Source organism: Triturus cristatus, chromosome 6, assembly GCF_964204655.1.
Source record: "Triturus cristatus chromosome 6, aTriCri1.1, whole genome shotgun sequence".
Taxonomy (NCBI): Eukaryota; Metazoa; Chordata; class Amphibia; order Caudata; family Salamandridae; genus Triturus; species Triturus cristatus.
In genome coordinates this window covers 675,687,772-675,976,129 of record NC_140589.1, presented here as the reverse complement: position 1 = coordinate 675,976,129, position 288,358 = coordinate 675,687,772, and positions in this window count along the sequence as shown.

Genomic DNA, 288,358 nt, shown 5'->3' with positions numbered 1-288,358 from the left:
CCCCACACAGTGGGATTGCTGAGAGGTGGACAGAGGCCACACCTCCTTTCTCCACCACTCTGCAAATGTGCCTCCTTGCACACTCTTGGTTGGGGATGAAGTCCTCCTGCCTCCTGAGGGTCTCTGGGGGCCTACTAGCCCTCCTGTTATCTCTAGCAAAGCTTTTTAACCAAAGAGGGACACGGAGCCAAGTTTATAAGGTCCTGCTCGTAGGCACCAAGGAAGTACTGTATAAGGAATGAGCAGTTCCTAGGGGTTACTGACTAGGACGGGGGGTGAAAGGGAAAGAACAGGTCTTTCTTCGAAATGCCCTCACACACCCCAAGGGATGTCATGCTTCATCATTTGGGCATTTGCCCCTAGTCAGGCTGGCGCTGCAATGCCTGACGGGCTCCCGAAACCGGGGCTCTTTTTCGGGGATCTTTTGAAGAAGCCGTATGGGTGCGTGTGGGTGTGAGGGCTGGGTAGTGCACAAGGAGTGAGGTAAGTAAAAAAGGTTTTGAGCCGTCCTACTTAATTCAAGTTTTAATTATTGAGGTAGCTCCACCCTTATTAAAATTATGTAGAAGCCCTGTGTAGGAGTGATGTTCCTTAAGGGCTTACCAAGCGTGGATGTGGTCAACATGTTTCGTGCCCCAGCTGCCCCAGAAGGGGTCAATGGCACTTCATCAGGACCAAATTGAAAGTGTGAGGTGAGTGCACTACCGTTTAGCACTAGTTGCTAGAAACGGTAGGGGGTAATTAATTAGGAACTGGTACTGGGATGTAGAGAGACCTGTGGGAGAAGGGTGATAAAGGGGAATAAAAACCAGAAGTGGAGAAAGAGAAACATGACCAGCGGTTAGACCAGCCTAGAGGCATACAATACATGTACTGGAGGGTGATACAGTGAAAAGCACACAAGTGATGTTTGAAAGTGAATTCACTGTATAAGCTCGAAGTCCGGCCAGTGGGTGAAGGTGGACAAGGTCGATGCGGCATGACTATATCAATGACCGGGTGCCAGGAGTGGTTGCTTGGCAAATGACCCAGTGCAACGTGAACGGAAAATAGGCGATCTCATGTGACTAAGTTGAGGAACCAATTATATTCATCTGATCAGTCGTAATTGTTGGTGAGATTCTCTATAAAAGTTCGTCACAATGCAAATGTGTGTTGACAAAAAATATTAAATAATTGACATAATGAAAAAAGGGGGGCGAAATACAGCCAGCCTTGAGGAGAAGGACGAGGAGACTAAAAGTGAATTGTTTGTAACTGACATTAAAGCATGCAACTAGACGCGCTGGTGTCAGAGGTATAACGCGCCGGGCACACGGTGAAGACTCACCCCTCGTGACCTAGTTCCGGCTGACGGGGAAAGAACAGAGCACTTTAGTTGCTCCGGTGTCTATGAAAACAAATAAGGAAAAGGAACAAGGCGGTCAGATTACACCAAAACGGTCGCAAAACCTGAACAGCGAATAAGCTTACCGTCTAGATCCAGGCAACCGATAGAATACTCACGGAGGTAGACGAGCAACTTGCCGGTGTCCTACCCTCGCTCTGGGCCCCGTAGGGAAAACTTCCGGGGGATATCCTTAAGTAGCGCTGTAGAAAAATGTCCCTGAACGTGGCGGCCATTTTGGAAAGGGCTATCTTGGCGCTTCTATCAGATAACATCCGGGAAGAGGTTGTGACCAGGGTTGTTGATAGTGTCAGCCATATTATAATGGGGAGAAGGATTAGATTGGATATGAGCAGTATAGATGTTAATCAAATTGGAAAGGGAGAAGTGTAATCTTTATTACGTGTAGGGTAAACAGCTTGCCTGTGATGATGTTATTGTGATTCGGTGGAATTTTTTAAAAAAATATATATATATATTGCAACTCGTGATATTTCCAAGGTGGATGGTGGAATCACAAGGGGGCACAACCGGATGTGCTCATTAAAACTGGCAGACTATATCAGCTGTAAAGTGAAATGTCAGAAGGAGACTCTAAGGAGTTAAAGTTGACATCGTACCGAATTGGCATAGATGGGCTGGATTTTTTGATTCAGTTCAGCCCAAGGTATGTCATTATTCACACCCCTTGAGTGTGACCCCAACTTGAACACCCAGCATTGTTCTTTCCTAAACAGGGCTTCTTTTGTGATGGTAGGGAAGGCCTCTAGAATAGTCCAGTTTAGGTCATTTGGCGTGTGATTATGTTCCGCATAGTGTGAACACATTTTGGTATTAGTTTTTTTACAACGTACATTACTTCTGTGTTCAGTTAATCTTGTTTTTACTGGGCGTGTGGTCATCCCAATGTATTGTAAGGAACAGGGACACGTGATGAGGTAAATACAGTTACGTATGTTACAGTTCGTGTGTTTTTTCTGGGTCCAGATCCAGTTGGTAGTGAGTTGAACTGTTTTTGTAGCTCGGGTTAGTGGGCAAACCATGCATTGACCACAGGGGTAATGTTCGCTAACCGGAGGTAAGTTCCATAGGGTGGTGGGAACTACAGGGGCTGATTTTTTAGGTCTGGTGTTAATGAGGAGATCCTTGAGGTTGGCTGTGAGTTTGAAAGCAAATCTCGGTTTTTGCAGGGACAATTCAGCCGAGTCTAGTATTCGCCAGTGTTTGTTGATGACCCTTTTTAACATATTCGACTCTGAGGTGAAAGTGGTCACACATGTGATAAGGTCTGATTCAGGTTTAGTCTGTGATTCAAGAAGAGTCGATCTGTTAGTGTTGCGTGCTCGTTTTTGTGCGTTGCTAATGATGCGAGCAGGATATTGTCTCTGAGCTAGATTGATACTGAGTTCAGATGCTTGTTTTTTGTAGTTTTCTATCTGGCTACAGTTCCTACGGATACGTAAGAACTGCCCATAAGGAAGATTGTCCTTGAGTGCCTTGGGATGAAAACTATTGTATAGTAAGGGACAATGGCTGTCAGTAGGTTTTTTATAGGTGATAGTCTCCAAGATGCCCGTGTTGTTAATAATAGTCAGGTCAAGAAATGGTAGTTCCTGTTCGGAACAGTTTGCAGTGAATTTTAAGAAAGGGTTGAGATCATTGATCCATGACAGGAAGTTTGGAATACTATCCATACTGCCCTTCCAAAAGATTAAAATGTCATTGATGTAACGTCTCCAAAGGAGAACGTTACTCGAGAAGGGATTGGTATCCGTGAGCACATGCATTGCCTCAAAGTCTGACATATAGAGACATGCCAGGCTCGGGGCAAAGGTACTGCCCATCGAAGTACCTTGGGTCTGGTGGAACAGCTGTTCCTCGAATTGAAAAAAATTCTCAGTTAGAGCGATGTTGGCACACTCCATGATAAAGCTCACGGGGGTTGGTGAATCCCAGTTGGTATTGAGCAAGATCGTCTCCACCACCTCAAGAGTGTTGAGCTGAGGGATATTGGTATAGAGGGCCTCTACATCCAGTGTAAGAAGTACATCTGGATGTGGGCCCTCCAAGTTAGTTAGTTCAATCAGTTTCAGAACATCTCTGGTGTCTTGGAGAAATGTAGGGGTGGTCCGAACTAGTGGGCGTAAGAAATGATCACAAAATTTGGATAATGGTTCCAAGAGAGACCCTATGCCAGACACAATAGGTCTTCCAGGGGGTGGGGAGACCCCTTTGTGAATTTTTGGCAGTGTGTAAAAGTAGGGTAATTTTGGGTTAGTGTTCACTAAAAACTCTGCTTCGTTTTTAGAAATCCATCCTTGGTTTAGTGCCGCTGTGACCATTGAACTTATTTTAGTAGAGAAGCGTGGCGTGGGATCTGTAGTTAGTGGTGTATAGTAGTTGGTGTTCTGTAATTGGCGTAGACATTCCGTCCGGTAGTCCGTTCTGGCCATAATAACTATGGTACCGCCTTTATCTGCTTCCTTGATGGTTATGGAAGCGTCATTGGCTAGTGTTTTAATGGCTAACGCTTCTACATTGGTAACGTTAGAGAAATTCAAAGTTTGGCGTTTTTCGGATATTTCTTTCAGTACTGCTTTTTCGAAGGTCAGGACTTCTGGTGGTACCATACTGGTTGTTGGAGTGAAGGTAGAAGGTTTTCGTAAACCGGTGTCAGTTGGGGGTGAAATTGGTTGATCGCCAAAGTAAGACTTGAGGCGGATTTTCCTAAAAAGATTTTGAACTTCAAGGTTTGTGCGAAAGAAATCCACTTTAGGGGTGGGCACAAATCCTAGGCCTCTTTTGAGGATATTAGTTTCTGTGTTTGTGAGAGGGCGATCTGACAAGTTGACAATTAGTTTCTCTTCTCCTGGTGACTCCGCAATTCCATGTGCAGTGGTGGTTGTTGCGCCTGATCCTGCCATTGTACTTGTTTTGATTGGTTCTGTGCGCCTCTTCTTCTTGTGCCTCGCCCCTTGCCCCAGCCTCTGCCTAAAAAAGGTTGTGTTTGGAAGGGAGGAAAGAGGGGTGGTGGTCCTTGTGGGTATTGCCACATCGGCGGTCCATGGAATGGAATAGGTCCTTGGAAAGGGGACGGTCCTTGGAAGGGCAACGATCCTTGGTACGGTGGATGGCTGTATCCGTACATGATATTGGTAGGTCTTCTAGGTTGCTGGTTGTGATGGTATGTGCCTTGCGACTCAGAACTGGAGTTACTGCCTGAGGAATTTGTTCGCCGGCGAGAATTTGTACTGTCATCAGATAAGTAATCGTCTCCAGAAGGTACAAAATCATCCTTTAGATAGGGGTATACCTTTTCCTTGCTGAACCGCGTGATGTCCTTCTGGAGCTTTGTTACTTTTTGTCTCATCAAGTAATCTTTATTATCATTGATTTCTTTTGTGATTTCTGCCAATTTGGCCTTGAAGGCGGCGATAGTAATATTTGCCTTCATGGTACCTTCTGCTATGGTGATTTTCTGAATAAGTTCATCAGCCAACCTTTTTGCAGTCTTGATAATGAGTACCAAAAGGTCCCTGGTACATTTCCATGCCACCAGGGACCATTCTTCCTTGAATAGTTTGTCCTCTAGGAAGATCCTCGGGGTATTGGTGACGGTCAATCCATTAGGTGCTATGTTTGCACGCAAGTATTCCGTCATGATGGCACCATGCATGATAATTTTCATGAGTTGCCTTTTCATGTTGGTGATAGTAGTCCAATCACCAGCAGAGCTACTCGTCGATGCTCCTCCATCTTGATCCAGTATAGAGGGTCCACTCAGAATTTCTGAGACGCAATCCTCATCAAAGGAGAGACCTTGGTTATTATCCATGGTAACGTGAGGAAACAAGCGGTGGCTAGTAGAAGGGAAGGAAGAACGAAAGTCCCACGGCTGAGCCGCCGCGCTTTACTTTTTAACCAAAGAGGGACACGGAGCCAAGTTTATAAGGTCCTGCTCGTAGGCACCAAGGAAGTACTGTATAAGGAATGAGCAGTTCCTAGGGGTTACTGACTAGGACGGGGGGGGAAAGGGAAAGAACAGGTCTTTCTTCGAAATGCCCTCACACACCCCAAGGGATGTCATGCTTCATCATTTGGGCATTTGCCCCTAGTCAGGCCGGCGCTGCAATGCCTGACGGGCTCCCGAAACCGGGGCTCTTTTTCGGGGATCTTTTGAAGAAGCCGTATGGGTGCGTGTGGGTGTGAGGGCTGGGTAGTGCACAAGGAGTGAGGTAAGTAAAAAAGGTTTTGAGCCGTCCTACTTAATTCAAGTTTTAATTATTGAGGTAGCTCCAGCCTTATTAAAATTATGTAGAAGCCCTGTGTAGGAGTGATGTTCCATAAGGGCTAACCAAGCGTGGATGTGGTCAACATGTTTCGTGCCCCAGCTGCCCCAGAAGGGGTCAATGGCACTTCGTCAGGACCAAATTGAAAGTGTGAGGTGAGTGCGCTGCCGTTTAGCACTAGTTGCTAGAAACGGTAGGGGGTAATTAATTAGGAACTGGTACTGGGATGTAGAGAGACCTGTTGGAGAAGGGAGATAAAGGGGAATAAAAACAAGAAGTGGAGAAAGAGAAACATGACCAGCGGTTAGACCAGCCTAGAGGCATACAATACATGTACTGGAGGGTGATACAGTGAAAAGCACACAAGTGATGTTTGAAAGTGAATTCACTGTATAAGCTCGAAGTCCAGCCAGTGGGTGAAGGTGGACAAGGTCGATGCGGCGTGACTATATCAATGACCAGGTGCCAGGAGTGGTTGCTTGGCAAACGACCCAGTGCAACGTGAACGGAAAATAGGCGATCTCATGTGACTAAGTTGAGGAACCAATTATATTCATCTGATCAGTCGTAATTGTTGGTGAGATTCTCTATAAACGTTTGTCACAATGCACATGTGTGTTGACAAAAAATATTAAATAATTGACATAATTAAACAAAACGGGTTGTGGTAGACCGCGACCGGAAAAACACTGACTATTAGAAAAAAGGGGGGCGAAATACAGCCAGCCTTGAGGAGAAGGACGAGGAGACTAAAAGTGAATTGTTTGTAACTGACATTAAAGCATGCAACTAGACGCGCTGGTGTCAGAGGTATAACGCGCCGGGCACACGGTGAAGACTCACCCCTCGTGACCTAGTTCCGGTTGACGGGGAAAGAACAGAGCACTTTAGTTGCTCCGGTGTCTATGAAAACAAATAAGGAAAAGGAACAAGGGGGTCAGATTACACCAAAACGGTCGCAAAACCTGAACAGCGAATAAGCTTACCGTCTAGATCCAGGCAACCGATAGAATACTCACGGAGGTAGACGAGCAACTTGCCGGTGTCCTACCCTCGCTCTGGGCTCCGTAGGGAAAACTTCCGGGGGATATCCTTAAGTAGCGCTGTAGAAAAACGTCCCTGAACGTGGCGGCCATTTTGGAAAGGGCTATCTTGGCGCTTCTATCAGATAACATCCGGGAAGAGGTTGTGACCAGGGTTGTTGATAGTGACAGCCATATTATAATGGGGAGAAGGATTAGATTGGATATGAGCAGTATAGATGTTAATCAAATTGGAAAGGGAGAAGTGTAATCTTTATTACGTGTAGGGTAAACAGCTTGCCTGTGATGATGTTATTGTGATTCGGTGGAATTAAAAAAAAAAAATATATATATATATATATATATATATATATATATATATATATATATATTGCAACTCGTGATATTTCCAAGGTGGATGGTGGAATCACAAGGGGGCACAACCGGATGTGCTCATTAAAACTGGCAGACTATATCAGCTGTTAAGTGAAATGTCAGAAGGAGACTCCAAGGAGTTAAAGTTGACATCGTACTGAATTGGCATAGATGGGCTAGATTTTTTGATTCAGTTCAAACCAAGGTATGTCATCATTCAAACCCCTTGAGTGTGACCCCAACTTGAACACCCAGCATTGTTCTTTCCTAAACAGGGCTTCTTTTGTGATGGTAGGGAAGGCCTCTAGAATAGTCCAGTTTAGGTCATTTGGCGTGTGATTATGTTCCGCATAGTGTGAGCACATTTTGGTATTAGTTTTTTTACAACGTACATTACTTCTGTGTTCAGTTAATCTTGTTTTTACTGGGCGTGTGGTCATCCCAATGTATTGTAAGGAACAGGGACACGTGATGAGGTAAATACAGTTACGTGTGTTACAGTTCGTGTGTTTTTTCTGGGTCCAGATCCAGTTGGTAGTGAGTTGAACTGTTTTTGTAGCTCGGGTTAGTGGGCAAACCACGCATTGACCACAGGGGTAATGTCCGCTAACCGGAGGTAAGTTCCATAGGGTGGTGGGAACTACAGGGGCTGATTTTTTAGGTCTGGTGTTAATGAGGAGATCCTTGAGGTTGGCTGTGCGTTTGAAAGCAAATCTCGGTTTTTGCAGGGACAATTCGCCCGAGTCTAGTATTCGCCAGTGTTTGTTGATGACCCTTTTTAACATATTCGACTCTGAGGTGAAAGTGGTCACACATGTGATAAGGTCTGATTCAGGTTTAGTCTGTGATTCAAGAAGAGTCGATCTGTTAGTGTTGCGTGCTCGTTTTTGTGCGTTGCTAATGATGCAAGCAGGATATTGTCTCTGAGCTAGATTGATACTGAGTTCAGATGCTTGTTTTTTGTTGTTTTCTATCTGGCTACAGTTCCTACGGATACGTAAGAACTGCCCATAAGGAAGATTGTCCTTGAGTGCCTTGGGATGAAAACTATTGTATAGTAAGGGACAATGGCTGTCAGTAGGTTTTTTATAGGTGATAGTCTCCAAGATGCCCGTGTTGTTAATAATAGTCAGGTCAAGAAATGGTAGTTCCTGTTCGGAACAGTTTGCAGCGAATTTTAAGAAAGGGTTGAGATCATTAATCCATGACAGGAAGTTTGGAATACTATCCATACTGCCCTTCCAAAAGATTAAAATGTAATCGATGTAACGTCTCCAAAGGAGAACGTTACTCGAGAAGGGATTGGTATCCGTGAGCACATGCCTTGCCTCAAAGTCTGACATATAGAGACATGCCAGGCTCGGGGCGAAGGAACTGCCCATCGAAGTACCTTGGGTCTGGTGGAACAGCTGTTCCTCGAATTGAAAAAAAGTCTCAGTGAGAGCGATGTTGGCACACTCCATGATAAAGCTCACGGGGGTTGGTGAATCCCAGTTGGTATTGAGCAAGATCGTCTTCACCACCTCAAGAGTGTTGAGCTGAGGGATATTGGTATAGAGGGCCTCTAGAAATGTAGGGGTGGTCCGAACTAGTGGAAATGATCACAGCTGGATTGCTGAGAGGTGGTCGATGGTCACGCCCCCTTTTTACACCACTTTGCAAACACAGCTCCTGGCGCACTGCTGCTTGCGGTATGAAGTGCAATTTAGTCCTGAAGTCCTCAGGACACAAAGGGACCTCATCGCCCCACCAGCAGTGCGCCAAGAGGCGCGTTTGCAGAGTGGTGTAAAAAGGGGCATTGCCTCAGACCACTTCTCAGCAATCCCACTGTGTGGGGCTTACTGGAGGTACCTGGTGGGCTAGTTGGCCTTAAGGACCCTTAGTATTCCCCCAATCCAGAATGCACCAGGAAGCACGTTTGCATAGTGGAGCAGGGAGGGGCGGGGCCTCCGGTGAGATGCCGGCTTTTTTTTTTATTTGCTTTTTGGAAGGGGGGCTGTGTGGCCCCCCTTTCCCTTTATTATTTTTGGGCCCTGGGGACCTCATCCTCCGGGGCCTGAGCATTTATTTTAAATGGGAAGGTGGCCACACAGACCCCCGCCCAAGGCCGATATCGGCCCCAGGGACCCCACCCCCTGGGGCATGCCCACATATTTAGGTTTTTTAAAAATATATATTTTTAAGGAGGGTGCTGCGCGGCCCCCCTTGTGAGGCTATTATTGGCTCTGGCGACCCAATTCCCCGGGGCTTTGCCTCGTTCTTTTTTTAAATTTTTTAATTTTTTTATTTAGAGAGGGGCGCTGCATGGCCCCCATTCTCTGGGCCACTTCTAGCCTCGCGCTCCCATTGCCCGGGGATGGCCCTCAATGTTGGGGACTGCAGGGGGAGCCCCAATGCCCCAGCGGTGACAGCCGGCTCTCTGCCTTCTACGGGAGCCAGCATTGCTTTTGGACAAGGGAAGCTGCTGACATGCAGCACCCCTTGTCCAAAAGCAATCTACTTCACTTCATGGAAGCAAGAGCAGGTTTTCTGCTCTCGCTTCCATAAAGGAAAGCATAGTTTGCAATGGCAGGGCGGGAGCCGTGTCTTTTTTAAAACTGTTTTAATTTTTTTATTTAGGGAGGGGTACTGCAAGGCCCCAATTCTCTGGGCCACTTCTGGCCTCAGGCCCCCATCGCCCGGGGATGGCCCTCAATGTTGGGGACCGCAGTGGAAGCCCCAGCAGTCCCTGCCGGTTCCCTGCATCCTGCGGGAGCCTGCATTGATTTTGGACAAGGGAAGCTGTTGACATGCAGCTCCCCTTGTCCAAAAGCAATCTACTTCGCCTCATGGAAGCAAGAGCAGGTTTTCTGCTCTCGCTTCCATGAAGGGAAGCATAGTTTGCAATGTGCTCCCGCCCTGTCATTGCAAACTGCAATGTCCCGGGGGTGGGCACCCCGGTGTGGAAATTTAGCTTGCAAACTGAACATTATCTGCGCCATCTTGTCTCTCCCCAGCGCGACACACAGTAAAGCGCACGGCAGCCATTTTAGGCACCCTGGTCTCTCCCTGCTCATTGCTGATCGCCAGCGCGTCCCCCTGGCGCTGCAAGCATCCCCCGCGCGCCGGCCACCCCCGCTCTCTCATACACGGGCCATAAAACCTCTCCTTCTGCGCGACCCTGCCATGGAACCGCATCCCACGCCTGACCGACATCCCATACATGGTCATGCATCCCTTTGATAACCCCCTTCCTCTGCGCCCCATTGTCCGAACCGATCCCAGGCCATCACCTAGCCCTGCGGATGCAGTTTATTGCCCCTACTGTAAGGGAAACACCCCACATCAAAGGGATTACAGTAGATCAAGGCCCCCCACCCCCTGAGACCCGACCGGTCACACACACCCCCGGGAATTGGCAGAATATCCTGCTGTGTGATAGCCATCTCCTACTGCGGGTGGGGTGGGAACTTCTACTGTAGCTATGCGTGGGATCGGATCTGAGCCAAGGATTCTGAAGACGTTCTTTTATGCATCAAAGTGATCTCAAGAATGTGCCATGTGTGATAAACCTGCAATAAAGTCATAAACCTGTGTATAAGAGGCCAAGCCTCAGAGATGCAGTTAGAGCACCTCGTGACGATGCCTTGCTGTCTGATCTGATGTGTTCTGCTCCGACGGAATAAAAACTTTGTTTCCTGCCTTCCAGTCTCCGGCGCCTGCCTCTTTCATTGGTAAATTATCGAATGGTATAAGAGGCGATTACCGCCGGGCAATACTTGAAAGGTTATCGACTGAAACTGCTGCTACCATTTAACAATTGGCGTCCCAAGCGTGGGGCCCATCAGCGACACGTGGATCCAGTGGGAGAGGTCCCGACGACAGAGTGAACGACTGCAACGATCGGGAGAGCTCCTGCCCGATAGACCCTCGTCTGGCAGCCGATCATCCGAACTTCACTGGTTCCGAGCAGACCTCTCTCGAGTGATCTACGGTCCTGACTGGGAACCATCAGGAGTGCCACGGCAAATACGGAGAGTAGAGGACGATCGGGCGCTGGAGGCGGAAGACGAGAAACTGTCCACGCGGTCCGGGTAAGGTCGTGAAACACGACAAATTGCGAAACGATTGATTGATTGATTGAAATACTAGTATTGCTTATTGATTGTTCTCTTTGAGATATTTGCTGTCTACAAACGGGGAGGAGTAGAAATACTCTCTCTCTCTCTCCCTTTGCAGATAGTGAAAGGTAGGTAACGCAGACTTTTGTCCCCGTTGTAACCCGTCGTGCCTATCTTTATCTCCCCACTGATTGATTGTCCGAACATTGATTGTTTTGAAGAATAGTGCTCTTTGAGATATTCTCTGTTTGCAAATAACGTAGAATAGAAATATTCTGTCTAGTCTTTGCAAATAGTGAAGGGTAGGTAACGCAGACTTTTGTCCCCGTTGAAACCCGTCATGCCTATCTTTATCTCCCCATTGATTGATTGATTGTCCGAACACTAGTTGTTCGATATTGGTTCTTTGGAGGTATTCTCTGCTTACAAATAACGAGGAATAGAGATATTCTGTCTAGTCTTTGCAAGCAGTGAAAAGATAGGTAGTGCTGACTTTTGTCCCCGTTGAAACCCGTCATGCCTATCTTCTCCCCACTGATTGGTAGTTGGTTCTGCCCGGACCGCTTATTAGAGGTGGATCATCCGGCTCCACTGGAAGGCACCCCTAATAAGGACATGTTCACTAAATATGGACTAGTCGCCGTAGCTTATAGCAAGCTATGGCATAAATATACAAGGAAGGACCCCAAGAGTCAGTGGCCACTGATGGGATCCTTCGACGACCATAAGATAGAAACGCTAGAAATAGCCCTGCGTAGCAATAAGACGATGCCTACTATGCTTGACAGTATCGGCATGTGGCGCAAAGAAGCAACACAACGGAAAAAGAGGGAAGAAGTAAAAGCAGAAAAAGAATTACGAAAGGCAGCTCACCTTGCCGCTAGAAAGTTAGAAGAAGAAATAAAGGAGAGAAGGGAAACTAAACTAAGACAGGAGCCCGAAACATCAGGCCAGTACGCTGTTAGGACCCCCTCTATGCTCTACCCTGAGTTGTCCTCTAAGCAACGAACGAATGATGAATTACTATTAGGTCCCCCGATCATTTACATGCCCCCTCCATACGCACCCTCCCAATCGGTAGTGCAACACCCACAACCCCCAAACACGAGCGAAAGCAGTACAGGGGCCTCGGTCCTCACGGCCTCCGCGCCGGCCGAGCCTCTTGTACTGAACACAACGTCGGCAATAACGTTGGATGACCCTGAGATGAGAAAGAAAGATTCCACCCGAATGAATCGACTAACAAAGGATGAACGAGCAGGAATCGACAAGATAGTAAGGACACTGGTGGAGCGTAAGGAAAGTGAGGAGTATATAACAGACGTGTATAACTCGTATGCCGACAGCCGCAGACGACACTTTGTCGTACGACTTTGTTATCACGCCCTGAATACATATGAGGATGGGTACCACGATAAAGGTCCCGAAGGCTTAGCGGCCCTATATAGGAAGGTAGACATTGGGGAAGAAGGAGAGGGCGATGTGACGAACCTCTTCACTCGTACACTCGAGATCTATCGACACCTTAAAGAACACAGACAGACAACCAAAGCAGAAACCCCCATAGCGACTAAGCCCCAGGAAGGAAGGACTGATACCATGATGCCAATCAAAGAGGCCGCCCCCTACTGGGTCCCCCCACGAGGTCAGGGAACACATGACGACATCAACCACCAAGATGCGAAGGGAAGGGTTGTATATAATTGGGTCTACCAGCCATGGGACCGACAAGACATTTTGACCTTTAGAAAAACCCTACCCGACTTAAGAAAGAACCCGACTGCCTTCTTCACCGAACTAGGTACAGCCTTAGGTTCAACAATAATGACCTTAGCAGATATCGACTTGTTCTTCGGGTTATGTCTGCCGGCTGATGTGTGGAAGCAAATCCGGAAAGTTGACCACGCTGAGCCGTTCGGATATACCTGGGTACAACTCGATACCATAGATAAACAGCGAGAACCGGGACAGAAACCCCCGAAAGCCATATTGGAGCTCCCAGACAACATTGTACAGAAGTTGAAGACTCTAATCCCAGAAAGAAAGGTAGACTGGTCGATAGTGACGGCTTGTCGCCAGAAACCCCAGGAGGATGTGTCTGAATACTTCTCTCGATTCGAGACTGTGTTTTCCGATTATAGTGGCCAGGACATGACCACTGCAACTGGACATCACCTCTTTGTCCAGAATTATGTGAAGGGTCTGTCACAAGAAGTCTCCCAGAAGCTACAGACCAGCGAGAGTAGTTGGGCAGCCTCCAAACCCGCAGCAATCCTCCAGATGGCCCAATACTATGAAAACCAAAAGAATGAGAACGATAGGGCGTCAGAGAGGAAGAAAAAGGAACTGAAGGAGAGGGTAATGATAGCACAGTTGCAAGGGGTGACCATAGGAAGGGAACACCCGAAAGGGAATTACCAACCAACCGCCCCTAGAAAGCTACCCCCTAGAGACCATACACCTGCACCCTACAACGGACGGAGAGACTTAGATGGGAACCAATGTGCGTTCTGTAGAGGGTTCGGACACTGGAAATCCCAGTGCCCGGTCCTTCTGGAATTGAACAAAAATAGGGACCCCAGAGATACAGCATATGACCCCAGAAATAGAGGACAGGGACGAGGGTACACGAACGACGCCATCAACGACAGGCCAGGCAGACCAAACACCTTTGATCGCCCCCGACAAAACCAGTGTCAGCAGTCCGACTACGAAAGCACCCATGACTTCGCATAGGACCGCCAGGGGCAAGGGAGTGATCCAGTCGAACTCCGTGTTGACCAGCAAGGTCCTTACGTCACTGCTAAGGTCTTGGGCACCAAGTCTCCATTCCTGGTAGATACTGGGGCGACACGTAGTGCGTTATCTAAACGACTGATTCCTAGGGCACCCTTGTCTGGCTCACACGTAACCTCAATAGGCTTCGATGGAACGCCCTCCACTAACCCCTTATCAGCACCAATCTCCTTTGACTTAGAAGATAACGCTACTGACACGACCTTTCTGCTCTCCTCCAACACCCCCGATGCTATTATGGGACTTGATTTGCTAAAACATTTTTGAGCTACCATCAGATGCTCCCCAGACGGAGTTCGAGTCATCCTGCACGATAACCCAGATCTGTTCAGACCTTGTCACACACGACGTATGCTCTCTATAACCGATGCTGACCTGTCCCTACTCGACACGTTACCTTCACATCTATGGGCTAAAACCGACTCAGATGTAGGGCGCATGGTGATCGACCCAGTACACATAACCGTCCGACCGGACGCAGTGCTCCCAAAGCTTCCACAGTATCGGATATCACCCGAAGGCGAGAAGGCATTGGTGGAAATCATTGAGTCCCTAGTCGATGCAGGAGTGGTAGAAGAAGTAGTCAGTAATGTTTGCAACAGCCCTATCCTACCTGTTAGAAATGGGATTTCTGGTTGGCTGAGGCTTGCGCCAAAGCCAGGCAGAAACCACCACTCTAGTCAGGGCAAGGAAGTTACACGCCAAAGATAACCCCTGCTCACCCCCTTGGTAGCTTGGCACGAGCAGTCAGGCTTATCTCTGAGGCGATGTGTAAAGCGTTTGCGCGCGCACCCAGCAACAACACCCAAGGCCCACCACAAAGGAAACTCCACACAAGGTATTCTATAAAAATAGCCTTTGTATTATACACAACACATTAGATAAAAACACACACTTTACAATGTGCCAACAGGCACGGGCAGAATTTACAAGGGATTATATGTACAGGGGACAGGGCCACATGGACCACTGTCAGGAATTAGCACTTAGAACATAACACAAAGTACCAAGTAAACATAGGACATAACACACAGTAACTGTAGAGCACAACCAGTCTCTACTGGCGCAATAATGACCTCAGCGCCATCACATTAGCATCAGGTGTAAACCCTATCCTGTATCTATCACAGGGGCATAACTCACATTATGCAATCCTCATTGGTCTAACTCATTAGACCTAACCACCTAGCTATAACTATACTAGGGGCGCACATCGCACAGGGAAGTACATTCTCCCTACCATCAACCTAAGCAGGTAAAACAACCTTCTAGGCAGAAATAACCACATTTAGAGGTATCAGACACAGGGTGCGCAAAACATGCTATATACAGTACATTTCCTAGCACCCAAAAGCACATTAGCATGAATCGCAATAACACCTCAATCACATTAGGGTCCAGGACGCACCAGAACCTAAACGTAGCAGCTGCCCACTACTTGCTGGGCAGCTGGGGACAAGCACAGGGCCTAAACGCTGCAGCTGGCACTAAGTGCTGCGCAGCCGTGGAAGGCAAATAGGGGCCTGGGCTCTCAATGGCCCTTGAAATGATGACACCGACGTTGGAGCCACCTGGGCTCAGAAACGACATGTCCCCCTGGAGCACACTGGCTCCTGAAAGTCATCTGCGCCAACCGTGGGAGCCATCTAGGCTCGGAGAACAAACTTGCACACGTGTTGGAGTCCCTCAGACTCTAAAATAACAATATTGGCCGGCGTTGGAGTCCCCTCTGGACTCAAAATAAAGAATGCCCGCCTCGTTGGAACCTCACTGGGCTCTAAACAAATATGGCCCGCGTTGGAGCCTTGTGGGCTCAGAACACTAAGGAAATGCCCCCGGAGCTGGAGCGCACGAGCGCTCTAAACTAAACACTGCACCCGTAGCTGGAGCCTCCGGGGCTCTGAAAGGCAGCATGCACCATGGGCCGGTGGGGCAGTGGGGAGACATGCAGCTATAGGCATGGGCACCTCTGTGCCCTTACTTTGGAGCCCTCTAGGCTCTAAACAACAGTCGTTGGAGCGGCCCACTGCCATGCGGGGCCGCTCTGACCCTGCCTCCCCCCATCCGGACTCACTCAGATCACTCACCGGCTGGGGGGGGGGGGTAGCTTCTTCGTCTCCGGTCTCCTCTGCGGTAGGAGCAACGGCACTCCTCTCGGGGCGCGGGCAACGGGCGGGGCTCCTTCTCCTCACTACGGGAGCCCCGCCGACGACACTGCCTCCTTGTCACTCGGCGCAGTCCAGCGCGGGGTGGGCTCCCGCCTGGACTCTCCCATCACTCCGCAACACCGGGGCGCAGGGTAGGCTCCTGCCGGCTCCGGTGCTTCAAACCAGCCACGCGTCTTCGGTTGGAGGCGGGGTAGGCTCCCGCCCTCCCACTTCCGGTTGTCCCGGAGTCCCGCCCTCGGCCTGCCTGACTTCCTGCAAGCCCGGCCGCGGCGGTGATCTCCAAACTCGGTCCACAGAGGGGTAGGCTCCCTCGTTAGATGTGATATACGGCGGGGTGGGCACCCGCCGTAAGAAAATAATTAAATAAGCGGGGTAGGCACCCGCAAAGTAAATAAGGATGAAGCGGGGTGGGCACCCGCTCCGGCAGCGTTTCGGGGGAATCCTTACGAAGGGGATTCCCTCCACACGGACGGCAGCGCCTTGCTGCGGAGCTCCATTGCTCCTACGGGGCAAAATAAAGCAATATAGCGCTCCCAGGGCGCTAGACGCAGCCAGGTCTTGGACAGAGCCAGGAAACAGCAATCAACGGTTCCCCAAGGTCCATCAGGCATCCAGGGGCTGGGCAGGGCCCAGGGAGGCAAACCTTCCCCTGGGCCCCAGCAGCAGCACGCCCCTGGTAGATTCAAGTGCAGAACAAGAACAAGAACATTTTGTAAGGGGACACAGCCCCTTTTTATACACCAAATCCCTTTGTTCTGGGTTCAGGGTGAGGGGGAAAACCAGTCGCAGCTGGTTGGGGAGCACCCTTGATGTGCTCAGCCCCTCACTCTATTCACTGGCAGGGCTAGGGTCATTAGACGCACCACAGGGGCCGGCGCCAGCATTGTGTGGGGGAGCCCTGTCCTATTCAGGACCCAGGTACACTCCTCCCCAGCCATCTACATGCTAACTCCCCATTCACCACTGGGTGACTCCTCCTGACTCTGGGGAATTCCCTAGTCCGTCACCTGACCTCAACAGCCAATCACCAGACACGCCACACATTTCAGACTGCACACTGAAGTGCCCACTTCTAGAAGTGGCACTTCCACACCAGGTACACGCACGCCGCACACATCAACGCGCAGCATTCACTCCCACGAGTCCGCACATACCAAACACGGGCCTGCCCACCCCACGCATCAGGAACTACCGGGACATCTACATTCCCCCATGCATTCCTATGGGAGGGCAGGCCAACCTCACAACACGCACGCACTTTACCCTGGGACACAGCGGTAAAGTGCGCAGAAACCCAAAATCACTACACCAAGTTACCAATTACAAGCAAAAAGTTTCGGTGGGAACCTGCCAGAAGGGCCAAGTCCAACACAACCCCCTTCCAGCCAAAACGCAGGGCAGACCAATCACCACCGTGATGGTCTTCCCTGCTTGGGGCGATAGAACACGGACGCAGGCCCGCACTGCAGGGACACTCTCCGGTTCTACGCCCTTCTCCATCAACATGGTTCCATTTGAAAAAAAAAACAACCGAAAAGAACTCAGGCCCAACTAGGCTACCCCACTGGTACTACCTAGTTGTCCACGGCCAGGACCAGGCCCTAGGCCACCCAGATACCACTGGTCCTTGCCAAACCCAGAGTGGGGGGTAGTAACCCCTGGCATACAAGCCATTCTCCACTCTCCCTCTCAGTGTAGTTCCCAACTACCACTGATCCTTCAACCTAGGGTCCGCACCCTCAGGCTGACCAGAGGTCACGGGCAAGAATGCCCCACCCTACCTCTACTTCTGGGGTTCCGCACCCTCCCAGGGAAGCACCCACCAGAACACAACTCTCCCACCAGTTCAGGACCTTTCTCCACCAACTGGTCTACCACCTGGGATCCAAGTTCGCCGGCTGCACCGGGGTCAGAGGCGAGGCCGCCCTCCCTCTGCACCCCCTTCCAGAGTTCCGCACCCTCCCAACTGGAGTGGTACCCCTAGAAGGCAAACCGGCCAGGACACTGACTACAGTCGTCCTTACGTCCAGATCCGGAAACACCGGCTACTGGCTCCCCAACCGAGGGACGTACCCTTTGGTCAGATGCCTGGCGGACCAGGACTTCCTAAGGGTGACACATACCTAGCGTGTCATGTGACAGTCTGCCTGGCGCAGAGCTCACGACCTCCTGTCCCTCTGACAGTGCGTGAAGATGCCCCAGCAACCTGGCGCAGAGCTCACGACCTCCTGTCCCTCCGACAGTGCGTGAAGATGCCCCAGGACAGAAGTGGCATCACCATGGTCACTCATTGGTGGCTCAGCCCATCCGGCTGGCCCCCTGACCCACTGGTTCCCACTGGGGACCTCTCCCCCTCTCACCCCTCACAACTGTACCCCACCTGCTATCAGGGGGGTATCACCTCACAATTGCCCGGAGAACCAGGACTTCCTGGGAGTACATATACGCTCCCGAGGGTGACACATACCTAGCGTGTCATGTGACAGTCTGCCTGGCGCAGAGCTCACGACCTCCTGTCCCTCCGACAGTGCGTGAAGATGCCCCAGGACAGAAGTGGCGTCACCATGGTCACTCATTGGTGGCCCAGCCCTTCTGGCCGGCCCCTGACCCACTGGCTCCCACTGGGGACTCTTCCCCCTCTCACCCCTCAAAACTGAACCTCTGCACCCTCCACCTAGGAGTGGCACTGCTCGACACCAAAACTGATGGAGGCCTGACTACAGACACTCCCAGCTTACCTCAAACAGGAAGAACCACCTCGAAGAACAGTACAACAGGACAGACTAGGCTCCCTACCTGGTGTTCCCTCATGGAACCAACCAGTCCTGGAGACTGAGGTTGGGGTTGGGAATACAACCCAGGGTCACGCCCTCAACCAGTTCAGGCGTGAGACCACTCAACCTCCTCACAAATAAGGGTACCTAGCTGGGCTACTCTAAACCATCTCCGCCGCAAGGGTTTGTGGAGATACCTGCACCATTCTTCTAGGGTTACTCCCAAAAGCAAGCTCAAAATAATTTACACACACCATTTATCCACACTCACACCCCCCAGACTAGTAAGACAGTTTCTACCGCCCCTGATTTCTCAACCTGACCACCACGTGACACAGGTACTATCACTCTGGGAACTGAGAATGGGACATTCACATTCATCCAGCGCATTACACATTCATCCCCAAACACCTCCCAAGACTGGTAAGACAGTTTCTACCGCCCCTGATTTCTCAACCTGACCACCACGTGACACAGGTACCACTACCCCGGGAACTGGGAATGGGAATACATGCACTGGACACACATCTGCTGCCACCACTGGATCCCACCCTCTGGTGAATCCAGAAAACACAATGCACTAAGGGGGATGATCTACCCTCCCGAGCTAGGGACACCTAACTCACAGTGCACAAGAAACACATTTCCACAGAAATGACATTTAAAAACAATAATCCCTATACCATGTGATTTATCTAAATGCAGAGTTTTGTAGTGCGGCCAGTTGCCGCTGCGGTACAGCGCAAACGCAAGTCCAAATCCCACCGCTGATCACCAATGTTAGAAATGGGATTTCTGGTTGGCTGAGGCTTGCGCCAAAGCCAGGCAGAAACCACCACTCTAGTCAGGGCAAGGAAGTTACACGCCAAAGATAACCCCTGCTCACCCCCTTGGTAGCTTGGCACGAGCAGTCAGGCTTATCTCTGAGGCGATGTGTAAAGCGTTTGCGCGCGCACCCAGCAACAACACCCAAGGCCCACCACAAAGGAAACTCCACACAAGGTATTCTATAAAAATAGCCTTTGTATTATACACAACACATTAGATAAAAACACACACTTTACAATGTGCCAACAGGCACGGGCAGAATTTACAAGGGATTATATGTACAGGGGACAGGGCCACATGGACCACTGTCAGGAATTAGCACTTAGAACATAACACAAAGTACCAAGTAAACATAGGACATAACACACAGTAACTGTAGAGCACAACCAGTCTCTACTGGCGCAATAATGACCTCAGCGCCATCACATTAGCATCAGGTGTAAACCCTATCCTGTATCTATCACAGGGGCATAACTCACATTATGCAATCCTCATTGGTCTAACTCATTAGACCTAACCACCTAGCTATAACTATACTAGGGGCGCACATCGCACAGGGAAGTACATTCTCCCTACCATCAACCTAAGCAGGTAAAACAACCTTCTAGGCAGAAATAACCACATTTAGAGGTATCAGACACAGGGTGCGCAAAACATGCTATATACAGTACATTTCCTAGCACCCAAAAGCACATTAGCATGAATCGCAATAACACCTCAATCACATTAGGGTCCAGGACGCACCAGAACCTAAACGTAGCAGCTGCCCACTACTTGCTGGGCAGCTGGGGACAAGCACAGGGCCTAAACGCTGCAGCTGGCACTAAGTGCTGCGCAGCCGTGGAAGGCAAATAGGGGCCTGGGCTCTCAATGGCCCTTGAAATGATGACACCGACGTTGGAGCCACCTGGGCTCAGAAACGACATGTCCCCCTGGAGCACACTGGCTCCTGAAAGTCATCTGCGCCAACCGTGGGAGCCATCTAGGCTCGGAGAACAAACTTGCACACGTGTTGGAGTCCCTCAGACTCTAAAATAACAATATTGGCCGGCGTTGGAGTCCCCTCTGGACTCAAAATAAAGAATGCCCGCCTCGTTGGAACCTCACTGGGCTCTAAACAAATATGGCCCGCGTTGGAGCCTTGTGGGCTCAGAACACTAAGGAAATGCCCCCGGAGCTGGAGCGCACGAGCGCTCTAAACTAAACACTGCACCCGTAGCTGGAGCCTCCGGGGCTCTGAAAGGCAGCATGCACCATGGGCCGGTGGGGCAGTGGGGAGACATGCAGCTATAGGCATGGGCACCTCTGTGCCCTTACTTTGGAGCCCTCTAGGCTCTAAACAACAGTCGTTGGAGCGGCCCACTGCCATGCGGGGCCGCTCTGACCCTGCCTCCCCCCATCCGGACTCACTCAGATCACTCACCGGCTGGGGGGGGGGGGTAGCTTCTTCGTCTCCGGTCTCCTCTGCGGTAGGAGCAACGGCACTCCTCTCGGGGCGCGGGCAACGGGCGGGGCTCCTTCTCCTCACTACGGGAGCCCCGCCGACGACACTGCCTCCTTGTCACTCGGCGCAGTCCAGCGCGGGGTGGGCTCCCGCCTGGACTCTCCCATCACTCCGCAACACCGGGGCGCAGGGTAGGCTCCTGCCGGCTCCGGTGCTTCAAACCAGCCACGCGTCTTCGGTTGGAGGCGGGGTAGGCTCCCGCCCTCCCACTTCCGGTTGTCCCGGAGTCCCGCCCTCGGCCTGCCTGACTTCCTGCAAGCCCGGCCGCGGCGGTGATCTCCAAACTCGGTCCACAGAGGGGTAGGCTCCCTCGTTAGATGTGATATACGGCGGGGTGGGCACCCGCCGTAAGAAAATAATTAAATAAGCGGGGTAGGCACCCGCAAAGTAAATAAGGATGAAGCGGGGTGGGCACCCGCTCCGGCAGCGTTTCGGGGGAATCCTTACGAAGGGGATTCCCTCCACACGGACGGCAGCGCCTTGCTGCGGAGCTCCATTGCTCCTACGGGGCAAAATAAAGCAATATAGCGCTCCCAGGGCGCTAGACGCAGCCAGGTCTTGGACAGAGCCAGGAAACAGCAATCAACGGTTCCCCAAGGTCCATCAGGCATCCAGGGGCTGGGCAGGGCCCAGGGAGGCAAACCTTCCCCTGGGCCCCAGCAGCAGCACGCCCCTGGTAGATTCAAGTGCAGAACAAGAACAAGAACATTTTGTAAGGGGACACAGCCCCTTTTTATACACCAAATCCCTTTGTTCTGGGTTCAGGGTGAGGGGGAAAACCAGTCGCAGCTGGTTGGGGAGCACCCTTGATGTGCTCAGCCCCTCACTCTATTCACTGGCAGGGCTAGGGTCATTAGACGCACCACAGGGGCCGGCGCCAGCATTGTGTGGGGGAGCCCTGTCCTATTCAGGACCCAGGTACACTCCTCCCCAGCCATCTACATGCTAACTCCCCATTCACCACTGGGTGACTCCTCCTGACTCTGGGGAATTCCCTAGTCCGTCACCTGACCTCACCAGCCAATCACCAGACACGCCACACATTTCAGACTGCACACTGAAGTGCCCACTTCTAGAAGTGGCACTTCCACACCAGGTACACGCACGCCGCACACATCAACGCGCAGCATTCACTCCCACGAGTCCGCACATACCAAACACGGGCCTGCCCACCCCACGCATCAGGAACTACCGGGACATCTACATTCCCCCATGCATTCCTATGGGAGGGCAGGCCAACCTCACAACACGCACGCACTTTACCCTGGGACACAGCGGTAAAGTGCGCAGAAACCCAAAATCACTACACCAAGTTACCAATTACAAGCAAAAAGTTTCGGTGGGAACCTGCCAGAAGGGCCAAGTCCAACACTACCCATTGTAAAAAAGCAAGGCGAGGGAGATGAGAAAGCATACCGCTTTATTGTTGACTTACGAGAAGTTAACAAAGTAGTCATACCTCAGTACCCCGTGGTCTCAGACATCACCACCATCCTCACCCTGATTCCGTCCACTGCCACCACTTTTACCGTTATTGATCTCAAGAACGCATTCTTTTCCATCCCCATCCACCCAGACAGCCGCTACCTGTTCGGCTTCACTTTAAAAGCCCGTTCGTACAGATTCTGTAGGGCACCCCAAGGCTACACTGAGAGTCCCAGCATTTATAGCCAAGCCCTCAAGAGACAACTAGATGCAGTCCAACTACCCGATGGAGTGGTGTTAATACAGTACGTCGATGACATTCTTTTGGCGGCCGACACCACTCCACTTGCCGTCACAGCCACCATTCACCTCCTCCACTTCCTCGCGGAAAACGGTCACAAGGTCTCCAGGAAGAAGTTGCAATTCTGCCAACCCCAAGTGACATATCTAGGCCACCTACTATCCAAAGACGGGAGGAAACTTACCCCTGACCGAATTCAGACCATCCTAGAAACCCCTGTTCCCAAAACTCAGAAGCAAGTGCGGTCTCTAGTAGGCCTCACCTCCTTTTGTCGACAATGGTTGCCAAACTTCAGTCTTATTGTAAAACCTCTGCTTTCCCTGCTGGCTAAAGATGTTCCCTTCCCCCTCCCCTGGACACCCGAATGCCAATCCTCCTTCAAAGAATTACGAGACGCCCTCTGCTCGGCCCCAGTCCTAGGAACCCCAGACTACACTAAACCTTTCTCCCTCTACACCCACGAAAGGGAGGGATGTGCGTTGTCTGTCCTAACCCAGTCCATAGGCCCTAAACAACGCCCTTGTGCCTACTTCTCTGCCACTCTTGACCCTGTAGCCAGAGCTTTGCCCGCCTGCCTTCGAGCAGTAGCCGCCGCTGCTGTCTCTATCCGGCAAAGTGAGGGGATCGTACTCTCGAACCCCCTCACAGTATTGGTACCCCATGCGGTTGACACCCTCCTGAACCAAACCAAGACTCAACACCTGACTAGCGCACGACTGACTGGTTACGAACTAACTCTGCTTGCACCCCACATCACATTGAAACGATGCACCACTCTGAATCCAGCTACTCTACTACCTCTCCCTGACGCTGACCCCAATGCGTCCTCTATACATGACTGCGTGACCCTCACCGACGAACAGACCAAGAGTAGGGTTGACCTCCGGGATACTGCCTTCCCGGACCCTGACGGAGAACTGTGGGTGGATGGCTCATGTATCAAGCTCCCCGATGGCACCACCTCAGCTGCCTATGCAGTCACCACAGCCCGAACAGTTGTTGAGACAGCCCGCATCACACAGCGATCCGCACAGGCGGCGGAACTAATTGCTCTCACACGAGCATGCATCCTGGCAGCAGGGACAACCGCAAACATTTACACAGACAGTCAGTACGCCTTCGGGGTAGTTCACCACTTTGGGCTCTTATGGAAAGAGAGGGGATTCTTGACTTCCCATGGCACACCCATCCTGCATGGAGATCTAGTCTCTGCCCTGACCGAAGCAGTCCTCCTCCCCACACGACTGGCTGTGATCAAATGCCAGGCACACAAGAAGGTGACAGACATTATAGGACAGGGAAATGCACTAGCTGACATTACTGCCCGAACCACAGCCGAGAATAGGTCCACGACCCATATGTACGTGACCAGGTCACAAACTGAGAAATGGAAGGATGCTAGGGAAACGATTAGGGATATCCAACTAGCCAGCACACCACACGAATTAACTGAATGGGCCCGGGTGGGATTGAAGGACGATGACGGTTGCTGGCGAACTAAAGACTCGAACAAATGGTTGCTACCCGACTCATACTTGATCCCCATGCTGACCATGGCACACTCCCCCGCACACATAGGGTCTGCCCCCATGATTGAACTCATCTCCAAAGTCTGGCACAACGACAAAATCCCAGAGTCAGCCAAACGTCTGGTCCAACAATGCCTGGTATGCCTCCAACACAACCCTGGGAAAGGAACTGCTGTACCCCGGGGAGGGTTTGGGGTTCCCAATCACCCCTTTGAAGTCCTACAAATGGACTATGTCCAGTTAGAAAGGTGCCAAGGTCTTAAGTACGTACTTGTCGTTGTGTGTGCCTTCAGCAAGTGGGTGGAAGCCTACCCAACCCACGACAACACCGCTATGACTACCGCAAAAGTACTACTGAAAGAATTCTTCCCCCGATACGGCCTTTGTCGAATTTTGTGGAGCGATAACGGCCCCCACTTTGTAGCCGAGGTTATCCAACTCATCTTAAAGGGGCTGGGTGTAAAACAGAAATTCCATGCGGTCTTCCATCCCCAATCTGCAGGCTTGGTTGAGCGACATAATGCCACATTGAAGCTTAAGATAGCAAAAATAGTTGCCACCTCAGGACTGAAATGGCCAGACGCTCTCCCGCTAGCATTGCTATCAATGCGTTCCACCCCCACTAAACACCACTTAACCCCCTACGAGGTCGTTTTCGGGCGGCCCATGAACCTTTGGACTGCACCAAAGCCAACATCCATCCACGACGTCCCGGACGTCCTCATGTCTGACTATTTGTATAACCTAACTAAAACGTTGTCTGTTATCCATCAGCAGGTGCTGCAAGCCATTCCCGATGTTTCCAGGGGCCCCGGGCACGACATCCAACCCGGCGACTTTGTCTTAGTGCGTAACTTCCAGCGCACCAAGAGTCTGGAGCCCCGGTGGACGGGCCCCCCTACAAGTCCTGATCACCACCCGAACAGCTCTTCGAGTGGAGGGGAAACGCAATTGGCTGCATGCACACCACTGCAAGAAGGTATCACCGACCCTGACGACCACGGACAACATCACCGCCCAAGAAGAACTTCTGGACAAAGACCGACCATCCCTGAGCCGCTGCCCAGATACGGAGACACTTGAGTTAGTGAAATATCCCGATCCCACCGTGCCATCCAAGGAAGGGTATAACTTGCGACGAAAGGAGAGAACTTCGGCTAAGCAGACCACAAACTAAGTGGAAATCTCAGAGCGGTAGCCTAGTCACCTCAAAGCCCACCAGGAGAGAAACTAAACAAAGTCTGTGGTTCTGCCCGCTACCGAGTCTCTTGAAGGTGATGGAAGCGCCCGACATGAAGATGATGGAAGCAACCGGACGTCCGAAGATCCACTACAAAAACCCAAAGACTGACAGAATGCACAGCTCAAAGACTATTGCACTTTTCATTACCCTTCTCTTTTGCCTTCTCCTCATGGTCACCTTCTGGATCATGGAGGAGAGCACACCCGCTCATAAGACATTGCTGACCACCGTTCAACCTACCACCATGAAAGAACACCATCTGATCTCACTTTCACCCCAACTCCGAGAAAGGCGTAAGGAGTTCTGGAATAACTCTTTTGTGCAGTTGCTCCACCAACACAATCTTGCCGCCAACGCCACTAATTGCTGGATCTGTGGATTGCTACCACATGCCACTGGACACTCTATCCCTTTCATCCCTTCACCTTTTTCTGTCCATGGTTCCTGCCTCGCCTGGCTAATCCTCCTGCAGGAAAGCTACAGGGACAATGCCACTTCCGGCAAAACTGTGTCGCACTTCTACCATGGGTTCTGGCTGAACAAAACTGGAAAAACTTCTGCCCCCTTCTGCCCTCTGAGATCAAACACTTCCTTTCACATGAACATCCCTGCCAAAGAACGAGTTGAAATGCAAGTGTTCAACAACCCAGCCAGACCACCTTCTCTTACCTCCGGAAACGAACAGCCGCCACCCTGACAGTGGCCCTATCCGTCATCAACATCACTGGATTTGTGTGCCTCGAAGGCCTGGGGGCGCAGCTGGTGGGCCACAGCTCCTGCCTCATCACCCGAACATTGGACTCAGTTGATCCACCCTCCTTTGTTGCCTCCTAGAATATGTACTTCATCTGTGGTACTAAGGCCTACACCTGGCTCCCGAAAGGTTGGGGAGGCACCTGCTACATCGCTTTTGTCCTTCCTCTGACATATGTGGCTCCAGCAAACCATCACCGACAGAAACGTGCCAAAGACCTTGTACAAGCCGACTCCACCGGGGCACAGTTCCTGGATGCAGTAAAGGGACTTGTTCCACTCTGGGGTCCAATGGCAAACAGCCGTGCCATCCGCCACTTAACTCAGGCAGTCGAGACGGCGATGAACATTACGGCTGGCATCCTCGCCAACAACACCGCCGAGCTTCAGGCCGTCCGCCTGGTGGCTCTTCAGAACAGCCTCGTTCTAGATGTGGTTCTGGCTGATCGTGGAGGAGCATGCCGCATCATTGGGTCCAGCTGTTGTACCTACGTACCGGATAACTCACCCTCAGTCTACAAAGCAATTGAACACCTCCACAGACTTTCCGCAGAGGTTCATCAGGAGCAAGAAGGATGGTCCCTTGGGAGTTGGTTTTGGGACACTATTAAAAGTTGGGGATGGAGGCTGTTTTCATTTATCCTAATACCGATTGTGATACTATGTGGATGTTGCTTGGGGATTCAGTGTCTGCCACCTTTATGTTCGCTTTTTATGAACTGCATCTGCCCTAAGACTTTGAACTTTGAAGCGGAACGAATGAAAGCTCTGTATGAGGTGGAAGTTCGTAGTATTATGGGGATAGATCCGAACTAGACAAGCTGGCGAGATAAGTTAAAAGGGAGGACTGTGGAAATTTAGCTTGCAAACTGAACATTATCTGCGCCATCTTGTCTCTCCCCAGCGCGACACACAGGAAAGCGCACGGCAGCCATTTTAGGCACCCTGGTCTCTCCCTGCTCATTGCCGATCGCCAGAGCGTCCCCCTGGCGCTGCAAGCATCCCCCGCGCGCCGGCCACCCCCGCTCTCTCATACACGGGCCATAAAACCTCTCCTTCTGCGCGACCCTGCCATGGAACCGCATCCCACGCCTGACCGACATCCCATACATGGGCATGCATCCCTTTGATAACCCCCTTCCTCTGCGCCCCATTGTCCGAACCGATCCCAGGCCATTACCTAGCCCTGCGGATGCAGTTTATTGCCCCTACTGTAAGGGAAACGCCCCACATCAAAGGGATTACAGTAGATCAAGGCCCCCCACCCCCTGAGACCCGACCGGTCACACACACCCCCGGGAATTGGCGGAATATCCTGCTGTGTGATAGCCATCTCCTACTGCGGGTGGGGTGGGAACTTCTACTGTAGCTATGCGTGGGATCGGATCTGAGCCAAGGATTCTGAAGACGTTCTTTTATGCATCAAAGTGATCTCAAGAATGTGCCATGTGTGATAAACCTGCAATAAAGTCATAAACCTGTGTATAAGAGGCCAGGCCTCAGAGATGCAGTTAGAGCACCTCGTGACGATACCTTGCTGTCTGATCTGATGTGTTCTGCTCCGACGGAATAAAAACTTTGTTTCCTGCCTTCCAGTCTCCGGCGCCTGCCTCTTTCATTGGTAAATTATCGAATGGTATAAGAGGCGATTACCGCCGGGCAATACTTGAAAGGTTATCGACTGAAACTGCCGCTACCATTTAACACCGGGACATTGCTGGAGCCGGCCCTGGGGGTGGCAGTCCCTATGGCCATGAAGAGCTCCAGTAGGGGGGGCTGCACCACCCCCCTCCCAATGTACGCAAAGCCCCAGGGAGGTGGTGGTCCCCTGGGGCCGGGGATCCGCATAGGACCCCCGTATTATCTTAATTAGTGCAGGAGCCCCCCACAATTATTTATTTAATTATTGAAGCCCCAGGGAGGTGGTGGCCCCTGGGGCTTGGGGGGGCCCACGAGGCCCCCAACACATAATAGCAATGCCCCGGGAAGGTGGCGGTCCCTGGGGCAGCATGGAGGGCGGGAGCCCCCCATGCCTTTCATTTTTTTTAAATCCCCTGGGAGGTGGCGGTCCTTGGGGCTCATGTAATAAACATGGCGCCGGAGAGGTGGCGGTCCCCAGGGCTGTGAGGGCCCTTACGGGCCCCCACACTATATTTTTTGATGGCCCCGGGACCTGGCCCACCCAGGGGTTGATTAAAATGAAGCGCAGGAGACCGCGCTCTGTTTTTTTTATTTTTCCACGGGATTAACGCTCCCAGCGCTAATTCTGACAATTTTTTTAATTAAACAAATGCTTTTTTTGGGCCTGGGGGTCCCTGTGGGACCCCCTGAGCAGGCATAGTGGGTCATGGTGTTTCTACCCAGCCCCCTTTTCTTGTTTTTTATCTTTTTGTTACTGTTTTCTTGCGACTCAGTTTTACCGAGTCACAAGATGGTTGCCAACACTTCTTGGTTTGGAGTGTTGGCAGCCAATGAAGCTCGTGCTCGGGAAGGTTCACGAATCTCCCTCGGCCACCAGATATCGATATGTTTATTTTTTGAGTTTCTCAGGAACTACTGAACGGATTTACACCATTTTAAAAAAGCACGCTTTCTGAACCAAGACGTACAATTTTGCAAAATTTGGTGTAGTTCCATGCAGCAGTTCGGGCTGTAGCTTTGTCTAAAGTTTCCTATGGAAATTATCATGGACAAAACGCATTTTGGAACCCCACCTTTTTTCTCGGCCCCACTAGACGAATCACCCCGAAACATTCAAGACAGGAGCTGACCTGAGTGAACCATTAGTTTTAAAGATTTCACGAAGATTCGTCAAACTGCGCCAAAGATATTGGCAAAAGAAAAATCTCTTTTTGAATAGAAATGAGGTCCTAAATATAACTACCTACCTTCACAAACAAAACCCAAGAGTTAAAGATAAGTTATAGTTAGGCAATGCTTGGTTTGCTTTAGAAGCCCAACTTAAACCACACAAACATTAGAAATTCTAGAGTTATAGTACTTTCTTTAAGTTATCATTCAAGCACCACTTTCAAAATAATTTAAGTCATACTAATAGCTCACAAGGGTATAGGTAGCACATGGAAAAGGGGACACAAGCCGCGAGAGTGGTAGTTAGGCTGTTTGCACACAAAATGTCTGCTGGGCAGTTTTCTACTTAAGGTATGATTAAGTAACTGGGAAAGATGAGAAAATTGTAGGGTATTCAAGCAGCAGTACATCCCCGGAGCACAGCGAAGACCTGTACACAGCTCGTGCCCTGCTGGTCCCACTTGATTCATGACCTTTGTCATTAACTTCTCCACAGATGCTTGTCACGCTCGATGCGCCCTGCACTCCATTATTGAGCTTCATCCCTGCTTCTTGAAACATAATCAAACTTCAATCGATTATTTGCCGACACTGTTTTTCTGTTCTGCGGAGACTTCCCAGGAAGACAATGGATTTTCAAATTGTATTTCCATTTAATAAGCTTCACATCTCATTACATGTGATAGGTAACTGAAAATTATTCAGTGCCTCATTAAAGAGGTCTTTCCACAGGCAAACAATAATGTGAAATAGATCTTTGCATTTTTTAATATTATACTACTTTTCACAGCTACACTGAAAAGTAGTTTTGCTTATCCAATACTGAGAGCATGTTAGCTACTAAATCTTTATGAAGAGTCAATTTCTGAACTTGTGCAAAGTGTTGATTGGTTTATTCAGTATTTTTATCCTAACTGTTCACAATATATTAATTACGTAATGCAGATGTACATTTCTCATGTAAGACAATAAAACAGCACTTGGTTGCACTACACCAATTTTTCAGGTTTTACCTGAACAGCTGTAAAATCTCTTGAAGGAAAATAAATTCTTAAAAGGGGCTTAGAACATGCCTACTTTTTACCTTTACTAACCATTGGTTGGCTCCCTTGTCACTCCCATTTCCTTGATTCCTATTGGTCGTCACCTCCTGCTCTCCACGGGCTTCATCCTGGGCTTCAATCTGCATTCCTGCCACGGAACATGAACCAAGTACAGATTCCAATGGCCAGTGTCCGCCTGCTGACCTCAGGCTCTTGCAGGTGCCTTTGTAACTTTTTGGTATGCAATCTTAGAGAGCACATGTCTCTGCAATCCCTCTCCTTCAGCCCCACCCTCTTCCTGCCCTCTGTTGAGTCACCATCCTCTTGCCCTCTGTGGTGTCAAACTCCCCAACCCTCTGATCTTTTTAATCAGCACTCCTCTCGGCGTCCATTTTTAAAACATCCAAGCAGCTGTTGTTCACTTTAACCTACCCAGCCGCCTCCCACTACACATTCTTTGTTCTCCACCATCCGCCCTCTTGTTGTTTGCCACCTCCAACCCCCACATTGTTTCAAGGCATATTGCACAGCAGCGTGGGATGATACTGCTGCTTTTCCAACTGTGAGAGTGCACTGAGGCCTGCTAACCTGACCTCCAAGCCAGTGCTCTAACCCTTAAACGTTATATGTCTGATTTGTTCTCCCACAATTGGTATAGGTTAACTTACTTATGAATCAATAATATATGGTACCAGGGGTACCCAGGGCCTGTAGATTAAAAATGTCCCTCTTAGACAACAGCACCTATTGTGCCACCACTAGCATGACAAAGCAAAGCAGGACTCCCAGATGGTCATTGCTGATTGGCAGAGCAGTTTTTGAACTGCTAACTCGACTTTACCATTTAAATTAATGACAAAGTCCAGACCTCCCTCCTTAATATATATGTTACCCCTAAGGTAGGCCTATCAAGCTCAAAGGCAGGGTGCTGGATACTAAAAAGTAGGACATGTGTTTTTATATGTCCTGACAGTAAAACCCCAAATTGAAGTTTTTCTGTAGTAAGGCTAGTAGCCCCATTGACAAGTACAGCGGTACAAGCTGGCAACTCAACTTTGCTAACTTCTGAATGGGACTACTAAAGTTGGTACTCCAAGGTATTAAAAGAATCATTACATTAAACGTGACTTGATGCCCAAGTCGAAGTTAGTGTAACTTTTAGGTAGATGGTAGACTTTGTTGCACACACTTCCTGTGACCGTTTAAGGTTTCCGGTTGCTGACCACGGGGCAGCCTTCTACCCTCCTGCACTGAGGTGTGAACGACTTTCAGGAAGGAATACAAAGGGCCTGCTATTGGAAGAGGAGTTACCTCTCACGGACAGGGAGGTAAATAGGGCGTGAGCCCAAAAAGCGAGCTTCAAATGGGAAGTCTCCTTTAAAAGGTAAATGGTGGACACACACTGGAGGGGCTGCTCTTTTGTTCTGTTAACTCCTTCAGCGCTCATGACGGAGCCACTCCGTCATGAGCCACGGGTGCCGTGTGCTCATGACGGAGTGGTTCCGTCATGCTGCGGCCGTTGGCCGCCGCTCCTCCCACGCTGCGCTGATTCCCTGCCTGTGCGGACGATTAGTGCAGTGGGCGGAGTCATGACGGAACCACTCCGTCATGAGCACAGCTCAACCGTGGCTCATGACGGAGTGGCTCCGTCATGAGCACAGCGCCACCGCGCTGCCCCCAAACCCCCCCCCAGCGCTGCGGCGGAATTCCCGCCGCAGCGAAGGGGTTAAACAGGATGGCTTTGGGGGCAGAGAGCGGAAAACAGTTGCCAAACCATTCTTCAAGTGGGCATTTAGCTCTCAGGTAGCCACACCACTAGGGTGGGCTATCAAGCTGGACACATCTGAAGAAGGATTCTACCATCGTGAGAGTGAGCAGAAGATTTAATTCTGCTATAGCTAGTTGTCACACTTTGCAGGAAGTCCTCATCATGTGGGAGGGGATCTGATAGCCCATTGGCTCCATGTCATGACATTCCCCAGGGCATAAAAGTGGTACCCATGTTACCCACACCTCAGATCATGTCTGCACTGGAGAGAGGACATCAGGAGAACTGCCTTGCAGTTCAATGGCCCGGCAAAGAGAGGCTAGACCAAAGACTGGACTGCAGCAGCTGATCCTTGGGCTAGTACAGAGAGCAATGTGTCTGTGGTGCCCTGCTCGAGCCCCAGACAGGAGAGGTGACTCAAGGAGTCAGTTGGCTGACTTCTTGTTACACCTTCAGGGTCACAAAAGCTGGAGCAGCCCACCATGGCAAGTTGGTAGCCACAATCTCTTGAGCCCCACAGACCACTGAAGCACTGTCTGGGAGACTGAATCTCAGTGCTCAAAAGTTGTACCTAAGTCTGCTGGACCTTGGAGAGTCATCAGAATGAAGTTTTGTCACCCAAGATGGACACTAGCCTCAGTTAAAGGGAACCACTCGTTTCTCTTTAACCAGAGATCAGTATACAAGTGGCTACTGGGTTTGCCTAGACTTCACCCGGACTTTGAAGGACATCAACCCCTGTGGCCAAAGTCACCCCACCATGTTCATGGACTATGGGGTGGCCCCAGAAAGACCACCCTCATCACCAGAGCAGCATACTTCAGCATCCAATATCAATTCCTTCAGGACCACTCCTTTGAAGTATATGGTGGTTCACCCATAGGAACTGGACTGGATACTGGTTTGACTGCAAGGTAGCTGTCCTGCTAAGCTTTATTGGTCCCCTGTGACTTGCTTCCTGCTGCAGCTGGCCACTCAAAAGGGGCCGGAGGAACCAAACACAACTTTACAAAAGTTTTCAAGGTGACCACTAACCGATGTAGTTGCCAATGCTTGTTTGTGATTTGCTTAAGAAGAAGTGATTTATTAGTTGCTTAATAATTTATATCTCTGGAACCCTCTAATAGATTTTGTTCATTTTGTTGTCTAAAAATTCATAGAAAGAAGAGCTCTTAATATAAATTGGTGCCTGATTTTCTTTGTGTAGTTTCTTCCTTATTCAACTGTTTTTATACCTATAAATACTTTGCACTTGTTCCTTTGACAAGCCTGCCTACTCAAAGACACAGTTGCCCAGGGTTGAGTTAAGGTCCTGCAAAAGAACTTGACTGGAACCAAGATGGCTTCGTGGGTTTATTACACGTTGAGGTGGCACAAACAAACCATATAATAAACCAATGTCCTCACACAATTAGAGAAAGTAAGATATGTTCAATCTCGGGGATTATAGCTCCACATTGGAAAGTCTCAAAACTATGCCCTCAAATGGCAAAATGAAGACCGTGAACCCGAGGCAATGAGAAAGTGTGTTCTAGCTGTGTAAGAAGTGAAGTGAACATGGTTTTTCAGGATGTGAATACAGTGAAAGCTGTCACGTGAAACCATTGTAGCCAGGATTATATCTTGTAAATTAGAATTTAGGCGACAGCTTTGAATAATAAAACAGGCTCACAGGTGCACAGAATCCCCTTGAGTTATAGTTAGCTGCATTTGTGTGTCATCTGTTTTAGACTTTGGCTGTTCACCCAAAGTAGTTCTCTCTTGATTTACATACATGTGACAACAACATCATTTTAAAGCGATGTTTGCCTGTTCGAGACACTGTGCGAATGCAGATATCTTTTGTTCTTTTTCTTCACTTACATATATAGCATTTTTTAGCAGTTTGTTCCTAAACTATATATGTGGGGATTATTTATTTTAATTGGTAATTAATAGTAAGGATAATACTTCCTAAAATATTGGGTATTTTTTGTAGGCTGATTCATGAATAGAGTAGATATTAACATTATAAGTATTGTCAAGGTGAAGCATGGAATATAAAATAGATATACTTCTTAGAAGAATAATAGTAAAGCTACTTGTTATTGTTTTTAAATCTATATAAATATTGTTGTTAATTTGGCACTGTTGTATTGCTGAAATGTAGTATTATACTGTTGGCAATTGGATTACTAGTTGAGGGTGGTGAAACCCTGCTCAAGCAGCAACAACAATCTCTGTCAGGGTGAAACACGAGCAAACCCAACATTAACCTATACTTACTTTCTGGTAGCTTGGCACAAAAGCAGTCAAGCTTAACATAGAAGAAATGTGTAAAGTATTTATGCAGTATTTCAAACAGTAATAAAGTGACAACACAAGCAAATTCACACACCAATATAGTAATATAGAGTGAAATGTAATACATTATTTGAGTTCAAAACAACAGAAATCTAAGTAGATGAACCAGAGCTATTCCATTTTAAAGATGTCAGTGAAAATAAGGCCTAAAAGCGCAAAGCACTAACTGTGGTTATCTGGTTGCTCCAGACAGGGACCAAATCACAAGTTCAGGCCGAGTGAGATGAAGTGCGGACCGAATGCAGGGACCAAGTTAGGCCCGCTGAACAAGAGTACCTTAGGTCCTGGTAGCAGCGTAATGTAAGATCCCACGTCGAGGATGCGTGATGCAGTGGTGGATTCTAGGAACTTCCAGGCTGCAATGCGAGGTCATCAGCAAGGCGCTTGTGATGAGAGGTCCTGCATCGAAGATGCATCGCAAGTCGGTGGTTTTAAGAAATTGTAGGTCTGGAGATGTGGAGTCCTGCATCAACGTCAAGGATGCCTTCAATGAGGGGATGCGATACGAAGGCCTGTATCGAGAATGCATCATGCAGCAGCAGTTCAGAGGAGACTGGGCTACAATGTGAAGTACAGAGTTGGGGCTGCATTGTGCAGTGGAGGATCCGAAGTGGAGATGTGCCACGCTGAGTCAGCTCTGCCCACAGTACCACAGCTGGGCTGGCAGAGCACCTTCAGGTTCACTTCCAATGGTCCAAGACTAGGATGGCACCAGTTTGGGGAAAAGACACACAGCAGACTGATTCCAGGTGCTGAGTTCATGAGGGTTGGAGCCTGTTCTGTCCCTGAGACTTCTGAACAGTAGGCCAGCCAGCTGGCCCTTGGAGTCACTTTGGTAGTCCTGGGTTCAAGATGCAGGTCAAGTTCTTCACTCAGGCATCAGGGCAGCAGTGAAACAGAGTAGCAGTTCTTCTGGCAGAGCAGCACAAGAGTCTTTCTAAGTCTTCCAAAGTTTCAGAAGTGTACTGAAGAGTTGGGTTTGAGGGTCCAATATTTATACCTAGGGCTAGCTTTGAAGTAGGAGAAGGTTCATAGAAGGAGAAGGTTTGGAGAAGGTTTGCAGGCCTAGAGGATTTTCCTGCCTCCCTTCCTTTTCCCCAGCTTGTCTTGGGTCACAAAAGATTAGTGCCAAACTCTTTATGAGAGTGGTCATAAAGATCCTTTGTGATGTGAAAGTGTTGTAGGTGACCACTCCTCCTGCTCATCAAGTCAGAGATGGATCATCCTGCTACCACCTATTCCCCTTTATCTTACTGTCTGGGATCATTACACAAAGACCAGCTGCCAGCTTCGCTAAGTCCTGTGACCCAGAATTCAGGCTGCAGGCACCAAATGGTTTGAGAATGCCAACTTTCTAAAAGTGAAATTTTCAGAATTGTGACTTAAAATTCGAATTTCTGCTCACAATTGAAAGTTGCCATTTATTAAATGTAATAAGGGCAGTCAATCCTAACCCATGAAAGAGGTAGGCCTCACAGTAGTGTAAAAATGAACTTAGGAGCTTTTCACTACCAGGTCATGTAAAACTTATAAGAGCATGTCCAATGTTTTTAATACACTGCACCCTGCACTCTGAGCAGTGTACGGCCTACACTAGGGGTTACTTATATGTATTCAAAAGGGAGGGTTGGAACTGGTAAGAGTTTTATCTTGCCAGATGGAAATGGCAATTTAAAACTGCACTCACAGGCTGCACTGGTAGACCTGAGACATGTTTAAAAGGGTACCTAAGTGGGTGACACAATAATTGCTACAGTCCCCCTAGTAACATTCAATTTACAGACCCTGGGTACATGTAGTACCATTTTACTCTGGACTTATACGTAAATTAAATATGCCATTAGGGTGTAAGCCAAATTCATTATGTTTCAAGGAGAGGGCACAAGCACTTCAGCACTGGCTAGCAGTGATAAAGTGTGCAGAGTCCTAAATGGCAACAGAAAACGAGTTCAGAAAAAGTACTGTGAAGGCAAAAGGTTTGGGGAAAGACCACCCTAAGGCTGACAGGTCTAACATATACTCTTAGCAATATATGTAAAAATTGAAAGTGAATTTTAGATGGCATAATACTGTTTTGCTATGTTCAAAATAATAATGAAGACATTTTACAAAAAACACATGCCAAAGGTCACACAGCTCCTCATTGACAGATATCCATAGCAAGGGCTCGGATTGTCTGACTACTCATCTATTATATTCAAATTGGTTTAACGCAAAATCATGGGGTCCCCATCAGAAAGTGGTGAAGGGGCCCTGAGGCTCCCACATCTCACAGATATTCACAGGTCTTAGACCGAATAGGCCCCGAAGAGCCTACATTACGCCCCTGCGTATTCACTAAAGCGTCGTTTCTCTCGTGGGCAGTTATGGCAGATTTCTACCAACAAGTTCAGAAAGACAAAATAGGTGCTTGGAGACTATACTGTGGCTTGTTTAAGCCGCCACGCGTCCATAAGGGCTGGACTGAAAGTCTATTTTTTTTCTTTGTAAAAAATGCTCCAACGAGCTTCACACTGCAGGAGGCCACGACTATAGTTGACCCACGGGGCCATGGCTGCGCCATGTCTAAAAGCAGCCTCCCAGCCAGCAGCTCAACGCAGAAATGCCAGAAGGCTAGGATGGCCAGTCTGGCCTCACGCATCCTCCCACAGCAATGGAGCTTGGGGAACTAGGTTCTGTGTGGTGTCCCACACTGATCTATAGCAACAAGTGTCGAGTTCAAATGTCCAGTATAAAAAGAGGAACAATATATATATGTTTTAAACTTGACCTGTTGTGCTTTTTATTAAAGTAAATTCAGCTTCCGAAAAGCTGTGGAGAGAGATCCTGCCTTTACTGTGACACAGTGGCACCGCGCAGCTCCTGGCCGAGACGCGTGGCGCCTCCGCTCAGCCACGTGCAACGAACGACGGAGGACGGCGGTGGCGGGCGGCGGAAGACGGGATCCTCTCGGTGGCCTCGCGCGAGCCTGTTCCACGGCAACGTCGGAGTCGCTAATGTTCCTCAGACGTCTACTGGGAGAAGACAGTGCTCCACCGTATGGTGCCGCTCTGCCAGATATCTCTTTTCAGTATGTTTCCGCTCACAACTGTTCAGGGAGAATCTTTTGAAAAGTGATTTATTATGCCCAGTAACTAAAACTGGCTAAATGCCACGTTTCCATGGTTTCCGATTATGCGCGAGATACTGTATTCCACACGGTTGCAGACTGGCTGGGCCTCGTCTCATCACCTTCTGGGCATGGCAGTTCGGCGGTCCCGAGATGCGCCATCCATCAGAGCTCCATCATCGGAGTAATTGTGCTAAGCAACTGACTTATTGCAAATACAAAGAGCTAATGTTATTTTATTGTGATGTATCGGCTAGCTCCTACAGTGAGTGTGGAGGCGGGGGTGGAGGAAGCTCTCCTATCTTCATCCCTTAGGTATGTTCCCATAGTTACGTCTGTTTACTTTGACCATTGTTACGGGGGCACAGGTGAAACAAGTCTGCAGGCAAGGCTTCCACCAGTCATGGTCTTCATTAGATTTAAGAGTAATTTCCACCTACTACAACTGTGTCTTACACCAACATGATCTTGCTGGTATTCCATTTACTTACGTTTTTTCTTTTATTTTATATATTCACTGATGCTCCTGCAGCCATTGCTGGTAGCCGTAGTCCACGGATGTTGCTTAGCATGCAAAAGATGTGCTCGACTGAAGAGGTCTACACTAGAGGCTTTGGGCCATATTTACGAGTTTAGTGGCGCAGGGCAACGTAGCAAGTCACCTTTTTGCATTGTCCTGCGTCACAGGAAAATGGTGGGAATGCGCCATCTTTATCCAATATGGCGAATTCCTGTCCTTTCCCCTTGCGCAGTTTTGGCAGCCCAGTGCCAACGCAGGCATCCTTGCACCATAGTGCAAGGGTGCCTGTGATGTAGGCAGAATAGTTTTTGTGCAGGAAGGGGCAACTTCCTGCACAAAAAATATCCTGAGAGACTTTTTCCTCTTTCTACGCGTGCTGCAGAATGCAGCACACATTGAAAAAGGGAAAAATAAGGAGAAATAAACATATTTCTCCTTGTTACTCCTAGCCTGGGAAGGCGTATCTTTTTGGCATATTCCCAGGTTTACAAGGCCTTTTAAACCTGGAAATGTATCAAAAACCATGGGAGTTGCATGGGAACACCCACGCAATGCCCATGGAACGCCTATCCAGGGCAAAGTATGCAACGCAGCTATTTGCTCTGAATTGCGTTACTCCATATGTTTGGAGCCACGCAAAGGGGCTTTGCGTGGTTTTAAAAATATGACTTAAAATTTGCGTCGCTTCTGCACCATGTTGCATGGTGCAATGCAAACCGGGCCATAAATATGGCCCTATGTGTCTCATAGACATGCATCAGTTGTCTTGCTGGTATTATATTTACTTTGCTTTTTATTGTAAGTTCCATCAGTACAGCATTGCTGCTCTTCCAACCATTGCTGGTAGCTATAGTCCAGAAGAGGCACTTTTTTATGAGGTCTACAGTATTGGGCTGTCCATTTAATAGACATGTATTAGCTGCTTCACTGGCATTTTATTTACTTTATTTTTTTCCGTACATTCCACCAGTACAGCACTGCTGCTTTTCGAACCGTTGTTGCTAGCCATAGTTGGGTAATGCTGCATAGCATGCAGAAGAGGTACCCAACTGAATCGGTCTATACAAAGAGGTTGTGCGTTTCATTGACATACTTGTGCGTCTTGCAGGTAATCCATTTACCTGGATTCTTATGGTAAATCCTACCAGTATGGATTTGCTGAACCTGCATCTATTGGCTGGTGGTCATACTCCAGGGTTGTGACTTGGCACACAGAGGAGACACTTGACTAAAAAGGTCTTTATAAGTTGTCTATGGGTTTCATAGACATGTAAACAAGTTGAGTCTTGTAGGTATTCCATTTACTTTATTTTTATAGTAAGTCACTCCTCTCCAGCACTGCTGCCTTTTGGCTATTGGCTGGGATCAATATCCAGAATGGTTGATGAAGAAGCACTTGACTGCAGATGTCTACACAAGGTGATTGTGTGCTTCATAGGCATGCAGAAGTTGTATCTTGCTGGTATTCTGTATTCATTAAATTTTACAGTAAGTTCCGTTGTGATTTTGCAGAAGATGCACTTTACTGTGGATGTCTGATCAAAATGGCTAATGAGTACGCAGACACAGACATGAGTTATGTTTTGCTGGTATTCCATTTACTTTGCTTTTTGCAGTAAGTTCTACCAATATTTCACTGCTGATCTTGGAGCCATTAGGAGGCACCATATCCAAGCGTTGTGGCTTTGCAGAAGAGACGCTCAACTGTTGATGTTTACTCAAGATAGTTATGGGTTAAGTAGACATGCATATGGGTTGTCATGCTGGTATTGCTTTTCACAGATGGGTGCACTAGTACAGTGTTAATGCTCTTGATGCCATAGGCATTAGACTTAATATCACTAATTTGTTGGGGGTCTCTTATCTATCCCTGTGTTGGCTGATCAGTGTGAAAGTAGTTGCTTTGGCACTTTTACAACGTTTCTCTTTGATTTACAAAGACCCTTCCAGGACAATGCACCTTGTGCATAGTCACTCTCATTTCACTGAATTTTCTTGTTGGTTTGTAGACTCTGCACACTGGGGTACTGCTGTCTAGTCCCAAGTGTATATGCTCTTACCCCTAAAACATGTGGAAACTGTCTAATGTCTGATTTGCATATTTATTTTCTATAAGGCCATAGTGTATGATGTTGAAACTGCTCCAATGGCATGGAAAGTTGAATGGAGAGCAAGACCTCCTACCTTCTGGTCAGAGTCACCGCTCTACCTTTGTGCAGCTCCACCATTAAGGGTCTGCCCTCAAGCGCCAGCCTGAGCGCCTCAGGTAGGTGTTCGAGGCCTTCCTCCACCCACAGGCTCCTGTCTGTGCCTCATCCCTGGTGGTCTAGTGGAGAGCACCCTGCACGTCTGCAATTCAGCTCCGTTCTATGTCCCCTGTTCTCTTTTTCCTCTTTTCTCTTTCTCTCCTGCCGCTTTCTCTCTTTTGCCCCTTTTGCCTCTGTTGCTTATTTTGCCTCTTTTGCCACTTTTTCCCTTTTGTCACTTGACTTTTTTCTCTTTTTGCCTCTTTTGGCCTCTTTTTCTCTTTTCCTTGTCTCACTCCCTCTTCCCACGCTCCTGACCGCTGCTGCCCCTGCAACCCCTCCCTCCAGTGTGTCACTCCCACTCCTGCCTCCCAACTGATCGCCCTCCCCTGACCCCTACCTAATGGCCGCCTCTGTGCAGCAACATGGGCAAGACGTCTAACCTCCTGGTCAGAGTCACTGCTCTCCCCGTGCAGCTCCACTATTAAGGGTCTGCCCTTAAGCGCCAGCCCAAGCTCCTCAGGTAGATGTTCGAGGCCCTCCTCTATCCACACGCTCCTGCCTGTGCCTCATCCTTGGAGGTCTAGTGGAAGAGCAACCTGTTTTTCTGTTATTCAGCTCTATTCTTTGTCGCCTGTTCTCTTTTGCCTCTTTTTTCTTTCTCTCTTGCTGCTTTCTTTCTTTTGCCGCTTTTGCCTCTGTTGCCTCTTTTCTTCTTCTGCCACTTTTTCTCTCTTGCCACTCTTTCCCTCCTGCCTCTTTTGCCACTTGACTCTTTTCTCTTTTTGCCTCTATTGACCTCTTTTCCTCGTCTCACTCCCTCTTCCCGCTCTCCCTGCCACTGCTGCTACAAGGCCCCTCCACCCCAGCGTGTCACTCCCACTCCCGCCTCCAAGCTGATCGCTCTCCCCGACCCCTACTTATTGGTGGCTGCTGCACAGCCACGCCGAAGCTGTCTGCATCTGACCGCAGCCAGCACCAGGATCCCTGGTCCTTTTCCCCACCACTGTTACAACCCCAGCACCCTCCACGCTCTCAACTCTGGACACAGCAACAACTGCCAGCTATCAATGCCGAGCAACACCCGAGGCCCATTCTCCTGCCCTCACTGCTGCCGCACCTTTAGCCACCTCGAGAGCCCAGCAGCAGCCCCCAGCCCACCAGATGCCAGCCCACACAAGCCACTGAACTGCATCCTCCTCAATGTACGCTTCCTACACAGACACACCGTAGAAATCTGTGACCTCCTCAACACTCACACATCTGACGTTGACTTCCTCACAGAGACCTGGACCAATGCCAGAACAGCTCCCAACATCGCAACGGCTATCCCCAACCTCCCAGGAGCAGGCATCACCATCATCCACAAAATCACCCTCCGATTGACAACCACTGACTCAGACAGTGCCTCACCACCCATAGAACACATTCACCTCCAGATCCAGACCAACCCCAGAACGACGCTTCGCGGAACACCTGTCTACAGACCACCTGGCCCAGCGCTCCGTTCACCAATGTCATCGCCGACCTCATCACACCCCACACCCTCGCCTCCACAGACTACATACTATTAGGAGACCTGAACTTCGACCTGGACAACCAAAATGACCCCAACACCACTGCCCTCCTAGAGAAACTTACCAACATAGGTCTGAAGCAACTTGTCGACACCCCCACCCACACAGCATAATACACACTCGACCCCGTCTTTTCAGGAGGAAACAGCATCCTCTTCAGCAATGCCACAGAACTACTCTGGACTGACTACCACTACATCCACTTATTCTTTTGTAAACCCACAGCACATAAGTATGCACCCTAGAACACAGAATCTGGGACAAAGTCTAAGAAGAACACCTCACCTCCGCCCTCATCTGCACTCCACCCCCAACTACGACAGACACCAACATCGCAGCAAGCAACCTCCACCAATGGATCGCCAACTGCGCCAACACACTTTCCCCCCTCCAGAACTCCACAAGATGACACAACAAGAAAGCAAACTGGTTCACCACGACACTCCAAGAAACCAAGCGCTCCTGCCGAGGACTGGAAAAGACGTCGAGAAACAGTAAAACTCCCGAAACACGCTCAGCCCACAAAACAGCCACCACGGCACAACACCAACTCATCAAATCCACAAAGAAGAACTTCCTCCAAAACAGAATCCTCTCCAATGCCCACAACTCCAAGGAACTCTTCGCCATCATACAGGAATTTGCCAAACCCAACAGCAAAACAACGGATGTCCCTCCCTCCCAAGACCTCTGTGACAGACTCAGCTCCTTCTTTCACCTCAAGATCAAGACTCTCTACAACAACTTCGACGACCAAGACCTCTGCCCTGCCCCTACACGCTCCCCCAGTGACTACACCCAACAGACCCTACTTACCTGGACCCACTCACGAAAGAAGACACACTAAAGGTAATGAAGAGCATCCACTCTGGAGCACCTTCTGCCCCCTGCCCCCACACATCTTCCACAGCACCACCACAGTCATCGCACCTGAGCTACATTGAACCATCAACTGCTCCCTTGAGACCGCCACATTCCTGGACAACTGGAAGTGCGCCAAAGTCTACCCCCTCCTGAAGAAACCCTGCGCAGACCCGACGTCCGCAAGAACTTCAGGCCCATCTTTCTGCTTCCTTTCCCAGCCAAGGTCATCAAAAAAGCAGTCAACACCCAGCTATCCCACTTCGTCGAAGACAACATCCTTCTGCAGCAACCACAGCACAGAGAACGCCCTCCTTGCCATCACAAACGACATCCGTACCCTCCTCAAACAAGGCCAAATGGCAGCCCTCATCCTCTTGGACCTATCAGCAGCCTTCGACAATGTCTACCACCGCACACTAGCCACCAGACTCCATGACACCGGCATCCGAGGAAGGGCCCTAGTCTGGTTACGCTCATTCCTCACAGGGAGAACACAGAGAATAAGACTCCCGCCCTTACTCTCAGAACCAACAGTGATCGGTTGCGGAGCACCCCAAGGATCCTCCCTCAGCATCACCCTCTTCAACATATACATGGCCCCCTCGCAACCATCGCCAGAAACCACAGGCTCAACATTGTCTCCTACGCCGATGACACCCAGCTCATCCTCTCCCTCACCCGACATCATCAGGCACGACTTCCAAGAAGAGGTAAAAGCCATTGCAACCTGGATGAAGCACAGCTGCGTGAAACTCAACTCATGGAAAACAGAAATCCTCTTCCTTGGCTCCACCCCCTCTGCTTGGGACGACACCTGGTGGCCCCCCGCTCTTGTAAACCCGCCAACTCCGACAGGCCATGCACGCAACCTCAGCATCATACTGGACTCCTCGCTCACTATGAATAGCCAGATAAGCACCGCCTCCTCCGCATGCTTCAACACCCTCTGCATACAACGTAAGACATTCAAGTGGATCTCCCCTCCACTCCAGGAAAACAGTCATTCACGCACTTGTCACCAGCAGACTTGACTACGGCAACTCCCTCTATCCTGGAATCAACAAAAAACTCCTCTGCAAACTCCAGATCATCCAGAACACCTCAGTCAGACTAATCCTCGACACCCCATGGCACAACCATATCACCAACACCTCCCTGACATCCACTGGCTCCCCATCGAAAGAAGAATAACTTTTAAGCTGCTCACGCATGCCTACAAAGCCCTCCACAACATCAGACCCCAATACCTGAACAACCGCCTCTCCTTCCACACCCCCAAAAGAAACTTCCGCTCAGCCAACCTCTCCCTTGCCACCATCCCACGCTTCCACAGCACCAGAGCAGGTGGAAGGTATTTCTCCTACCTCGCAGCCAAGACCTGGAACGACATCCCCCTTCTCCTCGGGCGAAGCCCGACACTGCACCAATTCAGGAAGGATCTAAAGACCTGGCTATTTGAATGACTCAACAGAGCTGCTCACACCACTGGCCCCCAGCGCCTTGAGAGTAGTGCGCTCTAGAAAAGCCTGAAGGATTGATTTATTGAATGTCTTCTATGGACTGCAGCTCTGAGTCTGCAGTTCCCTAATGTAACAGGAAAACAGGGCTTCAGGCCTCCCATTGTAGCCTGACAGCTGCAGCTTGAACCTACAGTGTAACCTGTTAAAATAAAGATTTTCACATGCAAAAACCTCTGTTGTAAAAAATAGGAGGGCACTACAGTAATTGCATGTAATGATATATCCCCTTAGTTGCATGGCCCATCCTCATATCTTACTTTTGTAAAAAAAAACATCGTCGTTGACAAGATTTTGCCTTAATTATGTGACAATACTGCTGGGCCACCCTGCAAATGTATTTTCTGTGAATCAATTGGAACGTTGCCCTTGTGATACTACCTCAAAACAATTGGTTGTACATATTTTATTTGTTTGCAAATTTTATATAAAGGAAATAAATAGATTTAATATTCAGTTTTTAACCCCTTCGCCGCGGCAGGAATTCCGCCGCGGCGCTGGGGGGGGTTTGGGGGCAGCGGGGTGGCGCTGTGCTCGTGACGGAACCACTCCGTCACGAGCCACGGTTGAGCTGTGCTCATGACGGAGTGGTTACGTCACGTCTCCGCCCACTGCGCTAATCGCCCGTACAGGCGGGAAATTAGCGCCGCGTGGGCGGAGCGGCCGCCAACGACCACAGCATGACGGAACCACTCCGTCATGAGCACAGCGCAACCGTGGCTCATGACGGAGTGGTTCCGTCATGAGCGGGGAAGGGGTTAAAGAAATTCAGTTTGCTTGGTCATATGACAGCCTTTTCTATTATGCAACAGCTAGAAATGCCATATGTATGCTTTGTTATGGCTTCATTTTTATGTGCAGCCCTAAAAACGCATAGTTTAGTTAATATGTGATCAACTTAAGGCCATCTTTAATAACATTAGAAAGAGCTAGCTCAGTGCATTGTAACATACATGATTTTTATATTATGATTGTTTTAGAATTTAAAGAAAAAGACTACAGGTATATGATCTTTCATTGTAATTTATTGAAACTTTTTTCACTTTTATGTACTTTTTATGCATTTTCTTAAATGCAAAATAAAGTTATTTGATGATGATAATAGTAAGTCACCACTCTGTAAGCCCTGCAGCCCACAAGCTAGGGTGCAATGTATTTAAAAGTGAGACATGTAGAAAATTAATGTTTCCTTGTCCCCACAGTGACAAGACCTAAAAGATATTTTCATTGTGGCATGCTTAGCTGTCCTATGTAGAAAATCAGACTACTGATTAAAATACTAGTGCTGTAACTCAGGAATGGGACAAGCTAGAAAAGTATTGAGCAACTATTTTTTATAGTCATTCCAAATCCAATTCAATAGTGAAGCTGAATTTTTTTAATCAATACTTAGGAAAAGTATCTTCTAGAAAGTTACATTTTCCCTGTCTGATGTTCCTGGATACGTATTTGCATTAAGTCTTCTACTTCTCTCAGTCTGTGCTCAGCCTGGAAAGATTTGTGAAAAGAGGTAGGATATACCTCAGTAGGCTCACCCGAATGAGCAGAAATTACTTCTCTGAGCTCAATAGAGTATGCAGGGTGAGGTCTGTGGGAGTTCTTTTGTCACAACAGTGTCCGATCCTGTATGACTGGTCAGTTTGAAGCATATGTTAAAGTGTTGTGCTCTTCAAAGGAAGCAAACACATTGTCAAGCCAATGTCCTTGTCTGGATGCAGTAGGACCCTGCTTGTATCCTACCAGACTCCTGTCTCTGGGTTTGTTGTGAGATCTGTGCATGCTGGCGAACGCCCATCGCAACGCATGCGTTACATCGCATGCGTTTACGTCGCGTGCCGTCACAACGCATGCAACGTTATGAGGCATGCATTCACTACGCACGACATTACATCGCAGGCACCATTACATCGCGGGCGCGGGACACGGACGGCGGGGAGTCAATGCTGGAACCACGACGAGAGACAGGTAAGGACGATGCTGTACTCGTAGTGTTTTAGGGTTTAGGGTAATTGATGGGGAGTGTAGTGGAGGGGGCTGTTTTAGGCTTTAGGGCTTAGGGTTAATAGTAGTATATGGTAGTGTTTTACGCTTTAGGGTTAGGGCTTAGGGCTTAGGGTTAAGAGTCATGTATGGTAGTGTTTTAGGCTTAGGGTTTAGGGCTTAGGGTTAATAGTAGTATATGCTAGTGGTTTAGCCTTTAGCGTTTAGGGTTAAGAGTCGTATATGGTAGTGTTTTAGGCTTTACGGTTAAGGCTTAGGGTTAATAGTAGTGTATGGTACCGTTTTTGGCTTTACTGTTTACGCCTTAGGGTTGAGGGTAGTGTCAGGGGGTCGTATTATGTTTGGTACGTTGCTATATTACGTTGTTGTGTTGGGTCGTTTATACACTTTACTGTTTTGTGTCAGGGCGTTGTATGGTGTTTTGGGGGGCCGTTAGGGCGAATTTTGCGGTGTGATAGAATGCGTGGCATTTGTGTCTGCATTATAAAGGGCTTTTACATGCATGTGAAGGCAGAGTGCGATGTAATGGTTTGCGTGGGAAATGCATGCGATGTAACGGTGCATGCGATGTAAAGAATGCGATGTTATGGTATGCGTTGTGTTCGTTTGCGTTGCATCATCATACATCCGTGCATGCTTTACACTGGATTTACTGTTAGATGTGGGAGGACTCTAGGATTACCATAGTACACAACCCATTGACACCCCTAGTTTTCACAGCTCATGTTTAGTGTTACTGAAGACATTCACCATCTAGTATTTTGTCCTGGCACATTGAGTTTTGCACTTATCTGCAGGAAAGCAAACAGGAACTACTGAGAATATAGGTAGGACATGGCCTGGGAACATTTACCTCATTGATCAGGGATGGACTATAAGTGTCTTATGCCCCTCCACAGACTGGTGAGCCCTACACTGAACCAGCCTTCCTCAGAACACTGCTGATTTTTCAAAGGGATACCAGGCAGACTGAACCTGTTTCACCTGGCATCTGTCACCTGTGAGAAAGTTCTGAGGAAGTTGGAATCCCTTCTACTTGAAATCCAAGGATAGAAAGATATCCAAGGTTCATAAGGCTGATTCCTTTGGTGGCTCCTGGAACATAAAAAAGCTGAAGAGGACCAATGGCCAGTGCACCTGGATAGGACTTTACTGTTGCCCTCTGCCCAACAACCTGAGAGTCCTTAAGTGCTCCAACTATGGTACTGGGGACTTTGCAAGTGTACTCCTGTTGTTTTAGTACCAAAAGAAGTTTAGGAACTTTCAAAATAATGGTTATTTTTAAGACCAGAATTGAATTTTTACGAATCTCTCTATGTAGTAATCGGTCCGTTTGTAATATTCTGATTTGGAGTGGATTGTAATCAGAACTACCTCAGGAATATTGACAAGTTAGGTCACAGATTGCAACTCACTCTGATTGGTTGCCATCACAAGGATGGTGGCCTGTTAGGGTATGTGGACCACCATATATTTCATCAGATAAATGCCATCCCACGGGGTGAGATGACAAGCATTTGGAGAAATTGTAGTGAAGATTCTGTTTTTCTTACTGAACTTCAAAAATTAGAAGAACGCTTCATGTATACAGGTTACTCACAAGACGTTCTGAATCAATATAAAAAGAAAATGCTCACAACACCTCGACAATCATTACTGGAGAACAAAAACAGCACTTCTAAAAAAGACAAGGACAGCAAACTGACATTTATCACAGGATACAGTACGCAAAGCCATACCATATACAAGATGCTACTTAAACACTGGCACTTACTGAAATTTGATAAATCAGTAGTGAAACATATTCCAAACAAACCTATGATTGTACATAGAGAGGCACAACTTGAGGAAGATACTCTTTCCCAGCTATATACTGCCAAAAAAAAAAAACCTCTCTTGGTTACCAAACAGACCACAAGGCTTCTATAAATGTACACAATGCAATGTCCGCCCTTTTGCACTTAACAAACTTACAGATTTTCAGTACAACTCACCCGACAAATACTACATAAGACAATTCATTAACTGTAACAACAGGTTTGTTGTTTACTGCATTAGGTGTCACTTTGGACTTATCTACATAGGCAGTACCTTGCGACCATTAAAAGAACGAATCCAGGAACACATTAGGGCAATTCATAACAACAGCTCAGAATATCCCTTTGCCAAACATTTTAACACACTTCACCCTTCCATGTCTATGACTAGCATCAGATTCCATGGCATTGCACATATACAGTGCAACCCCAGAGGGGGAGATAAATTATTGGCTCTTAGAAGATCGGAAATTCAATGTTGAAGTTACAAGCAGTAGAACAGCGAAGAATAATTTACTGCATTTCTCCAGCTTCCACCAGAGACCACTAAGAGAGAATCTCCCATTCGGTCAATACCTCCGCCTGAGGCGTAATTGCAGTAAAGGGGAGGACTTTCGCCACCAAGCAAAGGAACTGACAACGAAACTCCGCAAACGCGGTTATCCTGAGAAAATTCTATCTAGAGCTCCAAGAGGGCAAGGAACCAACCAAGGGAAGCACTATAGGAGGATATTCCCAGACACACTGAAAACATACCATTGACATGTGTCACCATGTATAGCGTGGCCTTGAATGCGATCAGCAAATCCATCAGGAAACATTGGCGGATCCTCGAGAGCAACAACGGCAAATGGGAAAAGCCCCTTTTTTCATTCAGGAAGGCAAGGAGTATTAAAGACACGTTGGTACAAACTCGTCCAACAAGATCCGGGCCTAATGAGGATGAGACGGTCATGAGTGCCTGGGGGCTTCCCAAAGTCACAGGGCACTACCCATGTGGCTCATGTAGTGTTTGCCATCTGACTGCTGCTACTAAGACTCTGACCCTGGAACCTGGGAAAACATGGACACAGCGCGCCCATACAAACTGCAATTCCACTAATGTGGTGTACTTGATCACATGCCCTTGCGGCTCCAGATACGTTGGGATGACGACACGTAAGATCAAGCAACGGGTGTGTGAGCATTGCAGCAACATCCGTTGTCGCAAGAGCAATACTAAACTTACGGAACATTTCCTGCAGTTTAATCACACAACCAATGACATACGCTGGACCATTATTGAGCAAATCAAACAAGGTGACAAATCATCACAAGCCTTGTTCGAGAAGGAGCAACGTTGGATTTGCTAACTTTCCACACATCTGCAGGGGTTGAACGACAACATACCCTGGGGCTCAATCATGAGACGCTAATTGGTTAGAGAACCACTGTGACCCTTCACTTTTCTTTAGACACTTTACACCCCCAAAAATCCCCCAATGTAGTACATCTGGGCCGTTTTTTTTTTGCTCATTTACATTACCATAACACTCTATGAGTTTGCATCAAGTTCTTATTCCTGCAGTGTTTCTCCTTTCAGGATACCTTCACAGTATTTTATATTAGTATGGTATTGAGAGAGATCTCCCCACCAAAACATTGGTGTTTACACTATTATTTGTGAAATAATCACTTGGTAAAATCGCATTTCTTCGCTGAGCCTACCAGGTCGTCTGCCCTTTTATTGTCTGCATTCTGTGTTGTAGTAGGGAGCTTTATCTGTAAGAGGTCGCTAACAACTGTTTGCATCTTCTTCTACCTAAAGTTTTATTTGTACAAACACACGTTGTTACGAGGAGAGTGCTTTGCATATACTGACTTTCCACATAGTTAGCGCCCTTGTTGCGCGCATGCGCGTAGAACAATGTGGTGTTCTTTCTTACACAGCCAGTGAGGTGAGCGGTCTAGGTTCTGTCTGCTTCACCATCACGTAACTTTGTGCGTCATACGCATACGCACCGCTTGCCCGGATGGCCTTCAGGTATATTTTCCCAACGTTACGAATCACAAGCTAAGATTCGGGTCCACGGTGGGCAACCATTAGGTGCCGAGCGGGGTGTGTCCCTTTGGGGTGGTCATTTTGTTTGGCTGAACGAGTATACTTGTATTCACTTTTTTACCGAAATTCACAGGGTTTGACTCGATGTCAAGCGCCCGCAATGGGACCCATGTTGTGAAGTCTACTCTAGCTTCACGTAAGCCCTTAACTTTTCCATGGTTCTACTTTGTTTTTATGCTTGCCTATACAATCGCCAACAATTCACTGTAAACGTGAGTTTTACATCTCTCACGTTCTTACAGTCGCGTCATGTTCTTCATCCTGTTTAAATGCATTCCTGCAATGCAGGTGATTAGCGTGCATGACTGTGAAGCGCGCCACTTTTTATGTACCTGCCACTAGGTGAATATGCACATTTAGCACCCACCTGGTTGGCACATCGTGTGAGTGTTCAGTCACCACTGTTATAGGTCCCACAGAGGAGGCTTTCTGCGGTCTGCACTACATTATGAAGAGCACAACGTCAACAGCTTGAGGCACTAAAATTAAGAAGTTGCTCAAACATACGGCAATGAAAGAATTTCTGCAATATTTTTTGTGTCTATTTTTCATGCCTGTTTACTCTTCCAGATCCACAACGGCTTAACGAAATCCTGAAAGTAGGTTCGAGTAAACCATGAGTTTGTTCGATAACCCCCACAGGTTAGGGTGCGCCTAAGGTGTGCGCATACCGCCGTAGTGAGTAGGTCCTGATGAAAGCTTCGCAAAAAGCACATTGAAGCAGAAACATGTTGACCACTTCTTAATACACTTGGATGCGTCTGGTCAATTTAGCCAGGTAGATTTCATCCAACTCACTTGTTTTTACTGTTGCCTGGTTTTCCACCATTAAACTTTTTGGGGAATAAACCGAGGCATCTTTTAAAATCTCACTTTCCGTTCACCATCTCATACACAAATCACTGAAAAACCAGCTCCGCTGTAACCAGGCATTGTAGTACACCAGAGAGGCACTCGGCCTCTCTGGTGGGGACCCAATGATGAAGCATGTCACCAACTAGGTTGGTGAGTGAGGGTTCTTTTTAAACAAAAGTGTTTCCTTGTGTTGGCTTTCCCTCTCCCTGTTTTTTGGCATCACTCTTTCGTTGTTTTCCTTGATTTTTCTCTTCATCTTTGACACGCTTCAGATGGCCGTCACCATTGGGCTATACAATGACTGTGATCTTCTAACACTATAACTCCACAGATGTTTAGTCCGTTTTCAAATGGTATCATTTCCGGGTTGCAGATTTTGTTACCCGCATAAATACGGCAGTCAGAGCACACTTCAGTTGCTGGAAAATACGAGGTGGAGACTTTGTTAAGCGTGCTGTTACAAGAACTACAGGTCAGTTCCTTGTCTCCTTGCGTCAATGTTAATGCCAAGACAGATTGTCACTTTGCCCATTTTAGGGGCATGTACAAAAATGTACAGCCCAATGGATTTACCAAATCCATAATTAATTCACAGGGGCATACAAATGTGCTTAGAGCGCTCAATATCGCTCACAAGATATTGTTTACATATCTTTACAGGGACTTACCATGGTCCGAATTTGATGATATGCCTTCTTTTGTGGCAACTATCCTTGAAACACGGCTTTTTTCAGAAATCTTGATGTAAGTTTACTACTCATTGGGTCCTTTCACAACGGACCAATATTTTTCTTAACTAAACCCCTTTTAGTGCAATATAGTGTTTTTTCACTACCCGCCGGCCTAAAATTGTTTTCTTTTTCCTTTTTTCTCCAGCGTAAAAAGCAAGCTTTAACATGCTCGGACTACTCTCTGTTTCCGACTGATATCCTTAAGATCACCTGAAGCTAAAATCCACACTTTTTCAGCCGGTTTAAAATGTAGATGCTTATTACTATGAGTAAGCATTGTAATATTTGTGCTCTCTACAATTACCTTCCCATTATATATTTACCTACTACTTTCATTTTCCATTAATTTATAGCAGTAACTATCTGACATCCAGAGGCTCTCCAGATGACCTTTTTTTAGCATTATGATTCATATTCTACACATTACCTGACTCACCTTTATGAATGCGATAAAGGTTAGCCCTATAATCAATAATACATATTTAAGACTTCGCACGGACGGTGTCTTCTTCACCGCGGGCTTTCTTTCCCATTCTCCTCTCATACTTTTGATCGGTATCTCTCAGCTAAATATTTGACTCACTATATCTGCATGCTGTTCACACTATTTCTTACTCTCTATGGGTATCCGGGTTGCTATTAACTTGTCGAAACCTTTTGCTTACTTTCAACATTACCTTATGTATACTTACCGCCACAAACTTTCTTTTTTCAAATTCCTCAACTTCGAGCACTTTTTAATACTTCTGGTGTAGTTTGGGTACTTAAATCACATATTATTAGGAAATGTTAATCTTATATGTATGTTTCTTAATATTATTTATACAGCCTTGAAAAAGGCACAGTTGTGAAAAAACACGTGTCAGCTATTGTTTTTTCACCGAAAATTGGCTGCTGTCACCTCACTGAAAATTAATGTACTGTTCAGGACTTGGAAACGCCACCATTTAAAGTTTCAGACCTTGTATAAAAATATGTTTGAAAAATCGAAATTGATGAATTGATACCAATGAGAATAATACATCATTGAATATGTATGACTTCTCCTAGTATCTGTGTTACCTGTGAACAAGTAATACAACTTGTTCAGAAAGATTTGCTTAAACAATACATTACAATAATATATTTCATCACCTTTAAATAAAATAAACTGTTTTTTAAATGCAGTGTTTTCCTTAAAGGAAATGGTGTTGTTTTAAAAAAGAAAAGTTAACCTTTTTTTAAAAAACTTGTTTGGGAGTTGGCAGTTGTCTCCTTTCACAAATGGATTACTATCCAGGATGATGGTTGCAAAACATTGATGCATCACAGACCAATTTGGTATTTAGTGACACCCACAACACAACCCTTCTAAATACTGACTTGTCAGTCCTATTGTTATTAAAAGTTTACCTTCTCCTGAAACAGGATTGATACATTAGAAAAACATTCTTTGTGGTTGCAAACTCCAAGTCAGAGTGCTTGAGATCTTTCTACATCTGGCCATACGACACAATTATCTGTCCACACCTAGGGAACCCAGTCACCATGCCTAAACAGTTAATAGGTTCTATAGCTGTCATATGGTGGAACAAACAAATTGCACAGAAGAAAGCTCCAACTCCATTTTGTCCAGGACCCCCACTCTATCTCGGACAACACTTCTCCAGAATTCTGTCAACTCACTGTGGTATCTATTATGAACAATAATAACATGAATGTTGTCCACCCATATCATTCGTAGAACTGAGAGAGTATCAAGTCATTCTGATAATGACCTAGATATAACACCTGATGCGACACCCAGTCTGGAGCAAGTATTTCCTTATCAATATGTCAGGGGCATCTAGGAACATTCTTAGATAATTCTTCAAAGAGGTTTAATCGTAATTGACGTCTCCTCATATCCCACTGTCTTAAAGATATTTCAGAACCCGTTCCCTGATGTCGATAATCTATGTACAACATTTCTGAATTTATATCGAAGTTTTTTTTATCCCCAATAATATTTAGTATTCAAGAACCACCACTAGACTCCTTAGGTAGAGAGGTCCTTCGTGCGTCAGATTATCCTGCAAAATACCGTCTCAGATGATCTTGGTTATTGCCAGCACTCAAGAGAAGCTAATGCTTCTTGCTTGACGCTGATACAAGCTGAGTACCCGAGGGAGGCTGCTACTACTGCCTGAGCTGTCAACTAGGTATGCAGTGCACCAGAAACTCTAAACTACAGTTAAACTACTACATGTTCTCCTTGGGTACCTCACAGAAGTAGGTTTTACGGTGTTAGGCTTTTAGATGACATTTTAACCATGTTAGGAATGTTCATTTTATCCTGGTTGTTTGCAACATGCCTTCTTGCTGTTTTTAACATATCTTGTGTGATTATTCTAAATGTACTAATACAATTTTTGCCTTGTTGTTATAAATACTTTTAGTTAAAAGTGTCTTTTCTTTGTAGTCTCAGTGTGTAATACTGTGAAGAAGCGGAATAGGTTTCCTTTTACCATGGTGCTCGATCCCTTTACAGGGATGTTAGTAACCCAAAAGCAATGACTTCATTTCAACTATGTATTTGGTTCTGAGGGGCTTTAGCAATCTGCCTTTCACATGTAGCACTGGTTGCATTGAACTAAGTTAACCTGTGTCACCCGTGAGTGGGAAAGCAAACCCTGTAGAACAATGCCAGAGCCTTAGTTTACATAACAATACACAACTCCACACTCTTGCCTTTATGACATTATGCAATGTTAAATCATGTTTAGGGTCAGACAAGAAAGACATTTTTAGCACAAGCGCGGTCATTAGCTTCCAAAAGCAGCATGCAGTAAATCTAAAAGATAGAACGGCATTATTGTTTTTTGGTTTTTTTGTTGATTACTGTTGGTACAATGCAGTGCTGCAGATTTCCTTGCAATGCTGCTATGGACGAATTTTGGTAAATCTTGGCCTTGGTCTGAATAAATATGCAGACCTTATAGAGGAAAGTATGCAGTGCTTAATTTCAGCCAGTGGTTGCAGTGGTGTAGCTAAATTGCAATGAGCCCTTGTGCAAGTAAGGTAACTGGGCCCCCTCACTAGGGTGACATTTCAGTCTCAGCTGCCCTCAAAACACCTCAACCTCCTTTGACAGAGTCTTCATTTGTTGTATCAAAACTCAATACCATTCTCATACACACTATTGCATTTCCACTTCCTGAACTGCGTTTCTGCAATTCAAAACCATAACCCTAAAAAGCAAAGCCAATAGGTTTGGCCCTTGGGCATCCACACTAAGACATACCATGCAGGGCCCTCATAGTGCTGTCATCCCATAGGCACATCCCTCACATTGCACTCACATAGGCGTACTCCTCACTCTGCTCTTAAACAGGCACAGCTTTCAACCTGTAGAGTGAGTAAAGTGAGTATGCGTCACTCTGCACTCACATAGCCACAACTTTCTACCTCTAGAACACTTACCGTACACTCACAATAGACAATGTTAATCTTACATCACACAGTCACATTCCTCACAATGAACTCATAAAATGTGGTGACTATACTGCATTTATTCAAACACACCCCTCACACACAGGCACACCACTCATTAAGTTTGGACAGATGGTGGCATAGGAGACACAGGCTGTTTATCTAGTGCATCGGTCCACTAATGTACTTCAAAGCTCTTGATGTAAGCTCCACTGAAACCTTCCATAAGCCACACTTGGACCAGCACTGCAGACTGTGTTAGTCTGATCTAAATGGACTTTTCTCTGGGAAGAGTCTTGGCATACAAAAAAGTTTCACGTGTCTTCTAAAAAACAAAGTAGTTGTTTTCTTTGTAGTACAAGCATATGATAAAATAAATAAAGAAATGAAAACAAAAGAAAAAATATGTCAACTAATTGTGGAGGGAATGTGCTTCAATAAAAAGTTAAAAAGTAAAGCTTCACACTGGTCTGCCATCTTGGAACAGTAAAGAATGATAGAGTAAGCAGAATACCATGGTGTTGAAGCTTGTGTTGGTGATGCTTGGCGCTCTGCATAAGAAAGTAGTGGCCCAGTAGCACTGGCATCAGAGCTGCTCGTGCTCTCATTACTAAATTAGCACTAGTCTGCATTTGCAGGTGAACTACTGGGCGATGAACTGAAAGAAATATCTCATGAGCTTGGACTTCTCTGAATGCAGAGAAACAAGAATAAGCAGGTAAAATACTGTTACTTAGACTACCAGACATCCTAAAGACCAGCAGTTATCTAATAGGCAGCACCAAACATTATCAACAAAGCCAATGGCTGAAGAGGGCTAATCCACTGCCCAGTGGTATGGATGCTGTTCTAAAGGGCTGAACCTATATGTGAATGACACTCTGGGCCTCATTACAATTAGAGTCGGAAAGCCTCCGACCGCAGGTTTCACTTTCGACTGACGCAATTCGATTAAGGCGGCTGAAAGTGAAACCGGCTAGTCATTCCAGCTGGATTCTGACAGGCTCAAGGAGCAGAGCCTGCCAGTTGGAGACATGCCCTTAATCCCTATGGATGGTGTTTCTGTGACTATGCAGGCCCCTAGCAGGGCCCCCTTCACCCTGCAGCCTTCATTTGGGATTCAAGGGGGGCACCATCCGTTAATCCCTGTATCGCATGGCAGGCACCTTGAGGTGCCTGCCACGCAGTGCAGGGATGAATAGATTATCCCATTTCTCCATAGGAGCTTGTGCTACTGCAGGTTTATGGCCACAACACAAGCTCTCATAAAAAATTTCAGGGTTAAAACACCGATTACGCTCTGACTGCCAATGAACGCGTAAATCCGGAAACAAAACTCTGTTCCTGAACTATGATCCCCTGCATGCATTGCGAATCATGTTATACGTGATTCAATCGTCACAAACCTCACAGGTAAAAGATGGCTGAAACCTGTGAACGCTGCCTATTATTCCTGAATTGCAGCCTTTGCGGGATCTCCTTCGGTTTCCTCCAGGCGGTAAGGGTGCGGTGTGCACCTTTCCTTGCGTACCGTCATTTTGGTGAGAGGGGTTACGAGGTGATCGCTCTTCGTTGCCTCCTTTGTTTGTATTTCCCCTGTTGGCTGAGACCGGCTGTTAGCGGTCTCGTGCAGGGGAAATTTCAGCCCGCTTTGGCTCATTGTTGCTTCCTTCGTTGGCCAAGACTTGCACTTCGGCGGTCTCTTGCGTGGAAGACATTGGATCCACAAGTGTTGTGGATATTCTTTGCATACCTTCTCCGTTGGCAGAGACTGACCTTCGGTGGTCTCTTTGCGGAGGAGGTGGTTGTTAAACCGATTCCAGGTATAAACTTATGCGCAATTGATTTATGACGCTTTTCCCAGAAATTATTCTTGTTGGTCCAGCTTTGTGCCATATTAACAGAGTTGGATTATTGAGCCAATAACAAAACAATATTGCTCTTCATCGTGCCAGATGGCTGAGGGAGCAGTGAGTATATAGAATCCCTGTGGTTTATGTTTGAGACATTTACTGGATGATACAAAACTTTGATTGTATTCCAAGCCACGTTATCTTCTTTGCTCAACAAGAAGCTTTTGTTTTCTGTTTACTTCCCAGGAGAGAGACTCCTTAAGGGTGTACAGGCTGACACTGCCATTGCATTTACTATTGTTGCCACATGTATTCTTAGGTAGGTGTGGAGAGGGGAAGCTTCAAAATCTGTGCTAGAAATAGAACAAGGTGGTGTTGGTTCAACATGTCTGTTCTCTTTTCCTCTTAGTCTCATGTTGGGAACGTGCATCCACCCTACTCTCTTCTGGCATCAAATTCACGCTATTTTCCTTTTCAGGTAGGGTGTGGGAGAAGTGGCATTATGGAAATGTGGTGACTTTTACAGGAAAACCTATCAGTACATCGATTTACAAATATCTTGTATGTTGCGTCTTCCCCAGATCTCCGTCCCAGCTGTTCCTACCCTTTCCTTCCCTCGCTTGATTTCCCCAGCAGTCTGTGTACGTTTGCCGTCCAGACTTGGGGCTGTCGAGTGGTGGGTCCCATTTGAGCATCAGCACCATCCTGAGGAATCTGGAAGAAGAGCCTGACAAAAAATGGTAGTATGCGACAGCACCAAGTGCGGTCTCATTCTAATGCTGCAGTCGGGACTGCCGACCACAGATCCGTCAGTCCCGAATCCGCAACGGTCACGTCCACCCGACATTATAATAAGGCCCTTTGTCTGATGAACAACTGGGGTTGGCTTACCTAAAGCCCAATTTCTCTCTGCAAACTCCTGTATTATTTTTTTAGAAATCAACAGGCTGGAGAGACAACTAAAGCAGTCTTTTGGTTCGTCCTAAAATACACAAAAATAGATAAAGCACCCGGGCCAGGAGCGCAGGGGGTCTTTGGCTCACATGCATATGACATACAGCACTGGTCAAGAGCATCACAATCTTCCCTTAAAGACATGGAAAAAGTGGGATCCTGTAGTACTAGTACAAGTTTCCTTTAAATACTTGGAAAGGTTTAGTACTGCAGTGCCAGCCAGTGCAAGTTTCCTTCAAAGACATGGAACAAATGTTGAACTCTTGGCCAGAGCAAGCTTAATTTAAAGACATGGAAGAATTTCCAGGCCAGTCAGAGGAAGCTTCTTTCAAAGACTTAGCACAAGTGTGGTATTGAAGGGCCACTGGAAGTGCCCTTCAAAGACATGGAACAAGTGTGGCACTGCACAGCACCATTTAATGCCTCTCTTAGATACAGTGAGCAAGCAGCATTTCAGATTTGGTACAAGTGTAAGGAACAGCACCGCATGACTCACACGCATAGCGAGATTTCCACACACAAAACAGGTACAGCACCAGGTGGGAGTACATATTTCCCGTCAGACCCATAGAAAACATAGATCTGGTCAGAAGCAATACAAGCTTCCCTCTCATGCATAGAACATGGACACCATCTGCAGCAGAAGCACAAACCTGTGTACACACACACACACTGTGCAGCATTTGACAGCAGTGTAAGTTCCCCTCACACGCATCGCAGCTACAAGATGGTCATCAACAGTGGAAGCTAAGATATCGTCACATACAAAACAGGTATTGCATAGGCAGCAGCATCTAAGCTTATTTTAGGCACGGAATTCCCTGAGAAAAGTATAGCAGTGGGAGAAACACTGAAGGCTCAAGCCTAACTTTAGGCTCAGATTCAGCTTGAGGGTCTCATAAGCCCTCAAGCCCAAAATGAGCTGATTTTTCTTTTGACTTCTGCCTGCTGCCCACGTTCTAACCTCATGCACCAAGAATGAATGACTAAGCATTATACCTTAATGTCAAACAGGAGAGAGACATGGATACTGAGTTATGGGATGAATTGCACATTGTTATACCAGAGAACCTAGGATCAATCCCAACTTGGCCACTTGACCAAAATGTGTGCTATACATACATTTCTCGTGTGTTTGACTTAATGAACTACAATGTTGCTCCTTGTAAAATAAGAATATAGTCTAATGCAGGGTGTACATGACAACTGATTTGTCTCTAAGTTCGCTAATGGTTTTGTTATAATTCTGGGTTAGGCCCATGTAGCGAAGTAGCTTATTTCTTACATTGTCCTCACAATAACATTTCAGCCGTGAACTTTTGCACATATTTGCATGTGCAACACTGTTGGATTACGTTCTCTTTAAACTTGCTTACAGATCTAGCTTCACACAACATTATCATAATGCATTGAACATGATGTACACCGTCTCTTTTCGCACTATGTACAAATGTAATCTCTATCTTCATCCACAAGGCAACAGGGCTATCTACATATCCATAATATCACTAATCTATATGCCCATCACAAGGCTGCTTTCTATTATAAAATATGAGCATCCCAATTGGTAGAGGAGGCACTTCAGCTGACACCAAGGGTCCCTTCATGCTGAGAATTCACCACGTAGCGGTCTGACATCTCGTGAGAGGTGTCCAGTTTGTGACCAAGACATGATCCTTCATTCTCCCCCATCAGGTAATGGGGTTGGATCATCTCTTAGGGGGATTCTTGACTCTACACCTACACACACTCTAGGTACACTCAGAGTAGGGTTTGCATAGTAGGAGTACGCTTGATTACTGCCTTGTTTTATATGCCTGCATATGTACACCTGTTTTAGCACCATGGTAGAACTATATCTACTATTAACTCTTTTGGTGCTCATATTTACTTTTACATACTTCTGTCTATCAATCATTGCAGCACACATATTTTATATAAGAATAGCATTGGTTCAATAAAATTATTGAAACATCCCACTATGTATTCGCCGTATACCTCTCTGAGCACACGTGATTGAGCAAAAGGCTCTGTACTGTTTTCATGATCCCTGAGGGGTCAGGGTTGTCATGTTCAGTGGTTTTCGGAAAACATTTGCCCCCTGATAAGGTATGGGGGGCTTATGGTGACACTGTGAGCTAGCTGTCAACATATCCTGCGGCGGAGTCTGGAATCAGTCTAGGCACCAAGCCCTTAGTTTATGTTGTCCAACAAACGTACAAATCCTACGGATATATGGGAACTACGCAACAGCATTGTGGTCGGAGTGGAAGGTAGAGGCATGAATGTTTCTAAGTTCATGTTTATAATCTTTCACTTTTAATAAACACCTCTCAATATACTAATATGATCTAATATACTAAGGTGAAACGCTTGTCAAAGAAATATACTTTTTTTGATTTTTGAAGACACCTTACCATATTTTTACATATTTGTTGCAGCATTTCCATGCCAAATATTCCCATGGCTCAGCTTGTGCCTTGGCTCTTGGAGCCAAGACAGGCTCTTAGAGTCAAGACAGACCCTTGGATCTCTCTCTTAATTTGTTGGCTTGCACACCTCCACTGCAGTACTGTATATAACAGTTCCTCAATATCTCACTTTGAGGACCAACACCTTGTTTTCTGAGATTCTGGCCAGTTTCCATGGGTCTCCGAAGGATAACTATTTGTATATCCGGTTTCAATAAGAAAGAATTGTGGTTTAGCGACCACAAGAATTTGTTTAAAGTTACCTGTGCATTTATTTTAGCATAAAATAAACAAATGTTCCTCAAATAATTGATTTTCCCAGTCCCAGCACTCCATCCTAAGTAAGCAATGCTCTGTTAATAACCACCATTTTCTGACCTCATACTGTAAGGCTGAACCCAGTGATTACAGTGACTATCTTGTCTTCAGAAGCCACCTAGCAGCATGGACATACATTCTTCTTTGTCCTCTGATTGTGTCAGACAGCCAAGGCCAAATAGCACACTTTGCATTTACAAAAGTGAACATGCGCACTGCTCTGTCTTTCACTATGGGCGCAATGAGCCCTTCGCAGGTGCTTCAGTAGATTCTGCTGTTCGGACGGAGTATGACTCCTGCAGCTGAGGAAATTGGACGAATCTTACAGCAAGCTCCCTGTGCAGTAAGAGCTCCAGTGGACTTAGTAGGCAGTGATTATGGAATAATTTTCAGTCTGATGTTGCTGCAATCAATATTACATTACTGAACTCATAGGGATTCTGAAAATTCCAAGCTTCAAACAAAGAACAAGTGTCACAAATGAGCTAAATTCAGCAGGAGAATGGTAAGGGTGTAGTGTGGAGCTGGTGTTGCATTTAGGAGTGCTCCGTCACAAATATATTACTAAAGCATGGTGTGGTAGCCTCAGCCATTTACGGACAGCACGTTTTCCATTGAAATGATCTCTAAATTTGCACAGACATACAATTTTGCAGATAAATCGATATAGTGCACAAACGATAGTGTGTGGAAACTGGGTTCAGCGAATATTTGTCATTTACACATCACTGAGTGAAGTGTATTGATTTGTTTTGACCCAATTAAAACCTTTGTTTCCATCGCTCTTTAGAATTAGAAAAAACGTTTCATTTGTGCTTTCATGTTTATTTATTTTATAATATATGTACAGTTCATTTATAAATACTTAACATTTTGTTTTGTGTAGAAGAAAAACAACCTACAACCTTTCTTTTCACACCAGCAAGGTATTCACCAAGTTCACTTTACAAAATCCTCACTCTATGCAGTAAGGGAAAGAAAGTAAACTCAATTGTAAAATAATATGTAGCAATTTGTCAGAAGACTAGACTGATATTTTATCTCTGTCTTTGAATGCACAGCAAATGTGACATGGAAAAATCAAAATACTTCACATTCGGAACTTCAGAAAGGGTATTTAGGTACCCTCTAAGGGCTCAAGGAGCTGTTGTTGGGCTCTGTTCCACCTCTGTGCCTGGGTGCATTTCACCAGCTGCACCACGGGTAGCTATGCCCCTGGGTGGCTGCCAGTGGGGCCCCCGGCACTCATTTTCGGGGGCTGGTACTTATTTTTACACATCAGACATTTACCGAAGGCTCCAATTGTACTGACTGCCTCTTTTTTCAATACTCTATGCTCTATATTGACGCGACTGGTGTGGTCGGGCAAGCAACCCCGAATAAGTTGGAATACGCATATAATGCCTTATAAATGGGGGGTTTCGGAGTTCCGGATCTTTACCTCTATTACCTGACGCTCGTATACAATATCATAGACCTGAACGCTCCCAGGTGTATCCGCACTCAATTTCGTCAATCCTGCCCCGCTGAAATACAGACGCTGTCCACAACTTGCTGGACATGGACTAAATTACGACGTTACCTGCAGTATGACCGCCTGTATTCTGTTCATACACCATTATAAGACAATCCTTGGATACCCCCCGCCACCGAAACTCTTACCACAAGGATGCTGGATAACTTGAGGCTCCACACGGTGTGGGATCTATTTAAAAATTCTCAGCCATACACTGTTGCTGACCTGGCGTAACGAGGAGCTGCTACCTATATGGACAGGTTCCTCATACATAGAGTGTGTAGCGCCCTGCTGGGCGTTCTACCTAATGCTGCCATAGAACCAGAGGACCTCCCGCCTCTCACATTCGTAATTACTTCCTCAGATAGTACTCATCTTGTCTCCCATCTATATCACCTATTGCAATCCAGGCGCCCTTAAGTGGGCCTCAAATCCAGGGGGGCCTGGGAGTTAGATCTGGATGACACCTTGACAGACGCAATATGTTCCTATTGTTGTGCACAAATCAGCTATGTCTCGAATAACTATAAACATAAATTGCTGCATTTTAAATATCTTCATAGAACATATATTACCCCAAAGTTAATTGCTAGAATTAGCCCCACTGTCCCTAGCTCCTGTGCCAGATGTTCAACACTAGATGCGGATTTCGCACACCTTGCTTGGAGCTGCACGCCAATTAGGGCATAATGGGAGGACATTTTTCACCACTTATCCCTTATGGTCGAACACAGATTACAGCCTTCACCACTAACGGCATTACTGGGATATGTCAAGCCTATTAATAGAAGCATTAGGAGATTTTTGGCATTTGCTCTCCTTCTGGCGACACGCCAAATCTCCTTGCATTGGGGCAGAGCACAAATACCAACCATAAGAGAATGGATTTGTGACCTTATCTATTGTAATACAGCTAGTGACACATATGCAACACTCTTACTTGTAGCCTCTCGCCCTTGTGATACCTGGCAGCCACTTAAAGATTACTTCATGCTTCATCCTAGTGATGAAACAGTGGACGGTGATGGGTAAGTTATGGTGTGATATACTGGCCTGCTTGAGATGGTTAGCTGGATGACCAAGAACTGGATGTATGTCTATTGTATACCTTGTGATGTACCCTACCTATTTACTGATACTACATGGATTGCTCTGACTCAACAGATGCATTGTACTCTGTATTGCAACATTGTTCTGACATGGTCCTATATTGTTGTGTTTTTTGGTTCTATAACAGGAGAGTGCTATGTCCCTCGGTGCTCTGCACCATGACTATGTAATCCGTCTTCTCTCTACTTGGCCCATGTGGGCCTGCTCTTCTGTTTGTTTATTCTTGTACAAAATGCAATAAAAATAAATTTAAAAAATACATTTTCAGAAAGCAAGAGAGGGAAACACACAAGGGAAAAGTAGAAGAGAAAGAAGAAACAAACATCAAAAAGGGAGAAAGCAGGAACTTTCAAGAGACAGATAATGCGGGACAGAGCGTCTGGTAGTGGATTAAAGAGGAATGTTTTGCACTCAAGACTACACAGCCTTCTGAGTAGCTCTTTGGGCACTGGCACTCATTGTTTTACAAATTAAGCATTAAAAAATAGTACATTAAGGTAGGGGCAGGGAGACCCATTTGGATCCTCAGTCGTCGTCTTTATCATCTGATCCATCCAGTGCAAACAGACTACTGATGCAGCTGTCTTGCACAAATCGAATACAGGACAGTACTCACAAAAACATAAGCAGTAAACCATACCACGCTCAGACCTACTGCTCAGTTGGTACAGATGGATGCAGGTGGTGGGCATCAGGTCATATTTTTCATCTTTAGACTTTGACTTAGAGAAAGAGAGTGAAAGGTAGAAAAGGGAGAAAAAATAAGGAAGAGATAGACAGTAAAACAGTGACCCAAGGAGAAAGTGGGCTGAAAAAGCATATGCAAAAGTGTGATAAAATGATAAAAAGTGGAGGGTGGAGGACAAAGGGGACATGGGGTGTGTTGAAGGTTAAGGGTCCTTGGTATTTGTCAATTAAGGCTTTCAACTGAGAACGTCTGTAATTGGCAACCTAAAAAACCTTGGATTCCTCCACTTATATGTTTTACAAATCAAGCACTTTTCAGATTAGGTAATTTATTAAACCATTACAATGTGCTACATGAGTATGTATAATCAGTAGCCACAGACATAATAGGCACCACTAGAAAGTACATCAAGGTGCAGCAAAACCCAATTAAAGCACTATAATGAAGAACAGTACATCGCCCTTGAGCAGGCCAATAACTCATCGTAACAAAATTGAGCAGGCCAGAAACTCGCATTAACAAAATTCCATAATTGAAGACATTAACCAAATAACGAAATAGGGGTGAACAAGCCACTACCACAGGTCTATGTGACATCTACAGTGAAAAGGAGCCACCTTTTTCAAAGACGGATATTAACTTGTTAAAGCAATTTTCATGTGGATAATACCAATCTACCATGGCACAACTGGGGGACAGAACTTAATGCGTCCAGGATCCGAATGGCCTGTTTGTCAGTCAAGCAGTGCTCAATGGGATGGTCTGAAAGGTGAGAGTGTGAGTATTTTGTGGGTCTGTTATATTATCTGCTGGGCCGCTTTTTACTGTTGATTTCCATCACATTAAAACTAACGATATTAAAACTAACTTTGACTCATACAAGCTCATATCAATTCAGTCTTCCATACCTTGCAAAACAATTATATAGCGTGTCTTTAAAAGTTTAAAACTGCCCTAATTTGCAAACATGGGCCACTTTTTAAGCTTTCTAATTCACTAATGGGGCCACTGTTATTATGGTACAAGGGCCTATTTTCTGTCCCAGTCATAGCCTGAATGTGTCAGATAGAATTTACTAAAACTGGGTCTGTGCTTAACATGTAGAAATTATCATGGTGGCAGGGCAAACCTTGGGTATCATGCTACATGGCAATCACACCTAGATAATTGGAAACTATACATGTTTAACGAAAAACCTTTGTCTTTAATAGAGGCAGAATTCGAAACCATCATGGTATCCTGACTGTTGCAAAGATGTTGTAGACCCAAATACAGGTCAAAACTGTTATAATATGGATCAATTTATAAGTCCACCATATTCAGATGCTTTGGGGCAGAATCCTAAAAAACATCAAATATCTACGAGCAGTAAGCTTAAGGTACTGTTATTGTAGATTTCACTGATTTCGAATTATTCATAAAAATCTCTAGGTGCACTTTAGTTCATCTCGTGAAAATTGTAGACTTCTGAATGTGTTTCTGTTTCTCATAATGTTATATCTGCTAATTTTCCTCATATGGGTAGTGGATCTAAGATTAGTGGCCTTTCTTTTTCCTTCCTTGGCACCAAACTTTGGAATTCCCCTCCACCTCTTTTAGATGCTTTGATAAAATAACCACTTTTTCTGCAAATCACTAAAATCCTTTCCCTTTAAAACGTGTCTGATCGCTTTTCACTCTGGTCTTCCTAAGTAGTCCACTATCGCCAGGATGCTTGGCTGTGTGACAGTTGCTCTCTATAAATAGATGAGACTACAACATTGCTTCACCGTGACCAATAGGCATTTCTTCAATAGTGATGTTACTCTGCGACTTTGAATCAGGAAGATACCAATACCATCCTTCAGTACCAAAGCAACATCTTGATTAAGAAACATTTCCATGATGATGGATGATGGAAATAGGTGATCTGGTGAGCCATACAGTCAAGTCAAGTCAAGTCCAGTCAAGTCAGAGATACTTATATCGCGCACATATCACTCAGAGAGTCTCATGGCGCTTGCAGACACTCCGAAAAGAAACAGAGGGCCACAGATTAATTGGCAAAAAGCCAGGTCTTTAGCTTTTTACGGAAGTCACCATGATTGGGCATGATACGGAGATGGTAAGGCATTTTGTTCCATGAAAAGGGGGCCAGATAGGAGAAAGCACGGCCTCCCTGCCTAGCTGCACGAATCCTTCGGGGGATAAGCAGGGCAGCATCACTGGATCGCAGGGCCCTGGAGGGTTTATACCAACGGAGCTTCGGCTGCCAATACTTGGGGCCATTTCCATACATTTGCTTATGAGTTAAGCATAGTATTTTAAACAGGGTTCGTTTCTTTATTGGGAGCCAATGAAGGAAGTTTAAGCAGAGGCGGGCCGAAGTCCTGTATGGGCAGTCCAGGACTAGCATGCAGAAGCGAATTGCCATAATCCACTCTGTTCATGATGAGGCCTTGTATTAGAGGTCTGCGGGCCTCTAAAGGAAGCCACTTAAACACTTTACGCAGGCTCCGCATAACACCATAGCATGTGCTAATCACATGCTTTACGTGGCCACTCATAGACAAATTATTGTCAATATGAAAGCCCAAGTTTCGGACCATGTTCTTATATGCAGGGCAAGGACCGAGCTTGGGTGGCCACCACTCATGCGTCCAATGGTCAGCTGCATTACCGAACAGCATGATCTCTGTTTTGGTTCCATTTAATTGGAGATGGTTTGATGACATCCATTCGTCCACCTGGATCAGACAGTCTTTAAAACGCTGCTTGGTTTCATCTGGGTCGGGGCCCAGGGTGATTAGCATCTGAGTATCATCTGCGTAAGATATGACATCGAAGCCATATTGTCTAATCACAGCGGCCAATGGAGTCATATAGAGGTTAAAAAGGGTGGGGCTTAATATGGAGCCCTGAGGAACACCCATCTTTACTGTTCGTTCACTAGCTGTAATGTTGCCCACCTGAACCACGGTTTTGCGATCTCTCAGATAGCAGCTGAACCAGTTTAGGGCCGACCCCCTGACTCCCATCTCCCAAAGACGGCGTTCAAGTATGTGATGGGAGACGGTATCGAAGGCCGCCGACAAGTCAAGCAGAATAAGGATAGCTGACTGCTGCTTATCCAAGGCTAATCTAATATTATCCGAGATCTCAATCAGTGCTGTCTCTGTGCTGTGTGCCGCACGGAAACCGGATTGACAGGGATCTAGAAGCTCATGGCTCTCGAGATGATTTACGAGCTGCTTATTTACTAAAGACTCCAAAATTTTTCCAAAATATGGTAGCAGGGAGATTGGCCGATAATTCAGGAATATATCTGGGTCCGCTGAAGTTTTTTTTAAAATAGGCCTGATTCTGGCTTTTTTCCAACACAGTGGAAAATCGGCTTTTGCTAGGGACTTATTGAAGATTTCAACTAGCCTGGTTAGAATTGTAGGGGCTAGCGAAGGGAATATTTTAGGAGGGAAAGGGTCATCAGGGGAGCCAGATTTAATTTTTGTGATGGCCTCAGTGACCGACTTGAGGTCACATTCCTTAAAATTCTGTAGATAGTCGTCTGGAATCAAAGGGGACTGTGAGAGTACTACCGGGTCTGTGTCTATGTGTGCAGAGGCCGAGGGAAAAGTACTATGGATATTCATGATTTTGGCCTCAAAAAAGTCAGAGAGGGAGTCCGTCCATGTTTGAGAGACGGGTACTGCAGATGCATTTGTAGGAGTTGTAAATTCTTTGAGAATATGGTATAGCTCCTTAGAGGAGTTCTCTGCCATATTTATTCTAGTGACCAAATATGATTTCTTGGCTAGCTTGATATCGAGCATATAACTATTATGCATCTTTTTATAGTTATCGCGATTAGCGAGATTTCTAGTTTTCCTCCACAATTTTTCTGCAATACGGCACAAATGTTTAGTGGCCTTAAGTGAATCAGTGAACCAAGGAGAGTTTCTAGTCTTAGGCCTAATGTTCTGAAGCGGGGCGATTAAGTCTATAGTGGTTCTGATAGCATTGTTTAATTGCAATACATCGTCGTCAACACTTGAATCGTAGTTTAGAGGATAATAACTAAAGTTATCTTTGAATAATGGAGCAGTGAATTTATGCCAAGGTCTACGAAGAATAGACTCATTACCCTGATGAAATTTCTTTTTCGGTGCGGAGGGAATGGCAAATTTTAAAAGGTGGTGATCCGTCCATATTAGTGGTATTGGAATTTCCACCTTCAGGTCCAATACATTAGTGAACAATAGATCGAGCGTATGACCCGCACAGTGAGTGGGCCCGTTTACCCGCTGGCCTAGTCCAAGAGTGCTCAGATCTGAAAGTAGTTTATCAGTGTCTGGATTGGCCAGTAATTCCGCATGATAGTTAAAATCCCCAATAAGCAGGAATTTATCAGAGGCTAGAACATGAGGGGCAATGATTTCGACTAGCTGGTCAGAAAAATTGCTCTTTAAGCCAGGGGGGCGGTAGACCAGAGCTCCTGTCCAGGAGCCATTAGAAAGACCAACAATTTTAAAGGAGCAGATTTCAATACGTTCTTCTGGATTGAAACTAGTGAAATAGGCATACATTTGTAAACTGACATGCTGTATGAAAGGTTGTTTGAGCCAAATATTGAATAAAAAATATAATTATACAAAAATATTGTATCTAGAATATCAGGATATCAAAAATATAATCAACAGGAATATCTAAGGTAGGAATATCGTTTTGAGTGTTGTTTTTAATATCGATATAAAAAGTTTCAATTTGTATTATATTACATGTAATATTGTTTCTAAGTGTTATTTTGTATGTATTTTATTGTAGTGGGTTTGATTTTAAATGGGTTTTTTGAGTGTGCTTAGTAAGATAATTTTTTAATTATTCCATTTTTGAAATTTGTATTTTTAGTTGTATTAATGTGTGAACATGAAGTGTATATACACTTTTTGCAGTGATATATTGGATTTTTAGGGGATAAGGGTGGGGAGATTTAAACATGTTAATATTTTAATTTACTGTTAATCAATTTTTTAATTTTATTTCAAGAATGTTTTATTGAAATGTTAGTCTTAATTAGCAAAAAAGGTAACAGAGTGCTATTGAACATGTGAATGATATTACAATAATGGCCAGGTTACTTCTGCATGAGCACTAAGAAATAAGCAAGATGTAAAATGAGTGGGATAAAGTTTCAATAAAAAAGTAAGCAACAGAAAGAAGGGAGAGAAAGAGAAGAGAAGAACAATATAAGACTAGATAAAAGACTGAAATTGAAGCTTATAAAACAGGACATTGTGAGCACTCTAGATAAGCATTACGAATCTTAAAACAGCATACATCTAGATGCAACTGATTCATTAGGATAGCTTCAATTATCAAGAAACAATCTTAAAGGTGACCATGTTTGCTCTCTCTTAAGGGCTATGGAAATTGGACTAACATAGGCTAATCGATGATTGAAGCAAACAGCATGCCACCAAACTTTATATGAAACATATGTTTTTCCAATTAGAAGTTATTTGTTGAAAGGCAATAGCTAATAATGTGTCTAGTAGATGAGGTGGGCGTGTTCGATGAGACAAACCTGGGAATAGGCTTCCTAAGAATATACTATGTATGGTATATGGAATGTTGATTTTAGAAATCTTAGTGAGCTGACCCCAAACTCAGAGCCATAAAGCATGAATATGAGGGCAACAGATCACAATGAGGTGCTTTGCAGGGCCAACACATGTCATGAATAGTGCCTTTCATTTTACAGAATAGGATAGGAGTAACAAGTAGTCTGTTGTATACAAAAAATATTGGGTAACATTTGCTGCTCTGGAAACAGCATGTAATTTAGACCAAATCTTATCCCAGCACTAAGTGTATCACTGTGCATGCAAATAATTTTCTCATTGTAGTTCTAAAACAAATTTGGTCCTAATTGTGGAGAGTGAGACATGACGTTTGTAAATACAAGCAGGTTTAGAATTATGTGCTAATAAAGTAAGCAATATATTTTCACACGGAGATGATGTTATCAGGTTGTAGCAATGATACAAAATATTGAATGTGGTGAATTAACTGTATGTATTTATGAAGAAATTATTGGGGTAACTGTAAAGGTGTCTGGGATATCGAAAACAGAAGGGGATTGTCATTAAGAATTAATTAGTTAATTAAGTTAAAGCCTTAATCCTTCAAAGTTTACCAAAAGAAGTTTCCATTATTTATTTTAAGATATTTATTGTAGCAAAGGGGGACATTTATAACATTTGTTCAAGGAAAAGACTTTGGAAAAAACAGAGGGGTTAGAAGTTTATAGGAGTATTCAATAGAGAGATGAGATAGAAATCTCAGCTTAGACGAAAAGAATAAAAATTCCATAAAAGAAAAAGGGGAAATAATTGAGGATTCAATGAGAAACAATAAAGGTTTAGGCAAATCATCATTGTTCTGAAGCCAATGGGAGGAATCTGCAAATGTATGTTACAACGACAGCGTTGTGATTCCACATACCATTACTCCGCAAGTCGGAACAACGACTTGCGGAGGGGGTCGCTGGATATTGGAATAGTATAATTTACTATTCCAACTCCAGTCTGTGCGGACACTAGGGAAGGTTTTGGATTTTAAATCCAACACCTCCCTCCCTCCGCAAGTCGTTGTTCCGACTTGGGGAGTAATGGTATGCGGAATCACAATGCGGTCGTTGTAACGACCGCGCTGTGATTCCCTGTGGGGAAAAAGTTTCGTGGTAAACGTTGTTTACCCAATGGGAGGATTGTTTGAGACACAAAGCTTCACAGAATTCAGAAAAGGAAAATTTACCCCACCATGATGTTTGGGAAGGTTTAGCCGTGGCAAGGACAGGCAAGCGTGTTTTTTTATTTCAAAAGAAACATGAAAGAATTGAATCTTTTTTTTTAAAGAATTTTAATTGAATATGAACAGGGGTCATGAAATAAGGTATGTTACGTGAGGAGAGAGCATAATTTTAATTGAACTTAGGGCCCGATTACGATGGCAGACGGACTGGAGTCCGTCCGCCATTGTGGTGGTGACCGGGACCATCCACAATACATGCGGCGGTTCCGTACACCAAGTTAGAATGCGACCGCCACCATGGAGGTTGCATCTTGCATTTTAACAATTGTGGTGGGTGCTGCTGAAAGCAGCACCCGCCGCAATGTTGGAAATGTAGGTTGTGCATTTCAGTGCATTACGAGGCAGGCACCACACAGTGCCTGCCACTTAGTACACTGAAATGTAGGGGGGTACCATGGGTACCTCCCCAGTGCACATACACCTCCCCCCAACACATTGTGGGCCCGCAACGGGCCCCGGAATAGAATTTCCACCAGCCTTTTCATGACGGTTTCGCCGTCATGGAAAGGCTGGACCAAGCCTGCATCATAATATGGTGGATGGTGCCTGCTAGGCACTGCCACCATTTTATGGATGCAGACCACTGCACCAGGCAATCAGTGCGATTGCATGTGGCGGTTCCGTGGCGGACGGGTTTTGCATCCGCCACAGTCACAGTGTGGATCCGCCCACCATCCTAATCTGGCGGGCGGTCAATCCACGATTGATGGCGGATGGATCGCCACTGCATGGCTGGTGGTGGCGGTCCGTCCGCCATCATAATGACCCCCTTAAACTTGCCCACCACAATAAAAAATAAAGGGTTCCGTTTAGTACAATAACTTTCTAGTTTTTGTAGTACTTCTTCAAAATTTAATGTAAGAGTTGTTTAATAGAATTGGTAATCCACAAACGCGAACATTTAATCTTTGTTGGAGTCCACATAAAATGCAGATCCTTAAAAGTTTCTCATAGACCCAATTTGTTAAGAAGTAAGATTTGGGATTTATCTAAATTTAGTTTATATCCTGATAGACATGCAAATTGGTGAACATCAGATTGAAAGGCAGGAATAGAATTAGGAGGGTTAGAAAGATAAAGGAGAATGTCATCTGCATGCACTGATCACTTGAGGTAGGAATCTTTATATGAAAAAACAGACATATGTTTGTTTTGTAAAAATGGTTCCAGCACTATTATGAATAAAAAAGGTGACAAGACGGCCTTGACATACTCCTCTTTGTAGGGAAAAGTACTTAAAGTAGCTGCTTTGGAACTGGAATACAATTAAGATATTAGGATTAGAATTTTCTGACCAAAGCCAAACCACTGTAAAGTTTGAAACATACTAACGCAGTCAAAAGATTTTTCCGCGTCTAAGGCAATGACTGCTAATTCATTAGAAAGTTCAGAAGCTCTCCCAAGAACATTAAAAAGACATTTCATATTGTCAGAAAAAAAACGACCTTTTATAAAACCAACTTATTCTGGGCTAACCACATGGGGGAGTAAGGGATCCAATCTGGGCGCTAGGATTTTGGCAAAAAATTTTAGAATTAACATTAACTAGAGATATGGAATAGTAATTTTTACATTATTGTGAATCTTTGTTGTTTTTGTGAATTAAACAAATCATGGGCTGCTTGAAAAGTATCAGAAGCAGTTTGTGAGTGAGTAGAAGAATGATAAAGTTTGAGAAGCCATGGACATAAAAGTGCAGAGAAACAAAAATTAAAATCTGATGTCAACCCATCTGGTCTTGGAAATGTATTGGGTTTCAGTTTTGCAATTTCCGTTGTAATATCCTGAAGGGCAATATCCAATTCCAAGCTGGAGAAGTTCAGGTCCTGAAAAGTGGGTTTAGGAATGGAGTTCAAGTAAGTAGAGATATGAGAGTTGGAGGGGGAAGTCTCCAGGGTATATAAAGATTTATAGAAGGTAGAGAATTCTTTCAGTATGTCTTCATTTTTCAGAAGAATTTGGTTATGTAAGTTCCTAATAGTCAATCTTTTTACATTCTTGTTTGTCAATAGGGATTTGGAGGTGCTTTGAGAACCTAATTCTGAGTCTGGCGGTCTGAGGACTGCCAGACATGTGAGGGCGCTGCAGTGGTGGTCCAGCTACTGCGGACCGACTGCCTAATTATAACTTTGGAGGTCGGAACGCCATTGCACTGCCACAATCACTAGGGAACTGCCATTCCCTGGCAGTAGCACAGCAGTCAGGGGCTCAACAATATGCTGGCAGTGCCGCTGCAGCACCGCCATGCATATTAGGAATTTCAGGAACGCCAGCGGTGATGTAGAGGTCTTTACTCTATAAAAAGGCTGGTGGTCCTGAAACAAAGGGGGCTCTACAGGGTCCTCTGTTGCCCATGTGCATGGGAATGCATGCAGGGAGGTCCAACATGTGCATGCAGGAACTGTTTTTGACGTTCCCATTGCAGTGCCCATTTCCAGAGGCACCGCCTTGGGACTGACCAAAAAAACCACCAGACACAAAGAAACTTGTAAACTGGTGGGCTGGCGGTCTGAGCCAGCAACGCCAAACTTATAATCAGGCCTGAGAGGGGAATTTTGTCAATTAATTAATCAACTGCATTCCATCTTTGCTCTGTATCTGTGCAGTGGGAAATGGTGGTAACACTGAGTTTCTTATGAACAAGAATTATAGTGCAATTCTTTTTCGGTAGAAATTCAAGATCCAACAAACTTGTTTTTAATTTTCAGGCTTCTGTATCGTTTAAATGTATTTCCTGAAGAAGAGAAATGTCCGTATTCAACTTAACTTAGATAAGTGCAAGAGAATTCTTTGTCTTTTAATTGAGTTATTTAAACCTCAAACATTCCAGGATGTTACTCTGAATGATGACAGTCTGGGATTGGTAGGATAAAACAGTGCTTACAATGAACAAACAGTAGATTAGAACATGAAATACATAATTTGAGGAGAAAAAAGCAACTTCTGAAAAATACAAAATGCAAAGAGAAAAAGGAGAGAGTATAAAAAGAAGTAGAAGGCAAGAAAGAATAAAGGGATGGACGAAAAAGATAACAAACAAGAAGAAAAAGAGTGTACATGTCATAAAACTGACGACTGTAAGACATACCGAGGGCAAGAATATCCATGTGAGCATGAGGTGCACAGGAAACCCCGATAGACAAGACGAACATGGAGGAACGCCACACAGTCATAACATCAGGGAAGTACATCATGGTCTGGAGAGATGCTGTAAAGGAAAGAAAATATTAATCAAAGGAGCTAGATATAAAAAAACAACATATGAGCTAACAATCTATAGACGTAGAGAAAAGCAGACAACGTCTTAATTATTCCATCAAATCTTCTCTACATTGATAAAAAAAAAAAAAATTTACAGGATCATCGTATGTTGTGTTATCTTTATAGGCTACTTTGAAAGGCAATGGTGAAGTAGGCATTGCCGATCATTAATAGCTCTGACAAAAGATCAAGAAATTGTTTACATCTGTCTTCTGTAATCTTTGTAAGGTCCTGAGAGAAAAAGGTTTATGTGTGGACCATGTTATTTGCTTCTTCACTTTTGCAGCATTAGCATTTTTTATGAGGTCATTGTGATCCAAAATCAAGAGGGTTATACATCTGGACTTAGAAGCAGATTTGGGACCCAATCTATGAGCACACCGGATATTGAGCAAAGTAGAGGAAGGAAGATCCAGAACTTTTGGAATGAATACTTAAAAAAATTGTAGAGGGACATTACCATCCACATTTTCTGGTTAACCATATATTCTGAGATTATTTCTACAGTTTCTATTTTCAAGATCTTCAGTATGTCTTTTCAAGTTGCTTATTTCCACTTGCATCTTGTGTTTTGTGGAAGCAAAGTCTTGAATATCACTGAGCCGTTGCTCTAAATCCGAGATACGCCTATTCTTAAAGACCATTTATCCTCAGGGTTGTGGAGTGTCTTATTAGTCTCCTCTGTGAAAGGTTTAAATGCCTGTATTTCTTCTAGTATTAGTTCCATATGGGAGACAGTTTTACAGGATAAGGAGTGTCTTTCTTTGGGCATTTATTTGAAGAAGAAGGCAAAAATTTGGCCAACATTTGAATTTTACTAATCACCACAGGTGCTGGGTCTGCCATGCTGAATTGCACTTCCACCATGAATAATGTAGACCTGTTTCTTGAAGATAAAAAGTGGCAACACTCTTGTGAGAAGGCAGAGAAGAGATCTGCAAAGGTTTCCACTGACGCACTCTCCCCATAAAATCAGTGGCCCATCTAGACTTGGGTACAAATGTTCCACTAAAAATGGTATTACGCAGGGAGGAACATACGAGGAAAAAGTTCACTGCACAATCAGAATACAACATTACATCATCTGTCACAAAACTGTGAGAGCAAATGTAAATACTGTAAACTGAAACATCCATACAGTCTATTTTTAGCATCTGCCACCTCATGCAAATATATATATAAGAAAGTTAATGCAAATTAAAGAAAAATCCTTAGTGCACATAATAAAATATTAACCTTCAAAAGACCTGTTTCTCACAAAGTCACTCAGATGGCATGAGGCGATAATAAGAGAACATTGTAGGAGTGAAGATGACCTAGTAAATGGGATCACTGTAAGGAAGGTTGAAAGACTTGGGTTCCTTTGCATAGTATGAATAGATTTATAGCTCAGCAAATGGGTAACATGGCATGGAACTCAAAGAAGTCAGAGTTAGTCAATTGCTAGATTATTTTGCCAAGGCAAGGAACCAAAATCTGAAGTAAGATTCTAATGAAGCTTAACATAGCAGGAAAAACATAAAATGGCGGGCATTTGTAGAAACAACAAATTATAGCTACAAGGATTCCACAAACAAGAAGAATAACCAGTTTCCAGCAATGCAGGGCACCCACTTGCCTCTCTCACGGTTCCAAACAAGTTATTACCGAGGGCAAAAAAGATCAACTTGAGAATGTTTTACAGCACAATGCAGTCAACACAAAATGGTGGCCATCATGGGGAGAAACAGTGCACAGCTCCAAAATCACCAAAAACAAGCCAAAACGGCAAACCTTGATCTCAAATGCTCACCGTTGTCATCCAGAGGCCAAGTCCTGCCTCACTATCAAGAATTTGAGGCTCTCTCCATCAAAAACAAGTGGTCGCCAGTACGGTTGGCGCAGAGCTCTACAGCTATGCAGCCATCCTGTTAGGCTACCAAGCCACGCACCCACTGTTTTATTCGAATGTTATGCAAATTAATATTGTAAAATGTATACATTCATTTTGTCACACTAGCATGTTTTCCAAATAATAGTTATTTAAAATTTATATATACATTTTATTAGATGTGAAAAATAATTATTATTTCATAGTAAATATTAAAATAATTTAAATCATAGAAAATGTGGTAACATTTAAAACATATCAAAAATAAAATGAATGATGTACAATATTTGTAAAAGTATTTCTGGAAATTATGTTTAATATATTTTTATATTTCTATTTTTTATCTTTTGAAATATTTGTAAGGAGTTTTTTAAATGTAGAAAATTATAATCTCATATTTTTACATTTGTTTCAAAAGATTTTTTTAATATTGTCTGATTATATTGTGAAAAGAGAATAAATATGTATTATGATGTATACCTTGATATTTTGGTCAATTTTTTAAAAACATTTTAAACAAAATATAAAGAACGATTTTTTATAGGTTTCTTATTAGAAGTTTTTTTCTTGGTAAAATATTTTTTTAAATGTATTAACTTTAATGCAATTTTTTTTTTAATTTTAAGGCCCTCATTATAATGTCGGGCAGACAATCATCCAACAGCGCGTCGGAGGCTTTTCGCCGACAATATAGGTTTCCATTGGACTGCCATATTATGATAGTGCTGGTCAGAGGGAAACCCACACAGGAATTCCGGTCTGCTTCCAATGGGCTCACGGAGCCCATCGGGGTAGCAGGTGGAATTGTGATCCCAAAATGGCAGCGGAGCAGTCAAGATTACAATGTCGCTTTCCGCCTGCCCTTTCACGGTGGTCCGTCCCCAATGAAAAGGCAGGCAGAAAGTGACTTTGGGGGCCCATAGCAGGGCCCCCCTGGCCCTCTGCTATGAGGTCTCAGGGGAAGGTATGGTTCCCCCTAAACATCCCTGCGCCATGTGGCAGGCTCCTCATAGTGCCTGCCACGCGGTGCGGGGATGTTTAGAAAATTTAATTTTTTAATTGCAGCTTGTGCTGTGGCCCTTTTCCCGCTGCCCCACAACCTGCAATAAAAAAAATGGATGTTTCTGACAGCCCAATCCTAATATTGCGGGCAGAACCGCCGAATAATAGGATTCCATCTCGCTATGATGTTGGCACACCATAATAGGGCCCAAAAATCGAAAACTAGTTTCATATTGTTTCAACCTTTTATTGTTTTCATTTTTGGAGTATGAATATTTTATGTTATGTTTAAAAGTTTAGGAATATTAGTAATTATTAATACAAACATTCATTATTAATAGTGATCAACATATTATTTTATAGGTTAAAGTTTCATTATAAATATATAGGTTTTCAGTTTGGATGATTGTGCTTTTAAGTAATTTTTATATTAGAGATCACAAAATATGTGTGAGAATAGAGCATTGATTGTTTATATGAAATTCTTAGTGTCCAGCACCTTACATACAATGTTTTAGATTGTATTGGAAAAAGTCAATGTCATCCCACCCTTTAGTATCCAACACCTTCTCCAAATTGGTGTAGATTGGAATGGGAATAGTAAATGGCACCCCTTAACCTTAAGGTTCCAACACCTTCCCCAAATTGTTTTACATTGGAGTGGGTATAATAAATGTCAACACTTTAATGTCCAACACTTTCTTCAAAATGGTTTATGTTGTTGCGTGATCATTTAATGTAAACATTTAAGTGTGAAATACTTTTTTAAATTCCACATCTATGTAGTAGGAGTAATTTATGTAATTCAATTAATATTGTCAGTGTTTAGAAAGATAATTTAAAAAGTTGTATATTTATAATGAATAGCTTTATTATTTACATATTATCATAAAAAAGATATATAACATATTTTTCAATATGTATTTATATATTCAAAGTTTATTCAAAGTATATTTTATATTTGCGAACATATATTTCTAGTTTAAAAATTATAGATTCATAAATAAAACAAATGCTTATACATTTTTATTATTAAATAAACAATCAATGTAAATCTTATGTGAATAATATTGTACGTTGTACATTTTTAAAGTTTTCTTTCTATTGTTTAATATATATATCATATTTGTAACATCATTTTTCCATATGTTTGTTCAGTATATATAATAAATTAGCATTTTTTATACTATTGTTTGATTTATGGTTTGCAATGTTTACACCATTGTTTTACATGTTTACTATTTCATCCATTTCTTAATCCATTTATTCAACATTTTTTACGTATTTTCTCATTCATTTCTTTGGAGAGATAATCTTTTTTTAGTTTCAGTTAACAGCCATTTTTATTATTGTTTACTATTTTGTAGTCTATGGGAGTAATTTTTAGTCTACTTTCCGGGATCCAGGTCATGGTAATGTGCTGCTGTTAGTGGGAACAGGTAAGTCCTTTTTAAACGATCTGTGCAGTACGATGCAATGCATGTAAACCCACACCGACTCGCACGGAGCCCAAGCCGCATGACCGACACGCACAGAAAACAGGGACCTGAAGCAATAGAGATCTCCGCGACCAACGCGTATGAAACACAGAAGAAAGTCAGCGTGAACGACCCAAAGAAGCCCGCACGAGCAAAAAATACAAAAAAAAGGTCCAAACAAGCAATGACAAAGTCAATAAACATAAAAAAAACTTGGAACAGAGACACACCCACAACTCCACCTACATAAAGGACATCAATCACTACCATGATCCTTTGCACATAGAAGACAACAGCCAGCAGAAAACACCATCACACAGCAACCACAGACACACTCACAACTCAGCCATCAGACAACTTTCACACCATTAGCACCTCACCGAAAGCACCCACACATAAAGCTAGCAAAATCGACACTCACCCACCCTCACTTGCACCCTCACACACACATCACTCACCGCCACCACCCATCACCATGCCCCCAAAGAAGAATCCAAAGTTCACAGATAGTGAGTTAGAAGTGCTGGTAGACGAGATCATGCACCGTTAGCAAAGCCACAGTAACCAATAGATAATCATCCCAAGATGTGTATGCTAGTCAGACAAACACAATACCTGCCATCTCATAGTGACTTGTAACTGTGTCATGACGTAGAAACCTAACAACAAATAGAGCAAGGCAGTGGCACAAAGCCAAATAAACACTGTCAGACAGTTTGCCACCACAAACACACTATCTCACAGTGCAGCTGACTGACAGGAAGGAATAGTGGGTATGCAGGTGAAGCGAGTGTATCCAAAAGCATGATGGGGTTTGTAGTCACAGATAATGTTCCCCCTCCAAATTGGCCCATCAAGACCTCTCTGAACCATGCCCACATCACAGGGAGTGGAAAATGAATGACAAGATGGCTGACACTGGGTCCTCCTGTGGGGAGCACAAGGCCCTGGTAGGTGTTGTGCGCAAATCAGAAGCAGGACACCACTGACTGACATCCTGAAAGACAACTTGCACACCCTCCAATGGAAACACATTTCATGGTGGGATGTCTGGCCGGGTGGGAAGGAGGACTAACAGCTCTGACCATACTTACCAACATGTGGAGACACACACACCCCTCAAGACAAACTCCACACAACTCACCGGGTAGAATGCATTGACTCACACTGTAGTGAAATATCACCCAAAGATACACCGCACTGGCTGCTGCTGTGTGAAGCACAGGGGCTCTCTTTGGACTTGTAGCCAAACAAACACCAGGACTTCATAGTCAGCCATCTTGCCATTGCTGTCACATCCCCTCACAGGGAAGCAGAGTCAAAAAGAAGGACGTGGGGATACTGGGAAGGGGGGTGTAGCCAAGAGCATGATGGGAGTTGCAGTCACAGACATTCCCCACCCACCCACATGGCCCAGCAAGCTCACACTGAACCATGCTCGCCTCACAGGGAGTGGGAATGGACTGACAAGATGTCTGACACTGGGCTCTGTTGTGGGGAGCACAAGGCCATGCTGGGAACTGGGCAACAACAAACACCAGGACTGCACTGACTGACATCCTGAAAGTTAACCTGCACCCACTGCAATGGTGGCACACTTCATGATGGGATAACTGGCCTGGGGGAGAAGGAGGCCCTGACTTGAAAACAAATAACACCGATGCTGGTCATACACACACCTCCTATGCTAAAACACATTGCACACGTGGTACCAGTCACTCACAAAGATGATGCCCGGGCAAGATGTCTGACACGTGGGCCTGAAAAATGATGTGGCTGAAAATCACAAATATGCACTGGCCAAACAAAAGACGGTCGCACACACAGGAATTGCAACCATATGTTCAAACTCACTGTCTGGGGATGCAGTGTCCAGGGGTGACCCCTGGCCTGGCTAGGGAGGTGTGTCTTGCAGATGACAAGTGTGGAGAGCCATATATAGTACATTGCACAAAACACACAGGAACTCACATATACATCATTGACAGGGGACATCTGAGAGTGAATGGAATGGACACACCAATATAGCCGACACCATAGCATGGTCTCATTCACACTCGGTGCTGTTGTGAGCTGCATTCCACTCCTACACCATGCTGCAACATATGCATCCTTCACACAACACACCACTCACTGACATAGACACTGTAGACACAAGGTTTAACCTGGACTGCATTGGAGGAGAGATGCTACTCACAGCAGCCAAAATTCAACAAACACACCACCGGCTCTCACTGTCATGAGCATTGAAAAGCCAGAGTGCTACCTTGCCCAATCCATATCACCATGGAGAACATTGACAAGTCAAATCACATATGCACGTACAAAACTCAGCACCTGACTCATTAACGATGGTGACATCATCACTTGTATGAAATGAGATGGGAACTAGGAACACTGTAAAAAAACACGTTCTCCAAAGAGATCACAGGCATACTGGACTGTGACCATGTCGTACCAATACACCAATGTGACACACAAAGACTAGCAAAATCTGCTACCACACATGCCCCAATCTTAGAACATCTCCTCAGTGGAATTCCACGTATGTCCTTGTTAAAGCTCAAATGTGTACAGGGATGACATACCTGTGTCAGCAACGTGATGGCCCGTTTGAGTAGTAATGGCCATGTACAGACAAATCTAGACATGAGCTGGGCATGCACACACTTCGACATGCACATTGAAAGGTTTCATTTTGGCTGGGCAATGTGCCGCAACAATATCAATCTCTGTCCGTGACAACCTTGGACAAAGCAGTGTACAGGCACGCATCCTGACATACATTAGAAAATGTCATGTATGTGAACCATTGATGCCTGTAGAAACATAACTTACATTGTGTGTCTCTTCCAAACACAGGTGGTGCTGGGGACACTGCACCAAACGAAGAGGAGTCCCTGTCCAAGACTCTGGTGGACCCTCAGCTCTCTGGTGTGGATCTGTCTCTGTCCTCTTCGGATGACGACGAACAACCTGGCACCTCCGGTGTGAGTTATCATGCAGCACCAGCAGTACCAATATCTGCACACCCTGTACTCACGCCTCCAGCATCTGGCAACAGACAGGGCACCCCTGCCAACACGGACAGACCAAGGCTACAGAACACCGACAGCACAGGGACACAGGACCCCCAGGAAGCTACGGACAACACCACCAGCAACAACACCCAAGGGGGCCCAGTGTCACCTGTGCGTGCTGCCGCAGGTCCTGCCTGTGTGGATAGGGGTGCTGGGAGGGGTGGTAGGCAGAGGGCGTGCCTTGTAGAGGGGTCTGGACTGCATGATGACCCCCAACTGGCACCGGTGGATTCGGCCAGGTAGTGGGGATCCTCAACGACATTCAACAAGAGCAGGCTGCCCACCATGCCCGCATGGAGGCAAAGTGAGATGCACTTACTGCAGTGCATCAGGATATACTCCAATGCCTCCGCCAGATAAGCACAAACATGTCCACACCTGCCTGTGTGGCCACAACATCTGTTGCCACACCATCTGTCAGTGCCACATGGAGGGAGGATGACTCTGGCGGAGAGTCTCCTGCACCGCAGATGCCTGCACCTGAAGATCCCCCCCGAAGAAGAAGAGTCGTGGTCCGAAGAAGGATAAGTGAGACGCAGATGTCCCTGCACATCCCCCAGGGCCTCTAAACCTGTTCTGGACAATGTTCTTTGTGCGCAACCCGTTCACCTTGTCGTATCTGACACAACTCACCTACATGACATGGAGGGTTCATGTTGGTCCAATGTAGCAGATGTGGACTTTACTCTGGACATTTCAGCTACCAACACTTCCAACTCAACTGTGAACTTTGGATTCAAAACCCAATATACAGCACACACCATCTTGTGCACTATCCTCACACATGTTTGTAAATAAACTCACCAGTACACCATACTTGCCTCTATTGTGATTCCAACTTGTCATGTGTCATGGAGATGTTGATCTGCTAAACAACACAGTGCATGCCAAATACTACAACAATGTGACCACCGTTATGTGAGTCATGGTGATGTGACACATGTGAGGGAGACACACCACTATGGCACCACAACACATACTCACAATGTCTATGTTACTCATCCCACACAATGATGTTAATCTGAAATACATTGGTATGCACAGACACCACACCTATCCACAGTCAGTGGTAACAAGCTCACAGGTGAGGTAAGCAAATATCAGTCAGCTGTGGGAAGACAGACAATGAACCTAACAAAGCGTATCACAGATTCATTACACATCATCAACATGTTTATTCCACAAGAGTTGCAAGGTAATTGTACGTTACAGTGGACACAAGGTCACAAAGTGTCAGAGAATTGAAGTCCAGGCGTGTGTGGCACATCACTTGATGGGAATTGACAACTTCCACACTGGTGTTGGATTCTGGGTGTTGGGGCTCAGTGTTGACCAAACAACAGGCAAAGCACCCTGGGAAGGACAGACACAAGACACAGTCAAAAGCACAGCAGAACAGGAGATAAATGCAATACACATGCACAAAACATGTCAAAAGAAACCCACACAGAAACAAGTTAGCAGTTTAACACTATTGTGGCGTACAGACCACCTGAAAGGACACATCACTGCACGCATCCAGTCAAGTGGCACACAGACACACTCAACCAGCAACAGAGTAGCCCCAACACATTTCAGGCTAACTCAATACATTGACATAACATCCCTGTAAACTCACATTCAGGTGAAGAAGTTGTTGATGAGCTGTGTGCGGACGTCACCCTCATCATCATCATCACTGGCATCGTGGTCCAGGCCTGGATCCTCCACAGGTGGCGGAGGTAGGTCATCATCATCCTGGATGAGAGGCAACTTCTTCCGCACTGCCATGTTGTGTAGCATGCAGCATACAAGGATAATTTTGCACACCTTTGCAGGGTCATATGGGAGGACCCCTCCGGTCTTGTCCAGGCAGCAGAAGCGGCTTTTCAGGAGACCAAATGTCCGCTCAATCACCCTCCTGCTCCGACCATGTGCCTCATTGTAACGCATCTCGGCTGGTGTCACAGGGTTCCTGAGGGGTGTCAGCAACCACGGCATGCTGGGGTATCCGGAGTCACCTACATACAAACAATTAAACAATTAGCTGAGTTTTGAAAGAGGGTTGAATACAACATTGCCAAACACACACAATGGTAAACAGTCAGTACACACCATCAGGCCAGGCAAGCTGATCTGGCATCTGTGACATCTGCGTTGCAATGCGACTACTCCTCATGATGTAGGCATCGTGCGCAGAACCGGGGAAACGTGCACACACATGTGTGATACACATGTCTGCAAGACATACCACCAGAGCATTGATGGAGTGGAAATGTTTCCTGTTCCGGTATGCCTGCTCATGTGCCTGTGGTGGTACCAGGGCCACATGTGTACCATCAATAGATCCGATGACGTTCGGCATCCTCCCCAGTGTATAAAAAGCATCCTTTATTTCAGTGAGTTGACCTGGGCTAGGAAACTTGATGTACAGGTCAAGGAAATGCAACATCCCCTCCAAGACATCTCGTAGCACACGACTGAACATAGTTTGCGACATACCACCAGCAGTAGCCACAGTGTGCTGGAAGGTACCAGTAGCAAAGAAGTGCAGGGCTGCCATCACCTTCACCTCTGGGGTCAGTACTGTAGGGTATGTCCGGCCAGGTAGCAGATGTGGCGCCAACTGCTCCGCCAACTCTTCAATCAGCGGTACCGTGGGATGCAGTCGCGTTCCTGCATGGTTTCAAGGTCTGAGAACGGTCTATGGACAGCTGGTGCCCTGCAGTACAGAGATTAACAAAGGAAGATTGTCGATTCATCCACCCATGTGGCTATGACCAAGCAAAATATCACATGATACATCATGAAAATACACATTGTACTGAGGTGTGTGCTGTTGGGCATGGACACATATGTCACCTACATGCCCATCACCTCACATCTCAAGTCCACGGGCCCGATTCACAGAACTAACTTAAGACAAAATCCTAAACTTACTACCATTTTGGTATTCACAGAAGGCACTTACTCATTTTGGTATTCACAGAAGGCACTTACTCATTTCGGTATTCACAGAAGTTAGGAGTCCTAAGTTTAGGACTCCTAAATGCCTTCTGTGAATACCGAAAGTCTTAAAATTAGGATTTTTCGCAGTTTAGTAGTAGTATAGTTAGGACTCCTAACTTTAGGACTCCTAAATGCCTTCTGTGAATACCGAAAGCCTTAAAATTAGGATTTGTCGCAGTTTAGTAGTAGTATAGTTAGGACTCCTAACTTTAGGACTCCTAAATGCCTTCTGTGAATACCGAAATTCTTAAAATTAGGATTTTTCTCAATTTAGTAGTCCTAAGTTTGGGACTCCTAACTTTAGGACTCCTAAATGCCTTCTGTGACTACCAAAAGTCTTAAAATTAGGATTTTTCGCAGTTTAGTAGTAGTATACTTAGGACTCCTAACTTTAGGACTCCTAAATGCCTTCTGTGAATACCGAAATTCTTAAAATTAGGATTTTTCTCAATTTAGTAGTCCTAAATCTAAATTTAGGACTACTAAATTGAGAAAAATCCTAATTTTAAGACTTTCGGTATTCACAGAAGGCATTTAGGAGTCCTAAAGTTAGGAGTCCTAACTATACTACTACTAAACTGCGAAAAATCCTAATTTTAAGACTTTCGGTATTCACAGAAGGCATTTAGGAGTGCTAAAGTTAGGACTCCTAACTTCTGTGAATACCGAAATGAGTAAGTGCCTTCTGTGAATACCAAAATGAGTAAGTGCCTTCTGTGAATACCAAAATGGTAGTAAGTTTAGGATTTTGTCTTAAGTTAGTTCTGTGAATCGGGCCCCACATGTCTACAGAAGTTCCATGTAGTGCAATGGCCAATCATTGGGCTGTGTCACACTACCTATGTACTGCTGTTACGTTACAAACACACACCACAGTGACAAGTGAGGCCTGATGTCTCCTAGGCATCACAGATCTTTGCCATGCAGATACCCAAGGTCCCTGCATTGCCACATGGACACTGGCATGACATGGCGTATCACGTACACGCCTCAAAACAACCGTGAGTCCCACAAGTAGTGGCCACTGTTGTCTCTGCAGGCCCTACATGTACGTCTCTTAGACACACACACAACATCAATGTTGATGCACAAACCACATGGATGTGGAGACTGTCTCCCATTGGGCACATTTGATCAGCCACATCTGAGACACAACATGCACACAGATTGTGGGTGTACATCAGAATTGGGGCTATAGGTCTCACTGTGACCTACATACCATCCCCCCCAGGACTCAGTGTGTATGTGACATGTCCTAAACATATCACAGTGGTAATGTGCACAACACACAAAGGATTCTGTCCCCATGAACACATGCACAGCCTGGGAGTGGCTGCACAAAAGTGCCACACAACAAACCAAATGTTGCCCCCCCAAACACACAGGGAATGCAGCCTTACATGCCATGGGACACAGTGTGGCACATGCTGTAGTGTGGCAGGTGTGCACCTGAGTCCCTGGCATGTAATTGCGTGTGGAAGCCGTCAAAAAGTCACACCAATGAGAACCGACGTGGGTGACTATGTGTACGCATTGCACAGTTCAGGACCGAGCCGTGTGTACGCTTAGCCATTGACTGCAATGAGGACCAACGCGGGTGACTATGCGTACTCATTGCACAGTTCAGGACCGAGCTGTGCGTACGCTTAGCCATTGACTGCAACGAGGACCGACGCGGTTGACTATACGTGCGCATTGCACAGTTCAGGACAGCGCCGTGCGTACGCTTAGCCATTGACTGCAATGAGGACCGACGCGGGTGACTATGCGTACGCATTGCACAGTTCAGGTCAGAGCCGTGCGTATGCTTAGCCATTGACTGCAATGAGGACTGACGCGGGTGACTATCATGCATACGCGTCGGGCAGGCATGGACTGAGACCAGCGCACTTCTTGGCCATTGAATCATATGGAGACAGGTGCGTGTGTATTTTCAAACTACGCGTTGTACAGTCAGTTGACCGAGCCGTGCACACCCATTGGCTCTGGACTGTCATGGAGACGGATGCGGATTCAAAACTTGTACGAGTCATGTGCCGGAAATTCAGTTGGATGCCTACAACGATGTTGCAATTCCTAGGGTTTTATGAAGGTGAAGATTTGAACGATGCAGAAGACGTGTACAAGTCGTACATTTCCATGGATTGGCCAGATTCATAGAATGCAACCGTGTTGGACCCAGTGCTTAATTTGAGCCGGGGCTTTCCGGTGCTAAGCACCGGTACTTAAGTGGTCTCCGGTGCTCGGCTCTGGCACCTAATTGTCAACACCATACATAGAACTGTCTACCATATGGTGGCGCTGTTCATCTAATTTAGAGATGAGCAGAACAACGGTTGTTTAGGTATATAATATACATTAAAATTGCCAATACCTGTCTCACCAGCCATTCCTTTAGGTTTGGGATCCTGGAAAAATCGGAACTGTCGCATTTACATGTGAGAGAGATGATTAGTAGTTGTTTTGGCAGCGATGACAAGGGTGATCCGTGGTGCAAGCTGCAGTGGCCTCCCGGTCAGAGCCCTGGCACTTAATATTTTACAAATTAAGCACTGGTTGGACCTATCACTTGGGATACATGACACAGATTCTGCCTCTACAGCACAGATATGAGGCTGGCTGGCCCCCAGGGAGCTCACTTGCCTGCACTACATGCTACTGGACCACATCCCTGCTACCACTGCTGCTAGTTCTGCATCCTCTGGCTACTGCTATGGCACGTACTCTGGAGAGGGCCCCAGCCTTCACTGAGGAGGAGAACCAGGCCCTGCTGGACGGGCTCCTTCCACAGTACAGCAAGCTGTATGGGAAACCAGGGGAGCAGGTGAGTGTGCAGTCCACTGCCTTCCTAATTGTGCATGTTGTCTGACTAGCAGTACTAGCAGTGTGTACATCAGTGGCAAGCGTACTCACTGAGTACTTTCATCCCCCAAAGTGTGCAGGAACATGTAATAAACAGGTGTTCAGCAGCTAAAGTGCATTTGTGCAAGTTTCAACTTCCCAGGCTTTGCTAACATGTCAGACATGCAGGGCATTTGTCCATTTCCATGGGTGCACTACCTGTGTAACTCATTTTCCTTTGTGATGACGACATGTATATCCAACTGTGTGCAGCACAAATATGGCCATGTGTTTTAATGGACTTTTAACTTTGTCATCCTCACAGGTTGAAGCAGGAGAAATGGCTGACCATCACCCGGGCAGTTCGATCGGTGGGGGTCTACAAGCGCCGGATCCACAACTGCCAGAATAGGTGGCAGGACCTTCGGGGCTGGACCCGGAGGAACGCAAGGGTCCAGCTGAAACTGTCGCCTCCTCACAGGAGGGGCGGACACCGGACCCTGACCCCCCACATGCTCAGGATCCTGGCGGTGGTCTTCCCGGACCTGGATGGGCAGCTGAAGGCCAGACAGCAGCAAGGAGGGGGTAAATCCATGCCTAATCTGTGTACTATGTCTGACATGCTAATTGCAGTCTTTTGGCCTTGTCACACTTCCACATTACGTAAGTCTTGCAGTCCAATACTCATGTCCCTCAATTGTGTGATGCACCCTCCTCATCTGATCCACAGGTGTGGACCCTACAGTCTGTTGCTTGTGTCACTGGGGCACTGTGTCCCTGCAGTCAGCTATGCTTCAGCTTCCAGACAGCATCTGTTACTATGACTCTGTTGGTTTCATGGGTGGGTCAATTGTTTACACAATGCCTGGGATCTGACATTTGATCTGTGTGGGCCCTTGATATGTGTTACAATTGCTGGTCTGACTCGCCACATGTGGCTGGGGTATTTCAAACAAACCCATGCAGCAGGTGACTCCAATTTGTGTGCCTCAGGAGTATGTATATCAAGTATGTCACACTTCCTTAGCCACCTGACTACTGTCCAGGGCTAAACACTGTTTCGCGTAGACCTGGGCATTCATGCCTACTCAAGGGCATTTAGAAACACTTTGTAATCTCACTCCTGTGTATCAACTTACAGGTTGTACTTAGTGACACGTGCCTTCTGGTGTCTGCCTCTCTGTCATTGTGGTGTGGCTTCCTTTTCTGTACTGGGGTGTTCATGAGTTTGAGGGTCAGCAGGACATCTGAGATGTGACTATGAGAGACAATACCTGTGTGTCATATAGGTGTGTGATCACTTGACAGTGCACAATGGCGTATGCAACTGTGCACTTCAGGCAGCTGTGTTTCATGCACAGCAGACTGTGATGTGCTCATGTACAGGGAGTTGTGTTCGCAGAGACTCATATGTCTGATTTGTATGATGTGGGGTCATCTGGGTCCGGGATATGTTGTTTGCAGGGGATGGACAAGTGCACTTGTCAGCTGCAGAGCTTGCTTTACCCATGACCTATGATTGTGACACAGTGCATACTGTTGTTGTCTGGATGCCCTGCCTCTGTGACAGGAGACAGTGATGACTGACTTTCCAGGCATGCCTGTGCCATGGCATTTAACTTGCTATGTGTGATCCTGCATTGTGTTCAAGTGTGCTCCATGCACCCCATTGTGGCATTGACTATCAGGACATGAGAACATCATAGTGTGTTGCTGGCATGTGAAATGAGACTCTGGCCCTCCCTTCATCCTGACACCTGTACTGAGTCAGTGGCAAGAGATATGATGTGTGTATAGTGACATACTCCTACATGTTCACTTGCATGTCCAACAAATGTGTAGGTGGTGCATGTCGGCACATTGGGGTATTAGCATCAAACATGCAACAGACATATGGGTGCAAGTCCAGGAGGGATATGAGTGCCATGGTTGATGGTGAGACTGACAATTGGGTTATTCTAAACAGTGTGAGCACTTTGAGCAGTGTTCAGCTGATGATGCCAGGGCTTGCCCTGTGATGTGCTGTACTCACTGTGGTGTGTGCAGTCAGTGCAGGTGACTGATGGTGTTCTCTTTTTTCCTAATTCTATCCAGATACAACCACAGCCACAGGAGGGGACAGCTCCATGGACCAGGAGGAGCCACAGAGCCTGACTGGGACAGAAGGTGAGGAGTCGGAGGGACCCAGTGGCAAGGAGGGCGAGTGGAGCCACACCGTGGAGTCCTCAGCACCATCCACCCTGTCAGGATGGGGCTGAATGCTACAATCACGCCGCGCAGTTCGTTAGGACTGCATCGAGTTTGGGTTAAGCCCTCCCTCTGCAATTTATGGACAAGTATTTAGAGCTTTGGACCTCGTTCAAAGATGGCCGCCGAGTTTACCTGACTAGCCCATTACGTTTGAAGTCTCGCGGGATCGCGAGACTTCGTCTCCTCACGAAGCGCGTCTTGCTGCGCACTTCAATTTGACCACAGTCGTGTGAGGGAGCTTTAGCTCACGCTCCTCACAAAGAACTTTGATATTTGGAAGAAACAGTTTGTCTCCACAGAACATTAGTCTGTGGTTGGAGACACATCTCTGAGAAGATTGTAGACTCAAAGTCTGAGTGAGAGAAATAATCTAGTCAGTTGGAGAACTGAACCAGAGTCGCGGAAGAGAGAAGAAGAGATACCAGAGTTCCAGAGTAACTTCCGTATTTCCAGGGAACTTCGTCCTCCGGTAGGCTTACCGTTGAGCAGGGGGTCCGCTGGAGACCGGCAGCAGTCACGGTGAGAGTGTTCATTCAGTATCTCAAGTAGCAGAATCGGAGAGACAGTTGTCCAGAACCTTTGCCACTCTGCAGAACTTTGCTTCACCTCAAGCTCTGACTCCCCTTCCCGCCCTAAGCGCTTTTCCTTGAACTTTCCCTTCCTCTGTCTATCCTTCCCTGTCCCTTTTTGCGCGTTTCCTAAAGAGCAAGGGAGCCTCGAGACTTCACTGCAACTATCCTTCCCAGCAGTCAAGACTTGTAGCAGAAGAAAGAACTACAGGTTCTCAAAACAGCAGTTACCAATTGTCAAATCTGTTAAGACCAAAAAGTCAGGTTATTAGAAAGCCGTGAACCTGAACAACATCGAACAATATAAAGAGAGGCAATACTCAAGCAAAAGATCTGGTAGGAGAAAGGCTCAGATAGTGAGAGAGCGAGGAACAAGAAATGTTAAGTAGGTAGAGAAGGTATTGAAAGGCATTTTTTTGTCTCCTTCTGTGCATTAGGTCTCCCTGAAATCCCGCTGAAGATTGAGGAGGGAGCCAGGCCAGCTCGAGTGTCTCTTTCTCTGTCCAATTCCCCTTTCCCCCTGCCTGGAGCAGCTGAATTAACGCAGCGAGCTCTGGGAGGTGGGCATTGGGAACTTATCTTCATTCTGCCTCCGTGGAGAGTTTCCGTTTGGCCTTCCTGACAGATTGAAGTGCCCACGAGTTTCCTTCACCTGGGCAGAATGGCGGAAGGGTTCAGTTTAAAGGCCTTAGGGGATATGTTGGAGGGGATTCAGAGGGAATTAGGCACCCTAAGTGATGAAAATAAGAGTTTAAGGCAGGAGGTTATGGCTTCTAGACAGGAGACACTGTTATTGTCCCAGAGAGTTAGTGAGATATCCTCAGGGGGAACCTCCGCTCAAACCTTTCCTAGTGATGCACAAACAAAACAAGATCCACGCACTGTAGCTCAGGTTGTACACTCCGTGTCCCCCATCATTCCTTTGGCCCCCCCCGAAAGATATTGTGGAGACCCTCAGAAAGCGCAGCTCTTTCTCACCCAATGTTCCTTACATTTTATGTGTCGTGCCAATTTATTCCCAGATGCTCAATCACGAGTGGCTTTTATTTTGTCCTATTTGGGAGGGGATGCTGCAAATTGGGCCATGCCATTAGTATCTCGGCACGATCCTTTTTTATATAATTTAGAACAATTCAAGACAGAATTCCTCAGAATCTTTGACAGACGTCGAGTCTCCCAGGCTACAGATAATGAACTTTTAGAACTGCGTCAAGGTAATAAGGATCTTATCTCTTACTTAACTCAGTTCAATAAACTATTGGTGGAGACCAATTGGCCAGAGGAGAAGAGATCAGCTTTGTTTTATCGAGGCCTACGTGATGATATCAAAGATACCTTAGCACAGATTCCAAAGCGACCTATCGAATTTTCGGAGCTGGTGGATTTAGTTCTTGAAATCGATTTTCGCAGCGCAGAGAGAAGGGGCGAAAGGAAGACGAAGGACTTTCGCTGGAATTATCCCCGCTTTGACCGAATGAAGACAGAACCCAGTAAGTCAACTGGTGGAACGGCAGAAAGTGAACCAATGCAGATTGGGTCTGTTCGTGGCCCTTTGAGTAAGGAAGAGAAGGATCAAAGAAGACTGAAGAAACTATGCATGTATTGTGGAGGATCTGGGCATTTTGTGAGAGAGTGTCCGAAGAGGCCGAAGACCCCAAATCCGGGAAACTCCCAAAACCATCTGTAGGCGGAGTCGCTCAGATGGCGAAGGAGAAAAATCAGACTCCAAGTGATCACCAAATTTCGAACACTCTTCAGACTCGGGCGCCACATTTAACCTTACAGATGAAATTAAGATTTAGGAGGCAAGAGCGACAAGGAGTGACAATAATGATTGATTCAGGTGCCACTGGCAATTTTTGCGATATAAAATTTGCCAAGAAGATGGGAATCCAGGCTATGCGTAAGGAGCGGAAGGAATCAGTCCGGGCTGTAGATGGTACTAACCTCTCATCAGGTCCGATCACCCATCACACCGAAATGGTGGAATTAATTCAGTCCAATGGTCATAGTGAGGCCTTACAGTTCAAGCTGATTGATGCCCCGCAATTTCAGATAATTTTGGGACTCCCTTGGCTGACCCTGCATAATCCTACCATCGATTGGGAAGATCGAACCATCGAGATGGATTCCGTCTATTGTGCTGACCATTGTTTTTCCTCTGAGAGCGAGCCTCCCGAACCCTCTTTGGCCACCTAGCTGTCTTTTGGTGGAGAGTCTATTGGAGTAATAAACACCATGAAAATTCCAGCGGAGTATCTAGAATTCCAAGAAGTCTTCAGTGAACAGAAGGCCGAGAAACTCCCTCCACATCGTTCCTACGACTGCACCATCGATCTGGAACCTGGGGCAGCATTACCTTGTAGTAGGGTTTATGCGTTAACTGAAGCGGAGATCTGCTATCTGAAAGAATACCTAGATCGTTACTTGGCTAACGGATTCATTCGACCATCACAGTCCCCAGTGTCTTCGCCACTATTTTTCATTCCGAAGAAGGAGGGGTCTCTGAGAACCTGCATTGATTATCGAGCAATCAATCGGGTAACGGTCAAGAACCGCTACCCTTTGCCTCTAATTTCAGTCCTCCTAGATCAGATAAAGGACGCTAAGATATTCACGAAATTGGATCTTCGAGGGGCCTATCATCTCATCCGAATGAAAGAAGGCCATGAATGGAAGACTGCTTTTAGGACGAAGTACGGACTATTTGAGTATCAAGTCATGCCTTTTGGCTTGTGTAACGCTCCCGCAGCCTTCCAGCATTTCATCAATGATATTATGGGAGATTTGGTGGATCGGATCGCAGTGATCTATTTGGATGACATCTTGATATACTCCACTGATCCAAGAGAACATTCAAATCATGTAAAGGCAGTCCTGGAGAGATTGCGCAAGCATCAACTCTTTGTAAAACTGGAGAAATGCGCCTTCAATGTGCAAACTGTGGAATTCCTAGGTTTCGTGTTATCTCCAGGAGGAATCACCATGGAAGCAAAGAAGGTGCAAGCGGTGGTCGACTGGCCGTCACCAAAGGATGTGAAAGAGATTCAGAGATTCCTAGGATTCGCTAATTTCTATCGGCGATTCATCCAGGGATTCTCGCAGAAGATCATTCCAATTACCAGATTGCTGAAGAAAGGTGTGAAGTTCCACTGGACTGTGGAGGCTGAACAAGCTTTCGAGTTCCTCAAGACGAGTTTCACCACTGCTCCCATCCTGCTTCATGCGGACCCTACAGAACCTTTCTTTGTGGAAGCTGATGCTTCTGATCAAGCAATTGGTGGAATTTTGTCTCAACGACACAAGTCAACGGGGCAACTACATCCAGTGGCCTATCATTCTCGGAAACTGAATTCAGCTGAAGTAAACTACACCATCGCGGAAAAAGAGCTGCTGGCTGTGAAAGACGCCTTTGTCGAATGGAGACATCATTTGTTAGGGGCCAGACACACCGTTACCGTGTTTACAGACCACAAAAATCTTCAATTTCTAAGATCTGCAAGAACGTTGACTCCCCGTCAACTACGATGGTCTCTTTACTTCGCAGATTTTGACTTTGTGATAACTTATCGACCAGGAAATAAAAATGGGAAGGCGGATGCCTTGTCCCGGATTCAAACCGAAGACACCGAACATTCTGTGACTCCGCAACCCATAATTCCTGAATCCAAGATTGTGTGTTCCATTTCTGAAGCCCATTATCAAGAAGCAATCCGGGAGCTAATGTCTGAAGCTGAGATGGCTGAGTGGGCCAGTCAAGAAGAGGGTCGGCAAGTAATTAATTCCTTGCCCTATCAAGATGGGGCTTTATACCTTCCTACTAAGAAGATCCAAGAACAAGTTTTGAAAGACTGCCATGATCGGCCGTTGGCTGGCCACAAAGGAGCTATGAAGACCAGTGATCTGGTCCAGAGATACTTTTGGTGGCCAAATATGAATTCTCAAATTAAGAAATATGTAGAGTCTTGTGAGATCTGTGCCCGGGGAAAAGCTAGTAGGCAGGCACCACAGGGGTTGTTACAGCCTTTGCCCACACCACCGCATCCGTGGCACACCGTCACCTTAGACTTAATAGTAGACCTCCCACTGAGTAAGGGTTACAACACCATCTTAGTAATTGTAGACACCTTCACCAAGATGAGTCACTTCATTCCAGTCAAAGGGATCCCTTCAGCTTCTGAATTAGCTCGTCTTTTTAGGGAAAACATCGTAAGGGTCCATGGAGTTCCCAAGATAGTGATTTCAGATCGAGGATCCCCAATTTGTGTCACACTTTTGGAAGGCGTTCATGAAGGGAATGGGAGTGGAGGTCAGACTATCTACTAGCTATCACCCTGAGACCGATGGTCAGACTGAGCGAGTGAACCAAGAGCTTGAACAGTATTTGCGTTTGTTTCTCTTAGATCAGGGAGGTGACTGGCCAGATTTACTATGGATGGCTGAGTTTGCGCATAACAATGCCAAGCATGCTTCCACAGGGTATTCTCCCTTCTATCTAAACTCTGGGTTACATCCTAATCCCTTTAGTAACCAGGGAGATTTTGGAGTTCCTGCAGTCAGTGATTTATTCACAGATCTGAGTAGGGCTCGTAAATCTGCAGAATCCAACTTACACCAGGCTAAGGCAGGCTACAAAAAACAGGCAGACAAACATAGAAGGAAGACACCACAGTATCAAGTTGGAGAGTCAGTATGGTTGTCTTCAAGGCATCTTAGGTTAAAGGGAAATAGGAAGTTCCAACCTCGCTTCATAGGTCCCTTTGTCATCGAACAAATTCAGGGTCCGGTCACTGTCAAATTGAAATTACCTGCTCAGTTAGGAATTCATCCAGTGTTTCATGTATCTCTTCTAAAGAAGACAGCACCTAACCTCAGACTAAACAGGCCTCCCCCCCCAGTGAGGGTTGACAAACATTTAGAATATGAGGTTAAGGGAGTGCTAGATTCCAAGAGGAGCAAAGGAACCCTACATTATTTAGTGGATTGGAAGGGGTTTGGTCCTGAGGAAAGGTCATGGGAACCCGCAAAGAATGTACATGCTCCTAAGCTAATTAGACGATTTCATGCACAACATCCCCTGAAACCAAGACCGATGGATCGGTCTTTGAGAGGGGGTACTGTCAGGATGGGGCTGAATGCTACAATCACGCCGCGCAGTTCGTTAGGACTGCATCGAGTTTGGGTTAAGCCCTCCCTCTGCAATTTATGGACAAGTATTTAGAGCTTTGGACCTCGTTCAAAGATGGCCGCCGAGTTTACCTGACTAGCCCATTACGTTTGAAGTCTCGCGGGATCGCGAGACTTCGTCTCCTCACGAAGCGCGTCTTGCTGCGCACTTCAATTTGACCACAGTCGTGTGAGGGAGCTTTAGCTCACGCTCCTCACAAAGAACTTTGATATTTGGAAGAAACAGTTTGTCTCCACAGAACATTAGTCTGTGGTTGGAGACACATCTCTGAGAAGATTGTAGACTCAAAGTCTGAGTGAGAGAAATAATCTAGTCAGTTGGAGAACTGAACCAGAGTCGCGGAAGAGAGAAGAAGAGATACCAGAGTTCCAGAGTAACTTCCGTATTTCCAGGGAACTTCGTCCTCCGGTAGGCTTACCGTTGAGCAGGGGGTCCGCTGGAGACCGGCAGCAGTCACGGTGAGAGTGTTCATTCAGTATCTCAAGTAGCAGAATCGGAGAGACAGTTGTCCAGAACCTTTGCCACTCTGCAGAACTTTGCTTCACCTCAAGCTCTGACTCCCCTTCCCGCCCTAAGCGCTTTTCCTTGAACTTTCCCTTCCTCTGTCTATCCTTCCCTGTCCCTTTTTGCGCGTTTCCTAAAGAGCAAGGGAGCCTCGAGACTTCACTGCAACTATCCTTCCCAGCAGTCAAGACTTGTAGCAGAAGAAAGAACTACAGGTTCTCAAAACAGCAGTTACCAATTGTCAAATCTGTTAAGACCAAAAAGTCAGGTTATTAGAAAGCCGTGAACCTGAACAACATCGAACAATATAAAGAGAGGCAATACTCAAGCAAAAGATCTGGTAGGAGAAAGGCTCAGATAGTGAGAGAGCGAGGAACAAGAAATGTTAAGTAGGTAGAGAAGGTATTGAAAGGCATTTTGTCTCCTTCTGTGCATTAGGTCTCCCTGAAATCCCGCTGAAGATTGAGGAGGGAGCCAGGCCAGCTCGAGTGTCTCTTTCTCTGTCCAATTCCCCTTTCCCCCTGCCTGGAGCAGCTGAATTAACGCAGCGAGCTCTGGGAGGTGGGCATTGGGAACTTATCTTCATTCTGCCTCCGTGGAGAGTTTCCGTTTGGCCTTCCTGACACACCCCAGCTGAGGGCCACAGCAGCTCGGAGGATGACTCCCTTGTGGAGGCGGGTGTCAGCAGCCACCAAACCCCAGCTAGTGAGGCTGTCACCGCCACTGCCCCCACCACCATCATCACCACCCTCCCATCGGCTCCCATCCCAGAGGTCTGTGGAGGCTCCCGTGTTCGGGAGCATGTCTCCTTTGTGCCAGGCACCGCACCCCCAGCCCCTGTGTCCCCTGCTGCCCTGAGTGAGGAGTCTGTAGACTTGCTTCGACAGATCCATGTAGGGCAGACATCCATGCTGAGTGTCCTCCATGCACACACCAGTCTGTTGACACAACTGGTGTCGTTCATGGAGGGCATTTCATCGGGCATGTCTTCCCTACAGAGGACCAATCAGTCCGTGGCCTCCTCCCTAACGGCAGCAGTGTCCCTCCTCCAACAGTCCTGCACCCCTCCTACCCCTGCACCACCCACGATTCCTAGCACCCTACCTGTCCCAAGCACACACACCAGCACATTCACACAAACCCACAGACACGGACAGCACACAAACACCTAAACCAAGGGCTAGACGTGCACACAAGCAACCTCAGGGGACTGATACCACACTCACAGGGGATGGTTTGCAGACACACACACAGTCATCCACAACCACTCCGCAGTCCTCTGATACCTCTCCCTCCCAGCCCCCTTCCCTTGCCTCACCTGCAACCCCATCTCCCCAGAAGCTCTTCCTCTGTGACCTTAGACTCTTCCCCACCGACCCAGCAGATCCAGCTTACAAGGGGAAGTGGAACTCCCCATGCACAGAGGGGAGTGCCCCTCACACCCGGACACCCTCCCCCAGGTGCAGTCAGACTGAGGCCCCCACCCGCAAGTCCCCATGGAGCCGGAAGAGCAAGACCCCACCCCCGCCCCACAGCTCCAAGACGAAGTCTCCGTCCTCCATGCCCCAGGCCACCACTCCACAGGTTCCCCCACCACACCCTGCTCCGACTTCCTCGACCCACAGATACACCATCCCCAAAATGCTCAGGCCCTCCCCCTACCACTTGCTCTTCCACCCCCACCACCCCCGGTCAGCCAGTTTGTACCACTGATGTGGGGACCGTGTTCCCCCCTCTGTCCTGCCGACCTCACCTGAACCCCATTCCGCTCCCATTGAGTTAGGCACTGCAGTGGAGTCCACGACCACCCCGTCTGACTTGGGCACTGCAGTGGGGACCCAGTCCACTCCATCTGACCTGCCCACTGCAGTTTTACTGGCACCCACCCCATCTGACTTGTGCCCCACAGTTGTGACTGCACCCACTACTTCAGTCAGCTCCACTGCAATTGCCAGTGACTCTCCTGCATCCACCACCCCTTCACTGCCTCCTTCTGCTGAGCCCTGATCCTGTCCCTGCCGTGCCTGGCCTGCCCCCATGTATGCCCCTCATTCTAGGGAATGTCCCCTGTCTTTACCAGTGCAGGTAAGCAACGTGTGACAGTTGTCACTCAAGTTAACTTTTTGTCATTTGGATATGGACTGGCCATTGGCCTTTGTTTTGAAAGGACTTTGCATTTAAAAATTGTTGAATAAAGCATTTTTCTTTATCCTTGTGAATTTGATTTAGCTGTACATTATGTTGATGATGTTTAGCATGAACTTGCAGTTGTAATGCTGGATTTCCAATGTTGAATACTGAGGTGTTGATGTGAGGTACTCCAAGTGGTCCATGAGTTATGTATCCTATTCTGGTTGTTATCCATATCATCCTTTGCAGCTAACTGGGTGTGTCATGATTAACAATTTGTGAACATTTCTGTAAACATTTCATTTGCATGGTCACATCTGTGGCTTGCACACATGCACATATGATGTGCTTCCCATTGTCCAATTTGTCTATTTCCCTGACTGTGGGCGCATCTCCACTGGACATGTAGGTGTGGGCATCATTGGTGTAGGAGCAACTGGGTCCTCTGTGCAACTTGCTGGACATATGCATTGAGTATGTGCAGATGACTTAAGGGACACTCCCGTACCCAGGCTGTTGTGACCAGAGCCTATATTGTGTGGTAACTGATGGATGACTGACCAAGTGTTCTGCTGACATGTCTGGGACCTGCTGGGACTATGTTTGGCACAGCTGAGCTTCCACAGGAGTTGAGTCCCCTCAAGTAAGTGTGTTGTTCCGTGACATTGCCTGGGCCCATGGTGTGTGTTGTGTGAGCATGTGTGTGTGTGTCCACATCCCTTTTCATATACAGGCAGTGTTCCCTTGATATGTTCGTGTTGTTGATGCTTGCTGAGTTGTACTGTGTTCATCCCACAACTTTGCCATGGGCTACCAGATGTGTGGGTGCATGACACACTACTGTTAATTGGTGTTCCATCATTGGGATTTGTCAGTTCTGAGTGGTGATGATGTGGTCAGACGCAGATGGGACACAGTCAGGAATCCCCAAGGCACTTTTTTGTTCGCAATATCATGTAGTTGTCCCTAGGTGGTACCTTTCAGTGATTGAGACATGTGTATGTGTGTGTGACTGCTCCCACTTGTCAGGTTCAGGGCTGCAATGTTGGCAGTTGTGCCTTGTGGTTCTCCTTGGCTTCTGCATTGTCCTGGAACTGTGGCAGTTATTCCAAAGGTTACGGGAGCTTTGACGTCATGGCCATGTACCGCATACTGTGCAGTATGTCTGTCATTCACCAGGGTTGTAGACTGTCCTTGTGTGATGAGTCTGTGCACCTTAGTTCCTCCCAACATTACTGTGTTTGTCATGGGTGCATGTGCAATGTCACCTGTCCATGTGGGCTTCACAGACGTACATTGGTGCAGTTCAGGGTGTGTGGTGTTGAGGGTGGACAGATGTAAATGTTTGCATGGATGTGCCCCTAGCTCCCGTTTGTCCATGGATGACGGGCCATGTTGAGTGATTTGTGTTTGTGTAGGTGTGATGTACGTTTGTGGCACAGGACACATGTCAGGGTTTCACAGTTTGTACAACATCTACCTTTGTCATCACAGTGGGCGTATCATGCATACTTGTGTGACTCCAATGTCTGGTCCCTGGGTGTAGTGCTGTTGTGTGTCAGTCTCTTGCTGTGTTAGTTGCTGTTCATTCCAGCTTGTGTCACATGTGTCTGTTGTGCTCCCACTCATCTCACAATGCCTGATTGCCCACTAAGGGGGGCCCATTGACGGGTTACTTTTGTATGGCACTGTGTCCACATCTGTCTCACTCTGGTTCAGCCCCCCTCATGTGTTGTGTAGTTGCCTGGGGATACTGAGACACACACACACACACAAACATGTTGTGTCAGATGTGCAGTGTGAGGTTGCCTGTTTGTGCATCTGCACCAGTGCATTGGTATTGCTGTTGTGGGCCATTGTCTGGATGTTGTTTTTGTGATTTACCCTGCTGTCCCTGTGAGTCATATCACATCATTCTGCACATTCATCCTGGTTGTTAGGTCCCATTGCTGGCATGGAATGAGAGTTTGTGACCGGACACCTACAGTCTACACAGGATGTTTTGATTTGAGTGTCTATTTTAGAGATGTGTGTATGCTTTGTGATGGTCACTTATGCTTTTGTGTCATTGTACACTGTATGCATTGTCAGCCCCCATGATCGTTGCTTGTCTGCACATGCCCGAGAGTATGTTAGGGTTTCACAGCACTGTTAGCCTCACCACATCTCTGTGGGTATGGGACACAACCACTACTTTGCCCCAAAAGTGTTTCATGTGTTGGGACCAGGAATCATACATGCTGTTTGGCATTTGCAGCTTTGTCCATGATGACACCTACCTTTTGGTCACTGTGATGAGGGGTTTTTTGGACCCCATCACCACAATGCTCAACATTTGCTGCAGTTTGGAACCGCACACTTAACTTTTGTTCTACACAGTGAGGGGGTGTTAGTTTTACATTGACACAGTGCTATAGTGATGCTTGCCTTGTGTAGGCCACACTCAGTGTTTGGTCACACATATGATTGCAGTTTCATTGTATGTTCGAAGTCATACTCACTGTTGTGGGCATTTGTCACAGACTACACACTGTTGTCATGATGTTAGGGGGGATGTATTTTGCTGACATACCTAATGTTGGTGTATGATGGATGTGTGGCGCATCACCCATTCTATGGGTGGGGGTGGCAGGGGTGATGAGCAACATAAGCCCTATGAGTCGGGGTGTTAGTAGTGATGGGCAACATAGTCCCTATGGGTGGGGGTGGCAGGAGTGATGGGCAACATAAGCCCTATGGGTGGGGGTGGAAGGAGTGCTGGGCAACATAGTCACTATGAGTGGGGGTGGAGGTAGTGCTGGGCAACAGGTCCCCTATGAGTGGGGGTGGCAGGAGTGCTGGGCAACAGGTCCCCTATGGGTGGGGGTGGCAGGAGTGATGGGCAACAGGTCCCCTATGAGTGGGGGTGGCAGGAGTGCTGGGCAACAGGTCCCCTATGGGTCGGGGTGGCAGGAGTGATGGGCAACATAAGCCCTATGAGTGGGGGTGGCAGGAGTGATGGGCAACAGGTCCCCTATGAGTGGGGGTGGCAGGAGTGCTGGGCAACAGGTCCCCTATGGGTGGGGCTTGCAGGAGTGATGGGCAACATAATCCCTATGAGTGGGAATGGCAGGAGTGATGGGCAACATGTCCCCTATGTGTGGGGGTGGCAGGAGGGATGGGCAACATAAGCCCTATGGGTGGGGGTGGCAGGAGTGTTGGGCAACAGGTCCCCTATGGTTGGGGGTGGCAGGAGTGATGGGCAACATAAGCCCTATGGGTGGGGGCGGCAGGAGTGATGGGCAACAGGTCCCCAATGGGTGGGGGTGGCAGGAGTGCTGGGCAACAGGTCCCCTATCGGTGGGGGTGGCAGGAGTGATGGGCAATATAAGCCCTATGGGTGGGGGTGGCAGAAGTGATGGGCAACAGGTCCCCTATGAGTGGGGGTGGCAGGAGTGCTGGGCAACAGGTCCCCTATGGATGGGGGTGGCAGGAGTGATGGGCAACATAGTCCCTATGGGTGGGGGTGACAGGAGTGATGGGCAACAGGTCCCCTATGGGTGGGGGTGGCAGGAGTGATGGGCAACATAGTCCCTATGAGTGGGGGTGGCAGGAGTGATGGCAACAGGCCCCCTATGTGTGGGGTGGCAGGAGCGATGGGCAACATAAGCCCTATGGGTGGGGGTGGCATGAGTGCTGGGCAACATAGTCACTATGTGTGGGGGTGGCAGGAGTGATGGGCAACATAAGCCCTATGAGTGGGGGTGGCAGTGGTGCTAGCCATGCAACCCCTATGGTGGCCTATTGCTAGTGGACAGGTTATGGATCCCCTGGGTGTGTGTGACATTTGGCAGGTACGTGTCGTTTGTTTGTGTGGTGGGTGTCTGACTTACCGACTGCGCCGTCCGCGTCTGTTCCTGATCCGGTCATAGATGTACAGTACTGGTATGACCTGCACGATGGCATTCATGATGTGTTCGTCTCATACACGCTGCTTGTTGCTCCGTCTCGTACCCGTTGCAAGCTGGTCCATCTCGTAGCCGTGGATTGTGTTCTGGCGCAAAACGTACCTGATATGCTTCTTTTCCGGATGCTGTGACGTGCTGTACGTGGCGACCCATCCGGCACGTATGATTTGCGCATCGTACTTGTCCGGCCGGAAACTGCTGTAGATACTGCTTCCGGGCGACTCGGTTCGGCGTTCGGAGGTACGGCTCGGACGGAGAATGAAGCTTGAATCACAGCCTACGTGTCGGATTTTTGTCAGTTATGCGCATCGTACTTCATCGCCCGAACGGACCGGCTCCGGGTACGAGTCGGTCGCAAGGTAAGGCTACGAACAGGTCTCGGAGAGCTGTCTGGCCCGGATCGGAATCGAGCCCTAAAAGTCTAACTTAGATCAAAAGTCTAACTCTACCTTTGTGAATACTGTAAAGTAGTAAAGTTAGACCAAAAGTTTAACTTAGACCAAAAGTCTCACTTTAATACTTTTGGGTATTCACAAAATTATGTTAGATTTCTGGTCAACGTTAGACTTTTGGTCTAGCTCTATCTTTGTGAATCAGCACCTTAGACTTGAGGTATATACTTAGGGACCAATTCACAAAGGTAACGTTAGATTAACAGTCTAACTTAGACCAAAAGTCTAACTTGACTACTTTTCGGCATTCACAAAGGTAAGTTACAGCAAGTAAAGATAGACTTGTGGTCTAAGTGAGACTTTGGTCTAACTTTACCTTTGTGAATTGAGCCCACTGCATTTTTGAGGGTGGGTTTTCTGTTTTACTTTGCAAGTTTTCTCTACAGACGTGTCATATGGACATTTGGATTTACATTTTTTTAACGATCTCTTGTGGTTTATAATAAATGAATATTTTTAACATTAATTTCCTTGATTCGAGTTTCCAGGAGTGTTTCTTTTTAACGTTTTTTATGCTTCCTAGATACTTTGGATAAATAATTTATATATTATTTTATCATAGCAGTCATATTTAAGACAGGATTTTTGTTTAATGTTTTAACTGATGTAATTAAATATTATATTTTCCATGTTGGTTAAGGTTATGATATAGGTTTCAGGAATTTTGGATATATTTTATAATATTCATTTGGCTCTTCTTGCTAAGTAATCTACTCCTATGTTGTTTATAAAGAGTTTGACTTTAAATGTTAGTGTTTTGTACATCATATTGATTTGTTTGTTAAGCTTAGGTGCAATTTGGGTTACAGATTTCTCCATTCATAGTTGATGGCAGCTTAGTTCTTTTTGTAATGCTTCTATAAATTTATAGAGCGTGGGTTATGTTGCACCTATTGCAGTTTGAAAGACATTTTGCCATCTTTCCACTGCCTTTTTTGATTTGGCTTCCTGTGCCAAGGCGCTGTCATGGACATTCCACCATGGTACTTGGAATTTGGGTTGGTGTCCGGAGCAATGTAGTCCGCCAACCTAAGTATCTTCAAAATAATCCATAAGGGGTCTTAGTTTGTGTTGTGTTTGTTGATAGAAAGGGCTTTCTATTAGAAACATGTAGTGTTCAGCTACCTCCATGACAAGGACATAAGCTAGTGCTATTATTCTCTTTTTATTTCATAGCCAAATTGACTGCAGCGTATTCTACACTTAGTGCAGTTTGATGAAGGTGTCTCAATATGCTTTAATTGAAATGGTAGTATTGGATTACTTTGTGTTGGCTACTATGCCTGGGCTGGGAACCCGTTATACGAAATTACCATTTGGGAATTGATTTAACCTGAAACCTTGACGCGTGGGTTATTATCCTGGTGAAATATTACGACGGCTTCTCTTATCCTTGTGAACACTCTATTTGACGTACTAAGTCACACAAGCTACCTACCTACCTGCTGCCTGATCGGTCCAAGGGGGACTGCAACGCCTGTCCTGTGCTCCTGCCCACGGCCCATTCGCCATAAGAGGACTACACATCCCAGCATTCCCCCCGAGGCGCACGGCCATTCCCATCATCCTGAAGAGCCAGGAGGCGCCTTAAAAGCCATCACGGGCCATCATGGGCTCCCACGGCGAAGCCCGGACCAAGTGCGGGCCCGTCCGAGCCCATCAGTGACTGGAAGAGGCTGGGCTGGGCCACCTATCTAACGCCTGAACAGTAAGCCTTTGTTGCATACAACAGACAAATCACATAAGTGTGTTATGTGGAGGACAGGGTCTAACAATATGAGTAAACGGAAGGTGAGAGTAGCGGTTGTGGGTACGCTTGACACTTTTCTCTCTAGGGCAGAATCAGCGCTAATGGATGAGATCCAAATCACTGAGCGCAGGTTATCACTTGAACCCCAAACGCACCTTGACACCCACCACTCTATAGCTCATCCCTCCCAATTGCTGACAAATTGTAGCAATGATATAGCATTGCATCCCAGCCAGTCTTCTACGATACAACCGGAACCAGTGCCATTTACTTCAACCATTCCATCTAATTCGGACTGCTCTACTAACATGTCTATGGTCACTACTAGGGGCAAGAAGCTTACTGGGGTTGCAGGTAGTGAACCGCCTTCGAAAGAAAGGAAAAGTCGAGGTCCATCGAAGCCAATCCTCCTACCTACTAGAGTAGCTAAACGTAAGCCAGCAACAAACGGCAATGGAAATAATGGTAGCCAACAGCTTAAAGAAAAGCCAACTACTGCTACATGCCCCCTTACTAGTGCTGCCCATTTACCGCCCTCATTAACGTGGATGAGCTTTGTTTACAGATAGAATTGAAATTATTAGCTCTGATGGATCCCCTACTCAAGAAGCTGACCTCGATTGAAGACAGACTTAATAAAATAGAGCAGGGCATTTTTAGTAGCCACCCAATAACTTTAATGGGCAGAGGGGTGCTGGGACTACGACCCAGTCGGTGAGGGGAAATGTAACAGTACCAAAGGGACCCCCGGAAAATGCACGCTGCCCCCTATTATCAATAGCAACAGCAATAACTTCGGAGGCCACTCAACCCGATAACGTTGCTCAGGGTGGAACGCTGCTAACATCAACTTCGCAGCTAGGGAAGAGCGGTCTTAGGGGACGGTATTTTGAGCCCCATTCTGCTAGTGCCCAGAATCATCATACATTCCTTCATCTCACCCCGGAAGCTACTCCCTATACAGTTGTTTTGGCCAACGTTCTAATGCTCCCATCCAACGCACAGGAGCACTGGTCAACATTAAGAAATAAGGCCCTACACTTGCTGGGTAATAGAATTGGCTTAAAAGAACATCTTTTTCCCGAATTTAAAATGGTTTGTAGAGTTCCCTGGGCTGGGAAATCTCACAAGTCTTTACCGGGTGACTGTGTAGTCCTACGTTTCTGGTCGCCAAGCCTGGTCCAGCACATATTAGAGAGGGCTGGGAACTATTTCATCAAGGAGGATACATAAACATCTTTCCACAGTTTTTTTTTTATCAACCAACCAGCACCCTCAGGTGCAGCGAGATGAGGGGGTCATCCACAACACATAGTCAACATGACTTCCCGGTGACCACAAGCAATCGATTTGAAATCTTCTCTTCTTTAGAGGACATAGATTGACTGGGAACAATAGTTAATCCCCCTCTAATTGGAACATCAGTATCTATGGGCCAGACAGGGTCTGATTCAGTACCGCGTATTTCTGACCCCGCTGTAACATCTGAATTTGTGGCCGGATGGAAGGTTACATATGCCAACAGTTCTAACATTACAGGGGGTGCGCGGCAACTTGATATAATAGTACTTGCAGACAGGCCTACAAGATTTTATCCAGGGCTATTAGATCCAAAGTAGTGGGTGATATCAAAAAGGCTAGAGTAAGGTATAAGAAAGCCCAGCAACAAGAGAAGAAGGAATGGGATGAGAACCGCTGGCAAGATTTGGTCTCAGCCAGTAAGGAGAAAAATATGATCCAATTCTGGAAACTTGTTAAATTTGTCAGTGGAGAATTAAATCAGACACCTACTAATTATGTTGCCCCAGAACAATGGGTTTTACATTATGAGGCTCAGTTCACTGCCACTAACGGCAGTGATGATATACCCCTATGGCCTATCCCCACTACCACCCTGTGCTTCACCAGTTTAGAGGTCGAATCAGTGCTAAAATCAATTCCGAGAGGTAGGGCCCCAGGCCCCGACTGTATACCCACAGATTTGTTTGTATACGATGAAGACTATTGGGTATCTTATATAAAGTTATTGGCCAATGCTATAGCTAGCGGTGCTTCCATTTCCGATACGTGGTCAGGTGCCGAAATCCTATCTATATATAAAAAGGGTGACTGCTCACTACCAGGTAACTACCGGCCAATCAGCCTTATTGATTCCATTCTGAAGATTGTTGCCAGGCTAGTTCTTGGCAGAATCCAGGCCTGGATAGACGAGACAGATATCCTGACACCTCTTCAGGCAGGGTTTCGACCACACACAAGCATCTTAGATCAGGTCTTTAGGTTTGTGCTCATCTACTGGTGGGTGGTTATCATTGGAGGGGGTGCAATCTATGCGGCTTTTATTGACCTAAAATCCGCATTTGACTTAGTCCCCCGTACGAAAATGTGGAGTGCCTTTGTGGACATGGGGATGCCATCGGAACTGTTGGCTATTTTAGTAAAACTGCACGATTCAAACTACGCACAGGTCCGCTGGGGAAAGCAGGGAAATGTTACTGAGAGGTTTCCGGTTTCCAAGGGGGTTCGCCAGGGGTGTGTTCTAGCCCCAACCCTGTTTTCTTTGTTTATAAACAGGGTTGTTCAGTATTTTTCTACTCATCCCACAAATGCTCCAGTGTTAGTCGGCATGAAGATACCCTTGCTCATGTTCGCGGACGACACCTTGATAATATCCAAGACACGTCAGGGCCTGCAGGCCGCTCAGTCCCGCTTCGAGGTGTTCTGCCACGACCATGAATTAGTGGTAAATGTGGAGAAAACAAAGTTTATGGTGCTTCAGAAATCCAAAGCCATAACGGGGAGAGTGTATATGAATAATGTCCCCTTGGAACAGACTGATGTTTTTACCTATCTGGGTATAACACTAAGGGGCCGATTTCGATCCGGGTCGGGAGGGCACCGAATGCGATCCATCCGGAAAAACTATGAGCCGTACACAAGTTTTCCGCCCGACTCGTACAGCTGTACGAGCAAGCAAGTACAATGCGAGCTACATGAAATTCAGCGGCCGAGTCGTTTCCGGGTCCGAACCGCTCCATACGTCTCGGCTGTAAGCTAACCGTGGCGTGCAATGGATGCCATTTACGACCGAGCCAGTACGATGTATGCATCGGACAGCCGGTGCGAGCCGGAGTGTCTGGCTCGCAAAATGTCGGGAAGTTGCCTTTGGGGGTTCGCGTCAAACCCCCTTTCACCCGCAGCCCTATGACTCAGACACAGGGGGAGACCCAAGGGTCTCCCCAACACAGGCATGTACGGTGCGCATGGCACCGACGCGTACCCACTGTAGGGGGCACCCTTGTGCAAGGTGTACCCATTCAGTCAATGGGAGCCCATGTACGCGTAGTACGACCGGCTCCCATTGACTTCTACGGGAGTCCAACCGAACCGAGTCCAGCAGCATACGGCCGCATCATACTCGCTCGATCGGACTGCAGGACTCCGGCTCGGTCGGAAAACACTCCGGATACGGCTCAGTCGGAGATCTTTCCTAAGTAGGAAACTAAACTGGAAGCTCCAGATCAATATGCTGGCCTTAAAACATGCAAAATTAGCTGGTGTACTGATAAAAGAACAGAGGCTTTCCCAGACCAAACCCATTGTCCCCGCCCTTAAGATTTACAACTCTAAAATCAGCACCTCAATATTATATGGCGCTGAACTTTGGGGCTTTGAGGATTTAACATCACTGGTATTAGCCCAAAACAAATTTGTCAGTGCACTAATAGGCCTCCCACAATCCACCCCACTTACGCCCCTTTATCTTGATTTGGGTTGCTACAGCATAGAGGACTCTGCAAGCTTCTGGAGCATTCTGGAGAAGGCTCGGGACCACACCTGAGCTTTCTCTGTATGCTAAAAATCTCCTTGAAGTTCGGGGGTTGGGCCGCTCATACAAGATCTTCTGGTTTAATAACATCAAAACCACCTTGGCTAATATGGGGATGAGTACCCTGTGGGAGGATCCAGCTGCTAATTTATTTCCATCTAAAAAGAACCTCAAGGCAGCGTATTAGAGTATGGTCAAAACTAAGCGGTTCTCATCTATCATGAGGCCCACCCTGACTAGAGAATTCTCGGAGATCAAGCATGAGACCAAGTTTGAAACCTATTGGAACCTCATCACCAGGCCAACAGACAGGAAACTGTATCACCAGTTCAGGGTGGGCTCACTCCCTATAAGAACTCTTACTGGTAGTTGGCAACGGATGACAAATGCATTTCATGTTCAGCCCAAATTGAGACATTAGCGCATATTTTGTTCGTATGCCCAGCCTATAATCTACCTAGGACCAAATGGCTTAAACCTATTTGTATGAATCTGGGCACTAGATTGGCTCTGGAGGCCTTAAGGATCCTAAGGACAAACACTAAAGATTCCATAGTGGTAGCAGTGGCAACATTTTTGAGATGGATGTGGGTCATCCATGCCAACAAGATGAGGGTACACTAACCTTGTCATTTCTATTCTTGAGGGTTGAGACAACACGGTATGGGCCCGTTGATATAACCTCTGTCTAGACCCCGAGATTTGGTTATTCAAGAGATGATTACTTGTTGACCCTTTGCCTAAATCTGGTCCCCATATTACGGGCTGATAAAAGGAAACAACTGTCCTGTACAATGTTTGTGTTTTTATGTATAATCATTTTTTATGTGCTTTTTAAATGTGTTTTTATCCTTTGTATTCTCAACATTGGCACTTTATGTAACAATGTTTTTAACTCATATGTAAATATATTTGTGTTTTTTTATAAAAGCCTGGATGATTGTAGAATGCATGCTATATCCCAAGCTCTTTCAATTATTGATGTACACTGTCTTTTATGATTTTGTAAATCGAAATAAAGACTTTATTGACTGACTGAAATGGTAGTGACAGCCTTGTATGACTGTGTGGGTGAAATTTTTAAAATGTTTTGAATCGTGGCTTGTTCAAAGTCTATGACTATTGTTTGCAGGTATAATTGATTGTTTTATGTTTTATTCACCATGTATGGTGTATATCTGAATGAATCGTTTGAGATACATTGTGAAGGTTCCATACATCATCCAGGATTGACAATGGCTTAGTTTTAGCAAGTTATCTGCTGTAGAAAATATTAGGATTTGTCTATTATTGTTTAGGTTGTCATATGACAGGAAAATGACTTCATTAGGTGTAATTTGTAAGTGTTCGGGTGTTTCTATATCTTGGTATCTTCTAGGGCAGGAGGAGTATAGCCAGTGGCTTTTGTAGTTTGTGCAATTAAACGTTTTAAAGTGAAATAGGTGGTAGTTGGTCTGTGATGATGTTCAGGGACTTTAGGGAGTATGGGCATGATTATGAGTTTTGGCACACCACCCTCATGATCCTACATTGCCTAAACTCACCACCGCCTGCCACATTACAAGTATTTTTGTGGTCTGATGGGTGGGTGGCAAGGCAGTCCAACTGCAGTGGAGTTCAAAGGCTCATAGTGAGCATTAAACTGCATCGCAGTGGAACGCCAGTACACGTTCCTACACGGAGAGGAATGCATCATGTCGTGCGTTCCTTCCTGTGCAGGAATTGGGGGTGCAAAAGTACAGGGGGTCACAACATGTGCCCCCCTGCATGCACCCCTGTGCACAGGGGCAAGAGGGGGCCCTACTCTTTCCTCTCCACCAGCAGTTTCATGGAGGAAGAACCTCCATGAGACCGCCAGCGGTGAGTAGCATATTGCGGCCCTTGACCACCACACTACAACCAGAGTTCTCTGGTTGCGGCTGTGCAATGGCAGTACAATTGCACTAGTTGTAATAGGGAGGTTGGCAGACTGCCGCCACCTTGAGTCTGGTAGTCCGTAGACTTCCAGACTCTTAACCAGGCTCTAACTCTTTTAGGAATATGGGGGCATATGTATGAAAGCAAAAATTAGTCGCAAACGCTGCGATTCGCAAAAAACAGCGTTTGCGACTGATTTTTCGCTATTTCATATGTATGACACACTTCCAAACTGAAAAATAAGAAATCGCTAAATTAGCGATTTCTTAGGCTGCGAAACAAGAAAACAGCGAATTTCCTAGCGAATACCTAATTTGCGATTCCTTAGCGTTGCGAATATCGCTAACAAGAAATCGCTAGCTAAGAAATCGCAAACACATGTATGAAAAAATCGCAAATTGCGATTTCACGAAATTCGCTAATTAAGAAATCGCTATTAACACCAATTGCTTGCAGGTGGTAAACTGGTGCAAGGTACAAAAACCAGCCCACAATGCAACAAACACACCCACAATGGCTGCAATGTACGTGATAGCCAGGAGGCTGCGTATTCGGGCCCTTGCACACAGGAGAATGAGACAGGAACGTATCTTCAGGCTGCGCATCACCCTGTTCCAGAACACTGAAGAGGAGATCTATGACAAGTACAGACTGCACCCACAGACCATAATGGACCTGATTGAGGAGCTGAAACCCCACTTGGAGCACCCTACTCGCAGGACACAAACAATTCTCACACATGTGCAGGTCCTGTGCTCCCTGCACCTCCTGGCGTCAGGGAGTTTTCAACGGGTCATAGCGGAGGTTGGTGGGGTGTCACAGAGTGCACTTTCGCGCTTCTTCCATGCCTTCCTAGATGCAATGCTACTGAGGCTCTCACATCACATTTACTTCCCCACCACCCAACAGGCATTACAGCAAACGATACTGGACTTCTACCAGATTGCACGTTTCCCCCACGTCATCGGCTGCATTGACGGGACCCATGTGGCCATCACACCCCCAGCAGAAACTGAATATGTCTACAGGAATCGGAAATGCTACCATTCCCTCAACATACAGATTGTGTGCAACGCTAAGTATCACATCACAGACATCGTAGCCAAATACCCCGGCAGTACACATGACTCCTTCATCTTCCGACACAGTGGAATACACAGACGTCTGAGTGCTGGAGACTTTGGGGAGGGGTACCTGCTCGGTAAATACATTGCACACATCAATACATCCACTACATCAGTTGAGGGGGGGGACATTGACTCACCTATTGTGTTTTTTTCCATGCAGGTGACAGTGCCTATGCAGTGCGCGACTTCATCCTGACCCCATACCTGGATCCTGCAAATGCAAGTGAGAGGAGCTACAACAGGGCACACAGATCTACACGCTGTGTCATTGAGCGAACCTTCGGAATCCTGAAGAGCCGCTTCAGGTGCCTGCATAAAAGTGGAGGCGCACTGCAATACAGCCCTGAGACCTGCTGTAAAATCGTGGCAAGCTGTGCAATGCTACATAACATGGCAATGAGGAAAGGCACCACAATTGATGTGACCGATACAGACACATCGGATGACGAGCGCCCTGCTCCCCCTGCCAGACCAGCACCAGGAGTTGGGGCAGCTGCTGGACGCCAGAGACGGACTGAGATCACACAAAACTACTTTTAGGTGAGTATTGAGGAAATGAGACTACAAAGCCTGATGATGTGTCAAGTGTTTAATCACACTTAACATGAAAGAAATTGTAATTGTCCCCAGCACATGTTGTACACACAGTGCAGAGAAGGCACAAGAAATAGGGCAAACAGCCTTTTGCGGGTTAATGCACCCGTGTTGCAGTCAGTGTCCCCGCAGATGATCACCTCCGTCGGTGCCGTCCAGGGTGGTTGACCCCCATGGTGCGCCCTTGGCCTGCTACCTGTCTGCCACTGCGGCGTCTTTCACCTGGCAAGGTTGGAGTGATGCTGCTGCGACTCGATGTGTCCTCACTCTCAGCAGAGGCCATTAGTGCGCTGCCACCTGCATTGGCTGTCTGCAGCTGTTCCACAGCAGTGGTCACCTGCACCAGCCCTCGTGCTATGTCCTGGCAGCAATGTGCCATGTCCACCTGCATGGTTACGCTTCTGCGTGTGAGTGCGCTGGTGGTGGTGCAGAGGCGGTTGACTGCCTTAGTATAATTGTGTAGCCGTGCATTGGCACGTCGTCCAGCCCTGTCATTGGCAGCTTGGGTGTCCCTCAAAGTGGCACAGAGCTCTTGTATTGCCGCTACCATGTTGCGATTGTCCTGATGTAGGCGGCCTAGCTGGCGATTCATTGACCACATTGCCTTGCTTTGCAGGCGCTGTTCCTGCAACATGCACTGTTCCAAGCCGGAGAACACGGTGCCTTCTCCTTCTGTTGCAGTGCTGCTCCTGGGCCTTGACCTGGAAATGGCCTGTTCCCTTTGCCTTGGTGTTGGTGCGTCATGACGGGGCATGTCTGTCACACCCTGACTCCCCTCTCTCCTGTCGGTGTCATCGCCTGTTGCTGGGACTTCATCCTCAAATGGAGGCAGTGGGGGCACATGTGCGCGCTTCCTGCGCTGAATTGGCTGCTGCTCTGTCTCATCGCTGGAGTCCGCAGGGTCTGCAGGCTCCTCTCCCTCAGCGCTGTCTTCTTGTGGCATGCCGTGTGCTGTGGATGTAAAGGGGACTATATGAGTTTGTGTTACTGTCTGCATGTGGCACTCAATAAAGTTACAAATCTTTGACGGCTAACCTCTGACACATTTCTATTCAATGATCCCCAAAACACATATGTTGCATTTAATTGTGATGGTGTCATGGACACACAGTCAGACACAGTACTACGAGTACCATGATGCATTGCTGGGTGTGCTGTAAGACCTGGGCTGGATTGGCATGTTGGGAGTTTACTATGCGCATTTGGGGGAGTGTGCAAGGGATGGGGAGGAGTGCAGGGTGATTTGGCATGCATCTTACCTTGTCTGCCGGATGAGGGGTCGGAGCTGTCGATTGCAGCCACACCACCAACGCTCTCAGGCAGGAGGGTAGACTCCACGAGCTCCTCATGGGGGGTTGGCTGCTCTGCAGTGGATGGTCCTCCTCCAGTCTGAGTGGCATCCTTGAGTCTGGCTGCCACCCTCTCCTTGGACCTCTGGCGCATATCATACCACCGCTTGCGCAGCTCCTCGATGGTGCGTGTGGTGACTCCAACAGCATTCACCTTGCTCTGTATTTCCAGCCAGATTTTCCTCTTCCTGGCCTCTGGGACTTTGAGTGCCTTCTTCCCAAACAGGAGCTCATGGCTGCAGACCATCTCCTCAATGAGGACCTCCTGCTCCTTTTCTGAAAACTTGTGTTTTCTCTTTCTTTTTTCTGCATCTTTGCCCTGCTGGTTTTGTTTGGGATCCATTGCTGGTTGCTGTCTCCAGGAAAGCCTCCTCACACTCCACAAGCAGCCTCTGGGTGTGGCTCAGGTGAGCAGGTGCAGGCAATCACTACAGTTTCCTGTTTGTGATGTCATCAGCCTGCACCAGGCTTGCAGATTCCTGTTTTTGCGATTTCTTATTTAGCGAATTTCGCTATTAAGAAATCGCAATACGGGATTCTGCGAATTATTTGCGATTTTTAAGGAATCGCAAATGATTAGCGATTTATTTTATACATCCCGTTTAGCGAATCTGATTTTGCGAATCGCAAAATCTCGCAAATTAAGATTCGCTAAAGGGGAGTTTGATACATATGCCCCATGGTTGTGGGCACCCGGGAGCTAGTGCATGCCTCTTATATCCTGCAATACCTCCCTTACGTCTACTTCAGTCATATTTGGGATGTGGTTGTGCTCCCTTACATTAATTACACCATCATCTTTTGTAGTGGCCCTCTAATTAAATGTATTAGAATAATATTGGGCACTTTTCAAATTCACATTTTCCATTGAGATACTTTCCTGGTTGTAGGTGTAGTCGATGTGACTTAGTAATACTTTCCTTTCTGCTATGTTCTGTATCTTGCACTTTCTCTCATTGTATCTGAAGGTAGTGTAATAATATAAATAATGACAGTTGTAAAATGTTTAAATGTTTGTTAGTTACATATAAAACGATGCTACTACTATTATTATTTATGCTTACATGTATGTTCTTGTTAGATGTTTTACACTTTTTTGCAGCTTGTCCATTGGGTGCATTGTAATGTGGTGCAGGTGCTTTCTTTTTTGTTGGAAAAAATAAAGAGTGTCAGCTTCATTTGAAATGTTTATTTGTTGGTAGGTTTTAGAGGTTGAGATTGTTAGATGTTATTTTAATCAGTTTTAAGGTGAGTTTGTATTTTATAATAATTTATATACGCTCACAATATTTTATGGTTTGTTATTGGTGTTCTTTTTTCACTGGTTAGCACAAGTTGTAGTATAATATTTACATGCAAAGAAACTGAAGTTGGAGAGTGTTTTGTTAATTATTTGCTATTTTACAATTTTGGTTTTAATTAAAAGTAAATTTTTGTTTAATTATAAGTATTGTTCACTTCGCAAGGTAATTGTCGAGATGAATACATTTCTATTTTAAGAGTGGGGTCAGAAAATTCGGCAGAGTTTCCCCATCTTGCAGCTTTTGTCATTTTTGCAGTATTAAGTTGTTAAAATTTGTGTGCCATTTATATTGTTGATTCAATAGTTTATGTGATTTCATTGGTTAAGTTTATTTCTAGTTTGTTTTAAAGGTTAGTTAAGATGTCTTGCTATAATAAATTCTAATTTAGATTTTATCTATAATGTTTAAAATGTAGTTTGATATTTGTTCAGCAGATCTGAAAAAAATTACGGTTAAAAAAATGTGTATATTTACACGTCACAGAGGATCCGTGGAGACAACAGATCTTAAAGCGATATCTGAGTAGCAGCCATCTTAGGTCCCGAGTCCTAAGAAAAGCATGAAAAAGACATAAGGGGGTAGGGTCCAGATACCCTGACCCCCTAGGCCTGGTAGTAGGGTCCCAGAGGGACCCTGCCTGGGGCCAAAAGCATTTTTCTTTTAAATTTTGGCACAAATTCACAGAGGTTTCATGAATCTGTGGCAAAAACTTTTTAAATGCGATGCAGCAGCGCGCAACGAAATTTGTTTTATTTATTTAAATGTGTACTTACCTCCGTTCATCCATAGTGCGGTCTTTACATTTTCCCACTCTGCCCCTCCCCCGCCCCGCCTCACTGCCCCACCGAACTCCCTCCACGGACCGCTACTGTCTATAAGGTGTTACTTTTCTTCCTGTAAAAATGATATACCTAACATGGTGCATGTGACTTCATATCTCGTGAGAATAGCATGTATAGGTATATAATGCATTTAAGTACTAAAGGAAAACTATGCTGAGATTTGGGATGATAGTGGTAACCAAACCAAGATCGCCTAACAATTGTAAATACTGCGGAAACCAAATCAAGATAATGCTAACCGTGTAATGTTATTGAAGGATTACCTCAACTCATTCAATTTCAAATACCTCACTTCACCTCTCACTACAAGCAGTGTCACAGCTAGCCCATCCTTCTAAGATGGTCTGCAAGTTCCAACATTCCACATTGTGGTCTAGTTGTTTCCAAACTTTCGTACATATCCAAGCACAAAACACATTGACCTTAAATACCAACCTAGCTGCTGTCAATTTTATATACTTTCCAAAGTACACCTCAAAGGAACTCACTACGAAAACGATTTGCCTCAAAGTGGCACTTTGTGGCTCCCCCTATTTGCAGACAGTCCAAGCCTCCAATAGAAAAAACAAAAGACACACAATTGATGGACGGAATGCAGAGCAAATCAAAACATTCACCCCCAGTCAAGAGATCTGGGTTAAATCCATCATGCTTTTGCTCACCATGCCACCCCAGTTTAGACCTGGCCATATGCAAATCAGTCTTGACCCTGTGCCTCATGGGAACAGTCCAGCCCGAACTGTAAGCCAGGTCCTCCCTGGACCGGAAACAAGCATCCTAGGACTGGTCTTGGGGTATCACCCCTCTTCAGCTAGGATGGCTTGATTCCAGTGGCACAGTGGCACAGTGGCACAGTGAGCCCAGGACCCATGTCTGATTATGCCACTGGATTCAAGCTAGCCTGGCTGAAGAAGGGTGACATACCCTGAACCCGTTCCCAGCATGCTTGTTTCCCGTCCAAGGAGGACCTGGCCCGGCAGTTCAGTCTGGACTGTTCCCATGGGCAGAGGGTCAAGACTGATTTGCATATGGCTGGGTCCAAACTGGGGTGGCGTAGTGGGCAAAAGAACGATGGATTTAACCCCGATGTTTTGACTGGGGAGAATGTTTGCATTGTCAGCATTCCGTCCATCATTTGTTTGCTGTAACACTTTTCGCCCTAAGTGGGATGGGTATGCCCAGACGTGAGTCCCTTGCTCACTGTGCCACTGGATCCTGGCTGAAGAGGGGTGACATACCCTGAAACCGTATCACTGACATAATATCGAGGACCAGAATATCGTCTGGACAGAATATCGTTGACAAAATATCGATGGTCAAAATATCGTTTGCCTATCTTCAAACAGGTAAGTACAAAAATATCGAAGACAAAATATCGTTGTTTAAAGTATAGTTTTAAAAATAGTTAAAAGTAATATTAACATAATTAAATAATCAATATAATTCATTAAATTAATTAAAACATCCTTATAATAAATTTAAAAACTGTAAAAATGATTAAATAATATATATAATACCTACATTTTTTTTTACATCAGCTTTGGATAGTGGGAGGGTAAAACTTACTATTCTCACTCCAGTGAGTGGAAGAGTAGGGAAAGCATTGGATAGCGGTAGGGTAAAAATTACTATTCCCACTCCAGTGATTGCAACAGTAGGGAAAGTGTTGGATAGCGTAGTGGTAAAAATTACTATTCCCACTCCGGTGAGTGGAACAGTAGGGAAAGCGTTGGATAGCGGGAGGGTAAAAATTAATATTCCCACTCCAGTGAGTGGAACAGTAGGGAAAGCATTGGATAGCGGGAGGGTACAAATTACTATTCCCACTCCAGTGAGTGCAACAGTAGGGAAAGCATTGGATAACGTAGGGGTAAAAATTACTATTCCCACTCCAGTGACTGGAACAGTAGGGAAAGCGTTGGATAGCGTAGGGGTAAAAATTACTATTCCCACTCCAGTGAGTGGAACAGTAGGGTAAGTGTTGGATAGCGGGAGAGTAAAAATTACTATTCCCACTCCAGAGTGTGCAACATTAGAGAAAGTAATAATTTAATATTTAAATAAAAATAAATTAATTATCAATACCAATAAAAAAGTATGTAAAATTAATGACCAATTACACAATATTTAATAATTAATTAATTATAAAGACCAATAAATGTTATTTATTATAAATTAATTACCTATTAAACATTTATTTTCAATACCAAAACGTAATAAGTAATAAACAAAATTACCAATTGATAATTAATTAACAGTAATTTAATTATCAATACACACAAATAATTTCAGTAATTAATAAATTACAATACTTCCTAGCCTATTCCCCCAGAAACCCACAAGCCGCTCTGTATAATAAATTAATACGATTAATATAATTATCAATGAATAAAAATTAATTACCAATTAATAGAAATAAATTACCAATTAATAATTAACAATAAATGAATTATCATTAACAATAAATAAAATTAAATAATTACTTAAGTACAATTAAATTACTTCCCACCCTATTCCCCTATAAACCCACAACCAGCTACGGAAGTAAAATACGCAAAAATTATTTTACATAAATTTCGTAACTTTAAAAAAGTTAAACATACATTACAAAAATATTTTACACTTTTAACACATATACTAACATACAAAACACTTTTAAAAAAATCAATATTATTAAAAATTCGATAAATTTTAATGCCTATATTATGTACTTCGATATTTGATTGCATGTCGATATTATTAACCACTATATTATGTCCATTCGATATTATGTCCATTCTATATTTTGGATTAGATATTCTGTCCATTCTATATTTTTTTTGCGATAATATGGGGCTGATTAGCATGGCGGGCAGACTTTGTCCGCCCGCCATAGCCCCGGGAAATGGGAACGCCTGCTATGCATGCGGCGGTCCCACATGTGCAATTTGGATGTGTCCACATCCCGCATTTCTAACATTGTGGTGGGCAGTGCTGCCAGCAGCACCCGCCGCAAGGTTAAAAATGCAAGTTGTGCATTTGAATGCACAACGTGACAGACACCGCGCGGTGCCTGCCATGTTGTACATGCAAATGCAGAGGGGTACCATAGGTACCCCCCATTTGAAACCCCACCCCTCCAACACCCTGGGGGCCCACTACGGGACCCCAACAACAAGGACCGCTTGCCTTTCTATGGCGGCATTAAGGCAAAAGACCGCCTGCTACATAATATGGACGGCGGTGTCTTCCAGACACCGCCTCCGTGTTATGGTCTTTTTCCGCCCGGTCGACGAGTCGACCGGAGGAAAACCGGAGGACGGTCTTTCTGACTGCCGGGGTCCCCACCGCCATAGTAATATGGCGGGGGGAAATGGGTGGTGGGCGGTGGATTATGGCGAGCGGATCGACACCGCCATGCGGGTGGTGGCAATCCGCTCGCCAGTGTAATCAACCCCTTAGTCTATTTACCCCTGAAACCGGTCCCAGGATGCTTGTTTCCGGTCCAGGGAGGACCTGGCCTGGCAGTTCAGTCTGGACTGTTCCCATGGGCACAGGGTCAAGACTGATTTGCATATGGCTGGGTTCAAAATGGGGTGGCGTAGTGGGCAAAAGAACGATGGATTTAACCCAGATCTTTTGACTGGGGGAGAATGTTTGCATTGTCAGCATTCCGTCCATCATTTGTTTGCTGTCACACTCCAATAGAAAAAAGCACCAGAGCTCATTTAGGCCTTTGGAGAGCTTGTTGTTTGTTGCTAAAGTAAAGATGGCTCTCTGATGGTTACAGAATGAAGATAAAAAGCTATTAAGAATACAAGACCGCTCCCATGTTGTTCCATCACAGCAATCCATACATGTACAGTTGCCAAGTCGAAAGTTCTCTCAGAATACACGAACCAGGACCTCATGTAAGTAATACAAGGGATATATAAACACACAATGGAACGCATTTGATGCAGACAGGGGGCTGACAAGCCTAAAGTTGGCTTCTTCTCTCCAGAGCTCTTCTGGTAGTTTTTACAGCTCAATGGGTGTCAAGCGCACTTCAGAGACCAAGATGAGAGAGATGGCTCTGAGGCAGTTCTACATGTTTTTTGGTGAGATCAGAGGGGATATCAATCTACTGTTCTGTGCCACCCTGACTGCTTACTGCTGGTAGCGCCAAATTTGCAACATGGTCCTCTGAACATGAGCCTGGGTCATTGACTCTTGAAGTTCTGTCCTTGAATGATGGGGCAATTTGTCTCCTCTCGTACTGGTGACAATCTTCTCTTAACTTGAATTTGTCCTCAACTTAGGGAGCATGCACTGACCTATCCAGCTCATAGTCTGTAGGTAATCTGTGAACTTTGTAGGGTCGCTGCAGCTTGCTTTTAAGTGGCAATGTTCTACTAAATTCAGATAAATTATTATTATTATTAAACAATCATCATTCGGAAATGAACACAGCCATAAAAGATAAAGTACATTAAAACAATATCAAATTCATTAAAAGGCGTATTTCATTAATTTAAACAACTATAAAGTGACATCGTGCAATATACTCAGATAAATTAGGGACAGTGAGTTTTGAATGGTTGTGTCCCTTTTTTATTTGGTTGTATTAGTGTAGTGGATTATGCCTTCTTATTAGATGATTGTTTTCAACGTTTTCTTCAGTTTTTGAAGGGTCTACCTATATAAATCTTAAGTAAGTCTGTTTTTATAATTTGGTGATGGTCCACCTTTGTTCACCCATTCCATTATACATTTGATGCAATTTTACTGAATGTTTCCCTATTTTTCAGATTGAAACTGCTCACATTGATTCAGTAATTAGACTGAAATTTAGGAGCATACTTTCATTCCACTGCAAACATTGCATATCAATACATTACATGTTCCTTTTTATTCATGGTACTTTTCAGCATATCTTAATGTCTTGATGGAGACACATCAACCACAACGATTAGAAATGCCATTGATGAACGCAGAAATTGGGACATGTTACAGGTAGTTTCTTTCACTGACTTACAATTTGATGAGAAGCAATGTAATCACCTAACTAGTGATGACAGTTCCACTGATGGCTTGTTAAATACTAGGGATCGGTATAACTTGCGTAATTTGCTGTTTACGCAAAATGACTGCAAACTTATGCGAAATTATTTGGAATTACACAAATAGTTTAACCCTGTATTGAGTGTTATCTGACTCTGACCTATTAAATACTCACCTTATTGTATTTTTAGTCTTCCATTTTCCTCCATTATGTGATCACATGAGCACTGGGCACTTTATTGAAGTAGTATATGCCTGGCAGAAGCAATGTTTGAAGGTTTTCTATTTCATTCATATGTTATCACCATATGATGATCATTCACACTGATTTTTTGCACAAAGAACCTTTGTTCTATATTTGTCTGTTTCTCCCTGGTTCCAGGCTTTTTTATTGGGCAGCCTGTTTCTGTTAAGCCAGTCATATGAACATCACCTGGGGTGGTTCTCTCCCTGAATTAAAGAAAGTACCTCAGTCAACTTTAAGGTACTTAAGTTCATCTCAGGGGGCCTGTCAATTGCTGTAGCACCACTGGACCCATTTATTTTGGCTCATTTCTCTCCTTACTCTACTCCTCAGATTCATTTACCTGGTCCTCCGATGGATCTTGAACTGTGCCAAGAGGGGTCGCATATAGGGGATCTAATCCAGTTATCCAATGAGGACCAGGAATTGGGTAACTGGCCTATAAATTTATAATTAGATTCATATTTATATATATAATGCTATACAAATACAGGATTATCACAGCTAAACCAAATCTCTTGAAGAAATTCAGTGAGACTAGAATCATGCAAACCAATAATTTGGTTAGAGCTATGTTAAATAATAACGAGAAACAACGTTTACATCGCAGATTTTACACCCGGTGCAAACAGCACGGTCGTTCCAACGACCGCGTTGTTACAACGCAGTGCCATTACTAAGCAAGTCATTACAACGACTTGCGCTAGATGGCGCTCTAGACTAAGGAATAGTATGATTTACTATTCCAACACTTTCCCTAGTGTTGCACACACTGGAGTTGGAATAGTAAATCATACTATTCCTAAGTCCAGAGCGTCATCTAGCGCAAGTCATTGTAACGACTTGCGATGTAATGGCACTGCTTTGTAACAACGTGTTGTGAATGCATCGCGGAGTAAAATCCACGATGTAAAGAGTGCTATTCAATAATAACATTAGGATCTGTTGACCAGTGACTTCTCTATTAGAATTTTCATCCCTCATCAATACTGTATTGGAATGCACAATCAATTATTGGAGACAAACCATTGAAGACAGAAACAGGTTTTAGTTAGGATTAGGTTTTATCAGTACATTTCAAAAAAGTAAATACATAAATGTCAGGCATACAGAATAGTGTAATTTATCTCTTGTGGTCCATCAGTTACCAAATATACAGAAGAAAAGCTGAGGAAAGACGTGAATCATCTCAGCTCAAAGGTGTTTTCCCAAAGAGAGAAGGAAGTCTGTGAATAGAGCACACAGCAAATGCATCAGCCCAAGGAAAGCCAGTAAAGTCCACAATAAACGAAAGCTGTCTCTGAGACCACAAGAGCAAGACGAAAAATTGACTCTCCCTCCCTGTTTCTCTGTCACATTCTGTATGCCATTCCTCAAGTTCCAGGGTGACATCTCCTGGTCAGATCACTCAGTCCATTGGTCAGTTTGTATAGGGCGGTTGTTGTCATACGGCATGAAGAAGAGAAATATTATGCAAAAATGTGGTGCTCATCAAGTAAGCTGTCGAACCATTCTAAAATGTAAAGTTTGTCAACAATAGTCATTTTGCAAAGGCACATGAGTGAGTTCAAGAAGACAGTTTCTCACAGCAGATGTTCCCAAAGTAGCAAATTAGTAGCGAGTAGTCCTAGTATGTGCCTGGTAACTTCCTCTATGTAACATAGTTTTATCTCATACTGCAAGTTTATGAAGCCCTTCCATGAGAACATAATCAAGCAAAAGAAAGAAAATGCAGAACTAAATTGAATTTAGTTCATGATATGCACAATATAAAATAAGAGAATATGTATTACATTCAAAAGTTTCTCAAGCCTTCTATCCTTTTCTTCAATTTATGACACATAAAGCATTTTAGTTTTATTGAAATTACATGTGTAACTATGACAAATTATTACATTTTCAAAATACCAATGTGTAAAATCATTTTTAAAAAATCAAATAATTATGTAATTTCTCGTAATTCTCATTAGTACATATATGAAGATCATGCTATAAAAGTTTCAAAGTAATTGGAATTATTATAATCGGGTGGCACCATTTCTCTTTTTCTCTGTTGGTGCACACATTAACATGAGCAAAGATAGAGTGGAAATCAAAACTTCTTCAAAAACATTCACAGTGTTATCTCATTAGCATTTAGTTCCATTACTTCTTCCATACTCTATTGAAATCTATATAACATATGAGTCACATTTCTATTCCATATTAAACGAATACACCATTGCAATTTAGTAAGCACGAACCTATGTTATACAAATGAGCATTTTTGTCTAGTCCACACTCTTATGCATGCTTTTACGATGCAATAAATAAGTATTTTTATGGTCTTTTTCTCAAGATTCTTCAACATATATTGAGCACAAATTGTGCATGGTTGCCATTTTCCTCTCAAAGGTGTCAAAATCGGTTTTATATGTAAACTGAGGATTCAGAGGTTTATCTGCTATATCAAACCCCTATTTAATGGCAAATTAAACCATCATAAAAATTATTTTCTGATGTCACTGTTGGAAAGTGGGTTATTGGTAGGGGCAAATGTAGGTCTGCCACTGGCAATAAGGCCACTAACACACAATCTTAGAAAATTATGCCTATGCTCAACCCTTGGTAGCTTGGCTGCGAGCAGGCAGGCTTAACTTCAAAGACAGGTATGTAAAGCATTTAAAAACACCAATTCAGTAAATAATTAAGACACAACAAATAATAAAATTCCAACATCAATTTATAAAAATAGGAAATATTTTTATCTTTAGAATGACACCAAAATGACAAAAATCCAATGTAAGGAACCAGAGATGTGAATTTTCAAAGATTTAGCAAAATAGAGCACCATATTGGGATACCTGCTCGCGATAGACCAAGTCAAAGTCAAAGTTTCAGGCCGACCGCGATGAAGCCTCAGTTTCTACCTTCGGACTTAGAAACTTTTCTGGAGCTTTTCTCACCGAGGTCCCTCGAAGCTCCTAGCCAGTCCGGATCCGGTGAGGGTTCGCCAACTTGCCTTTCGACGAGCTCACGGTCACCTTCCTATGAGCGGACTTGGAAACTTTTTCTTCAGCGCATCAGCAGGGCAACCCAGGAGTCCAAGCCGACACGCTGTTGAAGGCAGGCGGCTTGGCGTTCGCAGTTGCTCCTGGTCACCTTTTCTACGAGCAGACTTAGAAACTTTTCTGGAGCTTTTTCTCACGGGGTCTCTCGATGCTCTTCATGTAGCCGGATCTGGTGAGGGTTCTCCAGCTTCAGATTTCTTTTAGTCCCAGTAAAACTCTGGAAGTTGGACCGATGGAGCTTTTAGCAGGTCGAACTGGATGACTTGGCCGGCTTGCGGTTGAAGGCAGGCAGCCTGGCTGGCCAGGTTGAGTCGGTCCCCTTAAGGAGCTTATTTTCTCAAGTTGCTCCAAAGTTCTCCAAACTCTTGGAACTCCTTCCTGATGTTCCCCAAAGGGTCACAAAGTGTCTCAAACTCACTCCAAGGGTCTGGAAGCTCCAAGATAGGCCTTGAAAGTTGAGGACATCAGTTCCCACAATCCACTGGTGGTTCTCCAAGCTGAGGATTTAGGTGGTGATGTTCCAGATGAGCTCTTTTAACCTGTAGCCTTCAGGGAGTCCACACTTTAGTTCTTTTTCAGCAAAATAATCCACAGGGCTGAAGTTTCAGATGGTGCAGTCTTCAGAGGTCAGGTCTTAGAAATCTTTGCACAGCAATCTTCTCAGCATGACAATGTCTTGCTTCAGTAAGTTTCAAGCAGCAGATCTGAGAGGCTCAGAACCTCTCAGATACTTATTCCAAGTTCTCTGGGTCAAACAGGAGGTCACTGCTGACCAATGGGAGCAGGCCAACTCCCCAATAAATATGACCACTTCCTGTAGAGTGTGGCATTATTTTGTCCCAGAGTGCACTAAATCCTCCAAATTCATAATGGCTGATTTTCCAGCAGGGAGGTAAGAGCTGGCTAAACACACCTCTAGGATGGCTTACTTTCCCTAAACACTCCCCCGTGCATTCCTTCCATAAAGCTGGCTCTGTCTGAGGTGAAGAGTTTAGAGTGGTAAATGACACTGAGGCCTCCTCTTCCCTTTGAAGACCATGGTTTACGACTCCTCCCCCTGCTCTGGCATTCCTGGGTATCAGCACACGACCCTCCCAGCAGAGCTGGTTAACCCCAGGGGCACTTTATCACCTCTTCAAGGCAGCCTGGCTACTCCACTTAACTCTCACCAATCAGGACAGACCACTGGAAGGCTGAATTTGGACTTACAAACAAGAAAGTTTTATAACTTCTTGTATGAACACTTGAGGAGAAATTCAATAATATGATATTGTTGGATTAATTAATACTATTCTGGGAAGTCTTTGAATGTTATTTCTAGCCTTTTCCTATCAAGAGTGATTAGTTACTAACCTCTTGTCATGTTAACCTATGTGGCCTGGGATTTGCAATGGGGAAAATGACTTGGGCCATTTTTCCAGCACTAGGGCTACAAAAACATATTTTAGAAGTACTTCACTGATTTCTACAGGACCCCCACCCCATGTGCAACTAGGGGAGACTTTAGGGGTTCTCAATCTGTAGAAATATTGCAGATCCTCTCTCCACAGTGCTTCTAGCATCAACGTCGAATTTGAGCAGCACTTAACCACAATGTTTGGAGTGAAATGTGAAATTTCACTTAGCCCAGGGACACCTAGGGGAGACCCTGGGGGTTCCTAATATACCAAAACATTGAAGGTTATCAATTTTTGTGCCCCAAACCCCAAAGTCGAGTTTGGGTACAATTTAATTTTTAAAAGCAGTCCTGGCACCCAGGGCTGCTTTTAAACTGACCACAGGCTTTAGCAGTGCACACATGCAAGTGCAAAAAGAGATGCTGGCCTCTAAACTGCTATGCCATAGGGTACTAGGGACTTCCAGGTAGTTTCAATCCCCCTGCCCTATTATATACTAGGGGCTTATAGGGTTGGTCATGCCAATCACAGGGGTACCCCACCAACCATTGTGTACCCTAGTGTATGTAGGTGTTTTAACTGTATTCTAATATGTCTCTTTCAGCATAGCGCTGGCCCTGGGCCCAGTTAGGCAGAGTATCAGTCAGCAAAAAGGTGGGGGTTGCCCAGGGCACAGGATGACTTTGCAACAGTCACACATTACAATTCTGTAGTCTTCATCATTTTTAATCTAGAGTTTTCCAAAACCTTAATTTCATCGTAGTACCCATATTGACTATCTTCCAATTCTATTTCAGTTATTTTCCTTTTTATTAGGTCTCGCCTGACCCAGCGCATACGCTGGTCTGGCGAGACTTTTAGTTAGGGCTTCAAAAAATGCTACCATGGCCGGCCTACAGCTTGCGTGCATGTGCATGGGCGCACGCTTACGAGCAGAGGCGCCATATGGCTTTCCTCGTCATGCTCATTAAGCGAGCCGCGCGCGGCCAATGCTTGTTTTTTTTTTCGGGAAGCGCGCAAGCTTGTTTTATGTGCTGTTTTGTCTTTAGCCTGGTGATGTTCTGGCTGCGGGTTTGCCGAGAGCCTCCAGACACTGCAAACTTGTCAGCCAGAGAGGCGGGTCTGAAGTGTAGGCTGCGGTACAGAAAGAAATGCGTGACAATCCTGGAAGGGTGCTGTTCTCTCAGTTCAGCGAAGCAATTCTAGTCCCCAGGCGTAATGTTTGCAAATCCTCATTGTCTGTCCAGAGCATCTTTTGCCGCTTCCTGTTCCTAGCTCGGTTGCAATGCCTGGCTGCTAGCCGGCATTGTTCCCTCCCCTGACCTCGTGCTGATTCTGTCCCGCTTACTCATGCATGCATGAAAACATCCCCTCTTGGAACGAAAAAATATATCTCTTTTGACATTTGACTAAGACTGTTCCATATACTGCCTTTGTTATTTTCAAGTAGTTGTCCTTTTTTCACGTGTCACGTTATTATGTAGCACAAACTATCAAGATTTTGTCTTTTCTTCATAAAATATTGTTTTGGAGTGTTATGATTTTAGATAAAATAATCTCACAAGAGTGATGTGAAATTACAGTTTTTCTCTTTGGCATTGACGTGCCCTATATTTTTGTTCACATTTGTATATTTTTTATACACAGTCTTTTACTCATAAATCTTTGGTGCTACCAGTCTAACTAAAGAAATGTTCTGCGCTCATCGGTTGTTGTTCAAATTGACAAATACATCAAAGTACCACTGAAAGAAATATATCCTACTGTTATTTGTATCTCAAATGCTCTTTATAGAGAGTAGGGGGAGGAGTTAGTCCCATTCTCCTGGAAAGCGTGACGCTCTCGAGCACAGAGTGGTATTTGAGTGCGAACCTGTCAGTAGCTCAGGACAGTGCATGTTGTGAAGGGGGCCATTAGCAAGGGAGTTACGTAATCTGCGGGCCAGTGGCACAGCCGAGTGTAGCATCAGCTGTGTGTCTGCTTCTTACCTGCAAGGACCTTTGTCTGAGGCTGGGGCTTTGCATGATGAGCATAGGTGTGTAGATGTCCCAGTTCCAGCCTTTTTCATATCCGTCATCCATTCCTATGTTGATCAGTTCGGGACCTTACCTTGTGGGTATATAGTGAGCGCATTTTTTGTCCTCTCCTACACTTTTTCTTACTATACCTTCAAAAAGTTTAAAATTTCTAGTAATTGTATTTGTATGGTTGACTGAAAGATACTTCTAACCGCACACTCCTCACCTTGTGAATATCCCCAAGTGCCAGACTGGCTCCTGAGAATTTTGATTTTTTGCGAGAGCCTCTACAGCAACTTTTTCCTGCTCCGGAAGTGACATTGGAGCTGCATATAAGCACCAGCCTTCTTGCTGATGTCTGTTCCTTTTTTCCGTGACGTTGGACGTGGAGCTCACTCCCAAACTTTTTTCCTCATTATCAATGGGCTTTTTGCATAAAATTCCTACAGTGTGCAACGAAACATGTTCCCACCTAAACCCACAGGGTTTAAGTCTTGTAGAAACTGTGACAAACAGATGTCTGCGACAGATCTCCTGGAGGTATGTCTTTGGTGTTTAGCGTTGCCGCACTGGACTGTGCCCAGATGAACTCCAAGGCAATCCAGGGATGCACTTGTCAGCCACAAGCACATTCACAGCCTTCTAAGACGGAGTCACACGTTTGTGAAAGTATTACTTAGCACGACTTTAACACTACTGTGAGTGTGGGCTACGCTGACTCTAAGGCAGCCGTGCTTCCCGTATTTCAATAGAGTGGTGATGTCATGCTACATTCCAAGGCCTCCTCCAGCCAGCTGCCGAGGATTGAAGGGGGAGCTGCTTCCGACAGTTGGTCCAAGCAGCCATTTGTTCTTCTACCTTTCATGGAAGGTCCGAGACACAAAAGTGCAAATACAGGAGCCCCCAAACATAGGGACAACAAGGGTCAACAGATACAGCTCTGTAAAATAGCTTTGTTTTATTTGGATGCCCCCTTTTCCGGGTTGTTGCTTGTTTCTTTCCCACACATGTTCCTTCTTTTCTTACTTTTTTTCCCTGGCTTTATTTACTTGGTTAAGCAACCGGTTCAAGTTCACCGATAGTAAGCAGGCTCAACATCTGCACACGGGCTTATTTACAAGCGACTTGTGCCACCCGTACGTCACTAAATAAGCCCCACAGAGTTTTCAACTTCATGGATCCATGTGTGAGTAGTTAATATAGGTCAGCGTTATTTTTCTTTGCAGTCAGATGCTTGTAGTCCTCACTTTATGACTGAATAAAGAAAGAAATACAGGTCCCAGAATGCAATGATAAAAACCCTGACTTGGATGAACTACTCCAGCAGAGACAGATCTGTGCTCCTCCCCTTCCTCTGTTAACCTGCCAGAACAGTTCCAGCAGCTCAGGAGCCCCAAATTGGGCCAATAAGCAATTAAATTAGCAGGAAACAAAGGTACGTGAACTGCCAGAGGAGCGTCCTACTCATGTGTGCTTTAAACATGGAGTACATTACATTTTTCATGCATTTTCACAATGTTAATGTGAGAGTGCTTTACTTGGACTATACGCCCCACCGTCCTGTTGTCTATGTTGCTTCTTCCTTCCCATCCACTACCCTGTTGTTGTGTGCGTTGCCCCTGCCCCCCACCGCCATAGGAAAAACAACCATTGGTAAAGCCAATAGGTCGCGCAATACAAGAGCTAGTGGCTTTGTCAATGACTTTCAGCCATGTTGTAAAGCAGCATGGCTGAGAGTCGGGGGAAAAAAGAGCTATGACACTGCTATACAACATGACTAAAAGACATTGACAAAGCCAACAGTCCTCGCATTGGCAAGACCGATTGCCTTTGCCAATGCTTGTACTTAATAGTTACTCAGTTACGTATATATAGAGGACAGACTACGAGTGGTTCTTTTACAACTAAACCAGAACCCTCGGCAAGACGGAACGCTGCTCCATAATTTTAAGGTGAGCCACTGATAGGACGGTAGGCAGTCCTGAACAATAGTAATTTAGATCATTTGGACCTTGTAATATGCCAAGAAGAATATATAACATGTATAATTGTTAATCTCTATCAAGGATATATTAGTAAACAGTCTGTATTACGCCTTTGTAGTTGCTGTATTAAGTAAAAACTACTAAAATGGCAGCCGCTTACGTAATTACAAGGGGCGACTTCGCAGTTACGTATATATAGAGGACAGACTACGAGTGGTTCTCTTAAAACAAAACCAGAACCCTCGGCAAGACGTAACGCTGCTCCATAACTTTAAGGTGAGCCATTGATAGGACGGTAGGCGGTCCTGAACAGTAGCAATTTAGATCATTTGGACCTTTGAATATGCCAAGAAGAATACATAACATGCATAATTGTTAATCTCTATCAAGGATATATTAGTAAACAGTCTGTATCACGCCTTTGTAGTTGCTGCATTAAGTAACAAGCATTGGCATAGCCAATAGGTTTCGCCTTTGGGACCTTATAAGTGTTTAGCCATGCAACAGTTGATGTTGTTGCACCAGGGATATTGTGCTGCATAACTAAATACTTATAAGGTCCCAAAAGCGAGACCTATTGGCTATGCCAATGCTTGTTCCTTTAGTCTCTTGCTTAGTTTTCAAACGTCTATAGACCTTAAACATAACAACCAAGGTCAGAATACATAATGGAGTTCGTCAAGGTGGACTTCAAGATCTTTCCCAACAATCCACTTCTCAGAGTTGCTAATCATCTACCTATAGAGGAAAATCCTTTCCCAATTGACTCCCAAGCACCACCAGCTTTTAAATCTTTCAAGTCCTTTCCAAGGTGTGTGATATTCTGAATGTAACTTTTCAAATCTTTACTTTTGTCTGGAATATACATGCAACAATGTTGCACCATTAACATTCAACAGACAACACCTTTATTTGAGAGAAGGATATCTACAGCGAGATGATTTTGAAGATCCATAGATCTCATGGCAATCATTTCAGTATCTATTGCTAAGAATCCTCCAGCAGTATCAGTAGACAGCTTATCTACCACAGTAGACAATATTTGTATTTTGTGAAAATCAGTATCACCCCAACAGATGGTAGCGGGACTCCAAAAATGTCTCCCTCTAGCTCTCCTGTACTCGCACCTCCCTCTCTTGTGTCTGCTGTGAGAGGTTCAGTTGTTTTCATCCGATTTACCCACATGATACATTTCTGGAAAACCTATTCCCATGTAACAGGATATTTAGGCACCCTGTAATAGGCATTTTCCCACAGGTATAATAAACCCCGGGGAATAAAGGATCAACACCTCCCAAAAACAGTCCCCAATTTTTCAGAACTGGGAATCAGGGGCGGCTCCTCCCATTAGAACAGAGGAGCGTCACCCCACTACTTTCATGCAGTGCAAGAGGCAGAAACATAAAATGGTATTTTAAATACAATTTTCTATTTCTGCTTCTTGAGCTGTGAGAAAGCAGAATGGCATGTCTGGTTGGGGGCGGGTGGGCGAGTCAGGGAGGAGTGGCATGCCCAATGCTGTGGGCCCTGACTGTTTGGTCCGCCCTCTGGGGCCGACCAAACCAGTCATGCACACTCTGCATTTTCTCTATGTAGGCTGCATGCAGCCTACATAGAGAAAATGTCCTCCTTACAAGCGCCCCAATGGGCGCCGTCTGCACCAACCACAACGCTGCCATTTCAGCATAGTGATTGGCTTAGGGGAGGGGAGGGAGTGTGCCTGCTTCCTGTTCCTGCCAGAGGAAGGAGAGCAGGAAAACAGCAGGAAAACACGGGCACAGGACCCGGCCAGGAGCGGAGGCGGCGCCGGACCTGGTAAGGTTATTCTTTTATTTTAAATCCCCCCTCCCCCAGCGAGGACCTCTCACCCACGAGTCATGCAAGCCATGACTGCTGGGAATGTGTGGTCACATTCGCTGGAACCATCAAAATTAGTATCAGCTTCAGTCCTACGCTTTATTATACATAGCTTTCCTCTATGTTGCCAGTCTAGAGCAATAGCAGCTGGGTTTTCCATTGCTTTGAGATCTGGCCAAGATGGTGTTCTAGAATAATTTGCAGCTTTAGCCATAATCTCTCTTTGTCAACCTTCAATTGATTCTACGAATTTCCTTTCTACATTGTGCAAAAGGCATGTTAGATTGTGTCGATGTACATAAAGCTGTGTCTAAACTTTGGGTAGGCCTAAAGAATCTTCCCATCAATTCAGCTGTTTTAGTATCAGGCACAGTATTTTAATATTTCCTCACAGGCACCTCAGCAAAGATTAAATCATAGTTAGAATAAAAGTACTGAAATTGTCCATTGCCATAAAATAGGTTAGTTAATATGCTACAAGAAAGACCATATGTTACGGGTAGATGATGGTAGATCACCCTCTCAGAAACTGATGGAGGCAATTGTAAACACACATAACAGTCTCTAGCATCCATGGTGTCGACGTATCCATACAATTGCTTGGTAGATACATTTGTTGAAAACTCACCAATGGACTGATCTCCATGTAATATCTTATCATCTGAAATGCTTAGTTTATTATAATTTGCAAAAAAATTTTAGGCACAGAAGTAGGCTCAAGCTTGCCAGGGTATAGATGATGGGGCAAATTCAAAACTATAAGCAATTCTTCCAAAAAAAACAGAAACTATAGCAAGAATACAGGCACATAAACATTTGCATTTTGATATCGCTTTAGGATCTATTACCTCTTTGGAATCAGACCCTGTGACTTTTTATAAACTTGGATTAGATGTTAATAGCGTAATCAGCAAAAGTGAGTTTCAGGAAGATCAGCCCTTTCAAGACTTCAACTATGTTATTTCACAGCACAGTTTGCACTTTCTTTATAGTTTGCAAATGCAGGCTCGTAGCAAATGCACAGTTCTTGAAAGTTGTAAATTTCTTTGGCACAAATTGACTAAGTACTTTTATTGGCAAATGGATTTCAGGAATTTCAAATGATACACATAGTTTTCTCATGGTGGCTCATGCAAGCTCGGATTGTTGAAGCAAAGGGTGTGATAGACTTTTTCCTAGTCATTCAGTGCCAGATAAGTCCATTCAGGAGCAGCGTATTTTTGACTTGGAATTTTTGTTCATTTGTCTCCTAACTGACGTTCCCTCATCACCACTGTTGCTTTGCTCAGTCTGACTAGAGGCTCCCACAATGGTTCGTTGCACTCTTCTTTCTCTTAGAATGCGTCTCAAACTGTCTTGTCTTCTGGGCCAACAGTCTCTGGGTGCTACTCACATTTCAGGTGCACTGTTCCCTTCATTGAGATAAAAATTATGCGTAGTCAGCTCTTCCTATTGTGACACTTTGGTGCCTACAAGAGCCGACTCTCTCAGACCGCCCTCGGAACCAGTGCACAGAGTCTCAGTAGCTGGAGCCCTCTTTACAGTTTGGCTAACCAGAGATGGCTGTCTCTCTGTAACCACCGGCACACGTGAAACTGGCACCGTAACATCAAGAGGACATGGGACTCTGCGAGTGTCGGCGGTTCCAAAGATGACTTGCGCAAGTGTTTTTTCACCAAGACCCAGTCACCTGTACTAAGGTCATGCACTGCTCCTGTTGAGGTGAAGTAGCAGCTTCCCCAACCTGCTGAGACACAGAACATAACACATCAGCCAGTCCTTACAATAATCGAGCACCAAATCATCTGTTATATTAACCAGTGCATTCACTGAAACTGCAGGCTGTTTCATAGCCCTCCCCATATTGATTTCATGAGGAGATAGTCCTGCTCTTCTGTCTGGGCTACTTCTCAAACTCATCAACACAAGGAGTAATGCATCAGGCCATCTTAGAGAAGTTAAAGCAGACATCTTTGCCAATCTAGATTTCAGTGTTCCGTTTATTTGCTCCACAATTCCAGAGGCTTCTGGACGATTAGCACAATGGAGCTTCTGATCGATTTGTAATGCTGCACAAAACATCTTTAAAACCTCATTATAGGGGCCAAGGACGTCCGACCCGCGCGAGATAGTGCGTGCGCTGGCAGGACACTTTCGGGGGGTCTACTCTTCCGCTTCCTCTATGACAGTGGAGGAGGCGCTGACATACATTAGAGTCCTCAAGATGCCCCCACTCTCGCCGGTAGCGCGGGAGGCCCTGGAAGCTGAACTCACGGTGGAGGAGATACAGGCGGCTATTGGCGCGTTGCAGCCCGGTAAGGCTTTGGGGCCTAACGGCATACCGATTGAACTCTATAAGAGGCTGTCCGAGACGCTTGCCCCACATTTACTAAATATGTTTGCCCATAGCTTGCGATCGGGCGAGCTCCCATTAGACCAACGCACGGCCACCATTGTGGTGATTCCAAAAGTAGGTAAACCTGCTGATCAGTGTACCTCCTATCGTCCCATTTCGCTGCTTAACACAGAGGCTAAGATCCTCGCGAAGCTGCTGGCCAGCAGACTGACGCCGCACTTGTCCGAGATTGTGCACCCAGACCAGTCAGGCTTTATGCCCGGCAGAAGTACATCCCATAACTTGAGGCGACTGCACGGGGTGTGGGCCCGGGCGGAACGGTGGCGTGAGCCGGCGGTGCTTCTCTCTCTGGACGCGTGGATGGCGTTCAATATGGTTGAATGGCCCTTTCTTTTTGCAGTGTTGTTGCATCTGGGCTTTGGGCCCAAATTCTGCACCTGGGTTTGACTCCTATACACTAACCCAGTGGCCCATGTCACGGCCAATGGACATATGTCGGAGGACTTCCCCCTGACGCGTGGCACGCGCCAGGGCTGTCCTTTGTCGCCACTGCTCTTTGCCTTGGTACTTGAGCCACTTGCGGCTTGGATACGCTAGGAGCCCATGATAGGGGGCCTCAAGTGGTCTGACGGCTGGGAGGACCGCGTCTCCCTGTACGCGGATGACGTGATGCTGTATCTGTCCTCCCCTAGACGTTTTATATTAGCACTACTTAATATTTGTGAAGTCTTTGGCAGAGCGTCCGGCTACACGATTAATTGGTCAAAGTCCGTCCTGTTCGTACTGCATGGCCCTCCCCCGCAGTTGCCGGCGGGGTATCCACTCCGCGTGGCGGACGGATCGTTCAAATACTTGGGTGTCCACATCACGCTGGATCAGACGGAGTTTTTCTGGCGCAATCTGTGTCCCCCGATGGACCGCCTCAAGCGGGACGTACATCACTGGGGAGCGCTGCCACTGACCCTGTTGGAGAGAGCAGCGCTCTTCAAAATGATGGCTTTGCCACGGTTCTTATACGTGCTGGAGAACACACCGTATCCGGTTCCCCCGGCCTACTTCCATGCGATTGCGGCGCAGGTCTCTAGCCTTCTATGGGGCAACAGGCCGGCGCGGATTGCGCAGTCTAAATTAGTTCGTGGGTGGTATGATGGAGGAATTGCGCTCCCGGATATTCAACTCTACTACTGGGCGGCACAGTTGAAGGTCATTAATCAATGGCTCCACGCGCCACAGTCGGATCCGGCATTTAAGGCGGATAGAGATATATTGGGCGAGAGGGGCATACTGTCACCACTATATGATGGGAGACTGGCCCCGACGTTGATTGGCCCCCTGAGACAGACTGTGTCTATCTGGCATGCGGCCCAGGCCAAATTGGGGTGGCGGGGAGTTTTGACGCAACTCACACCGCTCTGGGATGCAAAGCAGTTGGGACGGTTGAGGGATAGTAAGGGCTTCGATGGTTGGGACAACATTGGAATTTCGGTGATAGGCGATATGTGGCAAAAGAGGACAGTCGTCCCGTTCGCACGCTTACAGCAGAAATATGACCTGGCTCCCTCGGAATGGTTCCGGTACATTCAGATCAAACATGCCCTGATCGCAAAGCCGGCTCCCGGCGGGGAGGTTCTGGAGGCATCCCCGTTGGAGGACAGGTTGCTGACGGAATATATGCCTAAGAAGGCTGCGTCCTTCACGTACCGCAAGCTTATCAATAACATGCCGGACCTCATGGGGCCCTTGCGGGAGAAGTGGGCTGATGAGACCGGCGAATTTGACGATCCGGAATGGCGCGAGGCGTTGGCCTCGCCGCGCGAGGCGGGAATACCATCAAGGCTGCGGCTGGTGCAGCTCTGAATTTTGCACCGTTCATACTATACCAGACATTTGTTACATAAAATGGGCAGAGCACCACACCCCTTCTGCCTGCGTGGTTGTGGGGAGGAAGGCACTTTTTATCATACCATTTGGGACTGTCCTGTAATCCAGGATTTCTGGAAGCGGATGATGCGGACAATGTCGCAGGCGTGCGGCTTATCGTTGGTGCCGGAGCCCCGGCGCTGCTTGCTGAATGTGTGGGAGCCCAACGACCTCAGTCGCCAAGCCCAGAGCTGGGCCACGCTGGGGATAATGACGGTGAAGAGGAACATAGCCCAAAAGTGGGGGGTGGGGGAGGTGCCTTCACTGACCGCATGGGGAGAGATATGGACATGGCCATATTTGCTGAGCGCTCAGCGTTTATTAGGCGGGGTTGCCCCCGCAAGTGGGATAAGGTATGGGGGGCATGGAACAAATTCAGGGGAGGCATATGTGACCCACCACCGATGCAACATGATGACACCTCTGATTCAGATTGATGCAGTAGATTTTGGGGCGGCAATGGGAACGGTTGATGCCGGCTATGGACTACATTACCGATATGCTGTTTCTGTCCGTGGTGTAAATTGGGATGTTGTATTGTCAAAAGGTACGAGCAAAATGTCTACTCAAGTGTCTTGCTGTTTTGTTCACAACAAAAACAATAAAAAGTTTTTTTTTAAAACCTCATTATTAAAGTGTGTCCCTCGGTCTCACACCAAAGAAGTCAGAAATCAAAAATGCGGTATTAACTCCCTCAACAGTAACTTAGCTACAGTGAGACTGTCATTTCATCGTATTGGGTAGGGTTCTACCCACCTCGAAAACACACAGACAATTACAAGAATGTATTTCAAACCATTACAAGCAGGCATGTCAACAAAATCGAGCTGCATTCGATTAAAAGGACCTCCTGATCTACCCACGTGAGTCAAGGTGACTGGTGTTCTTTTTCCTACATATTGTTGTTGAACATTATGCAACAGTGACATAAAGCTTCTGCTGCTGATCTAAACCTTAGGTTGAACCATGTCTGATGCAAGAGGCGCATCAAAGAATCCCTCCCGACATGTACAGGACCATGATAGTATCACGCATAGGAGGCAGCAAACACCCACCCCTCACCTTTCTGCCTTTTAGTACAATATGCTCTGACTCCTCCTTGTCTTTCAGTTTCTGGTCCCTTATCCTGTAATGCCTTCACTCCCTCTCATGAATATACAGTGGATAAAAACAGTTTGATCTGTGACATCAGTGTTCTCTCTCAGAGGATCTCCATTGACATTTTTAAGAATTTAGGGCGCAAGTGTGCACAGTCTCATCCGCAAAGCAGTTTCATAATCATTGCCGTGCCGATGGGCCACACACTTCACAACGGCAATCTGAGCAGGCAATTGTAATGGCAGCAAGAGGTTTCTCACAATCTCTCCATTCCAGATAGGGGACCCTGACAAGGTCATGAACCCTTGTTGCGACCACAACTGCCCAAAGTCATGTACAATACCAAATCCATACTGACTGTCAATGAAGATGGTAACTCGCACTTTGCCAGAGACATTACAGGCATGCATCAAAGCAACCAATTCAGCTACTTGTCCCGAGAACACATCTTGCAACGAGGAAGCTTCAATCACCCCCGCAACTGTATTTACAGCATAAACAGCTTTCAAATTCCCTTCTGCATCATACAAACAGAATCCATCAATGACAGGCATATGATCTGATTCAGGCAAAGGAGTATCAAGAATATCGAGACAAGGTTTAGTGTATAACTCATTCATATCCAGGCAATCATGATCAGCCTCATCAATCACAACCTAATTTCCCGGAAGGGGCATCAAGGTTGCAGGATTTAAACTTGTGCATCGCTTCAAAGTTACATTCTTAGCTCCCAGTATGATTTGCTCATACCTGGTGAGGCTGCTGTTTGTGAGGTATTGCGTTCTATTGCGAGTGAGCAAGAACTCAACTGAATGGGGCACATACATCTTATGCGGTTGTCTCATCACAATGCTCTCACACTGCTCCAAACTCACATACGTTACTGCAACAGAGTTCAGGCATCCAAGCAAAGTGGCGGTAGCAGGAATAAGAGTTGCTGAAAAGTATGCTACAGGTCTGCGTACAGTACCATGCATCTGAGCTAGCACTAATGATGCACACCCTCGCAATCCCTGCAAAACAGAGTAAAGCTTTTTTGTAGTCTGGCATTCCCAAAGCTGGAACTCGACAAAGATTATCTTGCAGTTCAGTAAAAGAGCGCATACAATCATCATCCCAGATTATCGAGTCTGACATGTCTTTCTATGTCAGCCTCTGAAGAGGTTTGGCTGTCAAAGAAACATTGAGAAATCATTGTCGACACCAGCCAACCATTACCAAAAACATGCGGACTTCCTTTTGGAGTACTTGGTGGACTCATATCCAGAATCGCAGTGATCTTATCTTGAGACACTTTCCCTGCTCCTTACTCAATATGGTGTCCAAGCTACAGAACGTTCCTTTTGCAAAATTGCAGTTTGGGCGGTTACATTTTATGTCCATTTACAACCAAATGATTCAGTGGTATCGCATATGCAAGCCTCCTGTGTACTAGATGCTACCAACAAGTCGTCAATTTACTGAACAAGGACAGAATGATTTGGCATCTCTAAGGATTCCTGATTCTTTTTCAAAATCTGATTGAATATGGAGGGGCTTTACGTATACCCTTGTGGAACCCTGCACCATGCCAAAACATGACTGCCGAACCGTAAAGAAAATAAAAACTGACTGTCCTCATGCAATGGAATGGGGAAAAAAGGCTTGACAAAAATGAATGACCGAAAACCATTCAGCTTCACTTGGTATTTGGAATAGAATCACTGCAGGATTTGGTACCACAGGATAACATGGGACAACAGTCTGGTTAATTTTGTGCAAATCCTGGACAATACAGTATTTATTGTTGGGTTTCTGCAAACTCATGTTAGGAGAGTTGCATGGACTTCCCATTATTTATTTCAGTATTCCTTGCTCAATTATCAAATCAGTTTAAGGAGTAATCCCTGAAATGGTTTCAGGACTAAAATTGTCTTGTGAGATTCACTGAAATTCAGCATTAGGCTTCGCAGTAATATTTACTTTAGCCACACCTTTGATCAGACCAATGTCTTTTCCTGTAACATCCCAGACCTCTAGAAATACGCTGTCTCTTAATTCTGGAGGCAGGTCATCTCTTGTTAACAGGGGAAACAATCCTTCACTTTCTGTCTTCTGTTTAGCTAATTTATAGAAAACATCCTCATAATTTGTGTGAAACTCAATTCCCTTTGGAGTACAATAGATTGAACAATTGAGTTTACTTAACAGATCTCATCCCAGTAACTTTACTGGACTTGAATATTTTACAATGAATTTCTGTACATCCTCAAAGAAACCAATTTTCACAGGCTTCTGTAACTGGGTTTGACATCTGTTGGTTTGCGACTCCTACAACTTGGATTCTTTCTCCCAAAAGGGGTAGGTTTTGAACTTCCTCTGTTCTTACAGTGGAACGCATAGCACCAGTGTTGACAGGAGTCCCAATCACCTTGCCATTCACATAGGAAACACTCTGGTCTACCTCTGAGGATGCATCAAGCATGCTTTCCTCCTACCCTCTCTGGCACCGTCATTTTGAAAGGTCTGAGTCTGTGTAATCTAGTTGGATCAAAGACTATTGCTTGGACACATTCTTATTTGCATTAGATCCTTTATCTCTATGCAATTCTTTATTTGAATTGTAGTTCTGAACCAGACCATTCATTTGAGGCATCAAGGCTTAGGGTACTTTTTGAATTTGATTTCTTTGTCGGTGCACTTGTTGAGTCTGTACCATGCCATATCCCTGTGATTGTGCATTACCAACATTCTGAATCTGTTCCCCATTTCCTTGATTAATTGGATTAAATCAACATTCGCACTTCCAATGCCCCAACTTGCCGCAACATGGCACAGATTGGTTCTTTTCAACACATCAATTGAAACACCTCAACCTCTACCTTGAGACTGCATACCCTGCAGTTATCCTCCACTTACCCCTTGCATCCTTGGGGGTTGCTGATAACCCCCCTGCAGAATGAGCATAGGATCAACACCTGTTCCACCCGACCTTTCTGAACCCCTTTTGTCTGAGCAATCATTAGCTTCTCCTTAAACTTCTTGTGTTTAGAGTCAGTTTCATCTCCACAATATTTCGCATAATAAAGTATTTTATCTTTGGGCTTACTTTGCCAACAAATTAAATGATGCTAAATCAGGCTGCTAATCTCAGTTCTGAGTCCGTACACAGACCGATAAACAAAATGTCCCATTTCTCTTTCAGACACATTCTCCATCCCACTATACTGCTTGAATGCCTGCAAAGGCCTTTCATAGTAAGCATGAACTGCTTCTTTCAGCTTCTGTGTTGTCCTGGCAATCATTACCCTATCAATCTCTTTAGGGGAAATTTTCCCTTTCAAATAGGTGATGGCTTGTTTGTATTTCTTCATCACCTTAAGAGATGGTGCACCTGTACGAGCATTCCTTGCACGTTCTGTTTCAGGCCAGTTGACAGCAGTTTTACATTCTGCCCACAAATCACTCGGGACCACAATTTCAATAAGGTATCTAAATCATTTGGCAAAACCTTCACAAACCCCTCAACTTCTTTGTACCTTTCAACAGGATTCTCTCTCAGTTTGGGGAAATTATCTGTAAAGGACAATATGTCTGGTCTGGTCCAAGGGACATGAACATATCCTCTTCCAAGTCCATCTCTCATAGGAAGCATCCTTACTACCTCGTTCCCATCATCCCTGATAACCGGGAACATTTGCATAGCGACCCTCTTTGTTTCCTTCTTTTTGACCCATTGACCTTCCCATTTTTCTAGTTCTCCCCATTTCCTGCGGATAGCCAGTAACTCCTTAATCTGTAACCTCATTCCTGGAGGTCTCATGTGTTCGAAGTCCTTGTCACTAAAATCTATTCTATAGAAATTTTGCTATGTTTTTGACCATTGCACATTCAATCCAGATAACTTTTCATGTGTGTTTCGAACGCTTCTGGTAATGTCTTTATAGACGAATAATAATTCATCATCCTGACATGCAAATATCCTGGCAGGGTTTATGGTTCCTATAATTTCATCTAATTCCACCTTAAGCCTTGCAACATCAAGGAACCAATCCTTTCTCGTCCCCAAAACATTTGCTCCATTAACTCGAACACTTGTGTCATTTGCAGGAGTAGCTATACCTTTAAGCCAATCATTGAATTCTTGAGAACTAGGACCATTTTGCCCTTTTGCAGTATTCCTAACAAATCCTCATCCTGACCTTCTATTCTTGCAATAGGTGTGGAGTGGAGAAGCAACACGTCAGAATCTGGTGTTCTAAATGGGAGAATGTTTCCTTTAATATTCTTTCTTACCCTTGGTGGAGTTACCATGCAATTCTCAGGTACATAACACATTTGTCTCTGGCCTATCCTTCCACTGGAAGAATTTAATCTAGTGGAATGTAAACTTGAACCACTGCTGACTCCACGAGAAACTCAGCTGGAGTTGGAATTAAACTCTTTTGGGAAGGCTGTTCTGATCTCACATCTGCAGAATTAAAGGATGAACCATTTATCCCAGCAGGTATAGCCAACATGTGTAAATGTTTCCCTATATTCCCAGCTTGATATAAAGGAACAACAGGATCTATAGTCACTGGAACAGTCAACGCATCTAGTGCATTTAACACAGTGTCATTGTTCACAACAGTCATCTCTGTATTACCACCCACTGGTGTAAAAGAGGTGTGTGGAACCGGATCTATAGGCACAGCAGGTGCAGCAGGAACTATCCCTGAGTAAAAGGGTTGGTCTTCATTATAAGGTGGTGGGTGATTCAGTAACAATTCAGTTAGAAATTCATCATCAAATTCTTGATCACTGTCTCGAGCCAGATCAAGTGTTCTTGACTTTTCAAGATGCTTTTTCTTTTCCTTACGCTTCCCTCCATCTTCCTTCTCTGCCACTATTACAGGATACATTCTTGTTCCCTCTGCTATATCGGTTCTCTAGGCCTTCTGTTGAGCGTCCCACCGAGCCTCGGCATTTCAGGGTAAAGTATTCTCTTACCTTCCCTGACATTTCTGTTTGTCTTTTTGATGAGCCACATGTTCCTAGTCACGGAGCGCCTCAAATTACATGGGTCTAGGAGACGGTTTAATCTCATATAATTGTCTTCTCAAATTTTCAAGAATTCTGACATTAAATGTTCCATATTGTAGGAAAGCTAATGGTTCATCATTTTTTATGTACTTCACCCAATTTTCAAGCCATATATATAAGTGATATCCTCTCACTTGAGTCATATATAATGCTGGTGTCTCCTCAGGTGGGATGGGTATAGGTTAATCCCCCTTCATCAAATACTTCAAATTTCTCTACATTTCCATTTTTTCCCTAGATGTAAAAGTTGTCCTTTACAGTTAATTTTCTCCAATCAAATTTTCCTACACGTCCTTGTTTAGCTCCCATACAACCAATACCAGCACGGCACACAGTAACAATCAATCATGTGTTTGTTAAGCGCGACTACTCACCCGTAAGGGTCTCAAGGTGCTAGGGATGAGGGGAGGGGCAGGTTCCAGTCCATCAAGGAGGGGGTCTGTCAAAGATCCACGTTTTGAGGTTTCTCGTGAAGATGGGGAGTGATGTTGTTTGTCTGAGGTGGAAAGGTAGGGCGTTCCCGGCTCTGGCCGCGAGGAAGGAGGAGGAGCGGCCTCCCTATCTGGACTTTCTGGCACGGGGAACCACGGCATAGTAGGGGTGGGCTGATCGTAGGGTTCTTTGGGGTGCGTGGAAGTTGAGCCGGCTGTTCAGGTACGCTGGTCCGGTGTTCTGTGGAGTGTGCGCAGGTGCTGGGAGATGTGGCAGTGTCTTGGCAGGTTGAGGACCAGTCTTGTGGCGGCGTTCTGGATGTTTTGTAGCTTGTGAGTGAGGTTTTTGTTTATTCCAGTGTAGAATGTGTTGCCGTTGTCGAGTCTGCTGGTGACAAGGGTGTGAGTGATGGTTTTTCTGTGCTCAAGTGGGATCCATTTGAAGGTCTTACGTAGCAGGCGGAGGGTGTGGAAGCAGGAGGATGCGACGGAGTTGATCTGGCGGTCCATTTTGAGCTTGGAGTCCAGTATGATACCCAGGTTTCGTGCATGGTCCGTGGGGGGTGGGTGGTTAATCCGAGGGCGGGGGGCCACGAGGGGTCGTTCCAGGCATCGGGGTGTGGGCCCATGATGAGTACTTCTGTTTTGTCGGTGTTGAGTTGTAGACAGCTGCTTTTCATCCATTTGGCAACAGCTTCCATGCCTTTTTGAAAGTTGTGTTTGGCTGCATTGGGGTCGCTGGATAGGGAGAGAATGATTTGGGTGTCGTCTGCGTATGAAACAATGTTGAGTCCATAGGTTCTGACGATGGGGGCGAGTCATCCTATCACAACGCGGCATTACACCAACTGACCAATACCAGCGTGATACCCTATGACATCAATCTCACTCATCATAGCGGCATCCCCTTCTTTACAATCCTTCAGGCGCATTGTCTCTAAGCAAAAATTTCACACAATGCAAGCTTATTTCAAAAACCTCTGTGTGCTCCACTAAATAAATGATAGATCTTTATCAGATAAGAAGTCTAACCAACTACGATGATCCAATCTACCTTTACATGCACTTCAAATGAGACATCGACCATTGCGATCTCACTCAGGCTGATGCAATATGTTCCCCGTGCACTGAAAATAGTTGTAACAACCGTAACCCTCACTCACACAAAGAAACTTCCCTTCTCTTGATGGTACTGCCGATGACGTCTCACGAACAACACCTTCAAAACACAGCAGACAACTTACTCAGCAAGTGCCCCACTGAGACCACCCGTAGGTGTGTATCCCGTTATCTTAAGTCACAACAGACCCGATAACAACTTCAATTCTTCTACACAAAGCTCATTAAACTCTCACCATTTCGCATAATCTCAGACAGCCATTTCACAATACTGCAATCTAAGCTTTAAGCATTTACAACCCACAAACCTATTGATATTGATTCACACACCACTGCTTTAAACCGTCTACATCGCACTCCTCCATTGGTACCAGTACTTGGTCTCCTTCAAATGGATATGAGCCTTGAGCTTGGGGCTGGGATTGGCAATCTTTGGACAGGAGATTTCGATAGAGATTGCAGTAGGGACCCCCCCAATATTCTAACATCACTGGGAGGAGAAACCATTCAACACGCTACCAGACATAAATGCTGTAGCGCCACTGGGCTCATTTACTTTGTCTCATTTTATCTCCTTACGCTCCCCTCAGATTCATCTACTTGGTCCTCTGATGGAGCTTACCATGCCAAGAGGAGTTGGATATAGTGGATCTAATCCAGTCTTCCAATGAGCATCATGATTTGGGTATCTGGCCTATAAACGGGCAATCAGATAAATATATATGCTATACAAATACAAGATTGTCACAGCTGGACAAAATCTCCTGCAGAAATTCAGTCAGACTAGAAACATGCAAACCAATAATTCAGTTAGAGCGACGCAAAATAATAACATTAGAATCTGTTGACCAGAGACCTCTCTATCAGAATTCCCACCCCTCATCAATACTGTATTGGAATGCACAATCAATTATTGGAGTAAATACATAAATGTCAGCTATTTAAATTTAGAAATACTGAATATTTGACTTTATCTCTTGTGGCTCATCAATTACCAAAGCTATAGAAGAAAAGTTCAGGAAAGACGTGAATCATCTTAGCTTAACGGTTCTTTTTCAAACAGGGAAAGGAGTCCAGGAATAGCGAACACAGCGTATGCGACAGCCTAAGGAAAGCCACTAGAATCTGAAAGAAACAAAAGCTGTCTCTGAGTCTGCAAGAGCAAGATGAAAAATCAACTCTGTCCGTCTCACACTGTATATCATTCCTCAAGTTCTGGGGTGACACTTCGTCTGGTCAGACCACTCAGTCCATTGGTCAGTTCGAATTGGGGCGATTGTCATGCAGCATGAAGAAGAAACATTTTATGGCAAAAAGGTGGTAATCATCACGTAAGCTGTCGAATCATTCAAAAATGTAAAGTTTGTGAACAATAGTCTTTTAGCAAAGGCACATGAGTTAGTGTAAGAAGACAGTTTCTCACAGCAGATGTTCCTAAAGCAGCAAATTACCAGCAAATAGTCCTAGTATGTGCATGGGAATTCTTTCTATGTAACATAGTTTTATCTCATACTGCAAGTTTATGAAGCCCTTCCATGAGAACATAATTAAGCAAAAGAAAGAAAATGCAGAACTAAATTGAATTTAGTTCATGATATGCACAATATAAAATAAGAGAATATGTATTACATTCAAACGTTTATCAAGCCTTATATCCTCTTCTTCAACTTACAACACATAAAGCATTTTAGTTTTATTGAAATTACATGTGTAACTATGACAAATTACTACATTTTCAAAATACCAATGTGTAAAATCATTTTTTTTAAATGAAATAATTATGTCATTTCTCGTAATTCTCATTAGTACATATATGAAGATCATGCTATAGAAGTTTCAAAGTAATTGGAATTATTATAATCGTGTGGCAATCAAAACTTCTTCAATAACATTCACAGTGTTATCTCACTGGCATTTAGTTCCATTACTTCTTCCATACTCTATTGAAATCTCTATAACATATAACATATGAGTCACATTTCTATTCCATCTTAAACGAATACACCATTGCAATTTAGTTTGCATGAACGTATGTTATGCAAATGAGCATTTTTGTCTAGTCTACACTCTTATGCATGCTTTTATGTTGCAATAAATAAGTCTTTTTCTGGTCTTTTTCTCAAGATTCTTCAACATATATTGAGCACATATTGCGAGTTTATGAAGTCTTTCCATGAGAACAGAATCAATCAAAAGAAAGAAAATGCAGGCCCAAATTGAATTTAGGTAATGAAATACACAATATAAAATAAGGAAATATGTATTAGATTCAAAGGTTTCTGAGTCCTTATATCCTTTTCTTTAATTTAGGACACTTATAAAGCATTTTAGTTTAATTGGAATTAGCATGTGTTTCTTTGACACATTACTAAATTTTCTAAATACCAACATGTAAAGTAATTTCAAAATATAAATTAATTATGTTGTTTCTAGTAATTCTCATAACTGCATATATGAAGATCCTTTTGTAGATGTTTCAAACTAATTGGAATTATTATAATCGTGTAGTACCGGTTCTCTTGTTCTCTGTTGATGCACACATTAACATTTACAAAGATAGAGTGGAAATGAAAACTTCTTCAATAACACTCAAAGTGTCCTCTAATTAGCATTTTGTTTCATTACTTCTTCACATCATCTATTATTTAAGATAAAATGGTTAATGAAATCTCTATAACACATATGAGTCACATTTCTATTCCACTTTAAATGAATACACCTTTGCAATTTAGTAATATGAACCTATGTTATGCAAACAAGCATTTTAGTCTGGACTCCTCTCCTGCATGATTTTACGATGCAGGTCTTTTTTCTGCTCTATTTTTCAAGATTCTTCAATGTATAGTGAGCACAAATTGTGCACGTTTGTCATTTTACTCTCAAATGTATCAAAATCAGTTTTAAGTGTCAACTAAGGATTCAGCAGTTTATCTGCTTTCTCACTCTCGTGGACAGTGTGCTCACAATGATGCAAGCTCCTCAGCTTCCTTGGTGCAAACGATTTACTCCCCATCCATTTTTCAACTCCCCCCACCCCCATAAGCTTTTATCTGTCCACTTACTCATCTGTCACTCTGCACCAACTTTCCACTATGATATAACACTGAGCAACAAATAAAATCCTTCATACTAGAATCAGTAGAAACACACTCTTCATGTGATGAATCCAGCTTATGTAACTTTTCACTACAGCAATCTATCCTTCAGCCAAAATGCAATGTACAATGGCCATGTATTGAGGAGAATACTTCCATATCGAATTCTCAGAAATGGGATTATTAACTTGGAATGGGGATACCCCTATCAACTCACAAAACCCACTATGGTTCGGTCAGAATACGATTGTGAGAGAATCTCTGCTTAACCCGTCATATCAGTGGCACAAGCACCAAACAATCCTCAGAGAAGTGGGCGCTCAGTTCAAGCTGTACCATCAATTTTAAAGTACAGAACATAACACAATAATAGGACGGGGTAGGTACCTGGCTAATCATCCACTGCTCGTCTGACGCTAATAATTTTAGTGGTTGTCTCAGCTTATGGTTCGAAGGAGCCAGGAATTCGCCCTAATTGGGTTGGCCTACAAACAAAAGGTACCTCATTGATAGGTTGTTTTTGAATGCTTGATTCACAAGTGATACTAATAACAAACCACCCACTGTGTAGATAGTATACATCTATTGGTCCTGAAGAATTGCCACATGATCCTACAGGCACACTAGGCAAGAAACATGTCGACCTTTAACTCGCACCCATGACTGAAAATCATTTCAGAGGTGGCTCGCACTTTCCATTTTAATTGGGACCAGTGGGATCTCTTATTAAATTGATTTTGGAGCACCACTGGACTCCCCTTTTTAACCTTCCCCAAATCATTTCTGCACATTTGTCACTCACATCTACACCACAAGGCCCTTTACCCGCACTGCACCCGACGACCTGGGAAAAAAAGATCTCCGATAAAGAGTCCCTCACAGTGTGCCCGTCAGGCATTGCAGCACCGGCCTGACGAAGAGCATGCCCTATCATGAAGCATGACACCCAGCTGGTTGTGTGAGGGCCCTCTTTCTCAAACTGGGAGACCCCCTCTCTAGACCTACCTAGCCTCTTCCCATTCTTTTGCTCTTCTCCTTAGGAACTGCATACCCAGTTGCCTTAATATTTTTATATATTAACACCCTGCCATGTGAGCTCACAAGCACAATTTCTGCGTAACCTATGAATATATAGCAAATAGAGTTTTCCTACATGGAAAGGGTATTTTTCCCTGCTATATGTCGATGTGGTGTATTTAAACTGCAGACCAGCCAGAGCACAGTGGTGCTCCTGGCAGGCATATATTTCTCTCATAGTATTGGGTGGTGTAAATATACACAACAACTCACATATGACATTTACCTTTTCATGCCAAGGTGCACTATAGACACCATTTACAATGGACTGACAGGGAAATTAAATAGGCTAAATAGGGAGCTACATTGTACAACACATTTTTAGAAGGGAATCAAATGCACAATGGTGCTGTTTAACAGTAGTAAAATGCACAGAATCCTAAAGACAGCATAAAATAGGGTCCATATAAAGGAGAAAAATCTGGAGTGACCATACAGAAAAAGCAGATTTGCTAAAGTGCCCCAGACCGTGCCTCTCACAGTCCTTGCTTGAGAATGTGTTGCTTTGAGAAATGTTGAATGAGTTCTTGCTGTCAGGAATATGACCAATAGTGGGAACTATCGCTATAACGGGTATTGAGGGAGGCGTTCTCCTGATAGGTATCAGGAATTAGTATTGTTCGAGGTCCTAGGAAGTCATTAATGCAGAGGGCAGTGAGACATGTTACTGCAGGATTCATTGGCATGTTACTTTTGTGGTTTTGTGAGAGTGTTAGTGTGAAAGAGACTAGTTACTGGGAGGGGTATTTGGGATGTACTACTGAGAGGTATGGGGGTGATTCTGTGATAGATAACAGGTGAGTTGTTACTGTAAAAGGTGATGTAGTGCATGTAGGACTTGGCCTTTTTGGTTAAAGTTCCCTAAACATTTTGCTTTCCCCCTAGACCATTTTCCTGAAATAGAGTTGCCAATTTAGATGCTTTGGGTACTTTGCAACTGCTAATCAGTGTCAATGTACAAGGGTTCCCTATGTAAAGTGTGATGGTAATTGGTTGGCCATGATTGGTATGCTTGCCTTACTTGTAAAGTCCCTAGTGATGTGCACTGTGTGTGCAAGGGCTAGTAATGCAAAGGCGCGCAGAGAAGGGAACTCAGGCCTTCAGTGTAGGGCCTGCACGCAGTGTGCTAAGATAGCATGTTGTCCTGACAAGTGCAACCACTTGTCAGGCCTGACTTTCGATTTTGCGTACACAAGGGGCACCGCTGTGGTAGGTCCTGGGTAACCCCTGGGCAGGGTGCTGTGGAAGTAAAAGGCAGAACATGTACTTAGGTGTGTGTTATGTTCTGACAGTGAAAAGCACTCCATTTCGTTTTTACTGGTGAAAGGCCATTCTGCCCATGGGACAGAATGGGGAGGCTGGGTATTGTGTTTTTCTAGCCTAGTTCCCTATCAGTTTAAAATGGAGAGGTGAAGTTTAGTATGTATGAACTCACAGTGTCATAACACATCTTTCTATGAAAGTGGTTTTGTCACTGTGTATTCAGAAACCACTCTTTTAGAAAGTGGCTGCGTTTTGTGCTTTAAGCATTTCTGTGTATCTCTGCTGAATGTGGATTGACTGTCTGGATCTGAGAGGTGAGAGGAGCTGGGAGAGGTCTTGACCCAGGGAGGGGTTGAGGTGGCACCAGGCTGCCCTGCATCTGGAGAGTAGGGGGAGGAGAAGCCCGGGAGGTGAAAAAGCCTGGGCTGGTGCTATAAACCATTTGACCCATCTCCAGCTGAGTGATTAAGGATCCAGACCCCAGTATCAAAGGGAGAAAGGTGACACTGAGAGGAAGACACCCAGAACTGATTTAGGGAGGGGTCAGGGACCCCGGAGCACATATGAACTTCAAAGACATGAAGGGGTATACCTAAGAGAACTGAAGCCCCTAGAATTTGGTGTTGTTTAGAATAGCGAAATGGATAGGTCGAGTCTGCAGAGGCTCTGGCCTTTTTCATGGTCAAGGAGAACCTCTGCCAAGGAAGAAGTTGCTGAAGAGACTGCTGGATAGGACTGACCCTTGCTTCCTGATCTGGGGCTCGGCTGCAGTTTGTAGCTTTTACTAAGGAAGAGACTGAAGGGACATTGTAGTGGGTGGTGTCCACCCTTACTTGAACAGGACTGTGCTTTGTGCTGTGTGCTGAACCCCAAGGGCCCGAAGTGAGCTGGCTCCCTCTTTGGAAACACAGGAACATAAAAGTTTACGGAGAAGTCCCAAGCAACGCGGTGTGAGTGTGCTTTTGCAGCTTGAGACCCTCAGAAGTCATGCCATGTGATCATGGGCACACGGGAGTAAACTGAGTCGCGGTCGCGGACACGCAAGGAGAGTGTCGTGGTGCAGCCGAGGCATTGGTGAGGAGCGCCTGGTCATTGTGTGTGCCGAGCGAGGAAGTGAAACTCGGACGTGCATGGTGCGTGTCAAGGTGCAAGCTGAGGTGTTGGTGAGGAGTGCCTGGTCATTGTGTGCACCGGAAGAAGAGAAGAGACTCGGACGTGCATGGTGTGTGTCATGGTGCAGCCAGGGCGTTGTGCAGCCAGGGCTTTAGCGAAGAGTGCCTGGTTGTTGTGTGCACAGGGAGAAGAAGTGAGTCTTAGTCGTGCATGGTGCGTGTCGTGGTGCAAGCCGAGGCGTTGGTAAGGAGCGCCTGGTCATCGTGTACACCGGGAGAAGAGGTGAGACTCAGACGCGCAGGGTACGTGTCGTGGTGCAAGTCGAGGCGTTGGTGAAAAGCGCCTGGTCATTGTGTGCATCGAGAGAAGAGGTGAGACTCGGACACGCAGGGTGCGTGTTGAGGTGCAAGCTGGGGCCATTGTGAAGAGCGCCTGGTTATCGTGTGTACCAGAGAAGAGGCACGTCTCGGACGCGCAAAGTGCGTGTCAGGGTGCAACCACAGGTGCTGGTGAGGAGTGCCTGGGTGGTGTGTGCACCGAAATCGAAGTAGGTCTCCACAGTGCTGAGGGCGGGTCTCGGTGTCTACTGAGACCGCCGGAGAGAGGGCCAGGTCATCAGGCCTTCAGAGTGAAACAGAAGCGGCCCGGACCGTGACCATTCAACAGAGTTCTGGCTCAAGGCCCAAGTCGCTGAAGGAGGAGAGGAGAGTGGGGTAGCGCCCCCCCAGGTAACTACTGGGGCCGGAGTGAGAAGCGGTACTTTTGTGTCTTTATTGATCCATGATTGTGGGCAACTGTTAACGGAGCACCTAAACTGTCTTATTACACTTTGCATTACTGCTACTAACGAACTATCGAACTGGCGTATGATGCCTGGCCTTATTTGTGTTTGACGAACTACATGCTGGGTGCGCTACGCACTGCATTATTTTTCCAATGCAGAGTACATGATTGTAATGTGGCGCATTGCATTATTTCTTCATCGCAGAGTCCTGGATTTTAACGCGGTGCCTTGCAATGTTTTTCCATTGCACAAGTACATGATTGTAGCGTGTCGCATTGCTTTGTTTCTTCCTTGCAGAGGGCATGCTGGTGGTGATACACATTGCATTATTCCTTCTGTTGCAAAGTGCATGATTGTGGCGCTACGTCTGGCATTGTTTCTCTAGTGCACAGTACAGGGGTATATCGTTACGCATTGCAGTATTTCTTTTCTTTTGCAACGTGTGTGATTCTAGCAATACGACCTGCCTAAACTTTTGGGAACGGTTAGAAGTAAACTTAACTGTTGGTTAGGAGCGGTGGTTGGGATTAGAACCTACCAACCCACCGGAAGGAATACTACCCATTATTGTATGTTGGTTTTGTATCGTGTGGTCATATCGTAAATCTTCTGTTATAAAGATTATACTTGTTTTATAAAAACTCGTGTGGAGTCTATTTGTGGTGACATCAGTGGGTTGCTGTGAGTGTGGTTGCACATACTGTACACTTGTGCCTTGGAGATAAGCCTGGCTGCTTGTGTCAAGCTACTTCGGGGGTGAGCAGGGCTATCTCAGACGGTGTCCTTATTTAGCCTAACGTTGAAATGAAGAGTCCATATTTTGCACCTGGCAACAGAGGTGTGGGTCAGGGACTCCCGCCTCCCGCATTTGGTGGCCGCAGTGAGTGCCTAGGACCCCCACTTCCAACAGTGCCAAAATCCACTTTTCATTTGTAGTGGTGCATCATAATTATGAGTAGTCTGCTGTGGTGTAGTTCCTACAAATCTATATAGGATCTGCGCATTTAGACAACGTAAACTAAGGGATCGGTGTCCAGATTGATTCCAGACACCCCCAAAGGATATGTTAGTCCTGCTAGCTCACAGTGCCACTATGAGCCCCTCTTCCCAAGGAGCAAATAGCTTCTGGCAACTATCGAACATGACAACCCTGACCCCTCAGGGATCGTGGAAACAGTACAGTGCTTTTCGCTCAGTCACTCGTGCTCACTTTGTCTCTCAGAGAAATACACAGAATAAACGGTGGGGACGTTTTCAATAAGCATTTATTGAACCAGTGTCATTCTAGTGTAAAATATGTGTGCTGCACCAACCATTAAACAGAAACAAATATATACAGTTATAAGTACCAACAGAGTTAAGAAGAGGTAGAATTCTAACATAGTGCTAAAACTATGAATATATGCAGGCATATAGATACATGACAGTAATAATGCATACTCCTTCAATGCAATCCTGACTAGATGTACCTAAGTGTACTTTGCATGTATGTAGGTGTAAAGCCAAGAATCTCCTCAGGATAATGCCAACCCCATTACGTGATGTGGGAGAGTGAATGATCCCATCTTGGTTTCAAGAAGGACACCCCACGAGGGATGTCAGACCATGCGTGCTGGAGTATCTGCGTGCAGGAACCTCAGCGTCTCACGTCAGCGTGTCAGCATGGCAGTATCTTTCTCCTCTAGCTTGCCCAGTAAAGATGTAGTGCTTATATACCCGAAAGGTACCCTCAGGGGTTCTACCTAGAAGTGTACTATAGGCAGGTCGGGCAAGGATAATAATAGAAGTGACCTTTATACAGAGTTATTATGCAGAAGATGGTAATCCTGCTGTGATACTGAGAATCCTCATGTATAATGCATGAAGCTAGTTTTGGAGAAAGCCACACAACAGTCATGTAACACCTAACTAGGTAAAAGGTCATCACCAGACCCGTTATATAGAACAATGGTAGGACAGACGTAAGTAAAAGGTTGTGCAACTACCTAGACCTATATTAGGGCACATTGGGATTCATAACACTGTATCCACATATATTCCTTTGTTGAATTAACATGAGATAGTAGAACATGAACTGTAATAATGTGAATTGTGGTACATTAGAGACATTTCAATGTAAACGTGAAAAGATTAACGTTGAAACGAGATGCGATTAGCTGCAAACATTAACGTGTATGATTCGTACATGCTGCTGACAATTATTCCCGTATTTGATGGGCTTATGTACCATGTACATTTAGAAGTGCTCATTAAAGTGTGTTCATTTTATATGTAATTTCATAATGTCTGTGTGCCATTTTCTTATTTTGACCGATTTCTGTAGGCCTGAAATGCATTTTCCCTGGAAGCTCTCACATTAGATTTAATAGTTGAATTTCATGTGCCTGTTGGATTTGTTCTTTCTCACGTTTCTTTAGCAGGTGGAAGAATCATCCTTGTTAGTTATAATAATGTTTTTAACAGGGGTATGAGAGGCAATATATTTAAGAGCTCTGCAGTATGCACATCAAGTATAGAAAATTAATGAGTCCACGTTGTTGCTTGTATTCCTTAGTTGTTTTTATTCGTGATGCGCTTAAGGTTCAACGCAGCCAACGCGTTTCACCCAGACATGGGCTTCTTTAGGGCAACGCAAGTAAAAGTCGGAGCGCCTCTGGTTAGGTATACGTCAACGGTTTGTAAGGTCCGAGCCGTGACTGTGAAAGTATGAGCTAAAGTACTCTTACTCCTATTACCTACGAGGACGGACCGATGCTGATGACTGCCCGAACACGGAACTTCACTTCGTAAACTAATATTAATACTCCTACCACGGATCAGCCCAAAGGAGGCAGATCACCATGTCCTCCGATACCTTGGACCACCTCAGTTATACTACTGAGAGGTTTCTTTAGCTCATACTTTCTCAGTCACGGCACGGACCTTACAAACCGTTGACGTATACCTAACCAGAGGCACTCCGATTTTTACTTGCCTTGCCCTGAAGAAGCCCATGTCTGGGCGAAACGTGTTGGCTGTATTGAACCTTAAGCGCATCACAAATAAAAACAACTAAGGAATACAAGCAACGAAGTGAACTCATTAATTTTCTATACTTGATGTGCATACTGCAGAGCTCTTAAATATATTGCCTCTCATACCCCTGTTAAAAATATTGTGATTTGTGGTCATATGGCAGCTGGCCATCTGAGGCGGGCAATATTTAGCTACTATTTGTGACCTGTCTTGGCGGTGTAGTCCTCTGCAACCCAGCTGCTTGTTTCTTGTACCAATATGTTATAATAATGTCTTTGTTTTAGGAATTAGGCTTAGGGAGAAGAGGATGTATTGAGCGTTGATACTGATAATGGAGAACTGTTGTACTTTCTAATCGGAGCAAGCCTGGGAATCAAGGTCAGCTCGCCGAAACTAGGGAGCATCGCTGTCTAATGGAATGTTACCTATGAGGAGGTGGCCTGACTCGATGGCATGATTTGAAAAGCACACTGAGATACTTCCTGTGGTAGTGATGAATCATAACTAAGGAAAGTGTCCGGGAACTTCTGCCTTGCCTTGTGAGTGAGATCATCTTAGAACGAGCTTTGTAGCTTTATGATACTTGACCAAACTGATGTGAAGAGACTTTTTAGGAAGACTTCATACGCTGAGACCTTAACAAATCTTGCCTTGGGAAATACTATATAGGGATGTCATATTAGTGCTAGAGTAGGGACAGAATAATGCTTTATACCCACAAACTTCTGATGAAGGGGAATCTGGATGTCTGCTCGATAATCTTATGTATCTTGATTCTCGAACTAATCATTTTGTGTATGTTGCACCACCTTTCAGTCGTAGATTTGGCTTTCTATTAGTTCCAATGTATTTCTACACCCTCACTCTGAGGTGCCTGTACGTCCAGTTATTCTTGTCTTTGTAATAAACCAACTAAACTTAATTTGGAGTCTGTGATTCTTAAGAGTCATAGTAAATTGGAACTGAAATGATTGATCCGCTAACGATTTCTCTCTACACTATCATGCTGATAAAAAGAACCATGACCCGAGGTTCTAGAGCGGATCTAGAACATGGATCCCGGCTCCTTCATTTGGCAGAAGAGGATGGTTATCGCAGGGGGAGAATCCAGAAAATCTACAAAAGACCTAGACCCGTATAGCGCCAAAATAGAGCCCAATGATCGAGAACAGAGACCAAATGACTTTGGCGGAGACCGACAGACTTTGATGGTGCGGCAAGAACAGCAGCAGACGGAGGAGTGAGTATAAATAGGGATGTGTTGTTTGTTAGATTCCGGGAGTGAGATGATTGTATGATGTCTAGCGGAGTTTATGTGAAAGTCAAAAGAATGTGGTTTTGGCTGGACGTAGTCCAAGGATTGAGATTTGAGTTTCAGGTTCCGAAGTGGCCTAACATCCGGGGATATATTAAATGGTGTTGAAGACACTGAGTTATTGTGATTGTCTGACCACAGATTTGAGGAGTTGTCGTGAGACGTCATCGGCAGTTCCACCAAAGACAGGGAACTTTGTGTGGATGGGACGTATGGGAATTGTGTGGTAAACCTTGTATACAGGCGTGGACTATACCGATTCAGGTGATCAGCGCAGGTTAAAGGTCGCTGTGTGTGAAGGTTCTTGAGTAATTGAATTCTAGCAATCTTGTTGAAGGCAGACAATTACAGTGTTGTGATTGTGTGAGTGAACGTGGATGGAGAAATTGTGAAGGAGGGTGAACCGCTGCGAGGAGGAAAAAGGTGACATCAGAGTATGCCGCACTGCAATAGGACGGTTGGTGTAATGCCGCAATGGGATTGGGTGATAGTTATCAGGAAGCTGTGACTGGGAAAATTGTCTATTGGGAAATTTTGATCTAATCATGCCATGATTTAGGGTGTTACAAGATCTGTTCAGGGGAGATCAGGGAGTTGTTACTCGAGTGGGTGAGGAAGCACCACCCGAGAATACTCTAGCACACTATATGACAACAAATGTAGAACTCCACACTATAGTTTGGCTTCAAAATTGGCATAAAATCACTGAAAAAGAGGGTATTTGACATTTCCACATTATGGCTCATTTCAATTGGAGGTGTTGTATCAGTTGAGGGGAGTGGTGTCTTCGCTATGGCCTCTGCCCAGACCAACACAGTTTGAGTCATTAGTTGCCTGGATGCAAGCAGCATATGCAAAGAACAGGGAGAGACTCCACGGAAAGATGAAAAAGACAATGAAGGCATATCAGTATGAATGGTGGGACGCACAACTTAAGACATGGAGAGTAGACACCATTGAGGGAGGTAGGTTGTACCTGAAGCTGGTGAGAGAGGGAAAAACTAAGGATAGGAATGAACGAGAAAATGGAAATGATGGGAGTGATATGGATGACAGCTTGTTAGACAGATTATTGTCAGTGCATCCTCCACCATACAATCCACATTCAGAGGAAAGAAGGAGAGAACTGGTGAATACGGAAAGAATGTCAACATGACAGACAGGCAATAGTGCAGGGATAGTGGGAAGGATTTCATTAGGAGTAGAAGGGACAGGAATACCTTCTTTAGGAGGTGCAGAGTCAAGTGGAGTCAATACTGCTTTATGGTTACCAGAAGCCCTTACGGTACTGGTCACCATCGGACCAGTAGTCTCTGTGTATTGCCCAAACTTAGTGGGAAACGCTTGTCAGCAACAGTCAGGGTTGGAGGAGAGGATCGGCTTAGGAGGGAATGAGACCATGAATAGAATCAGTCCATCTCTGGTACCTGTGGAATCTACTACCCCCTTGCCGGCAACTGCAGATCCTTCAAGAATACACATTGGGTCTAGTACTATGTGATCTGTATCCTTACCAAACTCAAATTCAGATTTGAGGAAGTGGGAAGCTTCAGTTAGAGGATCCATGGGTAGAACACCAGAAGCAAGCGCAGGTCAGGGAACCTTTGGAAATCAGCATGCCCTAGAGACCACAAATTTTGAAAATTGGCTGAGAAATCGGAATAGTGATAGAAAAGGAAAGAATAGCACGTCGAGTCAGGGCACTATCAAGGCTGTGGTAAAGGCAAAGTTGTTGGATGTCGTGAGGTTGAAGGCTGAGGTGGGTGAAATAATCAGTGGGAACTTGCCTTTGGAGAGGATAGAAGTTTATAGCAAGATGAGCTATTGTTTGTGGCAAAAAATGTCACCCGTAAGGTGAGGCAGGCACATGAGAAATTGACGGAATTGGCTCAAAAATATGATGTAGATCTATCTAAGACAAAATTGCTACAGGGAAACCATAGGTTGAACTACAGTGATCAGGAACTGGAAGAGAAAAGAGTAACAGGCTTGAAAACACACATTCGAGAGCTGATCATAGGGATACACGCATGGAGTATGCTTGATGAATGGGAGGAAAGGTGGTCAAAGAAAAAGAACATTAGGAAGGCGACCGGGGAAATGCCACCTCCAGGAGGGGTAACAGGAGGAGTTGAGGCTTATCCACTGTGAGAAGTGCCTAGTGGAGGGTATGTGCATGTTCCCTGGAGTAGGGGTGATTTAGCTGCGTTCACAAATGATTTTCCTTGGTTGAGGGAGAAGCCTGCTGAATGGTACAAGCAAGTCGATCGCTTTGTAAAGATCTCGAAGGTGTTGTGTATTGATCTGAACATGTTGTATGACATTGTGGTTCCCAGTGATTTATGGTCCGCTTGTAAAATTACTAATGATTGGCTTTCTGCTGAACCACAGGAGGATCCTATAACTCACGGTCCTTCACCTTTGGTTATGAAAAAGTTTGAACAGGTGATTACATGGTTGCAGTCCAAAATAGCCCCACAAGATGTTGATTGGGTTAAAATAGATCGAACAACTCAGGAACCCAACAAATCAGTACATGCTTATTATGAACGGCTTTTGCAAGCCTTCAAGCAATACAGTGGGTTAGATATTCTTGATCCGAAAGACATGGGACAGTTTGTTTTCAAATTCATGATAGGATTGAGACCAGAAATTAACATTATGATGCAGCAACATTTCCTCTGCTGGCAAAACAAATCAGTGGATGAAATGTTACGGTATGCCAGGTATTGTAGTGATGAGGTGGATTCCAAACACAGGAGAATTAAGGACTAGTTGATGTTGGTCCAAAGAAGGAATGCGCAAAGAGTAGATCAGGCACAGACGGACGGGTGACCAATGGGTCGGAATCAGAGGAACAATCAAGGAGGGGTTCAGAACTTCCCAAATAACTCTGGATAGGGAAAAGGGTCCCTATAGACCCCAAAACAGATATAGACACTGTCACGCTAAAGAAAACACCCGCTTGCCATTTTTGCCACAAAATCGGGCACTGGAAGCACGAGTGTCAATTAAATCCAGAAAATCAAATGCAAGAGGGAGAGTTGTGCTAAACACCCTGACAATGCCAAGATCCTACAATGGGGGAAGTCAAAACCAGTTAGTGCAAGTGCCACAACCTTCGAGAGTCCCACAGAGTAATCGAAAGTACCACCAAATGCCCTTTATGGAAGCATTGAATGGACTCTATCATGAGACTCTATCAATGACAGTGCCTGAGGGGAGAGGAAAACTGTACACTTGGAGCAGTCTTAGAGGTAGACCAGAGTGGGCCGTATGTGGAGGCAGATGTAGGAGGTCATCCCATCTCATTCTTGATTGATACTGGTGCTTCCCGTTCTACTGTGAGATCAGCAGTAGTCCCATACCTTCCCCTCTCTGGACAATCAATCCAAGTTGTAGGAGTTGCCAATAAGAGAATGACAAACCCATTGACAGAAGAAGTACCATTGAAAATAGGAACCTTTCGGGATCGGCACCAATCTGTGCTGTGCGATTCGATTCCAGTCTATTTGTTAAGGGCGTGATCTCTTATGTAAATTGAACTGTACCATTTATTGTACGCCAAAGGGAATTGAACTGCATACCAATGATGATGACATTGCATTCAAATTGACAAATCAGAATCACTGCGTAGACATGTTTCCTGTACTTACAGTGGAAGACATGTAGCTGGATTTGATTGACACCGCGTCTCCAGTGGTGTGGGATTTCACAGGAGAAGAGATAGGGCTTATTGGAGGAGTTCAGCCAGTCCGTATACAAATCAAGCCAAATTCAGAATTGACAAGAACACCCCAATTCAACCTGACCCCAGAGACTGTAGCAGGGATTACACCTGTGATTGATTCCATGATTTCACAGGGTATATTGAAGGAGATAATAGGAAGCCCAAGCAATTCACCTCTCATGGGGCTACAGAAGCAGAGTGGAAAATATTGCTTAGTTCAGGATCTTAGGAAAGTTAATGCGATTGCGATTCCATGTTGTCCCGTGGTAACGAATCCATCTGTGATCCTGTTTCCGATCCCTTGTGATACTCTTTAGTTTACTGTGATTGATCTGTGCCAAGCGTTTTTTTCCATCCTATTGCATGAGGAAAGCCAGTTTTTATTTGCTCTCTGGCTGGAAAATCATATTATAACGTGGTGTTGTATCCCACAAGGGTATACTGAAAGTCCGGCTCTCTTTATAGTAAATTGGAATTGAAATGACGTGCAAGACAGCACTGGGTCTCCACAGGATCTCACAGGTCTCCACAGGTCTTCACAAGGAAAGCAAAGCGCACCAGCCTATCAATGGCCGCTTCCGCTTAGTCCTGGGACCTGAGCGGCACTATGCCTTACCTCCTGCCACCTGACCCCCCTCACAGCTTCCCCCCTGCTGCTACATCACCCCACTTCTGATCTTGTGTCTCTTCCTGTGCACTTCACGCACATTTTTCTGCTCTCTTTCCCCCCACAACTCAAATGACTCAGGCGGTAGTCAAAAATATGCAAGTGCGAATAGTAAGCTAATGTAAGGCTAATAGGAGGTCTAACCATCAGCCGGCAACTCAAGCTGATCAGGTCAGCCCAAACATCAATCGTGGGTAGGGAGAGCGGTCTTGATTACCCTATAGACCTGACTATACCCTATAGACCTGACTACTGCTTCACAGGGATCTTTGGCAACGGCAGCCTTCTAAATTGATGTTCAATTTTTCAAGTAAAGACACTTAGAGCACTGAGAGCGAGTGGATCCTACCAGGCAAGCCTCACCCAGGACTAACTGGGCCCCCTCCGTAGGCTGCCTGTGGCATACACTCCACGGCTGCCGACAGTTGGCACCTGCACTCGCCTGGAGCCCACCTAGACTTACTGGCAAGCTGGCTTCTGGGTTACTGTGAGACACTTCTGGGGGCCGGCTGAAATTCGACTTTCCGGGCACTGCGGGGTTCCACCCATAACCTCCATGGTACTCTTCAGCCGGCTGCCGACTGCGTACCGCTCAAGCTCAGGTGGTCTCAAATGATCTAAAGGTGGCCCAGAGCGACCTCGGTAGGGCTCAGCGGTGAATCACAGCTCTGGCATCAGCTCCGGCTCCAGCTCTAGCTCTGCCTCTCATGCGTTGTGTGCCATGCGTTTTGCCTCTGTCACTCCATCACTACGTCACTCCGACCAACACTGTTGTTGTGCAACTTGAGCTGCGTGCTTACTAAGAAAAAGTGAGCCAAGTGATACAGTGCACGCCAATGATGGAACTGTTACTACCGGAAGCATTGCGAGATTTTGCTGTGAGGCACTGGTTCATTGCTACTGTGATGGGTGAGGTGTTCAATGGGGTTTTTGTGAGGTATGTAGGCAGTGCTTAATTTGAGCCAGTGATTCCCGGTGCTCGGTACCGGGACTTATTTGTCAACAACGGCACTTATAGGAGTCTACCACAGTTGTTTATTAATAAAATAGTGCTGCAAGCTGCAGTGGCCTCCTGACGAGAGCCCTGGCACTTATTGCTTTACAAAGTAAGCACTGTATATAGGACTTGTAAATATTGGTGAGAGGAACTGAAGAGTGGTAAAACTGTAAGAGGTATAGAGAGATGTGAGGGGGGTTTATACCAAATATACACCGACACATTTAAACCCACAACCCTCACCCCCTTTCATACCTGAGAAAAGGATGGGGGTGGAAGGCACCTAAATGCCACTCGGCCTAGGGCGGCAATAACCCTTCCACTAGCCCTTCTAGTAGCATTTCAGTGAACGCAGCACTAGGAAACCCTCAATGCTTAGAAATGAAAGGCTGTAATAAACTACCTTAGGATGAGGACTTTCTTAACATGAATAATCGCATCCCCTGGCCCTAATAACATGTTTAGATTGCACTTGCGAAAGAGGACATTAAAGTGCTCCAATTATTAGACATTCTCCTCTCTCGCGATAGCCTGCCATTGCCCTCTCTTTAATAATAGCTCCAAAGCACCATGAAACAGGCCTTGCATGTTTGGGAGCAATTTGAAGCCCTTTTGTACCTGGATAATAACGCTAGTAATAGCCGCAGCAGCGCTGGGGAACAAACAGCCCTCTCAATGGCGCTCCCACCGCGGCGGCCCGGCAGTCTCCAGGCTGCTGGCGGGCTTTTGTCTCCTTGTAGCTGCGAGGATGCTGTACTATTTCAAACATCTCCGAGCTGAAAGCTGCCATGAAGGTTAATGTATTGTTGCTAAATGAAAAGCCTAAAAAGTGGCCTTGTGGTTGATTACTTCAAACACGATGGAAAAAAAGCCAGCAATGCGCTCCCTCCTCGAAGGACTCGAGTGGAGTGTTTAATTGAAAATGAGCAGATGTTTAATAGACATCCCCAGTCAGGTGAACCTGATTCCCGCCCGGCATCTCGACTGCCTGTACAATTTGTTATGGTTTTATATAGCGAGAACTCGACCCGAAGGTATCAGAGCGCTTTACATAAGAACCAGTTGCATAACAGACGGACGCATTCATTTTTTTGAGCACGGGAGCGTAAAAGATTTATCCAGAATCAGAGGGTGTTTGAGCCTCCCAGCAGACTCGACCCTGGTTTCCCAGCTTCAAAGTAGGCCGCTCTAGGCGTTAAGCCACATCCAGAGCGTGGCAAACGTTGTAGGGATTTCGGATGAAAAATAGTAAGAGGTTCTTCGCCATACCATTGCCTCTCCAAGAGAAATCACCAGTTTTCTTAGATAAGGTGTGAGCTATTCGTCTAATATTATTTTGTTTGTATTCTGGGAACTGCAGTTAAGTATATTGTGAAAGCAGAACTACAACTCCCAGAATGCAAAGCAAGAACATAGACCATAGGCTTGATGTGATAAGCAGGAGGAAAAAAACAAGAGTTCTGACTACAATTTGCTGTATTTTGTTTATCCTTGAAGGCCTATCTTCAGGCTTTGCTGTCATTGCTGTGTCAGTAAACGGGCGGCAGCGGCTTCATTCTATGTGCATGTCTTGGATATTGGACCCCCCCGCAGTACATATTATTGCCTTATAGCCCGCCGGCTATTAAAGGCCCGCTGCAGCGTTAAAGGCCCGAGCCGAAGGCGAGGGACTTTAACAGAGCAGCGGGACTTTAATATAGCCTTATAGCCCGCCGTAGCAGGCTATACTGGCTATTAAAGGCCCGCTGCAGCGTTAAAGACCCGAGCCGAAGGCGAGGACTTTAACAAACTAGCAGGACTTTAATAGCCGGTATAGCCCTGCTACAAAGGACTATAAGGCAATTAGAACATTCTGCCACAAGAGGGCAGAATGTTCTAACAAATAAAACAAAGCCTTCAGGGAGCGCGGGGGGATTCAAATCCCCTCACGTTCCCTGAAGCATTTGTTTACAGCCAGAGCTGTGAACAAAGAAACATTGGAATGTTGGAGCTCCTGGCTTGTACCAGCCATTACAAGCCCGGAGCACTCCATTGTTTTCAATGGAGCTTCCAACATTCCAATGTTCAAATAGGTAGTATGTTCCTTCCGTAAGTCACTGTCCCACGTGTGAGAGTGACAGTGCAGCATGAAGTGGGAGCTGGTGCAGGAGCAGGCAGACAGCAATGGAAATTTCAGCTCTGCAAAGATGGCTCGGTTACTGCCTTGTGATCTTCATTACTACCTGTTCCCTCTTGATCTTGGACAGGACTCTGCTGATAAAGACATAGGAAGAAAAAGCAAAGAGCGAACCTGAGGGCCATCTGAAGCTCATTGACATGAAAGGAAGGAGAAAAAGTTAGGAAGAAGGGCATCCTGAGGGGAAGCCAAGGGGTCTCGAAACAGGACACCGAACCGGTCTACAATCCTGAAATATCTAAGGGCAGAGAGACAACAATATCAAGGAGAGAAATGACTGGTAAAGTTGATCTGCATGTCTATCCTCCCTCCCTAGAAAATAAATTGTTATCAGAGACAACTGGTGCTCCCCTGCCTAGACCCCAATCTGCATCACTAGAAAGGCTAGCAGAGGGACCTTGGTGCATCCCAACTGGTTAATTGATGCTCCTGTGACCTGGTTATATGCCCAAGGGCCAAAGACAACAGAGATTTGGACATCAGTCAGAATTTTCCAGTTTGAAGAGGTCATGAATTCTATTGATGTTGGAAGCCTAGGGTTGATTGATCTTCCAATATTGCTCCCTGTGAGGAATTTGCGTTGCTGACTGAGGGACAGCAGCTGCACTCCTTGTCCGGGTGAACCACAGAAAATCACAAATTAACCGGCGCTTTACCCTCTGGTAGCTTGGCACAAAAGCAATCAGGCTTAACTTAGAGGCAATGTGGAAAGTATTTATGCAGCACTTAAACAGTAATTAAGTGAAAACACAAACAAGAAAAATTCCATACTAGTCTAGAAAACTAGTGTACATTTTAATAACTTATTTGACACCAACATGTTAAACATCCAATCAGTAGAACTGGAAATATGTGAAAAATAGTGCCTACAAAAATCAGGGTGCCAATCATAGGTATGTAGTTGCATGAGGCCGGGGCAAAGTCGAAAGTTAAGGGCGAACCCGATGGAACATGGCTCGGATACACAGAGTGTATTAGCCTGGTGTCGGCTTATCTTCAGACTTAGATGATTTTTTAAAGAAAAATGTCTGAGAAGGTAAAGTTTAGTGGGGAACGACAGCCAGCGGTGTCCGAGGATGAGGCATCTTCGTCACAGAGCCGCTGGACAAGGTCGCAGTGAAGATTTCTACATTCGGGCTTAGTCTGTTTTTTGGCAGTCGAAAGTTTGCAGCAGAACAAAGCTGCTGGTTGTATCTAATGAGGTCTCCAGAAGGCTGGATACCCTTCCAGGGAGGAGTTGCTGAACAGGATTTGCTGCTGCAGAGAATAATTTAGAGGGAGCTACCATGAAGTCAGGCTGACCAGCGATTCACCTTGAGTGGATCGGTGAAGCAAGTAGGTCTCGATCTCCTCTTGGTTTTCAGGGCACTTCTTGGCAGCAAATTTTCCACATCCCAAGTTTTGGATCTGGCTATCTGAGCACCTTTAGCCCTACCTCCAAGGGTTCCGTACTGGAGCGGCACCACTTGGAGGACATGAACTGGTGGGTTCTGGGGCGGGCTCAAGATGGTTGGAGTCTTTTCTGCTCCTGAGGCTTTGATCAGAAAGCCAGCAAACTAGCCCTTGCAGTCATTCTGGGATCAAACAGAAGTGCAGGCCTGAAGCAGCAAGGCAGTCCACTGAGGGCACAAGGCAGGTTTCAGGTAGCAAAGCAGTCCTCTTGGAGCAGCATGGCAGTCTTCTGAAGTACAAACAGGCCACAGGCATCCAGGCAGCCTTTTGAGAGTCCTTCTGCAGGTCCAGAAGTGAACTAAAGAGTGGGTCTGAGAGCCCTATTTTTATACCTTATGCCCACTTTGAAATGGAAGAAACTTCTGGAGTTCCTTTACAGAATTATCTGGAATATCCTGTTTACCTGCCCTGGTCCTCATCTGTCTGTAGTCATAATAGGCTAGAGTGAAGTTGTGTGTGAGCTGAGGTAGTCAAGGCCGTCTTTAGGGCAGTGCAACTGGTGCGGCCGCACTGGACGCTGACTTGGAGGTGGGGGCACGGACTTCAAGGGGGGCGATATGTTTAGCTATAACTTACCATTTAAAAGCATCTGCTGCAGAGTTGCCTGTCTGCACAGCTTTCAGGCAGCAATTAAAATGTCAAGATAACTCTTGTGGTAAAGGTTCTTGCTAGTAGGAGGGATCAGAGTTTTGTTTAGTGTCAGTTTCGACTCGCCATAAGGTAGAGCAGAGGGTTAATGTGCCTGCTACAAAAAACTGATCTGTATTTTATGTCAATACCTGAGTGGATTAGTAAAGCCAGCCCTTAGCAGTGTTTAAAACAAAGGAAGTGCATGTGACAAAGGGTCTATGGAGAGACATGGGGTAACTTTTGACGGGTGGTAGTGAGGGAATCCGAGGAGGAAGTGATGGGGAGGGGGTCGCCACAAAAGACTGTTGCACCGGGCACCACCAGTGCTAAAGCCGGCCCTGGAGGCAGTGCCCTTGAAGTGCAAGTAGGGCTGTGCACAGCTCCACTCCCCACACTGCCTTGGATGGTCCATCCTGCCAACACCCAGTCCCTTTATTGTGTGGCTGTCTGAGATGAATACACAGAGGGCAACTGCCAACTGCACCCAGTCATGAGGCCAAGGGAACAGGCTACAGGCACCAAATGGTTAGGGCAAGAAAATGACAACTTTTTAAAGGTGGCATTTTCAGACTTGTGATATGAAATTTGACATTTACATTAAAGAGGATTTTAAATTACAACTCCTTAGATCCCAAACATGGTGTTTCTACCTGTTCCCATTGACAAATTAATATGTATTAATTATAATAAGGTAACCCAATGTTATCCAATGGTGGTAGTAAAAGACAAATTTGTCAGTTTTTCACTACCAGTACATGGTCTACCTTAGAGTTGACCTATACATAATACAAATTGAGTTTTAAGCCTGGTAAGAGGGTTTATTTTGCCAGGTCGAATTAGCTGTTTAAAACTGCATACAGGCTGCCATGTCAAGCCTGGGACATATTTTAGTGGGCTGCTTAAATGTGTTGCACAATAAGTTCTGCAGGCCTTCTAGTAGCATTTCATTTACGAACCCTTGGTATATGGTATACCACTATAGTAGAGACTTATAAGTAAATTAAATATGCCAATCAGGTGTAAACCAATTTTACCATATTTTAGGGAGTGAGCACAAGCGCTTTAGCACCATTTAGCAGTGGTAAAAAGAATAGAATTATAAGGCCAACTAAAACAAGATAAGCAAAACAGGAGGGGAGAAGGCAAAAAGATTGGGGGAAGACCACCTTACACTGACATGTCTAACACTCCCCAACCCAGACCGCTTGCATTCGTTGGTATTGTCAACTAGGGGGTATCCAACAATACTACTTTGTCTTGGTACAATGGAGAGTGCCACCATTGTATTGCAGTTTCTGAGAAATGTGCCCTAGGACTGGGACTGAGACCTCATAGTTCTTGGAGTTCATGTTCCAGCAGGAGAGAATACAATAAGCCAGATAGAACAGATGCATACAAGCCCATGGGACTAGAAATAGGACAGCTGCCATGTTTCCTTGTATCCTCAGCCATTCTCTCACCAAGGCAACTTGAAAGTCCAATTGGTTCCTCAGATGACTCCTAAAGTTCTGCTGCCACAGAGGAGGAAGATACACTCTTCGGGCCCGATTCACAGAATTAACTTAAGACAAAATCCTAAACTTACTACTTTTGGTATTCACAGAATGCACTTACTACTTTTGGTATTCACAGAATGCACTTACTACTTTTGGTATTCACAGAATGGATTTACGACTACTAACTACTACGGGCTCCCGGGCCGGAGGCGGAGCTTCCAGCCCAGAGGTGGGGATTCCGGCCAGTAGCGGAGATTTAGCCATGGCCAAAATCTCCACCTCTGGGCCGGAAGCTCCGCCTCCGGCCCGGAAGCTCCACCTCCAGGCCAGAGTTTCCGGCCCGAGTGCGGACGTAAAGTTAGTAGTCGTAAATCCATTCTGTGAATACCAAAAGTAGTAAGTGCATTCTGTGAATACCAAAAGTAGTAAGTGCATTCTGTGAATACCAAAATGGTAGTAAGTTAAGGATTTTGTCTTAAGTTAGTTCTGTGAATCGGGCCCTTACCCTCTTACTGTTGAAGAACGCACCGCTGAACTGGGGCTTCTATCATGAAATCAAGTGAGGCTTTCCGTAATTGAGAATGAGCCCATGCTCTTTCCGACACTACCACACCAATTGGATGGCTTCTTGACCCTTAAGAAAAGAGGGAGTACAGATGAACAAATCATCCAAATAGGGGAAAATCAACAAACCTAAAGTATGGAGGTTGCCCACCAAAGGTGCCAGCATAGAAGCGCGACCTTAGGGTAGGTCATAGAATTGAAAATGTTGACCTAAGACAAGAAATATCAGATATCTCTCAGAAAGAAGAAGTATAGGAATGTGAAAGTAAGCATCCAAGAGGTCAAAAGATGAAAAAAACATGCCAGGGGAGACTTACCATCTTGAATCTTTAGTATTGAATATATTTATTGACTGTCTTTACATCCAGGGCTGAACGATACTCTCCTGAGCTTTTTTGTACTAAAAACATCAGAGAATAAAATCCTTGACTTTTCTCCTCCTCGGGTACTGGAATGATGGTCCCTTTCCCTAAAAGATCCACACTGCCTTTGCTGAGACCTTCGATTTTCTGTGGATTGCGAGGAGTGGGAGTTTATCCACTGGAGGAGAGGAACATTCTGTCATATAGCCTCCTCTCATCAACTGGAGGACCCAGGCATTTGAAATATCCATCTCCCAGATGGCATAGAATTTCTTGATCCTGCCTCCTACTTCATCTGAATAGTCATGCTTTGGGAATGGCTGGAGGGGCTAGAGCAAATGCAGGTTGTTGCCAGGACTTGTCATTGAAGGGAGAGCCACAGCCACATCCCCTCATTTCAAAAGGCCTGGTTCATGCCCATGGAGGTGGGAGCTTGACCAAAAGCCCACCTGAAACTAAAACTCCTTTCTCTAAATTGTGGTTTATTCAGGGTCAGGAGTTTCGAATCTTCCTCTGATTTTTTTTAACAAGATCCCCAAGCCGGGGACGGGGTCGCAAATACTTTCAAGCCATTAGGAGGCAGGTGACTCAAGAATTTTTTGAGAATTGTCCACCTTCCACGATCACATCTAGATATGGCATCTAGTTGAAGTGATGATTCCAGAGACTGCAGCAGCTGCTGATAAGGAATAAAAAGTTATGTCAGAAATAAATCTGACTTGTTGCTCCATGATCAACAGCCTCACATTCCCATCCTCACACTGTGGCAATTATTCCACCAATGCCTGGAAGTCATGACGAAAAGAATTGATGGTATATTTAGCGTAAGCGGCTGCTCTGGTAGCAAAATTAGATGCTGAGTATCCCTGTTCACCACACTCAACCTTTTTGTCAATTTGATCTGAAAGAGAAGCATCCCCTGAGATAATAGTGCCACATGAGGCTAGGTCAGCCATTAAAGAATCAATCTTCATGGTGGAAGTAAATTCTCCCTGAAAGCTCTAAAGAGGGTGTTACTTTGCCAGGAATCTTGGAAAATTGGATTTCTTCACTTTCGGTCATTATCTAGACTACAACCCTTTGCTAGTGTTATACATGGGCAGTAAATTGTTTTTTTCCCTTCTATTTTGAGACAAAAAAAATTCTCCTCTTCAGATACTTGCAAGGAAGGAAAAAATGTCCTTCAATTGGAATAGTACTTTCTCTAAGTTCAGCTCTCCAAATGTACCTCCCTCTTCATTCTTCATCATCAGAACTCTCTGTATCAGCATTTGCAGAAGGAAAAACCCTGGGTACTTTTGCAGGAGGGTGGCCATCTTGGACAGCAATGGCAACCTTGACTTCTCTGTTGATCTTCAGTTGGAAGAGATCAACATCCATTCCTTGGATCATCCCTTATGGTAGATAGTGGTACAGAAACTTCCTCACCTGTGCTAGACTCAGGTACATGCTTCAGTTTCGCAGCTTGCTTTCCCTCCATTGTGCTTTTACCACCACAAGGAAACAACAGAGGGAAGCAAGCATTTTAATAGGTGAGGCTCATAGAAATTCTATCAGTATTTCTGGGTTCCTTTATTGCTAAGCGACAGGGGACGCTTTGATTGTGAGGACTCGCTGGACTGCCTCTATGTTAGAATCAGACACAGCTGTCACTCAAGTCTTGCTTCATACCAAAACATGAAGAAAAAAGGAAAGCAGCTTCAAAAGAGGTTGAATGCCCAGTCAACATCATAAATGTGGTCACGAGCAACCTTACAAAACATGAAATTGGCCTCTAGAGCAGGGGCATGTCTTCATATTTCACAAGAGTATTACCGTTAAGAAAGGAAATAGATAGGTACGTACCTAATCGCTTATCTCGTCTTTGGGTGAATTCTTGTGTGAGTGGGTCATGTGTTGAACACTTCCTGTGGCAGCCATAATGGGTGAGGCACAATTGTTTTTTTTTCTTGTATAGGTGAATTCAATGAGTGAGACTCAAAGAGAACACAACGAGATGATGGACGGAGCGCTGAAACTTTCCAGACACCCACCCCCAGTCACAGATCTGGATTGAATCCATCATCTTTCTTGAAATCACTTTGCCACCCCAGTTCAGACCCAACTATATGCAAAGCAGTCTTGCTTGACCCTGTGCCTGAACTGTCAAGCCAGGTCTTCCCTGGACTGGAAACAAGCATTCTTTGTTTGCTTTGAGACTCAAAGTGCTCACTTGTTAGGACTGGGACAAGGAAGGCAGACTAGTTAGTTAGTGAACAAAGCAAAAACCAAAGGAAATGATGGACAGAGTGTTGAACATTGCAAGCACTCACCCCCAGTCAACTGATCTGGGTTTAATCCATCACCGTTCTTTAGCCCACTCTGCCACCCCAGTTCAGACATGGCCATATGCAAATCAGTCTGACCCTGTGCCTCATGGGAACAGTCCAGCCCGAACTGCCAAGCCATGTCTTCCCTGGACCGGAAACAAGCTTCCTAGGACCGGTTTCTGGCATTTCAGCCGTCTTCAGCCAGGCTTGCTTGAATCCAGTGGCAAAGTGAGCAAGGGACTCACGTCTGAGCATACCCTGCCAACTTATGGCGAACAAAGCAAAAACCAAAGGACTGGGGTGGCAGAGTGGGCTAAAGAACGGTGATGGATTAAACCCAGATCAGTTGACTGGGGGTGAGTGCTTGCAATGTTCAACACTCCGTCCATCATTTCCTTTGGTTTTTGCTTAGTTAGTTAGTGAGACACAGGTCCTACCTCTCATGGGGAAGGTCACCGCCTGGAAATGATGGTAGCCCTAAAAAGCTGGCAATAGAAGTCGAAACAATTACGTTAAAGCATGCTGATGGCACTAATTGCTTTTGATAGAAGAGTGTGTTTACAGTTTTTTAAATTAAACATGAGTCTGGCATCAGAACACAACAGTAACAAGATAAAAAACAACAGGAGTTTATATAAAGTAAATATTGTCTCTCTCTTACTAACCACTGACATAGACACATTACACTGCACCTCCAACTACAAGAATACATTCAATATGCTAAATGTGAATTTTTTGAGCGATCAGCTATATCCTACTCTGAATCTAATACTCCTAGCAACTAAAGCTTCACGTAATCTGGTGTCAAAACAGAAAAGCGGTCAGAAACGGACTTTGGGGGCACCTAGCAGGACCCACTCACCCCGTGGCCTCCACCATGAGGCCTGGTGGGCACACATCCATGCATCAGGTGGCAGGGATCGCATGGTGCCTGCATGGTGCCTGCCACACCATGCATGGACGTTTAAAAAATGTATTTTCCTATTGCGGCTTGTGCTGCAGCCCACAGCAGAAGCCGCAATAGGAAACATACAATTTCAGACTGCCGTGAAGGCGGTTACATCGTAATTTGGGCAGCGGGACCGCCGACTCAATGTCAGGAGGTCCTGTTTCTGACTCAATGCCGGTCAGACAATCGTCCAACCGGCATCATAATGAGGCCATTTTCCCTTTAGATATTGGCTTGAATTAAAAATGTTTAGTACCCTGACGACTTAACAGACATTGAGGGTAGGCGAAACATGAGCATAGTGTTCAGTGGAACATCGCAACAAAATTATATGAATTTGTTATATTTCTCGGTTTTTCACCAGTGCGAACATCTGTGATATTCCACACTTAGGGGCCTATTCACAAACGTAAATATGCACATGTATATTTGCCTTTGTGTATATTTATTACTACACCTAGGTGTTACATTTTACTTTTTTGCTGTTCACTGTTTCCGAGTAAGTTACACCTAGGCACAAATTCACATATCGCCTCCATCTCAAATTAGGGTTGGAGTCTCCTACAACAGGATTCATGAGTGTAAAGTTACAACTTGTAACTTTTCACATATGTGAAGATTCTTGCTACCATGGATGAGATATCCCCATGTATAGCGAACATTTTTAAAGTTTACTATTGTTTAAAAAATACATAAACATCATCAAATTAAATGTGTATTAAAATTAATTAATTTAAATCTATTAAGTATAATGAATATTTTGAAACAATAATTTAAAAAGAATCCCACCCACACCAACATTTTTATTTAATATGTAGTATATTTTGTTGAAAATTTATTTTTTGAATTAAAAGTCTTTTAACATTTTTAAAATCAAGTTTATGATTACATTTTGAAATAATAAAAAAATATAAATGGAAGAAAATAATGTAATTAAAGTAATCTGTGTGTGTGTGTGTATCTATATATATATTCACTGAAAAAAACATAGGTTTCAGGCACGTTATAGTTAGGAATTAGCATTTAAAAAACCTTAGAAATTCACTGAAAAAACCATAGGTTTCAGGGGCTTTATAGTTAGCTGGACTTTTCACTCGTACAAAACCATTGAAATTCCCCCGTTATAGTTAGTTCAGCTAACTATAACTCGCGCGCCCGCAATGCACTGCTGATGACGTCACATATTACATCACTCATGACATGGTCAGTGACATCACTCATGACATCACCGATGACATCTCAAATGACATCACTGATGACCTCATCCAGTGAATGTGTGTTTTTCTGAAAATTACATATGTTTTATATTTGTATATCTCAAGGTCGATGGAAGAATAAATGGGTACATAAGTTTCTAAATGGATGATTTGTTTTTGAAAAATTGATTGTATAACTGACTGATTAAGTGTATCTTAGTGAATACATGGCTTAGTGAGTAATGTTTAAATGTGTAAATATCTGTATCAGTTTCTCACTTTGTGTATAAGTGGCTGCATGGGTTGGTGAGTAGCTACATGAGTGTCTATATAGGTTATTAGTTGGTTTTTTGAGTATCAGTATGAGTGTCTGAGTGTCTGTATGGTTCAGTGGGGGGTATTACGTAGTGCATAGGAGCATGAATGAGTGACTCACTGTTTGTATGTGTTGAAGACAGCATGTGTGCAGGACTGTATGGGTGGATGAGTGTGTGCATGGGTGTGTTAGTGAGTGATAGACTGTCTCAATAGTGTCTTTATGAGTAACTACATATGTTTTACACTAGTATATGTGACTATTGGTGTATATAAGTGAGTATATGTGAGAGTGAGAGATTGAAAGAGTTCCTGTATGAATAAGTATGTGTTTCTATAAGTGATTGTTTAAAAGACTAAGTATGTGTAAGTTTCTGTAGAAGTAAGTGTGGTGGTGTGTGTATAACTGTATATGCAAGTAAATGGATGTTTGATTCTTTATTAGCATGAGTGACTATGTGTGTGAGTAACTCTATGGAGGAGTGGCGTTGTGTAACAGGATGTATAGGTATGTGAGTACATATGATGAGTGAGTACATGTATGAGTGACTGTATAGGACTGTTGGTGAATGAGTGGATGTGTTTGTGGATCTTACAATTACTGAATAGGTTGTTGTAACTGGTATTGGTATGTCCATTGTTTTGAACATTGTCGTTTCTATTTTTGAATGTGTGTATCAAAGGTTATATATGGGGAAGAGGAGGTCTGCCACTCTATCACAAGGATGATGTCATCAGTGATGTCATTAGTGATGTCATTTGAGATGTCATCAGTGATGTCATGAGTGATGTCACTGACCATGTCATGAGTGATGTAATATGTGACGTCATCAGCAGTGCATTGTGGGTGCGCGAGTTATAGTTAGCTGAACTAACTATAACGGGGGAATTTCAATGGTTTTGTACGAGTGAAAAGTCCAGCTAACTATAACGCCCCTGAAACATATGGTTTTTTCAGTGAATTTCAAAGGTTTTTTAAATGCTAATTTCTAACTATGCCTACAGAGATAAGACATGTGAAGAAAGAAGAAAAAACGCACAGAAAGAAAAAAAAGAAATTCAGAAAGAAGCAACAGAAGTCCTCAAACATGAAGAAAAGTGCAGGAAGAAGGATAACGTGCAGAAAGAACAAACAGAAGAGCAGAAAGAAGCCTTGTTGCAAAATCATCCTGTACCCTCAACTTTTTCAGACGGATACTGGTGGTAACTGAGTCTGACTAACCAGTCCTAGAGCCAGTGCTATGTTAAAAGACACTCAGAATACAGTGAAAACACCTACATACACTAGGGAACACTATGCGTTGGGGTCCCCCTGTGATCAGCATGACCTTCTCTGTAAGCCCCTAGTATATAATAGGGCAGGGGATTAAAACTACCTCTTAAAACGCGCCACAGGGCGTGTTTGCACACGTCACCTCCGGCCCCGTCCCCTCACTTCCCCACTGTGTAAACACGCCCTGTGGCCGTTTTAAGTTGGGAGATTAAGTCCCCTTGAATCCTGAGGGTCCCTAGGGTCCAACTAGACCACTAGGTACCTCCAGTAAGCGCCACAGAGCTGCGTTGCAGAGAGATGTAAAAAGGGGCACGGCCTAGACCACCTCTCTGCAACGCAGCGGAGTGGTGCTTACTGGAAGCACCAGGTGGGCTAGTTGGCCCCCAGGGTCCCTCAGGATTGAAGGGGAATTATTTCCCCAACTTAAAACGCGCCACAGGGCTTGTTTGCACACGTTAACTCAGGCCCCGTCCCCTCCCTTCACCACTGTGTAAACACGCCCTGTGGCCGTTTTTAGTTGGGAGATTAAGTTCATTTGAATCCTGAGGGTCCCTAGGGTCCAACTAGCCCACTAGGTACCTCCAGTATGCGCCACAGAGCTGCGTTGCAGAGAGGTGTAAAAAGTGGCACGGCCTGGACCACCTCTCTGCAACGCAGCTCAGTGGCGCTTACTGGAAGCACCTGGTGGGCTAGTTAGCCCCCAATGGCCCTCAGGATTGAAGGGGAATTATTTCCCCAACTTAAAACGCGCCATAAGGTTTGTTTGCACACGTTAACTCAGGCCCCGTCCCCTCCCTTCACCACTGTGTAAACACGCCCTGTGGGCGTTTTTAGTTGGGAGATTAAGTTAATTTGAATCCTGAGGGTCCCTAGGGTCCAACTAGCCTACTAGGTACCTCCAGTATGCGCCACAGAGCTGCGTTGCAGAGAGGTGTAAAAAGTGAAATGGCCTGGACCACCTCTCTGCAACGCAGCTCAGTGGCGCTTACTGGAAGCACCTGGTGGGCTAGTTAGCCCCCAGGGGCCCTCAGGATTGAAGGGGAATTATTTCCCCAACTTAAAACGCGCCATAGGGCGTGTTTGCACACGTCACCTCAGGCCCCGTCCCCTTCCTTCCCCACTGTGTAAACATGCCCTGTGGCCGTTTTTTAAGTTGAGAGAATAAGTCCCCTTGAATCTCGAGGATCCCTAGGGGCAAAATAGCCCACTAGGTACGTCCAGTAAGCGCCATTGCAGAGAGGTGTAAAAAGGGGCACGGCCTGCACCACCTCTCTGCAACGCAGAGCAGTGGCACTTACTGGAAGCACCTGGTGGGCTAGTTGGCCCCCAGGGTCCCTCAGGATTGAAAGGGAATTATTTCCCCAACTTAAAATGCGCCACAGGGCGTGTTTGCACACGTCACCTCAGGCCCCGTCCCCTCCCTTCACCACTGTGTAAACGCGCCCTGTGGCCGTTCTAAGTTGAGAGATTAAGTCCCCTTGAATCCTAAGGGTCCCTAGGGTCAAACTAGCCCACTAGGCACCTCCAGTAAGCGCCACAGAGCTGCGTTGCATAAAGGTGTAAAAAGGGGCGTGGCCTCAGAACACCTGTCTGCAACGCAGCTCCCTGGCGCACACTGGAGATACCTGTTGGGCTAGTTGGACCTCAGGGACCCTCAGTATTAAAGGGGAATTAATTCCCCAACTTACAACTGGCCAGGGGGCACGTTTGCAGAGTGCTGCAAGGAGGGGGCGTGGCCTCCAGCACGATGCCGGTCTTTTATTTATTTTATTTTTTTAAGAAGGAGGGCTGTGTGGCCCCCCTTCTTTTTCTAATTTACTGGCCCTGGGGACCCCATCCCCCACGGCCTGCACCCTAATTTCTTTTGTTGAAAAAAATAAATTTGGCCCTCCCAAGGCCTTAATCGGCCCCGGGGACCCCAACCCCCGGGTCATGGCCTTTTTTTAATTTAAATTCTTTAGGAGGGGGCTGCGTTGCCCTCCTCCTCAGGCCACTTATGGCTCCGGGGACCCCATCCCCCGGGGCCGGCCTTTGTTTTTTATTGTTTTAAAAATATATATATTTATAGAAACACCTAGGACATGCTGGACAAACCGTATGTACCTATCACCATGACGATTTGCGTGATATTCATTAAAAGGCGACTATGCATAGAATGAATCCACATGGAATGTATTTACACCGCTAGTGAAGCTCTGACGTGTCTGACGCCCTACCGTGCCTAATCCCGGCGCCCCCGCCGGTGGGTACTCTCCAAGTAGACACCCTTCTCGTTTATTTATACAAACATGGATAGCTATTGACGGGCACATTTAATATACACGCACACCAAGCCATTCAAAGGGGATTCGACAAAAATTCGACCAAACTATGCAAGAAACCCCCCTCACGGTTAATAAAAAACACATCCATCGCCGGATGTGTAATACTTTTTATTTTACTCTCTGGAAAGGAGACAAACCTCACTTGAGAGTCACAGCGTGCTCCTGGCTGAGCCCAATGCTGTGTTACACCCACCTGTGCCCGCCGATTGCCTCACACCTCTGTGTTGTATTCCACCAGCTAGTGCGTATGCTATCACACTCTCTAGCCCATGTGCACTGTAACACCACCCCGTGAATATGTCATGCCACACTTGCCTTCGCACGGGTTATATTGCCCCATCTAACGTGCCTTCCTCGATGTGTATGTTATAACGCACAGCGCTATGCCATACATATTACAATCTGGGATCCATATCTTTGTCACAGTGCATATGCAACATTACACTCCCCAGCACATATTTTATATTTCAACTTTAGAGACTAGTTATGTTACACAACACTGCCCTGTGCATATTACACTCCAAGGCGCATATCGCATAGCACGCGCTAGTGCCTGTGCTATCTCGCGCTCTCCAATGAATCTGTCATTGCGCACAATGTATTGCATATTATATTTCACGCCCCGGTTCATCTTGTATCACACTTTTTGGTGCATAGTTTATACCATATACTACATCTAGTTTTCATTTTCAATCGTGCTCTCAGGACTATGTTCTATATAACACTGCGTCCACCTACCCTTTTCACGGGCATTACATTTTGCGATGGGGGTGGAGGGTCAGGGGGTGTTTCTGCCAAGTGAGCCCGGAGTCACAGTCACAAACGTCCTCTTCGTCCTGAATAAAAGTGAGATTATGCTGCATACTTGTTCATATTTTAAGTAGTTCGCACAGACACACATTTTAAAAACAATAAAGTTCCTAATACCCACCTTCTCTGAACAGTTAGCTTGCTGCCCCATCCACCTCCTCCCTATCCTCTGTTGTCTGAATCCATGGACTATCCTCCTCCCTCCTGCCATGCATGGTCTGATGTGCTGCCACTGCCCTCCATTTAGCATGATGTACCAGTCCACTCCTCCTGCCCTCCATTGCCCAATTCTATGGCCCATCATTGACCTCCTGCTTAGCCTCTGTGCTTAGCTTGCTGCCCCTATCCTCCTTCCCCTTGCCCTCCAATGTATTTGTGCATGCCCCTGCTCCATCCTTTTTGCCCACTATGTTCCATGGACCTGCCACTCCTATCTACTCTGAGTGTTCTGTTGAGCTGCCACTCCCCTCCCACCTGCCTAGCATTGTCAGATGACTGTAACCTGTCCCTGCCACCTCCCCCCTGCCTGTCCACATGCCATGCCCCTATCCCCTTCCTCCTGTCCTCCATGGTCTGTTTTACTGCCACACCCTTCTGCCCTCCCTGATCTGTTGTGCTGCAACTGCTCCTCCTGCCTGCCCCACGCGGTCTGTTGTGAGGCCCCTTCCCCTGAACTCTCTTGTCTGTGCCCAGGTCCTGACCCTCCCTTCTATCCTCCATGGTCCTTTGTGCATGCCCCTGCACCCTCCTTCTTGCCCATCATAGCCATTGTGCTGCCACTAACCCTCCCACTTGCCATGCATGGTCTTCTGTGCTGCCATGGCCCCTCGCACCTTCCCTGTGTGGTCAGCTAACTGCCCCTGACCCCCTCCCACCTTCCCTCCATGGTCTGTGTGTATGCCACCATAGTCTCATTGTTGCGCTCCATGGTGTCTTGTTTCTAGTGCCCATCCTGCCTGACCTCCATGGTCATCTTGCTGCTCCTGCCCTGCCACCTTGCCCCCAGCCCTCTGTTTCCATGTGCAGACCCCCTATTGCCTCCCTCCTGGCTTGTCTGTTCCATTGTAATGCCCCTGATCCGTCCCTCCTGCCCTTTATGGTCTGTTATGCTGCAGCTTTCTCTCCTGTATGTCCATTATGGTCAGCTAGCTACCATTGCCTCTTTCCCATCTGTTCTCTGTTGTCCATGTGCATGGTCCTGTCCCCTCCCTATTGCTTTCTATGGATTGTTGTGCTGCACTCCCGTCCCGCATGCGCTGTGTGGTGTATTGTGCTGCTGCAAACCCTATTGCCTGCCCTGTAGGGTCAGTTTGGTGCACCTCTCCATGTCCCTCCTGTCCTCTGTTATCCGAGTCCATGTCCCTACCCCAATTCCTCCTGCCTACCATGATTCAATGTACCATACTTGCGAACATTTTGAACTTGGTAAGAGGGAGATTTTGAAAAAAAACTGGGGTATTGATTTTCCCCTTTGAGTTACATTGAAAAAGAGGAGATTGTAGACAGGAGACAGATCAAATAAAGCCCATTTGAGCTTAAAAACATTGGATGTTTCCTGGCTGAAACGGGTCTGTTGGCATGTATGGCTGTACTACCACTCCCTCTTCCTTCTGCCCACAATGGTCTATTATATTGCTACAGCCTCTCTTGCCAGTCCTGTATTGTTGGTTTGTTGCCCCTGCCCCCCTTTCCACTGCCCTCCATAGTCTGTTGTGCTGCCACTGCCCTTCCTGCCTGCCCAATGTGGTCAAATTGTTGCCTCTGCACTCTCCTACCTGCCTTCAATTTTCAGAGTCCGTGCCCCTGGCCTCTGCCTCTCAACAGTATCCCAATGAACAACTAGATTGCTAACATTCTATATTTATTACAAAAGTGTGGAACGCCTGACGTCATCTTGATGTAATCAAAAGTGTAATACCTAGAGTATTTCCTTTAGAAATTACATATATGAGAGGGTCTTATTTGCACCAAAATTATGGTTAGTGCTCTAAAAAACTAAAATGAGGACATATTTTCTGAGTTTTCAAATAGCGACAAAGAACTTTAAAATTATTTGTAATCTTTATATTTTTTTATCCAGTTGACCACTTGATTAAATGTTGCACCTTGGCTAGAGGATGTGGTTTTACTTCCAGAGCTGCAGACTTTGCAACTGGGGAACCAGGTTGGAGTTTCTGCTTCAGCTCAACATTCTGTGATTGTGGTCAAATCACTTAATCTCCCCATATCTACAACCAAAATGAATTTGATCTTGTGTGATGTAACCAATGCTCATGTAAAGCATTCCAATACCTGACAAGTCTGCACTATATAAAACTGCAAATACACAAAAAATAAGTGTTTTGCACACTTCTGTCATTGGGCTACATGTGGGCTACATCTGGGTGATATTTGTGCTGCATTTAGGCTCTTTTGTGTCTGGTGGCCATCTTGGGAGATTTATTTGTTATGATGTTTCCTAATTTCCTCATTTACTGCAGTCTCCTCAGTAGGAAATGCTTTCAGTTTTTTACTTTGATTCCATCAAGAAGGTATTCAGATAAGTCACACATTTGCCATAAATTCTGAATGTTAGCCCTCTAGTTGCTCATTAGATCACTGTAGTAAAGCTACTGCTCACCACGGAAGTCTGCTGCTGGTATTAAAAGTGCATGTTTCAGTCTGCATATCAGAATTTTTTAATGAAATAGAAGAGGATTTGAGAAGTCACTCAAAATGTGCCCTAATTTTTCTTTCATCAGCACTAATCATAATTTCTATGGCAAAATGAACCCCCTCATTGTGTTCCTTTTTAAAATAAATGTTTTAAGTGTTACCAGTTTATTCCAATAAAGATGGCTTCAAGTGTGCCATACTTTTGTCATAAGTAAGATAGTAAGCGCTCTAGTTGTTCTTAAGAACACTCTGGGACATTCTGTCATTAGGCTATACCTGGGCTACATCTGGGTGATATTTGGGCTACATTTGGGCTCTTTTGTCTCTGGTGGCCATCTTGGGAGATTTATTTGTTATGAAGTTTCCTAATTTCCTCATTTACTGCAGTCTCCTCAGTGGGAATACTTTCAGTTTTTTTATTTTGGTTCCATCAAGAAGGCATTCAGATGTGTCCACATTTGCCATGAATTCTGAATGTTAGCACTCTAGTTGCTCATTAGATCACTGTAGTAAAACTACTGCTCACCAGGGAAGTCTGCTGCTGGTATTCAAAGTGCATGTTTCAGTCTGCATGTCAGAATTTGTTTATGAAATAGAAGAGGATTTGAGAAGTCAAAATGTGCCCTAATTTTTCTTTCTGCAGGACTAATCATAATTTCTATGGCAAAATGAACCCCCTCATTTTGTTCCTTTGTAAATTAAATGTTTTAAGTGTTACCACTTTATTCCAATCAAGATGGCTTCAGGTGTGCCATACTTTTGTCATAAGTAAGACTGTTAGCGCTCTAGTTGTTCGTTAGAACACTCTGGGACATTTTGTCATTGGGCTATACTTGGGCTACATCTGGGTGATATTTGGGCTACATTTGGGCTCTTTTGTCTCTGGTGGCCATCTTGGGAGATTTATTTGTTATGAAGTTTCCTAATTTCCTCATTTACTGCAGTCTTCTCAGTAGGAAATACTTTCAGTTTTTTACTTGGTTCCATCAAGAAGGCATTCAGATGTGTCACACATTTGCCATAAATTCTGAATGTTAGCACTCTAGTTGCTCATTAGATCACTGTAGTAAAGCTACTGCTCACCAGGGAAGTCTGCTGCTGGTATTCAAAGTGCATGTTTCAGTCTGCATGTCAGAATTTTTTTATGACATAGAAGAGGATTTGAGAAGTCACTCAAAATGTGCCCTAATTTTTCTTTCTGCAGCACAAATCATACTTTCTATGGCAAAATGAACCCCCTCATTTTGTTTCTTTTTAAATTAAATGTTTTAAGAATTACCACTTTATTCCAACCAAGATGGCTTCAGGTGTGCCATACGTTTGTCATAAGTAGGACTGTTAGCGCTCTAGTTGTTCTTTAGAACACTCTGTGAAGCTGCAGTAGAACACAAAGGAATCAACTGACAGTCTCTGCCCTTGTTGGATGTACATGTTTTACTGAGAATGTCAGACTTCATTCTCACATGACTGAGAAAGATAATGTGAATTTACAGAAAATATGCTCTCAGTTAGCTTATAGATCTCCTTCCAAACCTCTGTGGGAAAAGCATGAGAAAATAGTTTTCTCTCAAACATGATTCATGATATCACAGCAGAAGGCTTTTTCACATGGTAAAATCACCATAGTACACACCACAATTCCTAAAATGAGTATGGTACCATCAACAAATGATTTATAATGTAACTAAAGTCTTAAAACCTTCTATTAACTGCAATGCTTTTTAATGAGGTGCTATCATGTATATTGGTCCCAAGATGGCTGCCAACACTTCTTGGATGAAGTGCTGACAGCCAATCAGATCTCACGATGAGATGTGTGGTTAGGCTCCGCCCAGATGTATATGTGATTTTACTTTTGATTTTCTCAGGAACTACTGAACAGATTTACACCATTTAAGCAAAAGGCACAGGTTAGGTTGCACTTTATCAACTACGAGTCTGTTGTCCAGTTCTATTGTAGTAGCTTCACCATGTGACTTGATCACATGCACACTGTTAAATAGTCACAAAAAACTTTATCAACTTGCTAGTGAACAAGCCTGCAGGTCAGGCGAAACGCGTCTAGCATTTTCAGCTGACATTAAACTCAATTTTTGCACAGACACGGCGTCGACTGCTTTTCTTAGAGAAGTTTGGCTGAATATTGTGACCGTGTTTGGGAGGTCTCTCGTCGACGCGCCCTTCGTTCTGGAGGCAACGGGTGCTCCCATTCACCTGTGGAACGTGTGAATACCGCTGCCCCCCCCCCGTACCGTTAATTCAGGAGAGCGGGACCGCGACCTGATTGATTGGAGACAGCAACCCAGCCGAGGACCACATCGCCAGTTCGAGTCGGAGGACCCGGGGCTTGTGGACTGCAAGCTGAGGTGAGCGTTCGATAACACGGACGGGGAGAAGGGAAAGTCAGTGAACTACAAAGCAAATCACACGCATTGTAGCAAGTGTGGACACTGGCGGTTCTGTGCGTGCGGATCATACCGCGGAAAAACTTTGTGTTTTAATAATGTCAGCTGTTGAAATTAAAGAGCGGGAGGAAGCTGCCTTAACGATCTTTTGTGATAAAGTAACAACGGTCACTAAATCTTCAGCAGGCGTTGCAGGTACCAAAACTACGGATGTAGTGACGCGACTAAAACGCCTGGAGAAACTGAAGCGTACAGAAGTCTCCAAGTGGTGGGAAGCTAAATCTCTGCGCTGCTATTTGGAAGCTAAGAGAATACCAAGAGGGCTTCGCATTCTGGTAGCGCCTACCTACGAGGACCCCAACCCGAACATGTTGAGAGAGTGGTCCGATAATAGCCAGGAGTCTTCCAGCAGAATGCTCGCAATCCTCATAAAGTACGCGGAGATTGATCGTGTTAAAATCCTTGAAGAAATCAATCAGATTTTGGACATGTTGAGTAGGGAGGCCGATCAGGAATTGGTGCTTAAATTCATGACCGAAATGCAGGAGAGATTGTTAAAACTAGAAGCATCAATTAAGGAAAGAAAGGCGCAAAAGTTTCAGCGCGATAAGAACGATTATGACGGGGGCAAATTTATACGTTTGCAAAGAAATGTGAAAGTATGAGGAACCTGAGAATGAATGCAGCCTCATCCACAGGTCAAGTTCATCTATCGGAGCAAAGTAGTATCCCCAGCTCTGAACTTGATACGGATGCAGAGGAAGGACCCAGCAATCTCATGGGAGCACCTATTCCTTCTGTTGTCGATGAGTTTCATTTTTTAAGGGAAGAGAGACGCTTCAATTTACGCCCAAGACCCCCAGTAAACAACAGAGCACAAAGAGTAAGAGGCAGAGGGGGAAGAGGCGCAAAGGCTCCAAACTCTGTCAACGACAAAGAGAAGCCCAGATCCAAACCGAAGAAGTAACTATACCCAACGAAACTGCAATTATCAACCTCACTGACATTGTGCTCTCTGAGAAAGAAAAGAGCATACTACAACTTGGTCTATCATATTGTCCCCAAATTGACATGGACTATGTAACAACAAGGATAGACCTTTTCAAATTTGTAAGAGCTCTGAAACTTAAAAAGTTTTTTGCTGTGGCACCAACCAAGTCGGTGCCATCTGGGCACTCATCCACGCAAGTGCAATTTGAAAATCTGGGAGTGGATGATATGAATCTTATGCTTGAATTACATCAAATGAATAACACTGACGACTGCATTGCAGGTTCCAGTGCTATTTTGGATACGAACAACACCAATGAACTAATGACTACACTGGCACTGAAGGAGGGTATTGACATGAGTATTGAAACATTAACCAATTTCAAATCTGCTTCTAAGTTTACCCCTATCACAGCAAGAGATTCAGTAGATGTATTTAACGATTTAGTCGCTAATGAAGTTAAGAATCTCTGTGAATCATTAAAGAAAAAGAGGAATGCATTTATCCAACAGTCTAAAGATTATTTTAATCTGGTTGATAAATTGAACAGGGACAATGAGTGCATTGTCCGTAATGCGGACAAAGGGGGCAATGTGGTCCTCTGGGGCAAACAGCAGTACCTAACAGAGGCCTATAAACAACTGAACAATAGGGCCAATTATGTTAAGGTAAATGATAATGTTTTGCATGAGTGTTATTCTTCTTTTAACAATTTGCTGATCGAATGGACTCGTCAAGGTATATTGAGTAAAAATGAAATGTCTTTTCTTAAAATAGATTGTCCTACCACCCCGGTATTTTACCTTATACCCAAGGTCCATAAAGACGTATCGAATCCTCCTGGCCGGCCCATTATTTCGGCCATAGGCAGTGCTTTTGAGCATACTTCAAAATTTGTTGACTCTTTTCTGTGTCCTCTTGTAAAGGCTCTCCCATCATTTATCTTGGACACGAGTGATTTCTTGCGCAAGATTTATGATGTGCCTTGGGAGTCTGATTACCTGTTGATAACCATTGATGCGACGACGCTGTATACCAGCATACGCCATAAGGATGGCATCAATGCATGTAAATACTTTTTGGGTACCCGTCAGGCGAAATACTGGCACCATACACAAATGCTTCTCAAAATGATCACCATCTGTCTTGAGAATAACTATTTTTTGTTTAATGGGGAGCTATACCACCAGATTTGCGGGACAGCGATGGGCACCTGCTTCGCCCCCAGCTATGCTAATTTGCATATGGGCTGGTGGGAGGAGCAGGTGGTCCAGACGCAATGGCATGCAGAGTGGCAAAATAATGTAATGCATTGGAGTCGATACATCGATGACCTTTTTGTTATTTGGAAAGGTACAATGAGAAGTGCACAGGATTTTGTCAGAGAATTGCAAACGAACAATTTGAATTTGAAACTTACTAGTACCATCAGTGCTTCTGAAATTAATTTTCTTGACTTAACGGTCTTTGTAAGTGAAGGGAAACTTCAAACTAAACTGTATCGGAAGCCTACAGATGGGAACACGTTATTACACGCCACAAGTTTCCATCCGGCCAAATTAGTAAAGAGCATTCCGTATGGGGAATGTCTCAGAGCTATGCGAAACTGCAGCAGTGAGCAAGAGTTGGATAAAGAGCTTCTTTGTCTCAAATCCCGCTTTCGAGCTAGAGGATACTCTGAAGGATGCTTGAACCAAGCTGTCATAAAAGTGAAAAAGACCAACAGAGAACACTTACTTTTTAATAAAGCTAAGAAGCACACCAATATCTCACAACCTGATTTGAATCAGTGTAGATTTATTACCACCTACAATAAACAACAGGATGAATTAAGGACTATCTTTAACAAACACTGGCACATTATCCGCAGTGATCCGGTGCTGGGAAAAATTGTTCAAAGGAGGCCCCAATTCACTTTTAGAAAAGCAAGATCTCTACAGCAAGCGCTTGTCAAAAATATGCTCCCAAGCAACACTCAAAAGAAACCGTCTGGCCTATGGTTAAGCAGAAGGGATGGGTTCATCAAATGCCTCAAATGTAAGGCGTGTGCATTTGGGAAAAATACCACCTGCTATCCAGCAGGTTTTTCCCACAAAACGACACAACAAATCAAGGGCCAATATTCGTGCAAGACGGAGTATGCAATATATGTGCTCCAGTGCCCATGTGGCTTAAAATACATAGGTTCTACCATCTTGCCTGTCCATAAGAGAGTGCTTCAGCATTTACGGGCCATTAGAAATGGGGATAAAACCTACCCCGTGGCTCGTCACTTTGACAAGTATCACAATAGACATACTGAAGGCTTGTCCTATTTTGTCATAGATGCCATCCCAATGAGCAGTCGGGGTGGGAATCGTGAAAAGAAATTACGCAAACTAGAGTCTTGCTATATTATTAGATTAAACACCAAAACCCCGAATGGCCTCAACATGGAGGAAGACTTACATACACATCTGTAGGCTCCTCCCGCTCTTTATGGTTTTCAATTTTAATATTTTTAATTTTGTTTTGATTTAGTCACTTATTTTGGACGATGAGTATTATATACAGACCGATGTGCATCAATTCTTCCGTGCTTTTGCCCACTTGGGCGGCACGCTGTGTTTGTATGTTTATGAATGTTTATAAATGTACACTACCGTATTTCAGGTTTATAGATATTTCAATTTCTGATCACTTGATCATTCGATGGTTAACGGCACTACTTAAGTGTTAAGTTTAACCACTACCTGTTAACAACACACTGGGAGTGTTAGCACACAGGTTGAATTTAAAAATATGTAAAGGACATTGATGTTATTTTGTAACAGCTTTAATGTACTGTGGTCATTTACAATTCGGAATTTTCCTTTTTGTAAGGTTGCACTTTATCAACTACGAGTCTGTTGTCCAGTTCTATTGTAGTAGCTTCACCATGTGACTTGATCACATGCACACTGTTAAATAGTCACGAAAAACTTTATCAACTTGCTAGTGAACAAGCCTGCAGGTCAGGCGAAACGCGTCTAGCATTTTCAGCTGACATTAAACTCAATTTTTGCACAGACACGGCGTCGACTGCTTTTCTTGGAGAAGTTTGGCTGAATATATATATATATATATATATATATATATCGGAAAGTTCAATTTCCTGCTACTTCCACTCAACGGCGGCGAAGAAGGAAACTCGGACCCCGCTGGACTTCAGGTAAGATGTTTTTATTGCAGATCACAACCCACACACGACGCGTTTCGGGCTTCAAGAGCCCTTGATCACATGCAAATTAACCCTTCACTTTCCACTTTTAAGTGTGTTTTTTGAGTGTACCACCCACTTCCCCTAGTTCCGTGTCACATGGTAATGAACAAGGTAGAAAGACTTACGATGGGCGCTAGTGTAAGCTGACTCCATTATAGGAATATGTTTACATGTAAGTCTTGATTTACATATATGTTTTTTTGTATTTTTTTACATATTTGTATCAAATGCAATTACAGGATAAATCCCTGGAATTATAAAGCGAATTCTCTAACTGGATAAATCCAGTACCATGGCAGAAAAAGAAAGTGCATAAGTGCAATAGCAGCAAGAAGGACAATATTAATGTGCAAAATGTGCAAAAAGTGCGAGAAATAGTGCAAAATGCGCAAAGATATTTCATTATACAGTGCTTTAGGTAAAATACCTCATAAAATTAATTACGGTTTAATAAATATGTAAACAATCACGAATATTAATAACAGTAAAATTCCATTTTTGTATAGGAATATAAAATACCGTTAAAAAGCATATACTGTAAATTGCACATATTCAAAAAAACATATATTCTTTGGTTTTTTTATATTCTAACAAACTATTTAGTCATAGTTTTTTTGATTCCTTTTGAGAGTTGGTGGCGACAGGTTGTTTTCTTTATACTATTTTATCTTTACAACGCACATCTTTTTATAATTATTATGTACAAATACTCTTATAATACTATTGATGATAATTAAAAAGATGAGACATGGATCATGACCAGACTCTGTTGTCATATATTTCCCTTTTTGGTATTTCTACTGAGTCTTTTTTTAGTGTGCCCATTCATAGGAAGTTGTGCATATCCTCTGTATTATTTAAACCGTTAGGCCATTTACTGTTGAATTCCAAAATGATCCTAGTTTCTAACTGTCTTAATTTACGCTCCCTATTCCCACCCCTTCGTGACTTGGGGACAGCGTTAATGACAAAATATGTTAGACAGTTGATATCGTTAGCATGGATTCGCTTAAAATGCCGTGCCACAGGATAAGCTGGATCACTGTGTAAAATGGCTCTAATATGCTGCAATATCCTGACGTGAACCTGTAGCTTCGTACTCCCAATGTAGTTAAGGCCACAGGTGCACGACAGGACATATACAGCATATTCGGTTTTGCAATTGTAATGGCCACGTATTGGAATTGGAGATTCACTGAATGGGGTTGTGTAATGGGTCTTGTTACAGCCAAACTTGCAAGCTCTGCAAGTTGCACATTTTCTGAAGCCGTTACTGGGTTGTAGCCAGCTGGCCGTTTTCCTGGTTTCTGGGGAACTCTTGTCTAAGGTAGATCCCATGGTTTTGCCTCTTCTGAATGTGATCTTCGGGGTTTCTGTTAGTCTGTTACATAGTACAATATCAGTCATCACTATAGGCCAATGTTTTCTAACTATAGCTCTGATTCTACGTTCTTCATTACTATACGTTGTAATTAGTCTTGGGCTGTCAATTTTGAACGTACTAGCATCTGATATACATTGAATCTCAGTGTTGGTGTTTTTGAACAGACTTTGCCTTGGACGCATACTTGCTTTTTTGATGGCATCGCCAATGATTTTGTCACTATACCCTCTGACCTTCAGTCTTCCCACCATTTCATTAGTACACACATTAAAATCTGATTCATTGTTACAGATCCGCTTGAGTCTTAAAATCTCTCCATAAGGGATACTTGCAATAAGATGTCTAGGGTGTGAACTTTTTGCATGCAACATGATATTGCCTGAGGTTGGCTTCCTGTATAGTGTGGTGGCAAGCCTCCCTTCCTTAATGTGCACTAATACATCCAAAAATTCAATGCGTGTCTTATGTATGTGGGATGTAAAGACAAGGTTCATGGTGTTTCTGTTGATGTCTTCGATAAAAGAATGGGCTTCTGCCTCGTTTCCCTTCCATAATATAAAAACATCATCTATGTATCTCATGTAAGAAACTATGTGTGTCTCGACCACTGCTTGGTGTGCCTTGTTGAGAACCTGTTCCTCCCACCAGCCTACATGCAAGCATGCGTAGCTGGGGGAGAAACAGGCTCCCATCGCAACGCCTCGTTGTTGTTTGTAAATATCTTCATCAAAAAGAAAAAAATTGTTGTAGAGGCACCATGAGATGAGCTCCAGAATGACTTTGTTGTGTTCGTAGAATTCACTAGACCTTTGGTCCAAAAAATGTTTTACCGCTTGTAGTCCCTGGATGTGATCTATACTGGTATATAATGATTCTATGTCTAAAGTAATAAGACATAGATCATCAGTCCAGTTTAGTTTTTCAATCTTCTGTAAAAAATCGCCTGTATCTTTAACATAGCTAGGTAAATCTTTAACTATGTTCTGTAAGAAATGATCAATATATTGGCCAACTTTTTCACTTACGCTGTTAATGGCCGATATAATGGGCCTACCAGGGACGGGCATAACATTTTTATGGATTTTGGGAATTAAATATAACACAGGTAATACTGGAAACTCATTATACATAAATTTGTACTCCTCCGTGGAAATGAGACCTTCACGTCTCCAATGTGCCAGCTTTTTGTGTAAAACTGTCTTGGCTGTGTTGTATTCTTTAATGCTAGATTTAGTATAGCAACTTTCATTGTTAAGCTGTCTTTGTTTTTCCTCCGGAATGAGCCGCACTCGAACAGCAGTGTGTGCAATGAAGCCTTTATTGGGTATGGACACAACAGATCAGCAGAATCCTTTCGCAGCTGTGCAGACCGTTGAACGCCTAACGCGTTTCCGAGTCGTTAGACTCCTTCATCAGAGGCCGCGGTGTGCTCAGAAAGCCGTTCTGATGCCGCCCCTTCCCTTTTGTAGTGCCGTGATCATACGCCCCGAATGGGCTGCGCTGGTTGCGTCTGTATGTTGGCTGATGGGAGTTGCAGTCACAGAATGTTCATGGCGATGTTCTGCGGGAAAATTCAAAGCCCTGGATGCGCCTCCGCTGGAATGGAGTGTCCTAAATCCCCACTTGCTGTTCCAATAGGGAATAACATCTGATATTCTCCCTGGCCCCCTTTGACAAGGGGTGGTGCGGTCTCGGCGGCCAGGGAAAGCCGCCTAAACATCACAGCTCCAAGGTTCCCTCCGGAATGAGCCGCACTCGAACAGCAGTGTGTGCAATGAAGCCTTTATTGGGTATGGACACAACAGATCAGCAGAATCCTTTCGCAGCTGTGCAGACCGTTGAACGCCTAACGCGTTTCCGAGTCGTTAGACTCCTTCATCAGAGGCCGCGGTGTGCTCAGAAAGCCGTTCTGATGCCGTCCCTTCCCTTTTGTAGTGCCGTGATCATACGCCCCGAATGGGTTGCGCTGGTTGCGTCTGTATGTTGGCGGATGGGAGTTGCAGTCTCAGAATGTTCATGGCGATGTTCTGCGGGAAAATTCAAAGCCCTGGATGCGCCTCCGCTGGAATGGAGTGTCCTAAATCCCCACTTGCTGTTCCAATAGGGAATAACATCTGATATTCTCCCTGGCCCCCTTTGACAAGGGGTGGTGCGGTCTCGGAGGCCAGGGAAAGCCGCCTAAACATCACAGCTCCAAGGTTCCCTCCGGAATGAGCCGCACTCGAACAGCAGTGTGTGCAATGAAGCCTTTATTGGGTATGGACACAACAGATCAGCAGAATACTTTCGCAGCTGTGCAGACCGTTGAACGCCTAACGCGTTTCCAAGTCGTTAGACTCCTTCATCAGAGGCCGCGGTGTGCTCAGAAAGCCGTTCTGATGCCGCCCCTTCCCTTTTGTAGTGCCGTGATCATACGCCCCGAATGGGCTGCGCTGGTTGCGTCTGTATGTTGGCTGATGGGAGTTGCAGTCACAGAATGTTCATGGTGATGTTCTGCGGGAAAATTCAAAGCCCTGGATGCGCCTCCGCTGGAATGGAGTGTCCTAAATCCCCACTTGCTGTTCCAATAGGGAATAACATCTGATATTCTCCCTGGCCCCCTTTGACAAGGGGTGGTGCGGTCTCGGCGGCCAGGGAAAGCCGCCTAAACATCACAGCTCCAAGGTTCCCTCCGGAATGAGCCGCACTCGAACAGCAGTGTGTGCAATGAAGCCTTTATTGGGTATGGACACAACAGATCAGCAGAATCCTTTCGCAGCTGTGCAGACCGTTGAACGCCTAACGCGTTTCCGAGTCGTTAGACTCCTTCATCAGAGGCCGCGGTGTGCTCAGAAAGCCGTTCTGATGCCGCCCCTTCCCTTTTGTAGTGCCGTGATCATACGCCCCGAATGGGCTGCGCTGGTTGCGTCTGTATGTGGGCTGATGGGAGTTGAAGTCACAGAATGTTCATGGCGATGTTCTGCGGGAAAATTCAAAACCCTGGATGCGCCTCCGATGGAATGGAGTGTCCTAAATCCCCACTTGCTGTTCCAATAGGGAATAACATCTGATATTCTCCCTGGCCCCCTTTGACAAGGGGTGGTGCGGTCTCGGCGGCCAGGGAAAGCCGCCTAAACATCACAGCTCCAAGGTTCCCTCCGGAATGAGCCGCACTCGAACAGCAGTGTGTGCAATGAAGCCTTTATTGGGTATGGACACAACAGATCAGCAGAATCCTTTCGCAGCTGTGCAGACCGTTGAACGCCTAACGCATTTCCGAGTCGTTAGACTCCTTCATCAGAGGCCGCGGTGTGCTCCGAAAGCCGTTCTGATGCCGCCCCTTCCCTTTTGTAGTGCCGTGATCATACGCCCCGAATGGGCTGCGCTGGTTGCGTCTGTATGTTGGCTGATGGGAGTTGCAGTCACAGAATGTTCATGGCGATGTTCTGCGGGAAAATTCAAAGCCCTGGATGCGCCTCCGCTGGAATGGAGTGTCCTAAATCCCCACTTGCTGTTCCAATAGGGAATAACATCTGATATTCTCCCTGGCCCCCTTTGACAAGGGGTAGTGCGGTCTCGGCGGCCAGGGAAAGCCGCCTAAACATCACAGCTCCAAGGTTCCCTCCGGAATGAGCCGCACTCGAACAGCAGTGTGTGCAATGAAGCCTTTATTGGGTATGGACACAACAGATCAGCAGAATCCTTTCGCAGCTGTGCAGACCGTTGAACGCCTAACGCGTTTCCGAGTCGTTAGACTCCTTCATCAGAGGCCGCGGTGTGCTCAGAAAGCCGTTCTGATGCCGCCCCTTCCCTTTTGTGTAGTGCCGTGATCATACGCCCCGAATGGGCTGCGCTGGTTGCGTCTGTATGTTGGCTGATGGGAGTTGCAGTCACAGAATGTTCATGGCGATGTTCTGCGGGAAAATTCAAAGCCCTGGATGCGCCTCCGCTGGAATGGAGTGTCCTAAATCCCCACTTGCTGTTCCAATAGGGAATAACATCTGATATTCTCCCTGGCCCCCTTTGACAAGGGGTGGTGCGGTCTCGGCGGCCAGGGAAAGCCGCCTAAACATCACAGCTCAAAGGTTCCCTCCGGAATGAGCCGCACTCGAACAGCAGTGTGTGCAATGAAGCCTTTATTGGGTAGGGACACAACAGATCAGCAGAATCCTTTCGCAGCTGTGCAGACCGTTGAACGCCTAACGCGTTTCCGAGTCGTTAGACTCCTTCATCAGAGGCCGCGGTGTGCTCAGAAAGCCGTTCTGAGGCCGCCCCTTCCCTTTTGTAGTGCCGTGATCATACGCCCCGAATGGGCTGCGCTGGTTGCGTCTGTATGTTGGCTAATGGGAGTTGCAGTCACAGAATGTTCATGGCGATGTTCTGCGGGAAAATTCAAAGCCCTGGATGCGCCTCCGCTGGAATGGAGTGTCCTAAATCCCCACTTGCTGTTCCAATAGGGAATAACATCTGATATTCTCCCTGGCCCCCTTTGACAAGGGGTGGTGCGGTCTCGGCGGCCAGGGAAAGCCGCCTAAACATCACAGCTCCAAGGTTCCCTCCGGAATGAGCCGCACTCGAACAGCAGTGTGTGCAATGAAGCCTTTATTGGGTATGGACACAACAGATCAGCAGAATCCTTTCGCAGCTGTGCAGGCCATTTAACGCCTAACGCGTTTCCGAGTCGTTAGACTCCTTCATCAGAGGCGCGGTGTGCTCAGAAAGCCGTTCTGATGCCGCCCTTCCCTTTTGTAGTGCCGTGATCATACGCCCCGAATGGGCTGCGCTGGTTGCGTCTGTATGTTGGCTGATGGGAGTTGCAGTCACAGAATGTTCATGGCGATATTCTGCGGGAAAATTCAAAGCCCTGGATTCGCCTCCGCTGGAATGGAGTGTCCTAAATCCCCACTTGCTGTTCCAATAGGGAATAACATCTGATATTCTCCTTGGCCCCCTTTGACAAGGGGTGGTGCGGTCTCGGCGGCCAGGGAAAGCCGCCTAAACATCACAGCTCCAAGGTTTCCTCCGGAATGAGCCGCACTCGAACAGCAGTGTGTGCAATGAAGCCTTTATTGGGTATGGACACAACAGATGAGCAGAATCCTTTCGCAGCTGTGCAGACCATTGAACGCCTAACGCGTTTCCGAGTCGTTAGACTCCTTCATCAGAGGCCGCGGTGTGCTCAGAAAGCCGTTCTGATGCCGCCCCTTCCCTTTTGTGTAGTGCCGTGATCATACGCCCCAAATGGGCTGCGCTGGTTGCGTCTGTATGTTGGCTGATGGGAGTTGCAGTCACAGAATGTTCATGGCGATGTTCTGCGGGAAAATTCAAAGCCCTGGATGCGCCTCCGCTGGAATGGAGTGTCCTAAATCCCCACTTGCTGTTCCAATAGGGAATAACATCTGATATTCTCCCTGGCCCCCTTTGACAAGGGGTGGTGCGGTCTCGGCGGCCAGGGAAAGCCGCCTAAACATCACAGCTCCAAGGTTCCCTCCGGAATGAGCCGCACTCGAACAGCAGTGTGTGCAATGAAGCCTTTATTGGGTATGGACACAACAGATCAGCAGAATCCTTTCGCAGCTGTGCAGACCGTTGAACGCCTAACGCGTTTCCGAGTCGTTAGACTCCTTCATCAGAGGCCGCGGTGTGCTCAGAAAGCCGTTCTGATGCCGCCCATTCCCTTTTGTAGTGCCGTGATCAAACGCCCCGAATGGGCTGCGCTGGTTGCGTCTGTATGTTGGCTGATGGGAGTTGCAGTCACAGAATGTTCATGGCGATGTTCTGCGGGAAAATTCAAAGCCCTGGATGCACCTCCGCTGGAATGGAGTGTCCTAAATCCCCACTTGCTGTTCCAATAGGGAATAACATCTGATATTCTCCCTGGCCCCCTTTGACAAGGGGTGGTGCGGTCTCGGCGGCCAGGGAAAGCCGCCTAAACATCACAGCTCCAGGGTTCCCTCCGGAATGAGCCGCACTCGAACAGCAGTGTGTGCAATGAAGCCTTTATTGGGTATGGACACAACAGATCAGCAGAATCCTTTCGTAGCTGTGCAGACCGTTGAACGCCTAACGCGTTTCCGAGTCGTTAGACTCCTTCATCAGAGGCCGCGGTGTGCTCAGAAAGCCGTTCTGATGCCGCCCCTTCCCTTTTGTAGTGCCGTGATCATACGCCCTGAATGGGCTGCGCTGGTTGCGTCTGTATGTTGGCTGATGGGAGTTGCAGTCACAGAATGTTCATGGCGATGTTCTGCGGGAAAATTCAAAGCCCTGGATGCGCCTCCACTGGAATGGAGTGTCCTAAATCCCCACTTGCTGTTCCAATAGGGAATAACATCTGATATTCTCCCTGGCCCCCTTTGACAAGGGGTGGTGCGGTTTCGACGGCCAGGGAAAGCCGCCTAAACATCACAGCTCCAAGGTTCCCTCCGGAATGAGCCGCACTCGAACAGCAGTGTGTGCAATGAAGCCTTTATTGGGTATGGACACAACAGATCAGCAGAATCCTTTCGCAGCTGTGCAGACCGTTGAACGCCTAACGCGTTTCCGAGTCGTTAGACTCCTTCATCAGAGGCCGTGGTGTGCTCAGAAAGCCGTTCTGATGCCGCCCCTTCCCTTTTGTAGTGCCGTGATCATACGCCCCGAATGGGCTGCGCTGGTTGCGTCTGTATGTTGGCTGATGGGAGTTGCAGTCACAGAATGTTCATGGCGATGTTCTGCGGGAAAATCCAAAGCCCTGGATGCGCCTCCGCTGGAATGGAGTGTCCTAAATCCCCACTTGCTGTTCCAATAGGGAATAACATCTGATATTCTCCCTGGCCGCCTTTGACAAGGGGTGGTGCGGTCTCGGCGGCCAGGGAAAGCCGCCTAAACATCACAGCTCCAAGGTTCCCTCCGGAATGAGCCGCACTCGAACAGCAGTGTGTGCAATGAAGCCTTTATTGGGTATGGACACAACAGATCAGCAGAATCCTTTCGCAGCTGTGCAGACCGTTGAACGCCTAACGCGTTTCCGAGTCGTTAGACTCCTTCATCAGAGGCCGCGGTGTGCTCAGAAAGCCGTTCTGATGCCGCCCCTTCCCTTGTCAAAGGGGGCCAGGGAGAATATCAGATGTGGGGCGCTCCGCTCCGCTCCTTCCCTGAAAGTCTCGGGGGTATTCGTCAAGCGGGGGCTGAGAAAAAGGGGGGGGGTCCCAAAACGCGTTTTCCCCATGCATTTTTCCATAGGACCTTTAGTCCGAGCTACAGCCCGAACGGCTGAACAGAATTACTTGAAATTTGGCAGAGAGGTAGCCCTCAGGTCAGGGATGTGCCTTTTGAAGGTCTCGTGTAAATATGTTCAGTACTTCCTGAGAAAATAGCATTTAAATTAAGGGTGGGCGTAGTTCGCGAAGTAGCACTTCGCGAAGCTACGCAAAGTGAAGTTCGCACTACGCGAGCTACGCGTAGCACTTCGCGAACTGCGAAGTAACATGTTCGCACTGTGCAAGATGTTGTTTTCAATGATTGCACAGTGCGGACAAGCAACCGGCACTGTGCAATCATTGAAAATGGCATCTTGCACAGTGCGAGCTGTAGTTTTCTGCTGCTCGAGTAGATTTTTCCTCGAGCTGCAGCTTTCTCAACGCGAACTGGTAGTTTCTCATCGCGAGCGGTCGCGAACATACGCGACCCCTCGCAATGAGAAACCTGACCTTCTCGCGTTGTGAATCTCGCCGGGAGGTTTATTTTCCATGCTCGCGATCGCGAACAAGGAAAAAGTCTCGCCAGGATGTCATTTTGCTTGCTCGCGGTCGCCAACTTGACGTTGAGGACCGCGAGCAAGCAAAAAATGACCGCAGCACTACGCAACACTACGCTACGCGTGTTCGCACTGTGCTACGTGCAGATCGCGTAGTGCGAAGTAGCGCGAACTTCGCAAACTACGCGAGCGTAGCGTAGTGCTTCGCCCAGGCCTAATTTAAATCAATATATATATCTATAGGCGCGCTCCGAGCGCGTACCGTAAGCTTACCGTACGAGCACGCCGCCGTGCGCGAGCGCGATTCTGATTGGTTGTTAGATCTTAGTAAACATTCGAATCGGTCGAAACCAGGAAGTGTCGGCCGCCATTTTGTCTCTCGCAGTCTGAGGGGGTGAAAAACAAAGGTGGATAACGTGTAAAGGGGGCAGGCTGGACAGTTCCTGACCCCCTAGCCTTGGTCAGGGGGTCCCAGAAGGACCCCCAAGGGCAAAAATGTATTTTAAATTCTTTATAAAAAATCGCGGAGTGCGCGTAGCGTACGCGCACGGTAGAAACGGAAAAATTCCACGAACTACGTAACGTGGGCGCTCGGTGCGCGAAGCGCACCGTGCGCGCACGGTACGTGCACGGTGAAAAACCTTAAAAAAATATATAAATAAATAAATACATAACTTAGCATTTAAAAAACCGTACAAATTCACTGAAAAAACCATAGGTTTCACACACGTTATAGTTAGGAATTAGCATTTAAAAAACCTTGCAAATTCACTTAAAAAACCATAGGTTTCACACATGTTATAGTTAGCTGGGCATTTCACTCGTGAAAAACCAATGAAATTCCCCCGTTATAGTTAGTGCAGGCAACTATAACTCACGCGACCGCAATCCTCTGCTGATGACGTCAGATATTACATCACTGATGACATATGTGTTTTTCTGAAAAAAAAATATTTGTAATATATGTATAGCTAAAAATTAATGGAAGACGACATGGGTAAATAAGTGTCTAAATACAGTATTAGCATCAACAGAGGATTGCGGTCGCGTGAGTTATAGTTGCCTGCACTAACTATAACGGGGGAATTTCATTGGTTTTTCACGAGTGAAATGCCCAGCTAACTATAACATGTGTGAAACCTATGGTTTTTTAAGTGAATATATATATATATGTATATATATATTCAGCATACGGTTCAAGTTGTTTTCGGCAAAAACCACACTGCACTCCCAGGGGGATTGTTTCATTCGGCTTTTTATTGATGAGTTCACATCAACGCGTTTCGATGGCCTCTCGCCACCTTGTTCACGATAATGAAAAAACCATTCGTTCCTCTTTTTAAAACAGACATGTGACATACAAAACATAAAAGAGGGGCTATCAGATTATTTTGTCAACCATGGTAAATGGTAGGTCAAAAGCTCCCGCCATTTTGGAACGTCTTTCCATTTCAATGCCTTGCACTCAATCATTACAATGACATTATGAATAGTTATTCCAACATAACATTTTCATTGGCGTAAATTGCTTGCAATTATTTCTACATGCAATTTTTTAATCCTCAATTGATTTCTATATACAAAAGTCAAAACCTCGAAATTTTTCAATTTCTCAACCTTTTTTTTAAAAGACTAATCGCAAGTACTGACAATTATCTTGATTTGTTTATAAAGTGCTAGTGCTTGTTGATGTAAACATTTACACTTGATTTCAAATAAAGTGCCAGTGCATATACCTTCTCTGTTTACAAAGTGCTAGTGCTTTCCATGTAAACAAATTATCTTTATTAATCTATTTTAATAAAGTGCTAGTGCTTCAAGTAAATCAGTGTAAACTTTTTAAAAGGTTAAACAAAGGTTTTTGATGTATATACAATCTCCTACCTGACTACCATAAAATTTGTATAGCATCCTCTCAAAAACGAATAATTCATTGAATAAACGGCATCTCTTATTTTGATATTAATTCAAGTCGGAGTTTCATTGAACTTTTTCAGTTACTTTGACTATACATTTTTATTAGCAACTATTTCATTTCTTAATACAGACACGTGTGTAGATCTTCATCCACATTCAAACCCTGTGGTTCTTTGCAGTCGAACTCCAAAATATAATAAGTTTCTAATTTGCGGAGTTCTTTCTCTCGATCCCCTCCTCGTTTTTTCTTTGGGATTTCTGCAATACAACTGTATTGTAGGCCTATTGGATCACTCTGATGGCACCTTTCAAAATGTCTTGCGATTGGTTACGTTCTATCCTTATTTGCAATCGCTCTTCTATGTTGCAGTACTCGTTGGAACACTGGTAAGGTGGTACTCCCTATATACATCTTTTGGCAGGGGCACTGTAAGGCATAAACCACAAAACTGGATCTACACGTTAAAAAGCCTCTGATTTTAATGGTTTTATTAAAAGATGTTTTAAAATGCGTCCGATTCACTCCATGCTGGCACGCCTTACATTTAAAACATTTCCTAAAACCCATTTTCCGTGTCAACCAAGTAGGCGGTCCCGTTTTCTTACTTTCAATGTATTCACTGTTTACAATTCGATCCTTCAATGATTTAGATTTGCGAAAGGTAATCTCAGGATGCTTTTTCATATTAGGACCTAGTATTGGATCGTTCTTCACAAGATGCCAGTGTTTGTTTAAAATCATTCTGACTTCTTTGTGATTCCTATTGAATGTAGTAATAAATCTACAATCACTTTGTCCTTGTCCCAGACTCCTCTTTTTCTTTTTCTGTTCAGTTTTCGAGGGTTCAAATAAAACCTTTTTCCTATCTAGTTTTCTTGCTTTTGAGGCTGCCCCTTCTATTATATCCTGTGGGTAGCCTCTCTGTAGGAATCTTTCGCTCATTTCCTCCTCAATTCTTATGCATTCTTCAAGGCTGCTACATGTTCTTCTGGCTCTATAAAACTCACCAAAGGGAATACTTCTAATTAACGGGGCTGGATGAGCACTCTCCGCATGTAAAATTGTATTTCCTGAGGTGGGCTTCCTAAAAACAGTAGTTTCTAGTTTTCCCTCAGCAGCCTTTACTCTTATGTCCAAAAAATCTATACAGGATTTACTGTGTTGTCCAGTGAATTTCAAGTTGAGGGTGTTACAATTTATCTCGTTAATAAATACCTCAATTGATGCTTCCGTGCCCTCCCACAGCACAAAAACATCATCGATAAATCGCACCCACAAAAGTATGTTGTTACTCCAATGTTCTATATATATATATCACAGCTCCAAGGTTCCCTCCGGAATGAGCCGCACTCGAACAGCAGTGTGTGCAATGAAGCCTTTATTGGGTATGGACACAACAAATCAGCAGAATTTCGCGAGGATTCGTCAATCGGCGCCAAAGTTATTCAAAATAGAATGTTGCGGATTTCCTATGAAAACACGGTCCTAACTATAACTATCTACTGGCGACTGCCAGTAGATAATATATATATATATATATATAATTGAACATGTACATCCATATATTATTGCATATATATATATATGTGTGTGTGTGTGTGCGCGTGTGTAAATGTATATATTTATTATTCATTGAAAAAACCAAAGGCTAAAGTGACGTTACAGTTAGGCATGATAATAATATCTTACTTTGCATTAAAAAAAGCCTTAGCTATTCACTGAAAAAAAACATAGGTTGAAGGGACATTATAATTAGGTGAACATGTCAGTTAGAACCTACTATTTTAAACTAACAAAACCATTGAAATTTGCCAGTTATAGTTATCTCAAGTAACCAAAACTTGTGCCCTAAAGTAACTATTACTCGCACACTCGTCATGCACAGAGATATCAACAACTAGGTAATTTCAGATGTTGCAGAGATGTTATCAATGATGTCATCGAACATGTCATGATGTAATATAGGAGGTAATTAGCAATGCATGGACCATTGGTGGCCAGATATGCTCTGATTGGCCTTTTTAACCCCTTCAGCGCGGCGCGGATTTCCGCGCCGCGCTGAAGATTCCGTGCGCGGGCGGGGCCATGACGGAGCGGTTCCGTCATGCGCACAGCGCAACCGACGCACGTGACGGAACCGCTCCGTCACAAGCGTCGAACAGGTTAAAGGAGACTAGACAATCCTGATTGATTGGCCACAACATGAGCAGTAACAGTAAAAGTGATGGATTCAATGCTTTAATTAACCTCAGCCACTGGTAATTCTTTGGAGCCGCATCCCAGTTCATCATCAAGTTGCACACAATGCAACCTCAAGTTTGGACCCAGCCATACGCAAATCAGTCTTGATACTGCTCCACTGGTAACAGTCTAGATCAAAAAGCCAGGCCAGGGCCTCCCTGAATCGAAACATCAGCAACCTAGGACTGGTTTCGCCCTTATTAGAGATAATCTGCCAGGTATATCTTGGTTTCAGTGGCTCAGTGTGCACAGGGGTACAAAAGGGGGTGGTGATGGACGGAGCATCAGAACCAATCAAACACTCACACCCAGTCAACAGATCTGGGTTTGATCCAGTGGCAAACTGAATTCAAGCAAGCCTGGCTGAAGACGGCTGAAATGCCAGGAACCAGTCCTAGGAAGCTTGTTTCCGGTCCAGGGAAGGCATGGCTTGGCAGTTTGGGCTGGACTGTTCCCATGAGGCACAGGGTCAGACTGATTTGCATATGGCCATGTCTGAACAGGGGTGGCAGAGTGGGCTAAAGAACGGTGATGGATCAAACCCAGATCTGTTGACTGGGTGTGAGTGTTTGATTGGTTCTGATGCTCCATCCATCACCACCCCCTTTTGTACCGCTTTGTTCGCCATAAGTTGGCAGGGTATGCTCAGACGTGAGTCCCTTGCTCACTTTGCCACTGGATTCAAGCAAGCCTGGCTGAAGACGGCTGAAATGCCAGAAACCGGTCCTAGGAAGCTTGTTTCTGGTCCAGGGAAGGCATGGCTTGGCAGTTCGGGCTGGACTGTTCCCATGAGGCACAGGGTCAGTCTGATTTGCATATGGCCATGTCTGAACTGGGGTGGCAGAGTGGGCTAAAGAACGGTGATGGATCAAACCCAGATCTGTTGACTGGGTGTGAGTGTTTGATTGGTTATGATTCTCCGTCCATCACCACCCCCTTTTGTACCGCTTTGTTCGCCATAAGTTGGTAGGGTATGCTCAGACGTGAGTCCCTTGCTCACTTTGCCACTGGATTCAAGCAAGCCTGGCTGAAGATGGCTGAAATGCCAGATACCGGTCCTAGGAAGCTTGTTTCCGGTCCAGGGAAGGCATGGCTTGGCAGTTCGGGCTGGACTGTTCCCATGAGGCACAGGGTCAGACTGATTTGCATATGGCCATGTCTGAACTGGGGTGGCAGAGTGGGCTAAAGAACGGTGATGGATCAAACCCAGATCTGTTGACTGGGTGTGAGTGTTTGATTGGTTCTGCTGCTCCGTCCATCACCACCCCCTTTTGTACCGCTTTGTTCGCCATAAGTTGGCAGGGTATGCTCAGACGTGAGTCCCTTGCTCACTTTGCCACTGGATTCAAGCAAGCCTGGCTGAAGACAGCTGAAATGCCAGAAACCGGTCCTAGGAAGCTTATTTCCGGTCCAGGGAATGCATGGCTTGGCAGTTCGGGCTGGACTGTTCCCATGAGGCACAGGGTGAGACTGATTTGCATGTGGCCATGTCTGAACTGGGGTGGCAGAGTGGGCTAAAGAACGGTGATGGATCAAACCCAGATCTGTTGACTGGGTGTGAGTGTTTGATTGGTTCTGATGCTCCTTCCATCACCACCCCCTTTTGTACCAGTCAGTGTGCACAGGACCTCCAAATGGCCATACCTGTCACACTTAGGCCAACACCCTGAAGTATACAAAAAGTGATAGATGTAATGATGAAATTATTCTTAGCCACTGGTAAATACTTTGGGACACATCCCAATCTATTGTTATTCTGCAAATTAGGCCTCCTTAGTTTGGACCCAGCCTTATGCAGATCAGTCTGAACTGCCAGGCCAGGTCTCCCCTGAATTGGAACTTAAGCAACCTAGGACGGGCTTTGCTCTTATTCTCATCAGGAAGGTGTAGCTTTGTTCCAGTGGCACAGTGTGCATGGGACCCACGTCTGGCCATGCCAATCCCACTTAGGGCAACACACTGAAGTATACAAAAAGTGATGGAATTCTTGAATTAATCAGCCTTTGGCTTCAAGTAATTCAAGAATTCCAACCATCTCTTTTTGTATACTTTAGCACAACATTAACACTTGCAACCATTGCAAGACTCAGGGACATGGTCCCAGCATCCCTAAAATTAATTAGAAAAAATATTAGGGGGCAGAATGAGCACACCCTGATCCCCAGGAGCATGTGGGTGGGTCCAAAAGGGACCCTCCAGCCCTTGATTGGCTGGCCATAATGTGGACAGCCTCTTGTGGCAGCCATTACAGGACTTGGTGACAAGTGTACTCCATGTTATGTTATGCTATGTTCTTTGTATCTGTAATATTTGCATCTAACCCGTAGAGCTATCCTGGTGTGGAACAGAAAGTTATTGTCTGGAGTTTCAGAACTAACCTAAGTTAGAACAGCCAGGTTTTACCTTTCTTCCTAATTTCTGAGAGAGATTCAGTGGAACAAATAGAGAGAGAACGGATAATCCAAACTTTGGGAGCCAGGTAGGACAAGGAACAACCTCCTACTCTTACACGCTGGATGCAATAGTTTATATTGTTGATGAGGCAGGCCAAAATGCCAACATATAGGACTTTTCTACAGTTCATTCTATAGGTAATGAGCACTTGGGTCACAGTTTTGTGTTATCAATATGGATATCAATGCATTTAGGGAAAGCCGCCTAAACATCACAGCTCCAAGGTTCCCTCCGGAATGAGCCGCACTCGAACAGCAGTGTGTGCAATGAAGCCTTTATTGGGTATGGACACAACAGATCAGCAGAATCCTTTCGCAGCTGTGCAGACCGTTGAACGCCTAACGCGTTTCCGAGTCGTTAGACTCCTTCATCAGAGGCCGCGGTGTGCTCAGAAAGCCGTTCTGATGCCGCCCCTTCCCTTTTGTAGTGCCGTGATCATACGCCCCGAATGGGCTGCGCTGGTTGCGTCTGTATGTTGGCTGATGGGAGTTGCAGTCACAGAATGTTCATGGCGATGTTCTGCGGGAAAATTCAAAGCCCTGGATGCGCCTCCGCTGGAATGGAGTGTCCTAAATCCCCACTTGCTGTTCCAATAGGGAATAACATCTGATATTCTCCCTGGCCCCCTTTGACAAGGGGTGGTGCGGTCTCGGCGGCCAGGGAAAGCCGCCTAAACATCACAGCTCCAAGGTTCCCTCCGGAATGAGCCGCACTCGAACAGCAGTGTGTGCAATGAAGCCTTTATTGGGTATGGACACAACAGATCAGCAGAATCCTTTCGCAGCTGTGCAGACCGTTGAACGCCTAACGCGTTTCCGAGTCGTTAGACTCCTTCATCAGAGGCCGCGGTGTGCTCAGAAAGCCGTTCTGATGCCGCCCCTTCCCTTTTGTGTAGTGCCGTGATCATACGCCCCGAATGGGCTGCGCTGGTTGCGTCTGTATGTTGGCTGATGGGAGTTGCAGTCACAGAATGTTCATGGCGATGTTCTGCGGGAAAATTCAAAGCCCTGGATGCGCCTCCGCTGGAATGGAGTGTCCTAAATCCCCACTTGCTGTTCCAATAGGGAATAACATCTGATATTCTCCCTGGCCCCCTTTGACAAGGGGTGGTGCGGTCTCGGCGGCCAGGGAAAGCCGCCTAAACATCACAGCTCCAAGGTTCCCTCCGGAATGAGCCGCACTCGAACAGCAGTGTGTGCAATGAAGCCTTTATTGGGTATGGACACAACAGATCAGCAGAATCCTTTCGCAGCTGTGCAGACCGTTGAACGCCTAACGCGTTTCCGAGTCGTTAGACTCCTTCATCAGAGGCCGCGGTGTGCTCAGAAAGCCGTTCTGATGCCGCCCCTTCCCTTTTGTGTAGTGCCGTGATCATACGCCCCGAATGGGCTGCGCTGGTTGCGTCTGTATGTTGGCTGATGGGAGTTGCAGTCACAGAATGTTCATGGCGATGTTCTGCGGGAAAATTCAAAGCCCTGGATGCGCCTCCGCTGGAATGGAGTGTCCTAAATCCCCACTTGCTGTTCCAATAGGGAATAACATCTGATATTCTCCCTGGCCCCCTTTGACAAGGGGTGGTGCGGTCTCGGCGGCCAGGGAAAGCCGCCTAAACATCACAGCTCCAGGGTTCCCTCCGGAATGAGCCGCACTCGAACAGCAGTGTGTGCAATGAAGCCTATATTGGGTATGGACACAACAGATCAGCAGAATCCTTTCGCAGCTGTGCAGACCGTTGAACGCCTAACGCGTTTCCGAGTCGTTAGACTCCTTCATCAGAGGCCGCGGTGTGCTCAGAAAGCCGTTCTGATGCCGCCCCTTCCCTTTTGTAGTGCCGTGATCATACGCCCCGAATAGGCTGCGCTGGTTGCGTCTGTATGTTGGCTGATGGGAGTTGCAGTCACAGAATGTTCATGGCGATGTTCTGCGGGAAAATTCAAAGCCCTGGATGCGCCTCCGCTGGAATGGAGTGTCCTAAATCCCCACTTGCTGTTCCAATAGGGAATAACATCTGATATTCTCCCTGGCCCCCTTTGACAAGGGGTGGTGCGGTCTCGGCGGCCAGGGAAAGCCGCCTAAACATCACAGCTCCAAGGTTCCCTCCGGAATGAGCCGCACTCGAACAGCAGTGTGTGCAATGAAGCCTTTATTGGGTATGGACACAACAGATCAGCAGAATCCTTTCGCAGCTGTGCAGACCGTTGAACGCCTAACGCGTTTCCGAGTCGTTAGACTCCTTCATCAGAGGCCGCGGTGTGCTCAGAAAGCCGTTCTGATGCCGCCCCTTCCCTTTTGTGTAGTGCCGTGATCATACGCCCCGAATGGGCTGCGCTGGTTGCGTCTGTATGTTGGCTGATGGGAGTTGCAGTCACAGAATGTTCATGGCGATGTTCTGCGGGAAAATTCAAAGCCCTGGATGCGCCTCCGCTGGAATGGAGTGTCCTAAATCCCCACTTGCTGTTCCAATAGGGAATAACATCTGATATTCTCACTGGCCCCCTTTGACAAGGGGTGGTGCGGTCTCGGCGGCCAGGGAAAGCCGCCTAAACATCACAGCTCCAAGGTTCCCTCCGGAATGAGCCGCACTCGAACAGCAGTGTGTGCAATGAAGCCTTTATTGGGTATGGCCACAACAGATCAGCAGAATCCTTTCGCAGCTGTGCAGACCGTTGAACGCCTAACGCGTTTCCGAGTCGTTAGACTCCTTCATCAGAGGCCGCGGTGTGCTCAGAAAGCCGTTCTGATGCCGCCCTTCCCTTTTGTAGTGCCGTGATCATACGACCCAAATGGGCTGCGCTGGTTGCGTCTGTATGTTGGCTGATGGGAGTTGCAGTCACAGAATGTTCATGGCGATGTTCTGCGGGAAAATTCAAAGCCCTGGATGCGCCTCCGCTGGAATGGAGTGTCCTAAATCCCCACTTGCTGTTCCAATAGGGAATAACATCTGATATTCTCCCTGGCCCCCTTTGACAAGGGGTGGTGCGGTCTCGGCGGCCAGGGAAAGCCGCCTAAACATCACAGCTCCAAGGTTCCCTCCGGAATGAGCCGCACTCGAACAGCAGTGTGTGCAATGAAGCCTTTATTGGGTATGGACACAACAGATCAGCAGAATCCTTTCGCAGCTGTGCAGACTGTTGAACGCCTAACGCGTTTCCGAGTCGTTAGACTCCTTCATCAGAGGCCGCGGTGTGCTCAGAAAGCCGTTCTGATGCCGCCCCTTCCCTTTTGTGTAGTGCCGTGATCATACGCCCCGAATGGGCTGCGCTGGTTGCATCTGTATGTTGGCTGATGGGAGTTGCAGTCACAGAATGTTCATGGCGATGTTCTGCGGGAAAATTCAAAGCCCTGGATGCGCCTCCGCTGGAATGGAATGTCCTAAATCCCCACTTGCTGTTCCAATAGGGAATAACATCTGATATTCTCCCTGGCCCCCTTTGACAAGGGGTGGTGCGGTCTCGGCGGCCAGGGAAAGCCGCCTAAACATCACAGCTCCAAGGTTCCCTCCGGAATGAGCCGCACTCGAACAGCAGTGTGTGCAATGAAGCCTTTATTGGGTATGGACACAACAGATCAGCAGAATCCTTTCGTAGCTGTGCAGACCGTTGAACGCCTAACGCGTTTCCGAGTCGTTAGACTCCTTCATCAGAGGCCGCGGTGTGCTCAGAAAGCCGTTCTGATGCCGCCCCTTCCCTTTTGTAGTGCCGTGATCATACGCCCCGAATGGGCTGCGCTGGTTGCGTCTGTATGTTGGCTGATGGGAGTTGCAGTCACAGAATGTTCATGGCGATGTTCTGCGGGAAAATTCAAAGCCCTGGATGCGCCTCCGCTGGAATGGAGTGTCCTAAATCCCCACTTGCTGTTCCAATAGGGAATAACATCTGATATTCTCCCTGGCCCCCTTTGGCAAGGGGTGGTGCGGTCTCGGCGGCCAGGGAAAGCCGCCTAAACATCACAGCTCCAAGGTTCCCTCCGGAATGAGCCGCACTCGAACAGCAGTGTGTGCAATGAAGCCTTTATTGGGTATGGACACAACAGATCAGCAGAATCCTTTCGCAGCTGTGCAGACCGTTGAACGCCTAACGCGTTTCCGAGTCGTTAGACTCCTTCATCAGAGGCCGCGGTGTGCTCAGAAAGCCGTTCTGATGCCGCCCCTTCCCTTTTGTGTAGTGCCGTGATCATACGCCCCGAATGGGCTGCGCTGGTTGCATCTGTATGTTCGCTGATGGGAGTTGCAGTCACAGAATGTTCATGGCGATGTTCTGCATGAAAATTCAAAGCCCTGGATGCGCCTCCGCTGGAATGGAATGTCCTAAATCCCCACTTGCTGTTCCAATAGGGAATAACATCTGATATTCTCCCTGGCCCCCTTTGACAAGGGGTGGTGCGGTCTCGGCGGCCAGGGAAAGCCGCCTAAACATCACAGCTCCAAGGTTCCCTCCGGAATGAGCCGCACTCGAACAGCAGTGTGTGCAATGAAGCCTTTATTGGGTATGGACACAACAGATCAGCAGAATCCTTTCGTAGCTGTGCAGACCGTTGAACGCCTAACGCGTTTCCGAGTCGTTAGACTCCTTCATCAGAGGCCGCGGTGTGCTCAGAAAGCCGTTCTGATGCCGCCCCTTCCCTTTTGTAGTGCCGTGATCATACGCCCCGAATGGGCTGCGCTGGTTGCGTCTGTATGTTGGCTGATGGGAGTTGCAGTCACAGAATGTTCATGGCGATGTTCTGCGGGAAAATTCAAAGCCCTGGATGCGCCTCCGCTGGAATGGAGTGTCCTAAATCCCCACTTGCTGTTCCAATAGGGAATAACATCTGATATTCTCCCTGGCCCCCTTTGACAAGGGGTGGTGCGGTCTCGGCGGCCAGGGAAAGCCGCCTAAACATCACAGCTCCAAGGTTCCCTCCGGAATGAGCCGCACTCGAACAGCAGTGTGTGCAATGAAGCCTTTATTGGGTATGGACACAACAGATCAGCAGAATCCTTTCGCAGCTGTGCAGACCGTTGAACGCCTAACGCGTTTCCGAGTCGTTAGACTCCTTCATCAGAGGCCGCGGTGTGCTCAGAAAGCCGTTCTGATGCCGCCCCTTCCCTTTTGTAGTGCCGTGATCATACGCCCCGAATGGGCTGCGCTGGTTGCGTCTGTATGTTGGCTGATGGGAGTTGCAGTCACAGAATGTTCATGGCGATGTTCTGCGGGAAAATTCAAAGCCCTGGATGCGCCTCCGCTGGAATGGAGTGTCCTAAATCCCCACTTGCTGTTCCAATAGGGAATAACATCTGATATTCTCCCTGGCCCCCTTTGACAAGGGGTGGTGCGGTCTCGGCGGCCAGGGAAAGCCGCCTAAACATCACAGCTCCAAGGTTCCCTCCGGAATGAGCCGCACTCGAACAGCAGTGTGTGCAATGAAGCCTTTATTGGGTATGGACACAACAGATCAGCAGAATCCTTTCGCAGCTGTGCAGACCGTTGAACGCCTAACGCGTTTCCGAGTCGTTAGACTCCTTCATCAGAGGCCGCGGTGTGCTCAGAAAGCCGTTCTGATGCCGCCCCTTCCCTTTTGTGTAGTGCCGTGATCATACGCCCCGAATGGGCTGCGCTGGTTGCGTCTGTATGTTGGCTGATGGGAGTTGCAGTCACAGAATGTTCATGGCGATGTTCTGCGGGAAAATTCAAAGCCCTGGATGCGCCTCCGCTGGAATGGAGTGTCCTAAATCCCCACTTGCTGTTCCAATAGGGAATAACATCTGATATTCTCCCTGGCCCCCTTTGACAAGGGGTGGTGCGGTCTCGGCGGCCAGGGAAAGCCGCCTAAACATCACAGCTCCAAGGTTCCCTCCGGAATGAGCCGCACTCGAACAGCAGTGTGTGCAATGAAGCCTTTATTGGGTATGGACACAACAGATCAGCAGAATCCTTTCGCAGCTGTGCAGACCGTTGAACGCCTAACGCGTTTCCGAGTCGTTAGACTCCTTCATCAGAGGCCGCGGTGTGCTCAGAAAGCCGTTCTGATGCCGCCCCTTCCCTTTTGTGTAGTGCCGTGATCATACGCCCCGAATGGGCTGCGCTGGTTGCGTCTGTATGTTGGCTGATGGGAGTTGCAGTCACAGAATGTTCATGGCGATGTTCTGCGGGAAAATTCAAAGCCCTGGATGCGCCTCCGCTGGAATGGAGTGTCCTAAATCCCCACTTGCTGTTCCAATAGGGAATAACATCTGATATTCTCCCTGGCCCCCTTTGACAAGGGGTGGTGCGGTCTCGGCGGCCAGGGAAAGCCGCCTAAACATCACAGCTCCAGGGTTCCCTCCGGAATGAGCCGCACTCGAACAGCAGTGTGTGCAATGAAGCCTATATTGGGTATGGACACAACAGATCAGCAGAATCCTTTCGCAGCTGTGCAGACCGTTGAACGCCTAACGCGTTTCCGAGTCGTTAGACTCCTTCATCAGAGGCCGCGGTGTGCTCAGAAAGCCGTTCTGATGCCGCCCCTTCCCTTTTGTAGTGCCGTGATCATACGCCCCGAATAGGCTGCGCTGGTTGCGTCTGTATGTTGGCTGATGGGAGTTGCAGTCACAGAATGTTCATGGCGATGTTCTGCGGGAAAATTCAAAGCCCTGGATGCGCCTCCGCTGGAATGGAGTGTCCTAAATCCCCACTTGCTGTTCCAATAGGGAATAACATCTGATATTCTCCCTGGCCCCCTTTGACAAGGGGTGGTGCGGTCTCGGCGGCCAGGGAAAGCCGCCTAAACATCACAGCTCCAAGGTTCCCTCCGGAATGAGCCGCACTCGAACAGCAGTGTGTGCAATGAAGCCTTTATTGGGTATGGACACAACAGATCAGCAGAATCCTTTCGCAGCTGTGCAGACCGTTGAACGCCTAACGCGTTTCCGAGTCGTTAGACTCCTTCATCAGAGGCCGCGGTGTGCTCAGAAAGCCGTTCTGATGCCGCCCCTTCCCTTTTGTGTAGTGCCGTGATCATACGCCCCGAATGGGCTGCGCTGGTTGCGTCTGTATGTTGGCTGATGGGAGTTGCAGTCACAGAATGTTCATGGCGATGTTCTGCGGGAAAATTCAAAGCCCTGGATGCGCCTCCGCTGGAATGGAGTGTCCTAAATCCCCACTTGCTGTTCCAATAGGGAATAACATCTGATATTCTCACTGGCCCCCTTTGACAAGGGGTGGTGCGGTCTCGGCGGCCAGGGAAAGCCGCCTAAACATCACAGCTCCAAGGTTCCCTCCGGAATGAGCCGCACTCGAACAGCAGTGTGTGCAATGAAGCCTTTATTGGGTATGGCCACAACAGATCAGCAGAATCCTTTCGCAGCTGTGCAGACCGTTGAACGCCTAACGCGTTTCCGAGTCGTTAGACTCCTTCATCAGAGGCCGCGGTGTGCTCAGAAAGCCGTTCTGATGCCGCCCTTCCCTTTTGTAGTGCCGTGATCATACGACCCAAATGGGCTGCGCTGGTTGCGTCTGTATGTTGGCTGATGGGAGTTGCAGTCACAGAATGTTCATGGCGATGTTCTGCGGGAAAATTCAAAGCCCTGGATGCGCCTCCGCTGGAATGGAGTGTCCTAAATCCCCACTTGCTGTTCCAATAGGGAATAACATCTGATATTCTCCCTGGCCCCCTTTGACAAGGGGTGGTGCGGTCTCGGCGGCCAGGGAAAGCCGCCTAAACATCACAGCTCCAAGGTTCCCTCCGGAATGAGCCGCACTCGAACAGCAGTGTGTGCAATGAAGCCTTTATTGGGTATGGACACAACAGATCAGCAGAATCCTTTCGCAGCTGTGCAGACTGTTGAACGCCTAACGCGTTTCCGAGTCGTTAGACTCCTTCATCAGAGGCCGCGGTGTGCTCAGAAAGCCGTTCTGATGCCGCCCCTTCCCTTTTGTGTAGTGCCGTGATCATACGCCCCGAATGGGCTGCGCTGGTTGCATCTGTATGTTGGCTGATGGGAGTTGCAGTCACAGAATGTTCATGGCGATGTTCTGCGGGAAAATTCAAAGCCCTGGATGCGCCTCCGCTGGAATGGAATGTCCTAAATCCCCACTTGCTGTTCCAATAGGGAATAACATCTGATATTCTCCCTGGCCCCCTTTGACAAGGGGTGGTGCGGTCTCGGCGGCCAGGGAAAGCCGCCTAAACATCACAGCTCCAAGGTTCCCTCCGGAATGAGCCGCACTCGAACAGCAGTGTGTGCAATGAAGCCTTTATTGGGTATGGACACAACAGATCAGCAGAATCCTTTCGTAGCTGTGCAGACCGTTGAACGCCTAACGCGTTTCCGAGTCGTTAGACTCCTTCATCAGAGGCCGCGGTGTGCTCAGAAAGCCGTTCTGATGCCGCCCCTTCCCTTTTGTAGTGCCGTGATCATACGCCCCGAATGGGCTGCGCTGGTTGCGTCTGTATGTTGGCTGATGGGAGTTGCAGTCACAGAATGTTCATGGCGATGTTCTGCGGGAAAATTCAAAGCCCTGGATGCGCCTCCGCTGGAATGGAGTGTCCTAAATCCCCACTTGCTGTTCCAATAGGGAATAACATCTGATATTCTCCCTGGCCCCCTTTGGCAAGGGGTGGTGCGGTCTCGGCGGCCAGGGAAAGCCGCCTAAACATCACAGCTCCAAGGTTCCCTCCGGAATGAGCCGCACTCGAACAGCAGTGTGTGCAATGAAGCCTTTATTGGGTATGGACACAACAGATCAGCAGAATCCTTTCGCAGCTGTGCAGACCGTTGAACGCCTAACGCGTTTCCGAGTCGTTAGACTCCTTCATCAGAGGCCGCGGTGTGCTCAGAAAGCCGTTCTGATGCCGCCCCTTCCCTTTTGTGTAGTGCCGTGATCATACGCCCCGAATGGGCTGCGCTGGTTGCATCTGTATGTTCGCTGATGGGAGTTGCAGTCACAGAATGTTCATGGCGATGTTCTGCATGAAAATTCAAAGCCCTGGATGCGCCTCCGCTGGAATGGAATGTCCTAAATCCCCACTTGCTGTTCCAATAGGGAATAACATCTGATATTCTCCCTGGCCCCCTTTGACAAGGGGTGGTGCGGTCTCGGCGGCCAGGGAAAGCCGCCTAAACATCACAGCTCCAAGGTTCCCTCCGGAATGAGCCGCACTCGAACAGCAGTGTGTGCAATGAAGCCTTTATTGGGTATGGACACAACAGATCAGCAGAATCCTTTCGTAGCTGTGCAGACCGTTGAACGCCTAACGCGTTTCCGAGTCGTTAGACTCCTTCATCAGAGGCCGCGGTGTGCTCAGAAAGCCGTTCTGATGCCGCCCCTTCCCTTTTGTAGTGCCGTGATCATACGCCCCGAATGGGCTGCGCTGGTTGCGTCTGTATGTTGGCTGATGGGAGTTGCAGTCACAGAATGTTCATGGCGATGTTCTGCGGGAAAATTCAAAGCCCTGGATGCGCCTCCGCTGGAATGGAGTGTCCTAAATCCCCACTTGCTGTTCCAATAGGGAATAACATCTGATATTCTCCCTGGCCCCCTTTGACAAGGGGTGGTGCGGTCTCGGCGGCCAGGGAAAGCCGCCTAAACATCACAGCTCCAAGGTTCCCTCCGGAATGAGCCGCACTCGAACAGCAGTGTGTGCAATGAAGCCTTTATTGGGTATGGACACAACAGATCAGCAGAATCCTTTCGCAGCTGTGCAGACCGTTGAACGCCTAACGCGTTTCCGAGTCGTTAGACTCCTTCATCAGAGGCCGCGGTGTGCTCAGAAAGCCGTTCTGATGCCGCCCTTTCCCTTTTGTAGTGCCGTGATCATACGCCCCGAATGGGCTGCGCTGGTTGCGTCTGTATGTTGGCTGATGGGAGTTGCAGTCACAGAATGTTCATGGCGATGTTCTGCGGGAAAATTCAAAGCCCTGGATGCGCCTCCGCTGGAATGGAGTGTCCTAAATCCCCACTTGCTGTTCCAATAGGGAATAACATCTGATATTCTCCCTGGCCCCCTTTGACAAGGGGTGGTGCGGTCTCGGCGGCCAGGGAAAGCCGCCTAAACATCACAGCTCCAAGGTTCCCTCCGGAATGAGCCGCACTCGAACAGCAGTGTGTGCAATGAAGCCTTTATTGAGTATGGACACAACAGATCAGCAGAATCCTTTTGCAGCTGTGCAGACCGTTGAACGCCTAACGCGTTTCCGAGTCGTTAGACTCCTTCATCAGAGGCCGTGGTGTGCTCAGAAAGCCGTTCTGATGCCGCCCCTTCCCTTTTGTAGTGCCATGATCATACGCCCCGAATGGGCTGCGCTGGTTGCGTCTGTATGTTGGCTGATGGGAGTTGCAGTCACAGAATGTTCATGGCGATGTTCTGCGGGAAAATCCAAAGCCCTGGATGCACCTCCGCTGGAATGGAGTGTCCTAAATCCCCACTTGCTGTTCCAATAGGGAATAACATCTGATATTCTCCCTGGCCCCCTTTGACAAGGGGTGGTGCGGTCTCGGCGGCCAGGGAAAGCCGCCTAAACATCACAGCTCCAAGGTTCCCTCCGGAATGAGCCGCACTCGAACAGCAGTGTGTGCAATGAAGCCTTTATTGGGTATGGACACAACAGATCAGCAGAATCCTTTCGCAGCTGTGCAGACCGTTGAACGCCTAACGCGTTTCCGAGTCGTTAGACTCCTTCATCAGAGGCCGCGGTGTGCTCAGAAAGCCGTTCTGATGCCGCCCCTTCCCTTGTCAAAGGGGGCCAGGGAGAATATCAGATGTGGGGCGCTCCGCTCCGCTCCTTCCCTGAAAGTCTCGGGGGTATTCGTCAAGCGGGGGCTGAGAAAAAGGGGGGGTCCCAAAACGCGTTTTCCCCATGCATTTTTCCATAGGACCTTTAGTCCGAGCTACAGCCCGAACGGCTGAACAGAATTACTTGAAATTTGGCAGAGAGGTAGCCCTCAGGTCAGGGATGTGCCTTTTGAAGGTCTCGTGTAAATATGTTCAGTACTTCCTGAGAAAATAGCATTTAAATCAATATATATATCTATAGGCGCGCTCTGAGCGCGTACCGTAAGCTTACCGTACGCGCACGCCGCCGTGCGCGAGCGCGATTCTGATTGGTTGTTAGATCTTAGTAAACATTCGAATCGGTCGAAACCAGGAAGTGTTGGCCGCCATTTTGTCTCTCGCAGTCTGAGGGGGTGAAAAACAAAGGTGGATAACGTGTAAAGGGGGCAGGCTGGACAGTTCCTGACCCCCTAGCCTTGGTCAGGGGGTCCCAGAAGGACCCCCAAGGGCAAAAATGTATTTTAAATTTTTTATAAAAAATCGCGGAGTGCGCGTAGCGTACGCGCACGGTAGAAACGGAAAAATTCCACGAACTACGTAACGTGGGTGCTCGGTGCGCGAAGCGCACCGTGCGCGCACGGTACGCGCACGGTGAAAAACCTTAAAAAAAATATAAATAAATAAATACATAACTTAGCATTTAAAAAACCGTACAAATTCACTGAAAAAACCATAGGTTTCACACACGTTATAGTTAGGAATTAGCATTTAAAAAACCTTGCAAATTCACTTAAAAAACCATAGGTTTCACACATGTTATAGTTAGCTGGGCATTTCACTCGTGAAAAACCAATGAAATTCCCCCGTTATAGTTAGTGCAGGCAACTATAACTCACGCGACCGCAATCCTCTGCTGATGACGTCAGATATTACATCACTGATGACATATGTGTTTTTCTGAAAAAAAAATATTTGTAATATATGTATAGCTAAAAATTAATGGAAGACGACATGGGTAAATAAGTGTCTAAATACAGTATTAGCATCAACAGAGGATTGCGGTCGCGTGAGTTATAGTTGCCTGCACTAACTATAACGGGGGAATTTCATTGGTTTTTCACGAGTGAAATGCCCAGCTAACTATAACATGTGTGAAACCTATGGTTTTTTAAGTGAATATATATATATATGTATATATATATATATATATCACAGCTCCAAGGTTCCCTCTGGAATGAGCCGCACTCGAACAGCAGTGTGTGCAATGAAGCCTTTATTGGGTATGGACACAACAAATCAGCAGAATTTCGCGAGGATTCGTCAATCGGCGCCAAAGTTATTCAAAATAGAATGTTGCGGATTTCCTATGAAAACACGGTCCTAACTATAACTATCTACTGGCGACCGCCAGTAGATAATATATATATATATAAATATATATATTTGAACATGTACATCCATATATTATTGCATATATATATGTGTGCGTGTGTGTGTGTGTGTGTATGTGCGCGCCTGTGTGTGTGTGTGTGTGTGCGCGTGTGTAAATGTATATATTTAATATTCATTGAAAAAACCAAAGGCTAAAGTGACGTTACAGTTAGGCATGATAATAATATCTTACTTTACATTAAAAAAAGCCTTAGCTATTCACTGAAAAAAAACATAGGTTGAAGGGACATTATAATTAGGTGAACATGTCAGTTAGAACCTACTATTTTAAACTAACAAAACCATTGAAATTTGCCAGTTATAGTTATCTCAAGTAACCAAAACTTGTGCCCTAAAGTAACTATTACTCGCACCCTCGTCATGCACAGAGATATCAACAACTAGGTAATTTCAGATGTTGCAGAGATGTTATCAATGATGTCATCGAACATGTCATGATGTAATATAGGAGGTAATTAGCAATGCATGGACCATTGGTGGCCAGATATGCTCTGATTGGCCTTTTTAAAGGAGACTAGACAATCCTGATTGATTGGCCACAACATGAGCAGTAACAGTAAAAGTGATGGATTCAATGCTTTAATTAACCTCTACCACTGGTAATTCTTTGGAGCCGCATCCCAGTTCATCATCAAGTTGCACACAATGCAACCTCAAGTTTGGACCCAGCCATACGCAAATCAGTCTTGATACTGCTCCACTGGTAACAGTCTAGATCAAAAAGCCAGGCCAGGGCCTCCCTGAATCGAAACATCAGCAACCTAGGACTGGTTTCGCCCTTATTAGAGATAATCTGCCAGGTATATCTTGGTTTCAGTGGCTCAGTGTGCACAGGGGTACAAAAGGGGGTGGTGATGGACGGAGCATCAGAACCAATCAAACACTCACACCCAGTCAACAGATCTGGGTTTGATCCAGTGGCAAACTGAATTCAAGCAAGCCTGGCTGAAGACGGCTGAAATGCCAGGAACCAGTCCTAGGAAGCTTGTTTCCGGTCCAGGGAAGGCATGGCTTGGCAGTTTGGGCTGGACTGTTCCCATGAGGCACAGGGTCAGACTGATTTGCATATGGCCATGTCTGAACTGGGGTGGCAGAGTGGGCTAAAGAACGGTGATGGATCAAACCCAGGTCTGTTGACTGGGTGTGAGTGTTTGATTGGTTCTGATGCTCCATCCATCACCACCCCCTTTTGTACCGCTTTGTTCGCCATAAGTTGGCAGGGTATGCTCAGACGTGAGTCCCTTGCTCACTTTGCCACTGGATTCAAGCAAGCCTGGCTGAAGACGGCTGAAATGCCAGAAACCGGTCCTAGGAAGCTTGTTTCTGGTCCAGGGAAGGCATGGCTTGGCAGTTCGGGCTGGACTGTTCCCATGAGGCACAGGGTCAGTCTGATTTGCATATGGCCATGTCTGAACTGGGGTGGCAGAGTGGGCTAAAGAACGGTGATGGATCAAACCCAGATCTGTTGACTGGGTGTGAGTGTTTGATTGGTTATGATTCTCCGTCCATCACCACCCCCTTTTGTACCGCTTTGTTCGCCATAAGTTGGTAGGGTATGCTCAGACGTGAGTCACTTGCTTACTTTGCCACTGGATTCAAGCAAGCCTGGCTGAAGATGGCTGAAATGCTAGATACCGGTCCTAGGAAGCTTGTTTCCGGTCCAGGGAAGGCATGGCTTGGCAGTTCGGGCTGGACTGTTCCCATGAGGCACAGGGTCAGACTGATTTGCATATGGCCATGTCTGAACTGGGGTGGCAGAGTGGGCTAAAGAACGGTGATGAATCAAACCCAGATCTGTTTACTGGGTGTGAGTGTTTGATTGGTTCTGATGCTCCGTCCATCACCACCCCCTTTTGTACCGCTTTGTTCACCATAAGTTGGCAGGGTATGCTCAGACGTGAGTCCCTTGCTCACTTTGCCACTGGATTCAAGCAAGCCTGGCTGAAGATGGCTGAAATGCCAGAAACCGGTCCTAGGAAGCTTATTTCCGGTCCAGGGAAGGCATGGCTTGGCAGTTCGGGCTGGACTGTTCCCATGAGGCACAGGGTCAGACTGATTTGCATATGGCCATGTCTGAACTGGGGTGGCAGAGTGGGCTAAAGAACGGTGATGGATCAAACCCAGATCTGTTGACTGGGTGTGAGTGTTTGATTGGTTCTGCTGCTCCGTCCATCACCACCCCCTTTTGTACCGCTTTGTTCGCCATAAGTTGGCAGGGTATGCTCAGACGTGAGTCCCTTGCTCACTTTGCCACTGGATTCAAGCAAGCCTGGCTGAAGACGGCTGAAATGCCAGAAACCGGTCCTAGGAAGCTTATTTCCGGTCCAGGGAATGCATGGCTTGGCAGTTCGGGCTGGACTGTTCCCATGAGGCACAGGGTCAGACTGATTTGCATATGGCCATGTCTGAACTGGGGTGGCAGAGTGGGCTAAAGAACGGTGATGGATCAAACCCAGATCTGTTGACTGGGTGTGAGTGTTTGATTGGTTCTGATGCTCCTTCCATCACCACCCCCTTTTGTACCAGTCAGTGTGCACAGGACCACCAAATGGCCATACCTGTCACACTTAGGCCAACACCCTGAAGTATACAAAAAGTGATAGATGTAATGATGAAATTATTCTTAGCCACTGGTAAATACTTTGGGACACATCCCAATCTATTGTTATTCTGCAAATTAGGCCTCCTTAGTTTGGACCCAGCCTTATGCAGATCAGTCTGAACTGCCAGGCCAGGTCTCCCCTGAATTGGAACTTAAGCAACCTAGGACGGGCTTTGCTCTTATTCTCATCAGGAAGGTGTAGCTTTGTTCCAGTGGCACAGTGTGCATGGGACCCACGTCTGGCCATGCCAATCCCACTTAGGGCAACACACTGAAGTATACAAAAAGTGATGGAATTCTTGAATTAATCAGCCTTTGGCTTCGAGTAATTCAAGAATTCCAACCATCTCTTTTTGTATACTTTAGCACAACATGAACACTTGCAACCATTGCAAGACTCAGGGACATGGTCCCAGCATCCCTAAAATTAATTAGAAAAAATATTAGGGGGCAGAATGAGCACACCCTGATCCCCAGGAGCATGTGGGTGGGTCCAAAAGGGACTCTCCAGCCCTTGATTGGCTGGCCATAATGTGGACAGCCTCTTGTGGCAGCCATTACAGGACTTGGTGACAAGGGTACTCCATGTTATGTTATGCTATGTTCTTTGTATCTGTAATATTTGCATCTAACCCGTAGAGCTATCCTGGTGTGGAACAGAAAGTTATTGTCTGGAGTTTCAGAACTAACCTAAGTTAGAACAGCCAGGTTTTACCTTTCTTCCTAATTTCTGAGAGAGATTCAGTGGAACAAATAGAGAGAGAACGGATAATCCAAACTTTGGGAGCCAGGTAGGACAAGGAACACCCTCCTACTCTTACACGCTGGATGCAATAGTTTATATTGTTGATGAGGCAGGCCAAAATGCCAACATATAGGACTTTTCTACAGTTCATTCTATAGGTAATGAGCACTTGGGTCACAGTTTTGTGTTATCAATATGGATATCAATGCATTTATCAATAAAACTGAACTGTCATTCCTATCAATAAAATCACCCGTCCCGAACTCCACATCAACCTCATCATGCAAGTATGTAGTCGATCAGGCCCTGCTACCTAGAGCAGAGATCCCTGAATGATGGGTCACAGGTGAAAGAGAGTGCCTGGCTGTCAAACAAAGACATGGGCAGGAAACTCTCGATCAATGCCACAAAAAGGCACAGTGACATCACAATGGTCAGGGGAGATTTCCCCCAATAAAGCACACATGGCCCAAGGGGGTTACGTGCGCTTAAAAAAACACCACAAAGTCATATGCCACATGAGTTAGGAGCACATAGCCAATCAGGGCCTAGCACACGTAGTGATCATACCCTCCACACGCCAGACATCTGGACATATTCACCACTGACCACACCATGTCCATGCAAGGGTTGAGACCCACCTGTAGTAACCATTTGACCAATAATTCATGATTCTAAAGCACCAACCAACATTCCTCACCATATATGGTATGCCGGATTCATTTATGGCCTGATGTAAAAATGTATAAAAGATTAATGCAAACCCAATGTAAATTGAGAAAGTACCCAGACCTCATGCCTATATCTGTTCTCCCGATAGCATTGTTTAATTAAACAATACTGTTCCTGTTTTGCCAAATGCCTCTTGTCTTCTATTTTTTTAGGAATTTGAACCCGAGAAACAGAATGTGTGTTGAGGGACAACTATTTAAAAAGTGTTTGAAGCATTTTTAAAGTGTTGAAGCAATAAGCAGAAGCTACAGTGAATTGGTTTGCCATAGAAAGCTGATCAGCCACCATGATGCCCAGGTTTCTGGCAGCTTGAGAGGACTAAAGGGAGGACCACGTTTGGGGGTCCACCAGGATGTGGTCCAGAAAGAGGTATCTCTACCAAATAGGACAAGCTCGATCTTCTCCCTGTTTAAATATAGGCAATTACAGCTCACCAGGTTGGCAACCCCAGACATACAATGAGAACAGTAAGTCTGAGTAATTGTTGCATCTTACAAAAGAGAGGATCAGCTGAGTTTCATAGGCATGAGAGATAATATTAAAATTGAAGGATCTAAAAATAGATACTAGTGGTGTCATATAAACATTAAACAATTTGGGGTCAGGGAGATCCCTGCACAACCCCCACAAGAGATTTGAAGCATCAAATCTGAACCAGTGAGAGACATACCCCTTGGGTCCTGTGTGAGAGGAAATAACTAAACCATTGAAGAGCAGAATGACTGATGCCTGCATCAAAAAGGCACCTGAGTAGAATGGCTTGTGATACTGTGCTAAATGCTGCCTAAAGATCTAAAAGGATAGGAGCAACAGTAGCGCCCTTATCGATGATAAGTCGGAAGTCATCCATGAGGTAAAAAGAGCTGTTTCTGTGCTATGAATGGATCTAAAGCCAAACTGTCAGGGATCGAACAGGAGGAGTGACAATGGATTTCATTCTGGGGCCACCTGGGGTTGCAGTGCCGAGAACAGAGGGGCGGTGCTCTGTTTCTTACTTTCTGCCTATTTTTCATTATATTAATAGTGAATAACACACTATTAGCGTAATAAAAATGGAACCCACTTAGCTGGAACAGGGCGTTTTATGTCAGGTATGGTAAATAAAAATAGTTTTAAATGTGTGTTGTGTGCGTGCTTGTGGCTGAGAGGGTGCTTATGTGATAGGCCATGTGTATGTGTGAGCATGTGTGTCTGTACATGTAATCATGTGTGTATAAGTGAAACTCAGTGAACGTCAGTGACAGGTAGTGAGTGAGATTGCATGAGATTGAGCGTCAGTATCTATCAGTAAATAAGTGAGGGAATGAGTGAATGTGAGTGTGAGTTAGATTTTGATGTGATTCTTGCATGTTTATTGTTGGCCCTGGCATACTCAAGATAATTATTATCTTTTGGAGACACTCAGGGCAAAATACTGGTACAGGAATACTTGAGGCACTTTCAAGCATGCCAGGCACCTGTGATAAAATACTGGCAATGGCACACTGGGCATAATCCTGGGCATAAAGGGCACCACAGTTAAAATACTGGTACAGGCATACAAGAGGTAATTCATGGCATATAGGGCACCCGCAGAATACTCAAAGATGTTTTTGGCACCTGGACACCAGTGGCAAAATGTTGGTACTGGTACACTGGAGGTAAATTTTTGGCATAAAGTTGTTAAAAAAACAGAAATTAGTTTAAAAAAAAACAGCAGTTAGAGTGATGTTATAATAAGGTGTTGGATTGAGACAAAAGCTAATATTAAAAAATCAGAACATAACTGAAATATGCCAGTTACAGTTTAGTGAATTAACTATAACTTGTGCCTCCATCATTCACTGCCTATGACGCCACATATTACATCAGTCATAACAGCACCTATGGCTGTGGATAGTAGGGGGTGGCAGCAGGAAGTTTGCCATCCGTGAGGTCAACACCTGCTGTGCTCAGCCAAAGACTATGTACAGCACGGGGTTGGCTGCCGGTAGGGGAAATGACCACATGCAGCGAGCGGTTGGGACTCGGGCCTGACCTAAGGCCAGACTCTGCGGTGAATCTCCACAATGCCATATCACAAACTGCTGTTAACAGTGGGGAGTTGGCAAACCATGAATGGTTGGACATAGGACCTGAATGGAATTGAGCTAAGTATAACTAGCTCCTCTGCCATACACTGCTTATGACGTTACATATTATATTACTCATGGCATATTAAATTAGATCAATGATGATAGCTCAAATGAAAGAATTGGTGACATGACTGATGGCATCATGCAATCATTGTGACACCATCCTATATGGTTTGTGGACTTAAAGTACCTCAACACACTACACCTGTGGACATTTTTCTTTTCATGTTAATGGGATTACCCTCTTAAAGATTTCCCATAACCCGAATTTGGCATCAAAAGGTTAACAGGTGTATATTTGCTACTGAAAAGACTCCTTCTGTCAGGTCCTATGGACAACCCTCTGTAGATTAGTAAAATACACTACACAGATTCCTGAGATGGCCACCATAGAAACAGCATTAGTGCCATGCTTACAACATCACTGTGAGATAAATCACCTCTAAGTGGGATACCTCTACATTCTACATTATCCAGCAATTTACAATGCCTCAAAATCTTCCGCGAAGTTCTGTAAATAAATATTTACACCTTATAAACATCCATAGAATTTATCTATACCAATGTATTACAACTATTTACCATTGGGACATTTCCAGATATCCACTGCTGTATAATATATTGTGAACATAAGCTTTGGCTTTCCTAACACATTTTCTTGGAAAAGGCTTTGGGATTAGTCTACTTTCAAACAACACATATCAGGTACCCTAAACACTTATCTTGTTTAAAATTGAGTAATATGTAATATTACTTTGGTGGGTTGTAAATAGTGCACTATATATCTTTCAATATTCACAATCACACTTGCTTCCAGGGTTAACACAATTTCCATGCTATGGACCCACACATGGACATTCAGTAACTCTATGCCGTATATATCTATTGCATTATCAGTGATGTCATCAATGATATCATTTAACATGTCATGAGTGATGTAATGTGTGTGGTCATAAGCAGTGTATGGCAGGGGCAATAAGTTATAGTTCTCAGTAAACTATAACTGGGAAATTTCATGTGTTTCTTTAATGTTAGTTTTTATTGCATCTCTACATCTAATCTTTATTTTTTTCAGTATATTTCAAATCGCTAGACAGGCAGAGAGATAGATAGATAGATAGATAGATAGATAGATAGATAGATAGATAGATAGATAGATAGATAGATAGATAGATAGATAGATAGATAGATAGATAGATAGATAGATAGATAGATAGATAGATAGATAGATAGATAGATAGATAGATAGATAGATAGATAAAATGAATGTCAAAGTAATGTACTTTTTTTAAAATTAGTTGTTTGTTCTCCAGTGGACCCTGTTGCAGTAGCTTTGAGAATCCGGGTGTGGTGCTTGACTTATTCCGTGGCTGAGCTGGAGTTCATTTGAGCCTGTTTTGACATATTTAGGGCTGCAGTAATTTTAGAGGTGTAGTTTGTGAACAACAATGCTGTTAATCTTTGTGTGTGTTTTTGTATTAACACATTCCCCTAAATGATTTCCATTTAGTATTAAAAAGTTCCCATTGTGCAGCCACTCCCCTAGGCTCTCCCGCATTTACAAAATCATATACCTTTGTGTGCAGCAATCTCGGCACAGAAAAGAAAGGCAAGGCGGAGGTGTGCAGTCATCGGTTAGGGAATAAAGTTTTGTAGTGTGAGTAGTAATCTTTACGTTCTACAAAATGCAGTTTGTGAATTAGCCTTTAGAAGTTTTGTATAGGGTCATCTTGCTGGTTGGATTGTGAGTGTTGGCCAATTAGACTGGATAAAGCTTTCATCTGGTTTGTTCCATCACTGGGTCGAACATTCCATAAGAAATTATTTTGCCCATTCAGAAACGGTGGTGCATTTGACTCTGGTGTCTGATTGTCTATAATGTTTAAAAACATCCATGAGGCTTTTTCAGTACCCCAGATTTTAATCCCTTTTGATTCTAAATTGATTGCTGAAGCATGTGTATTTTTACATGATCCTTTGATTAGTTGCATGAACAAATTTTCACTAGCATTATGAGTGAGGTCCTGTCTCGAGATACAATTGATTATTAAGGGTGAGCGGAGCTCGCGTAGTCGCGCTACACTGAGTTCCACGAAGTGGTAAAAAAAACTCTGCGAGCACGCGGAGTTGCTTGTTCTGCCCATTCGTGGTGTGTTTTTCCTGTTCGGGAACGCGTATTGCATGTTCGGGACGTTGTTTGCGTGCTCGGGGAAAATATCGCGCAAACTTGCCCATGCGGTCACCAATGGGCGCAGCCAACTTTTTCACTAGTCCCACCCGTTTGCGATCCGTATTTCCTGTTCCGGAACGCGCATTGCGTGCATCTCACCCGTTCGCGATGCGTATTTCCAGTTCCGGAATTCGTATTGCGTGTTTGCGATGCTTTTTGCTTGCTCGGGGGGAAATATTGCCTAAACTTGCTCATGCGGTCGCAATGGGCACGGACATCTAGTTTTTCACTTTTTTGCTATGGTTCTGGGCCTGCTTTTCGATCCTCCCTCTATCTTTTCAATCCCTTGTTTCTGGAAACTTTTTTTTAATCTTTTTTATTTATTATCTATCTCTCTATTTTCCTGATTCTATATTTGAGTTTTTTTCAACTTTTTGTGTGATTTTCACTACTTTTTCTATTACTTGTTTTTTTCATTTCTTTTACTTACTTTTTTAATTCCTACCTTTTCTTTTCTGCCCCCGAGTACCAGAACCATGGCAAAGGCCAAGGGCAAGCCCCGTAGCCTCAGCCAGCGCTGTGACCGCCTTCCTTGCTAAAGGCGTTGACCAAAAGGGGTGCAGGTACGGGTCTTATTTCGAGAGGCGGAGGTGGCCACACTTGTTTTTTGTGTGCAGCGCCTCCTCCCCTTAACCCTGGCGGCAGGCCTGGGTCTGGGTACGGGCTCCAGGAGTGTCACTAGCAGTGGGGAAGGGTGCGCCGGGCAGTCTTCCGCTGCTCTGCAGTCCGGCGCACTCCTAACCAGCTTACGCACCTGTGGTCCAATATCCAGGACCGGGAGCAGGACCTGCTGGAACTGCTAGGAGTTGAGGTCCCGGGACTTGGTGAGTAGCTATTTAATATGACTAGTTTGTGTTCTTCTGCTCTGTGTTATATATTGCGAATATCATTTTTTTCCGAATAGCAAGAATGCTGCTGCTTACATTGCAGGTAAATTACGTTTAAAAAACCTCTGTGCTTGTTATGCCACAAGTGCTCGGTGCTACTAATTTTACTTGTTGTTTTGCAACTTTGCGCTCGCTTGGGCTTATTATGTAAGAGTTTACTTTAGAGAACTTAAGTTAGATAATGCTAGAGAGACTCTAGTCCTTCCTTTGTCCTCCTGTCACCAAGAGATAGTGGTGGATTGATAGGTTTAGTTACTTATTAGTATTAGTTGGTAATTTTTAGAGGTCTGAGTGTTGCATCCTCTGTTATGTCACATGCTGCTGAGTGCTGCTTACCCCAGTCCTTAGTAGAACCTTTTGTAGTTTGTTTAGTGAGTGGTAATAGGCTTAGCACTAGCAGAACATCAGCAGCAACCAACCAACAATTTGGTGTATGCAAAAATGTATGCATGTGTCCTCCATCTATGCATTTTTGAGGACTAAAATAAATGGAAATGCAGACTTAGTGAACAATTAGCCCATCTGGAATAGGTGGGCTAGGTCAGGTGGTACTTAGGCTTAGTTAGTATTCTGGAATCAGAATGGAACACTGGATTAGCGTTCATAAATAATAACTAGACGGTCCGCGAATCCCGCTTTACTACTAGTCGACCAGATTACATAGGTCAATTTTATTGCAATTGTTTCCATAAATGTTTTTTGGTGCGTTTTTAAATTTTTTAAATTTTTTACATTTGTTTCACACCAATCATCAATGTTTGTCTCTTTCTATCTTGTATCCTTCATGATCAGCAGCACCCAGGGTCAAGAAGACGGGGTCATTGGAGTCAGTGGGAGCAGCTTCAGAAGATGCCAGCCAGGACCGCTCCTCTACCGAGGGCTCTGCTGCTGGCCCCAGTAAGTCCTCCTGTTGTTAATATTAATAATTATACTTCCCTAAGTTTTACTGCACCTTATTTTTTATAAACTATTATTTCCGTTTCCTAATTCTATGTTTTAGAAATTCTTCTCCGATCTAGACTATCTGTTTCTAAATTCTTGTTATCCCTGCCTCTAACTGCCTCTGCTATGACTCTCTATACTACTACTACTACTATTAGTCTGTCTGTAGCTAAGCTTGCCCTGTTGGCCACTGTTTATTTAAAAGGTTTTAAAACTCAGATTCACCAATAGCTGTAGCCACTGAGTCCAGTCCTTTGGGTTCTCCTCTTCTAGTCTTCTTAATCTTTCTTGAGGCTTTTCGACAATTCCCACCAACTAAATGCCCAATCAGATATTTTACTATTTTTGATAGGATAGGACATTCTACTACTAGTCTACTCTAGTACCTGATTTGTTCTAGTGTTGTATATGTATGTATTAACTTTTTTTTCAATCTTGCTAGTGAAAAAGAATAAATAGGGGGAAGTGTATATGGCATCTAAAAAATGTGTAATGTTTTTTCTAGGCGTACCGACCACCAGTGCTGGGGCCAGCCGCAAAGGCAACATGGCCAGTAAGGAGGGAGCAGAAGATGCGGCAGCTGCAGGGGGTGAGACAGCAGCAGTGGCGGGCGGTGGTAAGTTATATTCCTTACTTATTGACATTACACTCGCTGCAAAGGTGTAGACTGTACTGTTGAGAGAGACTAAGTTGTTGTGAACAACGGTTGAAGAAGACACCCTTTACTTAGCATTAGCAATAGGATTAGCGGCGGGAGTTGAGTAACTAATGGCGTCTTCTATCTGACTTCAACTCAGCTGTGAAAGTTTTATGGAGAAGACTAAGAGTCAGATCAGATGACCTTGATGGTTCGGTTGAACGAAAAGGGAAAGAAGGGGGGAAGCCAAGGAGGAAGGACGGGCGAGATGTAATATTTATGACTGGCAGAGAAGGATACACGGGATGCATGCATAGGTGGCTGATAGGAATCAGATGCATGGGTGGTTGAAGGATGGGTGGAAGGTGAAAGAAAAGACGCCTGCCTGGGTGGGTGAAACTGTAAGGGTATATAGCAAGAATCCTCCGGGGTGTTTCATGGGTCAAACTCAAAGCCAAAGCAAGTAAGGAAGGAAGGATGCATGAGTGGTGGGTTAAAAAAAAGAATAAATGTTTGTTGTTGGTGAAACAAACTAAGGTTTGTTGAGAGATTAAGAAGAATGATAGATATGTTTAGTTTGAATGGATGAATGCCTGGATGGTATTCATCATAGATAGCATAGGTGGAGACTGTCACTGGATGAAGAGTCTTAGTTTGAAGAGAATGTAAAAGAAACCGCGCCAGAGTAGCAAAGCCAAGGAGAATAGAAGTTGTATTTTCAGAATACACCCTTGACTCACAGTAGTTTGCAAGCACAGCATGTATATTGTGTATGTATGTTGTCATCAAGCGCCTCCCTCTGACTCCGAGGCCCACTCCTTTCCTATGTTAATTTATTTTCGACTGTGTCAGCCTGCCATGAGTGGCCTATCGGCTGCATGTTTTCTCAATCAATCAAAACAAAGTACCTCATGTCGTCCCATTAATAAGCAATGATCATTTGGATCAGATATCATCTGCCTTTTTGTAGTAGTCAGGGCAGGGTGAAAGTGAAATTGAGAAGTTGCCCTTGATGTAACAGAGTATGGCCAGTGCCACCCGTAACAGAAAAATACGATGATTGTGTAGTCACTCAGCTTCCCTACCTGCAGACAGTCGTAAATAAAACTAACGTGAGTCTGCCTCACGAGTATGTCTGTTTTGGGCGCAAGCTGACTGAGCTGGCATGCCGGCTACAACAAGGTTACGTAATTTCGCTAAACAAGAGAGAAGAAGAAGACTGGTGTACTGTGTACTTGAGTCAATAGTGCTAGTATAATGCCTGAAACTCCCACAAATGTTAGAGGCCAAGGATGTGGGAGGATAGATACATACAACAACTGTTATATACTGTCCTTGCTAGTGCTACTGTGCCACTATGTGTAGTATTAATTTGTCTTACTGTTTTGCTAAGAGTATATTGTTACAATAGTCTTTTTTTTCTTCTTGATAAAGCTACTCCTTCCAAAGGAAATTCTAAACCTGACAGGAAGGAGTTGGCAGCCATGTATTGGCGCTGGAAGCTGGAGGCCATATAAAACGAATACCGGCGGCCGGTGGTTCTGGCGAGGAGGAGGAGGAGGCAGCAGCAGCTGCAGCCTCCTCCAATGCCCCAGGCCCCAGCCAGGCCCAGGCCCCTCCAGTGGTACGGCGCCATGGTCAGGCAGCCACTCACCGCCTCACTACATCCAACACTGCTGCCCCCCCTGTGGATGCAATTGTAGGGCATTCAAGCGCCGCATGCTCCTCCGAATGGCATGCCTCGAGGAACACCTAGAGGAGCGGGTAAAGATCCTGGTGGACAAGCAACTGAGAGCCCGCCGAATCGGATAAGAAACTAAAGACCCTGTTCCATTGCCCCTTTTTTATTCCTTTTTTTGGTGAGTGGGAATTGGGCGTTGGGGTTTTATTTATTCACTGGACATTGGTTGGACTTTTTCTTGTTGGACATTGGTTGTAGTTAGGGAGAGGCGTGGATCAGGTGTTGTGGGATTTTTTATATAGTTTATTTTTGTTAGGGGATTCAATTATATTTATACTCAAACTTTACATACAATGTTAATGTTTTCTGGAAGGGTTAGTGTTTTACATCACATGGTTTCCTTGCTGCTGCAGGGCAGCGGCAAGTGTTTGATTTAAAAATAATCTGCCGATTTTGTAACACACAGATAGATGCGGTACCCCTCACTGAGTGACTTGTCCTACTAGTACTGTCAGTCTCTCCTCCTAGTCTATGCATTGTGCAACAGGAGGACTCAAGGGGTGTGTGATTTAATTAATATTATTAGTATACCTCCCCCAAACTTGTTCTCTTGCCTGTGATTGATGTTTAACTTAGGCACAGCGATGGCTGCATGGCGATGATGTTTTGGTTTCCCAAGATGCCATGGTTGTGGTGGTAGTACTAAACACTGACAGTAGCATTTGCAAAAAAAGAACATGAGACAGTCAGTCGCCTGAGAGAGTCTCTGGGAGGAGTAGTAGAATAAAGTACAGTACATACACAAGAAGACTGCCAAACAATAATAATAATGCTGATTAGCAATGCTAAAGTAAAATAAAACGTAATGGTGGCGGGGATAGCCTAGTACAACAAGTTACAAACTGAAGTTGTGTCGAGTCATTCGACACAAGCGTAACCTTTAGTGCTGTGTAGCAGGATGATGAATCCAATCGATGCCAGTAATTAATTATGATGGATTAGGTTCCTTTGAAAAAAAAGTTGACTTGCAAATATATTGAGCATGGGTGGGCATGCAGAAGAAGATCCTCGCCCTGCCTTGAAATTGAATTAGTCTTGCTTTCACCACATCCGCCCCAGCAAGCATGTGATCAATTATTGGTGTACATTAAATTTAGTCACACCTCAATATAAATCACACAACCCGGGGGAAAAGGGTTAGGGTTTGATGAATGGGTGGAAAGGGGGATTTGGAGAAAGGTTTGACAAAGAAAAACACTACGCATGGACAAACAACAAAAGAAAACATAATCTTGACAGACGACCATCATATCCATAAATCTGTTAAGGGAGAAAAAGGAAATGTATGCATGATGATGATGACTTGATGGTTAATGAGTTGTACTTACTAAGTAGACTAGTAGACAGTACAGGGCATGAGTATAATATTAATTCTTATGCAATGTGCCATGCCTGTCTGCCCTCAGAGAGACCCAAATTACATGCATTTTTACTTCTGTTGCACCAGGCTTACTTTTTAAAGCTAGCAAAGAAAATAAAAAAATAGCTGTACGGATCAATTATAAGCAGAGAGCAAACAACAACAACACACAGTTGTAATGATTGAAGAGTAAAAATGAATCAAATTGTTTAAAAGATGATGAATGTAGATACTAAAGTGTATGTTATCCTGGTCAAATTGGGGCGTTGCATCTCGTCATTCCTCTTGGTCCTCCCTTCCATGGAAACTGCGTCCGTCAATTTTAGGTGCCACTGCCTGCCTGGCAGATGCGGATTGGTAGGTGAGTGTGAGTTGTTTTTCTCTGTTTAGCACATGGTAAGGGCTGGCCTGTAAGTGTAGGTGGAAAAACAAAAGGGATATTTCAAAATCAAGGAGAAAAGAAGCATAAATTATGCAGGAGTGCAAACACTTTCAGAGCGGCATGGCTAAATCATGTCTACTCATATTGTGAATAAAAACATCCGTGAGCTCCCTTCTGATATACAGAAGGTCGCAACCCTTGGTTACCTCAGTGTGTAACCAGGGGGAGATCCCAGAGGATGAAGCAGATCACCTAGGTGAGTGATGGGAATCCGTCCTCCTTTTAGGATTTTGCCTGAGTTTCTATATCTTCTGGTTTCCTTCCCAATCATTGGTTTATGAGATCATTACTACTCAACATAAAACTTGTGTGAGGCTACCTGGGCCTTATAGACCCGTGGATTTTTTCTAGTGTTATATACCTTTTATGCCACTCATGAAACACCCTGAGTTATTCCATCAATTATCTCCGATCCTACTGACTGCGAAGATATTATGTCACTGTGGTCATCATCATGGTGTTGTCCAACTCAGTCTGCAGTGTACCGAATGAGTCCAGATTCCATATTAAAACATGCAATGGATCGGCCTGCAGTAGAAGTACAATTTTGTTATTAAACAACAAGAAGGGAAACATTGATTTGAGTCACTTTTAGTGTGTAAAATAAATAATAGTACACAATGAATTTACTTCATGCACAACAAACAACAACAAAACAAACACCAATCACTCGAAGTCAGCATCCAATGCATGCCATCATTACCTGTTCCTTGTTCTCATCTTAAGTTAAGGGGCAGTCTCTCTCGGAAAGGAGGATAGCTATAGTAGTCATCATGTTCCACCTATTTTTGAGGGACTCGACGAGGCAACATTTTTTTGTATTATTCTCCATCCAATCATCATCTGGCTTGAGGGAAATGGATTTAGGGCGAGTCAGGAGGATGGAGCAGGAGGCAGAGGAGTGGACCTAAGTTAAATGCACAGAGCTGCAACTCCAATATGGCAATAAAAAAGACTAGAAGACTTGTGTTGATAGATTTGTTGTGATTCAAAGTTTCAAATGAGAAAGACAGAAGCACACACAAATAAAAGTAAACTAAGGAAGAAAGAAAGTAAGAAGTTCAAAGTATAGTTGTCAGGGAAGTATAGCTCATCCTCAAACTCTGGTGGTTCAACCAGAAGTAGGTAATCATCTAAGACACTACTTCTGTCACCTAAGTCGCTGTCCTCATCTTCCTGCGTTGATTCACGTAATTTGTAATTCAGTGGAATAAAGTGCTGATTTATTTTGATCATGGTTAACCTCTCCACGTTTTTGGGTGAGAGACTGGTACTTTTCACTGCAGCACTGACAACACGCTCAGAAGAGACACTTGCGACAGGGCAAGCCAGATAGTTTATCGCCAGCCTGCTGAGCACTGGCCATTGGCCCCTTTTCCCATAACAATACAGCAATGGGTTTTGATCAATGTAGACCTCTGTTGGGTCATCCAGATAGGCCTGGACCATCCGCTCAATGTTCAGGGGTACTCCACTTTGCTGAGCCTCTTTTGTTTTTGCATCTCTACATCTAATCTTGAACATAGCAAGCCCTTGCTGTAAATGCCAATCCTGTGCCGATTTTACTGGGGCTGACGATCCGGTTCTTGCTGTTGTCGATAGTGGTGGTGACAGCTCTGAGCCAAACGCACTGCCCTCAGGCTCTAAAGTTGAACTTGACGCCGGATGCCCTGCTGCAGTACTTGTTGTGGGTTTGAGTAGCGAGCCTTTAATTACCAGCCGTTCATTTTCCAAGTCACTGGCTGCTGCAGCTATCCAAGTTTTGTACTGGGCAACATCCACTTCTGAAAATGGAATCAACGTCTTAGTATTCAGTGTCGATTTGTACCGTGGATCCAGAATTGTGGCACAAATGTAATGTTTTTCTGAAACAATGCGAGTTTACACCCTTGTATTTTCAGCTAAGCGACAGGATAAGCTCTCAACCAACTCATATGCTTTACTTTTTTCCTCCACACCTGTGTATGTTTCAGACACCTCCTTCAGCAGTTGCTCTAACATGTGCAACAATGGGATAGCTTGGCTCATAGTACAGTCCTCCTTGCTGACTTCAAGTGTGAAGAGCTTGAAAAGAAGAAGCATCTCTGTCAGGCATTTAACTAGGCCCCATTGGTCCATCTGTAGGGTCATGCCTTTCACAGTCACATCCCTTATTCTTTGCATGACATACTCATTGATTGGTCTGTACTGATCAAACAGACGATCAAGCATGTAATAAGTTGAGTTCCAACGTGTTGGCACCTCCTGAATGAGTGCCTTGACTGACATTCTATGCTCACGTTGAATGATCCTCAGCTGCTTCCGGGCTTTAAAAGAATGGCTGAAATGTGTGCATATTCTTCTGCAGGTGGTCAGTAAGTTGCTGTCTTGGGCTTCTTTTTTCAGAAAGTATTGAACAATAATGTTAATGCAGTGCGCCAAACAAAGGACTGTGAAATAGCCACCCTCCTGCATGGCCTTAACTATATTATTGCTGTTATCCATGGCAACACAACCAATGTTAAGCCCTCTTGGGCGCAGCCATTCAAAGACCTTGCTGTTAAACTCTTCCAAAATGTTTGCAGCAGTATGAGATTTCTCCATGGCGAACATGGCTACAGTTGCATGTTTATGAGTAGCATTAAAAATCTCAGCAGTGTCAACACCTGCTTCAGATATCTTTTCTCTAACCCCCACAAAAGAGATCCAGTGTGCAGTGATGCACATATAACCAGTGGCTTGGCAACTGGTCCACATGTCTGTTGTCAGGTGGATATTGTGAACAGCACTCTGCTGCAAAGCTTGTCCAAGCAATTCCAGCACATCGTGATGTAGTGCTGGAACAGCAACTCTGGCGAAATAGGACCGGCTGGGAACTTTCCATTTTGGGCCGATGGCTGTCACAAATTCAAGGAAACCCACTCCTTCCACAAAAGAAAAAAGGGAGAAGGTCCAGCGCTAACATTTTAGCCAGCTTCGCATTGTACAAACATGCCGTTGGGTGGTTGCATTCGTACTGCCCCTCCGATCTAAGCTTGCTGACAATGGTAGGCTGGATTTTTTTCCTTTCTAGTGCAGCTGATGCAGGTGACTTCTTGAACCCAGTTAGGCTCAACAACGCACTACTCAGTGCAGTACTCTGTTGCCTTGGTGTCTTAGCCTGACTCTTACTACGGTGCCACTGAGATGTTGCTGAGGAGTATGTGGGCGGTACCACTACACTGCTGGAGACAGGGCTACTTTGTGTACCAGAGAAAATGTCTCCCTCTTGTTTACTTTCCACCGTGATCATATCTTCTTCTACTTCTTCATCCCCACCAACAGCAATGGGTGCAGTTTTACTTTTTTGTACGCTAAGTAGGTGTTTTTTCAGATGAGTTGTTTGGCCTCCGGTACCATAGTTTGTACCAAACTTACCCCGACTAACAGCATTTCGACAAATTGAGCATATAGCAACGTTGTCATCCTTACTGATGACCGAAAAGAAGTCCCAAACTGGTGGGGTGAACTTTCCTGTGCTGCTGAAGGTTCCACTTGCAATGCCGGATGAACTGGAGGGTGTGCCTGGAATTTGACTCTGTGCAGTTACAGTACCACTACCTACTGAGGTGGTGGTTGAGCTGGATGTAGGTCCCTGCCGGGCCTTTGCAAATGCAAATATGGAAGCTGGAGGTCGTGTTGGTGGTATCCGTGCCACATCCCTCACAGCAATTTGGGATGGGGTAATAGTAATGTCGGTCTCCATCTCCACTGGGGCGGGAGTGATCTTCATGATGACTGGCTCGTCATTATCCTCGTCTTCTACATCTTCCTCCATAACTCTAAGGCTTTCTGGAACCTTCCTTTTCCTTAGCCTTGTCGTGAAGGGTGTCTCACTCTCAGGCTGAGCTGGTGGGTTCCAAGTGGTATCTAGATCATCAGAAGGGGGGCTTGAAGAAGAAGTTGAAGGACTAACCCTCCTTTTCCTTGCTGTGGATCTGGAAGACAATGGATCTCCTAAAAGAGTGGCTTTCTCTTCTTCGTCTGCAGGGAGCTCGATTTCCTGAACTGCCCCTACTTCGGGAGGCACAACTACTATTGTGGGCTGTTGTTACGGCTGTTGTTGCGGCTGTTGTTTAGGCCTGGGCTAAAATTTTGTTCCGTTCGCGGAAATTGCGATAATTTGACATTTTCGCGTTCCGCAGAAGTGCGAAAATGTCAAAATTTCCACATTCCGCAGCTTAGCGATAATTTGGTTCTTGCTCGCGCTGTAAAATAATACATTCTCGCGCGCGCGCGATCGCCTTACCTTGAATCCCTGCGTTCGCCGACAAGTTTTCTTGATCCGATCGCATTCTCCATGAGATGTTGTATTGTTTTTAGCCATTTGCGCTGTCTTGCGACAGTTCGCGCCCGCAGTGACGTCATGCGTCGCGCGATCACGTCTTTCTTCTCGCGATCATGCACCGCGAGACAACTGAAAACAAGATGGCCGCGCCCACGAGCAACCGCATGGGTAAGTTGGCGAGCCGCAACCATGCAGAAAATCTCGCAAACATGCGGGAAAAAAACTTCCGCATCTTCGCGATATTTCTGCATGTTTGCGATAATTTTTAACATTTTCGCGATAATTTGCGAAAGTGGATTTCGCAAATTCCGCCCACCCCTACTGTTGTTGCGGCTATTGTTACGGCTGTTGTTCCGGCTGTTGTTGCCCACTTATCTGCTGAATTTCCACCTGCGTTGATTGGGTGCTACTTTGCGATAATGACATTTCAACATCACTGCTCGTTGGTGTTTGCACAAGTAGACTTGCTCCCTCTGCAGCACTCATGGGCTTGGGCCTAGGTTGGTAGGGTGGGCCCGCTGATGCAGAGGTCCTGTTCCCAGACACCGCTGATGCAGGCGTAATTTTTTGTTTCCCAAAAAACATATTGGGCGGCACACTGGTCTTGGTAAGTGGTAGTGCCACTTCCTTCTTCTGTTCCTTCTTCTCACTGGCAACTTTCTTGGTACTGGAGGACCTATTACCTTTCTTTGGGGCCATCTTTTTCTGATGTAAGCAGGATGCAGGTGCACAAGTTGCAGAGATGTTTGTTTTCACACGTAACATGACGTCGTGTGCAGCAGGACTTCTGTTTGGCAGTGCAACGGGTGATGATGATGACACCTCCTCCTCAGTCTTTTTGTGCACCTAAAAGCAAAGAAGCCAGAAGAACATCAGTGAAATGTTGTATTTGTTGTTTTGGTTCAATTACTACTAGTGCAAACAAACAAATGTAATATATAACTTAGTGTGTGGTAGTCACACTTGTTAGTGTTATGTTATTACATTTTATTAACTCAGTTTAAGTTATAAAAAAATACAACAGTGTAGCCATTTGTGAGACTTTGACAACATGGGCTTTCATGGTATACTGTGTACTTAACAAAAGAGTCGACCAGACCCTGGTAGAGAAAAGAAGCAGAAGGGGGAAGTTGTATCAAGGAGTTTGAATCGGAAGGATGAAAGGATACTATCTCAAACAAGCCAGAGAATATCGCCTAGAGAATGTAAGCACCCTTGTTCATGGCTCAATGTCCACAAGGCTTTTAGGACACTTGTACATGGCATTAGTGGCAATGTAGAAGGGGGATGGAAGTACACTGCTTCACCTCCCAGCACAGTTTACCCCTTAACATTATGGGAAATGCAGTTAATTTAAAATGCTTACTTGAGTTTTTGCTGAAGTATTTCACCAAAGTAGGTGCAGGTTAGTGCTGTCAATCTCTAGACACATGCGGTTCTGGATATCATCCTTCATCATTAGAGATAAAAAAACAAAATTTATCTGGGGTTGCTGAGTAAGCTGCCACAATCGTTTCAGGTCTCAGTACCTCTCACAGGCGCACATGTGCATCTTCGAAAGCTCATCAGCTCAATGGCTCAAGGAAGTAGAGGTGTGCAGAGAGCAGTTACCAGTGGCGTAGCTAGACCTACTGCCACCCGGGACGGCCCCTAACTTTGCCGCCCTGTGCAGGTACGAGCAGAGGAGGGGTGGAGACAGACAGCCAACTTGTTCCCTTGTTCGGGGTGTTTGGGTGGCGGCCAATGGACGAGTTGTTCTAGGGGTGGGGGATGGTGGTAGTCGACAGACATGACTTTCTCACCTATGCCGCCCCCAAAAGGAGTACCGCCCGGGGTGGACTTCCCCACCCCTCAGCTTCACCACTTTCGCATAGCGTGCAGTAGAGCGGTGCAGAGTAGAATGGTGAAGAGTGGAGTGCAATGACATAGAGTGCCGTAGATGCAGAGAAGTGTGGCTTGGAGTTCAGTGGCAGAGAATGCAGTTTTGCAGAGTAGACTATCGTAGAGTGCAATGGTGTATAGTAGAGTGGTGTAGAATGCACTGGCATAGAATGGAGTGGTACAGTCTTGAGTGGAGAGCTGCAGGGTAGAGTTTAGTGGCGTACAGTGTAGTGGCATAGAATTCATTGGCATAGAGTGGTGTACAGTAGTGAAAAGTAGAGTGCAGTGGCATATAGTGCAGCGTTGTAGAGTGCAGTGATGTAGAGTAGAGTGGCATGGAGCACAGTGGCAGAGAGGGCAGAGTAGACTGTTATAGAATGCAATGGTGTATAATAGCTGGTAGAGTGCCTGGTGTGGAGTACAGTGGCATAGAGTGGTGAAGAGTAGAGTGGCGTAGAGAGCAGTGGCATAGAGTACAGGGTTGCACAGTAGAATAGAGTGGCATAGAGTGCAGTGACGGAGACTACAATGGCGTAGAGTGCATTGGTGTAAAGTGATGTAGACTAGATTAAAGTGACGTAGAGTGCAGTGGTGCAGAGTAGATTGGTGTAGAGTGTATTGGTTTTGAGAAAAGTGGTGTAGATTGCATTTGCATAGAGTTCAGTGGTGCAGAGTAGAGTGCAGTGCTGCAGAGTACAGTGGAGTGGCGCTGAGTAGAGTGGCACCGATTACAGTGGTGCAGAGTGCAGTAGTGCAGGTAATTGTTTAAGAGTAGAGTGGAGTGGTACATGGTAGAGTGCAGTGGCATAGAGTACAGTAGGGCATAGTAAAGTGATGCAAAGTAGAGTGCCATAGAGTTCAGAGGTTGAGAGTGCCGTGTTGCAGAGTAGAGTGTTATAGAGAGTAATGGTGTATAAAGTAGAGTGGCGTATAGTGCATTGGTGTAGAGTGCAGTGGTGTAGAGTGGTGTAGAGTAAAGTGACATAGAGTGCAATTGTGTAGGAAAGAATGGTGCCGAGGGCATTGATGCTGTCAATTGTTTCAGAGTAGAGTGGTGCATGGTTGAGTCCAGTGGCATGGAGTGCAGAGTAGAAGTGGAGTGGTACAAAGCGGAATTCATTGGCATGGAGTGCAGTGGTGTAGAGTGCAGTGTTAGAGGGTAGAGTGGCATATAGTGGAGTGGTGCAGAGTAGAGTGCTGTAGAGTCCAGTCATGAAGAATGCAGTGGTGCATAGTAGAGTAGTGTGGTGTAGAGTGCACTGGCATAGAGTAGAGTGATGTAGTGTAAAGAGGCATAGAGTGAAGTGGCGTAGAGTGGAGTGGTGAAAAGTTGAGTGGTGAAGAATAGAGTGTAATGGTAAAGTGTGGAGTGGCATGAGGGGGCATAGTGTGGAGATGTGCAGAGTAGATTGCAGTGGCGTGAAGTAATTCAGTGTACAGTGGACTGGGGTAAAGTGAAGTATGCATAGTGTGGTAGCATACTGTCATTACAGACAACACATCTTCAATGGAAATGACCATTACATTTCCACAGATATACAATTTTAATGGTAAAGGTATACAGCACACAAACAATAATGTGTGGAAATGTTATCACATAGTGTATTGATTGGTTTTGGTTGTAATAAAACATTTGTTTTCACAACACTTCAGAATTACCAAAACATTTGCTTTGTTTTTGCTTTTCTATTTCCGATATATTCTGATATATCTGCATAGTTAATTTACAGACATTTACATTTTGTTGTATGCTAGAAAATAAAATAACATCATACAGCCTTCCTTAAGCACATCCCTAGTAGCCAGCATTATTGTCAGATAAATCATTTCACTTTGAAGTGAGAGAAAGAAAAGTAAACACCAAGCTCCTTGGAAGACAGAGCCTAACATTTGACCTTTGTCTTCGATGCACAGCAAATGTGACAAGATAAGAACAAGATTTAGAGACCTGTTTTCAGAAATCAAGCCCTAGTGCAAGAATACAGTAAATAGGGTTGGGGCAAGAGAAGAGGCAAACTCAAGCTGGACAGCCTAAAACACATAGAGCCAGCAAATGGAAAGCAAGCAAATGTGAGTTACAAACCAGAAAGCAAATTGTTAGCAACTGGCAGAATGCATTCCCAGGTAAGCTTTCCAAATCTCCCAAAAATGTTGTTCGTAGGCTTCGACCTGACAGTGAGTTCTAGTGAATCCCTAGAGAAGTAAGCGTTCCTCTTTCATAAAAATGCTTTCCAAGATAAAGTTTAGTCACAATCCCAGGCATTTACGAAAGTGCTTCTTAATAATTTATGTTGATGTATTTCCTTTTGTTTCCAAAGGGTAAATATAGTTCTATCGAAAAATAGATTTAATGGACTGGAGAGAAAATACATTAGTTGTGCATTTGTCTAACAAGAAATTTGCCCATCACATTCCGCAAAAGTGCAGCAAATTCAATATGTATGGATCCCCACAAGACACTTGAAAATGAAATAACTCCTGTGTTGCTAAATTCTCATCTGCTTTCTGTGTTCAGCCTCTGTTGAATCAAGCTGAATGAAGGCCACACGCTGAATGGACAATCGTTTTTAGCTCGTGGTCCACAGCTGTGGAACAGACTGTTTAGTCTTTAGGATTGGCTTATGAAAAGAAATGAAACACTTTGATATTGGCATTTTAAATCCTATACTGACTTTTAGCCCTAAGCGGAAAAATGTCAACATCACAGTCTGAAGATAACTAACAGTGTTAAATAAGAAGCATAACTGTACCTAGAACCAATTTTTTTCTGAGAAATGGAAATTCAGTTCTTGTTCAAAAAAGCGTAAGCACTTAGGGCCACAATTCACAAAGGGACTTAAGCATAGTAAATTTACAAATACACAGTCTCCGATTTCATGGCGTAGCCACTGCACTTGGGGTGAAATCTCTGCATGATACACTCTCAGAATAAGGCCTTGAGTTTACAGATCACTAAGAAAATCTTTCCAATGTATATATCAAAACAAACCTTAACTCGAACAATTTGATGGAGTTTTCTTTACTTAGTGTTAATGTTTTCAGCATTTGGCATCAACCATATCAAATCTTTGTTAGTCCATGGGCCAGTGGCAATTTGGAAATTTTCTGAACATGCGATGGAAACTAGAAACATGTCAATTACTCATAGATTTGTCAAGCTCATTATCTCGCTTACACATGGTGAGCACAGGCCCACATGTTTTCACAAACCTAATGCAGATGCATGCATTTCAGGGAATATCTCCTCAATAGGAGATAATTAAAATTTGTCTTGGTAGAGTAACCTCGTAGAACTAGATCAGGTGCTCATCTGTGCATTGTTGGACTGAAGCAGTCCCTGAGGGCTTTCTTCTGTTTATATAAATTGTGGAGTAGTCAAGGTAAATATTGCATGGTTGGTGGGCTTTCTACGTGCAGGTAATTGGCATTTATTAATAGGACACCCTGACCCGACCACAATCCACTCTTCTCTCTCTTTCTATTCTGGCGGAATGTGATGGGTAAATTTCTTGTTAGACAAATGCACAACTAATGTATTTTCTCTCCAGTCCATTAAATCTATTTTTCAATTACTTTAGCGATAGAACTATATTTACCCTTTGGAAACAAAAGGAAATACATCAACATAAATTATTAAGAAGCACTTTCGTAAATGCCTGGGATTGTGACTAAACTTTATCTTGGAAAGCATTTTTATGAAAGAGGAACGCTTACTTCTCTAGGGATTCACTAGAACTCACTGTCAGTTTCCATCGCATGTTCAGAAAATTTCCAAATTGCCACTGGCCCATGGACTAACAAAGATTTGATATGGTTGATGCCAAATGCTGAAAACATTAACACTAAGTAAAGAAAACTCCATCAAATTGTTCGAGTTAAGGTTTGTTTTGATATATACATTGGAACGATTTTCTTAGTGATCTGTAAACTCAAGGCCTTATTCTGCGAGTGTATCATGCAGAGATTTCACCCCAAGTGCAGTGGCTATGCCATGAAATCGGAGACTGTGTATTTGTAAATGTACTATGCTTAAGTCCCTTTGTGAATTGTGGCCCTAAGTGCTTACGCTTTTTTGAACAAGAACTGAATTTCCATTTCTCAGAAAAAATTTGGTTCTAGGTACAGTTATGCTTCTTATTTAACACTGTTAGTTATCTTCAGACTGTGATGTTGACATTTTATCGCTTAGGGCTAAAAGTCAGTATAGGATTCAAAATGCCAATATCAAAGTGTTTCATTTCTTTTCATAAGCCAATCCTAAAGACTAAACAGTCTGTTCCACAGCTGTGGACCACGAGCTAAAAACGATTGTCCATTCAGCGTGTGGCCTTCATTCAGCTTGATTCAACAGAGGCTGAACACAGAAAGCAGATGAGAATTTAGCAACACAGGAGTTATTTCATTTTCAAGTGTCTTGTGGGGATCCATACATATTGAATTTGCTGCACTTTTTGAATGCAGCCAGTGAAGACTCTGAGATAAAAGATATTTAAGCAGCTGTAGTAACTGTTCTGGCTGTCTCATTCTCAAAAGAACATATTATTGTCATCAGGAATACAGGTTACAGGTGGGACATGGTGTGAGGAACATTGATTTATTATATGGTTTGATTGTTCAACCTCACTGTGGATTACACTCACAAAACCAACTTGGGTCAAGTCAGGTTAATTCATATGCTAAACATAAGCTCAACCCTGGGTAGATGTGGCTTTAAACAGTCAGGCTTAAACAAAATAACAACTGTAAAGCATTTAGGAGAACCAAAACAATGAAATAGGAAAGTCACGCAACCCGAAAAAATGTGAGACCAATTTGTGTGAATTTTAAGACAGCAAAATGAACAAAATCCACCAGAGCATTGCGGGGATACAGATTTTATATAAAAAGTAAATCTATGCTTTTCACTCAAATATGCGAATAAGCATTGGTAACTGCAAATTTTGGAAACTCTGTAAAGCTTTTGAAGAGTTGTGTTTGGCTACTCCGGCCCCCTTTGAGTGAGAAACTCCAACAGGGGAGAGGTCAGGGGCCCACCAAGGAGTAGTAGTATTGTTACCTTGTAACTATATCAGTGTCAAGTCCAGTTCCAGGCTCTGTGTGCAAACTGCCTTTGATTTTAATAGAGTAGTCCTGATGCAAGGGATACAGGATGCTGAAGATTCTGAAAGATGCTGAGGATGCTGTGCATTTAACACAGGTCTTGCTGGGTCTAATCCTCAGTCCACGGTGCAGGTGGGGTGACTTTGGCCACAGGAATCGATGTCCCTTGAAATCCTCTTTGGTTCAGCAAATGTCCAGTTGCTCTACGCCAGACTATTGATCTCCAGCCACAGCAAGACACCAGTGGTTCTTTTTGGTAAAGGCAAGGGTTTGCCTTAAGGTGAGCAAACGTTCTTCTGATGACTCTCAGGGGTCCAGCAGACTCTGGTGCAGCTTTTTAGCATCAGGACTTGGTCATCTGATCTGTTCGCCAGCGGGTAGCAGCGGTCAAGAGATTGTGGCTACTGACTGGCCAGGACCAGCTACTACAGCTTTTGTGGCCCTAGTGCTGTAACAGGAAGTCAGTCAAATGGCTCTTAGAGTTCAACATTTCTGTCTGGAGCTCTGAAGCAACTTTTCTACAATCCAGGCACCACAGACACAGTCCTCTCTTTGCTAGCCCAAGGATTAGCAGGTGTAGTTGAGCAGCTGCTGCTGCCTCTCTTGCCAAACACAGGGAATAGCAGGACAGTTCTTCTTCAGTCCTCTCTCCAGTCCAGATGTGATCTGAGGTATAAGTGCCAGCAAGGCCATATTTATGCCCAGAAAGTGTCCTCGGTGGATGTGGCGGCCACTAACCAATGGGCTAGTAGGAGCTTTCCCACCTGATGACGACTTACTGCAAAGTGTGACATCTAGCTATCCTAGAGTACAATATCCTTCTCACTCCCAGGATGACTTAATCCTTCTCTTGGAGTGTGGAGCTTAGTAGCCCGTTCTAGGGGTGTGGCTAGTTAAGGCCTCCTCGCTCACAGTAAAATTTGTTTGCCAACTGTTTTTCGCTTTCTGTCCCCGACATCAATCTCTCTAACTCAATAAAAGAACATCCCCTCTCATGTGTCTCCACCATTTGCCCTTCAAAGGTGCCTCTCCATTTGAAGCTCGCTCATTATCTCGCTTACACATGGTGAGCACAGGCCCACATGTTTTCACAAACCTAATGCAGATGCATGCATTTCAGGGAATATCTCCTCAATAGGAGATAATTAAAATTTGTCTTGGTAGAGTAACCTCGTAGAACTAGATCAGGTGCTCATCTGTGCATTGTTGGACTGAAGCAGTCCCTGAGGGCTTTCTTCTGTTTATATAAATTGTGGAGTAGTCAAGGTAAATATTGCATGGTTGGTGGGCTTTCTACGTGCAGGTAATTGGCATTTATTAATAGGACACCCTGACCCGACCACAATCCACTCTTCTCTCTCTTTCTATTCTGGCGGAATGTGATGGGCAAATTTCTTGTTAGACAAATGCACAACTAATGTATTTTCTCTCCAGTCCATTAAATCTATTTTTCGATTACTTTAGCGATAGAACTATATTTACCCTTTGAAAACAAAAGGAAATACATCAACATAAATTATTAAGAAGCACTTTCGTAAATGCCTGGGATTGTGACTAAACTTTATCTTGGAAAGCATTTTTATGAAAGAGGAACGCTTACTTCTCTAGGGATTCACTAGAACTCTCTGTCAGTTTCCATCGCATGTTCAGAAAATTTCCAAATTGCCACTGGCCCATGGACTAACAAAGATTTGATATGGTTGATGCCAAATGCTGAAAACATTAACACTAAGTAAAGAAAACTCCATCAAATTGTTCGAGTTAAGGTTTGTTTTGATATATACATTGGAAAGATTATCTTAGTGATCTGTAAACTCAAGGCCTTATTCTGAGAGTGTATCATGCAGAGATTTCACCCCAAGTGCAGTGGCTACGCCATGAAATCGGAGACTGTGTATTTGTAAATTTACTATGCTTAAGTCCCTTTGTGAATTGTGGCCCTAAGTGCTTACGCTTTTTTGAACAAGAACTGAATTTCCATTTCTCAGAAAAAATTTGGTTCTAGGTACAGTTATGCTTCTTATTTAACACTGTTAGTTATCTTCAGACTGTGATGTTGACATTTTATCGCTTAGGGCTTAAAGTCAGTATAGGATTTAAAATGCCAATATCAAAGTGTTTCATTTATTTTCATAAGCCAATCCTAAAGACTAAACAGTCTGTTCCACAGCTGTGGACCACGAGCTAAAAACGATTGTCCATTCAGCGTGTGGCCTTCATTCAGCTTGATTCAACAGAGGCTGAACACAGAAAGCAGATGAGAATTTAGCAACACAGGAGTTATTTCATTTTCAAGTGTCTTGTGGGGATCCATACATATTGAATTTGCTGCACCTTTTGAATGCAGCCAGTGGAGACTCTGAGATAAAAGATATTTAAGCAGCTGTAGTAACTGTTCCGGCTGTCTCATTCTAAAAAGAACATATTATTGTCATCAGGAATACGGGTTACAGGTGGGACATGGTGTGAGGAACATTGATTTATTATATGGTTTGATTGTTCAACCTCACTGTGGATTACACTCACAAAACCAACTTGGGTCAAGTCAGGTTCATTCATATGCTAAACATAAGCTCAACCCTGGGTAGATGTGGCTTTGAACAGTCAGGCTTAAACAAAAGAACAACTGTAAAGCATTTAGGAGAACCAAAACAATGAAATAGGAAAGTCACGCAACCCGAAAAAATGTGAGACCAATTTGTGTGAATTTTTAGACAGCAAAATGAAAAAAATCCACCAGAGCATTGCAGGGATACAGATTTTATATAAAAAGTAAATCTATGCTTTTCACTCAAATATGCGAATAAGCATTGGTAACTGCAAATTTTGGAAACTCTGTAAAGCTTTTGAAGAGTTGTGTTTGGCTACTCCGGCCCCCTTTGAGTGGGAAACTCCAACAGGGGAGAGGTCAGGGGCCCACCAAGGAGTAGTAGTATTGTTACCTTGTAACTATATCAGTGTCAAGTCCAGTTCCAGGCTCTGTGTGCAAACTGCCTTTGATTTTAATAGAGTAGTCCTGATGCAAGGGATACAGGATGCTGAAGATTCTGAAAGATGCTGAGGATGCTGTGCATTTAACACAGGTCTTTCTGGGTCTACTCCTCAGTCCACGGTCCAGGTGGGGTGACTTTGGCCACAGGAATCGATGTCCCTTGAAATCCTCTTTGGTTCAGCAAATGTCCAGTTGCTCTACGCCAGACTATTGATCTCCAGCCACAGCAAGACACCAGTGGTTCTTTTTGGTAAAGGCAAGGGTTTGCCTTAAGGTGAGCAAACGTTCTTCTGATGACTCTCAGGGGTCCAGCAGACTCTGGTGCAGCTTTTTAGCATCAGGACTTGGTCATCTGATCTGTTCGCCAGTGGGTAGCAGCGGTCAAGAGATTGTGGCTACTGACTGGCCAGGGCCAGCTACTACAGCTTTTGTGGCCCTAGTGCTGTAACAGGAAGTCAGTCAAATGGCTCTTAGAGTTCAACTTTTCTGTCTGGAGCTCTGAAGCAACTTTTCTACAATCCAGGCACCACAGACACAGTCCTCTCTTTGCTAGCCCAAGGATTAGCAGGTGTAGTTGAGCAGCTGCAGCTGCCTCTCTTGCCAAGCACAGGGAATAGCAGGACAGTTCTTCTTCAGTCCTCTCTCCAGTCCAGATGTGATCTGAGGTATAAGTGCCAGCAGTGCCATATTTATGCCCAGAAAGTGTCCTCGGTGGATGTGGCGGCCACTAACCAATGGGCTAGTAGGAGCTTTCCCACCTGATGACGACTTACTGCAAAGTGTGACATCTAGCTATCCTAGAGTACAATATCCTTCTCACTCCCAGGATGACTTAATCCTTCTCTTGGAGTGTGGAGCTTAGTAGCCCGTTCTAGGGGTGTGGCTAGTTAAGGCCTCCTCGCTCACAGTAAAATTTGTTTGCCAACTGTTTTTCGCTTCCTGTCCCCGACATCAATCTCTCTAACTCAATAAAAGAACATCCCCTCTCATGTGTCTCCATCATTTGCCCTTCAAAGGTGCCTCTCCATTTGAAGCTCGCCTTTTGAATTAACACCAAGTGTGGTTTCTTGCCAGGGTGAGGTGAAAGCTCTTCCAATGTAAGGCCTTCAATTGTTCTTGCTCCTGGGAGTCATTCACAGTTCTCCCCAAGAGGGCAGAAGGCTGTGTTGTGGTCAGCATCTGGAAATGGCCACCGGTAAATTTGGGCAACTGAGATGCAACTTTCTAAAATGTACAATTCTTAAACCATTACATAAAATTTGACTGGGACATAAAGTGAGGTTTAATGCGTCGATCAATTTGATACCTTGAAGTACAGACCTTTGCTGTCCTATTTAGGAGTTAGCACAGCTGAGTGGTCAGATCATTGTGTAACCCTGTATTCATCAATGGGCCTACTAGCCTAACCACAGTAAAAACAACAATTTGAGGTTTTTACTGTTAAAACTTAAAAAATACGTCCTGCCTTATACAGCCCTATGCCTTAGGGCATACTGTAGGGGGTGACATATATATTAAAAAGGGAGGTTTGGTCGTTTCTATTAGTTTAAATGGCAAAGTCGAGTTAGTAGTTTAAAACTGGTTTGTCAGTCTGCAGTGGCAGGCTGAGAGACATGTTTTCATGTAGTCACATCCAGGATTGCACAATAGTTGCTGCAGCCTTTGTGGGACACCTTAACTTACAGGCCCTGGATACAGGGTTGGACTGGGACAGAAAATAGGCCAGGGCTTCAAAATAAAAGTTGACCACCATTAGTGAATCAGATGGTTAAAAGAGTGGCCGATGCTAGGAAATTGGAGCTGTGTTGAACACGCTGTGCAAGTGTTTTGAAAGGTTTGGAAGACAGCATTGATTTGAGCTTGCTACAGAAAATATTTTTTTTTATATCCGGGTAATCAACAGTATAAAAAAATGCCCAGCAGGTCATAAATAAGGCCCACAAACAACCAAAAACAAAACCCACACACTGACTGTCACACCAGCTCTTCGGGCACTGCCTGATTGACCAATAGGCCAGTCCGACTCTGCCTGGGGGGTTCCACTAGTACCATATGATAGGGACTTGTAAGTAAGTAAAGTTATACCAATTGGGTGTATGCCAAACAAACATATACTTATTAGGGTCAGAACACTGGCACTGTGGTTTATTTAGCAGTCCTCAGTGCATGCACTCTCAGAGTCGAAAATCAAGCAGCATGAGTCCAAAACTTGGGGGTGATCATGCAAAAAAAGGCATTTTCTTACACATGGCATAGGCATAATGAAGCCCTCATAAAAACAGATACATATTCACAACTGAGGTATTAGTGTATGGCCTAAAAAATTAACAATGTCTTGAATATATTCAAGGGAAAAAGCCAGTGTTCACTGTCAGAGCCACATGAGGGGCCAGCAAGTGGGATAAATCAATGCCAGTACCTATGCACAGTAGATGAATTTGGAAGCAAGCCATGGCATTTTGGTGAAAAATATTGGCTGTTTAAAGGTATATAGCCATCTCTATAAAATCAAATCCATTTTTATTGAATTTAGTTTATAAAAATGAATTTCCACAAATTTGTCATGGCCAGTCGTATATTAACCAAAAATTAGCCCTGACGCTGTAAAGGTTTAGAATTTCTGTTCTGGGATAATTTCAATGTCCACATAATCAGTGCTTCATTTTAGCCAGTGGATGGGACCCCAACAACACTCAGTTTGGGAACCAGCACATAGTTTTCCTCATTAGTCTTTGGCCAAGAACAAAAAAGAGAAAACCACAAACAGAGAAAAGGAGGAGGAGGACAACCTGCCAGTGTGTTAGAGATGTGTGCAATAAGAGTGGACAGCGAAACAGAGATTATGGGGTTTTGAGGAAGGGCTGGAGATTGTGAAGGAGGGGGTCTGGTGGCTAGGGCACATTCAAACACAAGACTGCAAATCCACTCAGTACTGGCTCAAAAGCAGCAGAAGCTGTAGAGGAATCACAATGTTTGTAGGTTCAAATAAATTGAGTCACCAGGTGTGCATCCCTCATTTTTGTTAATTGGTTTTCTTTCCTCAATTTGCATCTCCCTCTAGTTTTCCCTTACTGTAGAGATTACAGGGGCTACCTGGTCTCTCTCTTTTAAAGATTCTATGTTACAAGACAAGGTAATAATTTATACAAAATGAGCAAATGAACATTTGAACTTACCAAGTGAATATTGACTCTCGTATCAAGGACTAAATGTCCCATCATGCACTATAACAAAAGGCACTGTGCACACGCCCACTGAAGGGCGGAAAATAAAACCTGATGTGATACACATGATGCGAGCTTCAGTTGTCTAATTTGCTGCCCCAGAGGAAGAGGTTTTCACCTTGAAACGCGTCGGGCAAACTGGATATATTAATACAATGTGAAGTAATGAAGGCATGCTGCATGACACACGAGCGCCGTCGAGTGATCTCCTAAAGCGCAAGGGCCATTGTTTCAAGAACTTTTTACACGGCAGCCTGGCCGTGGGGAGAGGCCCCATCGTCACCTGGCAGCGAATTGGAAATCAGATGAGCGAGGCTGCAGGTCTGCACTGTTCGAACCTGCTGAGCACGACGTTCTATATGCAAATTTGGCTTGCCTGAATGAAAAACGACCTACTAAAGGTAATAATTTATAAAAAATGAGCAAATGAACATTTGAACTTACCAAGTGAATATTGACTCACGTATCAAGGACTAAATGTCCCATCATGCACTATAACAAAAGGCACTGTGCACACGCCCACTGAAGGGCGGAAAATAAAACCTGATGTGATACACATGATGCGAGCTTCAGTTGTCTAATTTGCTGCCCCAGAGGAAGAGGTTTTCACCTTGAAACGCGTCGGGCAAACTGGATATATTAATACAATGTGAAGTAATGAAGGCATGCTGCATGACACACGAGCGCCGTCGAGTGATCTCCTAAAGCGCAAGGGCCATTGTTTCAAGAAATTTTTACACGGCAGCCTGGCCGTGGGGAGAGGCACCATCGTCACCTGGCAGCGAATTGGAAACCAGATGAGCGAGGCTGCAGGTCTGCACTGTTCGAACCTGCTGAGCACGACGTTCTATATGCAAATTTGGCTTGCCTGAATGAAAAACGACCTACTAAAGGTAATAATTTATACAAAATGAGCAAATGAACATTTGAACTTACCAAGTGAATATTGACTCTCGTATCAAGGACTAAATGTCCCATCATGCACTATAACAAAAGGCACTGTGCACACGCCCACTGAAGGGCGGAAAATAAAACCTGATGTGATACACATGATGCGAGCTTCAGTTGTCTAATTTGCTGCCCCAGAGGAAGAGGTTTTCACCTTGAAACGCGTCGGGCAAACTGGATATATTAATACAATGTGAAGTAATGAAGGCATGCTGCATGACACACGAGCGCCGTCGAGTGATCTCCTAAAGCGCAAGGGCCATTGTTTCAAGAAATTTTTACACGCCAGCCTGGCCGTGGGGAGAGGCACCATCTTCACCTGGCAGCGAATTGGAAACCAGATGAGCGAGGCTGCAGGTCTGCACTGTTCGAACCTGCTGAGCACGACGTTCTATATGCAAATTTGGCTTGCCTGAATGAAAAACGACCTACTAAAGGTAATAATTTATACAAAATGAGCAAATGAACATTTGAACTTACCAAGTGAATATTGACTCTCGTATCAAGGACTAAATGTCCCATCATGCACTATAACAAAAGGCACTGTGCACACGCCCACTGAAGGGCGGAAAATAAAACCTGATGTGATACACATGATGCGAGCTTCAGTTGTCTAATTTGCTGCCCCAGAGGAAGAGGTTTTCACCTTGAAACGCGTCGGGCAAACTGGATATATTAATACAATGTGAAGTAATGAAGGCATGCTGCATGACACACGAGCGCCGTCGAGTGATCTCCTAAAGCGCAAGGGCCATTGTTTCAAGAAATTTTTACACGGCAGCCTGGCCGTGGGGAGAGGCACCATCGTCACCTGGCAGCGAATTGGAAACCAGATGAGCGAGGCTGCAGGTCTGCACTGTTCGAACCTGCTGAGCACGACGTTCTATATGCAAATTTGGCTTGCCTGAATGAAAAACGACCTACTAAAGGTAATAATTTATACAAAATGAGCAAATGAACATTTGAACTTACCAAGTGAATATTGACTCTCGTATCAAGGACTAAATGTCCCATCATGCACTATAACAAAAGGCACTGTGCACACGCCCACTGAAGGGCGGAAAATAAAACCTGACGTGATACACATGATGCGAGCTTCAGTTGTCTAATTTGCTGCCCCAGAGGAAGAGGTTTTCACCTTGAAACGCGTCGGGCAAACTGGATATATTAATACAATGTGAAGTAATGAAGGCATGCTGCATGACACACGAGCGCCGTCGAGTGATCTCCTAAAGCGCAAGGGCCATTGTTTCAAGAAATTTTTACACGGCAGCCTGGCCGTGGGGAGAGGCACCATCGTCACCTGGCAGCGAATTGGAAACCAGATGAGCGAGGCTGCAGGTCTGCACTGTTCGAACCTGCTGAGCACGACGTTCTATATGCACATTTGGCTTGCCTGAATGAAAAACGACCTACTAAAGGTAATAATTTATACAAAATGAGCAAATGAACATTTGAACTTACCAAGTGAATATTGACTCTCGTATCAAGGACTAAATGTCCCATCATGCACTATAACAAAAGGCACTGTGCACACGCCCACTGAAGGGCGGAAAATAAAACCTGATGTGATACACATGATGCGAGCTTCAGTTGTCTAATTTGCTGCCCCAGAGGAAGAGGTTTTCACCTTGAAACGCGTCGGGCAAACTGGATATATTAATACAATGTGAAGTAATGAAGGCATGCTGCATGACACACGAGCGCCGTCGAGTGATCTCCTAAAGCGCAAGGGCCATTGTTTCAAGAAAAGACAGTGTGATAGTGGTCTGATAGCATCTCAAGTAACAGTTCCTTTAGCATTTCTTGGTAGAGGCTCAGTGATGCTCTCTCTTCAGAAGGATCCAGTGTGTTACTTACACACTTGTATTGCCTATATGCTGGGTTGTGGGCTAATGCAGTTATTAATTTAGTTCTACTTATCGTAGGGTACACCTTGAATCCAGACATTACCCAGACACCACCATTACCTGTATGAGAACCAAGAAGCTCCTCTTGTGGCAGGAGAATGGAGGCATGTTTTGTCTTCTTTTCTTTATCCACTCTGTTCTCCTCTGTCCCCGTGTCGGACTCTCTCTTAGAATTGTAAATAATTATTTAATTGTAAAGGTGTCAGTTCAGGAAGATTGTGGGATTAACCTTCAAATACATTACTCACTTTCTTTCACAGGCCGGGGTCCTTCCAAGCACTTTGTTGGAATGTGGCTGTAAAATGTTGTGTACGTTTCTGGTTCTAAGAATTCTGTGGGGTAACAGTTGATTTTGGCAAAGTTTGTTGGTGGCAAGTTATTATTCCTGTTCTTCAATAAACGGGTTCCATTTGATGAGATCCTGGCACTAAACCTTTGAGCTCTTGCAATCCTACCAATATCAACCATACCAGTCTCACACTTCTTCCTCATATCCACATCCAGCTAGGATTCTGGTTTGTGATCGCTAGATATCCATTTAGCAACCTGAAAAATGACTACTCTGTTATTTCATTCACAAGATACCAATGAGCCATCACTACATTTAATCCATGCTCTCCCTAAGTGGTAATAACTTCTGAATGGTCTAAAATATATTATTTTCTCCCGCCACCTCTCCACAAGATTGCAGGAAATAAACTGAAGTTCTAGTGTGTCAAATACCAAGGACAACTTAAAATGTCTTCATGTCTTCTGAAATAATCTGAACTCTATTATCAGGAGTCAAAATGATTTGTTTTTCAGTGATATTTTCCTGGCACATGATAAAAAATGCACATATGGATGACAGGAGCATTTTGAAGAGATCTGTAGGGATAATAGAAGTGATGAGCAGTTTGTGAAAGACAATATGGACATGAGGTTCAGGAGCTGTCATTATGCTTGATGAAGAGCCAAACAGAAGAGGAGGAAGATTTGGACAAACTGTTATGAGAATTAAATGATTAAAGTGAGGTAAACTTGGAAGCAAATTTGGGTTCAGGATGCAAAGTTATTTCACCGAAAACGTTCAAGTGCGACAGGAAGAACTTGTTTCTGAAGAATGACATTACTTTTGTTGGTTACTCCAACTGGACAATTGCCAAGAAGGGTTTTTCAATGGCTGATTTTGTGTATATGAACAGGAAGTGTCGGGCAAAGCTAAATGTGGCAGAAAGATATTTGAGTGTGAATGCCTACATAGTTGATGGTTGGGCTCAGTGCTCCAGTGAGGACTCTGTTTGCGTTTAGTGGATGTTCAGTTGTGTAGGTTGAGTGAAGGGAAAGTGTAATGTTGTGCATGTGGCACATGCTGGAATTTTGCTGCAGATTAGCGCACATGCAGTTTTAATTCTCGCTGAGGGGATTCTGTGGGGTGCCGAGATGTTGCCCAAGAATGTGACTGACTGTGTTATTCCTGTTCTCCAATAACATGTATTCCACTTGAAAATGTCCTAGTCTTTTTCAAGAAACTATATTTACACATTACAAAGGCATTGCTCGAAAGTTAGTAAGAGTCTATTTGCAAGTGCATTTTTTAAATGCTCTGCAAAAAAAATCTTTGTTATAATGTCTCTTCATTGTGTAACAAGGACTTCACTTTGGAGAAAACTGAGGAGTATGTCAACAAAGGGGTGCCATTGCACTGGAAGCAAAGAGATCAGCCATGTACCCTTGGTACCTTGCATCTTTCAAGTAACAAGAACTTGTACTAGGTTCTGTTGCTCCTGTTGAAACTTTTTTTTAACTGACTGAAGAACCAGGTGTGTGTACTATAAGAAATGCCACTATTGCTAGTCTTCTGTCTCTAGCATCACTACTGCTGACTGTCGGTGGACAATAGAGGCAACATTTTGCTATGGCAGATAGGGCCTCACTGCATGTACAGTTTCAGTGCAACCATAGATATTGAAAATGGTTCGTCTGAGCCAACCACAGACAGGGGCTACTACATTAACGCAGGATCCAAGCTGACTATTGATGACCGTCTTTGTGATGTTGTAGGCGGCATGTGTTGGACTTAGCCTTCTCTGCAGGTCATCCCAAAACCTTGGCCTTAACCCTCCTAATTTCTGAACCCATTTCCATTGGCCTTTAGGACTCTGTGCACTTTATCACTGCTAACCAGTGCTTAAGTGCTTGTGCTCCCTCCTCTAAATATGGTAAAATTGGCTTATAGCCAGTTGGCACAATTAATTTACTTGGGGAGGCCTGCTCCAGTCATACCGCTCCCATACTTTATCCCTTACCTTCCCTTTTTTTTGTACAGCACAGAAAATCCGGTAACCTGGTCCTGAAGATGACCGCAACCTACTATGAGTCTAAAAGCCGTTGACTGCCCAGCGCAACTTTTGGCGCTCTAACTCTGGTTCACAAGTTGTCAAATACCCTTCTGCAACTTGTGTAAATATTTATTTGTGAACCAAAAGTACTTTGCATATATCTTCACTTATCTCACATTGCACCGTCCATCGCTGTATCACTTCTCACTAGCACCGTCCACCTTGTGTGTCACAAGCACTCTTCTGCACAAAGTTTCTTTCGGGTTACACCCACATTGAAGGACTACAGTGCTGATACCAATGCTTCCTCTGTTTTTCCCATTTTGTGTTTTTGAATACTTATTGCCCTTGGCACATAACCTTACCTTGGAGTCTCCCTGTTCCTTTCTTTTTGCAACTATATGTGCATGTTTACTTATTATCCTAATAAGTACTACCTATTGAGACATTGTTTCTGTTACACATATTGACTACCCATGTCTCAATTGGATATACGGGTATACTCCTGTAGTCTGATATCTGTAATATAAGAAGTGCAAAGGTTTTGTTGAGGTCATGTCAGGGGCAGTGATTTATTAAGTCTTCATCCTGCATATTGTGACAAACCCACATCCTAGGATTTTGCCAATTTGGGAAAAGGGGAAAGCATGATAAGAAGGCAGCGTTATTATGATCCTTTCTTTTTTTTGTCGGACTTCAAACTGGAAGTGCTGTAATGAGAGAAGCCAATGGGGAACACTTGGATTATTTGCTTTATTTCAGCTCAACCAAGTTAGGGGAGCATGATCAGTATAAAGAATGAATGGTTTACCGTCAAGGTAATAAAGTAGTTTCTCTAATGCCATTTAATAGCCAAGCATTCTCTTTCTATAGTAGGGTACATTGTTTCTCTAGGGAATAATTTATGAGTCATTTGCAAAATGGAGCCAAGGGGGTCTTGAAGGCAGGTCGCCCCCCACTCATAATCATATACACAAAAAGACCTGCCTCATACACCAATCTTAGTTTTAAGCCCAGGGAACATTCGATACTTTCTACTCGGCGAGCTTGCTATTGCACAATTTGTTGCCTATTTACCGTTTTTGCTGAAAATCAGTCGCTACGGAGTTCTAATGTCTCTGGCTGTGAACATGCCTGGAAACTAGGTGAATTTGACAAAAAATTCCCCTGGAAACCTAAAGATCCCCTCACCACTGTGTGTGAGGAGAGAGAGGAAAGGCAGGGAGAAGAGAAAACCACAGTCTCACAATCAACAGCACCATCAAAAATTGATGTCCGTTCCAATGCCTCAAAGAAAAGAAGTGCAGGAAAAAATGAGGACGGCATAGTGTGGGACTGCCCGGTTTTAACTGGGAGCACCTTGGGTCCTGATCAGACTCATTCTCCCTAGTCTTAGGGTCGACACCCTTTTCTTTCCTTTTTTTCCCTGTACACAGACACAGTTTAGATTATTAGTTCATTTCACAATAGGTATTAGAATAGATGCTAGACCTGTTGTGTCACTTTTCATTTTCACTTCGGACGGTAGTTGCCGATGATGAGAAGGTGAGGTAACGGACGAGTACCTGTCCACTTACACCTCGTGGGGGTTATGTCCGTGAGGCACTGCCGTCCTCATTTTTTCCTGCACTTCTTTTTCTTTGAGGCATTGGAACGGACATCAATTTTTGATGGTGCTGTTGATTGTGAGACTGTGGTTTTCTCTTCTCCCTGCCTTTCCTCTCTCTCCTCACACACAGTGGTGGGGGGATCTTTAGGTTTCCAGGGGAATTTTTTGTCAAATTCACCTAGTTTCCAGGCATGTTCACAGCCAGAGACATTAGAACTCCGTAGCGACTGATTTTCAGCAAAAACGGTTAATAGGCAACAAATTGTGCAATAGCCAGCTCGCCGAGTAGAAAGTATCGAATGTTCCCTGGGCTTAAAACTAAGATTGGTGTATGGGTCAATAATTTATGAGTGACTTACAGGAAGGGCATCTCAATACCCTCTTCATTACTTTAGGATAAGACAGCTTCTATACCACAATTCGAGGCGTCACTTTGTAATATAAAAGGTTTCTCCAAACCAGGGGATTTTAATATAATACTAGCTGTATTAGCTGGTTGAAATTTTTTTTAAAGCTTCTATTACTCCCATGGGAGATTTTTGGAAATTCGAATTTTAGTCCAAGAGATTAGTCAAATTGGCTGCGAGGGTAGAATATTGAGGTATGAATCTCCAGTAATATCACAATAATCCTAGAAAGGCGCTGACCTTTCTTTTTGTTTTGGGGAAAAAGACCTCTGTAATAGCTTTACATTTCTTTGATTGTGGTTGAACAACCCCATTTCCTGAGATATATCCCAGGTATTTTACTTTATTATAGCCGGCTCTGGACATTTTTCGCATTTATATGTAGATTGGCTCTAGTCAGTTCATTCAGTATATTTTTTAGGTGGTTTAAATGTTCTTTTCAGGTAGGTCTAAAAATAACAATATCATGTAGACAGGCTGATGAGTATTCTTGATGCTCTTTTATTATTTGATTCATAAGACTCTGAAAGTTGACAGGAGCCCCATGAAGTCCAAAGGGAAGTACTGTGAATTGATACAACCCAAAAGGAGTAGAGAAGGCTAGTTTCTTTCTATCTTTCACTTTTAATGGGACCTGCCCATAACCTTTCGTAAGGTCGATAATAGTTAAATATTTAGCATCTCCTCATTTTTCAACCAATTCATCTTTTCTAGGAAGCGAGTAGGCTTTGAATTTAGAGATATTGTTATCAGCCCTGAAATCTATGCAAAAACCGATACTCCCATCGGGGTATATTCACAAGAATGTGTGATAACTACCGCAAGCGTAACGTAACGTAACTTTCAATATCGCAGGCCATCGCGGGAAAATAACCTTGTGTCGACGTGGAATTCACAACAAAGCTGTACCATGCGATAGTCTGCTGACACCGCGGACAATGTCCGCAATACAACCACCCATACGGAGATAAATACACAAACCACAACACCAGAAAACGATGTGATGAGCCCATCTGCGATGAGGAAAGCAGGGATAAGCCCCGCCAGGACCGCGAAACACACAGCAGGCGGGAATAAGCACAACAAAAGCTGGAAAAAGTAAGACAGACCAAACAGAAAACAAGAGCCAACCACAATGGAGGCAAGCCGAGCCGGCAGACAACCCCACCAAACCCATTGGCAAGAACACCAGCAATGATGCGAATGGCACAAACAAGCAGAAACACGCCAAAAACAAGAAGGCAGCAATGCACACCGGAGGTGGGAGTCCAGGGCCACACCAGGAGCTGGATGACATGGAGGAAATGGTCTCCGCCACATCATTCTGGAGACGGTGGTAGGACTCGGGGACCGGAAACTGCACCAAACAACAGGCACAACAGCAACAGGGAGAGGAACCAGCAGGGACAGGGGGGACGGGAGGAGATGGGCACAATGGCACACATGCACAACTAAGCACAGCACAAATGCAGTCAAACTAAGCCTAAGAGTAACAACACCAACCAGGAGCACAAGTCACACAACCCGGCATTGTCACACCACTGAACAAGCACAGAAGTAAACACAACACCGCCTGAAAGGGAGAAGGATGAGCCAAATCAGAGCTGAAGTGACATCTCACACACAATGCAGCACACACACATAGGAAGCAGAGCACACCAAAATTCAAAAGTGTGTGGTAAAAACCAAACACAGGACACAAGTGCACCCGCCTGTGGCCGGCCATACGCATCTGGCAAAGCACAAAACAGGGACATGATAATGCACAAATACAAACACACAGTCCCGACGGGATAGCAATGCACGGATGGCAGGGCGCCAGAGAGTACGTGACACACACATTGGTAAACAAATCAAGACACAACACAGTTGGAGACAAGTGAAAGTGAAGAAACTTTATCAACAAGTGCGAGTCAGTACGGCTAAGAGAAGTGCCACGATATGCAGATCAATGCAGCAGCATGTCTGAATGAGGAACGTAGGAAAGCGCCCATGTCCACCTTGGGGGAGTCCATCACCAACACAAGTCAGTGCCAATCAGCGTTGGTTGTCCGCCTCTGGATCATGAGTCCAGGCCAATGCAGCCATTTTCGCTGTTGTTATGGGACCAGATTCCCAAATGCAACCAGGCGTTGGACACGTGCAATGGGTCACATCTAGTCGTGGCTGCAGGTACCTTGTCACTCATCTATGAACGCTAGTGAAGCTGCGTAGGCCAACATCTCCAATGAGCGATCGTCTTCCACCACATCTGACATGTCGTCATCAGCTGACCCGGACAGATGTGCCGACTCCAACCACTGGACCCAATGTACAGCAAAGCCCAATCGGGTAGTGGCTCAATGTGCTCACTGCACACGACGACTCGTGCAATCTCCCAGGTCCAGTTTCCAGCCTGCATGCCAAACATCCATGAATGCCATAAGCAGGCATCCTGGTGACACTCCTGGTCGTGGGCCAACAGGGGGCGCACACACATGTCGAAATCCGGGTCACCTACAGCTACGTTGGAGAGGCATACATCCATGGACCACTCTTATATGCATGAGCGACAATGCAACACAGGCTGCACGCAGGTGACATGCGCAAGGTGGAAGCTCAGCCGGTAACTGATCCAACGGCAGTGCCCCCAGTACATGCAGCAGACGTGCATGGTACAGCTCCACATGACTGGAGTAGACCATGTTTCTGGGAAGGTCTGCCATTGCGTCAGTGGCTCTGCTTGAAGCGGCACTGGCCTGCCCTGAGACAGTCCTGTGGATGCAATGGCACAGCTCGCTGCAATGAGCAGTGTCTGTGTGCAATGAGTGCAGGCCTTGGGTGGGGTGGGAGTACGTGTGAAGGCCATGTCACGCACGCAAACTGTGACCATGGACTACTGCGTGTGGGATGTGTACACGTTGGTCTCAAGCTGGGTAGTGTGTAGTGTGGGAGTTGCAAGCAAATGCTATTGTACCTGTCAGGGGGTGCTGGGCACATGCAAGGTTCTGCTCTGAGCTGCAGATGTGCTACCGCCTGATAGTACCGACAAAGGACCTTTCATTCCTACAGTAACTTCACCAGACGCATGCATACAGGAGACGTACAGAGGGCGGTCGTGGATGTGGTGGTACGTCTGCGACCCTGGGAATCATGGATGACATGCCCAGCACGATGCACATGGTCGGACTCACTGTGTGTCAAGTCTCCACACAGCTGTGCCTCCCTGCCACGGGCACCCACACTTGTGTAGGCTGCACGGTTGCTTCACGTACACTCCTACGGGACACCATTCTAATGCCTGTCCGAGCATGTCCAGTGCCATGCCAACGACACCGCGACGCTGGCCTGCAAAGGTGTGCGTCCACCTGGGTGTAGGCCAATGGTCCGGACAGGGTGGACATGGCTAGGATCGCGCTGCGAATGAGGCCAGGCAGCCGACTCATGCATCTGCAAGACTGATACACATCACACCTGGCATGCATGTGCCAAGACCCCGAGCGTCCTAGCGCTCCTACATGTCCCCGTACCTGCGGGCACATCATCGAAATGTAGCTGGGATCTATCATGCCCTGCAGACCTCCATCATGACATTGCCCCCACAAGGCATGGCGCTGATGAATGCTGCTGCCCCCACACCATTCACATCTCAGCCCCCTGGTGTGTCAGTGCCTCCCAGTGTGGCAGGCTTATCCACTTAGGCACCTGATGTGTCAGTGGCACACAGTGCCGTAGCCGGTACTGCAACACCCACAGGTGGGGCAGGGCACACATCCAGAGTCGAGGACGTGGATGGGTTTGTGATCCGAAGGAGGCACTAGCATTCATTTCCACCACCTGGCCTGTTTCTGCTTGTTCCCGCACAAGGCCTCATGACCTTCCACTGATACACTCCGATGCACTCACCTTAGACAGCGACATGGACTGCCACATCCTGTTTGATGACCAATGACACGGTGGACAGACTGTGGACTGTACCCTTCCTCTTCCGCAGTACATGTCATCCCCGAATGGACTCCGGCTGGCCCTCCACGGGCCCATATTGTGTAGTGTGCTCGGGATTGCCCTGTACCACTCCAACTGCATAACTTGTGTTGCACTGTTGTGTCATGTCTTACATCATTCAGGTATGGATGTGTGGTTGAATGTGGGGACAGTGCCTTCCCTTGCGTCAATGACGTTCATGCTGTGGGATGCCAGTCAGAGGGTGCGACATTGCATTTTGTGTACCGGGTCCCGTGGACACTACAACAGGGACAAACGCATCAGTCAACTTCCTGTCCGGACATGGACTGGACCACGGCCAGAGCCCACGAGTCATTGTTGCAGGCCCTGCGCTGGTCCGGCGTATGGCAGGCCAGACCACTCCGCTAACGCTCCGATGGGGGGCCATCATTGCTACCCATCGCAGGCGGTGTGCAGGTCACTGGTCTAGTTGTCAGCATGTCACAGCCACTCCCTGACAACAGGTTTTCACACACACCACACCCATCCGGCACAGGTGTCACAGTCCATGTGACTCCGCCACCATAAGGGGCCGACAACGTCACATTCCCCTCTTCCAGTGGTGACTGGATGACGAACGCTCCAAGCTTCTCATTCATAAAGGGCCCATGAGTTGTTGCGCACAGGGTTGGTGGCATCCAAGGCCTTGCAGACTGCACAGGCACCCCGCCACGGGACGGTGACTTTGAGTGCACTGAGTCAGTGGCACCTTAAGCTGCTGAGCGGGTGTGCAGCCTGCGATGGTGCCGGGTGCACTGGTATGTCCACTGCCATGGCGTAATCAAGACCCAGCAGCAAAAGTGAGACCTGTTGGCCTGCGGAGCGTGGCTGTATGGTGTGGAGGGTGCCATGTCTGCAGGCTCCGGGCTTGTGGCATGCAACGGCACATGGTGGGCCTCCTGTCTATGCGCCGGTGGCGGAAGAGGAGCAGTGAGGCCTGGGTGTGCATGGGCGGGCATGCTCCATGGGTGGTGGGAGGGGTTGGGGTGCTTCTGCCTGGGTGTGCATGGGCGGGCAGGCGATGTTGTCTTGTGCAGGTGTGTGTACTGTGCTGGTCATGTATCTGGACTCTGTTTTTAGCTGACGGCTCTGACTCAGATGTGTGACCTGGTGAACTTCAATACATACCGGTACGTGGTTAGAGACACACCGGTAGCAGCAGGTGAGCAGTGTGGCATGGGTGCGCAGGGGCGACACTCTCTCTCTCTCTCTCTCTCATCTTCTCTCTCTCTCTCTCTCTCTCTCTCTCTCTCTCTCTCTCTATCTCTCTCTCTCTCCCTCTCCCTCTCTCTCTCCCTCTCTTCTCTCTCTCTATCTCTCTCTCTCGCCCTCTCTTCTTCTCTCTCTCCTTCGCTCTCTCTGTCCTTTGATGTGCGCAGGACACACCTTCTCATCATGTTTTTTGTGATGCAGGCTGGGACCTACGGATTGTCCCGAGGGGCATGGCCATGTGTCTTCATTTCATTTCAGTGTTAGTTTTAATAAAGTTTTGTTTGTTGCTTCGAAAGTGAATGTGTGCTGCTCATTTCTGTGTGGACACATGTATGTCACTAGTTGTGATTGTGCGATGTCAGGTGGATTATTTTGTACATGTTTAGGTGTAGGTGATGTGGCATGTCTTTGGTCGGGGGGTGCCAGGGAGGGGTGGTGGCGGTGGGTGTTGTGGCCCTCTTGGGTGTTCGGGCCGCATGATGGGTGGCTCCATGGCATCTGTTGCCCTTCCACTGTGGCCCTGGGCTGTGCTCCCTTTTGTGGTGCAGGCTGCCATCCGACTTTACATTTTTCGCATTTATATGTAGATTGGCTCTAGTCAGTTCATTCAGTATATTTTTTAGGTGGTTTAAATGTTCTTTTCAGGTAGGTCTAAAAATAACAATATCATGTAGACAGGCTGATGAGTATTCTTGATGCTCTTTTATTATTTGATTCATAAGACTCTGAAAGTTGATAGGAGCCCCATGAAGTCCAAAGGGAAGTACTGTGAATTGATACAACCCAAAAGGAGTAGAGAAGGCTAGTTTCTTTCTATCTTTCACTTTCAATGGGACCTGCCCATAACCTTTCGTAAGGTCGATAATAGTTAAATATTTAGCATCTCCTCATTTTTCAACCAATTCATCTTTTCTAGGAAGCGAGTAGGCTTTGAATTTAGAGATATTGTTATCAGCCCTGAAATCTATGCAAAAACCGATACTCCCATCGGGGTATATTCACAAGAATGTGTGATAACTACCGCAAGCGTAACGTAACGTAACTTTCAATATCGCAGGCCATCGCGGGAAAATAACCTTGTGTCGACGTGGAATTCACAACAAAGCGGTACCATGCGATAGTCTGCTGACACCGCGGACAATGTCCGCAATACAACCACCCATACGGAGATAAATACACAAACCACAACACCAGAAAACGATGTGATGAGCCCATCTGCGATGAGGAAAGCAGGGATAAGCCCCGCCAGGACCGCGAAACACACAGCAGGTGGGAACAAGCACAACAAAAGCTGGAAAAAGTAAGACAGACCAAACAGAAAACAAGAGCCAACCACAATGGAGGCAAGCCGAGCCGGCAGACAACCCCACCAAACCCATTGGCAAGAACACCAGCAATGATGCGAATGGCACAAACAAGCAGAAACACGCCAAAAACAAGAAGGCAGCAATGCACACCAGAGGTGGGAGTCCAGGGCCACACCAGGAGCTGGATGACATAGAGGAAATGGTCTCCGCCACATCATTCTGGAGACGGTGGCAGGACTCGGGGACCGGAAACTGCACCAAACAACAGGCACAACAGCAACAGGGAGAGGAACCAGCAGGGACAGGGGGGACGGGAGGAGATGGGCACAATGGCACACATGCACAACTAAGCACAGCACAAATGCAGTCAAACTAAGCCTTAGAGTAACAACACCAACCAGGAGCACAAGTCACACAACCCGGCAATGTCACACCACTGAACAAGCACAGAAGTAAACACAACACCGCCTGAAAGGGAGAAGGATGAGCCAAATCAGAGCTGAAGTGACATCTCACACACAATGCAGCACACACACATAGAAAGCAGAGCACACCAAAATTTAAAAGTGTGTGGTACAAACCAAACACAGGACACAAGTGCACCCGCCTGTGGTCGGCCATACGCATCTGGCAAAGCACGAAACAGGGACATGATAATGCACAAATACAAACACACAGTCCCGACGGGATAGCAATGCACGGATGCCAGGGCGCCAGAGAGTACGTGACACACACATTGGTAAACAAATCAAGACACAACACAGTTGGAGACAAGTGAAAGTGAAGAAACTTTATCAACAAGTGCGAGTCAGTACGGCTAAGAGAAGTGCCACGATATGCAGATCAATGCAGCAGCATGTCTGAATGAGGAACGTAGGAAAGCGCCCATGTCCACCTTGGGGGAGTCCATCACCAACACAAGTCAGTGCCAATCAGCGTTGGTTGTCCGCCTCTGGATCATGAGTCCAGGCCAATGCAGCCATTTTCGCTGTTGTTATGGGACCAGATTCCCAAATGCAACCAGGCGTTGGACACGTGCAATGGGTCACATCTAGTCGTGGCTGCAGGTACCTTGTCACTCATCTATGAACGCTAGTGAAGCTGCGTAGGCCAACATCTCCAATGAGCGATCGTCTTCCACCACATCTGACATGTCGTCATCAGCTGACCCGGACAGATGTGCCGACTCCAACTACTGGACCCAATGTACAGCAAAGCCCAATCGGGTAGTGGCTCAATGTGCTCACTGCACACGACGACTCGTGCAATCTCCCAGGTCCAGTTTCCAGCCTGCATGCCAAACATCCATTAATGCCATAAGCAGGCATCCTGGTGACACTCCTGGTCGTGGGCCAACAGGGGGCGCACACACATGTCGAAATCCGGGTCACCTACAGCTACGTTGGAGAGGCATACATCCATGGACCACTCTTATATGCATGAGCGACAATGCAACACAGGCTGCACGCAGGTGACATGCGCAAGGTGGAAGCTCAGCCGGTAACTGATCCAACGGCAGTGCCCCCAGTACATGCAGCAGACGTGCATGGTACAGCTCCACATGACTGGAGTAGACCATGTTTCTGGGAAGGTCTGCCATTGCGTCAGTGGCTCTGCTTGAAGCGGCACTGGCCTGCCCTGAGACAGTCCTGTGGATGCAATGGCACAGCTCGCTGCAATGAGCAGTGTCTGTGTGCAATGAGTGCAGGCCTTGGGTGGGGTGGGAGTACGTGTGAAGGCCATGTCACGCACGCAAACTATGACCATGGACTACTGCGTGTGGGATGTGTACACGTTGGTCTCACGCCGGGCAGTGCGTAGTGTGGGAGTTGCAAGCAAATGCTTTCGTACCTGTCAGGGGGTGCTGGGCACATGCAAGGTTCTGCTCTGAGCTGCAGATGTGCTACCGCCTGATAGTACCGACAAAGGACCTTTCATTCCTACAGTAACTTCACCAGACGAATGCATACAGGAGACGTACAGAGGGTGGTCGTGGATGTGGTGGTACGTCTGCGACCCTGGGAATCATGGATGACATGCCCAGCACGATGCACATGGTCGGACTCACTGTGTGTCACGTCTCCACACAGCTGTGCCTCCCTGCCACGGGCACCCACACTTGTGTAGGCTGCACGGTTGCTTCACGTACACTCCTACGGGACACCATTCTAATACCTGTCCGAGCATGTCCAGTGCCATGCCAACGACACCGCGACGCTGGCCTGCAAAGGTGTGCGTCCACCTGGGTGTTGGCCAATGGTCCGGACAGGGTGGACATGGCTAGGATCGCGCTGCGAATGAGGCCAGGCAGCCGACTCATGCATCTGCAAGACTGATACACATCACACCTGGCATGCATGTGCCAAGACCCCGAGCGTCCTAGCGCTCCTACATGTCCTCGTACCTGCGGGCACATCATCGAAATGTAGCTGGGATCTATCATGCCCTACAGACCTCCATCATGACATTGCCCCCACAAGGCATGGCGCTGATGAATGCTGCTGCCCCCACACCATTCACATCTCAGTCCCCTGGTGTGTCAGTGCCTCCCAGTGCAGCAGGCTTATCCACTTAGGCACCTGATGTGTCAGAGGCACACAGTGCCGTAGCCGGTACTGCAACACCCACAGGTGGGGCAGGGCACACATCCAGAGTCGAGGACGTGGATGGGTTTGTGATCCGAAGGAGGCACTAGCATTCATTTCCACCACCTGGCCTGTTTCTGCTTGTTCCCGCACAAGGCCACATGACCTTCCACTGATACACTCCGATGCACTCACCTTAGACAGCGACATGGACTGCCACATCCTGTTTGACGACCAATGACACGGTGAACAGACTGCGGACTGTACCCTTCCTCTTCCGCAGTACATGTCATCCCCGAATGGACTCCGGCTGGCCCTCCACGGGCCCATATTGTGTAGTGTGCTCGGCATTGCCCTGTACCACTCCAACTGCATAACTTGTGTTGCACTGTTGTGTCATGTCTTACATCATTCAGGTATGGATGTGTGGTTGAATGTGGGGACAGTGCCTTCCCTTGCGTCAATGACGTTCATGCTGTGGGATGCCAGTCAGAGGGTGCGACATTGCATTTTGTGTACCGGGTCCCGTGGACACTACAACAGGGACAAACGCATCAGTCAACTTCCTGTCCGGACATGGACTGGACCACGGCCAGAGCCCACGAGTCATTGTTGCAGGCCCTGCGCTGGTCCGGCGTATGGCAGGCCAGACCACTCCGCTAACGCTCCGATGGGGGGCCATCATTGCTACCCATCGCAGGCGGTGTGCAGGTCACTGGTCTAGTTGTCAGCATGTCACAGCCACTCCCTGACAACAGGTTTTCACACACACCACACCCATCCGGCACAGGTGTCACAGTCCATGTGACTCCGCGACCATAAGGGGCCGACAACGTCACATTCCCCTCTTCCAGTGGTGACTGGATGACGAACGCTCCAAGCTTCTCATTCATAAAGGGCCCATGAGTTGTTGCGCACAGGGTTGGTGGCATCCAAGGCCTTGCAGACTGCACAGGCACCCCGCCACGGGACGGTGACTTTGGGTGCACTGAGTCAGTGGCACCTTATGCTGCTGAGCGGGTGTGCAGCCTGCGATGGTGCCGGGTGCACTGGTATGTCCACTGCCATGGCGTAATCAAGACCCAGCAGCAAAAGTGAGACCTGTTGGCCTGCGGAGCGTGGCTGCATGGTGTGGAGGGTGCCATGTCTGCAGGCTCCGGGCTTGTGGCATGCAACGGCACATGGTGGGCCTCCTGTCTATGCGCCGGTGGCGGAAGAGGAGCAGTGAGGCCTGGGTGTGCATGGGCGGGCATGCTCCATGGGTGGTGGGAGGGGTTGGGGTGCTTCTGCCTGGGTGTGCATGGGCGGGCAGGCGATGTTGTCTTGTGCAGGTGTGTGTACTGTGCTGGTCATGTATCTGGACTCTGTTTTTAGCTGACGGCTCTGACTCAGATGTGTGACCTGGTGAACTGCAATACATACCGGTACGTGGTTAGAGACACACCGGTAGCAGCAGGTGAGCAGTGTGGCATGGGTGCGCAGGGGCGACACTATCTCTCTCTCTCTCTCTCTCATCTTCTCTCTCTCTCTCTCTCTCTCTCTCTCTCTCTCTCTATCTCTCTCTCTCTCCCTCTCCCTCTCTCTCTCCCTCTCTTCTCTCTCTCTATCTCTCTCTCTCGCCCTCTCTTCTTCTCTCTCTCCTTCGCTCTCTCTGTCCTTTGATGTGCGCAGGACACACCTTCTCATCATGTTTTTTGTGATGCAGGCTGGGACCTACGGATTGTCCCGAGGGGCATGGCCATGTGTCTTCATTTCATTTCAGTGTTAGTTTTAATAAAGTTTTGTTTGTTGCTTCGAAAGTGAATGTGTGCTGCTCATTGCTGTGTGGACACATGTATGTCACTAGTTGTGATTGTGCGACGTCAGGTGGATTATTTTGTACATGTTTAGGTGTAGGTGATGTGGCATGTCTTTGGTCGGGGGGTGCCAGGGAGGGGTGGTGGCGGTGGGTGTTGTGGCCCTCTTGGGTGTTCGGGCCGCATGATGGGTGGCTCCATGGCATCTGTTGCCCTTCCACTGTGGCCCTGGGCTGTGCTCCCTTTTGTGGTGCAGGCTGCCATCCGACTTTACATTTTTCGCATTTATATGTAGATTGGCTCTAGTCAGTTCATTCAGTATATTTTTTAGGTGGTTTAAATGTTCTTTTCAGGTAGGTCTAAAAATAACAATATCATGTAGACAGGCTGATGAGTATTCTTGATGCTCTTTTATTATTTGATTCATAAGACTCTGAAAGTTGATAGGAGCCCCATGAAGTCCAAAGGGAAGTACTGTGAATTGATACAACCCAAAAGGAGTAGAGAAGGCTAGTTTCTTTCTATCTTTCACTTTCAATGGGACCTGCCCATAACCTTTCGTAAGGTCGATAATAGTTAAATATTTAGCATATCCTCATTTTTCAACCAATTCATCTTTTCTAGGAAGCGAGTAGGCTTTGAATTTAGAGATATTGTTATCAGCCCTGAAATCTATGCAAAAACCGATACTCCCATCGGGGTATATTCACAAGAATGTGTGATAACTACCGCAAGCGTAACGTAACGTAACTTTCAATATCGCAGGCCATCGCGGGAAAATAACCTTGTGTCGACGTGGAATTCACAACAAAGCGGTACCATGCGATAGTCTGCTGACACCGCGGACAATGTCCGCAATACAACCACCCATACGGAGATAAATACACAAACCACAACACCAGAAAACGATGTGATGAGCCCATCTGCGATGAGGAAAGCAGGGATAAGCCCCGCCAGGACCGCGAAACACACAGCAGGTGGGAATAAGCACAACAAAAGCTGGAAAAAGTAAGACAGACCAAACAGAAAACAAGAGCCAACCACAATGGAGGCAAGCCGAGCCGGCAGACAACCCCACCAAACCCATTGGCAAGAACACCAGCAATGATGCGAATGGCACAAACAAGCAGAAACACGCCAAAAACAAGAAGGCAGCAATGCACACCAGAGGTGGGAGTCCAGGGCCACACCAGGAGCTGGATGACATAGAGGAAATGGTCTCCGCCACATCATTCTGGAAACGGTGGCAGGACTCGGGGACCGGAAACTGCACCAAACAACAGGCACAACAGCAACAGGGAGAGGAACCAGCAGGGACAGGGGGGACGGGAGGAGATGGGCACAATGGCACACATGCACAACTAAGCACAGCACAAATGCAGTCAAACTAAGCCTTAGAGTAACAACACCAACCAGGAGCACAAGTCACACAACCCGGCAATGTCACACCACTGAACAAGCACAGAAGTAAACACAACACCGCCTGAAAGGGAGAAGGATGAGCCAAATCAGAGCTGAAGTGACATCTCACACACAATGCAGCACACACACATAGGAAGCAGAGCACACCAAAATTCAAAAGTGTGTGGTACAAACCAAACACAGGACACAAGTGCACCCGCCTGTGGTCGGCCATACGCATCTGGCAAAGCACGAAACAGGGACATGATAATGCACAAATACAAACACACAGTCCCGACGGGATAGCAATGCACGGATGCCAGGGCGCCAGAGAGTACGTGACACACACATTGGTAAACAAATGAATACACAACACAGTTGGAGACAAGTGAAAGTGAAGAAACTTTATCAACAAGTGTGAGTAAGTACGGCTAAGAGAAGTGCCACTATATGCAGATCAATGCAGCAGCATGTCTGAATGAGGAACGTAGGAAAGCGCCCATGTCCACCTTGGGGGAGTCCATCACCAACACAAGTCAGTGCCAATCAGCGTTGGTTGTCCGCCTCTGGATCATGAGTCCAGGCCAATGCAGCCATTTTTGCTGTTGTTATGGGACCAGATTCCCAACATGCAACCAGGCGTTGGACACGTGCAATGGGTCACATCTAGTCGTGGCTGCAGGTACCTTGTCACTCATCTATGAACGCTAGTGAAGCTGCGTAGGCCAACATCTCCAATGAGCGATCGTCTTCCACCACATCTGACATGTCGTCATCAGCTGACCCGGACAGATGTGCCGACTCCAACCACTGGACCCAATGTGCAGCAAAGCCCACTCGGGTAGTGGCTCAATGTGCTCACTGCACACGACGACTCGTGCAATCTCCCAGGTCCAGTTTCCAGCCTGCATGCCAAACATCCATGAATGCCATAAGCAGGCATCCTGGTGACACTCCTGGTCGTGGGCCAACAGGGGGCGCACACACATGTCGAAATCCGGGTCACCTACAGCTACGTTGGAGAGGCATACATCCATGGACCACTCTTATATGCATGAGCGACAATGCAACACAGGCTGCACGCAGGTGACATGCTCAAGGTGGAAGCTCAGCCGGTAACTGATCCAACGGCAGTGCCCCCAGTACATGCAGCAGACGTGCATGGTACAGCTCCACATGACTGGAGTAGACCATGTTTCTGGGAAGGTCTGCCATTGCGTCAGTGGCTCTGCTTGAAGCGGCACTGGCCTGCCCTGAGACAGTCCTGTGGATGCAATGGCACAGCTCGCTGCAATGAGCAGTGTCTGTGTGCAATGAGTGCAGGCCTTGGGTGGGGTGGGAGTACGTGTGAAGGCCATGTCACGCACGCAAACTATGACCATGGACTACTGCGTGTGAGATGTGTACACGTTGGTCTCACGCCGGGCAGTGCGTAGTGTGGGAGTTGCAAGCAAATGCTATCGTACCTGTCAGGGGGTGCTGGGCACATGCAAGGTTCTGCTCTGAGCTGCAGATGTGCTACCGCCTGATAGTACCGACAAAGGACCTTTCATTCCTACAGTAACTTCACCAGACGAATGCATACAGGAGACGTACAGAGGGTGGTCGTGGATGTGGTGGTACGTCTGCGACCCTGGGAATCATGGATGACATGCCCAGCACGATGCACATGGTCGGACTCACTGTGTGTCAAGTCTCCACACAGCTGTGCCTCCCTGCCACGGGCACCCACACTTGTGTAGGCTGCACGGTTGCTTCACGTACACTCCTACGGGACACCATTCTAATACCTGTCCGAGCATGTCCAGTGCCATGCCAACGACACCGCGACGCTGGCCTGCAAAGGTGTGCGTCCACCTGGGTGTAGGCCAATGGTCCGGACAGGGTGGACATGGCTAGGATCGCGCTGCGAATGAGGCCAGGCAGCCGACTCATGCATCTGCAAGACTGATACACATCACACCTGGCATGCATGTGCCAAGACCCCGAGCGTCCTAACGCTCCTACATGTCCTCGTACCTGCGGGCACATCATCGAAATGTAGCTGGGATCTATCATGCCCTACAGACCTCCATCATGACATTGCCCCCACAAGGCATGGCGTTGATGAATGCTGCTGCCCCCACACCATTCACATCTCAGTCCCCTGGTGTGTCAGTGCCTCCCAGTGCAGCAGGCTTATCCACTTAGGCACCTGATGTGTCAGAGGCACACAGTGCCGTAGCCGGTACTGCAACACCCACAGGTGGGGCAGGGCACACATCCAGACTCGAGGACGTGGATGGGTTTGTGATCCGAAGGAGGCACTAGCATTCATTTCCACCACCTGGCCTGTTTCTGCTTGTTCCCGCACAAGGCCACATGACCTTCCACTGATACACTCCGATGCACTCACCTTAGACAGCGACATGGACTGCCACATCCTGTTTGACGACCAATGACACGGTGAACAGACTGCGGACTGTACCCTTCCTCTTCCGCAGTACATGTCATCCCCGAATGGACTCCGGCTGGCCCTCCACGGGCCCATATTGTGTAGTGTGCTCGGCATTGCCCTGTACCACTCCAACTGCATAACTTGTGTTGCACTGTTGTGTCATGTCTTACATCATTCAGGTATGGATGTGTGGTTGAATGTGGGGACAGTGCCTTCCCTTGCGTCAATGACGTTCATGCTGTGGGATGCCAGTCAGAGGGTGTGACATTGCATTTTGTGTACCGGGTCCCGTGGACACTACAACAGGGACAAACGCATCAGTCAACTTCCTGTCCGGACATGGACTGGACCACGGCCAGAGCCCACGAGTCATTGTTGCAGGCCCTGCGCTGGTCCGGCGTATGGCAGGCCAGACCACTCCGCTAACGCTCCGATGGGGGGCCATCATTGCTACCCATCGCAGGCGGTGTGCAGGTCACTGTTCTAGTTGTCAGCATGTCACAGCCACTCCCTGACAACAGGTTTTCACACACACCACACCCATCCGGCACAGGTGTCACAGTCCATGTGACTCCGCCACCATAAGGGGCCGACAACGTCACATTCCCCTCTTCCAGTGGTGACTGGATGACGAACGCTCCAAGCTTCTCATTCATAAAGGGCCCATGAGTTGTTGCGCACAGGGTTGGTGGCATCCAAGGCCTTGCAGACTGCACAGGCACCCCGCCACGGGACGGTGACTTTGGGTGCACTGAGTCAGTGGCACCTTAAGCTGCTGAGCGGGTGTGCAGCCTGCGATGGTGCCGGGTGCACTGGTATGTCCACTGCCATGGCGTAATCAAGACCCAGCACCAAAAGTGAGACCTGTTGGCCTGCGGAGCGTGGCTGCATGGTGTGGAGGGTGCCATGTCTGCAGGCTCCGGGCTTGTGGCATGCAACGGCACATGGTGGGCCTCCTGTCTATGCGCCGGTGGCGGAAGAGGAGCAGTGAGGCCTGGGTGTGCATGGGCGGGCATGCTCCATGGGTGGTGGGAGGGGTTGGGGTGCTTCTGCCTGGGTGTGCATGGGCGGGCAGGCGATGTTGTCTTGTGCAGGTGTGTGTACTGTGCTGGTCATGTATCTGGACTCTGTTTTTAGCTGACGGCTCTGACTCAGATGTGTGACCTGGTGAACTGCAATACATACCAGCACGTGGTTGGAGACACACCGGTAGCAGCAGGTGAGCAGTGTGGCATGGGTGCGCAGGGGCGACACTCTCTCTCTCTCTCTCTCTCTCTCTCTCTCTCTCTCATCTTCTCTCTCTCTCTCTCTCTCTCTCTCTCTCTATCTCTCTCTCTCTCCCTCTCCCTCTCTCTCTCCCTCTCTTCTCTCTCTCTATCTCTCTCTCTCTCCCTCTCTTCTTCTCTCTCTCCTTCGCTCTCTCTGTCCTTTGATGTGCGCAGGACACACCTTCTCATCATGTTTTTTGTCTTGCAGGCTGGGACCTACGGATTGTCCCGAGGGGCATGGCCATGTGTCTTCATTTCATTTCAGTGTTAGTTTTAATAAAGTTTCGTTTGTTGCTTCAAAAGTGAATGTGTGCTGCTCATTTCTGTGTGGACACATGTATGTCACTAGTTGTGATTGTGCGACGTCAGGTGGATTATTTTGTACATGTTTAGGTGTAGGTGATGTGGCATGTCTTTGGTCGGGGGGTGCCAGGGAGGGGTGGTGGCAGTGGGTGTTGTGGCCCTCTTGGGTGTTCGGGCCGCATGATGGGTGGCTCCATGGCATCTGTTGCCCTTCCACTGTGGCCCTGGGCTGTGCTCCCTTTTGTGGTGCAGGCTGCCATCCGATTTTACACCAGGTCAGAGCAGGTGTAGATTTCCTGGTGCTAACGCGCCTCATCACCTGTTTTGTGTTTTTATCGCAGATCTGGCTGGTCGTTGAGAATGTTGAGGTGTGATATTGTCGCAGCTTTTGACACGGGAATTCCCACTCTGCATCTCATTAGTGATAGTTGCCGGGGGCCTCTGTGGCGATGTTTTTTTCGGCTGCTATCGGGGGTAAACTGGTGCTGTCGGCTGTTAGCACCAGCTTGTGAATGGGAAGGTAAATTTATCCTGACTTTGGCTGCGATAAAGTGTCATTAATTCAGCTATAGCTCCTTGTGAATATGTCCCCCATCATGTTCTGGGACTAGGACTATGGGGGAGGACATGTTACTCTGAGAGAGTTCTATAACTCCCATCTTTGGCATTTTCTCCACTTCGGTTTGGATGTCTAGTCTTCTAACAGCTGGAATCCTATGGGGTTTTTGTCTTATCACTTTCCCCTCTTGAGTAGGGATAGCATGCTCAATCAGGGTAGTTTACAGGGATATATCTGAAAAATAGAGCAAAAATTTGTAGTATTCTTTTCAGTTCCTCTATTTGATTATTAGAGAGATACTCCTTTACTGTGAGTTGTTTTATGGTGGTGTCGGGTTTCTCCCCGGGATTGATGTTACAAATAGATTTTGGAAGAGAACCTACCCATTTCTTTAGGAGATTTATGTGAAAGATTTGTTCTTTCTGTGGACCCATATTTAATTTATCTGGGACCTTTCCTATCCTCTTAAATATTTTATAGGGTCCCTTCCATTCGAACTTCATTTTAGATCCGGATGTAGGTAATAACATCAAGGACCCAATCACCTGCCTGATATATTCTACATTTCTATCCCTTTTCATATGCTTGTTTTTACCTCATCTAATTCTTCCCTAAGTTCTTAAAGGCTGATTCCCGTAATTTTCCAACACGAGTCTGCAGTTGTTGGGTATATTCTAACAGAGTATCTACCTCGTGTTCTGTATCTTTTTCCCAGGCCAGCTTAGTGATTTTATAAAAGAGTACGGGGTTTTTGCCTATATAATAGCTCAAAAGGAGAGCACCCTAAGCTACTCTGTACTTGGCCCCTCCAAACAAAAAGGGCTAGAGGGAGCATCTTATCCCAATTTTTTCCTTCACTAGATAATATATTAAGAGAACCATTATAACATTCTACTAGTTCATCTGTTTGTGGATGGTGTACTGATGTTTTGATTTGTCGGATGTCTAATTGTTTGCATATTTGTGACATTATTCTTGAAACAAAAGGAGTACCCTGGTCGGCGATTATTTCTTTTGGAAATCCTACTCAAGAAAATACTTCTATTAAGTGTTCTGCTATAGTTTTAGTATCTGGACCACCTATAGAAAAGGTCTCAGGATATCTAGTAGCATAGTCTACCAATATAAGGGCACATTGATCACCCTTGGATGATTTTGGGAGTAGACCAATAAGATCCATTCCAATTTGCTTGAAAGGTGTGCCTTTAATAGGCAAAGGCTGTAATGGGACCTTATATGGGCGATATGGATTCTTTTGTTGATAAATTTCTTGCGTGATTTTTTTCTGTCCCTCAATCACCTGCCAATAGGTGTGTTTGAGCATAAAACATGATCTGATTGTGAAACTCTTTGTTGACTAATAATTGGGGTGGATTGGTAGCTCCCACTAACCTGTATAACAGGTCATTTATTATTTGAAAATGTGGATAAATGTCAGTACAATTCTGCTTGCCCTTATCCCTGCTGGGTTGGTGAAGGAAGTAATTCAACTGGGTGACATGAAAACTGTGATCTATCATCCAGGGTTCTTGAGTCAGTCAATAAGGCATCTTGAGGAAATAGGGTTTTGTCTACTACCCATCTTCAGGTTTAAATAAAGTTTTCCTGAATAAATCTAGAAAATGTGAGTAATCAGTTCCTAAAAAACATTTTCAGGTAAGTCTCGAAGAACTCCTTCTTCCACTTCTACATCCTGATTTGTCATTGTGGTTATGACTAGGCGAGCTACCGGACATGTCGTTACGTCTCCATGTAGACATCTGATGTGGACAAATTTGTTGGGAATTATCTGAGAAAGAAGTATCAGAATATTTTGTACTACAGACTGTTTACAACCAGAATTGAATAGGTTGGTTACACATTTCTGATGAATTTGAACACTTAAATAGAAGCATGGACCCATTTCTTGTGTATAATAAATAGAACTGGGGCATAGTTGATTTCCATGGGTTCCTTTGTGGTTTTCTTGTTGTTACACAATCAGGCTATGTGGCCCCATTCCTTGCAATCAAAATGTTGAGGTCCCAAGTCTACCGGAGATTCAGCTCTAGACGGGAAGAGGTTCTTTTTATGTCTTTCATAGGTTTAGAGGATTTTTTTTCACCATTTCTGTGTATGGCTCGGTAGAGCTTCAAAGAACCGCTCAAGGCAGATTTTATCCATTATTTCTTTGTTGCTATGTTCCTGGGGCTTTAGCTACTTCTCAGAAGCTGTTATTGACTTAAAATAAAGAGCTTTGGGTGTGTCTCCTCTGTTTCCTCTCTCTTGTCTAAACCTTAACCCATAGGCTTCTTCATCTAATCCTGCTCTGTCCAAAAGGGTCTTTTTGACTTCTTCATAAGTGGACTCCCCTTGAAGGTTTGCCATTTGATAAGCAGCTTGAGCCTCTCCGGTCAGCAATGGTGCTAAATAAAATGGCCAGCCATCTAAAGGCATGAGCTAGCCCTAGCAATTCATTTGAAATTCAATTAAAAAATCTAGATCCTCTCCAGATTGCAATTTTGTCGCATCACCATAGGCCCTACAGTTTACGGTCCTCTATAATTAGCCAGTCCAGTGGTCACTTGTAATTGTTCCTGGGCTAATTTAGTAAGATGTTCACTTTGAGTCTTTAAGGCATCTGAAAATATCTCTCTGACAGCTTTAGCTGAAGACAATTGGCAGTCCATTGCCCATCCTAATTTTCCTTGGCTTTAAACAAGATGTTGAGTTAAAGCATCCATTTTGATTCAAATGGCTTAATGCACGCATTATCCACCACATGTCATTTAGTGCAGGAAATAATTAATAGAATTGTTAGCTTAAGTGTGTAGATTTAATTTGCTTTTTTCACATGAAGAATAATTCCACTTGAATCAACTAAACTTCTTTCTTCTGCTTGTTGTTTTCTAGGTCCTTTGGAGCTCCGGATCACCCACACCCCCAACAGACAGGATACTTGAAAATATGTTGTCCACAGTGTTAATAGTAGAGCAGGAGCTTTATTGGAAAAGGGAGTACACAGGTCTAACTGGCCCAGAGGATCAGCACCAACTGAAGAACAAGGTGTTCTAATCCTCTGTTCCCATACATTCCAAAACAGCATTACACTTAGTAGAGGGACATAACAATACCAGCATTCTATGCCATAAATAACAAGCAAAGGTAACACAGAAGAGTAATATGCAGAACATCACATATCTTCCCTAAAAAAAATAAAAAATAAACAAAAACAAAAAAAAATAATTCATCTCGAAATCTGCATGGAACTTTTTTAGGCCTATAACTTCTTCTTAAACTTGACTCAGAAGAATTCATAGGCAATAAGCTTGGCAAATTACCACATTGCGAAAACATGGCTAGGCGAGAAACATTCCACCATTGACCGTTGTCAAGATGAACAGCGTGGTTTTTAATCCCAACAATGTGGCGAGGTTCTCTGAATTTGGACTTTCATTTTTGCAGTAACAAAGGTTCTTTAACCCTAACCATGTCTCCTACAGCGAACTTTATTACTCTCCTTTTTCCAGAGTGACAGACTGGAGTTATCAGAGACAAACTTAGCCCTGGAGGCTTCGGAGGATACAGTACAGTCACCCTTGACAGCATTCAGTTTCCAAAAGGGGCACAGAGAAGAAGAAACTTTTCTGCCCCTCATCAACTCAAAAGGAATCACACCAGAAACAGAGTGGGAAGTGGTCCAATGCTCCCAAATCATATTTCTCACAGCAGTTTTACAATCACCATTGCTATTGAGAGTACTCTACACACATTCAACCAGAACCTCTAACTTTACCATTCGATTGAGGGTGATAAAGAGGAGTGCGTAGATTTTCATGACCAATTTGGCCAGAAACTCTTGCATGGAAACTGAGGTGAATTGCACACCATTATTGGTTAACAGTTCCTCCGGGACACCCTCTCTGAAGAAAACATCCTGTAGAAACCGGATAACAGCTTTGGAGTTGGGTTCAGAGACAACTCTAACCTCCACCCATCTGGAAAGATGACCAATAAGAATGATAAAACACCTCATACAATTGGGCAAAATGTGAAAAGTACCAAGAAAGTCAACAGAAACTCAATGCCAAACTCTAGCTGGACACAGGACTGGTTTGGGTGTAGGAGTGCTGGTGGTAAGATGCTTGTCACTATAACAACACTGGACCCAATTCCTGACTAGGTTATCAATATCTCGGTCCATACTGGGCCATTAAAAAATTATATATGATCCTGCGCTTGGTGGCATTCATACCCAAGTGGCCAGAGTGAGCGGTTTCCTTTATTCTCACTCTGAATATGTCTGGAGGAATGAGCTTGCTATCTCTGCTCAACAAATCATTCTCAATGGAGAGTTCATCTGAAATTTTACAGTAAGGCTGTAATTCAATCGAAAGAGATCTCTCCTTGGGCCATCCTTTTATGACGAAATCCATTACTTGCTTAAGGTGGTCAATCATTTGTAAGCGCAACCTGCCAGAGGGACATGTCAGGACAAATGACAGTGTCATCAACATTGGCAATGATACATTCCTCAATGTCATTAGGAATATCAAGGTTAGTTTCATAAATGTCCACCGGAAACCTGGATAGGAAGTCCACCTTAACATTCTTTCCACCAGAAATGTGAATCACAGCGAAATTAAATTCCAGCAGTTTGGTGGACAACCTAGCCAGTCCGGCTGTAGACTTTTTTATCTCGGTACCAGAAAGAATATCTACTACGGGTTTATGGTCAGTGTTAGAAAACCCCGGGCAACCGGGGTTTAGCAGTCACCCGGGGGTTTCCCAGCACAAGGGGTAGCTTGGCTCGAGCGGTCGGGGGTCAGGCACCGTGTTAAGCGTACGTCACACCCTCACAATAACCATGCGTGCATCCGTTCCAAAAACGACACTACACCGTAAAAATTTATGAAAATATACCTGTGTTTATCTTGTTTTCTCTTAGTTGCAGGTAAAATAAATAATAACACACTTACAGTACACAAAGCTTCTTCTGTAAAAAGGGTAGGTCAAATAAATAAGCTCAGATCATAAATAATCAATGAATAAATAGATGTGCATAAAATACATAGGCAAATAAATACTGTAAGGGAATAAATACTGTGAGACAATAAATACTGTGAGACAATAAATACTGTGAGACAATAAATAGGATAAATACAAAGAATACAATACTCTCAATAAATATAAGCCATCAGTACACTTTCAAATCAGGTCACATTTGTGAGGTACTAAGGGTTGATTTGGCCCAATCACAGCTTGTGGTTATGTGGATGGCCTGAGGGTGTCTCACCTAGCTTGGATAAGGCTGAGGCTAAAACTGAGGTATATCAAGGGCAATCTAGGAATCTGGCTCTCCCAAACTACACAACCCCTCACACAGGTCACTGTATCAGTCTCAGTCCACCCCTGGCACTCCCAGGCTGTTCCTAACACCTCTCTAGCCCCTAGGATGGTCTCTTAGGGCTCCACAGGGCCTTAGGCGCCCTCTATTCCACTTACTGCCCTCTTTATGAACTTCCGACTCCGCCGGAGTCGTGTCGACGCCGTGGGGCGGCTCCGGTTCGATGTCGCTAGCCGGCCTCGGCTCGATGTCAGTTCTTGTCGACGCCGTGAGGCGGTTCTGGATCGATGTCGGCGGACGGCCTCGGCTCGATGTCAGTTCCTGTCGACGCCGTGAGGTGGTTCCGGATCGATGTCGGCGGGCGGCCTCGGCTCGATGTCGCTGGGCAGCCTCGATTCGATGTCGGTCTCTGGCGTCACAGGGTCACGATCTCCCTACTTCCGGGTGTCTCCGGAGTGCGACCTCCACTCCCGACCTCCGGTGCTCTTCCCTTCAGGTTCCGGCGACTCCGGAGTGCGATCTCCACTCCCGACCTCCGGTGCTCCTTTCCTCAGGTTCCGGCGCCTCCGGAGTGCGATCTCCACTCCCGACCTCCGGCACGATTCACCTCGGTCTCCGGCGACTCCGGAGGGCGGACTTCACTCCCCCGTCAACGCCGCACACTCGACCTCAGGTGACTTCCTCCTCGACCTCTGGTGTCTCCACGACCTCCGTCTGCGCCATCTCTCGACCTCTGGCGGCTCCGGGTACGACGTCTGCTTTCCAGTCAGCGCCGCTTCTTCACCTCCGGCCCCAGGTCTCTAGGCTTCTCGGCGTCGGACTCCAGGAAGATACCAATAGACAGGTCAGGAACTTGCTGTTCTTTACTTCCAAGGCCTGTTCCGGCTGTTCAGGTCCTTGAGTTGGTTCTTCTTGACTTTCTCCCACACAGGGCTCTAGGCTGGGCTCAGTCAGTAGGGACTAGTATCAAGGGTGGGTTTCCAGACCCCACTCCAGGCACAAGTTTCCACCCCTGCTGCCTCACTCCTTCCTCCTTCAGTATTGTGCTGCTCTCTCTTCACCAGTCAGGTGCCAACTGCCTACTCCAACTGCCAACTCTGAGCTGGCTTCCCAACATTCTAAACCTGCCTCACTCTGTCACAGGGTTCTAGAATGTTCTGGAAGGTACTAGTAGGTTCCAGTGATGTCACAGGTGACAATGGGTGGCCACCATTTTGTGTCTCAGGCCCTCAGACAGAAGTTCCAGGGGTAGGGAAAATGGCTCCCTGACCCTGCATCAACACTAAAAAGTCTGGTGGTTCCCAAAAAGGAAAAATTCTAACAGGGTTTGAGGCAAAAGTGGGACAAAATAAATAATGATGAGGAGGGACCACCCAAAGGGCTGACAGGTCTAACACGCGTCCCCCCCAGCTGAAAGTGGGGAGAGCTACCCAACCCCTTGGGAGTTCTCATCACTAAGGCGGAAATACCTTGAGAGACCATCTGCATTGGCGTGGTCCACTCCAGGCCGATGTTCCACCTGAAAGTCCATTCCCTGTAGGGAAATAGACCACCTTAGCAACTTGGGATTCTCCCCCTTCATCTGCATCAGCCAACGAAGGGGTCTGTGGTCGGTCTGAACCAGGAAGTGCGAGCCAAACAGGTATGGCCGCAACTTCTTCAGAGCCCATACCACGGCAAAGGCTTCACGCTCTATTGCACTCCACTTCTGTTCCCTGGGAAGTAGTCTCCGGGATAGGAAGACCACGGGTTGATCCAGACCCTCTTCATTGAGTTGCGATAACACTGCCCCAATGCCATGTTCTGATGCATCCGTCTGGATAATGAACACCTTGGAAAAGTCTGGGGCCCGTAGGACCGGGGCCTCGCACATGAGTTGCTTCAGTTTTACAAAGGCCTGCTGACAAGCCTCCGTCCAGACTACCCGTCGAGGTTGTTTCTTGGACGTAAGCTCCGTGAGGGGGGCCACAATGGTACCGTATCCCTTCACGAAGTGGCAGTAATATCCGGTGAGGCCCAGAAAAGCTCGGACCTCAGTCTGAGTCTTGGGGGGTTCCCAGGCCATGATGGCCTCGATCTTCGCCTGGAGGGGTTGCACCGCTCCCCTACCCACCAAGTGTCCAAGGTACACTACCGACCCCTGCCTGATCTGGCACTTGCTGGCCTTGATCGTTAAACCAGCTTGTCTCAGGGCCTGGAGAACAGCTTGCAGGTGACGCAAGTGATCCTCCCAGCTGTTACTGAAGACGGCTATGTCATCCAGATAAGCAGCAGAGAAACTCTCCATTCCAGTGAGGATCTGGTTCACCAGACGCTGAAACGTGGCAGGTGCGTTCTTGAGCCCAAAGGGCATCACACAGAACTGGTAGTGGCCTTTGGGCGTGGAGAAGGCTGACCTTTCCCTAGCTCCGTCAGTCAGAGAGATCTGCCAGTACCCAGAAGTAAGGTCAAAGGTACTTAGATATTGGGCAGCTCCCAGCCGGTCAATCAATTCATCCGCCCTTGGGATCGGATGAGCATCAGTTTTGGTTACTGAGTTCAGTCCCCGGTAGTCCACACAGAACCTCAGTTCCGGTTGGGCACCCGGTGGTGCGGCTTTTGGTACTAGCACCACCGGACCGGACCAGGGGCTGCTGGAAGGTTCGATCACTCCTAGCTCCAGCATCTTAGTGACTTCACTGTGAATGCTGGCCTTCACCTTGTCTGACATCCGGTAGATCTTGGACTTCACAGGTGGGCTGTCTCCTGTGTCCACATCATGGACGCACAGGTGAGTCCTACCCGGAACAAGGGAGAACAACGAAGAGTACTGTCCCAGGACCTGGCGGCAGTCCTCCTGCTGTTCAGGAGTTAGAGATGGGGAGAGAATCACTCCCTCCACCGACCCATCCTTCTCTTGAGACGCAAACAAATCGGGGAGAGGCTCGCTTTCCACGTCCTCTGCTCCGTCAGTCACCATCATCAAAATGACTTCGGGCCTCTCGTGGTGGGGTTTGAGGCGGTTGGCATGCAGCACCCGTAGGGGCTGACGAGGGGTCTTAAGATCCACCAAGTAGGTAGCCTTACCCTTCTTCTCCAATACCTCAAAGGGTCCTGACCAGCGATCCTGGAGGGCGCTAAGCTCTCCTGGTTCGATCACCCACACCTTCTGGCCAGGCTCCAATTCCACCGGGTGAGCGTTGTGGTCATACCACGCCTTCATTACTGCTTGGCTGGCCTCCAAGTTGTCAGAAGCTTGCTTCCACAACTTAGCCATTTGGCTCCGGAAGGCCAGCATGTAGCTCACCACGTCCTGGGGAAGCTTTCTGGGAGTTCTTTCCCATCCGTCTCTCACCAGGCTGAGAGGTCCATGCACAGGGTGCCCATACAAAAGCTCAAAGGGGCTGAAGCCCACTCCCTTCTGTGGCACTTCCCTGTAGGAAAACAATAGACAGGGTAGGAGGACGTCCCATTTCCTCCGCAGGCTTTCAGGCAGACTTCTAATCATGCCTTTCAAGGTTTTGTTAAACCTCTCCACCAGACCATTGGTCTGGGGGTGGTAAGGAGTTGTGAACCGGTAGGTCACTCCACACTCCTTCCACATGGCCCGCATGTATGCTGACATGAAGTTGGTCCCCCTGTCAGACACAACTTCCTTGGGAAAACCCACTCGGGTAAAGATTCCCATCAGGGCCCTAGCCACAACAGGTGCAGTAATGGTCCTCAGAGGTATAGCCTCTGGGTACCGTGTGGCATGATCCACCAAAACCAGGATAAACCTGTGACCAGCTGTAGTAGGCGGATCTAACGGACCCACAATGTCGATGCCCACCCTTTCAAAGGGGGTGCTAACAACAGGAAGTGGTTCCAGGGGAGCTTTCAGCTTCACCCCTGTTTTCCCACTGGCTTGGCAAGACACACATGTCCGGCAGTAGGTGTCAGACGACACTTTCATTTGAGGCCAATAAAAGTGTGGGACAAGACGGGCGAAAGTCTTGTCTTGCCCCAGGTGTCCTGCCAAGGGGATCTCGTGAGCCAATTCCAGTAGGAAGGCTCGGTAACGTTGAGGGACTACTAAGGCTCGCGACGATCCATGTAGGGGTGCCTTAGGTTCACTGTAGAGGAGGCCATCCTCCCAGTAAACGTTGTAGTTCCCCTCAACGTTCCCTGCTGCCTGGGCTTCGGCCTGTCGCCTCAGTCCCTCAAGGGTAGGGCACTCCCTCTGGCCCTTGCAGAATTCCTCCCTGGTCGGCCCTCCCTCCACGTGCCACTCGGCCGGGATGGGTAGATCCTCCAGTTTGGTAACATCCCCCACCGCGGACTCCTGGTCCACCACCTCCGGTGGCCTATCCGTCACACGGGGCGCGGATGCCGAGGCAGGCTCCTCCTGTCCTCGGTTCTTCCCTTGGTTGGCAGCCGGCTGTGCCTTTGTTCCAGGCTCCAGCCGAAACGAACTCCCTCTCCGGGTAGTCGCGGACCCTGTGCTAACACAGGCCCAGTCAGGTGTACCCAGCATCTCAGCATGAGTCCGGTATTCCACCTCCTTCCAAGCATTGTGCTCCATGTCATTCCCCAGTAGACAATCGACCGGCACGGCAGGGCTTACGGCAACTCGAAGTGAACCTGCAACCCCCTCCCATTCAAAGGGAACCTTGGCCACCGGATAGTGGCCGGTTCTGCCGTCAGCCATCGCGGCTGGGTGGAGTACATCGGGAATTACCTGCTCTGGAGACACCAGTTGGCTACGTACCATAGTCATACTGGCTCCTGTGTCTCTCAGAGCCTCCCCTCTTTGGCCGTTGATGGTGACCCACTGCCCATACTTTATGGTATTTGCGGGCACCTGGATCTTAGGAACCATCTCCCGTTCTCCCAGGGACACTAAAGTGACACCTGCCCACTCCCTTCCCTTAGTTAAGGGCATCTCCTCCCCGAGCACTACACTAGCTACTCCGGGGGCCTTTCCTCCCATGGGAGGGGGTGGTCTTTTCGGGCACTTCGCATCTCCCTTATAGTGTCCGACGCCACCACACTCGAAGCAATGGACAACCCTTGGCTGCTGACTCTGGCCAGGATTAGGGTTTCTGGGTGGGTTAGCCCTAGGGGTGAATCCTGTTCCCTTTCCTTGGAAGTTATTTTGGGGGCCTTTAGAGAACTCCTTTTTCTTTTCCCCTCCCTCTTTCTTCTGGGGGGCGCCCTGTCCGGCCTTTTGAGTATCCCCTCCAGTCCCCCTTGTGGACACCCGGGTACTAGCCCAAATGTCCGCCTCCTCAGCAAGCTTCCGGGGATTGGTCAGCTTGCTATCCACCAGGTGTTGACGCAGTTCAGGGAAACATTTTTCGAGCAGGTGTTCCTTCAACATTAAATCAAACAACCCCTCGTAGTCCCTCACCTCACTGCCCTGCATCCAACCCTCTAATGCCTTCTTTGCATAGTCCAGGAAATCCACCCAATTCTGTGTGCCCAGTTTGTGGCTACCCCGGAACTTCTGTCTGTACTTCTCGGGTGTTAGTCCAAACTTTCTTACGAGCGCCACTTTCATGGTGGGGTAGTGGGTCTGCTCATCCTGCTCTAGGGCCAATAATGCATCCCTACCAGCTGGAGGCATGTATTTGTACAATCCCCCTCCCCAGTACTTCTCTGACACCCCATGGGCCCTTAAAGAGACCTCATAGGCCGCTAGCCACTTGGCAATATCATCCCCTGCACTATAGCTAGCTACTATGTCTTTTGGCAGATAGGGTTTGGGTTCCCTGGTGATCTCTCGGTCTTTGCTGCCACCATTAGGACCAGTTTGTGCCCCGACTCGTAAGATCTGGAGATCCATCTCCTTGAGCCTCAACTCGTGAGCCATCCTCCGTTCCTCCTTTTCTTTCTCCAGCTCCGCTAACTTCCATGTGAGCTGTCTTTTCTCCCTCCGGTCAGTTAACTCTGCTTCAGATAAGCCACCGCTAGAGACAGTGCTGCCCTTCCTGGAAATGGTTCTGGGCCCCGCTACTAGGTTCCCCACCTCAGGTTGGTACAACCCAGCCCCCTCTCTATCAGGCTCTCCATCCCTGTCCTCCTGCTCAGCCTAACTTTCTCGTCGTGCCTCCCCCCAAGCCCTCAAGCTGGTCTGAAGTTCACCCTTCTTTGCACCTTGGGGACAAAACACCCCCTCTCTCTGAGTTGGGCCACAGTATAAGTTTCCAGGTCTTCCAACACAAACTCCATTTTGCCCACTCAGAATAGAAGACAGGTGTTTACAGAAGCTATGCAGGGGGGTACCTTTTGTAATACCTCCTCCCACCACCAGAGTAAATTTGGAAAAACAAAACTCAGAATTAGGAAGTCCGCTTTGAGAAAACTCCCGGTGTAGGCCTATGGACTACCCACAGTTATTGTCGAGTGGACGCAAGCACAGCTCTATCCCACCACTGAACACCAATTATGTTAGAAAACCCCGGGCAACCGGGGTTTAGCAGTCACCCGGGGGTTTCCCAGCACAAGGGGTAGCTTGGCTCGAGCGGTCGGGGGTCAGGCACCGTGTTAAGCGTACGTCACACCCTCACAATAACCATGCGTGCATCCGTTCCAAAAACGAAACTACACCGTAAAAATTTATGAAAATATACCTGTGTTTATCTTGTTTTCTCTTAGTTGCAGGTTAAATAAATAATAACACACTTACAGTACACAAAGCTTCTTCTGTAAAAAGGGTAGGTCAAATAAATAAGCTCAGATCATAAATAATCAATGAATAAATAGATGTGCATAAAATACATAGGCAAATAAATACTGTAAGGGAATAAATACTGTGAGACAATAAATACTGTGAGACAATAAATACTGTGAGACAATAAATACGATAAATACAAAGAATACAATACTCTCAATAAATATAAGCCATCAGTACACTTTCAAATCAGGTCACATTTGTGAGGTACTAAGGGTTGATTTGGCCCAATCACAGCTTGTGGTTATGTGGATGGCCTGAGGGTGTCTCACCTAGCTTGGATAAGGCTGAGGCTAAAACTGAGGTAGATCAAGGGCAATCTAGGAATCTGGCTCTCCCAAACTACACAACCCCTCACACAGGTCACTGTATCAGTCTCAGTCCACCCCTGGCACTCCCAGGCTGTTCCTAACACCTCTCTAGCCCCTAGGATGGTCTCTTAGGGCTCCACAGGGCCTTAGGCACCCTCTATTCCACTTACTGCCCTCTTTATGAACTTCCGACTCCGCCGGAGTCGTGTCGACGCCGTGGGGCGGCTCCGGTTCGATGTCGCTAGCCGGCCTCGGCTCGATGTCAGTTCTTGTCGACGCCGTGAGGCGGTTCCGGATCGATGTCGGCGGACGGCCTCGGCTCGATGTCAGTTCCTGTCGACGCCGTGAGGTGGTTCCGGATCGATGTCGGCGGGCGGCCTCGGCTCGATGTCGCTGGACAGCCTCGATTCGATGTCGGTCTCCGGCGTCACAGGGTCACGATCTCCCTACTTCCGGGTGTCTCCGGAGTGCGACCTCCACTCCCGACCTCCGGTGCTCTTCCCTTCAGGTTCCGGCGACTCCGGAGTGCGATCTCCACTCCCGACCTCCGGTGCTCTTCCCTTCAGGTTCCGGCGACTCCGGAGTGCGATCTCCACTCCCGACCTCCGGTGCTCCTTTCCTCAGGTTCCGGCGCCTCCGGAGTGCGATCTCCACTCCCGACCTCCGGCACGATTCACCTCGGTCTCCGGCGACTCCGGAGGGCGGACTTCACTCCCCCGTCGACGCCGCACACTCGACCTCAGGTGACTTCCTCCTCGACCTCTGGTGTCTCCACGACCTCCGTCGGCGCCCTCTCTCGACCTCTGGCGGCTCCGGGTACGACGTCTGCTTTCCAGTCAGTGCCGCTTCTTCACCTCCGGCCCCAGGTCTCTAGGCTTCTCGGCGTCGGACTCCAGGAAGATACCAATAGACAGGTCAGGAACTTGCTGTTCTTTATTTCCAAGGCCTGTTCCGGCTGTTCAGGTCCTTGAGTTGGTTCTTCTTGACTTTCTCCCACACAGGGCTCTAGGCTGGGCTCAGTCAGTAGGGACTAGTATCAAGGGTGGGTTTCCAGACCCCACTCCAGGCACAAGTTTCCACCCCTGCTGCCTCACTCCTTCCTCCTTCAGTGTTGTGCTGCTCTCTCTTCACCAGTCAGGTGCCAACTGCCTACTCCAACTGCCAACTCTGAGCTGGCTTCCCAACATTCTAAACCTGCCTCACTCTGTCACAGGGTTCTAGAATGTTCTGGAAGGTACTAGTAGGTTCCAGTGATGTCACAGGTGACAATGGGTGGCCACCATTTTGTGTCTCAGGCCCTCAGACAGAAGTTCCAGGGGTAGGGAAAATGGCTCCCTGACCCTGCATCAACACTAAAAGGTCTGGTGGTTCCCAAAAAGGAAAAATTCTAACAGGGTTTGAGGCAAAAGTGGGACAAAATAAATAATGATGAGGAGGGACCACCCAAAGGGCTGACAGGTCTAACAGTCAGTCTTTAACCAAAACCTCCTCCCCGAAACGTCGGACTTTTTCAATGCCCCACACACAGGCCAGCATTTCTTTTTCTATCAACTCTACATCTCTCATTCTCGTGGAAGCAAATCCTACAGTGATTTCCTTTCCATCATCCATCTGGGATAATACAGCACCCATACCATAGGCACTTGAATCAACAGTGATAAAAGTATCACGACCCTCCACATAAGCCTGGAGAGCCAGAGCAGACAAAATACATTCTTTCATTTGGACAAAGTGTTCCTGACATGTGGCTGTCCAAATGAACTCTGAACCTTTTTTTCTAAAACACTCAGTGAGACTGGAAAAGTTCTTAATGAATTTGGAATAAAATTCGCATAGACCAAGGAAAGAGCGTAACTGGTCTTTGTCCATAGGATGTGGTGCATTGATAATACCCTCAACGATACTAGGCTTGGGTTTGACACCCTTCTTGGAAAGAACATGACTCACCTAGGTATTTAATCTTGTTCACTGAAAAGACACATTTATCTACTCTCAAAGTTATACCATTACTCTGGAGGGTCTGTAGAACAAGATCTAAAATCTGTTTGTGTTTGTGCTCTGTGTCAGTATGCACCAGAATGTCGTCCTGGAAGATTACAACATTGGGAACATTCTGAAACATCTTAGTTATAACTTTCTGAAACACAGAGGCTGCCGAAGCCAGTCCAAATGGCATGTGGCAAAATTGAAATGTACCATCAGGTGTTACAAAAGTTGTAAGGTGGCAAGATTGTTTTCAAGAACTACCTGATGGTACGCTGAACGCAAATCTAATTTGGAAAACCATTTGGACTGACCAACGGCAGTAATGAGGTCATTTAAACGAGGTAAGGGAAAATTCTCCACCCAGATCGCTTTGTTGAGGGATCTTAAATCACTGTATAAACAAAGTTCTCCAGTTCTTTTTTTAGCCAAAACTTTGGGAGACAACCAGAGAGTGGCATCAACATGTTCAATTATGCCATCATTGAGCATTTTGTTAAGCATAATAGTAAGGTTGCTTCTTACACTATGAGGAACATTTCTTAATTTGTGCTTAACCGGGGGTATACTTTCCTTGACCTTAACTGAATGAGTAAAGACATTGATTTTTCCAATCCTATTTTCAAAAACCTGTGAAAAATGTTCTTTCCATTGTGAGGAGTCAGAAATGGAGTTTACCAAAGAGACAGGATTCTTCTGACCAGGTCTAATGATCATACCAAATTCAGCCTGGTGCTATCACCCTGGTAAATTAATACCTTTCAGAGCAACATAAACTTTGCCGTGAACAGTTTTATTTTGGAAGGCTATATCAGCCCAAAAATAACCAGCAGGATCAATCCTGCTACCCTCAAATGCAGTAGTGATGACATCAGGAGGTATCAAAACCATGTGTGGCCAGGTTTGTCTATGTTTGTCAACGGAAATAATAGTAATTCTCACACCCGAGTCCCTGAGTAGAGAAATATCATGACACTGGATGGAGACTTGGACATAGGCATCCCCAAACTTCTTTTCAGAATGTACATTATTTATCTCCAGAAATTCAACAGAGACAACAGACAAGGATAACTCTTCAATTCTTTTATCCAAGCCATCTGGAGCCTCGATAGGGGACAGATCTTGGACACTTCTTATGGAAAAGCATTTGCTACCCCTACAAACCTTCCCAAAATGGCCAGATTTATTTACATTTCCAACACTCTTGGGCAATAAATTTCTAAAATTGGAGAGATGGGAGGGTGAACCACATCTGAAGCACTGGAAACCAGAGAAATTCCGTGTAGGGATCACATTTTTATTGTTCCTGTCCAGTAGATCTTTATCCTTTTAAGACTTGACATCGCTGAGAGTCTGACGAATACTAGAAGAAGAACTGGTAGAAGCAACCGTGGAACAGGTATTGGACTCCAACTGTTTAGAGTTCAATTCTGAATGTTCTATGCTCTTAGTGATGTCAATTGTTTCATCCAAAGAAGGATTTTAGCAAGATAGTAATTTTTGTTTGATCCTTTTGGAGTAGCACCTGCAAACAATTTGGGGCCATATTATCAAGGAACGGCAATGACATTATCGCCGCTTTAGCGGCAGGAAACAGCCGCTAAAGCGGCGATAATGGGCTTGATAATATGCCCTTGTGAATTCCCATAGAAGCCCAGGTTCACACCAACTGAAGAACAAGCTGTTCTAATCCTCTGTTCCCATACATTCCAAAACAGCATTACACTTAGTAGAGGGACATAACAATCCAAGCATTCTATACCATAAATAGCAAACAAAGGTAACACAGAATCACAATGCCTCAGTTAAGTGAATGTGTTAATACTTTAGAACTTCCGCCTTGTGGGGTTAGTTAATGTGATTCACTATCTTACTTATCATAGGGTGAGATTATTATGTGAAAAAATATATCCTGATAGCTAGTCTCTCACACAACATCATGGGGAAGAGATAAATATTCTCTCCAAGCTAGTAATTGTGGTATATATAAAACCCAAAAGAAAATATGACTTATAAAGGGAAACAAAAACAATAGACTCTGAGAAACAAGGTACTCGTTCTTATTACAATGAATTCCCCATTATTCCTTCATCCTGTTACTTTCCTTCGCTCTCTTTTTGCCCCTCTTCTCGATTCAGTAAGCGCCCACTCACCTGGTGTAGCCATGCTTCTCCTGGAGCATGGCGGGTTAAAAGATTCTGTCGGCGGTTGCTATGTACCTTGGTTGCTCCTCTTTCGCGATTTCCTCTGCAGTTTGTTGTGATGCTCGCTCATCCTGTACTGCCTCCTCGGTGTACAGTGATTTTCTAAGGCCCTCACTCTGCTTCTCTAACTCGTATCCTTGGAGACTTCTTAACGTCATTCGCTTCCCGATCTCTCCTTTCGACATCCCGGAAATCTACTTTTTGTTCCTCCGCCTGGTGCATGCCCATTAGTGTACTCGTCCCTCGTTGATCTGTCTGACTTCCTGTTTGATATCCTTGTAATTCCTGTTCTGTAATATAATAAGGGTGCAGGTTTTGTTGAGTTCAAGTCCACGGCTGTGATTAATTAAGCCATCATCCTGCGTATTGTGACACCTCTTTCATGGGGTACACTAACGCTCATGATTTAAAGTTGGCCAGCCGAATGTGAGGCATCACTTTCACCTCATAGGTGTGCCAGTATTCAATCAGGCAAACACCATACGTTATACAATTTGAAATCGCTATCATATAATTTTGACTCAAATCAAAATTTAACCCATGACTTGTTTTAATAAAAATATATAAGTATACTATATATCGTATCAAAGATAAACCAGTGGAAATCAGTGTAACTGTGTTGTTCCATCAAGAAATGAAGGACTGCTGTGCTCCTGTGCTGTGGTGATGTGGTGCTGCATCACTGTCAGAAGCATTGCTTTGCTACTTTGCTACCCGAAGGACTGCCATTCTGCTGCCCTGCTACTCTGCTGCTCTGCTTGCTGAGAAGAAAGATTGCCCTTGCACCCTTCAACCCAGACTGACATGAAATCCAGGGCCAGCCAACTGATCTTCTTTTCTGAGCTACAGGGACATAGCAGCCTCCAGAGGCTCCCTGCAACTGTCCAGCTGTCTGGCTGCCTGAACTTGTAACTGGACGTGCCTGAGCCTTGCTGGCCTCTTCTGGAGTGAGTTTCTAACCCCAAAGTGTTGCCCCCTCAGATCCTGGAACCTTGGTGTGACCTCAGTTGAGCTCCCCTGACGTTTTGGGGCTCTTCCATAATGGACCATTTGTGCCGAGGTCTTGTGCCACCCGCCAACATGAAGTTCTGGCAAGCCAACTCTTCATGCTTATGATGCCTGGCAGCGCAAGATCTGCACCTCACACTACAGTATCAACAGCTTGTGGTGTCTGCCAACGTGAAGCTCTAGCAACGACCATCAGCAATGCCAACAGGAACTTCATGCTACAGCAATGACCGCCTGCGATGCAAGGCTTGCTCTTCATGCTACATCTCTGACCATCCCCGACACTCTCCCAGTTCCTCGCGGCTTTTTCACTGCAAATGGAACTCTTTGCGCTGGACTTTGAAGGTAACTCTTTCAGCTGGACTAACCTGGTCCTTGTATCTGACCGACTCTTCTTCGCAGTCAGCACGACCTTACGACTTCACCCGGTCTCGCAAGACAAGATAGCCACAAGTGGCACATTGTGCTTTTTAGTGCTATCTCCACTTTTTTTTTGATTGCTCATCAGGAGTAATTCATGTAAGTTAATGAAGCAGCACACATTGGGCTGATTGCCTGACCTAGTCAAGCATGGCGACTGTGCTGATGCAGGGCCAGGGGGCAATGTTGGTTTTCTAGAGCTTGCATGTGTGGAGGTGATTGCCTGTGTGGTTGGGCTGCATGTGGTGGGAGGTCCCAGTGTGACAGCACACCAATAGCATGGTAAGTGCCAATCAAGGTTCTACGAAGGCCCAGATTCCGGCATGGGGTGTTGTGTTGTTGGGGACCGAGGTCCATAAACTGACTTAGGGAATTATGCACCACTGATTGCTTGTTCAAGGGGAACATGTTGATGTTGCATGCGGGAAGAAGCCCCAATTTTGGTGGCACCCAATCGCACTGGGTTTTTCAGTGCCAACCACGTAGTTGCACCCGGTCGGAAAGTATAGTGTTGTGCATGGGGTTCGTTTACACCAAGGGTAGCCCGTGCTGCAGGTGGCATGTTGATACTGCATGTGGGGGGTGCTCCAATATTGTGGCACATGGATCGCATCGTGCAGAAGGTGCCAATCGAGCAGCATACCTGGTAACCCTTTTTAACATTTCCTATTTCATTGTTGTGAGCATGTGTAGAGTTGAATGCCTGTATATAACCTATATAAGTGTGTGCTCTAAAAGCTCACTGACGTCCTACAATGGGGTGAGTAGCATTATAAAGGGATTAAATAATCAACCTGGAGGTGAGCACCAAGGTTTGCCTCCTCAGGTGCGAACTGTAAGGGACTTAGCGTGCATGCAGGGAAGCCTCAATCTGGTGAACAATCGCACCGTATTAAGGGTGACAATTGCGCAGGGGCATCTGCCAATGATTTCTGCTTTTATTCAAGTGCACAACATGGCGGGCAGGAGTCATTAGCACCGGATGGACTGATGCAGTGCAGGGAGTGCTTTTTCCCTGCAAGGAGGTAAGGGATCAGGGTAACAGCCCTGGCATACGATCTGGGTCCTGCAGGTCAGGATGCCTGAGTTGGCTGGGTGCTTGGCGAGGCAAATGTTTGGGCTGTCAATATCCATTGGTGTGGTCATTCATTTGTCTTTGGGCACCTAAAAACAAGTAGCGCTTGACCTGTTCTTATCAGTTTACTATCTGTGCATCATCATGGCCACTCATATGAGCTGGGACATGGGTAGGACTCTATGACAACTTCGGGTAGGAACAGTTTCAATAGGCATTATGGTGTAATGGTCGTTTTTGAGGGTCAACTAATCTTTTGTCTTATTCTTATTATTATGGCACCAAAACTTGTGCGTTCTTCTACCGACAACCGGGCAACGCTCGTTTAGCACCTTGTGGAAAGTGGCACAGACACGTGGTATTGACTGGGAAGTGAAGAGGGTGTCAGACGGGATAGGGTCTAAACAGCCAGCAAGGA